Source organism: Phodopus roborovskii, unplaced genomic scaffold, assembly GCF_943737965.1.
Source record: "Phodopus roborovskii unplaced genomic scaffold, PHOROB, whole genome shotgun sequence".
Lineage (NCBI taxonomy): Eukaryota > Metazoa > Chordata > Mammalia > Rodentia > Cricetidae > Phodopus > Phodopus roborovskii.
The window spans coordinates 1-288,358 of NW_026126607.1; the positions used below are offsets into that span (position 1 = coordinate 1).

At 46.0% G+C, this 288,358-nt stretch overlaps 3 protein-coding genes across 3 annotated transcripts; 2 read left to right on the top strand and 1 right to left on the bottom strand.

Moving 5' to 3' along the window:
- The first annotated feature begins 30 nt into the window (after positions 1-30).
- Positions 31-32,850, top strand: Mboat2 (membrane bound O-acyltransferase domain containing 2). The gene is made up of 10 exons (XM_051205968.1): positions 31-76; positions 179-245; positions 11,545-11,559; positions 18,999-19,182; positions 20,642-20,834; positions 23,606-23,709; positions 26,369-26,433; positions 28,072-28,204; positions 29,716-29,867; positions 31,513-32,850. Exons 1-10 carry the CDS (start codon positions 31-33, stop codon positions 31,736-31,738), a joined length of 1,185 nt encoding a protein of 394 aa, XP_051061925.1. The 3' UTR covers positions 31,739-32,850.
- Positions 32,851-44,003: 11,153 nt separating this feature from the next.
- On the top strand, positions 44,004-124,072 carry Kidins220 (kinase D interacting substrate 220). The gene is given in 33 exon segments (XM_051205971.1): positions 44,004-44,170; positions 49,843-49,986; positions 52,896-52,994; positions 54,712-54,810; positions 55,722-55,820; positions 56,466-56,567; positions 57,963-58,061; positions 60,558-60,755; positions 62,706-62,804; positions 66,597-66,695; positions 67,161-67,259; positions 69,942-70,119; positions 71,659-71,823; positions 72,645-72,824; positions 73,672-73,837; positions 76,413-76,564; positions 76,830-77,119; positions 78,254-78,394; positions 79,104-79,347; positions 79,879-79,967; positions 81,487-81,631; positions 84,841-85,003; positions 101,189-101,367; positions 103,076-103,134; positions 103,137-103,304; positions 105,182-105,295; positions 105,999-106,055; positions 110,954-110,986; positions 113,261-113,293; positions 115,821-115,949; positions 117,630-117,728; positions 118,565-118,801; positions 121,135-124,072. Coding segments are annotated over 32 exon segments (5,382 nt in total). The 5' UTR covers positions 44,004-44,170; positions 49,843-49,878; the 3' UTR covers positions 122,395-124,072.
- A 30,897-nt stretch (positions 124,073-154,969) lies between these two features.
- Positions 154,970-157,345, bottom strand: Id2 (inhibitor of DNA binding 2). Its single transcript, XM_051205967.1, has 3 exons — positions 156,827-157,345; positions 156,482-156,545; positions 154,970-155,642 (listed from the first exon to the last, which is right to left on the bottom strand). Exons 1-2 carry the CDS (start codon positions 157,328-157,330, stop codon positions 156,489-156,491), a joined length of 561 nt encoding a protein of 186 aa, XP_051061924.1. The 5' UTR covers positions 157,331-157,345; the 3' UTR covers positions 154,970-155,642; positions 156,482-156,488.
- Between the last annotated feature and the right edge of the window lie 131,013 nt (positions 157,346-288,358).

Consider the following 288,358-nt stretch of genomic DNA (forward strand, 5'->3'; position numbering starts at 1 on the left):
TTTTTTTTTGTGTGTTCTGCGAAATGAGTCATGAAGGCTGCTAGCTGGCTGTGCAACCCTCCTCACACAGTGCCCGGTAACTGTGTGTAAATGAGAGTGTATAAAATATTCACCCGCCTGAGACTTTCTGCACCTTCCAGTCCTGGTGGTTCTGGTTCTTCCTGTGTTGTGTCTCCAGCACTCCGACCTACGTTTGACACAGGGAAGTACCAGTCTCTGCTGATGCCGTTCAAGTCAGCACTGGAGTAAATTGACTGAGGCATGGGACTCAGTTGTCTGCTCCTACTTACCTGAGTTCTGCCACTGATTAGTAGATTCTCATGGCAGCATGGTAGAACATGGCAGAAAGACCTTTTGCAGGGTCTGCAGACACAGAGCCAGGGCTGCTCCAGCCAGCCTTGTCTCCTCTGCAGATTATTCTTCGGTGCCTCCCTCCACCTCCTCTCTGCCTGGAGCACCCTTTCAACCATATCCTGCTTGTTCAAACTGGGCGAAGAAATAGTGGGGCCACTTCACTCATAGGCTCTCTGATGTTTCTGTCATCTCTGTACAATTACCCAAATATCACTCATTAATATAGTAGCAGCAACACCCCTTTTATCCATGGCAGCCCTCCGAGCCTGGGATGCCCTAAGCCCTAGCTGAGTTGTGATCATGTTTGTACAGTTTTTCTGCATGAGAAAGGACTAGTTTCCCTTTGGCATAGCTCAGCCATGGCGTTTCCATGTCTGAGTCCCTTGTCAAGGGCTAGTCAAGCACAAACGAATCTGGTGCTGTGACAGATGATCTGATTGATGGCTGGGTGGCTACTGGAGGGCTACTGGGTCAGTGCACACATCAGGGTGGGCTGGAGAAAGAATGATTTGTGAGTGTGGTAGGACATAGTGGAACGAACCCACAAGATGTGTTCATGCTATGCACAGCAACATACAATGCAAAACATGGGAGTATTTCCAGAGTTTTTCCATTTTATTTGTTCAGACCATGGTTTACTGTGAATATAGAACCTGGAGAGTGAAACTGTGTGTGTGTTGAGTGTGTGTGCATGTGCGTGTGCTCTGTGACCACTGTATGTGTACAGTTATTAGTATCTCTTAGTCTGACAGGGAATGTCTTGAGAAACAACACTTCCCGTTTGTTTTTTGTCTCATTTCAATGCCTCGTGGTTGAACTGTCCCAGTGTTTTTGTAGGTGGAAACTGACATCATATGACTGTGAGGGAGGTTTAGTTCTGGCAGAATGCATTATGTTTCAGGTTCTGTGTAAGTGTTGGTGATGTCGTTAAATTGTCCTTTAATCCACACTGTCATTGTCCTCCCTACTTTATAGTCAGTAAGTGCTTTGAGAAATATTTAAACAATTCCTCCTTCCACTGTGGTCAATGGCATGGGTTTATGAGTTTACATTTTAAATTACATTTGTTAGTGTGTACATGCTTGTGTGTGTGTGTGTGTGTGTGTGTGTGTGTGTGTGTGTGTGTAGAAGAGTACAGGTTACAGAAATCAGTTCTTTCCTTCCACTTGGGACCTGGGGATCGAACTCAGGTAATTAGGCTTTGTGGCAGGCACCTTTACTCATTAAGCCAGCTTACACTGGCCCAGTTTGTGAGTTTTTGCCTTATATCCCAGGTATGTTGTTCCCTGGGTCCCTGCCCATGATTTAGTCAGTGTCTTCCATCAAACACACTCAACATGGACTCCTGGATCTCTCTCCTGTCACTGCCATGTCCTTGTGGGCAACTCCATCTCTCTAGTCACCTGTCATAAATGCGGTGGTGGCTGGGCCTCATACCCTGCCTCGCATACACCAAATTGTCCTCAAAGCCCCTGGCTTTAGAACCTCATGGGATTCACTGCAGTCTGCCTGTGCTGGCCCTGGTCTGAGCCTCTCCTGCCCACGTCACCTGCTGCCTTCGGCCTCACTTCTGCAAACGGTCGTGGCTCAGTCTGTTCGAGTCAAACACGATCCACCGAAAGCCAAGGTCAGCCCCTTGACCCTAAACCCTCCAGTCCTTCCCTGCCTCTTAGGTCAAGAGCCCACAGCCCTTGAAGAAGCCTGCCTGCCTTCTGCTGCCCTGTCATTGTGGTCTTCCCGGCCAAGGCCAGCCATGTTGTCTCCAGGCTGTGACCTTGTCCTTCTTTCCCTCCTGCGAATGCCTTACCCAGGCCATCATGTGGCCTTGGGATGCTATTAGTTCTCCTCTGTGTTCCACCCTTCCTTTTCTCATGCAGCACTCAGCAGATTGTAGATTACCTGTTCATCTCCATCCTGTAAGCTCCGTGACAGCAAGGATGTTGTGTCTCCAGTGGGATCGGGGCTTGGACCTAGAGCGCAGCTTGGTGCTTGGGAGATGCCCATTGTGGGCTACCTTTTCCAAGTGGGAGAATAGGTAAATCAGTGGTGACTCAGGCTGTGTGTGGTCCTGCCTGGACTCACACATCCCATGTACATTTGGCACTGGCCAGGAGGGACTTATTTGGTCTTCGTGGTCTTGTGGATAAAGAGCACTTGTTTGCATGGGGGTGATTTGAGTGCGAGACATAGCAGCTGCCTCTGTTGTTAGGGGTAACATGTCCTGGTAGCAAGTGGGTGCTTATAGTTACTTCGGGACATTAATAGACAAGCATCATTTGAGTTCAGCCATAGCCATTTCCGAGATACTGAGACAGCTCGGAAAGTGCTTGTTTATTTTAAACCCTTCTGTAGTAGAGTCAACTACAGTTGAGAATTACTTTGGATAAAACTCAATTATTCTGTCCTCATTCTTTGTAGAGAAATGTGGCGTTAAAAATTTTCTCATCCTTTTTATATCCTCAAAGTTTAGAGGGCTTTTGTTTGTTTGTTTTTAATGCCTCAGTTCAGGGCTGAGAGAGATGGCTCTGGGGCTAAGAGCCCTTGCTGGCCTTGAAGATGACTCTCCAGGTTCAGTCTGATCACAACCATCTGTAACTCCAGTTCCAGGGATCTTATGCCCCCTTCTGGACACTGCACACATGTGTGGTACACATTCAGGCATGCACATAAATACTCCATGCATATAAGAGGTAAAAATAAATAAATCTTTGAAGAAAAAAAAGCCCTTGGTTCAGAGGAATATTTTGGGCAGCCCCAACTGTCCCATCAATCACATATTTACCCGAGGAGTTTTCCTACACTCTGGCAGCCTCATGCCAACACAGTGATTTGTCACATAGAAGATCAAGGAGGTCCCATCCAGGGCCTGACCCCATCCATGGCCGCTCCTAGGCTGCTTCCCTGTTCTGCCCTAGGATAGACAGGAGGGTTCAGCCCCGCCTGGCAGGCTCAGTCAGGCTCTTGGACCTGGGAGGGAGTAGGTATTGGGCCGTGCCCTTTGCTACAAAATCAGCACTTAAAAAAATGTCAATAGAGGCTCATGAGACTGCATGTGCATCCACACTGACTGCTTTGGAAACAGATAAGCTGTTGAGGAAGGACACGTACTACTCTCTGAAGGCTTGCTTTGTGTCCTCTAACGGTGTTCTCTCTGTACGCCAGGCTCTGCCCTAAGAGGGCTTGACACATTGCTTGTCTTCTCCCTTCCCCACGCTCCCTCTCCCATCCCCCTCCTGTCTCCCATGCTCTGTGTTGGGGTTTGTCACCTCTGCTCCCTCTCCAGACACTAACTCTCTTGATCCATTCATCGCTTCTGAAATGTATCTGCAGTCCTTTTTAAATCTTCATTCACAACACACTCCTGCAGTCTGTACTGATTTCTTCTGTCTTGGTCTTATGTTCCGCTGTCTCCTGGGAGCAGGTTGAGCCAGGAAGCAGTGGACTACCACCACCGAAAACGTAAGGCCACACACATGGAGTGAATGGATACCAGTGGTACTAGGGTGGGGGTGGGGGTTGTATTCTCTCTTTTGGGGTCTTTGTCTTGTTCATAAAAGAATTTATAAACAGTCTCAGAGGGACACTCTGGGATGCTTTTTATTTTCTCAGGGGAAAACAGCAGGGAGTGCTGAGGGTGGAAGCTGGGGCCAGCCTCTGTGAATGAACAGAGAGGAGATGTTTAATAGGAGTTGTCCGTGGCCTTTTGAGCAAAGTGGCTGAGGCTTAGGAAGAGCAGCAAAGCTGTTTTGCAGAGTGACTCCCGGGTCAAAACAGCTCAGAATGGGGTGAGGTGGGCAGCCCCATCTCCTTCCCCTTCTTTGTTAAGATCTGTAACCTTTGGAGTTGGCTGGGTACCCAAGCGTGGTTTAGCATCCCAGACTAGGATGTGGTCCTGAGCCAGTAATCCTTGCACCTTATAGAAAACAAGTTACATGAAGGGATGCATAGGCAACAGTGGGTACTCTAAGGACATACACTCAGAAGTACACACTGCATCTCTTGGACATGTTACATATGATACCAGTGGCTGAATACGCCACTGTGGTATTACTTGAATTTAGCCATTATTTTTATCAGTTTGTTTTAATTATATGGCCATGGGGATCAGAGTTTAGAATTGGAATGGCATTATTAGAATCAGGCAGGATGAGAACATGAGCCCCCCCCTCCCCCAGGGAGATGTCCATCTCAGGGGTATTTGTATAACCCTCAAGGACTTGAAGGATGCCCAGCACAGGGCAGAAGTGACAGTAGGCCCTGTGTGCAGAGTAACCTGGGGGATTAGGCCACAGAGCAGTGATTTCCTAGGTAACTGTAAGAATTGGCTTTTAAGGGGAGCCAAGAGAAATCCTTCCCTCTCAAGCACGGGGAATTGGAGAGCAGCCCTCATCAGACCTTTCCCTGGAGCTTGAAGTCTCGGGTCACAGGGGCCTGGGACTCTGAATCCAGAGGAGATCTGGAAAAGCAAACCCTTGAGCCCCCGTGTGCATGCACCTGAGGGTAGTCCTCTGCTGTGGACAAAGTAGCGATGGAAAATCAATGTTGGAACCTTACTGCATGGGCCTGAGCCTCTACCCATCAGTGACCAACTGGCTCTGGCTATCAGTGAGGGTGATTACATGTGGTGTTTTTTGGGGGCCTTTGAGAGGATAATTTGGTGAGATTCCTGGCTCTCCCATAATGTGAGCACACACTCTGCCTGTTGGAAATGTACCTCTGATTTATTAAAAAGTTTTAGAAAGTTAAATGATCATCTGAAAGCTGATACTGTGATGGGTGGAGTATGATGCAGTGAGGGGTGGGGCGTGATGCAGGGGTGGGGGTGGGGTGTGATGCAGGGGTGGGGTGTAACACAGGAGGTGAGGTGTGATGCAGGGTGTGGGGTGGGAATACAGTGAGGGTGGGGGCTGATGCAGGGGGGGGGTGTAACACGGGGAGGGTGGGGGGAGATGCAGGGGTGGGGTGTAACACAGTGAGGGTGGGGGGTGATGCAGGGGTGGGGGGGGAAGATGCAGGGGGGGGGTGGGGTGTAAACAGTGAGGGTGAGGGTGTGATGCAGGGGTGGGGTGTAACAGTGAGGGTGGGGTGTGATGCAGGGGTGGGGTGTAACACAGAGGGATGGAGTGCAACATATTACAGTTTTCTTATTTGGCTGATTTGGTTTTCCTCTACAAGTTAGCCATTCAAGTTAGAATTCTTAGAAAGACATAGGAGAAACGCCTGTTATTTCTTGTAATATATGTAAAACAATTTCTCTTCTCTGTAGCCGACACCAGGCTCCTGGGTGGCTGGCATCAGTATGCCCAGCTTTAAGCATGGGGATGGCACACTGCCCTTCTCTGTCCGTGTCTCCCTCTTGCTGTTCGGCTTGGCTCCTCTTACACCCCCCACCCAAACCTTTAGTTTCTGCTCATCTCCCTTCCTCAGGAGTCCTCTGTTCTCTCTTATTGTTCAGCCTTGGGCAACAGGCCCAAGGGATGCTGGGGGAGGGGTATGGGGGAGGTAGTCAGTCACCACCTGGCCATATCTGGAGTCCTTGCACTCTGACCAGAGGCCCTCCTGATAGGATGGATAAGTTGAGTGAGGGCTGGCTCATTGAGATTGTTTCAGGTATAGGGCCCTATTTTTATTTGCTTTTAAAGCCACAGAGAAAGAAAGTTCCCATTTCTTCTCTCTCTGCACCTTCTGCAGAAGGAAGCCCCTGAGTTGTTAGTGAGTTTTAGACATGGTAGAAACTTGAGGATTTGCTGTCGTGAGTGACACCCTCCGTTTAAAATGTCTACTTTTGTCTCGTTACAGCCCGATGATGATCATTACACAGAAGATCACTAGTCTGGCTTTGAGATTCATGACCTGTAAGAATCTGGAAGTTAATTCTTCATTACATAAACTAACCCTATTTTCATAATCTGTTGTTTGAGATACTACCCTAACTCTGAAAGGGAGGGAAAAAAGGAAAAGAGAGACAGTTTTTAAGATTATTAAAATGTGCTTTAACTCCAGCCCTGTGTATTCTCTTGATTTTTAATTCTGTTCAGAGATAAAAAGCAAAAATAGTCATACTGCCATGTAACAGACCCCTTGGTCTAAGTCAAGTTTTATTCTTAATTTTGTTTGTCTTACAGTAATATTGAAATTGTATTCCCAGCACTGGGAGGCAGAGGCAGGTGGATGGATCTCTGTGGAATTTGAGGCCAGCCTGGTCTACAGAGTGAGTTCAGGACAGGGCTCCAAAGCTATGGAGAAACCCTGTCTCAAAAAAAAAACAAAAAACAAACAAACAAAAAAAGAAATTGTGTGCTGTTCAACCCCATACCTTTGTGTTTCTACCCATATACACACACATACACAAACGTTTCATAGACTTTTAGTATACACATGTACCTATTTTATATATTTAATAAGTGGTTATAGGGGAAATGCCAGCAATCAAGACTCCCGGGTTGTTGACTTGCATTTCTCATAGGGAGGGACAACTCTTCTCAGAGAGTTGTCTGTATGTGTCCCTGCATATGTGTCCCCTAATCCTGTGCCTCCCCCACCCAGCCCACTCCCACATGTGGGCAGGAAACAGTTTTGATGGTTGGGTGGGCCAAAGAGGGGTTTTCCCTCCTTTTCCCTTTTGCTACTGACAAGCAGTATTTATCTACTTTATTATATGGGGTCAGGGACATAAGGGACAGCTGTGTTCAGCTACAGCTCTGCTTTCTGCCCTTCCGGAGGAGCAGAGCATCTTGTGCTTCTGGAGCCCCGCTCTCCTCATCTCGTGATTCTGCTTTGGGTTTCTCTTTTTCCTGTTCACACTGAGGGCCTTTTTGTGTATTGCAGTTCATGGACGCATCTTGTGGTTCTTGGCATTCCTGAGCAGTGATGTGGGCAGAAATTCCCAGACCCTGGTTCTATGAGCATGGAGCCGCATACCGTGGATGTTGCAGATCCCAGCACCCAATTGTCCTTAGGGGCCCGAGACCCACATGTCACACTGACAGGTCCCACCCGGAATGAGAGCCTAGGAACATACTGGGCTGGGAATGTCATTCTGTCTGTATTGCTCTGGAAGCACCTGAAAGGCAGAATATGCTAAGCTCAGAGCTGAAAGTACTGCAGGGCCCTATTTTTATTATCTGGTCTTTGAAATCGATTAACAGTCAGGTTTTGATCAGCCTGCCATGTTTCAAGAGTTCAGATCCTTTAGCTTTGATGTGACTCTTTCTGCAAATTGAAGCATTCCATCTTACCAGACACCTTCCTGCAGATCAGCTACTTCCACCATTTGCTGGCCCAGCTCTTCCCAACCGCTTGCTTCCTCAGTGGCTCTCACAAGAGAGGACATCCTTGTCTGTACTGAGAACTCTAGAGTCCATGCCTAGCTGGGTCTCAGTATGCAGTGTCCACCTGGCTGGGGTTTGTTCTGAAGGAGATACTAAACAGTGAATGACAAATGCTTGTGAGGGGCCCAGGAAAAGCCATGAGCAGGCTTCCCAGAGTCTCCCTCGAAGGGATCCCCAGCTCCAAGTGTGAGAACACCTGTGATGGATGTATCCTCTGCCAGGAAATTCATTAGACCTGGGACCCAGCATGCTTACCAGAGGCTGCACAGGCAGACATCAGTGCCTAGTAGGTGTCAACGATGTAAATTCCTGATGGTGGAAGGTGGATATTGAGAATAAACCATGTCACACAGCCCAGCCTAAGAACACTTGTCTCACTGTAGGCCTGTGCCTGTCAAGCTCCTGGCACCAGCAATGGGTCATGCTCAGGGCAGGCTCTACTGAGGGCAGCAGCAGGTCATATGGGCAACTCTGGGCAGTGGGTTTGGACCTCTCTCCATGGGTAACTTCTAGGTTAACTTCTAGGTTGGTGTTGAAACATCTTGCTCCCTTACAGAATACAGCCTCCTCCCCCTGCTGCTTTAGTTCTAAGTTGTGTGCAAGACACTACTGAGGCGTCATCACTGAAGCTGGCACAAGCTGGCAGTGGTTGTCATGCCACTAATATGTTTCCTGTCAGGCAATGGGAGGTGTAGGTTTTGTTTGTTTGTTTGTTTTCTTTTCTTTTTTCTGTGAGTTTTCAAGAAAGGGTTTTCTCTAATACAGAGCAATATGCTTGGAGCCTGCCTGGAACTAGCTCTGTAGACTGTCTGGCCTCGAACTCACATGAGATCTGCCTGCTGCTGCCTCCCCAAGTGCTGGGCTAAAGGCGTGTACCACCACTGCCTGGTTTGATTGTTTTGTTGCTAAGCCTAGCTGGGTTCTTGTACTTGATAAGGGAATATAAGAGTCTGATTTTAGCTTACGCTGAACTGTATTAATTTGCCTCAGTGTTTGTCTTCTAGCTTAAAGCTAGCTTAAATTTCTGAGTACCCAAAGTTTGAACCGGAGGTGGGAGGCTGGGCTTATATAGCTAGACAAAATTTTTTATCTTTAAGTTATATATTTATTTTCCTTGGGTTGGTTTGGAGCTTTAAAACAATAATAGCCTCCTGGGTCAGTATAGCAGGCTACACTGGTACAGAAGCCCAACCCTGCACTAAAGACTTTGAAATGCTGTGCATGGGGCTGGGGGTGGGTAGACTCACTGTATCAAAGCATGGGGACCTGAGTTTAAATCCTGGAGTCCACCAAAATCTTGGCATAGTGACATACACTTGTAACTCCAGCGGGATGGTGGGGCTGTAGATAGGAGGATCCTGGGGCTTTGGTGGATGACCACTTTAGCCAAAATAATCATGAGTTTACTTAGAGATCTAGTTCCCAAAAGAAAAGAGGAAAGAAAGAAAGAAAAATACTATGGGAGAGCAATGGGAGAGACACTGGAATTGGACTCCTGACTTGTCATGCATGACTGGGGCATCCCTACACACAAAAAATACTGAATAAAACACAACAAAAAAGCCAGGCAGTGGTGGTGTGCTCACTTTTAATCCCAACCCAGGAGGCAGGAGGCAGGTAGATCTCTTGAGTCGGGCCGGTATGGTCTACAGAGTGAATGCCAGGGAGGCCAGGGCTACACAGAGAAACCCTGTCTTGAAAAAAAAAAAAAAAATCAAAAAACAAACAAACACAACAAAAAGTTTGTGTAGCAAAGCTTGGCAGCACAGGAAACGCTAACCTGCTCTTTTAATCGGGAGGGAGGAGGGAGGGAGGGAAAGAAAGAAAGAAAGGAAGAAAGAAAGAAAGAAAAGAAAGAAAAAAGAAAGAAAAAAAAAGAAAGGTTTTCCAAGAGAACACTGACCCTCATCTGCTTAGATAGCCCTAGATGGTCTGAAAACCCTAGATCTGTTGGAAAGTGTGGGTCTGTGTTAGTGGGGAATAGAGCAGTTGAAAGTGGACGGAGCCCTCCAAGATTCCCATTGTGTCTCCTTTTAAGTGGGATTTGTGGATTTAGGTTTTGTTTTCTCCTATTGATTCCAAAAAGTAGGCACATGCCCCTTGAAGGGGAAACGTCAAAATATAAATAACTCTGAGGAGAAGGCAAAGAATCCCACCTCTGGCCAGATCCCCTGGGAGTCAGGAGCCACATTTCAGTCATCTTGGCTTCTGTCTTTTTCATAGGTCTGGCACCACCCCCCCTTCTTTTTTAAACTAGATTTATTTATTTATTTATTTATTTATTTATTTATTTATTTATTTATTTATTTTTGTAGTGGGAATCTTTGGCCTGGATCAAGTGTGTACTGTGACTGTAGACTAGAAGAGGGTACCAGAAGTCTGGGATTGGGGTTAAAGGCAGTTGTGAGCCTCTGTGAGGGGTCCTCTACAAGGGCAGCCAGTACTGTTAACTGCCATGTCACCCCTTCAGTCCCATTTTTTTGTCTCCATTGTTTTCAAAGATAAATATGTAATTACCTCCCTTCCTCATTATTGAGTGCATAAGTGATTTTTTCTGTTAATACATGAGGTTGTGACAGTCCTGTCCTAATTTTAGATGCCATTGTTGATTATTTCCTTAGACTAGGGGTGTCTAGGATGAGAGGAGAGAAATGTCCCTGAAGTCTTTGATCTGTTGGTTTACAGAAACATAAGTGGTCTTCTCCCTACTAGACTGAGGCCTTACAGGAAGTCTGTCTCCTGCTTTTCTAGTGCTGAGGTCCTCAGTGCCTTTCTCTCATGTCTGTACACGTGTTCTCCATCCTATCATGTGTGCGTTACATAATTGAGATCATGTTATGTGAATGAGAGCTTTCAGGAGTTCTGTGTACTTCTGTGTAAAAGTGGTGGCTTGTTCTTGAGCTTGACATCTTTCTGCTTTGGTCTCCGATAATTAATTAATTATGTTTCATAATTAATCATGAAGTTAACAGTTTGTATGTTAATTGGTTGTCTGTGTTTCTGTTGTTTGTTTTCCCTGGTTTAGCTCTATTTATCTCAGCGTCTTTTAATGGCTTGAGTTTTACATCTTTGGGTCCTGTTACCATTTTGTTTTATTTTCTACAAAAGCTTTCCAAATGCATTGTTTGCTTCTTAATTTAGTCTCCCTCTGGCCTTTAAATTTCATCTGGTTTTCTTTTCTTTCTTTTTCCCCTTTTCTATCTATCTATCATCTATCTGTCAATCCATCTATCATCTATCTATATCTACCTATTTATTGGTGTTTAAATTGTATTTAGTGTTCATTCGCCATTTTTTTTAAAGCATGTGGATCTATAAGTTGATACTTAGCTGTAGCAATAGCCTCCTAACTGAGACTAAAGACACACTAGACAGGCAAAGGCGATGCGTAAACTTTTGTTTTTATTCACTGGCACTTATGAGAACCAGTGTGCTATCACTGCTCTTTGTTGAGGTGCTGATCATCAAAATCCTTAAGGAGTTTTAATGCATCTTCTGAAAAGCTATAACACTTTCTGTTAAGGATAAGGATAACAGATCCGAAGGTTAAAATGTATTCATTTGGGAGGTTTTTCTAATTGGATAATAATTTCCTTCAGACTAAGTAACTAGTAACTTTCATTTCCCCATATGTATTAAGTGATGCACAGAGTAAGGTGGGTTGGATCACATGATAATTCAGATGTTACTGGATCTGTGTCAATATGTGGCAGAAAGGAGACAGTCATTGGGCTCAAACATGGGAGTAGCATGGATTTCAAATGTGGCTAGTTCCATCTAAGAGAAAACAAAACTCACAGAAGTGTCTCTTTCTGATTCTCAGGGATGTTCCTGAAGGATGAAGAATTGACCGTCGCAGAGGATTAGCTGTGAGGTACGTGTCTTTGGATCTACTATGGATTGTACTATTTCACTGGCTTACAGAAAGCAACCTTCCCGAGGCACTGCAGGCCATTGTGTTTTGCTGTGCTAGGCTGGCGAGTCTCTCCCGGACCCCCCCTAAGTCCATACCTGTGCCTCTGTACCATGTGTGCCTCCCATGAGCCATGTGGAGGCCACTGGTGTCATCTCTGTGGGACTCTCAAAGACAGATGCTTGGTCTGCAGGTGTAGTGATTACACTGCAATAATAGTAGCTGCCACTCACAGGGCAGCGGCCTGGTAGCAGTCACTGGGGCAGTATATTAATAGCACAAATGTGCAACACAGATGTTACTGATATTATTTGAGGAATTTATTCAGTCATCTTCTTTCTTTGTTCTGCTCCCAAGAGTGGAAGAGTGATTTAAGGAGTGGCTTGGTTTCCTGGCCAATTCATTTTCAATCTAACATGATTAAAGATGAAATATACTCCTTTTACCTTTAAAGAAAGCATTTTTTGTAGTAGCCTGTTTCTAAATACAGAATTAGAGAATGCATGGCTGCCAAGAACAGTGGTCCTCAACCTGTGGGTTTCCAACCCCTTTGGATCAATTTGTAATAATGAAAATACACCCTGCATATCAGATATTTACATTACAATTCATAGCAGTAGCAAAATTGCAGTTGAAGTAGCAAAGATAAATGTTATGGTTGGGGGTGAGCACAACATGAGGAATGGTATCTAGGGGTCTCTGCATTAGGAAGGTTGAGAACCACTGCTCTAGAATAGGGGATGATGTTCATGAATGTGGACAGATGTGCGCCACTGTCCACCTCTTTGCCCCCTATAACACATCTGCACGTTCAGGATTCCCCTGTCTTCTCTATGATTCGGTCTTCATACAGCAGCACAGAACCATTGACTACACTTTACGTGACAAATAATTGGATTGGTTATTGACTTTTCCTTGGCCTTGATCTACCCCAGACACTGTCATATACAGACGGCAGCTCTGATTCTCCTGTCCCCCTCAGGCAACCGCCTGGCAAATGGCCAGTCCCAGTTAGCTTCAGCTTTGCACCTGATGAACAGTAGAAGGAAGCTAATAGAAAATACTTCTCTTGTTGGCTGGAATAATTTTGAATTTTTCACTCTATTTTTAAAATTGTGGTCCTTGGGGCAAAAGCAGTGACTCACAAGTTGCTGTTCTTGCAGAATACCAGGTTGGTTCCCAGCACCTACATGGTGGCTTGACACTAACTCTAACTCCAGTTCCAGGGGGGTCTTACACCCTCTTCTGGTTTATTTGGGCACCAGACACACACATATATATGCATGTGGCAAAGTACCCATACATTAAATCCTTAAAAAAAAAAAAAAAATGGGGCTAGAAAGATGGCTTAGTGGGGTTAAGAGCACTGGTTGCTCTTCAGGAGGTCTTGAGTTCAATTTCCATCACGACATGGTGGCTCACAGCCATCCATAATGAGATCTGGTGCCCTCTTCTAGCCTATAGACATGCATGCAGGCAGAACACTGTGGATATAATAAATAAATAAATCTTTTAAAAAAAAAACCACCATGGTCCATCATGGCCCTTCGTACTGATAACAAATCATTTGCTTAGTTCTCTCTCTGAGAAGATTTTAGATTTCTCTCTTCCCAGAACTGCACATACTCTCTCCCTCTTACTCATGTTGAAAGCTAAATTTATTTCTTTTTCTTTGTAGTAGAAAGTTCTTTATTAAGATGTCTTCCCTTTCCCATCCACACAGCCCATGGGCTAGGTACTCACCTCTGACCTTAATCAAGTTCTTTTTTTTTTCCTCTTGGTGGGTCATCATCAGCTTTGCAGGACAACTGTTGTATTGTCACGCTTTCCCTTCTAGCCACCACCTTCCTGCCACTCCTCTTTGTCACAGTACCTCTGTTGCTGGTGTTACTTTCCCTCCAGGTCCCAAGGCCGCCTCAGCCCCAAATAAGAGACATATTAATCATTAAACTGTTGGCTCGATGGCTAGGGCTTCTTATAGGCTAGTTCTGTCTTAATTATTAACCCACTTCTATTAATCTATGTATTTCCATGTTGTCTTGGCTTTACCGGAGAATGCCCAGGCTTGTTACCTCCTTTGTGGTCTACATGGTGTCTCCTCCAGGTCCTCTCTGTCTACACTCTCCCAGAATTCTCCTAGTCCTGCCTATCTCCCTGCCTCTATTGGCCAAACAGTGTTTTATTCATCAACCAATAAGAGAAACATATGTACAGAAGGGACATCCCCCCATCTCTTCATCTTCCATTCTCCCTGCCCACTGGTGGTCAGACATGTTCTTTTCTTTCTTGGTTGCCCTTAGTCTTCAGCCTTGTTGCCATGGTGATCAAGCACAGCAGCATCACTGGTCCAGCTGACTGCTCTTCACAGGATTCCTGGGCACCATGTTCTCTTGCCCTCCTGCTCAGCCATGCCCCTCCCCTGTCTGACTGACTGTTGCTGTACCCCAGAACTGAGACCTGAACTTCTTAGCTGTCCCCAGGTGCTTCCATGTGGTCTGTGGGGCTTGAAGCCACTCAGTCCTCTCCCTCGCCTCCAGCCTCCGGTGCCCACTGCCATTTCAGGGTCCTCACTTGGATAGCAGTAGGTCTATTCCAAATACTGGTCCTGATTTCTGTCCACTGCTGCCACTTGCTGGCTGATAGCATCATTTGCTATTGGGGGCTGATGGGGAACATAACAGGTTTCCATTTTCTTACTGCAAGTCCACTAGAAAGTTTAGTAAACTTTCAGTCATCACCACTGTGCCATCCTGCTCCTCTAAGATCTAGGAGGCTGCCTGCCAGAGTGCACCTGATGCTCTCTGTAGCAGATTTTCGGGTTGAGTCCATTGATGCCCCCCATCCCTATGTGTAGTTGTGTGTGTGTGTGTGTGTGTGTGTGTGTGCACATGCAAATACATAAGCTAGAACAGAACATCAGTGTCTTCTTTGCTTTCCACCATAGTTTTTTTTTGGGGTTTCCTAAGACAGAGTTTCTATGTACCACTGGCTGTCCAGAAACTCACTCTGAGACCAGACTGGCCTCGAACTCAGAGATCCACAGCCTCTGCCCAAGTGCTAGGAGTAAAGGCATGCACCACCACTATCCAGCTCCACCTTGTTTTTGAAACAGGGTCTGTCATTGTACCTGGCTGTTCTGGCTGGCCAGTAAGCTGTTAGGGATCCTCGCCTGTGCTTCGGTCCTTCCCTGCTCCCTCCTCCCCAGTACTGTCTAGGATACAGGAATGGGCTCCATCCTTTCCTACCCCTCCCTCCCATACCATCTAGGGTACAGGATTTGGTTCCAATGTCCCCTCACACAATACTGTTTACAGCCAGGAGTGGGCTCCATCCTTCCTTGCCTCACCCCATCAATACTGTCTGGGGTACAGGAATGGACTCATTTCACTTACTGAAGAATCAAATGCAGGCAAAGTTTGAAAGGCAAGCAAAGACCAAGTTTACTCAAAGAGGATGATTTTATTAGAGTCTAAGAGGAGAACTCCAATGCAGGCAGCTGTCAGTCTTGGTAGTTGGGGTAGGGGTTGGGGCAGCAGTGCCATTTGAGTTAAGTGGCCATGTGAGGGGAACTTAGAAAGAGTCAGGACCAGAAAAGTCATCCTGAGGGGTTCTGGCTAGCTCTCTGAAGAAGGGCAGGGAGGGAAAGTTGAACTTCCATCAGAAAGCTGGATAGACACAGTAGAACCTTGCAGTGGCTCGGGGACAGGAATTCTGGGAAGGAGATATGTGGTATTTAATTAAAGGGCTAATTATTCTGTCTGTCCCTTTAGTGTGGCCTAAGGTGAGCCTGCCTTCCAGCGTGGTGCCTTGTTCAGGTGATTGACTAGCCTAACTGGCTAACTCTTTGATGGTTTTGGTAGCTGGAATGTTAGGTCTCTGCCCAGGCCAGAGATTACATCCTGTTGACCAGAAAGAACCGGTTTTCCCTTTATGGGTCTTTACTGTTACTGTGTCGTTGCCCCTCTAAAAGAGGTAACCTTGGAATCATTTGGATGATGGATTAAAGATGAGGCACTGATAACCCATTTCACTATGGGAGACAAGAGCTGCTGCTCCAGTGCTGACCAGAGGGATCATTTATCATCTGGCCTGGTGTTCTAGTCCCCACACCAGCATAAGTTCTGGGCAGGTTTATTGGCTTCTAAGGAGGCAAGAAGCCAGGGGCTTCTTCCGGCATTCTTGGCCAGAGACTGAAGGACCTTTGTAGAACATCTGCTCTTGAGTCAGCTGCCCTGAGCTGCCTGTCCAGTGTCTAGTGCCTGTTTTCATTGCACACCAATGTCATAGGTGCCCATGGCCATGCCCAGCTTTGAATGTAGGTGTTGGAGACTTGAACATGGCTCTCTTGCTTCACACAGAGTACTTTTACTCACTGAGTGGCCTTTCCGTCTCCAGAGATGCTTTGAGTAGGCTTTGGGTTGTTTTAGTATTTTCTTAACCTCTCCGATTTATACATAAAATAAAGAAAGAAAGAAAGGAAGAAAAGAAAGAAAGAAAGGAAGGAAGAAAGAAACTGTAACTTCTGACCACAGCATCCTTCTCTGAAACAGCCTGGAGCTCCACACTATTGCCTTAATTTACCCACTCCTCATCTTAGTTCTGGGATGGGAGAACCACGTCAGGTTGACTTCAGACTTCAGCCAACCTCCGGGACCCTCCCAAGATAGATAGGGTGTGTGCCACCCAGCCACTCCCTCTTCAACTTTAACTACCCATCCCAAACTCTAGCCCTCTGCCCTGCCCCCTGCTTTCTTCATAATGTGTACTGTTTGCTTTCCCTCAGTCCTTTCCCAACCCAGGCACAATGTCCTAAGGCTTGAGAGCTTTGTCTGCTTATCACTACGTTCTGTCTCCTAAGCAGCCAATGATGCTTGCCCCAGGAGACATTTGTGCATATCTGGAGACACATCTGATTGTCGGAGCCCTGAAGGGTTGACTGCTAGTAGGTAAAGGGGCAGCACAGAAGTACTGACCCCTCAGTCGGGGGAGGCTAAGCAAATCCCACTGACCTAGATAAACACAGGTGATGTCAGGGGAGGTTGAACAAATCAGCAAGGCCTTTATGTGAGGGAAAGAAATAGTGGGCTTAGGTATTATAGTGACTTACTCCATCCACCACCTCACATGGTTTGTTTGACAGTTGAACCCAAAACTCTCCAGTAAATTATGTGACTGAGAGGAATCTGCTTGGACCCCAGCACTTAGGAGCTGGAGACAGGGACCACAAGGCTGAGGTGTTCCTCTAGGCCAGCAGTTTACACCTGTGATCCCAGCCTCTAGGAGCCTGAAGGAAAGGGGCTGTTAAAAGTTCCAGGCCAACCAGAACCACAGAGGGCTACGTAGCAAGACTGTCTCAAACTGGGTTCAACTCCACACAATGGTGGCTCACAACTGCCTATAACTCCAGTTCCAAAGGATTTGATGCTCTCTTCTTGCTCCCTGTGGCTCATGCATGCTTGTGGTCTACATGAATTCATTAGAGGTGCGTGCGCGCGCGCACACACACACACACACACACACACACACACGATAAATAAATATTTTCTAAAGCCACACTAAAACACAGCCCACAAACACCACTACCTCAACAAAAGAAAGAAAAAGGTATACTGGAAAAAATAGATGGAGTTTGTGATGGAGAACTGTTTTCAGACATCCTTGTTCTCTGTTTCTCAGCTCCCACAACTAATCCTTCAACTGACCCCCCCCCAGGTGCTGCTCCCAGCGTGCCATCGGCTACAGTCCCCTGCCTGGTCTTCATTCGTCCACTATGCCCACACACTGGGCCACAGTGGCACTTTTAAAACATGGCCTTTAGAACCTGCCTGTAATTTTTCATCTCGTCCTCTGTGGCTTGGAAGGCAGGCCCTGTGTGACCTTACCTCAATTAGCGGTCTTTCCTCTGTGTCTTCTTCTGTCATGATGTCAGCGGCGCTATCACCGAGTGTGCATCACCTGTGCCCTCCTTGCTCCTGCCCCTAGATTCTTCATTGCCAGGGTTTGTACAGCTCTCACTTCTGTTCAGCCTCTGCCCAAATGGGATTCACCAAAGAGGCTTCTCTGACTTCTTTATGTAAATAGACCCCTTTCTCATTGTGGCATTTAGCATCTCTGAAGATTACATATATTATTATAAGGTTACATTTCTGCATATAAATGATATCAGTGCACACATGTCATATGTATATATGACGTCTGTATATATGACATCTGTGTTGTACAATGGGAGGATAAGCTCTGTGCATGCCGGATTTTGTTTGCTGACTACACTGTCTGCAGACCCTGGAGCCTGTTGTCCACATGATGGGCACATGGCATGCATTTGTTGAATGAGCAGGCAAGTAAGAAGTGAGCGACGATTCCTCGTGCCCCATTGTGGTCATCTTAGGTCATTAGGAGAAACCTAAGTGAAAACCCTCTGTAGTTGCTGCTAAAGAACTGTATGAAAACCCCTACTGTTCTATTTCATTTCTATAAGATACTTTAATAAAAAGTAACTTAGGGGAGAGAGGGGGTTTATTTGGCTCACAATTCCAGAATGTAGTCTGTCTTAGTTAAGATTTCTATTACTATGATAAAAATACCATGATCAAAGCAATTTGGGGAGGAAAGGATTTGTTTTAGCTCCATCCCCATGGGAAGCCAGGACAGGAACACAAGGAAAGGAGGCAGAGCTGATTTAGAGGCCATGGAGAAGTGCGCTTACTGACTTGCTCCTCATGGCTTGCTCAGTCTGCTTACACACCCAGGACCAGAAGCCCAGGGGTAGCACTGCCCATATCAATCACTAAGAAAATGCCCCGCTGGATTGTCAACAGACCAATGTCAAGGAAGAATATTCTCAACTGTGGTTCTCTCTTCTCAGGTAACTCTAGCTTGTGTCACATTGGCAAAAGAAAAACCAGGACACAGGTCACTATAGCAGAGGAGTCACAGTGGCAGGGGCTCAAACAGTTGTCATGTCACCTCACAGTAAAGGGCAGGGAAAAATCAGTGCAGCGACACTCGCTTGGCTAGCTTCCTCCTAGGCTGCATCATTCAGGACTCACTTTCTAGGGAACAGTGCTACCCATGATGGCCTGGGTCTCTGCATGTAAACTAACAGCCAAGATGATTCCCCCCAGGCCCACCTGATCTACAAAACTCTTCCTGAAGACTCTTCCCAGGTGAGAAGGCTGTGTCAAGTTGAGAGTTTAAAATTAAGTAATGTATCTATTCAAACACAGATATGTTGAGAATCACTCTGTTCCACCTCCCGGATTCTTACATAGATGCTCATGAAAACTGAGGTGTGTTTTGTTTTGGGAATGGTAACAGTAGTGAGCACACGGCTGCCGGTTTCTGTGGCTTGTCCCTGAAAGTGTCTCTCGCACCTTACTAGCATGTCCTCCTCATTACAGACGCATGCCGAGTCTCCTGGAGTATGTAAGTTATACCTGCAACTTCATGGGTATCCTGGCAGGTCCTCTCTGCTCTTACAAAGACTACATTACTTTCATTGAAGGCAGGCCATCCCACATGTCACCGTCAAGTGAGAATGGAAAGGAAGAGGCACAGCATGAAAGAGCAGATCCATCTCCAAACGTAAGGGCATGAGGGCTCGCCTGGAGCTGTGGCTCTATAGCTTGTCTCTCTGGCTTTCTGGAAAAGTCTAATGCTTTCACTTGTTGTAATTCCCCCATTGATTTCTCTCTTTTTCGCTTCCTGGGTGTGTATGTGTGTGCAAGAGTGCATGTGCATGCATGCATGTGTGCATATGTGTGTGCACATGTGTGTATGTATGTATGTGTATGTGTTCATGAGTGTGCATGTGGTGTGATTTTAGGGATTAAACCCAGAGCATTGTCAGGGCCTGTGTTGCTAATGTATTAAGGCAAATAATTCTACCACTGAATTGCATCTCTGTCCTCCATTCCCAATTTTTGTTTTCATTTTTTTAAAAAAATGCTTATGTGTCTGAGTGTGTGTAGGGAGAACCATGGTGATCAGAAAAAAAGGTATAGGATCCCCTGGAGTTGAAGTTACAGGCAGTGTGAGCTGTCTGAAGTGGGTTCTGGGAACCAGACTCTAGTCCTCTCAGAACTGCACAGCACCTGTCCAGCCCTCTTGTCCTGAAGCTGACAGTGACCTTACTCTGAAGCCTGGCCTTGAACTTACAATTTTCCCATTTCAAACCTCCCCAGGTAGCTAAAATTACATGTCTGCACCACCTGCCTGGCTTTCATCTATTTCTTTAAAAGTATCTTTCAGGAAAACTAATTCTTTATACTCTACTAGTTGTGCTGTCTAGTAGAGGCAAAGTCATGATTAAAGAACAAATGTAAGTCACTGTGTAAGGGGCTGAAGAGATGGCTCAGTGGTTTAGTGCACTTGTTGCTGTTGCAGAAGACCCAGGTTTGATGCCCAGCACCAATGTGGCAGCTCACAATAATGCATAACTCCAGTTAAGGTATCTGGCTCTTCTGACCTCTGTGAGCACGAGGCACACACAGTGCACCTGCAAGCATACAGGTGAAACGATTCATACACATAAAACAAATATAAAAGAAAGAAAACCAATCCTTAGTGAAAGCAATGCTATCCAGTGGTGGGTCTTACATGGCAGCCCCTCATGGGTCACCACTGGAAACACTGAAGGCTCCTTTTTCCACTCACGTTCTCCTCCTAATGATGATAGTCAAGTCTTACTCATGGGGCCGGGGAGATGGCTTAGTGGCTAAAGCACTCACAAGTGTGAGGACCATAGTTTGGATCTCCAGAACCCATGTAGTGGTAGTGTGTCACACTTGCCTGTAATTCTGTCTCTGGAAGGCAGACATAGGATCCCCAGAGCAAGCTGACCAGCACGACTAGTCATATCAGGGAGCCCTGGATCTGATTGACAGACCCTTCTTTGGTGATGGAAGTTAATGAGGGTGAAATGCCCCGGGCAAGGCGCCTCCTGATTTTTTGTTGCTGCATTGCCAGGATATATCTGGTGGCGGTGTGTGAAATGTGCAAACAGAGTCCTGTGAGGTTTGTGACTCTCATCTACCTGTTCCAGGCAGCAGTCACGGAGAAGCTCCTCGTCTGTGGACTCTCTTTGTTGTTTCATTTGACCATCTCCAATATGCTACCCGTGGAGTACAACATTGATGAGCATTTCCAAGCCACTGCCTCATGGCCAGCCAAAGCCAGCTATCTGTATGTCTCTCTTCTGGCTGCCAGACCTAAGTACTATTTTGCATGGACCTTAGGTAAGTAGCATGTAGACTTGTTTCTATGCTGAAGTGTATCTTGATTTCAGGCAGTGGCCTGGGGTTTTTGTTTTGTTTTGTTTTGTTTTTCTGTGACTGTGTTGTATTGTACCTGCTGGCCTCAAACTGCTGAGTGCAAGCAATCCCCCTGTTTCAGCCTTGCTAGTAGCTGAACTGCAAGCACCTCACTGCATCCAGCTCAAGAGCGCCCTCTTGAGTATATACAGTTGAAGAACAAGTAGAACAAGTCATTTTGCCTAAGAAACAAACTCCTGAAGTTCATGAGCAAGGCCCATTTTATTATAAGGTAAAAGTCAGTGAATAGGTGAGGTGACAGCAGGTACTTATCTTAATGCCTGTTGTGTGCTAGGTTCTATGAGCTTGATTGGATACTAACATGAATGGGGTAGTCCCTGTCTCCAGGGTACCTGTAGTTTAGTAGGATTTTAATACATTTGTTATGACACCATTAGATATGGTTTATTATGATCAGAACTGCACTGGTAAAGTGTGAAAAATCACATCAGTTCACGAAAGTGTCCATGACACCTGACAGGTGGACCATAATAAAGAGTTTTGTGCCTTTAAGGCTGAAGAGGTGTGTACACGTGCCTGGACCTTGACTGGCGTGTTGGGGACCGAATGGAAAAGATGGGTCTGGGGAGGAGAGAACCCTCTCTCAAGCCTTCTGCTGTATGGCTGCACAAGCCTTGGGAGGCTCCAGATGATGGTGTCATGAACTGCCAGTATTCAACATTTTCATGTTATCGCCACATAAATCGTCTTGAGTGTAGCAGTGAACTCCCGATGTTCCTGCCCACAAACAAACAAATGGAATAAGGTGGATTTTAGCCATTGGATTATTAAACCACTAGCTGCAGGAATATGGGTTTTCTGTACGCATTTGGATTTGTTGGCAGCCTTGTGTGGTGGGAGTGGGCTCTCTCTATGTTCTTATCAGACGTTATCTTTGATCCTATAATAAGCCTGCATGATACCATATTGGTAGGCTCACCATGAAGTTGCACAGCTGTACCCTTCTTAAACCTGACAGAAGGGTAAATCTTGATTGCTCACTGTCTCACCAAATTTATATATATATATATATATATATATATATATATATATATATATTTGTTTAATCAAATGAGAAATAAGGAATAAACAATTTGAGGGTAGGATCCATGTCTATGAAGGTGTGTTGTTTTGCTGCATTTTGATGGGTTTCCGCTAGTTTGGTCAAGACACAGATGGTATGAATTAGGTACACTTCCAGTTGGTTGGGAAGGACTTACTTGGGGCAGAAACTTCATATCTTGAGCAGGTTTGTAAGCAAAGATGCTGATGGCACACCATGGTGAACGGGTTGAAAAGCAGGTTCTGCAGACAGAGTGGGTTGTGGTGAGCCAAGAAGGAAAGAAACGAAAACATTAGCCCCCCCACATGTTTCTATCTATAATAAAGGCCAACATGAACGCACTGAGCTCAGGGCAGAAGATTCCCAGCAGTGCCTTCCAGATGGCTGAGCATTCTCCACCATATTCTAATGTGTACCTCAGACTTTTTAATCTCACCTGTCTCCTCTTACTTCACATCTGGTGTTTTGTTAGCTAACCAGCTGCCTTTAACAGGGTCATTATTTTCACTGTGTGTGATTTTTCTAACCTCTCTTAAAAATTAGAATTAACCAGGGCTGGACAGACGATGACTCAGTTAAGGATGCTTGTTGCTGTGGCGAGTGCCTTTAATCCCAGCACTTGGGGTAATCCCAGCACTTGGGAGGGAGATGCAGGTGGATCTCTGTGAGTTCAAAGCCAGCCTGGTCTGCAGAACAAGTTCCAGAATAGCAGGGCAATATAAAGACCTTGTCTCAAAAATTACAACAGCAACAACAACAAAAACAAACCGTTTGTTGCTCTTCCAAATGACCTGAGGAGTTTGGTAGATTATAACTACCTGTAACTCCAGCTCCAGGGGATCCAGAATCCTCTCCTGACCTCCATGGTCACCTGCATACATGTAACATGTACAAAGAGAGAAATATACACACATGCACATTTTTAAAATTAGAGTAAGTCATGGACTACGGTTGCAGCTCACCAGCAAAGGGCTTGCCTAGAAGGTTCAAGGCACAAGGTTCAATCTCTCAGATACAAGTAAATAAAAAGTCTCCTTTTACTGTTTAAGAGTAAATCATAGTACAAACCTTCTGGAAAAATAGAGTAGATATTTTGAAGGGTGGGAGCGATAGCTCAGCATTTAAGAGCATTTGTTGCTCTTGCAGAGGAGGCGTTTTCAGTTTCCAGCACCAACATGGTGGCTGACAAACATCTGCAACTCCAGTTCCAAGGGATCTAACACCTTCTTTTGACCCCTGAGGGCACCACGAATGTACACAGTACATAAAACATGCATGCAGGTAAAACACCATCTTTAAAAAAACAAAACAAGGGGCTGGAGAGTTGGCTCAGAGGTTAAGAGCACTGCCACTCTTCCAGAGGTCCTGAGTTCAATTCCCAGCAACCTCATGGTGACTCACAACCATCTATAATTAGATGTGGTGCCCTCCTCTGGCCTGTAGGGTTGGTTACACATATATATATATATATATATATATATATATATATATATATATATATGTAAGTCTTTAAAACAAGACAAAACAAATATGTGTATATATACATATATAGTGCATACATTGTAATATTTCTGATATGTGTGTATATATGTATAGATTGTAATGATATTTCTAATACTTTACTTTGTGACAGCTGATGCCATTAACAATGCTGCAGGCTTCGGTTTCAGAGGATATGACAGGAATGGAGTGGCTCGTTGGGACTTAATTTCCAATTTGAGAATCCAGCAAATAGAGGTTAGTAAATGATTAAGATGTTAATCATGTGACAATTTTAACACCACAGTTTGCTTTCACAGTTATGGCGAGCTGTCTTTAGAGTGGTGCTAATGGGTGTTGACCACAGTAAGACTCAGACCTTTGGGGGTTTTTTGTAATAGAATAAAGAGTTTCTTTTGGGCTTATAGAAGGTGAGAGTCAGATGCTGAGATCTTGCATCGTGGAACTGCAAGCATAAAGCAGGGGGTGATCTAGAGATGGCATGAGTCTTTAACCTGTTTGAGTCCACCTCTGATGACACACCTCCTCTAACAAGACACACCTCCTAACCTCCCAAGACACACACACCTCCTAACCCTCCCAAGCAGCACCATCAACTGGGGATTGAGTGTTGACATACGTGAGACTATGAAGGGGACATGTTTCACACATGGATTGATGTTTATTTTTATACGAAGATTCATGGATGGTCAAGGTGCTGTGAGTCAATGACTGTTGAGTGTTTGGCATAACACTGGATGCCTCACACCACCCCCTTTCAGGGCTCGTGAGAGGAGGGGGTGGAAAAATCAAAACCAAATGACAGGGAGGAGGGCTGTGGAACAATATCCCGACCATCACCCCATATTTACTGGTGGTAGACTACCCCCTGGTGCGCGAATATGGCTGGTGACTTAAGGGACCTCAGGAAGCTGTAGAAAGTGCTGCAAGTAGGTTTTGACCTGGAAAGTACAGACATACAGTCTGTGTCTGGTGTCTTAGGGAAAGTGAAGTGGGAGGTGACTAGGTGAGGCCTGGAGGAAGAGCATCCTATGAGGCTGGAAAGGGCAAGCCATTCCCAGGGCTGCAGGACAAGGTGCTGTGGCGAGGCCAGAGAAGCAGAAGCCACATCAAACAGCCTCAGAAGCTGCCAGCACCCTACAGGGCCACTCACAACTGGTTCTGGGGATCTGGTGCCCTCTTCTGACTTCTAGAAGCACCACATGCACAGACTGCATAGACACACTCAGTGAAAAACTCATAAAATAAAAATAAGTAGGGAGGGGGAGAGGAAGTGGTGGTTGCTGAAGTAAGGTAATGAACGGGTTGATATTTACAACCCTTGACCCTTGGCGCCACTCTGAGGAACCCTCTCCAACCCCCCCCCAATAGAGAGACTGTTATTTATCCACATTTTTATGGTTATCCATAAAAAGGGTAGGGTTTGTCCACACCCCAAAACCGGAGTTCTTCCTCCTGGGAACATGTGGCATCACCTTGGGAATGAGGAAAGAGAAGCATTGGTTCCCTGGAGGAGGACACAGTGACCACTGCTAAATGCCCCCAGATGTCAATGAGATAGGTGCCCAGGAACAACCGTACCGTTACGATTTAACAGTTCTGCAGGGAGGGGGAAACAAAAGGTGACACAGATCTGTGGAGGCCTGTAGCCAGGGCGTGGGGGGGGGTGGAGGGGTGGGGGTGGAGGGGGGGTAGGGAGTGCTGAGGAGGCATTTGTTTAATTTTATCTTAAAACGTAAAGATTAGGGGGCTGGAGAGATGGCTCGGTGGTTAAAAGAACTCACTGCTCTTGGGAGGACGAGTTCAATTCCTAGCACCCATGTCAGGCAGCTCACATCCACCTGTAACTTTATGGATCTGAAACTCTTCTCAGGCCCCTGTGGGCACCTGCACACACATGTAGATATGCAGAGGGCGTGCGTGTGGGAGTGCATGTGATGCGCGCACACACACACACACACACACACACACACACACACACACAAACATTGCATTGTAATAACTGTTTTCAAGACGGCAACAGCTGCCAGTGGATATATTGGGGACCTAATTACAGTTGAGAACCATGTCTGTATGAGATGTCTGGAATGTCACAATCATCATCAAGATGCTGCTATTGGGGATGATGGACAGCCTGTCAATCAGAGATCAGGGTTTTGATATGTAGATGGGTAGGTAGGGGAAGCTAGACAAGGTCATCAATGACCTTGATATGATAAATAGAGTGTGGAATCTAATGTGCCAGAAGGAGCTAGAGATGTAGCTGCTCACAACGATTGGCTGTGCACTGACCATGTGTGGTAGCCCTTGGTTTGATCCCCCACCATCACCGTAACTGAATAAGAGGAAGGAAGACAGTTACATAGAATGACAGCAGACAAGCTGCAGCCCAGATATAGACATACACATTCAGGAAGTGCTAAATGTAATAATATTAGCTTGACCACAGAGGCTTCCCCAGTCTGAGAGGTTCACAGCCCATTGCTGTCTGGAGACAGTGTGGAGCTGGGGGAGCTTCAAGATCTAGAGTAGCCAATGGGGCCTGAGAAACAGTGCTGGGTGGCTGTGACTGTGGACAGCCTTTACCTGGAAAGAGACAGAATGGAGGATAGGGAAGGTGAGGCAGTACTATCCAGGACACAGGGGCGAGCAGATCACTGTGTGAGTGGACTTCTCTGTGTGGATGACCTGGGAGAACATGGCAATGTCCTTCTGATAGATGATGCTCCGTGGAAGATGCTTCTGTATTAGAAAAGTATTGAGGAAGGAATCGGTGCTGGGTCATCATTACCCACTGACTTTTGGTTTTAATTTCTTAGCATGCTGAAGCATTATTATGTAGACATAAAGCTTCATTATTTTACTGGCCAAAGAAAATGATCCCTTTGTTTTTCAGATGTCAACAAGTTTTAAGATGTTTCTTGATAACTGGAATATCCAGACAGCTCTTTGGCTCAAAAGGTATGTTCTTTCAAGAGTCACCCTTGGGCAGGCTCTGGCATCAGCATTGGGCCTCAGCTTGCTGAGGTGACGTTCTTCATTGTCAGTGTGTTGGATGCCATCATGGTCCTGATTTTACCCAAGTTATACCATTAGCGTCCACTGAAGTAAGGCTTGGAATTGAGTCACAAACATCCCTATGTTGGTGTCACCTCCTTCTGGTTCAGGTCTGCTGATGTCTGGGTAGGCAATTAAATAAATGCATACAGGGCAGAGGTAGTGTACACCTTTAATCCCAGCACTAGGGAGGCAGAGGCAGAGGCAGGCAGATCTGTGAGTTCGAGACCAGCCTGGTCTACAGAGCTAGTTCCAGGACAGCCAAGGCTGCATAGAAAAAACTTACCTTAAAAAAAACCAAACCAGACAAAAACACAACAAAACAGCCAACCTCTGGGCTTGCCTTGGATTTCTGGAACTGACTCAACTGCTCTTTATATGTTGGACGTGAGACATACATGTAGGACCAAAAGACCCATTGTTAGTACTCAGGCATCTGTACTGACCTGCCCTTGGGGTTCTGACAGGACACACCCTCAGCTGGAGCCACTAAGAGCACCCCCTGTGCACATTCACTACATCCCCTTTATTTTATTTTACTACATTCCCTTTTAAAAGGGTCCTGCCTACCTCCCATTTTTCTCTCTTTCTGCTTCTCTGCCCCCTCCTCTCCCTTTCTTTTCTCTCCTGCTTCCCCAGTCCCCAGAGGCCAGTCTCTCCTCCCTCCTTTTCCCATTCACTTTCCCTCAGTAAAAATACCTCCACCCAAGCTGTATTGCATGGCATCTTTCTCTCAGGAGCTGCTTTTTAAAATTACAATACCCAGTCCCCACTCCTTAGTAAGAACTCACAATACCCTTAACATTATAGCTGGAGGCTACAGAAATGGCTCAGCAGTTAAGAGCATTTGCTGCTCATGTAGTGTTCAACTGTCACCACAAGGTGGTTCATAACAATCAGTAACACCAGTTCCAGAGGATCTGATGCCTTTTTCTAACCTTGACAGGCACCAGGCATGCATGTCATACACATGCATGCATGTGGGCTAGACATCCATACACACAAAATAAAGTAACTTGAAAAGCAACAACAAAATCTTACAGCTGTTCCTGGAGTGCAGATTCCAAAGGAGAGCAAGACTAGCAAGAGCACTGAGAACTGAAAGTCAGATGTGTCTCAGGATGTGAGGTTGGGTGGAATAGCACACACCAGAGATAAGGTATTGGGAGCAGAAGTCACAGAGCAGTGACAATCGAATGTACCCCTTGAGACATTAAAACATATGTTGTCGTCATTGCGCCCCAGCTAGCCTTCTCAATGGTTCTGTCTGAAAAAACTCATACTGAATCCTATCCTCTGCTTTAGGAAAATGAGACTGGTATATAGACTCCCAAATACCAGAAGTGACCATGTTAGTAATTTTACATACCCGTGAAAAGATAAGGACAAAGCTTATGCTTGTAAGGTGACACTAAGTGACCCAGCTAGGCCCAGGAGAAGTGCTGTTTGCTTTCCTGGCTCCCCTAACTCTGTGAGGTCAGAGAAGGACCCTGTGGGCTTTGTGGGCCTCAGTCTGTTCACTCCTCTTTCCATGGTTTTTAGGGTGTGTTATGAACGAGCGACCTTTAGTCCAACAACCCAGACGTTCTTTCTCTCTGCCATTTGGCATGGGGTCTACCCAGGATACTATCTGACGTTTCTAACAGGCGTGCTAATGACATTAGCAGCTCGTGCTGTAAGTATTGGCATTTATATTTTATAATTCATTGAGTGAATCTCTGTTCTTTGGCTGTGATTAGCATCATCTTCCCAGGAGAAGTTAGGTATCTAATTGTGCTTGGAAGCTAATGCTCACCCCATGCAAGCCTCGACACTAACTGTACACCAGGAGAAGCCACACACCTGGCATGTGGGAAGTGCTTAAAACATCTCATGACATTTGTGAATGAGAGAAAGTAAAGATGGTTAGAATGGGTAGGTCAGAGCTTGGTGGTGGTGCATGCCTTTAATCCCATCACTAGGGAGGCAGAGTCAGGCAGATCTCTGTGAGTTCCAGGCCAGTCTAGTCTACAGAGTAAGTTCCAGAGTAACTAAGGCTGTTAAACAGTGAAACCCTGTATCAAAAAACAAAACAAAACAAAACAAAACAAAAAAACAACAAACAAATCTAAAACAAAGCAAAAACCAACAAGACAAAAAAGAATGGGTAGGTCTGTTCTTCAAAAAACATTTCTGGGGAAAAATGGTCTGTTTTTAGAAACTTTCTTAGAAACTTGAAAGGGGGAGATACTGAAATTTTATTCAAGTAATCAAATAATTTTTTGCAACAGATAAAAAAAAGCAAACAAAAATTTCTGTTTACTATGGATGTAACCCTTGAATCCTCTTTTAATTCAAAGTAGAGTTTGACCACTCCTAGGGAAGGGGATGGCCAGTTCCCAGTGGAAGATGCTGTGGATGTGGCACCATCCAGTAGAGTATTTATTTGCTGGGGGGAACCTGGAAAGGTTTGGGGAAGCAATTAAGACAGCTTCATACTATGAGAGAGAAAAGGAGAATAAATTGGTGTATTGAAATTCAACTAGTGGGAAGCAATGTGTCAAAAAGTATGCTTTAGCAAACATTATAGAGCCTTATGGGTAAAGTAGCTTCATCTAACACTGTAGCAGATACTCCTTTTGATGTACCCAAGAGATTAGCAAGAAAGAGTAACACAGGCTGTAGCTCCTGGTAGTCAGTACCAGCTGGAGTGCAGTGGGGGAAAAGATTGCATGCCTTAGTGTATTTGGGAAATGGCGGAGAAATGTAAATTAAAGCAGTGAGTTTGTGTGCATGTGAGGAGTGGATAGTTCAGGATAGGCAGATGGAAGAAAGGAAGCAGGCGGCGGTGAAGTCTCAACACTAGCCCAGAAGCTTGGTCCTATTCTGTCCCTATCATCAGAGAGTTGGCAGGTGAGGCTTCTGTCTTGTTTTCTTGGGGTGCTGAAGAGTGCACCCAGGGCCTCGAAATATAGATGAGCACCGTAGCACTGAGCTGCCTCCCCCAGACAGCTAAGGTTTTGCATCTTGGGGTGGCATGGTGCCGTCGTGCTGGAGGAAACGGGCTTGTTGGTAATAGACAACTCAAGCAGCAGGGTGAGAATACTACTCTACAGGCTTGAAGTAGTTGTGGTCACCACTGTGTTTTATATATAATGCTGATCTAAAAATGTAGTGAATCTTTTTTGTGTCTTTATTTCTTTTCAGGTGAGAAGTAACTTTAGACACTACTTCATTGAACCCCCTCAACTTAAGTTATTTTATGACATCATAACATGGGTAGCAACGCAAATAACAATAAGTTACACGGTTGTACCGTTTGTACTTCTTTCTATAAAACCATCATTCAAATTTTACAGGTAAGTGCTACTCTTCAGCTGCCTGGAGGAGTCGCTGTGTTCACAAAGAAAGTTCTGTACTAACTGAATAGAATAACAGAAAGTGTCTTAGTCAGGGTTTCTATTGCTGTGACAAAACACCATGACCAGAAAACAAGCTGGGGAGGAAAGGGTTTATTTGGCTTATACTTATGCATTCCTGTTTATTACTGAAGAAAGTCAGGACAGGAACTCATGGAGGCAGGAGCTGATGCAGAGGTCATGGAGGGGTTCTGCTTACTGGCTTGCTCACCATGGCTTGCTCAGCCTGCTTTCTTATAGAATCCAGGACCACCAGCCTCCACCTACCATGGACTGTACCATTTCCACCCTGAGATTCAAAACTTTAGCTGTCCGGGAAGGTAGCTCAGTGCTACGGTGGTTCTCTATATTTCGAGGCCCTGGGTACACTCTGCAGCACCCCAAGAAAACAATAATTGAGAAAATGCCTTACAGCTGGATCTCACGGAGGCATTCCCTCAACAGCTTCCTTCTTCTCTGATGACTCCAGTTTGTGTCAACTACACAAATAATATTGCAGCCACATTTCTGCCATTAAGTATATTATCAATTTCCATGGCACAGCTCATCCTGTTTAGCCCAAAGGTGGAAGTGTGGTTCCCTCAGTGGTACCAGCAGAGGGACCTGCCCCCACCCCAGGAAGACTTGGCTGTAGCCTAAGTGTCCAGAAAATGGCTAGAAAGGGAAAGGGGGCATGCTTTATCGATTACTAATTAGCTGGATTTTCAAGTCATAGGAAAGTATTTGCACTTACTGCCTCCCCCCACCCCCCTTCTCTGCTTGGCTGACAGCTGAAAGCCTCTGTATTTCGGAAGTCACTGTCTGAAAGTCAGTGTTTCCCGTTACTCTTCCATCTGTCCCTGCTCCACAGCATCCACTACTCCCGTGTTAACAACGTGTTTGAAATTAGAAGCTTGATTCTCTCCATTTCTGTGGGGTTTGTGACTTCAGCACAAGAATCTGTGGTCAAAGAATTAGATGCTGGCATTAGGACCAAGCTTGATAGCCACACAGGAAAGACAAATGATTGGTTAAAGTGTCCATGTCAGCAAAGTTTGTTCATTTAAAAATGTGGGTGGGTTATTGGTTGGATTGTCTGTCCCATATTTCTTTGGTCAGTCACTTTGAACTTTCAACTTTGGAAGCAGTTAAGGTCCTATCAGACTCAGCAGATTTAGGGACTGATTTTCTGGTGGTTTTCTTAAGTACAACCTGTCACACAGTGTTTGTTACCTACTGCTCACATTGTTTCAGTCTTAGTAAACTGAGTGACAGTGGCTTTGGGGAAGGCCAAGAAGGGACTCAACTCTTCTCTTGTCTGTCCAGTGTCCTCTGGTGACCCCACATGTAATTTTGTGGGTACGTTCAGACTGATGCCTCTGCTAATGAATGCCTTTTTGTTTGTGTCCTGTGTAGCCTCATGAGCCTTACAAAACATTGCAGTGTGCCTAGGCCTAAACTCGCAAGCTGGGGGTGTAATGCCGTTATTCATGCCCAGGCATACACTGTGGAAAAAGGGAGGAAAAATACGGTGGATAACCCCGTTAGCAGGGCCCTGGATGTTGGCAAAGGTGAAGCTGGTAAACCATTTTCCTTTTCCTTTTAGCTCCTGGTATTACTGCCTTCACATCTGCAGTATCTTAGTGTTGCTGTTGCTGCCGGTGAAAAAATCTCCAAGGGGAAAGAGCACACAGGAAAATGTTCGGCTCTCACGAGCCAAGAAGTTTGACGAAAGAGAAAATTCTCTAGGACAAAACAGTTTTTCCATGACAAATAATGTTTGCACTCAGAACCAAGACATTGCCTCTAGACACTTGTCACTAACACAGTGACTGGGAGAGCGCATGATGGCTGTTTCCCGCCTGTGAACAGAAACCAGTCCTGATGCCTTTCCAGAGACAAACTGGGTGGAAACGGGACAGTCTCAGAGAGGGGATTTCCTGTACACCAGATTGGAAACGGAGTGAAATAACCCTTCCCATGCCAATGTTCCTGTGGGTCACGCCTTACACAAAATCTTTCCATGTTTCAATAGGGCACTCAGACATCAGCGTATGCCCTCCAGGTCATATGTATGCCCTGTTGTTGAATGTACACTGTGTATCCCAAGGCACTGAAGAGCTGGAAAAATGATCATATGTCAATCTGGATGATTGAAAGGTTAACTGTTTCCAAATGAATGTCTTGCCTTAAACCTTCTGTTTCCTAAAATGTTGTTCCTGGATGGTATTTTCAAGTGTAGTATTGTGAGGAGACAATTTCACTATTTGATGTGCTGCCCTGCAGAGTGGGAGTGAGGGAGGAGGAGGTTAAACCGGATAGTTAAGATTGTGGGTACTTGAAAAATGCAATAAACATCTCAGTATTTGAAGAGTTTTCTTGAGGTAGCTCAGAGGGCTGCATCCATGGTAGAGCTGTGTACAGTCAGGGCTGTTAAATTACAGGTAGCTTATTCTGCTGGGAGCTTAATTACCTGGTGTCAGTTAGGGGGCTTTCAGGATGACTTTCTTAAACATAATTAAAGGTTGGCAATGTGATATTTTAGGCTTATTTTCTTAAGAAAAAAAATAGTGAGAGGGAAGATGAGATGAAGAAAGCACTGTGTGGTCCAGAGCCAGGACCAGAGGCTTCCCCTTTCGTGCCCAAGATCAGTGTGACTGTGTGGGACACAGAAAGACTAATAAGGTGGTAATACTGTGGACTTTATGAAGAAATTTCTCAAGCATAAATTACATAGAATTAGAAGAGATTATGAGTAACAGTGGTAGATTATTTGAAGATTTTGAAAGAGATCTCCAGTGATTAAGGTTATTGTATGGTTCATTGGTTTCTTGTCCTTGTCATTTTCATTGCTATTTGGGAAAGATTTAGGGGGGAAAAACTTAGTTGCTGAGCCTAAATGACATTTTTAAAAAATTAATAAATTAGTTTCTACATTCTTTAACTTCACGTATTAAAATTCTTCCGTTAAAAATCTTGTTAAGATGGGTGTTAGATTCTATCAAAACAAATACTTTTGGTGTTTTCTTCTTAGGGGCCACTCTTGACTATGTGACTGGGTATGTCTTTGATCTAACAACAGTGTGCTGTGGGCTGCAACAGCTGTAAGGGAGGGGGAGGCTATGAGGCCATGGAACCGAGCTATAGACTGTAGGTTCCGCCTTGTGAGAGAAAGGCTGGGCTTGTGGGCCTCTCTGTTATTAGACCGGTCTTTTTGTGAAATTTGTTTTGGTTTTGCCTTAAATTTTCAAATGAAATGCAAATTATCAGTCTACAATCAGTTGGGGTTTTTTTGTTTGTTTTTGTTTTGGTCACTAATACACTTGTGAGTAAAGTTAAGAAGCAACCAGCAGTGATGATGTAAAAGTTAGGGTTTTAGTGGAACAAGAAAGGTGCCTGGGTCAGTGTGGCATTCTAGGACTTTGCAGGTATGGGTGGCACATTTGCTTTTCTGAAGGCAGATTGTCTGCATCTGATTAGGAGAGCTGGCCCACCACACACACCCCCCCTTCCCAGAGAAAGGGCTGGTAAATACTTTTTCTTAGTTTCCCCACGTGTTGAAACCAACCTAGCTGTAGGATTTGAGAGGAAAGAAGGGTTGATGGATAGTGCCTGCCTGCAAATGTCTGCAATTTCATGCATACCATGGAGAATCCAATCACTATTAAAGAAAGTGATCAAACCCAAAGCCTAAAAAGACAGCCACAGGCATTTCATAAGGGAAAGCTGGAGACCCAGTAGAAACTGCTGAAGGATTGCTGTGCCTATCCAGCCACTTACAAATAACCCTCCCCCCATTTATTCCTGTTACCCAAACACATTTTATTTTTAGGCCTATACACACTTGAGTCAATGTTGCCTGTTTCCTCTCAAGGAATTTATAATCATAGTACTATCATCCAAAAAGCAAGACAATGATCATTGTTCTATTCCCAGACGATGATACACAGCACATCCAATTTGACTGATTTCTTTGTTTCAGTCTTCTATAGCTACTAGTTATATTTCTGAGATCATTTTGGGGGGGCAGGTCGAATGGCTGTCTTCTAATTTGGAGAAATAATCATAGTTATGCAATCTAAAATAAAATAAATCAAATTCTCAATTTTTCTCAAAAATTATATTCTATAAAATGAATATCTCTAGTTGGGATGTTTATAAAGATTATTTTGCTCCTACTTAGAAGGATTTAGACTAACATTTGTGCTACTGTTAATTGTGAAGAGGTCATTATAATATGTGCTTGCTGAGTTTTAACAGGGAGAACAGGTTTCAGTGTGTGTTTATATTGTTTTCCATCCCGTGAGTGTCCTGAAGTCACTCTAGAAAGGGTCAGTCTACATCATATTTATACTTCTGTTTGGTTATAAATTACTCAGGGAAAATAGAACAAAAATATTCTTCCCTCAATTTCATTTCCTTGAAACAATAATTATTAATTTGATGTGTCTCAGCTCACTGTATTTAATCAGAACTCGGCGTGCTTGATTAGCTTCTGGAATGCCCAGAATTGGAGAGAAGGCTCCATGGGCCCGATCACTGTGTCTTATGGATGACACCCATACAGGGCATTTCCACACATGCCAATTTTGAAGTCACCATCTAGAAAGTGACAATGGCTTCCTGTAAGTACTAACTGGCCTGACTGGTCCTTCTGGCTCTTGCCTGGGGGGGGCACCCTGAAACCCCCAAGCCTGTAAGGTGAAGGGCAGGTCACTGTAGGCTGCTTTACTCTATATTTTAAATGGCAGAAAGCAATTTTAAATTGCCATCCAAATAACCATAAAGGTTTTATTTTTGAAAACTAGATCAAACATTTAGGACAAATGCTTTTCCTGTTTAAAACCCATACCTCCTCAGTGTTCAACTTGTGTATTCATGAGTAAATCTGGACAGTTGTACTTATCAGATGTTCACAAGTATCAGCTCATTGATTCTAAGAGTTCTATATCATAATTGTCACATTCTTGAAAGAGTAGACATGTCTAGAATAATTGCCACTACTTTGTCCACTGAGGATTGATTGGCTCAAACACATAGTTACAAAACAGTATTTTATTCATTCTTTAATAGTCTACCCTGGCTGAAATTCAACACACCCAGTTTAACCTAGGTGCAGAATTCTAGATTACACTGTGACTGTAACCTTACCTGTCTCGAGGATCATATATACCTGTTACACTCTACTGGTGGCATCTAAGGAATGGCACTTGCCTTGGATGCTAAATTTCTGCTTCCCACTGCCCTTGGAAAAGTGAGTTTGTATCAGAGAGGCTTCTGAATGCAAAAGGAAGAGACTTGCAGCTAAAACAAATCCACTCGACGGATTAGGATGTAGCCATTCTCTACAGTGATTTTTCTGTAACACCTCGTATTCAAATCTCTTTGTAGAGAGTGACTCTCTTTACAGAGGAAAATTCAAAACGGGATTTCCCACGTTGATATTTTGTAGGGATGCTCTTGTAATCAATGCCTCAGCTGCTTTTTAAGGCTCTTGTTGTACAGAGGGTGCAGCCCATTACGTTTTAATTAGTAGGCTGCTGAATAATGTTTTGTATGTTCTCAAATAACAATTTATTTTAATAGGTTTTTTTTTTTTAACACAATGCAAATTCCAGTGAAGAGCTGACAAGATGCTCCATAGGTCAGTGATTGGGGAGACTCTGTTAAACAACCTAATGACGCATTTATACGCCAGCTAATTTCTCTTGCCTTTAAAACTGGTGGTGACTCAATGGCATTTTTAGAAAGCAAGGGGCAGCCTATCTGTTCCAGAAACAGCACGTCAAAGATCTTTGTAAACCACTGTCTGACACTGATCCAGTGATACATGGCCACCTCTACCTGTGCTCACTGTAACTAGCATGGAATAGAATGTAAAGCCAAAAGTCACAGAGCAAGGGAAAGTCAAATGACTAAGCAGTTTTTCGGGCGAGTGCCTGGAATGGAAGAGTGGCTGTTTGCTGCCCATTGCCACCTGTGTGTCACGGCTCCCTGCAAGGGCTGTGTTTTGGGCTAACTTATTTGGGAGGTTGTTTTGTTAGTGATCATCTCTGTTCATTCGTGGGGCGGGGAAGACACATGTAGAGTGATTGTCAGACTTAAAATATGCCTCTTTATCTCATTTTAAATGTCTTTGGTTCTGTCCACACCCATCTGTCAGCGAAGTCCATTCGCTGCTGACTTGATCACACACAAAAAAGACTCCTGTGTGGAATGAAAACACAATCTCATCTGTCTTCTGTCACCTTGACGTACATGAAGGCGTCTCCACACCCGAAGGAGTGCCGTGTGAGGCAATAGGAGCGAAAGGGACACAGACGTGACGTGAAAGTCCCATCATGTTAAGGTGAAGGCCTGGCTTCAAATCTGCCTTCCCTTCCAGCTGAGGGCCGGCAGGGTCCTCCTGACCCGAGAGGCCCTCGCCTCTCACAGTCACTGTTCGTTCACAGTATTTCCCTTTGCCTTCCCAGGTGGAGAATATCATATGGTGGTCTGTGCTTTGTCTGTTTTTGTTTTTATTATTCCAAAATATTTTTTTAAAGAAGTGTTATTTTTCAACCGATCCAGAAATCAGTTCTCAGTGTACAGTGAATTGAAACCATCACTGTGTCAGCCAAGCTGTGCTGTGATGAGCCGTAGCCACTCTTGTTAGCCCCCTGTCCTCAGAGCTGCACAGTGGCTTATTGCTGGCTTTTAAAGGTATTTTTAACTTACATGTTTTTTTATTTTCTTATTTATGTGTCTTTAAAACCAATTAAACAGTAATTTAAAAGAACCCATGTATGTTTGCTTATTTCAGAGGTTAAATCCAATCTTTGGGTAGATAAACCCAGAGAACAATCTCATGAGCAAATGCTTTTTGTCATTGATTCTTTCAATTACTCAAACATTATTCCAGTTAAGTTTTTATTATTATGTATGGGGAGGTACACGCGACATGTTGCTTGTATGGCCAGAGGACAATATGGAGTCTGTTCTCCCTTAATGTGGGTTGTGGCCATTGACCTTGGGTCTTAAGACTTCCCCCTCTGAGCCATCTCAATGGCCCGTAAGTGTTAAAAAAACAACAACTGAAACCACTCTAAGATGGTATGAAGATCTATTAGCCTACAACAGACTAATCATTTCAGAAGGCTTCAGTTTTCCTAGTTTGGAAGGAAGAGCCGACTTTAGGGCGCCCTGGCTACCTCTCTCCCACCATGCCTGTCCTGACTTGGCTTTTGCTTCTGAGAAGCTGTGCCGAGTTCTCACTGGATAAGCAGTTTCTCTATCACAGTGACTTGTCGGGCCTTCAGTGAGTTCTTGAGGTATTTTCTTGATTCTGCTGTGGGGGAAATATGTTAACTTTTATTTTTAAAAAATCATTTTATGTGTATGGTGTTTTGTCTGCACTACATGAGTGCCTTAGTTACCTTCCAAAGTATGTATGGCAGATCCTTTAAGGACTACATCACTGTCTAAGTGTAAAGGGAGAAAGGGTCTTGGATGAGCTATGGTGTGTAGCATTGTGAGCAAAGCCTTAGAGCCCCCCTTGCTATCCCCACCCAGCACAAAGTGCCTGTGCAGTGGGGGATGGAGAGCTGGGGGAGTATGGATACTCCCATGAGGCCTCGGCTCCTCTTTGCTGGACTGGTATGCTGGGATAAGTGCCTATCTGGAGGGGGGAAAGAAAAAGCTAGGTCAAGGATTCTCCAGTGTGTTAGCCATAGTAGACTAGGAACAGCAGGAATTGAGAAATTTTTTTGCATGCAAGATGCTGACCTATTTAACAGTAATTTTCCCCCGGTTAGGAACAGGAATAGTGGGGAAATTGTTAGGCCTTTCATTGTTTAAAAGAAGCTCAAGCCTGTAGGCACAGAACACACCCGCATTCCCGCTGCTTGGTTTGAACAGATGTTCCTGCTTTTAGCACAGCAGACTCCTGTTTTTTCTTGAGGGCTAGGGATGGACTGCAGGGTCTTGTACGTGCTAGGCCAGTGTCCCATCACAGCTCTGCGCTGCAGCCTCACTTTTCATAAAAACAATATTGCATACAAGGCCTGCATGCCTACCTGTGGTGGTTAATCTTTGTCAGCCTGACTGGGTTTTAAATTATCAACAGGTATGTATATCTCTGGCCATGTCTGTGAGGAACACCCACTCTGATGTGGGCAGCAACATGTCATGGGCTGGCATCCTGGAATGAATGAGAAAGTAAGCTGGGCTCAGTGTTTAAGTATTTGTCTCCTGTCTGGCTCCTGATTGCAGAGACAGTGTGACCAGCTGTGCCCCACCTCCCTGCTGTGATAGACAGTGCCTTCAAACTGTTAGCTATGATAAGCCTCCCTCAAATTGCTTTTAGTGGGGTATATTTATCATAGAAACAAAAAGTGACCTACCACCTGTCTGTCTCTCTCCTCAGAAGTTAACAGTAACTGTGTGAGCCTGGTAGGCTTTTCATTAGTGAGCTTCACAATGTGAATTTTAAAAACAATGTTGTTTACTTCCTCCAACCTTCCTAGGTTTAGTGAACCCAAACTAGTTTGTGCTTGTTCCAGCTGCTTGTTGGTGGAATAAAAAACCAGCTTCAATTTTTAAAGTCATTAAATACTGTACTTTTCTTTGTTGGTATCATCTCTTACTCTGTATCTCTCTTACTGTTTAAGGATGCTTGTTTTATGTTTGAGTCTGTGTCACAACCTCCAAAGCAATATAGGACATCTTAGACCAGAAGCTAGCAGGACTTTAAGGCTGAACAAGAGGAAGCAGTGGTCCTGGGGTGCTATCTCTGGCTGCTGTCTCTTTTCTTAAAAGTGTGTGTGTGTGTGTGTGTGTGTGTGTGTGTGTGTGTGTGTCTGTGTGTCTGTGTGTGTCTGTGTGTTTCTGTGTTGAGTGCTCACAAGTACATTCCAGAAGAAGATGTTATCCTTGGTTGCCATCTCTTCAGTGTGTGTGTGTCTGTGTGTCTCTGTGTGTTGAGTGCTCACAAGTATATTCCAGAAGAAGATGTTATCCTTGGTTGCCATCTCTTTTCTTCAGTGTGTGTGTGTGTGTGTGTGTATGTGTGTGTAGGTGAATTCCAGACAAGAATGATGAGTGTTGTCCTCTATCTCTCTCCTTCTCCCTTGGAGGTGGGATCTCTCCCTGAACCTTGGGCTCCTGCTTTCTTGGTTGGAAGCCAGCAAGCTTCAGTGATCTTCCTGTTCAACCTCCCACCCATTGCCTCCACTCAACCCCACTCCTGCCCGGAGCTGAGGTTATAGGCCAGCAGGACACCTGGCTTGTTAAAATGTGGGTGTTTGTTATATGATATGGGTGTTGAGAACCATTATGATTTACACACAGGCACTCTGAGTAACTGCTGAGTAATTTCTCCACCTCTGTCCAGCTACCATTTCTTTTTCTTATCATAGTAAACGGACATTTATTTACCATCCTCACGGTGTGAACATGAGAGTTGCTATACAAGCAAGGTTTACAATTTGATCTTAGTTGCTGCCTATTTATAGCCATTATTGGGCAAGTGAGCTGCACAACACCCCAGAGACTTTGAAAAGTTGAGTTCAGTAATGCCCGAGTCATTAGCTTCAAGAGGATGTTAATTCACAGGATCTTCAGACTCAAGTTTCTCCCATGGAGGGCCTGGGGAGGAAACAAGATGGCTAACAAGCAACAGAAACCTATCTTATGGCCCTCAGACTTTTTGTTGGTTAGCACAGTGCCTCTGCTCCTCTTACAAGGCTTGTTTTGGGGCTTTTTGTTGAGTAACTTGCTGGTTTCCAGTTCTGCTTGATACTTATTGTGAAGCATGTTCACACCTTGGTATTATTTCTAGGTTCCTATAGCTGTTGAGTCTTGCTTCTCTCCAAGCATCTCTGGATGGTTGTTCTATCTTCAGCATCTCTTCCCTGTGCCTCTCTCATAGTCTGGGCTCTGCCATCATTCCCTCCCTGCAACACAAGCGCGCGTGCCACCACACACACACACACACACACACACACACACACACACACACACACCATCCCCTGTCTTGCTCAGTCTATCTTCCTCTCCATTACCCAGTAGGTACATACCTGCTCAATATCGTTACCTGGAACACAGTTACCTCTAACTCAGTGCATCTAAAAGTAGACCCTAATCCATTTGTTCACTCTGGAAGCTTGCACACTCTCCTGTTGCTAGGATTAAATGTCATGACTATTTCCCTGGCTGCACACGTACCATCCTTGACCTTTAGCTGCCAAGAGACCCACCACCTCCCCAAGGGTAGATAAGCAAACTCCCAATCTCCATTCTTGTCTTCTCCAGCCCCTTTATATGTTCACAGTGCCATGATGTTCTGCCTAAATTAAGAGGCTATGTCCCCACAGAGCCCCTCAAATCAGCAAGTCAAAATAAACCCTTCTTATGTGGTTTGTGTCAGATATCACAGTGATGCAAAAGTGACTTAAACAACAGCTGCTCATCACTCATCAAGGCAAACATCCCCAGGGCATCCCTGTACTTAGTTACTTTCTCTTACTGTGGTGGGTTTATTTCATCTCTCTGTCAGAGGGTAAGGGGAAGTAGGGGCTTGAAGTCACTGGCCATCTCCATCAGCAGCCGGAAAGCAGGAAGCCAGGGGTGCCAATGCTTAGGTCACCTTATGGGACTCCAGCCTGTGAATGCACTACCCAACTCCCTTAACCCAATCTAGAAACTTCCTCACAGACATCCTCAGAGATTTGTCTGGGTGGTTCTAGGTCCTGCTGACAGTTAACTGGGCAACACTGCTTTTCTCTTCAACTCTGTTTAGAGTTGGTCAATTAAGTTTATGCTTCTCATCTCTGATGAAGAAGCCAGATAATCCCAAGTAGTGATAGAAGGGAATCTGACACCAGATTTTTATGTATTTTCCAAATTCTTTGTAATGAACACATATTCTTTTTATTTACCTTTAAAAGTAAGACACACACACACACACTCGGGGAGGGGCCAGTGGGTGTGGGTACCAGGAAAGACAGGAAATCACATCCCCTGGAACTGGAATTTATAGGCAGCTGTTAGCCCACCAATGTAGGTGCTCTAAATTGCTGAGCTATTTCTCCATCTTCTTTATAATCATAGAAGAGCAATGCTGTAGATAAGGCTGGCTCTGAATTGAAAGCAATCCTCCTGCCTCAGTCTTCTCCAAGTATTGGAATTACAAGAATGAATTAACATACCAGCCAAGAAAGAACAATTTCAGAGCAACCTGGTATGCAAAGCATGTTGGGATTTATGTGGGAAATATGCTAGACAATGAAATTGAAGCCACGAAGAAAACCTGGGCTGCTGAAGTCATGAGGTTAGTACGCTGATGCTAAGGCAAAGGATCTGAGGTCGATTAAATTACATCTTTGATGGAAAGAATGGCCAGGAGTGGAAAGATAATGCCTGTTTTTCCTTCTACATAAAAACACATGACAAAGAGGTAAGTCAGAATCTCAAAGTCCATGAATCACAGTCTCGGGGTGTTGAGTGATCCCAGAGAAAAACCCTTAGGGCACATTTCTCGGAAAGGTCTAGGCAGGCTACATGAACCAGAGAAAGATTAAAGAACACTGGAAGGGGCGTGTCTTCAAGACAAAACAGGAGGGAACATCTTAGTTCTACAGTAGTAGATCCATTGCAGGGTCGCAGGGTTGGGTGTGAGTGTCTGTATCGTGGAAGGAACCAGCGATGTGGCAGGGCTGGCGAATCCTCCTCAAAATGGGACATTTCTTTTCATGAGACATGACGTGATAGAAGCTTGCAGAGGAACCCTGCTTCACCCAGAACTGCCTGGCAACTACTCCTTCCTGACCTCTACACGCTGCCACCACATTTTGAATGCTCTTTTCCCCCTCATTGCTTTTATTTGTTATCTTGTCATTTTAAGTCATTAAAATTCTAATTTTATTGCAGAAATGTCTGTTTTCTTATTAAAAAAAAAATCTAAGAGGTTCCCTGCTCCCCTTCACTTCCCCACCCCCACCCTCCTCAAATTAAGACCTGCCTGCCCAGGGCAGGGACTGGCTTCATGGATGTTGGAGTGTATTCTCAGCCTCCTTTGCCTCTCCTCACTGTGTGCAGCCTGCATCCAGGCACCTGAGCCTCCTGTTCCTAACCACAGGGCTTCCCAGAATAGCCCCAGGGAAGAATTACTTGCTCACTATCTGTTCCCAGGGATTTGGTTTTGACGAAAGGAGGGACAGTAGGTCCCAAGAGCAGGGCTTGTGTCTGAGGCTGAGACCTTCTTTGCCACTGTCTTCACTGAGAATTCCCAATGTGGTTCCACAGGGTCTGGATGCCCCTGAGTTGAGGACCCTGCACTTTGCTCTTGTGCTTATTTAGCTCATTAGTGCTGTCTTCCAGAGTCTCCAAAGGCAGACAGTGGGTTGGGCTTGCCATAGGTTCTGGTTTCCCCCTGGAGGCAGAGCTCCATGTAGGTAGGTATGAGCCTGGCCCTGTCTGAAGCCAAGTTCCTGCTTGTGGGGGCTGTCACATTAATCTACACACTCCTCTGTGAGGTGTACGTTACTTGAAGGATGGTTTGGGAAGCAGAATGAGAAACAGAATGTAAGACTAGGGTCTGGGTCCTCTGGGAACCCTTACTCACAAATGTGAGTCCTCGGGGGCAGCCCTCAAGGCCACAGGAAACATGTTTCACTCAACATTTATTTTCTTCGTGAGATTTTTTTTTTTTCAGTGACTCCTCTCACCCAGCGGCTGATAACAACCCACCCCCTCCTTTCCTTCCTTTTTTTTTCCTCTTCCACTCTTTGCTTCTTTTAAGACAGGGTCTCACCACACAGACCAGGCCAGCCTGTAACTCACAGATATCCACCTGCCTTTGCCTTCTAAGTGTTGGGAGCAAAGGCATGGGCCACCAAGCCTGGGGTTGACCTTTTATGTCTATGTTTCAGAAAATACTGGCCAGCCTTCAAACTGGGGTGGCAGGGTTTGAGGGGAAGGCAGACGGAAAAGGGATAAGGTCTGTGGGGGCAATGGCCTTACCTACAAGAGCCATGGGGAACAGTTCCACAGAAGAGGAAGCCTACTTTAGAGTTTAATGGAGGGATGCTTAGTGTTCTGAGGGGTAGGGAGGGGAGTGGAGGTGGGGAGAGGAGTTGGGAGAATGTGGAGTCCCATGGGGGAGCTTCCAAAGCTTTTAAATAGATATGAGTGGTAAACACAGTACAGTCATGTGGTGGGCTGGTTAGACAATATGTGGTGTTGTGTGAGATAACTTCCAGCTTCCTGGAGGACCTGGAGGGAGCTAGGGCCCCTGACAGTAGCTATAACACCAGTTATATTGGGTGGGGCCGCATGAGACTGACGGTGGGTAGAACTCAGGAGCTGGGAACTAATTAAGGCAGGTGGGACCCAGGAAGGAGCCCCATGCATGGGGAGAAGACCAGGAAATAGGTGTCACGTGGCCTTATGAAGGGGATGTTTCCAGGAATGGGCTGCTAATGGTGTCCAGCAGAGATGAACAGGGATTGTTCATGGCATTTGCAGACCTTGCAGAGACACTTTCTGCAGAGGTGGGGGCGGGGCCCTGGAGTGGGTGTTCAGGGAGCTGGAGGGAGGAGGTGCAGAGGCAGGGGAGCACTCTTGGGATAATGGCACAGGAAGGCAGACACCTGGCTCCTGGGCCTTAGAAGGAGGAACTGAGTCTCCTTCCTTTGAAGAGTAGGCGGTCAATGAGTTCCAAAGTTGTGGTTTATTTCTCTGAATGATTGCTTATAATGTCAGGCATGGGTTATAAGTTGACTTTCATAAAAGTGAATGACAGGGAAAAAATATTGCCTGGAGCACTTGTGAAGAATACACACGTTTAGCTGGGTGTGGTGGCACAGGTCCGCTGGGAGGTGGAGGCAGGATCCTCTAGGAGAGAAAGGTCATCCTTGGCTACGTAGTGAGTTCGAGGCCCTGCCTTGGCTTAAGACTCTGTCTTAAACAAAACAGGACATCTAAGCCCACACCAAACAAACAAGCGAGTCTCCACGCCTTTTTAGCACAGGCAGTGCAGAGAGAAGGAACTTCGGGCACCCGCTGCTCCTCCTACACCGCCCGGGGGCGGGGCCACCGAAGCCCCGCCCACCACAACCCACGTGACCTGTCAGTTCCTGAGTCCCCGGAAAATGGCCGCCGGGCGTGGTACGGTCACGGCGCTCGCAGCTGCGCGATCTTGACGTCGTGTCCTCTGACAAGGTCTGCGGCGCGGCGAGCGGGTTCTGCGGAGCCCAGGGCGTCCTCCCCGGCCAGGCTGTGACACGGTCAGTGCGGAGGCGGTGTGGCCGGGTGAGGGAGGGCAGCGGAGGGTTTGAGGCGAGCGGCCGGGCGGGCCTGTGGCGGGCACCGGGGACCGGGCGGGTGACCGGAGGCCGGTGCGGGGCGTCGGGGCCGGGAGGGCGAGCTCGGTGCGGTGGCGGGGCGCCCTGGTGAGGCGCTCCCGGGTGGGCACCGGCGGGGCCTCCAGGCCCAGGCTGCTTTGGTGGCTGGCACCCCCATCACCTGCTGTGTCCTCTCCGCAGGTGCGGCTGAGGCCGGCCGCCCCCGTTTCTTGGCTCTCCAGGCGGGGAGATGTTGTCCTTTTCTTATGCGCTTTCGTCGCGGAACCCACGGCTCCATTGTCTGGGCAGGCTTTAAAACGCCTTGCAAAAGACCTCAGCAAGCCCCTGATTAGAACGCGCCCATGTTTGCTTTGTCAGCCAGCAGTGTAGGAATTTGTATTTTTTTTTTTTCTTTCAGCTTGTCTACCTCCTTTTGAAGGGTTTAAGCCGGTTTAGGACATTTTCTTACTACTAAATAACTGTTTTATGGCGCTCTCGTTTCCTTAGAGGTGCTCGCGGCGTTCTCTGCTTTTCAGAGATTCCTTTGGTGTGGGGTGTGGCTGAGGGCAAACCTCCTGGTGGTGATTCTGATAGGTTAGTCCCTGCTCATATTTTGACACCACGAAAAACAAGGCGTCTTCATTAAAAGGAAGGATTCACACTTTTTATTTATTTATTTTTTTATTATTTTAAGGGAGGTTGGGTGCCGAGGCAAAATTGAAAAGTGCTGTTTCAAGGTGTGTTCTTTGTTCTCAAGCTTTACAAGGACATGCTACTTTATCGGACTCATTTTGGGGACCTTGTTAAACATCTGCTTTTGAGCTCCACCACAGGTCTGCCAAAATGGGACTCTCTGGGTAAGGGTACAGTGTGCAGTATTCCACACGCTTTGCAAATAATTGACAGGCACACCGGCTTGATCCTTTTGAACTGAGAATGGTTTTTAAACCTTTCATTGGGCTCTCATGTCCAGAATTTCTTTCTCTTCTTCCTTCCTTCCTTCCTTCCTTCCTTCCTTCCTTCCTTCCTTCCTTCCTTCCTTCCTTTCTTCTGATAGGGTCTTTGTTGTTGTTGTTGTTTTTTTTTTTTTTTCCCCTGAGACTTTCTCTGTGTAGCTTTGGCTGGCTGTCCTGTAGACCAGGGTGGCATAAAACTCAAAGAGATCCTTCTGCCTCTGCTTCCTAAGTGGCTGGGACTAAAGGTATGTGCTACCTCCACTGATAGGCTCTTAATACCTGACCCTGGTCTGCTTGGACCTAACAGAGATCATTTTGCCCCTGCCTCCCAGGGGCAAGGGTTAAAGCATTTTGCTGTGTGCCACCACATCAGGCTCTAACCCAGCTCTTTAAGGACACATAAATGATCATAGTGCCCAGAGCACTTCACAGCCCACTCAGTACCCAGGCTGGATGGTGAGAAGGGGGCAGATACATGTAAAGTAATATCTGCTGTCTTTCCTACTTCTCCATCTTTCTTTTCTCTCCCTCTACATTTTGTAGCAAGCATGGGTGCTGTTTTGCTGGTGTTCAGGGCAATACTAACATTGCTGCCTATTTTTTTCCAAGTCACATGATTTGCTATTTTTTTTTTTTTCATCTAGAACATCTCTGGATATTTTGCTCAACCAGAAATTCAAATATTGGGTATTTTATTATGTTGACCTTAATGTCTTCCATTTTTACTGCTTGATCCTGTTCTTGCAGGCCTCTGTTTCAGTCCCTAACTCATGCCTAGAGTTCTAGTTCTTTGTTTGTTTTGTTTGTTTTTCTATTCTGGGTTGTGGATACATACACTGCTAAATTAATTTTTCTATGGTCCTTCTTGAGCCTATTATCCATTCTTCCAGCTTTTGCTGAAGAATGTCAGGTTTTGTTTTTTTGTTTTTATTTTTGTCACTGGATTCCTGAATGTTTAGAAGGCATGAACAGAAACCTAGGAAAAGGACTTTTATAGGGGTGAGGAGAGGTCAGTAGCTTCATGATCTGTCTCAGGGACCACATTGGCTCCCTTAAGAAGGAGCCTTCTGTGTTGGTGTCTGTAGTTCTCCTTTTCTGATGACTGTGGTCTTACACATCACCCATAGTGACGGGCACAGTTGTGATTCTCATTCTGGACTGGCCCAGCTTACCTTCTGATCATGATGTACAGATTGTGTACATAGCCCTGCCTGTGGCTTATGGTAGGGAACATACTGTTGAGGATGACAGGGGTCCTTTCTGTGGACAGAGACACACCCCCACCACCACAGAATAGGCATCTTTTATGTACCTATATGTTGCTCAGCTTGACAATTCCTCATGAGATTCTGCTTGCTATAGGCCTGTAATAGGTTCTGGAGACAGATATAACAGAGTGGAGACAGCCCTTAAACTTGACGAGATATAGGTCTAAACCATTGTGGACTTTGAAGCTATAGATGCAAAGCATGCAGGATGTGCTTCAGCTTGCTGGGAGTATAAACACTGGCATTCCGTGTTGATGAACATGGGCAAACTCGTGATTCTACCAAGACTGGGTTAGTTCTATGGTATGCCAGGCACTTCTCCAAGTGTTAGAAATTGAGTAGTGAACAGAGTCCTTATTCTTACTGAGTTCTTTGCTGGGGTAGGGAGAGCAGGCTAAGTAAGTAAATAGTGTGTTGAGTCAGGCTAAGTGCTATCCGGATAAAACTGAGTAATGGAACAGTGATAGTAGTGTGTGTGGGGTGGTTGAGGGCTGTTTTATACTTAGTGGCTGGGGTGTTCTGCATCAGCTAACATTTTAGTCTAGCACTGAACAATGTATATATTTTAAGTAGTTGAGATGCCACATGTGTAGTTTAGCCCCACTCCCTTCATGTAGCATAAGCATTTTTCAGTCAGGTTTGGAAACTTATTGATCCCCGGTGTGAATTTGTCACAGTTTGCATACCCCTAGGTTTAAAATGTGTGTGCTTGTGTGTCTGCCTGAGTTTGTGTATACTGATTGAATGAATGCAGGTGCTCCCCTGGAGCTAGAGTTGTAAGAGATCCTGAACTGGGAACTGAATCCAGATGCTCTGTGAGAGCAGTAAGTGCTCTTCCTCCTCTGAATAAAGTTATGTCATATTTAAGATCTTCATCCACGTCTGTCCTGGTTTTAGAATTTCCTAGGTGTGAAATTATTGGATCAAATAACTTGTTTAAAGTAAAGCATATCAATATAATTAATTTTCATGTTACAGAATGTAGTTTTGGGGTAAGGTTTTGAATTTCGAGAGGCCCGTGTGATTATGTAACACCAGCACAATTGAGGCAGAGACTATCCATTAATTCTCCAATTCCCTTGCATTCCTATGCAGTGTTTCACCTTTTGTCTGGTCCCCTAGCAACCCCGGATGTATTCCTGTCTGGTCCAGGTATTTTTTGTTCCAGAAGGTCATATTTACATGGAATAGTGTTATCTGCCCACTGGTCCCAGAAGTAGACTTCCTTCCTGCATGTAAAACTTGAACTCTATCCCAAGGACCCCAGGAATCTCAGCTCCTCATAGCATCAACTCACTTAAGTCCTGTTAGCTCAGAAAATTCTCATGCCATCTAAATCCAGCATGAGTGAGGTGGGTGGTGACACAGTCATCCCAGACAGTCTATGAGTCTGTGGGACTCAGTCAGACTGCAGCACCTGTCTGTAATCTCATCATTGGGAGGCAGACAGGAGTTTCTAGTTTGAGGCTAACCTAAAATATATATTAAGAGCCTGTTTCAAGACCAGAAACAAACAAAAAAACTTTTAATAACCAACCAATCAAAGAAACAAGTTATCTGTTCTGAGTAGGTCCTCAGGAGCAATATAATTCTCCTAGCAGGGGTAAAGTCTTTTGTTTTTCTTTTTAAAATTTTGATGAACCCCGTTCTATCAGATTTCTCTTTCTTTCTTTTTTCTTTCTTTCCTTCTCTCTCTTTTTTTTCCTTTTCTTTTTTTATGTACTGTGCTTTAGTTTTGTAGTGAAGCAGTTTCCTTAATCAGAGTTTACAGAAACTGTGCTTTCTTGCAGCAGTTTTGTGCTTAGGGTTACACTTAGGTTAGTTTTGAGTTTGCATCTGTAGAGTGGGCAAAGTGGGCACTGATGGCTTTACACTTAGATGCTCCTTGAATAAAATACAGTCTACTTAAAACAATTTTAGAAAATATTTACCTGTTCTTTGACAATTTAATGTATGCATACAATGTATCTTGATCACACCACTCCACCCCACCCCCCACTTCCTCAAAACACACACCAAGTTTCTACTTTTTCCAACTTATGCCCTAGGAAACCGGTGGGGAGCAAGGAAGTGGTCAAGGGGCTGGAGTTTGGGGTTACTATGGGGCAGCCAAAGTCATTACTCTCATACATCCTGTGGAAGGGCTACACTTTCTCATAGCACTCCTGCAAGAATGAGGGACCAGCTATGATTAAGAGAAATGTAGCAGACAAACTGAGCACAGATGCCTGGGTGGAGTGGGCATGATCATTTGAGGAAGGGACTGAGGAGGAGTTGTAGGACCATACAGTTATAGGCGTTAAGTAGGTGAGAGGCCACACCACTTACTCTGTTGAGATGGAAACATTTATTTGATTTTTCTGTCCTCTGGGAAGCAAAAGATTCAGACCAATTCTGACAGCTCGGTCTCCTGCATGCTGGTCAAAGATGCAAACCCACTGAGTCAGAAGCTCTGAGAGGAGGGCAAGGATCAGTGCTTTAAGCCCTCCCAGTGATTCTGGTGTATCCATGCCTAAGGGTTCTTTATCTTTGATTGATAAATACTAACTATATACTTATGTTTCCATGTGTACATAGATTGTGGATTGACCAACTCAGGCTAATTAACTTGTTCATCACCTCACATCCTTATAATTTCTTTGTGGTGAGAACATTTATAATCAACTTACTTGGCTACTTTGAAAACATCATATGTTGTTGATAAATCACAGATACAGACTACTGAACTGAGCCTTTTGCCCTTGTCCAACTAAAATTTTGTACTCTTGTACCAACATCCCCTTTTCTGTTCCTACCCACACCCCTTTAGCCTCTGCCAGCTCATTTAGAAGCTCACTGTGGATACTTTATAGACAGAGAAGAGGCTGTCTATCAAGGGAGGCTGAGTGGAAGTATGGAAACCAGTTAGGAAGCTGTGAGGTAACTCAGGGTGGCTTGTAGGTTGGTAGTGATTTAGTGCATCTTGTAGATAGAGCTAGAAGGGCTTGCTATTTTAGATTGCTTATATGTTAGATTCTCATGTAAAAAGGAGGGCTAAGTCATAGATAGTTCTAAGGCCTGGGCCCTGGAAGGATGGAGCTGGGGCTGATGCGAGCTGAGACATGGTCGGCAATAGGAACAATGGAGTACCACTCCTTTGTGCTTGGGGTCTTGGTGATGAAGCTGGGTAGCATGTGTCTTGGGTTTTGGATGAACTGGGTTTGATATGCGCTACAGTCTGAGAAAGGACATCTTTTTAGCATTCCAACAGTTGAAGTGTGAGGAGTTGTTTGTATTTTTACCATTGGAGGTGTATCTGAACACATTTGAGGATAAAACTGAAGGATAATTAATAACAACTTTGTTTATTTCTAACCAGAAATGTACGTTTTGTCTGACTTGTTTTTTACAGGTGAATAAAGTGGGTTGGCTATAGATTCCTGTGAAAATGTCGGTTCTGATATCACAGAGTGTGATAAATTATGTGGAAGAAGAAAACATCCCTGCACTGAAAGCTCTTCTGGAGAAGTGCAAAGATGTAGATGAGAGAAATGAGGTGAGGCTGAGTGTGAGCACTTGACGAGTATGCACACTGCTGTCACACAAGGCACGGGGGATGAGTTCCTCACGAGTGTGTGCACTGCTCTCACACAAGGTGTTGTGCTAAGGATGAAGGTGGGAGGTAGGTGCTTCTCTGCTTCCATGGGTGGGTTCCTCATGCAAGTTCATGTTGGAATATTTCAGAATCTGTGTCCTGAAAGTATTTTTAACTGACACAAATTGTTGAATATTGAATGTAGGCTTGTTGACATCCCCCGATAGAATAGTAAGTATTCAGGGGGTTTGGCTCTTTGAAACCACAGTGCCGCTGGGAAGCTTCGTAGTCTAAGACCCCCTTCTCCCTTCAGATAGACCAATCAGACTACATGTTTTTTCAGTGAAGTCTCAGATCTTCCTGAGTTGTTCATCTCACATACCCTGGGATTCTAGATGCTGCATGTCTTAGAGGGCATTACATACTCTGTGTTACTGTTTAATAACTAATTAGTAAACTTACCTTAGATACCGTAAACATTTCTGTGAAATTGTTCTTATGTCATCAGATGCAGTGTGATGTTTGAAAACTATTTGATGTGATATTTTAGAGAATAATAAAAATTTCACCTGTCAAAGTATGTGTTTATCTTAATAAATCTTAATTTTTTAGATTATTTTATTATTTTATGTGTATGGGTATTTTACTGAGCATGTGGAGGTCGTGAAAAGAGCACTGGAGTTACATACAGTTGTGAGCTACCAGGTGGGTGCTGGGAATTAAACCCAGGCCTATGGAATAGCCACTGGTGCTCTTAACCACCAGGCCACCTCACCAGCTCCTTCTTTCCTTTTTTTCAATGCTAGGAATGGAGCCCATGCCCTCATACCGTTGGGGAAGAACACTACTGCTGAGTTGTTTCCCTGCAACTGACACTTTTTAATTTTATTTTTAATAAACTTGTGTGTGTGCGCGCAAGTGTGTACATGCATGTGTGCCTGCTAGCGTGCATGTGTGCGTGCGTGGGCGTGTGTGTGTGTGTGTGTGTAGGTTGGGGAGAACCAACCCTCAGGAGTTGCTTCTCTACTATCTTGTGGGTCTTGGGGACAGAATGAGGTTATCAGACTTGGTGGCAAGTATCTTCATCCACTGAGCCATCTCTTCTCATAAAACTTAACCTTAGAACAGGATATGGTGCTGTACTCCTTTAATTCCAACACTCAGGAGTCAGAGATAGGCAGATCTTTGTGAGTACAAGGGCAGCCTGGTTTACATAGTAAGTTTTAGACCAATTAGTCTATATACTCATACTGTACCCCCAAAAGCAAACAAAAAAAATCATTATTATTATTTTAAACTGTTGGACTTGGAGGTATAGTTGTTTGGTAGAATGCTTCCCTGGCATGAGCAAGGCCCTGTATTCAACAAGACTAAGAATAATCCAGAGTTTCACAAAGTTGTTAGATTCTTCCCCCCTTTCTTATCTTTAGAGTATTTAAGCTTCTTCATCTTACTGTGTTTAGCTTATCATCTTTATCACATTTTATTTGTTGTGTGTATGTGTGCGTGCCATGTTACCCACACAGGAATTCCAACACAGCTTGAGAATTTGGTTCTCTCTTTCCATTATGTAGGTCCTGAGACTCTGACTCAGGTCTCCATAGCCCTTGGTCATCATTCTTGAAAAGGAGTCTTAAATATTAGATCAGCAAAATAAAATAATATATATATGTGCATTTAGCATATAATTGACAACCATCAGTGAAGCTGGGTTTTTTGCCCCTTTTGTTTATAAACTAGATAAGTCTCAATTATGACTACTTCCATCTTGGAAAGAGCAAGGTCACCTTTCCTTGGGGTGGAGGAGGGCTGGGTGGTAGAGAGTACTGAGACCGTACAAAAAGTCCACAAAATACCATTGAGTTAATTTTGTGTTGGCTAAGTCCACCTGGGTATGGGACTTACCTAGGGTTGGGTCAGTAGATCCAGTGACAGGCCACTGAATAAAATTGGTTTTCCCTTTGCCATCTAGTACCAGTTGTAGATGTCTTCTTAGTTGGAGGTGAGAGCCCTGTCTGCTTTGTTCTCTTAGCTCTGTGACCCCTTCTGGCTTGAACCTGTATAGATATAGTGCATGCTGCCAGCTTCTGTGAGGTCACATTGTACATTGCTTTTTAGAACAGTTGATGATCAAATTTAATGTTCAAATGATAAACTGGAAAATCTGTTTATACATGATACCTCATGTATACATGATACCTCAACCTCTAATAAGTGATGTGGCCATCACATATAATTTAATGTCCCTCATTATGGGAATGCCTGTGTTTACTTTGTTTAAGCCAGTAGTCATGGTTAACTCTTTAAGTACCTTATCCTTATAGTAACATGTGTTTGCTAATTCAGAACTCATAGTGTCTAAAACAGATTATTAATGTTATGGAGAGAAATTACATTTCTTTTTTTAGTTTACTTTTTTTTTTTATTTTATGTACATTGGTGTTTTGCCATGGGTGTCTGGTCCTGGAACTTGAGTTGCAGTTGTAAGCTGCCATGTGGATGCTGGGGATTGAATCCGGGTCTTCTTCTGGAAGAGCAGTCAGTGTTTATAACCACTGAGCAATCTCTCCAGCCCCAGAAAGTTACATTTCTAATGGCTTTGATACTCATTTATTTTTCTGGAGAGTGAATGTAGGGTCTTGTATATTTGAGGAAAGTGCCTATCACTGAGCTATATCCCCTAACTAGTTTATGACTTTTAGATCATCAGTAAACTGAGTCTGTAGGCTCAAAGCTATTGATAAATTACAGAAATATAGGAAGCACATCAGGGTTCTGCACACATATGTGAAAAGATGAGTGTGGTGCTTGTCAGTGTTGGCGTGAGAGCACACCATGTTGCTAAGCTTGCTGTCCTGTTTGCTCTCCAGTGCGGCCAGACTCCCCTGATGATAGCTGCTGAACAGGGCAATGTGGAAATCGTGAAAGAGCTGATTAAAAATGGAGCCAACTGCAACCTGGAAGACTTGGTAGGCATAAATAATCTACCCATCAGCCCTGCTTTAATTTGTCTGTAAGAGTGATTAAAGAACATGATTAAAAATCATACTTTGAGGGCTGGATGTGGTAATTTATGCGTTTAATCCCAGTCCCAGCACTCAGGAGGCAGAAGCAGGCGGGTCTCTGAGTTCCAGGCTAGCCTGGTCTACACAGAGAATTCCAGGCTAGTCACAGCAACATGCCCACAAATAAATAAATAAATAAATAAATAAATAAATAAATAAACAAACAAATAAATATTTTCAGAGTTCTCTGAGATATATCTCACCTTTGTCTCATGTGCTACATCATTTTCTTTTTCTTATTTTTCAGTGTTGTTTTTTAAGGTTTATTTATTATGTACACAGTATTCTGCCTGTATGTGTGCCTGTAGGCCAGAAGAGGGCACCAGATCTCATTATAGATGGTTGTGAGCCACCATGTGGTTGCTGGGAATTAAACTCAGGAACTCAAGAAGAGCAGTCAGTGCTCTTAACCTCTGGGCTATCTCTCCAGCCCAGCTACATCATTTTCATTGTTGTTTTAATCAGGAGAGAATTTTTTGCTTACAGCCAAGTATTTCATGCCTTTTTACTTTTTCCCTGTGCACATGGCACTCCTGAAGTTCATGTCTGTATAGTCAAGTGTCTTAAGAATATTTCTGTGTATGAGCTGTGCTGTTAAGTGACTCTGTAATTGCAACTTATAGATGGTGTTATTCTTAATAATGGCCCCTTCTGATGATGCCTCTGAAGTACAAATCACTGTCCTGTTTTTTGGGTTTCTCAGTGTTCTTCTAGTTACTTTTAGGATCACACAGCTGGATTCTTATGCTTTAGTGACCATCTGAATTTTTGTGTTTTTAAGACAGAGTCACTGTGTAGACCTTCCTCTGCCTCTCCAGGGCTGGGATTAAAAGCATGTGCCACTACCCATGGTGTGATCATTTGAATTAATTCACTCCCTGAAACAGTGGTTCTCAACCTTCCTAATGCTGTGTGACCCTTTAATACAGTTCCTCATGTTGTGGTGACCCCTAACCATAAAATTATTTTTGTTGCTGTTTTATATCTGTAATTTTGCTACTGTTGTGAATCATAATATTTTTTGGAGATAGAGGTTTGCCAAAGGGATTGTGACCCACAGGTTGAGAACCACTGTCCTAAATAAAAGGACAGTTCTGCTCTTTATTTACAAAACAAGAGAGAACTGTTCTTTGTTGCAATATTTCTAGCTTCCCCAGTTGCAGCTGCTGTACTTTAACACTAAATACATGTTTCCATACACTGGGCTGCAGGCTCTTTAATTTGAGTAACAGTTGCTAGGGGCAGGATCACCCTTGAGGTTTTGGTGGTCAGCTTCTCTCCTTTCTACAACACAGTATGTGATGAGAAGTTCAGGAGACTCAACTAGCACCCATGACACTGCTGTCTGTGCCATTATTCCTGACGCAGGCCGGTGACAGTCCTGATCTGGCAGGTGACAGTCCAGATGCAGGCCGGTGAGGGTCCTGACACAGGCCAGTGACAGTCCTGATATAGGAGGTAAAGTCTTAAAGATAGCTTCCGTGTTGTTCCACAGAGGCTTAGCATGCACGACTCATGTCATATCAGTTTGGACGGTCATTTGGCATGTAAATTCAAGTGTATCCCTGACTTTGGAATGTTGTTTCTTATTCTGAAATGTGCCATTTTGAATACTTTCAAGGACAACTGGACAGCACTTATATCCGCATCTAAAGAGGGGCACACCCACATTGTGGAGGAGTTGCTTAAGAGTGGGGCCAATCTGGAGCATCGTGACATGGTATGTGCATTTTCCATGGGGCAGCATCAGTTAGCTGAAAGTCACTGACAGGGATGGAGATGCAGGAAACTTTGTCTGTGCTTTCAAGATAGAGTCCTTTTGTTTTATGACTCGGGGCTGGATTTTGGAGTGACTGAATGTTTTAAATGCTGGTGTTATAGTGTCTCCTGGTGTGTGTGTGTGTGTGTGTGTGTGTGTGTGTGTGTGTGTGTTTGTGTGTGTGTATGATCTGCCCAGGCTGCTGTCCATGAACACTACAGTTCTCATAGGACATGGCTCATAGTTGTCATGCACCTCCTGTTTGATCAGGATCTGGGTAAGGCATAAAAGTGAGAAAAGGGATAATTTTTGACTTAGATTGAAAGACATTTAACTTTTTAAGAAGTCAGTTTTAACAGTATGAGCAAGCAAGGAAGGAAGTGATTTGCCTTGACATATACATCATACATTACTTAGCTGATGGGGGTTAACAAAGTACATGTGGCTTAACTTTGAAGACACTACAGTGTCTGTTTTTCCCTTCATAGTATATTGTGCCACACAGGGTTTTACTTCTATCATCCTATGTTTGCAAATTTAGGAAGATATTACTGTACTTAGTTTGGTTGTAAAATGCCCCCAAATATTATGACCCTGCTACCTTCTAGGCTGTGAGCAGCCAGAGTGATTCTTAGAAGCAAGAGTGTCCCTAGTTCAGTTTTTGACGTTTACTATACAAACTTTGCAGTGATTACTGTAGACTCAGCAGATTTTATTCAGTCTATGTTCTGCTGTTTATTTCCGAGGAGCCTGAGGATTCAAGACAATAGTCTTGATAAAACAGTGCAGTTGCAGAGATGTGTGTAGAGGACCTGGTTACAGACACTCCTTGCTTGGTGATGACACAGTTCCGCACACCCTTTTGTCTTTAGGGGGGATGGACAGCTCTCATGTGGGCGTGCTACAAAGGCAGGACTGACGTTGTCCAGTTGCTTCTTTCTCATGGCGCCAACCCAAATGTCACCGGTTTGGTAAGCATTAACAAAAAAGTGAATCTGTAATGTGAATGGTAAGTCTTCGTACAGAGTGTTGCAGGCTTTTTATATTTCATAGTGGGTAGAGATTTTTTTAGATCATATTGAACATCATATAGAATGCCATTCTAAGACTCAATGAAAATTTTATACATTGTCCTTTCTCAGTTTTTCCAGTGAAAAAGCAAATATTTTTGTTCAATGAACTCAAATGTTAACCGTCATTGTGTAGCATTTCAAAAGGAAATTGTGAATTCCTTGGTTATCTTATCATGGGTGCATCGTTTCTCTGAGTTTCTTGAAAAGATGTTTACCAAGAACCCATACCATTTTCTGTACATTCTATACATGTCTGTATGTGCTTTTTACTTCTTCTGCTTACTAATCTTGCCTGTTGGCTAATCACAATAGATGTGTTAACTCTGCAAAAATGAATGCATTGATAATATGTTATTACGGCTTAACACATCTTAGTTTTAATTATGTATTATGAATATTTGTATTTTTAAAATGGAGAATGGTCTCTAACTTGGTTAAAAAAAACATGACTTTGTGTTAATTCTGCTTGGTGAATTTGTGTTGCAAATGTGCATCTAAAAGACTCTCTTCTTGCTCCACCCTGTGGGTGCCTGTGTAACCCAGCAGTACAGTGTCTATCCCATCATCTGGGCAGCTGGCAGAGGCCATGCCGACATAGTGCATCTTCTGCTGCAGAATGGTGCGAAAGTCAACTGCTCTGACAAGGTGAGTGTTCCTGTTATGAACTTCTCTGATGTATCTTACTTAGAGATGGGTCCTCTGTTTGTGTTGTGGGCTAAGTGTTCTCTTGATGTTTATTACTTCAAATTCATTGTTCTAAAAGAGACATGGATAATGGACTGGTGTCTTCGTTGTTTAATGTTTTCTATTATAGCTTCTTTCTACTTTCAATCTCACTTGCTGTGTTTGTGTGAAAATTATTCTAAAATTCAGGTTTGTTTCTCTCTTTCCTCGTGCTTAGAGTTTGAAAGCTGGTGATTGGAAGTAATGGTTGCAAGTTACTTTTGAAGTGTGGGAGAAATGGTGACAATGGGCTTTTAAGAGAGAAGGCTACCAGGAAAGCTGGTGTCCCAGTCAGAGTCTCTATAGCTGTGTTGAAACACCATGACCAGAGAGCAAGTTGGGGAGGAAAGGGTTTATTTGGCTTACACTTCCGCATTGCTGTTCATCACTGGAGAAAGTCAGGACAGGAATTCATTCAGGGCAGGAACCTGGAGGCAGGAGCTGATGCAGAGACCATGGAAGGGAGCTGCATACTGACTTGCTCCTCATGACTTGCTCAGCCTGCTTTTTTTAGAGAACCCAGGCTCCACTCGCCATGGGCTGGGTACTCCTCCATTGATCACTCCATGAGAAAATGCCTTACAGCTGTGGTTGTCAAGTAGACAGGTTGATTGGGGTTATGGTTAAGAGTACAGATCTGGAAGCTTGGTGGTTCTGTGGGTATTTTTCTACTTTTTTTTTTTTTTTTTTTTGGTTTGTTTGTTATTTTGAGACAGAGTTTCTCTGTATAACCCAACTGTCCTGGAACTCCTTTGTAGATCAGGCTGGCTTTGAACTCAGAAGTTTACCTGCCTCTGTTGTCAAAATCCTAGGATTAAAGGAGTGTGCCACCACTTCCTGGCTTTTTTTTTTTTTTTTTAACCTCGATAACTTTGTGACTTTGACCTAGTTTAGGGGTCACTTTCTTGTATGAAAATATTATCCTATGATGATGAACTGGGCTTAGTCTGTGATACAGACTAAGCACTTTAACCATTTGAAGTTGTCTGAGCTGTGTTTGATACTTGGTTGCTAACTTTTACACCATTAGACTTCAGGTTATGTCATAAAGTATAGGAAACAGTGAATGCCTATTGAAAATTAAGTGGAAAGATTATCTTGTTTGGAAAAGCTAAATAAAGTTGATTAAAGACATTTCATATAAAATGATTACCTACTCAGGACAAAAGAATGAGGGTAATAGGTTTTTATCTAGGACTGAAATTATGACTAGTATAAATACTTACCTAAGAATACTCAAAATATAACTTCATTATGAGCTGCTTTTTTTTAGTATGTGTCCAAAGGTAATTTTGAGTTTATTGCCTGTTTTAACAGTATGGAACAACCCCTTTGGTGTGGGCTGCCCGAAAGGGTCATTTGGAATGTGTGAAGCATTTGTTGGCCATGGGAGCTGATGTTGATCAGGAAGGAGCCGTAAGTACCTCTCTTCTTCATGCCCTTCTAGTAGAGAGGCATTTTTTCTTTAAGAAAATAATTTGAGCTCATACAAGCCTAGAAAAGTTTCCCTGGAGTTCTTAAATGTTATTTTTTTTGTTGTTGTTTCTAGTTTTGAAATAGAACTTTGCTATGTAGCCCAGGCTTTCCTGTCTTTGCTGCTAAATGCTGGGACTCCTTTAGTGGCATTGACTTTGGAAATAAGCATGTTGTGATAAGAAAAACAATACATATTTGCCTTTGAGGATCTGTTGCTAATGTACATAAATTTTGGGAAATGGACACCATGAAGAATAATTTTCAGTAATCTTGTAAACTTAAAAATTCTTCAGGTCAAGCAAGGGGGTGGTGGTGCATACCTTTAAGCCCAGCACTTGGGAGGTAGAGGCAGGCAGATCTCCATGAGTTTGAGGCCAGCCTGGTCTACAGATCTACAAAGAGAAACCCTGTCTCAAACCACCCCCCAAAAATTCTTTAGGTGAAGTAGCCCTCCCCTTCCTTCTTTCCTTCTTAATTTTTTTTTTTTTTTTTTTTTGAGATAGTCTCTCATTATGTATCATGGCTGGCCTGGAACTTGCAATGTATATCTGGCTGACTTTGAATTCACAGAGATCGTCCTGCCTCTGCCTCCTGACCTAGGACAAAAGTCATGTGCCACCATGCCAAGCTGGTTTTTAATCATAATTGTAGGAAAACATGCTCTATTAAAATGCCTTTTCTTAAAGTAATGTTGGACTGTGTGGGATCTTTGTTGTAAGGTGTTGTTCCTGTCTAATAAACAGTTAAGGACATCAGGCATGAACCATTACGGTTAAAATTTGGTCCAGTCTAACTGACTGCCAGTTATTAATTCAATATTGAGCACTAGCTGTGTACCTCATCTATGCTAAGAGTGCTGGAGAGCCACAAGGAGCTTCACAAATAGCTTTTTCTTAGAGGTCCAAGAATGTTTCAGAAATTAATGTTTGTGTGCAGCAAGTACTTTTCAAGTACCAAGGGCTATTACTTGTGTGGTTATTATCTTATGTCAGACAGCTCGTGATTGAGTCTGAGAGGAAGCAACACCAAATCTCTGGACACCTGCAGCCAAGTTAAATGGTGTAGCTCATACTAGACTTCCTAGAGCAATGGCGTCCAGTGTGTCCTCTCTTCCATGATGGCCTTTAAGGCACTGTTCATCCTGCTGGGCCACAGCAGGTCCCAGGTCCACTGGCCTCTCTCTCCTGAGTTATCAACTAGATGAACAGCTCACTATTGTGATAATTTGATGATGAATGTGAGAAAGTGTCCAGTATTTTAAAGGACTATTTAGAATATATTAATGGGCTTTTAAGTACTGTTAAAGATCAATTATTAAACTTTTATTGAGATAGGCTCTATCTCTTAAGTTGTCATTTTTCCTAAACGTTTTATTATAAAAAACTCTTAGTTTCGAGTTTGATCCATTTTACTGTGAATTATTTAAATTGGAAAGTGTTGAATTTTGAGTCCTTTTTTCAACCTTGTAACATCTGTAAAGGGTTTTTTCCCTGTGAGTGAGTCTATTATCAGGAAAAGCACTGAACCGGATAGTTTAATGACTCAACAGAAGTAGTGTATCTTTGAAAACTGAAAATACAGGATGGCTCCATGGCTCAGTGGATAAAGTGCTTGCTGCTAAACCCAGTGACCTGAGTTCTGCCACTGGGATCCATGTTGTGCAAAGAGAAAATGAACTCCTATGACTTGACCTCCACATGTCCACCTACATGTATGTACATACACAGTGAAAAAAAGTGCAAAGAACAACTTGTTTCAAAACCTGAACATATATCTCCTGTCACTTTTGGCATGTGTCTTTTTATTTATATTGGCATTTTGTCAGAACTAACTTTTAAAAATTTAATACATTTGTTAATTTATTGGAAAGGGGCACATGTATGCCATTACACACATGTGTTGTTCAGAGGACAACTTTTGAGAACCAGTTCTCCCTTCCACCACATGGCTCCTAAGGATCTAATTGAGGTCATTAGGCGTGGCAACAAGTGTCTCTATAAGCTAAGCCTTCTTGCTGGCCTGACTGGAAATAACTTTTAATGGCTAGAGGATTATTATAGTGGTAGAGCCCTTTCCTAGCATGCTCAGGGGCCTGGATTATAGGCCAACACCACCAACTGTTACAATTTGAGTATATTTTTAAAATTATGTGTATGTGTCTGTGTTTGCCTGTGGATATATGCATATGAGTGGGAGTTCCTGCACAGGCCAGAAGAGGGCAGCAGATTCCCTGGAGCCGGACTTAGAAATGTTTGTGAGTCACCCAGTATAGGTGCTGGAAATCAAACTCCAGTCTTCTGGAAGAGCAGCAGATACTTTTAACCACTGAGCCAGCTCGCTGGTCTCTCAACTGTTAATAATTGAAAATCATTTTCTGATTATGGCATACATAATATGTTTTCTAGAACATACTAATTTCTTTGTTTTACTTTGAAGAATTCGATGACTGCACTTATTGTGGCAGTGAAAGGCGGCTACACACAGTCAGTGAAAGAGATTTTGAAGAGGAATCCGAATGTAAACCTGACTGACAAGGATGGGAACACCGCTTTGATGATTGCATCAAAGGAGGGACACATAGAGATTGTACAGGACCTGCTGGATGCTGGGACATACGTGAACATACCTGACAGGGTAAGGAACCCCCTCAGACTCTTCTATAGCAGTGAAGTAGGCGGCAAACTCCATAGCTGCACTCATCACCAAGTCTTCACATAGGACATGAGCTTGTTTTAAGAGAAAATTTATTTCTGCTTTTGAAACCAATAAGTTAAAATTTCCAGGTTTTGTTACTGGAAATGGTTTCTTTGTAACTATCCCTGGGGTGTTTTTCATGGCTGGTGTTACTCATTGTCACAGGACTTAAATTCTACCTTATACTTAAGATTTATTTGTTTTCTCTCTCCTGACTTCTTCCCTGAAGTTACACATATGTGTTCGGAACTCTCCAATTGAGTGTATATTTATTTAGTAAGTTTTTAAAACTTACAGCAAATAAAATGGAAGTGGGGTTTTGCTTTTGTTTAAGTACCTGGAGCTGCTTTCCCTCAGTTTCCTCCATCTCAGCAAATAGTACTACTCCCTACTCTCTGCTTTACCTTTTCCTTACCTAACCCATGTCATTCTGTTGACTCACGTAAAACTTGCCCTCCCTGGCCAAAGCCATTCTCGCCTATTATTTGTAACAGACTTCTCTGTTGCTTCTGCTTTATGTCTGCGTGCTGTTGGATGCATGCAGTCCTTTGTTGAAGTCATCCAAGGCCTTCTCTTACACTTTGGATACATACTCCAGTTTTAGTTTACAGACCTGGCATGTCACTGTCCTTACTGTTATGTCACACTGTCCCATTTAGGAGGTTGCAGTCCTAGTAAGCCCCTTCTGTTTCTTGTGCATGCTGATCTTGTCCTGCTGTGGTGTAGGGCCATGTGCATGCTGTGCTCTTAGTGGAGAATGCTGGCCATGCACTTCACCTCTGCTTATATCTGCCTAGTCTGAAAGGTCACTTTTAGCTGTCCTGTCCAGAGGGACTTTTATTCGGATATGCTGTTCTGTCTGTATCGTGTTTGTCTTGGTTTATTTATTTTAGTATATGCTGTCTTTCTTTGTTAGACTGTAAATTTTCTTAGAGCTGGAACCTTGTTTATCTGGTTTCCAGTTTAGAATGGTGCCTGGCACACTGGAACAAGGAAATGGGTTCTTTATCAAGTTACTCATTCTCACCCACACCATTGTTTACCAGACTAGAACTGGTCTGCCTTGGGTTTATTTAAGCTGTTATTGGGGCAGCAAAGATACTACACCCCAGTGCTAACCCTGTAACCCTTAAGGAATACTGGACTTGCAGCACATTGGGGCCTCAGAACCAAAGCAGGCAACAACTCATAGGGTGATTTAACATAGATGTCTACAACTGATCTACTGTTTAGCAATTAAATAACAAGATACCCGAGCTCATGGCAAAATGAGTCTGAAGTGTGTAGGAAGCTGTGTTTCAAATGGCTGTTGCTGGTTGAATGTCATGAGGAAGTGTGCTTGTGAGGCATTTACCTTGTTTGGTTCTTGTGCAGGAGGATGATGATGTGTGTGCTTTCAGCCTGTGGCTGCCCACTGGCTGTATCCACAGACACTGCTTTGGGACCAGCCCTTGCTGTCCTTTAGAGGTGTAACAGCATGCCAGCTCTGTGCTCCCAATTTAGAGCCTGTTGCTTTTATGACTCATTAGTATTTGAAGGGGACTTATTATGTAACATCCAAACTGCCAGCCAGTGTCCTGTGATTTCAATGATATGTGTGATGGGAAATTACCTTCAAAGAGACTAGATTCCATCTGAGTAGTTTGTCTTTTAAGTTTTCATTAAAGAACATCATGAGCCCTTATTCTAAGGACTAGTGTCCTCTCTCTCTTACTCAGGGGGTTGCTAATATCAGATAGTACCAGTTAATTTGAAATCTCACCTTAGTGATACTCTTTTTCAAAGAGATTTTTAGAACAAATACAAATCTACTATATTAATAAGTGAGTAACCTTAATTTCAGAACATGTGTATTTGTTTACTAGTAGACCTTGTTTTTTGTCCTTGCAGAGTGGGGACACTGTATTGATTGGTGCTGTTAGAGGTGGTCATGTTGAGATTGTTCGAGCACTTCTCCAAAAATACGCTGACATAGACATCAGAGGGCAGGTATGTGCGCTCAGATTGGGGGTACCATGAACACATGTGTCAAGTAGTCAGGATGTCTCCCCTCCTACTTTCTGTGGAGATAAATGTATGTCCTAAGGCACTGACTATGTGTTATTGTTGTACTTATGTATTATTGACACTATTCTAAACTTCCTGAATTAATATCCACTTAAATGTAGATACAAGTAAAAAAGTTCCATACCATTCTTGGCTGTGCAGTAAATATCTGCCTCAAAAAAATAAAACAAGGGGCTGAAGGTGGCTAACTGGATAAAGGGTGCTTTCTGCTGTTTGAGAGGCCTGGGGTTCAGTTCCCAGCACCCTTGCTGAGTGGTGCACAGCTTGCCTTAACTCCAACTCCAAAGGATCTGAAACCCTCTTCTGGTCTCTGAGTTACCACATAAGTGTGTGTGTACGTATGCATGCATGAGTGCATGTACACACACACACACACACACACACACACACACACACACACACACACAATTTTTTAAATTAAAGTGAACATTGATGTATAGAAAGGAAACAAAGGAAAGCCTTCACAGGCAGGTTGAATTGGAGTTACATTGACAGAGGGCTGAGTTTCGCTGGAGTTACATTGACAGAGGGCTGAGTTTAGCTGGAGTTACATTGACAGTGGGCTGAATTTCGCTGGAGTTACATTGACAGAGGGCTGAGTTTCGCTGGAGTTACATTGACAGTGGGCTGAATTTCGCTGGAGTTACATTGACAGTGGGCTGAGTTTCGCTGGAGTTACATTGACAGAGGGCTGAGTTTCACTGGAGCTACATTGACAGAGGGCTGAGTTTCACTGGAGTTACATTGACAGAGGGCTGAGTTTCACTGGAGTTACATTGACAGTGGGCTGAGTTTCGCTGGAGTTACATTGACAGAGGGCTGAGTTTCACTGGAGTTACATTGACAGAGGGCTGAGTTTCGCTGGAGTTACATTGGCAGAGGGCTGAGTTTCGCTGGAGTTACATTGACAGAGGGCTGAGTTTCGCTGGCGTTACATTGACAGAGGGCTGGCTTTCGCTGGAGTTACATTGACAGAGGGCTGAGTTTCGCTGGAGTTACATTGACAGAGGGCTGAGTTTCACTGGAGTTACATTGACAGTGGGCTGAGTTTCGCTGGAGTTACATTGACAGAAGGCTGAGTTTCTCTGGAGTTACAAATGACAGAGGGATGAGTTTCGCTGGAGTTACATTGATAGTGGGCTGAGTTTTGCTGGAGTTACATTGACAGTGGGCTGAGTTTCGCTGGAGTTACATTGACAGTGGGCTGATTTTCGCTGGAGTTACATTGACAGAGGGATGAGTTTCGCTGGAGTTACATTGACAGTGGGCTGAGTTTCGCTGGAGTTACATTGACAGTGGGCTGAGTTTCGCTGGAGTTACATTGACAGTGGGCTGAGTTTCGCTGGAGTTACATTGACAGAGGGCTGAGTTTCACTGGAGTTACATTGACAGTGGGCTGAGTTTCGCTGGAGTTACATTGACAGTGGGCTGAGTTTTACTGGAGTTACATTGACAGTGGCTGAGTTTCGCTGGAGTTACATTGACAGAGGGCTGAGTTTCGCTGGAGTTACATTGACAGAGGGCTGAGTTTCGCTGGAGTTACATTGACAGAGGGCTGAGTTTCGCTGGAGTTTTGCTGGAGTTACATTGACAGTGGACTGAGTTTCACTGTAGTTACATTGACAGAGGGCTGAGTTTTGCTGGAGTTACATTGACAGAGGGCTGAGTTTCGCTGGAGTTACATTGACAGAGGGCTGAGTTTCACTGGAGTTACATTGACAGTGGGCTGAGTTTCGCTGGAGTTACATTGACAGTGGGCTGAGTTTCTCTGGAGTTACAAATGACAGAGGGATGAGTTTCGCTGGAGTTACATTGACAGAGGGCTGAGTTTCACTGGAGTTACATTGATAGTGGGCTGAGTTTCGCTGGAGTTACATTGACAGTGGGCTGAGTTTCGCTGGAGTTACATTGACAGTGGGCTGAGTTTCGCTGGAGTTACATTGACAGTGGGCTGATTTTCGCTGGAGTTACATTGACAGTGGGCTGAGTTTCGCTGGAGTGACATTGACAGTGGGCTGAGTTTCGCTGGAGTGACATTGACAGTGGGCTGAGTTTCGCTGGAGTTACATTGACAGTGGGCTGAGTTTCGCTGGAGTTACATTGACAGAGGGCTGAGTTTCACTGGAGTTACATTGACAGTGGGCTGAGTTTCGCTGGAGTTACATTGACAGTGGGCTGAGTTTTACTGGAGTTACATTGACAGTGGCTGAGTTTCGCTGGAGTTACATTGACAGAGGGCTGAGTTTCGCTGGAGTTACATTGACAGAGGGCTGAGTTTCTCTGGAGTTACAAATGACAGAGGGATGAGTTTCACTGGAGTTACATTGATAGTGGGCTGACTTTCGCTGGAGTTACATTGACAGTGGGCTGAGTTTCGCTGGAGTTACATTGACAGTGGGCTGAGTTTCGCTGGAGTTACATTGACAGTGGGCTGATTTTCGCTGGAGTTACATTGACAGTGGGCTGAGTTTCGCTGGAGTTACATTGACAGTGGGCTGAATTTCGCTGGAGTTACATTGACAGTGGGCTGAGTTTCGCTGGAGTTACATTGACAGTGGGCTGAGTTTCGCTGGAGTTACATTGACAGTGGGCTGAGTTTCGCTGGAGTTACATTGACAGTGGGCTGAGTTTCGCTGGAGTTACATTGACAGTGGGCTGAGTTTCGCTGGAGTTACATTGACAGTGGGCTGAGTTTCACTGGAGTTACATTGACAGTGGGCTAAGTTTCGCTGGAGTTACGTTGACAGTAGGCTGAGTTTCAGAAGGTAGGAGAAAGGAAGGCAGGGGGTTTCAGGAAGGTACCGTGACTGTGTGAGAAAGCTCAAGAATGGAGAGGAAAAGACTATGTAAGTATGGAAGATCAACCTGTTGCTGATGGTGGGATGAAAGAGATGGGAATAGAAAGAGGAGCAGTGGGGATGTGTAAGTGTCACTCTAAGAGCCAGGCATCTTGTGTTCATTTCTTAGGCTGGGAACTCCCTTAGGAACATATCGAATTAGGAAACCTAGAGTGGCACTACAGGAGGTGTCTTCTCAATTAAAGGCAGATTTTCACAAACAGATGGTTCCTGGATCACCTGTTTTAGGCCACTGATTACTCTGTGCCTGTCAGTTTTGTGCATCTATTTTTAATCAGTTTTAATTGATGCGCTCTAGCTCTGTTTTCCAGGTCTGTGTGAATCAGAGGAGCCAGACAGGTTGCTGAAGGACCTGTTCAAGCAGTGTAGTGTACCGGTGGGTTTAGGTTAAGAGAGCGACAAACAGTAATGCCTGTGTTTGTTAGGAACACATTCCTACTCACTGTCTTCAAGAGAGGTGGACACATATACTGTTACCTGGGTCAGCATGTTTAATAATGACTTGTTCAAAAGAGCAGAGTTTGGGTATCGGTGATCTCTAACCTGTTTTCTCTTCCTGGAATCTGATTGCATCACACAAGTGTTTCAGGGCTGTGGATATGGCACAGTGATATAGTGCCTGTGCAGGATGTGTGATCCTGGGCTCCACCTCCACAACACAGAAACAGAGCAGAGCACGACTTAGCAGCTCTGTGGTGGCTATTTACATAGTACTGAGTTTTCTCGGACCCTTTCATAAAGAGTTTCTCCAAAGTAAATCCTAGGACTCATGTAGATTGATGTCATCTCCCACCTCTTTAATTCATAAAGGGCAATCTTTAATACTGCCTCTTACATGGTTTTCTTTCATATACAGGACAATAAGACTGCATTGTACTGGGCTGTTGAAAAGGGAAATGCCACAATGGTGAGAGATATTCTGCAGTGCAATCCTGACACTGAAATATGCACGAAGGTACAGATGAAGTTCTTTTTGTGAGCTGGATGGTTTTAGAGTTGCAACAATGACACTTATGTATCTGTCAGAAAACACTGTCAGCTAGTCACAAGCTGGGAAGAGGTTGCTTCCCCCCGTGTTCTTAATGCTCTGTTTGGAATGCAGAACACCTTTGCTTTAAACAACCTCTGCAAGCTGTGCTTGGTTCCCCACATCAGCCATTTCTGCTTCACTCAAAGTCGTGTGAAGCTCTGCACGACTTTGGAGGTTGCAGTCAGGTGTTCTATGGGGAAAATACATTTCTAATTCTGATAGAAAGGTTAAAATGCCTTAGTAACATAGTTATTTCCATTCAAATTGCTGGTTGGGAAAGGAAAAGCACCTCCTTGTCAGTTTGTAAATTATGTTTCGTCAGAATATTTGAGTGTAGAATTGCTGAAGTAAAGGCAAACCTTGTTCTTTAAACCTTGTCTGTGCCCACAGGATGGCGAGACACCGCTGATAAAGGCCACCAAGATGAGACACATTGAAGTGGTGGAGCTGCTGCTGGATAAGGGAGCTAAGGTGTCTGCCGTGGACAAGGTAAGGACGTCTGTGTGGAGCGCCCGTGGAGAGGTGGCGGTACACTGACCTGCACATCTGGGGAGTGCTGGAGATGAGACGACTAGCTGGGATTGTACGCAGGGCCTTGTGATTCTGTTCCAGCATCATGGTGTGGAGTGAGCATGCTTAGTGTGCTTACTGTTCCCCTTCTGTAGCTGGAAACCAGCTGTGGGAGCTGTCCTTGACCACCACATGAGGAGGACATCTCAGGGGTATCTTTCCACAAGTCTACAGAGAATATAGAGGGGCTGGGAGGGTGTGTTCTCCAAGTAGACTGTAGACTGGCATTGATGGTCCAGTTCCCAGCATCTTATGGGGCAGGTTATACTGCCTGTATCTCTAGCCCCAGGAGATCTGATGCCTTCTTCCTGCTTCCCTGAGGATACACATTCACATGCAGATAACCACATATAGACACATAAATAAAAGTAAAAAACAAAAAAATTAATTAGGAAGGACATAAAGACTTCTGAAACTGACAACTTCTGCTGGATGCAGTGATACACACCTCTAATCCCAGCACTCAGGAGGCAGAAGCAGGTGGATCTCTGTGAGTGTGGGGCCAGCCTGACCCACATAGAGAATTCCTAGGCCAGCCAGGGCCTAGTAGTAAGACACTGTCCCAAAACCAACAATAACAACAACAAAAACCAAACCAAACCAAAACCAAAGCACTGAACACATAGTACTGGGAGTCGCTGTGGAGACAGTCAGCACGTGCTTGCTGACAGATTCTCATGGTAAGGAAACAGCTGTTCACTGAACATATTGTACTGGGGATTGTACATGGACAAGGAAGAGGCTGTAAGAGTTCTTATCTGTGATGCTGAATGTAGAGCCTTGGGACTTTGCCCCTGCAAAGTGAAGTGCTAGCCCCCTGATCTGGGGCCCTGTGCCTTTAGTATTTGAAGTGATGCTTGTATGAGTCTGAAATCTGGCTTTTCATATGCTATTTCACAAAAATAAACTGTGAAATAAATATGTCTAACCTAGCTGTTGCTGCTCTGTGCTTATTTTCTGCATATTTATGGTTTTGCTTGTTTTCCAGAAATTTTGTGAGCTGATGATATTTTGCTTTCTTGTGGGTTTGAGAATGTGGAATGGTGTTGGGTGGTTCGGCTGTGTTGAGTTTGAGGACTGATAGACAGTCGGGCTGTGACCAGCAGCCATTGGGATGTATGGGATGAAAAGCTGACAAGACCTCCAAAGTGGGGATGAGAACTTGGAGTTAGTGTAGGGCATGTGGGTGCGTGTGTTAGCAATGAAGATCCGAGTGTAGAGAGCAATGAAAACAGATGGAGTTTAGCCCTCAGAGTGTCGTGCTGTTGGTTTTGTAAGTATTCTTGGTTATCAAGTTTCTTCCTTTTAAGTCATCAGCTATATAACGTCAGAACCATTTTGTCTTCTGTTTCTATGTCTTCCAAAGTACCCAGCACTTGCTCCTTTACACTTGCTCAGTTCAGCAGTTACTGTACTATTTGTTGTCACAGGAAGGAAACTAGAGAGGAACGTGAGACAGAGGAACAGTTTGGATAAGGTCCATCCCCAGGAGCCAGGGGAAGGACGTGCAGGCCTTTCATGTGTTGTCTCAGAGCGGCCAGTGTAGGCAAGAGCTGGGATATAATTTCTAAGTTTCACATGTTGGTTGTCATCAAGGGATGGTTTGTGAAGTACTAGACAGAATACTTGGCAGACTGGAGAGGTCCTCACAAATGCAAGTCTTTCTCAGTGTGGGCTGTGAATGCTCTCATGATTGCAGAGTCTTGTAGGGGAGGTGACAGCTGGTGACAGGGGTGAAAGATGAAGAGACTGGAGATACTGCAGTGACGGAGGACAGATATGACACAATGGAGAATGTAGACTCCATGATGGAAGATGCTTGATTAAGGTTACAGGGATTGATGGGGTTGATCACAGTGCTTGGGGACTGGCCTGGAAGCTGGTAGAAGAAAGCCATGAACTGGAGCATGAACTAGTGAAGAAAAGTGCTGGCAGTGGCCTGGGGCAGTGACTGTTGTGATGGAGGAATGGTGCTGAGGCGTGGGTCCTGCCCGGGACAGTGACTGTTGTGATGGAGGAATGGTGCTGAGGCATGGGTCCTGCCCAGGACAGTGACTGTTGTGATGGAGGAATGGTGCTGAGGCATGGGTCCTTCCCAGGACAGTGATTGTTATGATGGAGGAATGGTGCTGAGGCATGGGTCCTGCCCAGGACAGTGACTGTTATGATGGAGGAATGGTGCTGAGGCATGGGTCCTTCCCAGGACAGTGACTGTTGTGATGGAGGAATGGTGCTGAGGCATGGGTCCTTCCCGGGACAGTGACTGTTGTGATGGTGAAATGTTACTGAGGCATGGGTCCTGCCCAGGACAGTGACTGTTGTGATGGAGAAATGTTACTGAGGCGTGGGTCCTGGCCTGGGAGGTGCACACGGTGAGCTGCAGGGAGAGAAGCTGCATCTTAGAAGCCTGGAGGGAAATGTTTCTGAGAAGTGCTGGTAGATAGCGAGGGAACTGTAGTACACAGAGATCCAAATTCACATTATGTTTGTACCATTTGTGAAAACGTGCACCTCTAGATCGTCTGCTTTATAGGGGCATGAAAAGTGTTCCTTAGAGCTGGCCTGAGGACAAGAAGTTCAGCCTGTGCTGCCATTTTACAGAAAGGTGACACTCCCCTGCATGTTGCCATCCGAGGGAGGAGCCGGAGACTGGCAGAACTTCTTTTAAGGAACCCCAAAGATGGGCGGCTACTTTACAGGCCCAACAAAGCAGGCGAAACTCCCTACAACATTGACTGCAGCCACCAGAAAAGCATTTTAACACAAATATTTGGAGCCAGTAAGTGATGAGTTTTGTCCTTGACTGAACCTGTGCATGCACAATAGTATGTTGTGTCTGTGTGCATATATGTATGTGTGTCTGTGTACATGCATGTATGTGCATATCTGTGTTCATGTGCATGTGTGCTTTGCTGGAGGTTGAACTCAGGGCCCTGTCAATACTAGGCAAGAGCTTTACCTCTAAGCAGCTCAACACTCCTACTTGAATTTTTAAATAATGAATTTTAAGTAAAATTATATGGAAAAGAAATGGTCCAACATACCTGGTCCAAAAAAAGATTTAAAAAAAAGATTTTTATTAGCTTTATTCATTTTATTTTATCTGTGAGTGTTTTGCCTATATGTATATAAGTGTCTTCCTAGTCATCTCACCAACAGAAAGATTTTTTTTAAAAATTGTTTCTCGGCTGGTAAGGTGTTTCAAAGTATAAAGGCTCCTGCTGGTCAAGCCTGGTGACCTGAGCCTGATTCCTGGAACTCGGGCTCCAGCTGGAAGAAGAGAGCTGATGCTTCTGACTTGTCCTCTGACCAACCTAGACCCATGTGGCCTTTCATGTGCTCATGATGTTAAACACTTCCTAGCTGTTCTTACACTTAAAAAATATTTAAACAATTACTTATAGGGATATTTCTGTGTTTGTGAATGTGTGTTGCATGTGTGCATGTGTGTGTGTGGGGGGGGGACGCACGCGAATGTGCATGTGCGTGCGTGCATGAGTGTGTAAGTGTGTGTGCACCTGTGTGCATACGTGTGTGCGTGTGTGCCTGTGGAGACCAAAAGAAAGTGTTGGATCCCCAGGAACTAGGTTATAGGCCCTTTGAATTGCTCTGTGTGGATGCTGGAAGCCTATTAACACTGAGCATCTCCCCAGCCCATCTTCCATCTTCTTGTTTTATTATTATTATTTTTTTAATCTTTAAAATAGCTATCTCTTTGGTGGTGTTGTTTGTTTGAGTTGCCTTAACGTAGGAAGAATTGGTCATAAAATCTTTTTACCAAGAATTATTCTGTCTTGATTGCCTATTATATTCTACATTAACACTTTACAGTATATGTTCTATTTTTTAAAAAATGCCTCTGCAGTTGAAGTGTCTCTTGAACTTTTCTCCCACCTCTAGCTGTAAGGATTGGACCCAAGGCTCACGAATGGCAGCAGTGCTCTGCTGTAGATTGCAGAGCTATAGATTGCAGAGCTGTAGATTGCAGAGCTGCAGATTGCAGAGCTGTGCCCCCAGCCCAGGAATACATGATAAATGGCAGAGGAGAGAGAACTGTGTCTAATTGTCAGTGTTTTTGTTTTTTGTTTTCCTTAGCTGTGCTTCAGAATATTGTATCTTATCATTAAGTAATAGGTATTTTATAATACATACATTATGCTTCTGAAAATACAGTATCTATATAAGAATCTGGAGCTGTTTTTACAGAGACTTAAATGGTCAGGATTAGGTGCCCCTCCCCCCAACAATGGGTTAGAACTGTGCTCCTTCTTAAGTGACACACTGTTAATATAAGGATGTGGTGTGCTTCTAATCACAGGACACTTGTCTCCTACGGAAACAGACGGCGACATGCTTGGTTACGATTTGTATAGCAGTGCCCTGGCAGACATTCTCAGTGAACCCACCATGCAGCCACCCATTTGTGTGGGGTTGTATGCACAGTGGGGAAGTGGGAAGTCTTTCTTACTCAAGAAACTAGAAGGTAAAGAAATGCTTTTATGAAGTCCTCGGAGACAACACTGTTCTGTGCAGTAAAAGCTCTGAGTGTGGTTGCCCTGTCTCAGCATCTGCTTGGGGGGGTTGGTGTTTCTCCCTCTAGTTCACCTTTCCATGTTTCCTTTGTAAAACAGGTTCAGTTGTGGGTCAGCACCCGGTGTAACCCTTGGTAGTGCGTGGGCAGTGAAGTGGGTTCTTCACACACTGGTCAGTTTGCAGGCCTTCCATGAGCTCTGTGCTGTGGTCAGGACCAAGTGTCCTTGCTGATAATCCAGGCCTTTCCGCCTTCAGAGGCCTCCTCCCCTGTCATAATACTCTTACCTTTGGCTCTTCATGGACAGGCTATGGTGTGCATTTAAAATAAACTCAAATTTTGTAGAAAGAATAACTGTGTTTCTTATTATACTTAATGTACCTCTGAGAACTGCAGTGGAAGGCTGAAGGGTCAAGAGAAATGGAGGTGATGTGTATTTTGAAGACAGAGTCCTATTTCTGTTTTTGCATGTGTGAGCAATACTTTATTTGGTACAAACCACAAAACCTAGTATCAGTAAAACCTTGACAGATGAGAATAATGGACATGAGAGTTTATGCATCTTCGAGACTGGGGGATGAGGGTAGGTGTGCACCGGAGGATGGGATGCTCAGGTTGATTAAAAAGGAAATGTTAGTTTAAATGGTGAAGCAACAACAATGTTATCTAGGGCACTTAAGGGTTCAGTACAAGCTCATATTAAAACAGGAAAGTTAAAGAATGAGTTACATCTAAGCAGAACAAGTAAAACTTCACATTAATTTTTCTTTCAGATGAAATGAAGACTTTTGCAGGACAGCAGATCGAGCCCCTTTTCCAGTTCTCATGGCTCATAGTATTCCTCACCCTGCTGCTGTGTGGGGGGCTGGGCCTAGTGTTTGCTTTTACAGTTGATACAAATCTCGCCATAGCAGTTTCATTGAGTTTCCTGGCTCTCTTATATATATTCTTCAGTAAGTCTTTGATTTCCTAAAATCTTTTTCAAAAATGGAGAATAACATTGTGTGTGTGTTACTTAAAACATGTTTCCTAAAAATATACTTGATTTTCATAATTGGCTGAAAAAATTGATCTTTTTGCTCCTTTGTAAGTTGGTTTAGAATATCAGTGTTAAAATCTGGCTGGAGTAGCTTTAAGGACCAGTGTACCTGACTGGCCTGCTGTCTGTTACAATAGTGGTGACTGTCATACTGCAGTAGACCCTTGCTCAAGAGAAGGCTCCATGGCCAGTGCTGGTCAGTTCTTGCACAGTTTGACTGTTACTATGATTTTTAGTTTTTCTGAAATTAGACTAGGAATCTCTGTTTTGTGGCCCACACCTTTATTCCCAGCACTCAGGAGGCAGAGGCAGATGGATCTCTGTGAGTTCAAGGCCAGCCTGGTCTACAGAATGAATTCCAGGATAGCCAGGGCTACCTAGAGAGACCCTGTCTCGAAAAAACAAAAACAAAACAAAACAAAACAAACAAACAAAAAAAAAAGCAAGTACATAAATTGGTTCCCAATGAACTGTTTGAATTTATCAGTTGCAAACACAAGAGACTTGGCTATTTTGCGTCTGATCTACCCACAAGACTAGACTCTGTGGCTTGGCTTTCACTTAGGATTCATAGGCCACATTATACCTCACACACCTCTGTACACCAAGATGGTTACTTGAAAATTCTTGGAGGAGTATTTAAGAATCAGTGTGGATAGTCACAGTTACATGGTCATGGTTACACAGTGTTAGCTTCCCTTCACTTGATAATTGACTATGACAAACCAATTGGCCTGACTGATTTGACCTGTGTGTTTCAGTTGTCATTTACTTTGGTGGACGGCGGGAAGGAGAGAGTTGGAACTGGGCCTGGGCCCTCAGTACCAGACTGGCAAGACACATTGGCTACCTGGAGCTCCTCTTCAGACTAATGTTTGTGAACCCACCTGAGCTTCCAGAGCAAACGACAAAGGCTTTGCCCGTGAGGTGAGTCCATCCCTTTGACAGGAAGAAACTTCAGTAAGGATGTACAAGAGATTTAAAAGGATTTTATAAGGCATCATATCCCAAAAAATATTGGTACCTTAGTCTTTTTTTTTTTTTTTTTTGATGAAAAAACAATACAAAAGCTTGCCTTAGTACCTTTGAGAAACACTTCATAGTGTGTCCCATTTCCATAGATGAGGTAATTTTCCCACAAGAAACCTGTTTGTTTTTACGGTATTTTATTTGTGTAGAAACCTCTCCCTCTTCCTTGACATCTGCTACTTAACTTGGGGCTTTTCTGGGAGCAGTGCCAGGGTTCAAACCCAGGGGTTTCCCTAAGTAACCCTGCATGATGGGGCCATACATCACCTCTGCTATTATCCTTGCTGACACCTTGGGAAGGATGTTGGCCTTTGGGGTGGAGTTACAACAGGAAGAAATCTGTATCAAAGGTCTGGCTTCTCCTTGAAGGAACAGAATCCCCCCTCCCCCCCCCAGAAACACTGCTCTTTCTTCATCTCTCCAAATGGTTGTATGCATCTAAAATTATTGCACATCTCAAGCAGGAAGCGATGAGTTAAAGTGTGAAGGGTAAAGGACAATAAGGCATAAAGAAAAGTATAAGGTTTTAGATGAAAGTAAGTTTGTTTCTTAAGCTTGAAAATCAAGAGCACAAACCTCCCACAGGGGTTAGCAAAAAGATTTAAAAATCTGCTGAAAAGGTTAAGAAGTTTTAAATTACAATAAGAAAATATGCATAATTTGAGATGAATGCAAGTCATTCTAACCATCAAAACTGTGCTAGGATTATAGGCAGAAAGATAAAGACAGGAAATTTATAAGCATAGCCAGGCTTCTTTATCCCTGGATTCTGCATGTGTAGATGCAGCTAAGTGTGGATTACAAATACTTTTAAAAATTGCACCAGTATGAAAATGTACAGACTTCTCCTTGATACCCAACAGTGCAGTATTCCAGGTGTTTACATAGCATCTGCATTGTGTTAGACATACATAAGCCAGAGATGGCTTCTAGTAGACTGAAGTAGGTGCACTTGTATTTTGTATGAGAGACATGGACTGATCCTGGTGAGGGACTATTATAATTATCATGTAAATTTAACTATTAAAAAGATTTAAAATTGAGAAGTCTTAAAATATTTGGAGTTTAAGAAATGGCTTAGTGGGTAAGTGTTTTTGCTGCTCTTGCCATGGACCTGAGTTTAGTTCCTAGCACCTACAATGGGTGATTAACAGTCACTTGTAACTCCAGGACCAGAGGGTCTGAAATCCTCTTCTGGTCTTCACAGGCATCCAAACACGTGTGTACATAAACACACACGCACACACACAAAAATGAAGTAAATAATTTCTTTAAAGGAAGAAAATTTAAAGGGGGTTAGGGTTAGGGTTCCTTTTTTTTTTTTAACAGAAAAATTAAAGCAGTTTAAATGAATAGGATGGTAGTTTGGAAGAAGTTAGAACAACTAAACTGTGTCAGTTAAGAGCACATAATAGCAGTGTCATTCCAGACTGTAATTTTGAAACATGTTTTATCTACTGGGCTGAGGTAACAATTTAACTTAGAGATGGAAGGAAAGAGTTAATTAATGAAGAAATAAATAATTCATAGATGTCAGAAAGTCAATTGTTTTGAAGAACAACTCTGAAAAGGATATTTTACAATTATTTCTGAATCCTTGGTTTACATTAATGCGATAAATAAAATAAGTCATTAGAAGAGTTTAATTTTATGAATTTTTAGGATTTATTGGTTTTTATTTTATGTGTATGTGTGCTTTGCCTCATGTATGTCTGTGCATGTGGTGCCTATGGCAGTTAGAAAAGGGAGGCAGATTCCTGGAATTGAAGTGACAGGTGGTTGTGAGCTGCCACATGGGTGCTGGGAACTGAACCTCTCACAGAACTTTTTTTTTTTTTTTTTCATGCTGGAGGGGATTTATTTTCTCTCTTCTTTTATTAGGGATGGACAAAGAAGTAATTTTCCCCATGATAACTATTCATGAACAGCAAGCACTCTTAAGCACTGAGTCTCCAGCAGAAAACTTGCTTGAATTCCTGTCTGCAGTTAGCCTCTCCACTCTCTGGCTGGTGTTAGAGTACTTTCTCCTCCATGTTGATAGGAGGTGAAGCTCTGCTATCACTCTCCCTTTTCACATTGGCTATCTCAGACATTTAGCACATTAGTGTCTTTCCCAGAGAATCTCCAACATGCTCAGAGTAGATGAGTAATCACACATTCTGCTCTACTCCTTAGAACTTTAAAAGACATAAAATATAGACTAAATGGGGGCTGGAGAGATGGCTCTTCCAGAGGACCTGGGTTTGAGTCCCAGCACCCACAGTTCCAAGGGGTCAGACTTCTTCTTCTGACTTCTGTAGACACCAGAACACATGTGGTACATAGACATACATTCGGGCAAATCATTCATAGACTTAAAATAATTTTAAAAGAAGAAACAGGTACTGTCTTTTTAAAAAGAAAGAAAATGTAGAATAAAGTTAGAAGTTCTATATCAGATAGCTGAGTAACTTTCTGCTTGGTCTCCCCCAAGGTTTTTGTTTACAGATTACAACAGACTCTCCAGTGTGGGTGGAGAGACTTCTTTGGCTGAAATGATTGCAACCCTCTCAGATGCCTGTGAGAGAGAGTTCGGCTTTTTGGCTACCAGACTTTTTCGAGTATTCAAGACCGAAGAGACTCAGGGTAGGATGGACTGCCTCCCTCCCTCCCTCCGTCCCTCCCTCCCTCCGTCCCTCCCTCCCTCCGTCCCTCCCTCCCTCCCTCCCTCCCTCCCTCCTTCCCTCCCTCCCTCCCTCCCTCCCTCCTTCCTGCTGTGTTTCTAGGGATGAGGAAGGGAATATATATTCATTTGTCTTCAAGAGACCATTGAACCTCTTGACCATAAAGATTATGGCCTTCTGGGTAAATGATATTGTAATAATTCTCAATACTATATGTTCTATTTCAGGTAAAAAGAAATGGAAAAAAACGTGCTGTCTCCCATCTTTTATCATCTTTCTTTTCATCGTGGGCTGCATTATTGCTGGAATTACTCTTTTGGCTATATTCAGAGTTGACCCCAAACATCTGACAGTGAATGCTGTCCTCATATCAATCGCGTCTGTTGTGGGGTTAGCCTTTGTTCTGAACTGCTGGACGTGGTGGCAAGTGCTGGACTCTCTCCTGAATTCTCAGCGAAAACGCCTCCACAATGCTGCCTCCAAACTGCACAAACTGAAAAGTGAAGGATTCATGAAAGTGAGTGATCCCCATTGGAAGTTGTAGGCAGAATATGCTGCTCACTGGCCATGGGTTACCTTGAGGTTTTTGTTGTTGTTGTTTTGGTTTTTTTCTTTGTTCAGTGTAGGGACTGAACCTGGGACCTTGTGAATACTAGGCAAGCACCCTACCACTCAGCTACATGCCCAAGTCTGTTGCATTTAGTTTAGTTTAATTAGTTTGTAATGTTTATAGGAAAGTTTAGATGTAACCCATCTGTCTTGTGCTAGCACACATGCACAGCTGCTGTTAGAATGCCTGTCACCAGAGTGCTCTAGTTGCTCTGGTTGATGGACCTGCATTGGCATGTCGTAGTCAGATACAGTGTCCCCAGTTACTCTAGGTTCAGTCTTGGTGTTGCATATTTTTTGGGTTTGCATAAATCTTTGATAACATACCCATGGTTATAGTATTTTACTGCCAGGAAAGCCCCTGCCTCACCTGCTCAGCCTTTTGTCTCTCCTAGCCCCAGTCAAATGCTGGTAAGTTTACTATATTCTAGGATGCCATGAGTTGAAACTGTGTAGCATGTAGCTCTTTCAGAGTGGCTTCTTTGACCTAATAATAGGCATTTATGTTCCCTTCCATAGCTTAAAATGTCATTGCTTCCTAAGCCTGGATAATATTTTTGCTTGGATGAAGAGTGTATGTTTATTCAGTTACCTACTGGAATTATTTTTGTTGATTTAAATTTTAGCAGTTATGAATAAAATTGCTATAAATATCTGTGTTTAGGTTTTTGTGTAGGCATAAGTCTTTATCTCTTTTGAGTAAATACCAAGGATTATAATTCCTGGACTTTAATGGTATGAGTATATTTAGCTTTGTTAAAAACTAGATGTCACCAAAGAGCCAAGAGAAGTGCAGTAGTCAGTAGGTCTCTTGGGTAGAAGTCCCAAGTCTTTTGTCATTTCAGAGTCTGTGATTTTGGCAAGCAAGTCTTTCAACCCATTCTGTCCTTTGTAAATTCCCATCATAGTGTTTCCTCGTGAACTGAAACCTTACTACAGTTTATGTGGGACCACTTCTGGCAGCAGGAACTCTGGATTTCTTCTCCTGTTGGATGGCTTTCTCACGTGCTTCAAAGTCTTGTATCTTCTGTGTTTTGTGCAGGTCCTGAAGTGTGAGGTGGAGTTGATGGCCAAGATGGCAAAAACCATTGACAGCTTCACTCAGAACCAGACAAGGCTGGTGGTCATCATCGATGGCCTGGATGCCTGCGAGCAGGACAAGGTCCTGCAGATGCTGGACACCGTACGTCTCCCTGTCCCCAAACTTGTCACTGTGGCCACATAGGATGCATGATTTCACTATGATCTCAACTGGGGTGGAAACTGTGCTTCTGATTTAAGAAATACTGATTTCTCTTATGAGTTTCCCTTTTATAAGAAGAACTAATTTTTTAAATGCAGAAATCCTGCAGTAGTAAGTGTTTAATGAAGAACATTTAAATAATTACAGCAGATGATTAAGTTGTGGGGCATCTCTCAATGGTGAGTGTGACTCAGCCCTACAGACAATCATGTTTATATTCTGACATGACAGAGGGAACCTATAAAATTTATAGTTTTGTGTTAAAAAGCAGAACACAGGCAATCTAAGGTGCGTTATAAACACAACGGTAAACTGCAGAGATGGGTGTGTCCAGGATCTCTTGTGTATTCACAGAAGATTCCTTTTGTATAGGCTGCAGGTATCTGAAACAGAAACCACATTAACTCTTTTCTTTGTTGTTTTTGTCATTGGTGACAAAATTTCCCTGAATTAACACTGGCTGTCCTGGAACTAGCTCTGTAGAGCAGTCTGGCCTCAAACTCAGAGATCTAACTGCCCCTGCCTCCCAAGGGCTAGCATAAAAGCATGCACCACCACTGCCCAGCTAAGGATAGTACAGATTTTAAAAAGATACTATTTTGTGTAATTTTAAAATTTGTGTAATGTCCATGCCTTTCTTCTGCCGCAGGTCCGAGTTCTATTTTCAAAAGGCCCCTTTATTGCCATTTTTGCAAGCGATCCACACATTATTATAAAGGCCATCAACCAGAACCTGAACAGTGTGCTTCGTGATTCAAATATAAATGGACACGACTATATGCGCAATATAGTTCATTTACCAGTTTTCCTTAATAGTCGTGGCCTTAGCAATGCAAGAAAGTATCTTGTAACTTCAGCAACAAATGGGGACATTTCATGCCCAGACACCACAGGTAGGTATCAAATCCTAAAGTGCTTGAACTTGAAATAGTCTTGAAGGTTTTTATAGTCTCTGTTTACCTTGAAAAATGTTGCTATTTTACATCCCTTTAATATCACATGAAACAACTTTGTGCACACAGTGCTTGAATTAGTGACTTTTCTGTTGCTGTGATGGACTGCCATGAGCAGGGCAACTTATAGAAGGAAGGAAGAGTTTATTTGGGCTGTGGTTCCAGGGAGATGAGAGTCCAGCACCATGATGATAGGGACATATGGCAGTGGGCAGGCATGGTGGAAGGCTTGACAGCTGAAGTATCAAGTAGAGATTTCACATCTTAAACTCTAAACAGGAAACAGAGAAAACACAAACTGGTATGCCTCCTTAAACCCTCAAAGCCCACCTCCCATGGCGCATTTGTTCCAGCAAGGCCTCAGCCCCTGAACCTCCTGGACAGTGCCACTTACTAGGAACTGGTGTAAGAACACCTGAGGTTGGGGGACTCATTTAAACCACAGGGTGATGTCTGGATGCATTCTTCCAGGGATCCAGGAGGATGCTGACAGAAGAGTCTCACAGAACAGCCTTGGGGAGATGACAAAGCTCGGGAGCAAAACGGCCCTCAACAGGAGGGTAAGGAGCCTTCGGGCCATTAACTTAATATGTGATTGAGTTTTCCTTAGTGTTAGACATGAACCCAGAACCATGAACTCACTAGGCATGTATTCTGCCCCTTAGCTATACCTTGACGCTGATTGTGTTTTGTTAGCAGTTACTCAAATAAAATTAAGTTAGTGCCTACTAATACTCTTCTGTGGACACAGTGCTAAGCTCTTGAGATCAATATCGGTGCTGAGTTCCCTTCTGGTGTCAGCTGCCTCAAAACTTCCATATCTGGAGAAGCAGTAGCCTTAAACTGGGAGGGGTCTCCATCCTCTGCAGCTGCTTCCCAGGTCAGGTGCCGACACTACCCAGTGACTCATAAGATTTCATAGCCCAGCAAATGACTGCGTCCTAGCATTCATTCCAGAGCAGGTGCCAACTCCACCTTTACCTCTTCAGGTTCATCCTCCTTGCCCAACATTTGCCAGTCTGTTTTGTAGTCTCCACACCCACATGTGATTCTGGGCCCTTCCCAGTGTTCTTGGATTTCTGGTCCATCTATCTTATTTGTACAGCAGAAATGTAGGTGTATTTATTTAGGTTTGTAAAGTGGGATGATGTCTGGCTGCAGAGAAGCTTTGCTGATAGTGTTGCTTAGGGGTGGCTGACATGGGCTTATATTGGCATTGTCTTTATTATTTATTTATTTATTTTCTGGTTTGCTGCTATTTGGGCATTACCATTTAAGCCTTGTGTCTCTGGTTTTGTGCCCATGTGCTTTACAGATACGAATTCAGAGTTACTATGAGTGATAGTTGATACAGCTAAAGTCAGGGGGAAATGTATGGCAGCATTTTGAGTTTCTCTCCTGGGAGTCCAGGCTCTTGGGTACCTGTGGTTGCATTCACCTATCCCATACTTTAGGACATGGGAGTGTATGCTGCTGTTGTGTCTGTTTTTCTCTTAAGAGATGGGATCCTTGTCCACTCCAGCCCTCTCTTCAGAGTGCCTGAAACTCTTTGAGGAGATGTGAGGAAAGTTAAGAATGGCTGTGCCTGGGAGAAAACTGTGTTAACACTTTAAAACAGCTTAAAAAGAAAGATGCTGGATTCCTAGGACCATGCAGGAGCATGTTTGCTTTATCGTTCTAGGGTTCCTCTAGTATGGGGGCTTCATGGAGTTTGACCAAGATTCTCTTTATGGAGTTCTATTCACTTCTCATCTTGACATTAAGCTTTCCCTAACCATACAGCTCCCAATGGGCATGCATCCCATGCATTGCTGCAACTGTGTAGCTCTCAATGGGCATGCATCTGATACACTGCTGCATCTGTACAGGTTTCCAGAGAGCATGCATCTGATGCATTGCTGCATCTTTATAGCTCTCAGTGGACATGCAATCCCATGCATTGCTGTAACTGTACTTCCTTCATTAGTTAATATTGTGAATTCTGCTATTCTTACCTGCTGAGTTACCTCTGCAGCCCATTGTGTTGTTCTTATCATAAGCATACATTAACTCTTTCTTACTGGTGGTGTTCTGTTTCAGGATACTTACCGCAGAAGACAGATGCAGAGGACCATAACCCGGCAGATGTCCTTTGACCTCACAAAGCTGCTGGTCACTGAGGATTGGTTCAGTGACATCAGTCCTCAGACCATGAGACGATTACTCAATATTGTTTCTGTGACAGGTGACTTTTGTTTTTCATGTTCTGTGATAGATAATAAGCTTTGCTTTACTTGTATTTTTAGAGGTAGTAGGCATTGAACTCATGTTCTACTGTGGAGTTTCATACCTGTTACCACAATAAGCTGACAGAGCATTGTGACCATCAGCTTTATATTAAGTCGATGTCAGCAGTAGTTGACAATCAGATAGCATTTGGGGAATTTACTAAAATTTCATGATTTTAAGTCTTTTGCTTTATATTTAAGGTAAATTTAGCAGTGCAGTTAATATTTATGTTGAAATTCAGATTTTTATATACTGCTATGTTGTTTTAGTTTTTATATGATATTTTGAATAAAATGTTTGTAATAAAATGGAGATTATTAGCCAGGCAGTGGTGGCACATGCCTTTAATCCCAGCACTCGGGAGGCAGAGGCAGGCAAACCTCTGAGTTTGAGGCCAGCCTGAGTTCCAGGATAGCCAGGGCTACACAAAAACCTGAGAGAGAGGAAGAGAGAGAGAGAGAGAGAGAGAGAGAGAGAGAGAGAGAGAGAGAGAGAGAATTGCTATACTGAATTATTTGTGTGGGTGCTGCTCTTTGATATGCTAAGACTAATTAGCATTAGGGTAGTCTTGGACACCCTTGCAGTGTCTCTTATAGAATGCTTCTTTCCTTGCATGATATTGCTTGGTCCCTTCTGATATTTCCTAGTGGTGAATCTGGCAACTGGAATTGCACTTTATAGTAAGTTTAAGGCTCGTGACAAACTATTATAGGTAGGATCATAGCTAATGTAACATTTTTATAGTTAAATCCCTTCAAGTGAGACTTCAACCTTCCTATGCTGGTCGGACATGGAACTGTTTCCCGATATTCTCAGTAACACTGAGACACTCATTTGACAAAATGCCCTTATGCTGGAGTTAATCTGAGTGTTGTAGAAATGAAACAGTAAGCAAGACAGTATACCTCTCATTCAAATTCTGCCTCCTCCCGGAGTTCTCCTGGTTCTGCCTCTGCGCCTGACCCTGTCCCTGGCAACCCTGGATAGAGTTGCCTGCCCTCTCTCACACTACTCTTCTACCAATCCTTTCAAATTCCCCCAGGGCCCTCCTTCTCAGGACTCTCTCACAAGTGCACTTCCAGTTCCCCAGTGGCATCCACGTGGAGCATGCAGTGGCCAGGTCCCCGCCCTTGTCTGGGCCCACAAGCAGCTATCACAGTGTGTTGGTTGCTTCTTTTTGAAGTGCTTCCTTCCTTTGTCATCCAGAGTGCTACACTCACTGGATTTTCCTCCTAACTACTGCTAGTTAATACTTCATCTCCTCTTGCTCTTTGACACTGGGCTGCCCTTGACTGCAGTTCCTGGAGCTCAGCTTTCTGTCTTGACCAGTTGTCACTAACTCGGCCTGTAGGGATTCTTTAGCTGTGTGGACAGTGGGCTTTCTTGCTTGAGTTTTAGTTTATGTGTCAGCTTCTCCAGGAGACACCTGCCTCTCAGATGAAATGGTTCCTCTTCTCTTTTCCCTGCTTCATCCTGCTCCACAGAAACCCATCTTCTAACACTGTCACCCACTCTCCCCTTGTCCATCTGCTCTCTGGAGTGGGAGACCTCATAGATGCGTTTTTTTTTGTTTTTGTTTTTGTTTTTGTTTTTTTTTTTTTTGTCTGATTTGTTTGATTGCTCTGTGATCAATTGTGACTGAATAAGAGGGCTGAATGAAATTAGAGCCAACCTTTACATACTTCTTGTGAGAAGCATTCCAAACAAAAGAACAGCAGTCAAAGGCTGTGAAGTGGGCCCCAAGAGCAGCTGGAGGGCGAGCCTGGGTGGAGTGGACACTGGGGAGCATTGGGAACTGGTGTTAAAGAGTTACAACTCCTTGGGCCTTATGGCTCCAAATCCACAGGAAGGAGCCTACATTGTTTACACAGCTTTAGAGCTTTAGAGCAGACCAGAGCTGATAGCTTTATCAATGTTAAAGCCAGGCTTGGGAGCACAGACTTAAAATCTTAACTACTCACAAGGCTGAGGCAGGAGGATCTCAAGTTCACGGTTAGCCTGGGCAACTTAGTAAGTTGGATATGGAGGTTTACATATGTAATCCCAGCACTCTAGAAGGGGAGGCAGGAGGATCAGGAAGCTAAGGCCAGCTGGGCAACATGAGGCCCTATATTTAAAAAGACAAAAACTCGGCCTTCTACAAAAAGTATATTGTCAAACTTATTTTAGTGTTCAGCCTTTCGTTTTTGCTGCCCCCCACAAGAAGACCCATTTAGTTAAATGTTTGCGGTTATTCCATAGGTTTCTGTTTGCTTATTGGATTTATTGTCTGTTATGCTGAGTGAGTGCTTCTTCGGAAAGCTGTGGCACCAGTGTTTATGATAAGTCTATGGCATTCATAGTTGGCAGACACCTGTGTCATAGCTCACTGGGATGAAAGAGTCGCATCCTGTCAGCCATCCAGCAGAGCAGACTCCACCTGCTGGGAAACTCGGTGGGGACAATTGGGAGAGTGAGGGTGTTGGGGGGGGCACCAGATGAGGAGTTGTCTTTGTGATGAGAGTGCAGGGAAAGAGAATTGCCATAAAACTGGGGGATTTTTCAATTAAGAGCCAAGCCTCAGTTTGTAGTGCTGTCAAGTCAGGGTGAGGGTACAGTGGGAGGAACCCTGGGCTCTGAAGCTTGAGGATCGCAGTTGTCCTGTCCTGAGGTAGAATGCTGAGTTACTCCTCCAAGCACCCTACAAACAGGGCCATTTCATTCAATGTACAAATAACAAGTTCTACATACACTGTACCTAGGTTGGTAGTTTTTGATGTGATCTGTCCCAGTAAGGAAGAAGGGAGGTCAATGACATCACACAGCAAAGATATACCAGTATGTGTGGGTCCCATTGAGGTCCAAGGAGAAGTCCTTACTGAGGACCACTGTGGTGTTTTGTTTTGTTTTGTGGTTTAGTTTTTGAGCAGCCTTTCACTGTGTAGCTCAGGCTAGCCTCAGACTTCTCATACACTACTTCAGCCTCCTGTGTGCCAGGGTTACTAGTGTCTGCCATCATGCTCTCTGGATCTTTAAAAACTGGATTTTAGAAACCAAGTAGATTTAAGTCTGTATTATAATCAAATGCCAAAGATTTCAAATTCTAAAGACCAGTTATTTGTGAGTATGCTAAATGTTTTATTTAGTATGCATACTAATTCTTAAATGTTTACATATTCCTCAAAGGGCGGTTACTAAGAGCCAATCAGATAACTTTCAACTGGGACAGGCTAGCCAGCTGGATCAACCTTACAGAGCAGTGGCCGTACAGGACCTCATGGCTCATACTGTATCTGGAAGAGACAGAAGGTGTCCCCGATCAGATGACACTAAAGACCATCTATGAGAGGTATTTGGTTTGACTCCTTTGCCCTTAACTTCGCCTTGAGTTGAGTTTTAAAACACACAAATAATGCATGCCGAGTCTCTACTTCTGAATTCAGTCTGGGCCCCTGGGTCCCCTGCACAGCTACTGTCCTATGGGCTTGGAGCTCATTTGTACTTGTCTTCTCTTTACAATGTGTAAGTTGTAAGAGTTACTGGTTTTGTAAAGTCACAAAACCAAATGATTTTGTTTGCCAGACACTTAAACTAGCTTCAGGTCCAATTGCTAGTCTAATAAAATAACAAACTGTTTCTTAGAAAAAGATAACTTGGAGGACCTGTAAAGTTTTATAAATTGTAACTGAAACTACTGTTGTAAAATATTAACATAGTTCATAGTTTATAATTTTTATTCCCTTGGGATATTGTTAGTATATGGTTGGTTTGTTTTTTAGTTTTTGGTTTTTTGAGGGATGATTTCTCTGTGTAGCCCTGGCTGTCCTGGAACTCACTCTGTAAACCAGGCTGGCCTCGAACTCACAGAGATCCACCTGTCTCTGCTTTCCGAGTCACCCAGTCTCGGAAATGCAGAGCTGGCATTTTAATCTGGGTTTCTCTGACTCTATAGACCGCTCATTCTGAAACTCCCAGAGCCTTGTGTGTGGTAGTCACACATCCTGCTGCTAACCCACACAGCCCAGCTTGTTTCTCTTAAAGAAGCCAAGATCAACAGGTGGTTGGGAGCTTAGTTGCTTTCTTTGAGTTTCTTTTGTTCACTCTAGTTGATTTCTTCAACAGTGTGACTTTACTGAGAGACAGAGCTTATGTGTTGTTTTTTATGGTTTTGTGTGTTATAGGAACCGGTGGGGTGACCAAAGGGAGAGATAGAAAAGCATGTTATATTCATGAAGAATGTACATATGTTCAGTTGTCTTTTCTATTTGAGAATACTTTCAAATTCAAGCCACTTTTCAAGACTAAGAATATTATAACGAACACTACACCCCTACTCTTTGCAGACTCTAATGTTCACACTAACTCTATTTGCTCCATCAGCCTCATTGCTCACTTCCCTTTGTCTTATGTTTCTGTATACAGGTGAAAGCAGAGTTCTTCAGATTATGTGTGGAAATTTTATACAGCCTATCATGTGCCCCCAAATGCTTGCATTTGAGGACTTATATTCTGCTTGAAAGTAAAGCATACATAGTCAAATCAAGTGTAGAGGTGGGAGAGAGGATGACTTAAAACAGTTTTTCAGTTAAGTCGTTTTCTGGGTTGGGAAGAAACTTCTTGTTCTAAAACCACTGCTCTTTTCTGAGAGATAGTTGCTTGATGTTTTCTTCTCTATGCTATTTTTAGGGAAGAAAGATTTAGTTTTGGATCATGGCTGTGGTCTGTTGTTTTGTGAGAGCATGGAGGACTAGAACCACTCACATGAGGGTGGCCAGAAGGCAGAGAGAAAAATCTGCATTTGCAGGCTTACTTCTCTTAACCTGCCTGGGCCTGCAGCCTGTGGGATGCTGCTGCCTGCATTCTGCAGCTAACTCCTGCCAATTTGACACTCAACAAGGCTTTTTAAAAATTTAACCTTCCACTACAACCCCGCCCCTAAAGGCCCACCTCAGCCTATGAAATGCATTCGATCCTTCTGTCCTCACAGTCCTGACAGTTCCAGTATTGTTTAGTTGTTGAAGTTCAGTATCTCCTCTGAGACCCAAGACAAACTCTTAGGTATCTGTAATATCTAAAAGAAAATGACAGATTTGCAAATTACAGTGGCACAGAGTAAAGATTTCCCTTCCCGAAGGAAGGGAGAGGCTTAAAAATTAAGCATAAGACAAAACCAAAACCCAGAGGGCCAATATGAGATCCTGTAGATCCATGTCAGGCATCTGAGGCATGTGCTGTCGTGTGAGATCCAACAGCAAAAACATGCTGTACATACACACATGCAGGCAAAACATGCAGACACATAAAATAAGTCTAAAAGTCTCTTTTAGTATAGACAGGATCTTTGCTAGAGTCTAGTCCTTCTAGTCCTGTTTCAGAACAATCTTCTGCATCTGCATCCGATGAACAGTGCTTACTGTCCTTGTGTCTATCAACATTCTGGTTTCTTGAGCTCCTCTCATAATCGCCCATAAGCTCTCCTTAGAACATCCTAGAGCTTCTCTAGCCTACATCTCCAACTTCTCTAGATTATTCCTGCAAACCAGGTCAGAGGCTTCTGGATCACATCTCTGGAATGCCACTGCAGCCAACACACTTGTCTGGCACTTTTTCTGTGTTCATCTAGCATATGAGAGAATGCATGCACATGCACTGAGCTCATGATTTCAGTGGTCTGCCATGGTGGGGAGAGCCTGGGGAGCAGAGCTGCTCTCTTAGGTAGCTGCAGAGAAAGAATTGCCTGCCTGTGCTTTGCTTTAAAACACATCCCACCATCTGAGCCTCAGGGAGTTTTGAGAGTGTTTTTTTTTTTTCCATTTTTAAATTGAAATATGTCTTGTAGACACACTAGCAAATGCTTAACATGTAGTTTAAAGATAATAGCAATTATTATACCCTTTTATGAAAACCAGAATATTGCATAAGATTTTTTTTTTTTTGTGGAGGGATTTAGGGTGACTCTGAGGCTCTTTTCTTTGTTTTAAGAAATAAATATGCCTATAAATACAGAGAATGTAGTTATCCAACAAAGAGAAAAAGAGTATAGAAAGCAATCTGAAAATTCATAAGAACTTTTACTTGAAATAAATAAAATAATTTATAACAAGGAACTGTAGGAAGACAGTTTGCTCAACATATTGAAAACCATCCATTATTGGAAGATATTCTAACAATTTAGATATCTGTTTCTCCTTACCCGTAGCTGAGTTCTTTGGTATTTATCATTTGAATAATAAAAAGTTTTATTTACAGCAGACAAAAAGCAGCACTATATAATTGATATTCATTTATTTTATTAAAGAAATCTGATTTTGGTAAAAACAATCAAGAAAATAGTATTTTTAACGCTAGTAGTAAAATTTATTTTTTTTAATCCATAAAAAGCCTCATTTATTTTTATAGCAATCTGATGACACATCTGCTTGCTTTATTCAGCTGAAAAAGAAAATGTTGGTTCTTGGTGTTTTGTAAAATTGTTTTGTTAAATTATTTTCTAAATTGTTCAACTTTTAACAGATGACATTTGATACTAACACTGGAAAGCAATTTCAGCTAATTAAGTAGATCCCTCTATAAACCATTGGAACATTAAGATGACATACTGTTCATTCAAGATTATTTTAATTGGTACAATTATTGTAATTTTCTTGCAATTATGTGTTGAGCTAAAAGCCTTTGTCTAGATCATCTGAGGGTTTTTTTTTTTTTTTTTTTTTTTTTTTTGGTTAACATACATTTAGTAAGAAGAGAGTTAAATAAAAACTGTAGATGAAGATTTTTCTGTCTATGTTCTATTGCAGCATTTTAGACAATCATTGAAATATTTTAGTATAAAAGTTTATTTCTGGCATTTTAGGCCCTTAAAGCAATGATAGAGGCTTTTAAAAGATCAATTTAAGTAGTTTTCATGGAGATGATGTTTTAAATTTCTGTTTTGACACTACTCAAACAATCTTTTTCTCAACAAGATATGGTTAGAAGAACTTTGTATAAGGGGTAACATCATTTTGGTAGTCTTGGATTTTTAAAATGAACTGAATAGGTGCAAGGGAGTTTAAGAATGATGGTCATTTTTCATCTCATAGATGGCTGTTTGCCGAGTAACCTTGGACATTAGTATACAATCTTTATGGATCTATATGATATCTTTAAGTTATTTAGTCATATTTTAACAGACAGACATCATGTCTTATCCCGCTTTCTGCTATTACCCAAAGCTTTCAAAACCTTCATTGATTTTATCTCATATCCCTAGCTCCTCTTAGAACTCTCCAGTCTCCATGTTTCCTTCATTTCTGTTCCCACCTGTTATCACTTGGGTGAATTATGCAAGCCTTTCTCCTTTATATGTGAGCATCCTTAAATTATGACTTTGAGATTGGCCTTCAACTCACAGAGAACTGCCTGCCAGGAAGTAGTTGATGGGAGCCTGTTATGAACAGATACTATTTGCAGGATACCCATGTGCAAAGCTGGCTGAGATCCCTGTCCCAGAGAGTCCTACACTTCAACAAAATGTAAATAATGTGATTGATTAGCAGCAGTCCAGTGGACAGAATGAAAAGATGACTTAGGGAGGTGAGGAGTAGTGCTGGCTGTGGGTGGGTATGACAGTCCTCACTGAGATGACAGCGGTGACAGCCAAGTAGATTTTAGTAGGTGGGAGGATTTGGTAGCAGTCTGGTAGGTAGTACAATTAATTGGTAGCTTTGGGAGTAATATTGAATTTGGTTTATGGGTATTCAAAACGTGAACTTTGGGTGCTGGAGAGGCAGCTCAGTGGTTAAGATCACCTGTGGTTCTTCCAGAGGCCCTGGGTTCAAGCCCCTTTGGGAGGCTTACAACCATCTGTAGAATCAGTCTCAGGAGACCCAGAGCCCTCCTCTGGCCTTTCCCGGCACTGTGCAACAGGTGGTGTACAGACATACCGGCAGGCAAACCACCCATCACATAAAGATAAATACATAAATAAATGAGCAACACAGTGGCCACTAAGGATAAGGGAAAATAACTGTCCAAAATTCTCTGTGGGAATCAGGTTTGTACTGGAGTCCAAGCGTCCCACATGGCTTTTTCCTATCCCCTTCAGCTTTCTCTTTTGACCTTATGCTTTCCCATCTGCTCTTTTTCTGGCTCACTCTCCCAACTCCTACCTCATTCTTCTGGTCTCATAAAGGCGGGAAGCCTGTGTTAAAGCACCCCTCCTCCCACTGCAGGTTCTTTATGTCCCTCACTGGCATGCTCCTTCATAGGCACTGCCATGGGATTTGCTTAGGTCTTTCTGTGGTATTTTTTCCTCTTTAAGACAATAAGCTTCCTTATGCACTGCCAAATCCATTTTCACAGGCATGCAAGGTACAGAGTAGGCTGGAGTGTTTCTGAGAAAGTGAGGAAACCTGATGATGCGCTTGGACTGAGGAAGGCACCCACAGGGCCTTAGAGGTGTCAGAAAGCAGTAAAACCTTGCTTTATTTTAAGGATGGGACCCTCCAGATGCTTCATTGGTTCTGAATGTGGGGAAACACATCTTTTATTGTTATGAAGGTGGATCCCTGTGCCGGGCTTATTGTAAGGTTGAAGCCCACTATGCCTGGTGACTACATACTTACTTTCCAAGTTTGTGGCTTCTTGCTTTTGACAGGTGACACTAAAATCACAGCAGCATTTCTGTAGCCTGTAACCAAGTTGCTGCTTCTAGGTTCTTATATTTGTAAGCTTGTGGTGAAGCTATGGGTTGTAGACTTTTTGCACCTGATACTTTGAGACAGGTCTTTCCCAATAAGGATGATCACCAGTGTCCTTTTAAAGTCAGTGTAGCCAGGTATGATGGCACATGCTTGTAATCCCAGCACTCAGGAGGTGAAGGCAGGAGGATTTCTATGAGTTCAGGGCCAGTCTAGACTACATAGCAAGACCGTGTGACAAAATACCAAAAATTAATAAACAATCCTACAAAGTCAATAAGGGTCATGTGTGACTCAGGTGACCCCATTTTGCTATGCTAATTATTTTGATTCTGTTAGGGTCATTAACAGTTGTTTACAGTTAGACGTGTGCTGGGTGTACACTAAGGAAAAACACTACTGTAGGTGTCTGAGCCGCTCTCGGGAGATGCCATGCAGTGTACTGGGCACTTTGCCCAGCATCCCATGGCCGTGCTCTGCATAGCCATGGGAACTAGAGAGTAGGAGTTATGATCCCTGAGCTGCATCTGGAGTTACTCCAGCCTATTTGTGGACAGGCTTCTGTAGCTGCAGGAGACAGCTGTGGGTCTGAGATGGAAACGCAGTTTTCAGATGTATTTTAATTTCTCAGTGACATGCATATGAATATTTAGAATATGTATCAGTAGGAATGTTACTCAGGTACAAACTTTCTAGAAGGTGAAATTTATCCTTCCTGTTAAAAAATGCATACTTTTACAAATTACAGAAACCTCACATAAATATTCAGCTATGGTTGTGTTTGGTTGCTGCTGCGGGTCAGGCATGGAAAGTGCCAGAAGGTTCTGTGTTCTTTGAGGCTTTGTTTAAGCTTTTACACTTTTATGTTCATTGAGTGGCTATAGACAGGACTACCTGAGAATCAGACTTCTAGGGCCCACTGTGTGCACTGTACTGCCAAGCTGTGCCTCCAGATCTTGTTTTGTTTCTAATAGGATAAGTTGATTTTAAAAGTATTTTCACAGCATAAATTCATGATGTCATTGTTAACATTTTATGCTGGTAGAGGAACTAAGAAATAACTGTAAATGCTCTAAAGTCTTGTGTTAATAGCATTAACACAAAACTGAAGAATATTAACCAAAACTATTGGATACAAACAGGAAAGCCAGTTTCTCTGAAATATGCTTTAATTTGTAGAAATACATTGAATATGTAAAAAAAATATTTATGTCAGGTTCATAATGTATTTCGCAATGTGGAAAAATTATGTCATTATGTATTTTAAAGAACTCTTAATTATTGAAGAGCCATACGGTCTTAAAGACCTTGTAAAGTTCTTAAGATATACCTTTACAAATCAAACTGTTAAGTCTCTTAAACAAGAAAAACTAAACCAGTGTGCTGGCTTATTTCTATGCTGAGGCGAGATGCTAGTGAAAGCCTCCTGCAGTGTTCAGGAAGTCCACAAGATGGGGCTGTCTCACTGGAAACTTCATTACCTTGCCTGTCCATAAGACAAAGTAAAATGCTTACTGCTTCCCTCTTTCTACAGCAAGAAAATGGAGGTTGGGGGGAATGACAGTCTAATGAAAGGTTGAATTTCCAGTTATTTCGTTAATTTATTAGTTCATTCATTTCTCTGTGGGACTACGATGGGGAGACCAAGTTAACCTTGGGTCCCAATCCTCAGAAATCATCCACCTTGGTATTTTTGAGAGATGTACTTATTTGGTATTTACTGAGAGAGTCATCTGGAACACACCAAGAAGGTGGGTTGGCTGGCCAGTGGTCTCCAGGAATCTGCTTGTGCTTGCCTTCCCGGTGCCGTGACCACAGGTGTGTGCCAGCACGCCCGTCTTTCTTTTTATAGGGTGCTAGAGACTGAACTGTACTTTATGGGTTAGCCAAGTCCTGCCACAACCACAGGCACATGACAGCTTATGTCCTCCTATGACCAAGTATTTTAAGAATTGTAGTACCTTTTTCTCACAGAATTTTTGTGTGTTTGTGAGTTTGAGGCCAGTCTGGTCTACATAGTGAGTTCCAGGACAGCCAGGGCTACATAGAAAGACTTTGTCAAATACCCAAACAGAACAAAGCAATATAATATTAAACGGTAAACACTGCTGATGTTACTAAAGGCTAACTCTCTAAGATAACATATAAAAAAATGGCTTCTTCAAGCTGTGGCACACACAGAGTAGCTTTGGATTCAAAGTCCCCATTCACTGTTCCTGACATCAGTCTATGACACTGCCAGGGTTGCCTCAGAAAAGTCAAACTTGCATCTCATTTACTCTAATCTGAGCATTTTAAACTGAAGACTTCGGATGCCAGAAACAAGGCTGTGATTTTCTGGGGTTGATACTGTGCTCAGGTTTAGTCTGTTGTAAATTATTTTGCCTCTCCCTCTTTATTGAAACCATCTCATTATCTTAGATTAAAATTATCATTGGGTCACCACTGTTGCCATCGTCTGCTCACTCCCATACCGGCACTATGCCATACTGTGAAATATTTGCCAAATGAATCCTATGTAGAACCCCTAAATAAAATAGTTCATAGACACTAATTTATTCAAATTATATCCAAATGTGATTTAATATCCGAAAATATTTGAATATTTTAAGCAAGTTAATGCGAAGACTATGTGAAAGTGAAGAGCTGTGTAGTGAGGCTTGGATCCGCAGCTTCATTTAAGCAACTCTAGTTAGTTTTAGTGTACCAAGAAAATCCTTCATTGTAAATAGAGGGAACCGTCACCAGTTTTTAAACCGTTTTAAACCGTTTTGATGGCAATATAGTGTTTAACCATCAGTGCCATGTGTAATTGTTGAAGGCTGGCCCTGCTTCTCTAGCTTGACCTGTCACTGGGGCCAGGACTTTTAATCTGATTGTTACACTCATGCTCTGACACGTAGGCCATGGTAGGAGTGTGCTTTCTTGTATACTTTTGTGAACAAGAAATGGCTTAGATTTCAAGAAACAATGAACGAGGCATAGGAGATGTTTTATTCCCGAGTCTGTACATCGCTGAACCCTTCACTGCTCTAAAGGTGGCTAAAGGGATCTGGGAGAGTGGAGCCAAGAAATGAAGAAGATTGAAGGCTCATGCCATGGCCATCTTTAGTCAGCACATCAGACATTTTTACCCTGAGGGTTAGGAAGAGCCAGCCACATGAGTAATCATCCAATCACAAAAACAAGCCGTACGGGGTAGGCAAGCCATACATGACAAAACGTGTGTTTCCATAGAGGTGTATACACAGATAACTGTAGCCAGTTGTAGTGAATAATCTAAAGCAAACTCAAAGGCACAATCCAGGAACAAGTCTATGTTTTTGGAGAAATGGAGGTCACAGACTCTTGGTTTCTTAGAGTATCTCACAAGCACTTGGAATTCTCCTACAACTCCATTCTTGGACCATCTTCTTTCAAAACTTCAATACAAAGTCAGGCTGGCTTGTTATGAGACCCTGCTGTGCTGGGTTCCGATACCAATGTGATACATAGCAGCATTCTTTTAAATTATCTTTTCCATTTTACAAACATGTAAGTCAGCTGGGCTTAGTGACACATGCCTTTAATCCCACCCAACATTGGGGAGGCAGAGGTAGGCAGAATCTCTGTGAGTTCAAGGCCAGCCTGGTCCAGGCCAGCCAGGACTACAGAGAGAGACCCTGTTTCAAAAAATAGATCAGATAAATTCTAAAACTGAAGGTCCATACCTGGGATTTAGGAGGATAGGGCTGTGCTGCCATGCAGTCATTCAGCAAACAACAGCTGAGGTCAAGCTTGGGGGAGTTGCCACACTGGAAGAAAGGGCTAAGGAAAAACACTGGAAGTTACTTTCATATAGGCAGGATACAGAAGAGATGTGCTCCTTGTAGAAGGGGTAAAAAGACTAGAGAGGTGGCATTGGCCTTTCCAGGTGAGAATAGGATAATGAGGCATTCTGCTCTTCTGAAACGCAGTCTGCATCACATGTCCTCTGGGGAGCAGTCAGGAGTGCTTCACCTTAGGAACTGTTAGTTCTGTGCTGGTTGGCTTATCCTAACTGCAGTGTTTGTAGTGAGAAGTAGTATTTGAGGGGTAGGAGAGATGGGTAAGACCACTTACTGCTCTCCCAGGGCACCTGGTTCAGTTCCCAGCATGGTGGTTCTCAACCCATTCCTAATTGCAGTTCTGGGAGATCTGATGCCCTCTTCTGACACTGTGCACCAGATCTGCATGTAGTGCACATACATACATGCAGACAAAACATTCATACACACAAACAAGTAAACAAATAATTTGAAAACACAATAATGGTTGGAATAGTGAATCATTTCTATTTCACCAACTGAATATACATCCATCATGATAATATAAAAAGTTCCTTCTGATGTTTATACATGTAATGGTATACTATACATGAAAAATTTCTCAACTTGTTCTATTAAACACTAGTTGTTCATTGGTGAGGAAATCTTTATTTTTGATTTTGGAGTTTCACTTATATTTTTTTGGAGATGAATTGCTAAAGACTAGTCTCAGTAGTGCAGGCTAGGATCAGAGTGAGGTAATACAGTCTTCATTTGCTTACCTGGCCACATTATGTTAAAATATTTTATTAAAAACTTTTGTTGTAGGCAAGAAATTGAGATAATTATCTTGGTGGTCAGAGTCTCTAAATTCACTGTAATTGTCACTTTATAGTACATCATAATTGCCCAGAATTTTTACAGTTAGGTAGGACAAGTTGTAGTGGCTTCATCTTTCAGGTATGGACACAGGCCTGTCCCAAGTCACTAGCAAGAAGGGGATATGAGTTTAAGTAAGAATTCTGGGTCAGAGCCTGTTAGAAACCACACCATGTCCAAAAGCTGGCTGTACTGCAGCATGAGCAGCCTGATGTTAGCCAGGCAGCCCAAGTATATTCATGACTTACTGAAAAAAAGACTGTAGACTTAATCATCCAACTGGTGGAGGTAGAAAGTTACGTGGTTAATAGGATAAATCTCAGGTGGTTGCATATGTTGAATTTATGATACAATAAAGAAAAAAGTACATTAGAAGAACTTTTTTCAGGAAAAAATATTGACAAACTTTACTAAATGTTAAAGAAAAATGATGCATTACAGAAGTAATAAAGACTACCAAATGAATATTCAATTGATGACACCAAGTATGATTTCTTTTTAAACATATATTGTATCAATTCTTTGAGACTTTCATACATGAATACAATTTTAATATTTTCACAACCCCTCCCTTTCCAACTCCTTTCAGATATCTCCCATTTCCTCCTCCTGACTTCCTGTTGTTATTTTTCAGTCCACTGAGTTCAGTTACTGCTGGCTCTATGTGTACATGGCTGTGGGGCTGTCCACGGCACAGTCAGTTAGAGAACATACCCTTCACGATGACTGGCTTGTCAAGTATAGTCAAGGTGCGTATGAAAGTCCAGTACCTTTACCCCCTAAGTCAGAGCTAAGGCAAGAATGCCTAGTCCAGTGAAGTGAATGTTTTGGTTCCACCAAAATTCAAAGTTGAAGCGCAAAGCCAGTATTTGGAGTTAGACATTTGAAATGTAAATACATTTAGATGAGACAGTTAGTGTAGAGTTCTTCTCATGGGATTAGTGCCCTTACAAGAGGAGACCAGAGAGCTACCGTTTCCATGTGAGGATAAAACAGGGTTTCTCTCGGGTGTTTGTTTCTGCAAACCAAGAAGGACTGTACCCTTAAACTCTCTATCTGGTACCTAATCTCAGCCATCATTGGTGTATAGAATTGTGAGCTGTTAATGTTTGCTGGTCAAGCCACTCAGTCTGTGGCATTTGGGTCTACCAGCTCAAGATAAGGTGTTCTTTCTCTCCCTGCCATACAACATTGTAATGGTGGTCTAGCCAGAGTGACCAGGCAAGAAAAATAGAAGGACCTAAATCATATAGGAATTAGTGGAAATACCTGTAATTACACACAGTATGATTCTGTATAGGAAGTATCCCAAACAATCTACAGGAGAGCTTCTAGAACCAATAAATGCAGCAATTTTCAGGATACAGTGACACAATGATCATTTGTGTCTCTGCCCTCATGCTGTGGATAATCTGAAAGGCAATTAAGTGTTTGATTTAACCACGGTAGTTAAAGAAATGTTCATGGGAAGCCACAACACTGCTAAGAGAAATGAAGGAAGGTAAGGTAAGTGGGAAGGCTTGGTATACACGAACAGGGAAGCTAAATTACTAGGATATCGGGGGCTGCCTAAAGTTCCCTTCAGAGCCAATGTAAAAATCTTGCAAAATGCCAACAACCCTCATTTGCATAAAGGACAACAATCTTGAAGAAGAGCAGACTCGGAAGGCCCTCACTTTCCAACTTGAAAGCTCACCACACAGTGCTGGCATCAACAGCCCAGCAGTGATACAAAGAGCACACAGGGCAATCAAACAGTCAGCCCAGAACACTGGGCCTGGTGAGGTGTGGGTGGGAATGCCAAGCCATCCAGTAGAGAAAGTATGCCCGTTCAGCAAATGGTTCTTAGATGGTAGGTTCCCTCCCACATGCCAGAAAAGAAGGAAAATGCCCTTACCTCATACTACACACAAAAGTAACTCAGCATGCTACTCCTGTTCTTTCTCAAGCATAACATTTTGTTAGTATCCAGGGTAGAATTCAAATTGTTTTATTCAGAAAGGATAGAATTCTTGGGGAAGAATGTGTATGTGTATGTGTGTTTCTTCGTCTATTCACTTGACAAGTATTTATTGAACAACTGTGCTGTGATTAAAAAATATACTAGTGATTAAAACCAAACATGCTCTCCACTTTGATGGAAATGACAGTCTGGAGGGGAAGTAAGATGTTTAAGAAGATAATTCCACTAATAGGTGCACATGTGACATGTACATGTAGGAATGTATAAGGGCTTTGGGTCTGTTATCAGAAGAACATGAGCTGTCCTTAAGGCAGCCATCTCTAGCCGAGCAGAGGTGGTGCACGCATTCGATCCCAGCACTTGGGAGGCAGAGGCAGGTGGATCTCAGTGAGTTCAAGGTCAACCTGGTCTATTCTAGGACAGGCAGGATGTTACACAAAGAAAATCTGTCTCAAAACGTCAAAAAAAAAAAAAAAAAAAAAAAAAAAAAAAAGAAAGAAAAGAAAAGAAAAGAAAAGAAAGAGCCATCACTAAGTAGGAGAATTGTGCTGAAGACAAGGAATGGCTGTGAAATAAATGGGTGAATACAGGAGCGGGGAGTGACTAGGGTTTTGGTTGTCTTTCCATGGAAAATGGTGGTTATAGAAATGAGTTTTATGGGACCAGAGAGGTAGATCAGCAGTTAAGAGCACTTGCTGATCTTCCAGAGGTCTACAGTGTGGTTCCTAGTACCCACATGGTAGCACCCACTTGTCAGTTCACAAACTGTAATGTCAGTTCCTGGGAATCATATGCTTCTGGCCTCTGGGTGCTTCATGCATCCACATCCAGGCACACACACTATGTATAATTTAAGATTATTTTAAAAATGAGTTGTGTGGTGTCTTTTGTTGTTGTCTCTGGCAATACAGTTGGGTGGCTTTCTTGTTTTCCCCTTCATTGCTAGTGATTGTACCAGGGGGCATGTGGGCGCTAAGCAAGTGCCCTCCCTTCCACTAAACTGCATTAGTCTTGTAGAGGTTAGGTTGTCTCAAGTGTGGTACAGTACAGGCAGGTGAGAGTTTATAAAGACAGTTGGGTTGCCTAGCTTACACATAAGCCTGATCATGGATTTGTGAGAGTTGGGGGTAGTAAATCTTAATTTTAAACTCTTATTTAATAATTACATTATTAGTTAACAGCTTCAGAAAAATGTGATACTATCTTCTTCATAAGTTATACATTATGGCTCTGCTCATACTTTAAGATAGAAAGTTTTCCATGTAGTTTTGGTCCTTACTTTGAATGGAATTGACATGAATGGCTTATGCAATTTCTGCCAAGTAATTAATATGTATCTCCTATAAAGCAATGCAGTTACAATCAAAATGCTTTAACTTACATGGATGTTGGCATTAACAAGTGCTGTTCGATTAGTGGCATCAAAAGAAATACATTTAAACGTCCTGGGAGCTCACTGCCGGCTGAGATTGTAAAATGCTTTCCAAGGCCATTTAACTGCTGGCAACTTCAGTCACATGATTCATAGTGCTGGCAATTTGAATTCACTCTTAATTGAAAAGTGAAGTTATTTAAATTCTTTAAATGCTAACCTTTGGAAAAAAATATCCGAAAAATAAAGGCCCATATGATTTTGATGGCCCACTGCCAAAAGATTATCATTTACATAAACGTCTCTTTTAACAGAAGGGCTTAATGCATTGAGCTCAGGAGGTTAGGATAGAGACTTCAGTCTGGAAAGCAGCGGTAGCCGTTTGGCTTGTGAACAGCAGCATTGTTCACCACGCTGGGAACACTGTTCGCATTCAGGCTGAAAGCAGCGCTGGCATTAGGATTCGGTTCATTTGTTTCATGTGACTTGTCAGCTGTGTGTTTTTATCTAAATCTTCCTGGCCTCCTTTTTTTTTTGTGTGTGTAAAGCCCCTAAAATAAATGAACTACCTTTTTAACTATTTCATTTCTGATACTTTTCCAGCTTTGCAAATGATTCCATATGATCATTTTGCAGGCTTTCATTACACTTTAAATACATTTAATAATCAGCTTGAGTGCCATTTTACTTTATTAAAGTAACCAATTTCAGAGAGCTTTCTGTTTTGTCCATGTGTGAGTCTGCAGGACTTGGTGAAATCCACAAGACAAAACTGCTTGCCTTGTTTTCCCACCAGCACCCACTCTTTCCTCCTTTGCTAACTTTGTTCTCTGGATTTTCCCTCGAATGACTTTTAATATCTGGCTACCAGCCAAGTACTGGGTCTCAGCAGTAAAGTGCTGATCCCAAAGAAAAGACGCAGCTGTTGCTAATCTTAGAATAGGGTTCCATCTCACTTGGGAAGATGAAGAAAATGTCCTCTTCCCTAAAATGGAGTCCAGTGCAACCCAAAAGTACATGTTCTTGAGTAATTAGCAAGTGCTTTGAAGAGAGAAAGCCAGGACTTTCAAGGAGCTTCGGGAGGCATAGTTAGCATAAGTAAACTACTGTGTGGAAGCTGCCCAATTTCACGTTTGGTATTTGCATGTATCCATGAAATTGTCTTCACAGTCAGAAAGGTGACACACACCCATTACCTAGGCAGGTTTCTACCTGGTTCTTTGTAATCCTTTGTCACCCTCCTCCTCACCTCCCTAAACTTCACAGGGACTGTGATCTGCTTTCTGCACATTTGGCTGGACACTACTTAATTTATTATAAGGTGTGTCTATGTGCATCAATATAGATCATCCCTTTTATTGATAAGTTGTATTCCGAAGCATGAATTCTAATTAGTATTAATAATAAAAACTCATAGTCAGAATTCAGGGGGTGAAAGCGGAAAGATCAGAGAAGAAGAGTGGACAGCCACTAGAGTTCTTACCTCTACCAATGCTCAGACCAAATGGGCGATCCTGTCCTCAGATTGCATCCTCAGACTATCTAGACTGCACTGCTCCTCAGACTGACTGCTTCAGATTGCTTCAGACTGCCCTGAGGTCCTGTCTCCTCCCTCCTTCTAATTCTCTCTCTTCCCAGCCATATCCCTTCCTGTCTCTACCTCCTTAGTGCTAGGATTAAAGGTGCGTCACTCCAAGTGCTGGGATTACCTTTATATGAGCTGTTTCTCTTTTAGACTGAATCAGTTTTGTGTAGCCCAGGGTGGCCTTGAACTCAGAGAAACCCATCTGCCTCTGTCTTCCAAGTGCTGGTTATTAAAGGTGTGTGCCACCACTGTCTGGCCTCTATGGCTAGCTAGTGTGGCTGGTTCTGCACTCTGATCTTCAGGCAGGCTTTATCTGTTAGATAATATCACCACACTGAGATTCGGACCTTCTCCCACTTCTGGACCCACTCATCAGTTAGTAGACCCTGCTGTTATTCCAGTTTTCTTGTCTACCTGTTTGAACACCTCTGTTGAAGTTTTTACTTCTTTATCTCTTGTATATTCTCCTATGTACCTTAGATCTGCTTACTACATGGTATTTAGTACCATGCAGAATATGAACATTTGGCCATTTTTCTTCTTTGAAGACAACTTCTTATTGGCCATTGTAACAGTATCTATTAAGTGTTTTTAATGACTAAAATTCACTTATTCTTACATTTGAGAAGTTCTACTTGATCCAAAATTGTTTACTTTTGAACTCAACTATGGAAAATACACATAAAGTAAGAATACATTCTGTTAGTAGTTACTGTATTTGATCAGGTAAGTCTTTTTCTTTCTAGGCTACCTTCTGTGTTTGTACCATATCTATGTTTATACAATAAGCATATATTACTTTCACAATAGAAAATAATTTGTGTGATTTATTTTAGAAGATTTTTTTCCCCCTGAAAAGGAGCCACAGTGTCACATTGAAGAGCCATGTCTCAGGACCAGCCTTTCGCTGGCTCCCTGTGTGATGTGAGCAGCTGTTAGTCTTCCTGAGGCCCCCACCTGTGCACTTGTAGCCCACCTCAGTCAGACTGTCTGGGGTATACCCAGTACTGGGGTAGGAGTTCCTTTCCCCCTGTCTCTCTGGTCCATACCCTGCTCTTGGCCAAGTCAGCGATGGTCTGACTTTCTTCGTTGTCACTTAGGTCATTTTGGAGCTAGATTATTATTTTCTCTCTCTTGGGTTTCTTATCATAAATAAATTTTTAGATGAGAACATGGTATGTAAAATGTTTCTTATGGACAGAAGCAACACATTTTAAGAATGCAAAATTTGACTCTGACAGAAGTGTTTATGGACTTTTCTTTTTGAAGAATATCAAAGAATATCCCAACAACTAAAGATGTTGAGCCACTGCTTGAAATTGATGGAGATATAAGAAATTTTGAAGTGTTTCTGTCTTCAAGGACCCCAGTTCTTGTGGCTCGAGATGTAAAGACCTTTTTGCCATGCACAGTAAACCTGGATCCCAAACTACGGGAGATCATTGCAGGTGGGTGATGTAGTGCAGTTTATTTTCCTCTGAAGTCATCAAAACTTTTCATGTTTCTTTTCTTTTCTGTTTTGTGTGTTGGCTTTGCTGTTATTTTTGAGGTGAGCTCTCAGTGACTCAGTCACTGATGTCCTCCTGCCTGCCTAAGCCTCTGAAGTGCTGGCATTGCAGGGATGTGCCAGCATGGCCGACAGATTTCCTGTTCTAACTTAGCTTTCTCATTTTTTTCTTGCTTTATGAAAAAGTAAGAAATTTGAACCAAGCATGCCACAGAGGAACTGATGAGTGTAAGGACTGGGGTGTCTGCACCTTGGGATGTTAGGGTGTCAGCTGTTTACTCCACAGTGCTCTCTTCCTTGCTTCACCAAACTCTCCCTTTGGAAACCTGAGCTCCTCTGACTTTCGCTTCAGATGCCACACGTAGCTGTCCCATTTTCCATCTTCTGCTTTTAATAGGGACCTCTGTAAACTGGGGCTTAAAAATATTAAGTGTTAATTTATTTTAGGGCAGTGCTGAGGCTTGAACTCAGGACCATGTGCACACCATGCAAGCACTTGTCACTGAATATGTCCTCATCCCTCTTTTTACTTTTATATTGAGTCAGGATCTCACTAAATTGCCCAAACTGACCCTAAACTTTTGATCTTTGACCTCATAGCCTCCTGAGCAGCAGATATATGGCCTGTACTGCAGATCTAGTTTGCATTCCGGCTTTAGAGCCTGTACTGCCAAGTCTGGCTTGCATTCCCACTTTAGAGAGACTGGTGTGTGCTGGAGATCACACAGCTGTATTGGAACATAAGGGCTTTGCGTGCTGTCACTCATTGGCCATGACTGAGCTTGGTGGGAGGTATTGAGGGATCATCTGCAATTAGTTCTGTGAAGTGAAATAGATTCATACAAATGCTGTAACCTCCCCCATGTGTGGTATCTAAGGGAGAGCAGAGCTGGACTTACTGGACCCTGGGAAGAGGGAGGACAAGGGCCATGAGAAGAGGCTAGTTAGTGGGTAGCAGCAGTTGTTTCTGACTCTGCCTACACAGTAGGGTGGCTGTGAGTTAATGAGTGTTTCAAAATATCCAGAAGGGGCCATTTTATGTCTCATCACAGAACAATGGTGAGTGTTTGAGGTGATGAACAGGTTCATTTCCTCCATTTGAGCCTTATGCAATACACACACACACACACACACACACACACACACACACACACACACACTCACACACACACATTCTGTTAAGGAAGCATATTGTACCATAAATACGTAGTTCTTTTTCTTAGTTCTCACTGTAAAGCTATTGCTTTTGTGGCTGGGTGCTCTATGCTGAGAGGTTGATGTGGGCCCACAGTTAATTCATGTTGTATGTATTAGACAATTTGAGTCTTTTGTTTGCATATCACAAATAGCTCTATAGAGACACAAAAGTAACGGTAATGTTTGGTAACTAAAGAATCCAAATATAATAACTTTTCAACTAGTGAAGAAAAACCAAAAACCCAACCCTTTTATGTATAATTGGTCTTTTCTTTTTTCTTTCTTTCTTTCACATAAAGTCTGTAGACTAATAAAGATTTCCCATCCACTCATTTAAACCCAGCTGTAGAACTAGCAGTGAAGAAAGTGTATTCTTGTGTAGTAGCTGGTAACAGGACTCATCACCAATGCCCTGTTCTCTTTTGCCTTTTGGGTTATGATGGAATTTTCAGACGTCCGAGCTGCAAGAGAGCAGATCAACATAGGAGGCCTCGCATATCCCCCACTCCCCTCTGCATGAAGCCCCCTCCTCGACCACCTTCTGGGTACAGTCAGCCTGCTTCTGTCTGCTCATCTTCAGGATCTTTCAACGGGCCGTTCCCGAGCGGGGTTGTGTCCCCTCAACCCCACAGCAGCTATTACAGCGGAATGTCTGGCCCCCAGCACCCCTTCTACAACAGGGTAAGGGGCAGCACTTTTGCTATAGAGTCTCTTCTGGGGTACCAGGCTCTTTCTGCCAGTGGGCTCTGATACTGCTTTGGAACTGTAATTTGGATTTAAAATAGGAAAGTGTAAGACTTAAATGTACAATTGCATGATTTTTTAAAAACAGAGTCTTGGATTTTAGAATATTCTAAACTTCTAAGGAGTCTGCATATAGGTATATTTATTTTTATTTATTTTCTTGATGAGAGTAAATACTGTGGGTTCAGCAATGGATACCCTAGATTGTAAAGGGATCTGTTTGTCTGTTTATAAACAAAGGTTCCTTTGGTATATTTTGTGTAGCAATTTATACTTGCATTTGCAACAGCAATAAATTCCTAGAGTCATTTGTAGTACGTAGACATATGTGAGATAATAATGGGAACATACTGCTTGAAGGAGCAAATGTTATTGCCAGTTAATACCACCATAAGCTGTTTTTATAATTTTATTTCAAGTACCCTCAGTCATATGTAATTCTCTGCTTAATATACAATTTCCTAACTAAAAATTGAAAGCATAGTTACCAGTGGTACCAAAACCATGTTGGATGTAGTCAATCAAAAGGTGCCAGTTCTCACCTTAATGACTGAATCATGTAATGGCACTAATGATTTCCCAAAGGAAACAAATCATGAACCAGGATGTTTTGTAGAATCTTAAGATCCTTTGTAAGTTTATTCCTTTGTTTCTCCTGGTTAGTCTAAATTCAGGGGGCGCGGGGTGAATATTCAGAGAAGAAAGCTGACTGCATGACTTTATTCCACATGAGCTGGGAAGAAAGAGCTGGGATAAGTGTGACAAAGAAGGAATAAGTTAAATTTCTATTGTTTTAAATGACCATATTTGTAATTCGGGTTGCTGTTTGTAGTCTTAGAAATGTGATCCCATTTTTTCTGTGTGGACAAGGGACGCAAGAGGAACCAATAGCATATAATAGCATTTATGCCACCCTCGTCCTCTGTAAAAGTTACCTGTGTGGTAGGTGGAGTGGAATACAGATCCCTAGTCACCAGTCTTAAAGTCTGCTGTAATTTTACATAACATGGCTTAATCGATACTAATTAAAGGTATGAAAATAAGTTTATTTGAAAAAGAATCATGAAGCCATCTAGGCTAAATTTTACCTTTACTTATTTTAAGAGCAATGATGCAATATGCTTTTAAAGTAGTTACTTATTTTTAAGACACTAAATTTCTCTTGTTTTGAGGTTCAATGTTTCTGTTATTATTTAGGGGGGGTGTGAGTCATACCATTAAAAGGCATAGCAGTCCTCTTAAACTGTCAAGAGTAAAGGAGAAGCCACTACCTCGGTACAGTGAACTTCAATGAGTCCTCATCTTTGTGTTTCTAGTCCATATGATCTGTTACGTGAAGCCGGCTATGAGAAAATGCGCAAGTTAAGTCTTGTGCAGGTAGCAGTGTGCACTCCAGTGTGTGCTGACACAGCTGAGCTCCAGGGCCCCCACAAGGCTGTCCTGGGAAACACTGCTGGTTGTTCCCACGTGACCAGGCAGAGTATATTAACAACATTCTAGTCTGCTCTAGAGAAAAAATTGTAAGTTATACATACAAACCATGAATAGCAAACTTGTTAAGATGTTAAATATAGAGATAAATGGTTGTATCAACTCTCAAGGTACAAAACATATCAAATGAACAAGATAAAGTATAGGTCATGGTCTTAACTCTGGTTTGGATCCTACAGAGTGTGAAGGAGGCTTTTGTTTTGTCACTTGCTTTTGAACTTTGGAGTTGTGTTGCTTGGTTTCACGTGATAATTCTCATTACACTTTGATTTCTGTAATTGTTCATGCCCTTTTTTTTTTTTTTGTTACATGTTTTTCCATAGCCATTCTTTGCCCCATACCTTTACACGCCAAGGTATTACCCTGGCGGTTCCCAACATCTCATCTCACGTTCATCAGTAAAAACGAATTTGCCCAGAGATCAGAACAATGGCCTAGTAAGTATATAAAAGGGTAACTAAAATATTAATCTCATAAAAGAACATGGGTAGCATTTAAAGCTGTATTTTTTTTTCTTTCTTGAGTAAAAGAGTACAACTTATTTTATAGTTTTCAGAATCAAGCTATCACTAATATAAAATGTCTATTTTCATTTCTGTGAAATTTTCTATGAAAGAAAAATGACTAGCCATCTCAGTGACTAAATGTTGAGTTTTTACAACCAAAGATCTCTGGTTTGTAATGGATTGTTTGCTACCAAAACTTTAAAAACTAGGTCTTTTCTATCTGCTAATGTCTAATATGTTTTTAAAGGACATCTATAGGTATGTCTCTGTGTGTATACATGAGCATCATGGTTTAGCAGAAGGTGGATGCAACAAGAGAAAAGGGTTTTAGTCCGTAAGTCTGTGGCAGGGACTCGACAGAATGAGATTGTTTAAACATACTGTTAAACATAATTAATCAAAACAAAATACATCTGTGCCAAATCCATTAGGGCTTCCTGATGACAAACTTTAAGTGATTATAAAAAACAAATTCCCTGTAATATGATTTTAGTTACATGTTGAAGTGGTTGAAGGGGAATTCCAGGCACTCTAGTGTTTGGTGTTATATGTGTTGTTATTTTAGCATCATGTTCATTCATCTCTATGTGGCTCATCCTGCCCTGTTCACCCACTTTCCTGTTTATGTTGCTAGGAAGTTATCAAGGAGGACGCTGCTGAGGGGCTTCCTTCACCCACAGACTCCTCAAGGGTAATAGAGTAGTCTCGTGGTGTGGACACTGGTGTCTCATTGCTTCTGTAGCAGTAATGGCCATCTTAACACGATTGGCAGCAGTGCACTAACTCATTGATGGTGTGACTGGCAGTGTAGAATATTGAATACTAATAATTACAGCCCATGAGTCCATTCCAAAGCTAATGTTCTTCCTGCATTCCCCTTTCTCAGTGACATGGGAGGGGCTTGAATTCTGTAGCCAGGAAAGGCTGTTTCCAGGAGTCATCACAGGTATTCAGTGGTGGGTTTCCCCTTAGCGCTGAGAGTTGTTTTTATCTAACTGTTCTTATACAGCCTGCACTTGGTATGATTCATATAGGACAGCTTTGAAAGTATCGCAAATCACCTTTGATGTTAGAGATGGGCATGAGCTGGATGGTATAGACAAACCTAGAAAATCTTACTTTAGTCAGTGTGCAGTTGATGTCCAGCTCATGTTTTATGTTCAGAATATGTTGTCAAGAAAAGATGGTCTCTAATCTAAAACTATTCTAAGATGTTGTGACTTGCAGGCTAAAACAGTACATCTCAAGTTTATCAAGACTGTTTAAGTTAAAACATGCATTTGAATAGCTAATATGTTTTTAAACCTTAATTTTCTTTGAGTTAATTCTGTTAAGAGACCAAAAGGGGACTCTTTTTGTTGTTTTTCATTGAGGAGTTGGTGACTCTTGAGTCACCAGCATATTAGCTGAAGTGTTTTAGTAAGTGCAGCTATCCATCAGTGACAGACATCCTGAGCCACAGAAGTTCTTTGGGTGCTTAGGGAAGTTGTGGCCCATGGAACACCACCACTTTATGCAAAATGGCTTTTAATTAGTCAGGGAGCCTTTGCTACAGGAATTTGTGTGTGTGCAATTCAGTTCTAGGGACTAAAAATCCTCTGAATATCTGATGAAAATCAGGTGCTGTGGAGGATTTCATGGCTTTAGTGACACGGCAGCTCTTTTCTGCTGCAGAAATGTAGGCAAACACTTGGAACTAAAAGGTGCCATAACAAGAACAGTAGACGAGGTTTGGAATGAATTTTTCTGAGGAAGGGGACTAATGCAGTTCCTGAGCCATGGTTAGAATCGAATAACAAGACACAAAGGCACCTCACCTAGAGTAGTGTCCTCCGTGTCAAAACACACTTACTGTTTTTGAGGTACTAAAAGGTAGTTTGTAGTTGGTAGAATGGGTAATAGATGCTCACCACGCTTTCTGTGCTTCTAAGAAATTAACAGCGGCAATAGTTTGTAAAATATGTGTTGTAGAAGACTGAGTAAAGCCAGTCAGCGTTTGTTGAAAGCCAGTGAAAGCAGTGGGGCAGACCGAAGAAACTGCTTGTCTCAGTCAGTGCTCTGTTGCTGTGAGCAGACACTGTGACCATGGCAACTCTTATAAAGGAAAACATTTAGGCGGGGTGGCTTACAGTTTCAGAGGTTAGTCCCTTGTCATCATGGTGGGACACATGGCTATGTGTAAGCAGACATGGTGCTGGAGAAGGAGCCAAGAGTGCTACATTTGGATATGCAGGCAGAAGAAAGAGGGAGACCCAGGGCCTGGCTTGAGCATTTGAAACCTCAAAGCCCACCCCCAGCGACACACTTCTGCCAACAAGGCCACGCCTCCTATTAGTGTCACTCCCTGGTAACCAGGCATTCAAATCTGTGAATCTATGGGGTCCATTAGCGTTCATATCGTGCCGAACACAGTTAGGTACCATGGGTGCTAACTAGATCAGCCCTCCCATTGGCTGATTATTGATCATGTCTGTGGCAGCATCTGCTTCATAGACCTGATGAGAAAGGCCACTTGCAGATAGATAAGCCTGGAGTTACACAGACCTTTCAGAACAAATAGAGATATTGTTACAGACATAGGATAACATAGAGGGAAAGTGAGGCCGGAAAGTTAACCAGCCATGGTATTCTCAAAATATAGGTGAGCTCATCTGTTTTTACCTCAAGGAATTTCTGATAAACCAAATGTTTGTGAAGATAATACGTTTTCTCACATTAACATTACTGAGATATTACAGTCTACAAAGTCCAGTCAAAGATTAGCAGGTAGATTGTTGTTAAATACTTGAGTGTTTCACAAAGTAGGGGCTTGAACTATAAACCCCTGTGGTGGTTTTGCTCCCTGTAATTTTATGGCTGAGAAAATATGCATGCCAGATCATGTGAAGATAATGTTAGACCCGAGATGTGCTCCCAGAGCATTAGAACTGGAAAGGACTAGTGTGTCCTCCTTTTTTATAATTGAAGCTTTAGTCTACACCTCATTTAATAAAAGCAGGGAGTGCAGGCCCTGGGTCTGTCCTGGCCTCCTTACCTTCTGAGTCTCCCCTAGGCACAGCTGGGATCTTGGGGTCGGTTCAGCCTCTATGGCCCCAGGTGAAATGAGTGGGGCTTACACCAGGGCTCAGGGGCAGCCTGGTAACATAAGAGCCAGAGCACACACAGCCCCTGCTTCCTCCTTTGGGCATCCCAATCTATGGGTAGGGGTGCAGCCCCTGCAGTTCAGTAGGTCTTGTGATGCACTCCTACCCTTGCACAAGCTACTCTCATTCTGTGCTTTACAGTTTCTTTGGTCTGACCTTGGGCATTACTAAATACTAGCATGTTTAAGTGCATTGTTATTTATCAAGAATACCCCAGAGCCTTAAAGACTCATAACTCAAACTGCTTCGAGTGAGGTGATGTTGGCTAATAGAGGACAGCACTATATACATCTGTAGCCAGTTTAGATTGTCCCATGGGTTTTATGTACTGATGTTTCTTGGGCTCGGACCAGGCGGCAGAAACACATAGAGACAGCTTACCTGAACAAGGAGGAGCTAACAGGCCCCCAGACTGATAGCTGGGAAGCCAGCATGGGACTGAGTCAGGCCCCCTGAATATGGGTCTCAGCCAGAAGGACTGAGCAGTCTAAGGTACCTCAGACAGTGGAGCCAGGATGTATCCCTGGTGCACAAAGGGACCTTGGGAACACATCCCCCATGGAGGGATACCTGCCTTAAGCTAGAGACAGGAGAGAAGCCCTAGTCCCTACTTCACAGGACCTGTCAGATCTACATGACCCCAACTGGATGGCATTCCCCTACATATGGAATTGGGGTGGGGGGATGGGAGGGGAGGGTGGTTAGAGTGCATGTGAGAGGGCAGAGAGAGTAAAAGGGAGAGAAGGAGGGAAGGAGGGAGGGAGGGAGGGAGAGGGAACTGGGATCGACATGTAAAATAATAAATTAGATTAAAAAAATGCTTTTACTCCCAAAAAAAAAAAAAAAAAAAAAAAAAGCATCATTTAGAGGCATTTCGAGGTTGTGAATATGATCGTGTATCTCTTAAGGACAGGAGTGTATCCTGGCAATCACACCATAGGCAGTTCTGTGAACAGGGAATTCACTCACACAAACTAAAGCAACTATGCCATCAGTAAGTAGATGGAGTATTATCATGGGACTGCCGTTAATATACAGTCTCAAGTTGGTTGAAAGTGCTGTGTGGTGCATGACCTTGTTTGGGAATCTGAACTTTTCTGGAAGATTTTACTTGGTGCCTTTACTATCTTTTACTGGGGTTCTCACCAAAGTGTCCATTGGCCTCAACACAGATTTGCACTGCGTGGCTCTGTGTAGGTATGAGTTGCTTTGAGGAAAGAGATTTACATAATTCACAAAACACCCTTACAAACCATATAGTCTAAACATACTAAAAAAGTAAGGAAAAATTGGGGTTGTCATAATCATAAATGCATAAAGAGTGTCATAAAAGTATTTATTTTTGACCATGACATATATAAATCAATTCTAAATAATTAAGATTACCCAAGTTTATGAACACAAAGACTGTGCATTGCATGGCACATTCGCAGTGAGAGAAGTGTAAATGCATTTGAGGTACAGTTGGGTTCTAACTGACTGCTGCAGTCACCTCCTGCTGTCACGAGAAGCTCAAGTGTTGCAAGAGTCAGCTTAAAATGCTGTGGGAGTGTGGGCAGTTTGTCTCCAGGAAACACACACACACAAGCAACAGGATACCTTCTGTATAATACATGTAGAATGCAAAATCAGGCCTGACCCATTCTTCAGGGAATCAACTGTCTGTTCAGAAGCAAGGTACTAGCAAGAGTTTTAGGGAGCCAAAAGAGCCACCCAGATTTGTGACTTTTTACGGAGTCTGTACCCTGATTCCACATTGCTCAGGTGTCAATTCTAGTGGCATGGTGAACCTTCTGTTGCCCTTATGGAGGGCCTGTCTTGAGCCAGGTCTCTTGGGTGACAGTGTGTTAGTGAGCCACTACATTTCACTGGTGGCAGACTTATCCCTCCCACCCCCCAGAAGGGTTACTATAGCATTTCTTTCTCCTCCCCCTCCTGCTCTCTCAGCATTGTGTATACTGGCTGATGCCGAGCGAGCTTTCATTGCCCTGTCATGCATTTATTGAGCATGCGAAGGCCCTATCTGGTGGAAGGAGACAAAAATGGAAGGCATCCTGCCCTCACAGCCTGCAGGTTCCCAGGCCAGCAAGGGATCACCAGTGTCTGTCTTTCTTGGCCTCTGGGAGATCATGTCTATACACTGTTGAAAAGACATAACAGATTTAGTATTGAGTTGAATTGCAAGAAATTTCATAATTGAACAAGCAACATTAAAATATTAAAATAGTTTTACAATTTCCAGTGTGCTCTTACTGTCATGTTTTGAGAATGAAGACAACTGTTGATTTAATAATGGCAGAGCTTTTGCTCAGCAGACTCCAGCTCATAGAGGAAGTGTGAAAAGCTGGTGCTCCCTGTAGGTACTTTGTCTCTGCCACTACTTTAGAACTTGCAGGTTGTGTTCACGGTAACTGTGTCCGAACCAAGCTGTCTCTTGTTTGCTCAGGACAAGAGCTGGATGAGAAAGCTGCAGATGCGGGTAAGGAATCGGGCATTCTTTAGACTGAGCGTGTCACAGGTGCCCACCGCCCTCATAGACTGAGTGTGTCACGGGTGCCCACCGCCCTCATAGACTGAGTGTGTCACGGGTGCCCACCGCCCTCATAGACTGAGTGTGTCACGGGTGCCCACCGCCCTCATAGACTGAGTGTGTCACGGGTGCCCACCGCCCTCATAGACTGAGTGTGTCACGGGTGCCCACCGCCCTCATAGACTGAGTGTGTCACGGGTGTCCACCGCCCTCATAGACTGAGTGTGTCACGGGTGTCCACCGCCCTCATAGACTGAGCTTGTTACAGAGCTTGTTACAGATGCCCACCGCCCTCATAGACCGAGCGTGTCACAGATGCCCACCGCCCTCATAGACCGAGCCTGTCACAGATGCCCACCGCCCTCATAGACCGAGCGTGTCACAGATGCCCACCGCCCTCATAGACCGAGTGTGTCACAGATGCCCACCGCCCTCATAGACCGAGCGTGTCACAGATGCCCACTGCCCTCATAGACCGAGCCTGTCACAGATGCCTACCGCCCTCATAGACCGAGCATGTCACAGGTGCCCACCGCCCTCATAGACTCTGTGCAGCAGTGACAATCACTTGAACTTGAATATTGTAAACCCTTTTAACAGTACTTAAGAAGTGGATTTTCATTTTCTTTTTGAATTATGGGAAAATGCTAGTTTCTCCCCCTATACTGAAATATAGGCTGAATTGAATTTTTACTTTTTGCATGGAAGTCTTTAAGTCATATTTCAGGTTTTTTTTTTTTTTTTTTTTTTTTTTTCCTGTGAACTAAAGGTAAATGGACTGGAATATTTTGATAGATGATACTATAGTAATGTTGAAGTCTTAGATGTAGTTTTAAAGAAGGTTAAATAGATGTAGTTTTTTAAAAAGGTTAAAAAGTACAGGGGGCTGAAGGGATGACTTAGTGGTTGAGAACACTGCCTGCTCCCTTGGGGGACCCAGAGCTCCCCCCTGGCACCTGCTCACCTCCTGTGTATGACTCCAGTCTTGGGCTCCACCGCCCTCTTCTGGCTGCCATGGGCACTGCATGCATATGATAGCCACACACACACACACACACACACACACACACACACACACACACACACACACACACACACACACACACACACCACAAAATTTAAAGTTAAAAAGCAGACAAACATGTTAGTACTTGTTTGTTTTTTTCTTTTTTATTTAAAGAGTGTCCTCAAACTTTAGTGTTAAGCCTACTCTTTGAAAGAGTTATTTCTCCAGCCTTGTGAAGAATAAGTTACATAGTGATCATAATAACATAGGAGGGAGATAGCTGAGTTGCTGTTCCCAGCTAATTAACAGTTTCTGCCTCTTGTTTGGGGCATCTTACAATAAACCATCATTTCACTGCACTTGTCTGAATCTGTGCATGTCCCTATGGAGATGTGTATGTGTAGTCACCTTCAACAGTCTGATGGTAGAGGGTAGAAGAGGGTGTCCCTCCACCACACACACCCTGACCATATTCAAAGACAGATATCTAAGGTGAGGCTAGCAGAGCCTCCTCCTGTTTAGTAGAACACCATGGCCAATGACAGATTGAAATTTGTTGGTTGTCTGTGGATGGTTTTAAGCATTTGAGAATATTGGCCATGGATTTTTCAGTACACAAGAGCAATTAACAACAGTGGTTTGTTTTGTTTTTTGAAGTAGAGTTCTTACAGTATGGCAGTCAAAAGAGTGTGGGCTTTTTCTTTTTCTTTTTTTTTCTTTTTTACATTTCTGATTTGTTGGGCTGTAATTTTCAAGACATTTCTTTTGAACAGGCAACTGAGGCTTCTGTTAGAATCATCATAGTCAATGACATAACACTCATATTTAGTGGTGTAATTCTGAATAATAACTGTTCTTCAAGGTAGTCTTCAAGACTTATAAATGTTTTGACAATTTTAAGCTTATACATTGGAAGAATATTGGCTTTTCATGAAAAAAATGTGATCTACCTAGTTTCTTGTTGAATGTGTGATGCATGATTTATTCTTTTAGTGGAAAAAAGTTTCAAGAGTGCAATTTAAAAGTTTCTAAGTATCTACTAATGAAACAAAAACTGTTTTCTGTATGTTTCTTACTCAGTGCTGCTGATACCAAAGTTTGTTCAGAGTTGAGGAGAAGTAAGAGGTTTGGCAGGAGCTCTGTTTATGTGTATGATGTGTGTGCTTTGATTTATTTCACATTCATGACCCTCACTCTGTTTTATTCCTTCCTTAAAGCCGTGTGACTCTGGGTTTAACAAACAGAGACAGGTACAGAAACTCCTGGTGACATCTCACTTTCCTTAGCAGGCTGTTAGATGGTCATCAGCTACTTCATGCGGGGCTGTTTATAGATCTCTGCCCACTCTGTGTCTTGGGTTCATTTCTGTAGTTGCTTTCAGCCTCTGCATGGCAGCCATTGCTGACTAATCAGTTTTCAGCTTTTCTAATGAATTGACTGAAGATGTGATATTTCAGAGTGTACTGTTAATCTGCTGACACCAGAAAGCAAAACCACCACCTCAGGTAACTAGTGTTTCCATAGCTTTGCTTTGAACTGGAGAAATCCTGATTCAGATGCATTTTCAAGCTTCTGTCTAATAGCTTAAGCAAGCTAATGTGTGCTGCATTGAGTTTTCCAAGTAAGAAAGGTAAATAAATAAATTCCGATTTAGAAAACCAGACTACTGAATCAATCTGTTCTGAATTATACAGGTGGATTTCAAATGAGAATGCACCATAAATGATGAAGGACTATTTGGATTCTTTTTTTCCTCTCAAAAAATAATATACTGAGTTTCTATTAAATTAATACATTTTTATATTCCTTTTATATTTCCATTCACAGTGTATTGTTTTGATTATAAGAGTCATCTGTTTTAAAAGTAATTTTATTATGCATTATTACTTTAAAAAAGATTTGGAAAGTGATTGCAAGTTTCTTTGCATACCCATATGGTTTTCAAATTAATAACTTATTATTTGATAAAGACCAGGAGCCAGATGTGACCCTAACTCTTCGTTTGAGGTGGCTTCTGCTGGGTGTCAATACTTTACAACTTTCTTTTTCTAACTAATGAATTATTTGGGGTAGATATTTGAAACTCTGCCATGTCCTGTTCAACTTGCTTGGTTTTTGCCCATTAATTGATGGCCAGTGATGGAGTTTATAAAATACAGCTACTGTAGTGATGGTGGTTGCCTGGTGGGGATTTTCTGTTTCTCTCTGCCACATTAATTAGTTGGAATTCCATAAGAAAAGTTGTCTCTTCCTCCTGATTCATTAACTTAAGTGTTAAGATTTAAGGATGAGAGTGGTGGCACCTTTAGTCCCAGCACTTGGGTGGCACAGGCCAGTGATCTCTATGAGTTCAAGATCAGCCTGCTATACATAGTTCCAGGACAGCCAGGGATACATAGAGAGATCTTGTCTCAAAACAAAAACAAAAACAAATTTAGTCTTATGAGTTTGAATTCATGGATTTTTTTCTGTGAACTATAATTTAACATTATATTTTGTTGATCAAATTCTACTTTTGTGATTTTTTTTAAACAAAAAAGAAAGCCAGTATAAATATATTGAGAGTAACTCTGGATCATGTAAGGTATAATACATTTTATAGTTAAATAAGAGCAAACTGTGAATAAGTATGTTTGATGCAGTTTGTTCCAGGTCATCTGTTTCTAAACTTTGATGTACCTGTGTTGCTTTTATGAGCTAGGTAGAGTCCAAGACTCATGAAATCACCGCTCCTGCTGCCTGAATAATACAGTCCCATTTCTCTCTTTTTCTCTCTCTCTCTCTCTCTCTCTCTCTCACACACACACACACACACATACACATAGTGTATGTTCACCTGTTTCTGAGGTAGTACAACTATTATGTTTTCATATTACAAATAAGGCTTAACTGTGCCTAACAGGTATTTTTAAATTATAGGATAGTCTACTGTTCTTGACACTGATAAAAGTATCAAGTAAAATACTTGAAACATTTATGTACTAACCCCACCACCAGCTGACCCGGAACTTGCTATGTAAGTCAGGCTGACTTTGAACTATGAGAGGTTCCCCCTGCCTCTGTTTCCTGAGTGCCGGGATTCAAGGTGGGTGCCACCACTCCCATCCAAACTTGAGGTGATAAATCTTGTTTCTCATATGAAGATTATGTTGAAGGGCAAACAGGGCAAATCAGAGTGCCACCATCTTTATTGCATTTTCTTTATTGTGGCTACAGCTTCCAGACCCCCTTCTAGAAATAGTTGGAGCAAAGAAGACAGTTCATTTATATAAAACCTAACCAGCTGCGTGCATTTCGACCCATGTCCACCAATCCCTAGATATTCATTTTGGATGCCTGACTACCAAGGCAGTACACAGTGTTTTTAAGGTTACTTAATTGTTTGATATAGGCACTTGAAATTATTCTTAGATGTGTACTTTGTATTCTATAAGTGTCTGTAATTTCTTCTTCTTAAATTCTCTCCCTCTTATTTGGAGCAGTTTCCTTATTTCTTAAAGTTAAGTGTAATCATTTGAGGACTTGATATAGACCTGGTCCACAGGATGGCCATCTTAGAAAGGTGGTTTGGGTCAGACTGCCCCTCCTGTAATAAACACTACTTATTACATGTCACAGTAGCTAAATCTATTTATTAAGGGCACTTCCTTAAATTCTATATGCATTGGCTGTGTTTTCTTTATTTCAGCAGTATAAGTTAACAAATTTTTCTGTCACATGACCTCATACACTCCATATTAACGCTACACTTATGTGTATTTTCTTTGACTTACCTAGGGATCAGCCACCGTAGGCACAACACTATTACTGAGTTCAATGACTGTGGATGTCATTTCTGAGAAGCTGAGGCAAATAGAAGGGCTGGACCAGACCATGCTGCCTCAGTATTGCACAACAATCAAAAAGGTGATGTATGCTTACATCTTACCTAGAGAAAGGACTGAGTGCAGAAGACAGACCAGACACTGGGCAGCACATTTTCATAGTGAGCCACTGCATGCCACACCACCAAGTAAAATGAGGAGCTCTCCTTCTTTCTATTTTCATAAGTAGATTAAAGAAAGAATAGCCGAATGGCAGCTCTACTTAAAACATGGTCTAATATAGATGAAAATAAAACGAGACAATGAAAAATACAACAGCTCATTCACTGGGGAGCAGAGAACATGATGAGGCTACTTGGTGTACCCACTGTCTTCAGCTACACACAGTACACATCTCTAATCTGAAATCTCTGGAACAGGAGGCTCTCTGAACACAGAAGTCAGTGTAAATCCGGTATCAGAGCCTCTGGGTGCTGGATGCTCAGTGAGTGAAGTCCGAGTGAATACCCCTCCCTAGGTGGAAAATTGCTGCACTCAGAAGCTGTGGTAGTCTCAAGTGTTCTGGGGAAGGATACTTGGCCTGCAGTACATGCTTGTGTGACTTCATAGTAATTAGAGTACAGTTCATTTCTTACAAAAGGTCATTTTTGTATCATGTAAGAGTTATGATTGTGTTATGTTTGAAGAACATCGTAGGGTTGGGCGAACATGAAGGTTTCTTTCTTACAAGTCTCATAACTCCAAAGTCACACGTACAGCTGAGCAGTTATGTCTGGAGGTGCAGGGAAGACATTGCCTATGTGAAGTTAGATGTGTCTAGTTACAGACTTTACTTCTAGCTAAGCTTTCATATCACAGTTATTGCAGTAGAACATTGATAGCAAGCCTCTGCTTCTTATGCCTTTAAAGAATCACATGCATTCATATGTACCATGTTACTAATCTTATCCCACAGGTGGTCAGAAAGAGTATGGCACATGTCTGTTTTCTTACAGAGCTAATCCATGCCTACTCCTGTCCATCTGACTCAGTACTTCCTTCCCACACACAAACCCTGCTCCTCCAGGCACATGGATAGTGTCAGGGAAGTCTGCTCTCGGTCTGCCATGGACAGGATTTGTATGCTCATTCCTTTGGAATTAACCTCGACATGAAACATCGTACCACTCCCCAATGTAAATAATACCTCATTTTACCAGTTAGTAGTCAGTTTTGGGTTTTTTTTCCCCCATAAAATCAGAAGTCCACCCTCGAATTATGCTACTGTTTCTCATTTAAGTGCAGCTAGAATTACAGGGCCCCCAAAACTGAAAACCTGTTTTATCATAAGTTTAGTAGACTGGGAAGTTAGTATCTGGACATTCTTTATCCACTGTAAGTGGTGAATTGGCTTGTTACACACACTTCATTTAGATCTGGTTGGCAATGAACATACTCACAAGGTAAAAGAATATTCTCTTCCCAGTCTCCACCCCGTGTTCATGCTAGTATTTTCTCAGATTCAAAAAGCAAAGTTAATGGTTTTGATGCTGCCCAGGACAGAGCCAGTGGAAATATTTGAGAGACTGGTTGGTCCTGAATTGTGGTTTGTTTCACTGAAATGCTTGACACTTAGGAAAATGTCAAGTGATTTGTGTGGCTGAGATGTGGCTCATTGTGTTGCATGGAGAGTGATGGCTGCTCTGAGCACAGCCTCTCTGAAGCAGACTTGAAAGCACCAGTAATTCAGAATGCTTTCGATTTTGTTTTTGTTTCCACTCAGGCAAACATAAATGGCCGGGTATTAGCTCAGTGCAATGTTGATGAGCTGAAGAAAGAGATGAATATGAACTTTGGAGACTGGCATCTTTTTAGAAGTATGGTAAGGTTTTACACCATTATCACAGGCAGGACAGTATTTTATTATACTGTGCAAACCCAGAACTAAGAAATACTGACCCAAAATGGATAATTCTCCATATTAATTTTAAAAACATTTGCATTTTGTGTGTGTAACTTTTTTTTAGTTTTATACTTGTATCCACCCCAGTGCTATGGGGAACAGTCACAGCAGCATGTGGGATCTTGTCCTTTCTGAAGAAGAAGCGATTCACCAGTTTTCCATGCAACAAAAATACTCTCCTTAACCAATTCCAAGCCCTGGGCCCTCCAGGCCTCAACCTTCACTCTGTGTCCTTGTCTATTGCTCTGTGTCAGCAGCAGTACGTGTGAGCCACTTTAGAAATAACCCCATGGTCAACATAAGATCACCCCCGCTACTCCTCAGGTCCCTGGTTGTCCTTCATCTACTTCCAGCTGAGGTCTGATCACCCTGTCCTGTCTTCAAGAATCTTGTAAAATTGGCTTATCGAGAATCCCTTGAAAGCTAACCCTCCCCACCTCACACTGTGGCTCTGTGTGTGCTTGCTGTCTTTGGAGTGGGGCTGTTTCTATACAGAGGTCGGCAGCCTCAGTTGCTGCTGCTTTCTGCTCTGGCTCTGGTTTCCTTTGACAGACTCCAGTTGAATTTTGTTTTTTCTTAAGTTTTAAAGTTTGTAAGCTAAATGCTGATGTTTCTCTTAACATTATTAATAGGATCAAGGTAAGGTTTGGAATACATTCCCTGGACCATCATAGTGGGCAGTGTGTGTCGCTGACCCTGCTGTGATAACTCTAATGTGCTCTGACAAAGCAGTTGAATATCCATCTCTTGTTAAGGTCTTAGAAATGAGAAGTGTGGAGAACCAGGTGGTCCCTGAAGATCCACGTTTTCTCAATGAAAACTCCAGCGCCTCAGTCCCTCATGGAGAAGCTGCTCGCCGCACCTCCCACAATGAACTGCCTCACACAGAGCTTTCCAGCCAGACCCCCTACACCCTGAACTTCAGCTTTGAAGAACTGAACACACTCGGCCTGGACGAGGGAGCCCCGAGGCACAGTAATCTGAGTTGGCAGGTATTTGTGTCATTATTCATCTGATTGGGGAATAAATGCAAATTAGCTGGTACATTAAAATGCTCATGCAGAGAGTACTGATGGAGAACTCTTGGCAGAGGAAGGGAGGACTATGCAAAGACTTGGGGAAAGTGCAGGGGAAGGTTAGGTTGTTCAGGAATTGACACAGAAGACAATGGCAGGAGACTAAGAACTGCTGGGCGGGCAGGAGTGGTGGCCCACACCTTTAATCCAAGCACTCAGAGACAGAGGCAGGAGGATCTCTATGTGTTTGAGGCCAGCCTGATCTACACAGAGTGAGAATGGGTGGTATGATTGTGGTTGCACATTTACCTTTCTTTTGCTGTTTTCCTGTGAGATTCAGTGACCATCAACCAAAGTACATATGTGTGGAAAACTAGCACCCTGCTACCCACTGAGAATTCAGTCTGGTTTCCCTTTGCACACAGGAACACACACTACACACCACACTTGCTATTTCTCTCTTGGTGCTCAGGCTGGGTCAGCCTGGGCTCAAGTGACTCTCCTGCCTCAGATCTTGAGTGCTGAGACCCCCGGCCTGCACCGCTGTGTGGGGGACCACACACACGTTCTCTGTGAGGATGTCTTAGACAGGTGCAGGCATCAGCAGCAGAAGTGCAAGTGAGCAGTGTGTGAAGGGTTAGGGGGTAGGGGGCCTAGGAGGGAAGCAGCTAAGGAGAGCCAGAGCAGCCACAAGAGACCAGCCAGAGCAGGAAGCTGTGTCAGGGCAGTTCAGGTAAGCAGGTGCTCCGGGAGGGCTTTTGTTGGCAGTGACAATATTTTCAATTTTTCTCCATACAGTCTACATTAAGTGAAGAAGCTATTTTATTATAGATTACTGTCTGATACAAGAATTATTTTGCAAGCTCACACTTGGTCCGTTGATCTCTCTGTTCTGTCAGAAGCATTTCCTTCCCTTCCAGCTTCCCTTGCCCAGCTATTCACACACTTCCGCCTGTCTTCCCATTAGCACAGCACTGCTCCCATGGCCGTTTATTCTTAGGTTTTGTTCTCTTAGAAATATCCAGGACTCTGGGCTGGTGAGATGACTCCTAATGACCTGAGTTTACCTCTGAGAACCCACATGGTAGAAGTAAAAACCACTTCTTCATGGTAGAAGTCCTCTCAACTCAACACACATCCCCAGACCCACACACGCACGCCCCCCCCCACACACACTAATAAATATTATCAGGACCTAAAATTTTTTTGCAGATATAAGCTTACTAAACATAATTAAATAGAAATAAAAAAGTTACATAAACATTTTTAGAAAAAAATTACTTTTTTTTTTAAAACAAAAAATGCCCACTGAGAGTGGGAATGTTTTGCACATATCTTTAGTGCTGCTGCCTCCCGTCTCCTGTGACAGCACACACATGTAACCCTGGCACTCCACTGGGCACTCCTGTGTGAATGAAGGAAAAAGACATAGTATCATCATGTCCTGCAGAATGCACTTCAGGGTCCATGGGTTCCCTGCACAGGGGCGCATGCACACAGGCTGCACTTGCAAACAGTTGCACTAGTGGGTGGAGTGGCATCCTGAGGGACCGAATCCTTCTGAAGGAAAAATGGCATTGCCCCTACACCTTTGTTCTAGACTTTGCTGTGATCCATTCTTAAACTTCACTGGTGCTGTCTCCTGCATTCCCTGCTTCTTTTCCCTAATCTGTACTTTTTGTTGCTCATTTATTAGCTTTCTTCAGATCTAAAGCAGCTGGAGCCTTGAAACTCAGTATTAAAAACTGAATTTAAAATTTGTCTCTCATTCTGCCTTTCCTGCCCAGCTGACCCACAGATTCCGCTGCCGCTCACCCCAGAACTCTGTTATCACATTTTCTTCCATTTTAAGGACATTTCCTTCCTCTGAATTAGATGTGACAGGAGCTTCCTATCATCTGTCTGAAATGCATTCTTTTCAGACCTTGAAGACCTGAGTGTTGTGTTGTGAGATCTGTCTTTGTTTCCTCTTAATCTCTTCTAAGAGGAATTCATTCTCAATGGAGGTATTTTACCTTAAATAAAATAAAAACTTGAAATTACTAAAAACAGTTGCTCAGATGACTTGTATAACCTGGAATTGTTCTTTTGGATATAAACAGTAAATTAATGTTGCTAAAATTTATAAGCTAGTCACAGAATGGTTCATACACTAACAGCTTTTGTTAAACAGGTTGAATTTTTTAAGACCCTGGTATTTTGATAACTTTTAAATTATTAGTGTACATTTGTATTTCCTAAGCTGATGTTTATTATGTCTTATCCCCTTCTTACTTGAATTCTTAAATTTTTTTTTTCTGTCTTCACAGTCACAAACTCGCAGAACCCCAAGTCTCTCGAGTCTCAATTCCCAGGACTCCAGTATTGAAATCTCAAAGCTTACTGATAAGGTGCAGGCCGAATATAGAGATGCCTATAGAGAATACATCGCTCAGATGTCCCAGTTAGAAGGGGGCTCAGGGTCAGCAACAATAAGTGGCAGGTCTTCTCCACACAGCACATACTACATAGGTCAGAGTTCTTCAGGGGGTTCCATTCATTCTAATCTAGAACAAGAGAGGGGGAAAGAGAGTGAGCTAAAGCAGGAGGATGGGCGCAAGTCATTCTTGATGAAGAGGGGGGATGTCATAGACTACTCCTCATCAGGGGTATCCACTAATGATGCCTCACCCCTGGACCCCATTACTGAAGAAGATGAAAAATCTGACCAGTCAGGTAGTAAGTTGCTCCCAGGCAAGAAATCCTCAGAACGGCCCAGTCTCTTCCAGACAGACTTGAAGCTTAAGGGAGGTGGTCTGCGCTACCAGAAGCTGCCCAGCGATGAAGATGAGTCCGGCACAGAAGAGTCAGATAATACCCCGCTGCTCAAAGACGATAGGGATAAAAACGCTGAAGGCAAAGCAGAGCGAGTGTCCAAGACCCCAGAGCACAGCGCTGAGCCAATCAGAACATTCATTAAAGCAAAAGAATATTTGTCAGATGCCCTCCTTGACAAAAAAGATTCCTCAGATTCGGGAGTAAGATCCAACGAGAGTTCTCCCAACCACTCTCTTCACAATGAGGCAGCAGACGACTCCCGACTGGAAAAGGCAAATCTCATAGAGCTTGAAGACGATGGCCACAGTGGGAAGCGTGGGATGCCACACAGTCTGAGTGGCCTGCAAGATCCAATTATAGCTCGGATGTCCATTTGCTCGGAAGACAAGAAAAGTCCTTCCGAGTGTAGCCTGATTGCTAGCAGCCCTGAAGAAAGCTGGCCTGCCTGCCAAAAGGCCTACAATCTGAACCGAACACCCAGCACCGTGACTCTCAACAACAACACCGCACCAGCTAACAGAGCCAACCAAAATTTTGACGAGATGGAGGGAATCAGGGAAACTTCTCAGGTCATTTTGAGGCCTGGGCCCAGTCCCAATCCAACGGCTGTTCAGAATGAAAATCTGAAGGGCATGACACACAAGCGAAGCCAGCGGTCCAGTTACACAAGGCTCTCGAAAGATGCGTCTGAGCTGCATGCAGCCTCTGCGGACAGCACAGGCTTTGGAGAAGAGAGAGAGAGCATTCTCTAAGGAAAAGAGACATGAAGTAGCCTTGTCCTCCCTAGGGATGGGACTGTCATGACTCTGAATTGATCTATCACCATTATTCATCATGTTTATGCATCACAGATAACTGACAGGTAGTCAGGCATGTGATGAAGCACATACCCTCTGCATAGCAGAGGGAAGTCATCTCCATTGTCTCCTGCATCATGGGCATTATAGTCTCATCACCATCATTATGCCCTTCCCTGGCACACAGCTGCACTGACCAATGAGAAACAGGCTGAATATAAAATAGGTCAGAAGTGCACCTAAAGCCGAAAGGAAGCAAACCTAGAGATCTCCTTTATACAAAATTCATGGAACGTTTGAGGGAAGATGTAGTGTTATATGAAGCAGAACCAATTTTGCTGTTAGAGTTTAATCTTGATACAGATTTATTAGGTTTTAGAGTAGAGACCAGAGACTAAAAGTGAATGCTTTAGCAAATGGATAGCCAATGTTCTGCATGAGACCCATGGCTTTTTAAAGAGGTCTTAGAATTTCAGGAGAAAATATATACTGAAGAGGGTGATAAAATCAATAAGAAAGTGAGTCAGTGAAACCCTGAGCATGTGCTTGGGCCATGGTGAGTCATTAGCAGATGAGGTGGGGAGAGCAGTATATCCCTGGGATGCTCTCTCCAGACCTAGCCCAGGCTTCCCACACCTGTGCCCTCAAAAATCATTTCGGGCTGTTCTGCAACTCCTAAATTATGCATCTAACCTAGCTTAGCTCATAATGATTAAATACAAGACCTCACAAATGCTAGGTAAAGATTCACTGAGCTACTTCCCCAGCCCTAAATATGAGTCCTTTCCTTGGAGATTGATGAAGATATGAGTGTAAGAGGCACCAATAAACTCTTACTGAACGCATGTATCAGGAAATTGTTACATTTGAAGAGTTAGTGACAATGACACTGGACAAGTGACAAGCATATATTTAATTTGGTAAAATTGAATCATCGCCACCTTCTGTACTGCAACAGTTTGTTTCACATGTCTGTGCCTAAATCAGCATTTTAATTCCAGGAGAAATTACAAAAAGTGCTATGTGGCATACAACAAAGTGAGAAGAAGGTAGAGCCAGTATGACCATGATGCCACACTTCCCATTATTCTTAGAGAGTCTAGAGTGAGCACATACATTTAAGTATCACGTAGGCTAGAGGTGTGTCTGTCATCATCACGCATCGAAACTGTGTGTCATTGATCAGAGCTTGTTCATGTAGTCAGTTCTAGCAGTATGTCCTGAGCCACGGTAGGCTTGTAGATGGTGAGGTAGCAGGCTTTGTGTTTGTGGAGGTGTCTATCACTGACTGGACCTGTGTTGTTTACTTGGCACTGTGCTAGAAACTGCCCTATGTCTCAGTGCCCGGCTGTTTGAGTGTAATTGAGCATTTTCATGAAGTGCATATGTTGCATGATTTTTAACAGGTATTTTAAACATTAAAAATAGCACGACATTACTGACGCGATGCATTTTACTACTTGTAGTGTTTGTTAGTTTGCAATATCATGTAATTGGTACTTCAGAAGCTGTTTGGCTTCTTTCCAGGTGAGTGGCTCTATCTCCCAGTCTCGGGAGCCCTTTATTCACACTGTCTGTGAAGTCATTACTGGAGTGCCACGTGCACACATAGACAATAAAGAGTTGCATGCCATTCTGACTCACTGAGTTTTATTCACTATAGCAGTGACAATCACCTTCTGATTAAAAATTAAAACGTGGTCTGTGTGTCTGTTTTGTCCCATGGCTAGAGTTTGTAGACTTACAAGTCCTGAAGTTGGCAGTGTTTCTGACAGCCCTTACTGTCTTTCTCAGAGAGGCAGGCTCTGAAGCCATGGTGCTGACTAGCGCTGTCTTGAAGCATGGGTATCTCAGAGCGCATGGCACCATAGCACTGGGTGGTCTGTCTCTGTAGCTAGAGGCAGATGATCCAGATCCCTGAGGAACATCAGTTTATTCCATGGACATTCTGGACAAACTTCCTTTCTTTTACCGGTACATCCAGATGGGGTCCCAAGTCACCATTACCCCTCGGAGTCTGCATGTCAGTGTGTGTCTGTGTCTATTTATAACGTATAGCTCAGTCTGATTCACACACAGGCAAAACTGCACTAAGCTGAAAGAGAGACTAGAAAAGGGAGCCTCCAAACCCTGCTCATCTCCTAGATTCTGTCACTCCTTCTTACTTAGCTCCATCTTCAGCCATCGTGGGTGTGCTAATGTAGCATCCTAACACTCACCGTGGTCTTCTGGAAGGTGACTTCTGAGAGTGTCTGTAACCCTGGCTGTCCTGGAACCTGCTCTGTAGACCAGGCTGGACTTGAATTCAGAGATCCGCCTGCCTCTGCCTCCTGAGTGCTGGGACTAAAGGTGTGCACCACCATTGCCTGGCACCACTGGCATTTTTCAATTGAGTCAGCTTTCCTAGAGATTAAGGATCAGGAATCCTACACTATGAGCTTTAAGCTTTGCTGAACATGGTGGGTCATGCCTATAATTCCAGAATTTAGGAGACAGAAGCAAGAGAGTTAGGGGTTCAAGGCCAGCCTCAGCTACATAGAGATTTCTGAGACCAACTTGAGCTATGTGCTACCCTATCTCAGAAGACTAACAATGCAACCAGAAGCAGTATTTTCAATAATAAGAGAACTTACTTTCATGTGTTACTTTATATAGTTTTAAATATAGTCAAAATAATTTTAATTGCCTAACAAAGTAATTTTAGAGTTGTATTTGCTTAATTCCTCATCCAGAGAAGTCAAGCTCATCTGCATGTTCCAGTGCTACAGTAACACAATATATGATTAACCTTTTTCTTACTAATAATTAGAAACTTTTGAGTGGAATTACATTTTTTTTTTCTTTTGGCTTGGCTAAAGTACTAAATTTAAAGGGCTTTATGACCACATAATTTTTGGTTATACCAGGAATTCTCAGCCTCTTTAGAAATATCATTGAATTAAAAACAAACAAAAAAACATGAATTCCTGGCTAACTCCTTAATAGATCACTGTACTTACCAGGAAAAGAGACCAGAGGGTCCTCTTTAATTAATGGGTGAGTGACCTTGAAGGGTTAGGTGGAAAGGAAGGTCCAATAAAATTAATATTTTTGGCAAATGTGTGCTAACAGCCCCAGCTTGCTTTATTCCCCCACCTTCTTTCCTGGGCTCAGCAGACAGGGCAGATGATGAATGGGAACACCCGCCTGGGGCAGGTGAGCCACCCAAAGTGTCCTTCGACTCAAGCTGAAGCATAGGCTGGAGTTACACAAGTGAGTTGAAAAGTAGAAACTTATGGTAGCAATGAGCCGGCTGCAGACAGTGTTTAATTGGCTCATCCCTTGGCAAAGGTTGAGAATCCCTGGTTGAGGCTAATTAAGTAGAAAGAGGCTTAAAAGTCTTATGTAATATTAAACCCTTTCCTGCCTAGGAAGAAAATGCCGCCCCTGTGCTAGATAGACAGCGGTTCAGAAGATCCAGTGTAAACTGAGGTATGTAACAAACTAGTTTTCAAAGTAAGATGCATCGGGAACAGTTGCCAGGAGTTAGCCACTGTCACTCAAAAGGTTGAGGCTTTTTTTTTTTTTTTTTTTTAATGATTAGCAAACTTCCCTTGCTGTGAGACTGTCTCCTAAGACTGTCAAGTTACATGAAGTCTCACTAACATGACTGCCTCAATATGAGATGAACAAGGGCAGTAGACATGTCAGAGTAGATTTGGGGGTGGGGTAGGGGGTGGGGAGACCACAGGGCCCCAACCCTACACAAAGAACCACAGGTAACTCAGGAGTGCTGAGTGGGAGGAGCAGACATAACCAGAGAAGAGTGCCCTAATTGTCCATCCAGTACCAAAAGGACAGCCCTGAAAACATAAATACAAGTAACATATAGACTAAGCAGGTTATATTTATGTGTTAAGAATACACAAATATATATACATATATATTTGTGTGTATATATATACATATATGTGTGTGTATATGTATATATATCAATAATTAATGAAAAGTAGAGACCATGAATTTGAAAGAGAGCAAGAGGGGGTATATGGGAGATTTTGGAGGGAGGAAAGGGAAGGAGGAAATGATATTGTGGTTGCAATAAATTTTTTAAAAAGCAGCAAACCATAGCCCTGGCCTGAAGGTCCTCTGGCTGTTGGCCCAGACAGGTGAAAGGTCTCCCAGGGGAATTTGGGAAATCTAAGCTGAAACCCTTTCTGAGAGGCACCTCAACGGCTGAAGGATGGATGTGCACTGTTCAGGTCTCCCAGGAGAGTGAAGCATTTGGGGAATTAATTCATTAATAGAGACGTTGATCAAGAAGGAAGGGCATCTATTGATGTTTCTTGACTCTGGGTAGGATTCCAGGGGTTCCCAAGTGCTGTTTGGGAACACTGTCACCAGCCCCAGCAAGGGCCAACATTATGGCATCTACTGGTGCATATTGCTTTTATACCTCCCTAAAATTAAAGCATCACTAATGAAGGGGCATCTGTGTCCCAGAAACACCAGTGGAATCTGAACTGAAGACCAGAATAAATTAGTGAAAAACAAAGCACACAACACACACAGCACACACACACACACAGTACACACAGAACACGCCCACCCATACAGAGCACACCACACACACACACACACAGTACACACAGAACACGCCCACCCACACAGCACACCACACACAGTACACACAGAACACGCCCACCCACACAGCACCCCTCTCCCACACCATTATGAAACATTTAACACAGACAATGTTACTGTTTCAAACCACAAAATAGCCTGAATCAGCTGGTAGGTGTGGCCTGTGGTCATTTACTAACTGAGATCATGCCCCTAACTTACTCTGTAGCTAGAAATCCTTTGTAGTATTATTTATTCTTAGGGTGTGTATTAGGAGTTATTTATTGCAGTCTAGCAAAGCATGGACTGGCATATCAAAATGAATTAATTACTAAACTATCAGATGTGATTGAGTGAAATCGTCCTCTCACGACAGAAAGTGTATCCTTATTCAAATTAAGAAGTTGTCTGAGGTCACTAAGGTCTTAATTATTCATGATCATTTTCTAATTTTATCATATTTACACATATTTACCTCCTTCTCTTTCAAGGCAACAAGGGCTTAGAACCTTAGTATTCTGCCCACAGACCAAGCAGTGTTTCTTTCTCATTCTCCTGGCAGCTCGGTTAATTCCCCAGCTGGCTTCCTCACCACGTATCGGGGTGAAGAAGACACGGCCACCACTCTAGTCCTGCCATGCAAACAGCCAGAGAAGAAATGTGTCACCCACCTTAATCAGATCTCTCTGTTCTCTGTAAACTGTAGGGTTTATGTTAGTTTTTTAATGAAGTACTACTTTTATGAAATGTTAGGTAAAAGCACAATGTATAGGGGGAAAATGTGTAAATAACCTAGTCTCTCCTCTCATGTCCTGTAGCACGTTCTTGGTTAGGTGACTAATAAAACGTTAGATATTTTCAAAATTGTCAGAGTTCTGACACTTGTAAGTTGTGTTTCTTAGAACTTTTAGAAGGCATGCTGTTTTTACTTAATGCAAATTAAACTATTTTGAAAGAGATTTTCTTTTCAGATTCTGTGTTTTCTCCATGTTCTTTTCAGTCTCTCTCTCACTTGGTCTATGTTTTCTTGGATGTCACATTATACTCTTCCTATCTTACCACAAGACATCATTAGCACAGTAGCAGAAGAGAACACTTCAGCACAGCCTTTTAGATGGACCTGAATTTGGATCACCCAGGGCAGTGGACAGGAATCTCTGTGAGTGAATCAGGCAGCTCTAAACTAGGTTAGTGCAATGGCCAGAGTCTGCATAAGTGCTACAGAGTGTGTTAAGAGTGCCCTGCTGCCCTGCGCCCTCACATGTCCCATCACCTCCTGTCTGGCCTCTGTAAGCTTCTCTGTTTATGATTCCAATGATCTGTCAAGATGTAATATTATTCTTAGTTAAAAACTGCCAGCATGGATACCCACGGCCTATCATGGCAAACCACATCCTTTGAAAGTGCTTGGTGTAGTATAGATGCCCATCTCACATGAATGTAATTCTGGAGTCAGATGGAACTGGTAATTCTGTACTTCACATTAGAATCTTGAAAGCTATATTCAAGTGTAACTTAGCTGTGGTGAACCCCCAATTCAAGTTTATAACTACAATGGCACTGTTTAACATCAGGACCAGCACAGTGCCCAGCCTACCTTAGCCAGGTCAGAACTTCAACCTTCCTTTCACTGGGCTATTTTCAGTGCCCGCCCCTCATCCATCTGTCAGTCCCCCCTCCCAGACCATTCTGATTGCTTGACCTTTAAGGAGCATGCTGTATTAGGAGACCATATTGAATATCTTTATATGAATGGACAATTATGTGTTGTTTGTTGATGCAGGCAAATTATTATCCCCCCTCCCCCTCCTCCCTTCCCCCAGACAGTATTTCTCTGTATCACTCTGGAGTCTGTCCTAGAACTTGCCCTGTAGACCAGGCTGGCCTCGAACTCACAGAGATCCACCTGCCTCTGCCTCCCAAGCGCTGTGATTAAAGGTGTGAACCACCACTGTCCATTCCCCAGTATTGAAGCTCCGGTTTTGTTTTGTTTTTTTAAGCTCTTTCAGAGTTTTGTTTTGGTCATATCCACACTCCCATTTTTCTTATATCTACTTCCCACTTCCCTGTCAACTCTGTGTTTTGTCCTCCCCCCCCTTCTTTTAAACTTTAAAGACCAGTTTGTGCTGCTCCAAATAACCTTGGATATGTGGTCTTCTGTGGGAATATGCTTGCCTCCCAGGGGCGAAACTCTCAGAGAAAACTGGCCCTTTGTTCCCCAGCAGCTAACAGTTGCCAGTTGCACCACAGCTAGCTGTGGGATTGTGTGCCCAGACCCCTGCTGCACAATGGGATTTGGTCCACCTTGGGCTCCCGTGGGTTTTTAGTGGACTACCACCAAAACCACTGTGAATTCATGTGTGCAACTGCCCTGCCGTGTCTATCTATAGTCATCCATCAGCTCTGACTCTTTCAGTCTTTCCACACCCTCTTCTACAATGACCCCTGAGCTTTGGAAAGGAGATGCAGGGTGTGTGTGTGTGTGTGTGTGTGTGTGTGTGTGTGTGTATTTGTGTGTGCATGTGTGTGCACGCACACACATATGTTCTCTTTAAGGTTGAGCATTCTGCAGTCTCTCATTCTTTGCACTGTGGTCAGTTGTGGGTCTCTGTACTCATCACCATCTACTGCAAATGACAGATTCCCAGATAAGGTAAGGGTTGAGAGAGACACTGATTTGTAGAGATGATGAAAAGTCAGGAGTTAGTTTAATACTTTGTCCATCTATTAGGTTCTGCCCTAGACTTGTGACCTGTCTAACCACAGGTTATTGGCCCAGTGCTGGTGCCAGGGATAGGTTTTCCTCGTGTAACTGGCCTTAAATCCCATCAGGAATTGATTAGTTACTCCCCTGATGTTACAGCACCATTGTATCAGGGCATATGTCTTGCCAGGCCAGTCACCATTGGAGCTGACGAATGAACCCCAGCCAATATAGATGGAGCTTCCAAATCTGCAGGCTTGATTTAGTCAGCATGTCCTGTGATTTAGATATGTGATGCCATCGTCAGTCAGTGTGTAACTTTGTTTCTTATTCCCGGAACAACAATTCAGTGTTACCTAAATTCATGAAAAGACATGGCTCCACCTCCCCACGGCAGAGCCCTTGTGTCTTTATCTGAACAATAGCATGGTTGGGGATCAACAATGAAGGATGACTGCCTGAACTGCAGTGTTATGAACAGTACTTTTGTATGTTTGTGCACGTTGGTTCCCCAAGTCACGGGCTCCTGCTGAGCTGCAGGGCAGGCTGGGAAGTTGTGTGTGGTTCTGTGCCCTGGAATAAGGCCACAGTGAGGTGAGCACACAGATATGACACCTATTATCCCTAGCTTATTAAAGATGCTGTGTTTTGGTATTATAACTTTTCACATATTAAGTAGTTTAATTGTCACAGCAGCCTCACACAAATATTCCCATTGCCCTCAACTCACAAAGAAGAAACAGACTGAAATAGTGAGTCCCACAGCTTCTGAAGGGCAGAGCCAGAGCCTGGTGCGGCACTGAGGTTCTGGAGTGCCCTTTGCCCCCCCCCCCGTTGTGTTCTGTTGTTCCTTACCTGGGAGGGACCCATCTTCTTCCATCTAACTTGTATGGCATCACCACAGACTCTGCCTACTTGCTCTGAAACAGAGTTTGAGACTCTCAAAGACCTACTTAAGGAAGGGAAGGCTCAAACCCTTGTTGCCATGTGAATTGTATTTGTTGAGAACAAGAATCTCAATAGTTTTAAATCCAGCATTTTTGTTACTAATCACTTTGGAACCTTTCAGTTTTGCTTACAAACTTATTGGCTCCTTGTCACTGTCTCTTGCCCTGATATTCCTCATGAAGTAGACCAGTGCACTGCCGCTTGTGAGGATTGTATTCACCTTTATTATATTCACATTGTATTAATTTTACCTTCACTTCCAGTTACCCTGCCTGCCAACACCTGTGCTCCTGCATGTCCACTGTCAGTGTTATGTGTTAGTCACAATCCTAAATGCGCTATACTATTTTGCTGTGGAGCTTTTGAGTTTTTAATGGCAATGATGACTATCTCCTAAGAAAGTAAAGGGAAAATACAACAGAGGCCCCTCTCGAAGTCACAGAAGTCAAAACTTTGATAGCACAGTCACAGTGGACAGACAGTGGGCCACTTTGGCATTGCTTGAACATCTGCCTAATGACTCCAGTGCTTGCCACAAAGCCAGACACAGCTCTCAGCAGTTGACAGGGTTAACATGCAAGTCCTTATTGACTGTGCAGAGTCATAGCATGGCTTCTGGGAACAGTTTTATCCATTCACACGGGGTGCCTGCATCCACATTCAGTTTCCTTGTGGCTTGTTCAAATGCCCCTCATTTTGGTTAATCAGCACGGGAGTAGAAGGGGACCCACTGGAAAGAGAAGTGCATCTGTGGAAAGAGAAGAACATTATATACATCTATATGTCAATGTCATCATGACACCCACTATTACATATAATCATATATCCAATAGAAAGACTATTTAAGACCAACTTGCCAAATCAAAACAATCAGAAACAAACACTCATCAACCCTGTGGCTTCCTCCTTTGCAAATGAAAGGACAGAGTTGGGTGATGGGAGATGTCATTCTGTAAATATGTTTCTCTTATTGGTTAATGAATAAAGCACTGTTGGCCAATAGGAGAGCAAGATAGGTGGGACTAGGAGACAAGGAGGAGAGAGGAAGTGGGAGAGGAGTTCCAAGGTGGAGGACAGAGAGCAGAACGCCAGCCCCTCTCTCCGGTGAGATAAGACCACGTGGGAATATTTATATTAATAGAAATGGGTTAATATTTAAGACAGAACCAGCCGATAAGAAACAAGTAACTGGTCAACAGAATTATATGCATTACAGCATCTCTGTGTGTTATTTGGGGCTGGCGCAGCAGTGGGACAAGACCGGCTGGGGAAAAATCTACTCATAACAGTTGGAGAAGCTACATCCCATAATAATGAAGAGGAGCAACCAGCACCCACCAAGACACCCATCTGACTTCCCAGTTCAATGGGGCTCTCCTCAGAGGCAGATGAACTTCAGTCTGTCATGCTCTGGGCCCTATCAAGGGCTGGGCATGCATGAGCTGGTGGGAGCCAGTCCTGCTCAGCATCCTCAATGCCCATTGCCAGGCCTCCCCATCTCCGTCTGCCTCCCTCTTCTCTGACCCTCATAGCCAAGGCTTGGGACTGAGGCCTCCCTGGCCTTGGACTCACTCTGCCTATAGGTCTTTGCATAGCTCATCACGCTGAGACCAGCCTGGACTACAGAGCAAGATCTTGCCTGGAAAAAAAAACCCAACAACAAACAAAAAGCTAAACAAGATGCCATGAACCTCAGTAACAGTGTGATGTGTGCTGGGATGAGATCTGATAGGGCACAGGAGATCAGGGTACAAACTGTGGAACAGAACCACAATTAAAGTCAACTCACTGTAAGATATTTTGGCCTATTAGTGGGGGGGGGTAAGGGGAGGGAAGAGGAGGAGGAGGGGAGAGGGGGAGGGGAGTCACCAACAAGTTCATACTATGTGGCAAATCTAGAATTACTTCCATTCAGGACAAGAACGGAAGTTTCAAGAGTTAAAGAAATACTTTACCTGGCTGATAGACTGACTAGAACTGCCCTGGTGGGGTGGGGTGGGGTGGGGTGGGGTGGGGCTGGGATGTGGCTGGTCCAGACAAATTCTCTTGGGCTATCTTTAGCCATCAGTGCTGCCTTGAAGATCACCCTCACATCCTCATGACTGTTAAGTCCTTTTGTAATGCACAGACCCTTGGCTTCCCCTAAGGTGACAGCAAGGCACAGTCACTGGCCTTGCTGACCCCAGAGTATGTTTGGAGTGCCTTGATTGATGGCTTTCTGGGTTCGGTCACTATAAAAATGTCACAGAGCTGTTACCACAGTGGCTCGTGGTATCTGAAGGGACCCGAATCTGTGTTCCTTGGCCTTGAATACCAGTATTTGGCTTCAGAATAAATCGTGTCTCATGCTTTTTGAGGTGACAGCTGTATGTTTGTGCTGGGCAGGAAGATCTTCACTCTAGCTCCCTGTCACTCTTAGTTTAGGCATCTTCACTGGCCTGTTCTGGGGTCCTGATAGGATACGCCCTCAGCTGCAGCCACTAAGAGCAACCCTTGTGCACATTCACTGTGTTCCCTTTAACAGGGCCCTGCCCCCTCACATCTTTCTGTCTGTCTGTTCCCCCCTCCTCTCTCTCTCTCTCTCTCTCTCTCTCTCTCTCTCTGCTTCTCTCTGCCTCTCTTTTTTCTTCTGCTGCTCTTGTCCCCAGAGGACTGTCTCCCCCTCTCCCCTTTTCCCCTAATAAAAAGCCCTACAAGTGAGCTCTACAGCTTGGTGTCTCTCTCTCTTGCTCCACTTTTTAAATTACAACAGTCACCAGGACAGCTAACCCTTTTCAGTGAAGGTTCAGCTTAGCAGAGGTTTTCCCCAAGTGACTTTTGACACTTTCTATAAAGTGTGTCCACCACTGAGCATATTAAAAGAAAAACCTCTGCTGTTCTTGTCTAAATTAATTGCAAAAGAACAGCGCCACCCACGGCCCCTCAGACTATAACACATTTAATTTGGCAAATTACAAGTTATGTGTCCCCAAAGGATGGGAGCCTGAGCTCCGAGTCTCCCTCCACCTTTACCTGGCCACTGACTCCCAAGGAAAGGGGGCATGGGTAAAAGAGGTTATTTCAAATGGATCTTTCTGGGAGCTATTGAAGGGTATATACTCCAGCAGAACAAGACATTAAACCAAGAAAAAGCTAGAAGATGTCTCGTCTTTCATGCCAGTCCTGTCTCCAGGCGGAGGCAGGAAGACTCATGGGGAAAAGGAGATCTGATGTGTTTGAGTTTATGGAAAACAGAAAAAGAAGGGACAGATAGATGATAAAAGTCACAGTGAAACCAATTTCTTTATAACGAAGAGAGAAAAAGTATAACATAATGAAATTAAGTCACTATTCTAAGAGGAAAAGCAGGGAGAGGGTCAGATGCATTGGGAAATTTGGAGATAAATTCATAAGAGAGACAGAAAGTATGGAAACCCGTTTTAGGAAAACTAAAAGTGCCAGCAAGAAGAGGTGCACACTTGCCACTGTGCTTGGTCTGGTGTAGTTTGAAACAGTGCAAATACGGTTGGCTTAGTTGTTACTCTGCTTGGGCAGATGAACAATGGGGATGTTGTGTGTGCCTCCATCTTGAGGAGCTATTGGTTCTCTGCTGTGGTAAGAAGGGAATACAGGTGTTCTGCATAGTTTTATCGACACAGTCTAGAGTCATCAGAGAGGAGGGAGCCTCAGCTGAGAAAACGCTTCCACAAGATGAGTCTGTAGACAAGCCTGTAGAGCATTTTTTAAAATTAGTGATTGATGGGGGAGGACCCAGCCCATTATGGGTGGTGCCATCCCTGGGCTGGTGGTCCTGGCTGCTGCAAGAAAGCAGGCTGAACAAGCCAAAGGAAACAAGCCAATAAGCAGCTCCCTCCACGGTCTCTGCTTCAGCTCCTGCCTGCAGGCTCCTGCCCTGCTTGAGTTCCTGTCCTGACTTTCTCAGTAATGGGCTATGATGGGTAAGTTTGAGCCAGACAAACCCTTTCCTCCCCAGTTGCTTTAGGTCATGGTGTTTCATCATGGCAACAGTGACCCTAACTAAGACAGCAGGGCCCTTTAAGACTGAACTGACCATTGGGGGACATAGGGCAGTGTGCATCCTGCTCTCCAGGTGCAGGGAAGCCAGGGAAGCAGCAGGAGATGTCTGCTTCTAGGGCAGGACTGACAGGAGTGGGGATATGGATCCAGCACTGGCGTGCTTCGTTATAATCCTCCTAGTTCCAATTTCTGCAGTATTACCTTGCTTAATAATGAAAGGGAAGGCAGAAAGTGACACGTCTAAACACACCCAGGTCTCCTTCCTTTGTTCGTCCCTGGCTTTCCGGAGCTGCTTGATGAAGCACTCCTGTCCGCCTTTCTAAGTTCCCTCCTCAGCCAGCAGATGCTGGGAGGAGTGGCTCACACTCCATGCTATTATCTCGCTTATTTCAGACCAATGTTATTTTGAATCATTTGGCCATCAGCCACATTCATACATATCTTAGTTACTGGACTAACAAACATGCTGACTTGAATTTTGATTTGAAAAATAGTTGTGTGTGTATGTGTGTGTGTTTTTTAATGACACAGAGTCTGGATTTTGGAACTCAGTTCACGAGGAGAGCTTTTTAGCAATTGGATGTTTGTGGAGACATTTGCATACCAGTAAAGGCTATATCTGTGACTCTAGTGACAAAAAGATATTTAAATCACACGTGTAAGAAGGGTCCTATCAATAAATATTATGTGGGGAAAGGGTTATGGAGGGGTCTATAAGGTTTTTTCTAGCCCTGTCTGAGAATGAGCAGCAGTTAAATGGTAAAAGTAAAACCAGCTGTTGTTGAAGAAAAGACTCTGCTACGACTTCCAGAGAGGAAGAAACTGGGCTCAAAGGCCAGGGAGTGCTTAAACTGAGCAATGGCAAATTCTCCTTTTTAAATATATTAGTTTGTTCTTTATGTGTGTGTGTGTATGTCCATGTAAGTGTCCATGCCTGTGTATATACACATTGTCCGTGCATATACTCACAAACCGGAAGAGGGTATCAAGTTCCTCCTCTATATTTTTTAGAGGCAAGTTCTCTCTCCCTGCTAGAGTTCCCCAAAGCAACTAGGCTAGAAGTCAGCAAGGCCCAGCAATAGCCCTGTCTCTGTACTCCTCTTAGAGTTGGTGTTATAGTTGTGTTAGAAATACTGAGAGTATGAATGAACACATCCAACTGGGGCTGTGAACTGGGTGCCTCTCACCTTGAGCAGACATAATCCTAAATGCAGTGAGACTAGCGAGGATGGAGACTGGACACCGGCACCCGCCCTGCTATTGTCTGACCAGATTGACCAAGCGTGTTGAAAGCCAACCTACAGATGGCTTCCTCCTTCTCGAAGGCTGGAACTTCAGTGACCCCCAGGTTCCCATATGTGGTGAAGTCCACCACTGAGAGGAGACATTAAGAATCAGATTTGATGCATGAGCACACACACACACACACACACACACACACACACACACACACACAATATCATGCACTGTATTAGAAGGCCAGAGTTTGGGAGCAGCTTCATTGAGTGGTTCGGGTTGAACAGTTTAGGGGACAAAGGTCATCCTAAGGTTGGACTAGGTGGACAAATGCATTGCTATGCTCATTCCTGTGTGCCCAAAGGTCCATTTTCATTAACATCTGAGACTTTCCACAGGGACGCTAATATGATAGCAGTGGCATTGGCAAAACAAAGCAGACCCAGAGACAGCACCCTATACAGTAGCTGTGTTTTTACAGCCTGTTCTCCGAAGTGTCCCATCATCACTGTCACACAAACCCCCAGCTCTGCTACAGGAAGGACTTGGCAGGGGGTGGAATGTCAGCTTCCGGGGCTGAGCTGCTTTGATAGGCTTTGTCACCTTGACTGGATCATGATAGGTCTAGGGTGTTTTCAAGACAGTCACTTAGGATGCATCTGTGAAGGAATTTCCAGAGAGGCAGAGAGGATTGTCAGAGATTAAGACCCACTCCAGCCTGACAATCTTAGTCCCAGCATTTGGGAGGCAGAGGCAGACTCCAAGGCCAGCCTGGTCACTACTGAGCTCTGCTCCAGGACACCCAGAGCTTGGTAGTGAAACCCTGTCTCAAAAAGCAAAACCAAAATGAAATCCACCCTGGAAGTGGGCAGTGCCATTCCTTGTAGTGGTGGACTGAATAAGAAAGGAAAAAGCTGGATGGTCACGGGTGTGACTTGCTCTCCGAGATGTGAGCAAGCAGCCTCACTTGTCTGCTGCCATGGCCGCCAGCTACTTAGCCATGCCTTCCGCACCCGGATGGCCGTACCTTCAAACTGCGAACACAAAGAATCCTTCCTCTCTTGGATCTCTTGTTGGGTACTTGATCACAGTAAGGAAAGTAACAAATACAGACCTCTGCTGACACCACATGAGCCTGGGGGTCCAAGTCCATCACGAGTGGACATCCTGTCCCACCGGCTCATGGCAGCCGTCCCTTCTGAAAAGGCTAACTTCCCACTACAGACCCCACGTTAGATGCTGTGCAGAAACATTTGGTGGAAATGGCAGGGATAATTTTGGCCTTACAACTCCCCCAGGCTTATCTTGCTGTGCCACTAAGGCTCTCGATTTAGGAGTGATGCTGGCATTTCTTCCAGCTGCCTTTAAAATGTCTAGGTGTCAATGGTTTCCACATGTCTTTCATAGAGTTAAGCTATCCCAGTGTTATTTACCAGGCCACACTGAGCTTGGTTTTGAACCCAAGGAGGTAGTTGGTTGTGTAAGCACAAGCTATGGAATACCACAACTCATTAGACTAGACCACTGACATTTCCCAAATCGTACCCCATGGGCTGATTAAACATCTCCTGAGTTTAGCTGAACTTTGGGCTACAGTGGAGGATAACAGCATTTCTATTTCTACAGTGCCATGGGTAATTTTGGCATATATGTGAGACAGAATATGTGTTATATTTGACAATAAGGGTTGTAGAATATGTGTGTGTATATTAGATCAACCTTCCATCCTAAAATTATATACATGCAAAAATAGGCTCTACATATATTAGGGTTTTTCTTTTAAATGCTTTCTTCATTTTCATTTAATGTGTGTTAGTGTTTTGCCTGTGTGCATGTATGTACACAGTGCCCATAGACCCAGAAGCGGGGTTTGACACCCTGGAGCTGGAGTTATGGAACTTGTGAGGCACCATGTAGGTGCTGGGACCTGAAGCTCCCCCCCACCCGCCCCATCCTCTGAAAAAGTAGCAAGTGCTTTTAACTGCTGCACCATCTCCCCAGCCCCAGATACACAGTTTTCAGTTTAGACAGCCTTACCATTAGCTTTTTTGGTACTAGAAATGACCATTTTAAAAACAGATGTAGAATCAAGGTAATGCAGTTCCCAGGACATCAGCCAAGGATAACAGCTAGGAGCTCTTCTTCCACACCTGCTGGCGAGGGTGAAGGACACCCATGGCAGAACCTGCTGTCTCAGGAAACATCTAGTTTCATTCTTTTTAAAATTGATATCTTATCTTTTTAAAATATGTGTGCATGTCTTATTTGCATGTGTATTTATGTGTCATGTGCATGCTTGCCTGATGCCCGTGGAGGCCATAAAAGGGCTTTGGATCGCCCAGAACTGGAGATGCAGGTAGTTGTGAGCTGTTATGTGGGTGCTGGGAATCAAACCTGAATCCTCTGGAAGAGTAGCCAGTAAGTGCTCCTGATGCTCCTAACCACTGAGCCATCTCCATCTCTCCAGTCTAATTCTTTCTCCCCCCTCTCCCTCCCCCCTCCCTCCCTCCCTTCCTCCCTTCCTCCCTCTTTCCAGGATTTCTCTGTAGCTCTGGCTGTCCTGGAAGTCACTCCATAGACCAGGCTGGCCTTGAACTCAGAGATCTGCCTGCTTCCACATCTGCCTCCCAGTGCTGGGATAAAAGGTGTATGCCACAAGATTTCAGTCTCATTCTTGTCCTAGTGACTGGCTGAAATAGACAAAAGGAAGGAGGTTCTGGAAATTTTGTACAAGCCCTCAGGCCATTTCGAAAGGCAGGAAGGAGGTAGCATCTCTGTCATTAGAGGGAGGGGGCTTGAGTTTTCCGATGTTGATATGCCATCCCAAAATAACACATATTAAAGATTTTTATACACTTAACGTTTTCTCCGTAAGCCCTTTATATTCTTAGACATAGGCAAGGGCCCAAGTTTTCCGAGAGCCCATAGCCAAACCATCAGCGAAATGGAAGAGGAAAAAAAAAAAAAAAACCACGACATTCTTACTGGAAGCCATATGCAAGAGCAATGCAGTGGCAGCATCTCGTCGCAACAGAAAGCCGCTTCTAATTTTTGCATCGCTGTCGTTATACTATGGGTGTGAATTGTAACTGACATTTTCCAACTACAAGAAAACCACTGGGGGAGGGGAAATCAGATACCAGAAGAACACGGATGGCTGGATGGCCGAGGGTATTAAAGGAAGAAGACCACTTGGTTCCAAAGGTCCTGTTAACCCTACAGGCACTATGGGAGCACAAAGGACCCCAAAGGGAGGAAAGCCAAAGAGGCCACAGCATGCTTGCCCTGCCTCCCCGACAGGTGTGAGGGGGGTTGTCCTGGCTGGGTCTCCACCTCCCCAGAAGTAAAGCCTTTCAGCCTCATCATGGCTGCCCCAGAAGATCACAGTTTCCCCAGATAGGCTAGGAGCACCCTGTATGGAGCCCAGAGACTTTCCTATTCAATTTCTTTGGTGATGGGTATCTGGGATGGTGTTTGTGTCTTTTCCCCTGTAGTGATCTACAGCTGTTTGTAGTTTCCAAAACTGGCTGCAAAAATATTTGTGGCTGTACAGGCAGATCCAGGGCCCTGTCCCGGCACAAGGAGGCTGCAGTCTATGCCTCCCTCCCCTTGAGCCTGAGATGGACTTCATGATCCCCTCCAGTGACAGGCAGCGACAGTGATGCCCCATGACTTTCAAGATCAGCTCATAAAAAAAGTGGTTCCACTTAGTTGTTTCTCCAGACCTCCATGATCTGTCTATAGCTGTCTCTTTGTGAGGAAGCCCAGGCAGGAAAAACACTTGCCAGTGACAGCCAGCATAAGCCATCAAAGGTGGTGTACAACTTTATTCCTAGCCCTCGGGAGGCACAGGCAGGCAGCTAGCTCTCTGTGAGTCTGAAGCCAGCCTCATCTACCGAGTGGGTACCAGGCCATTCAGAGCTATATTGTGAGACTCTGTCTCAAAATTAAAATAAAAAGCATGCATGAGGACTTTGAGATGCCCTGGCCACTGCCTCACCATTGTCCACAACTGTGTGATTTACTTATGTAAGAATATCTGTTTAGGGCTGGAGAAATGGCTCAGTGAGCTAAAGTGCTTGATGCATGAGACAAGGACCTGAGTTCAGACCCATAGCCCATAGAAAAACCTGAATGCACCTTTAACTGTAGAACTGTGGGGATGGAGACAGGAGGATTGCTGGGACTTGCTGGCTGGTTCCAGGTTCAGAGAGAGAGCCTGAGAAGAGGGGAACAGAGTAGGGTATACGATAAACTTCTGCACACATGAGTGTGCACATTGCTTGGATGGAACCACCAGTTCACCCCTGCATGATCTGGAGAGCCCCCCTTCAGATCTTGTCTTGCTCAGGAAGTCTCCAAACAAAGAGCCGCCAAAAAGCCCAGTTCTGTCTTCCTCCCCTGTAGCCACCAGCAGCCCAAATTCCTGCCTAGCTGCTTGGCTTTTGGCAATACTTGGGCACAAACCCAGCTTCTGGCAGGCATACCCTTGCGTACAACCTGTAAAGTCTCCTTACTTAAGTTTGGGGTGCAGCTTCTCTGGAACTGAAGAACTTGTCTTTGGGTTGCTTTGCTAAAATAAACCTGTTATACTTTTTCACTGTGGCTTGATCTGGCCTATTGTGTCAGCTGACAAACTTATTATGGGAGCCGGGAAGTGCAGAAAACCTATTACACACACCACACACCCATTCTCATCTTCATCAGTAAAATACAGCTAAAAACACACCTGATTTAGGTTGGTTCCCTCCTACCCAAACCCCGTAGAATTACAAGACAATACTGTCAGTACAGCGTGTCATGGCTGTCTCACAGCATCCTGTCTGAGCTAGGTTCTAACATGATAGCTGATATCTCAAACACAGTCTGAAACAGAAAGAGATCAAGCATTTCAGAAATTGCAAGTTCTAAACATTTTTGTTCCTGCAAACCGCTTAATACTGTGTGAAAATACATATATTCTCACACTTTTTTCTTGCCTTCTAAAATTTTTGTATTGGTTTAAATGTCTGCAAAATAGATTTGGAGGCAAAACATGACATTATTCTGTAAATGCGCTCAAGGGGCATTTTGATAGCTGTGATCACTCGCATTAAATCACAACCTGGAGAGAGGGAGAGACAGCTCAGTGGTTAAGAGCACTGGCTGCTCTTCCAGAGGACCAGGGTTCAATCCCCAGAACCTACATGACAGCTTACAGCTGTCTGTAACTTCAGTTCAGGGAATCTGGCATCCTCATAAGACATAACATGGAGGCAAAAACACCAATACACATAAAAAGAATAAAACAACAACAAAACAGAAAACCATGGTGTAGGTCTTTGTTAGGAGTCCAAGATGTCATTTTTAATGCTCACACCCAGCTTTTGTCTCTTTCCATTTTACCCTGTTGGGAAAATTCTGGGACCTCAAAGCCCACCCCCACAGTAACACACTTCTTCCAACAAGGCCACACCTACTCCAGCAAGACCACACCTCCTAATAGTGCCACTCACTCCCTTCCGGCCAAGCACTCAAGTGTGGGAGTCTATGGGGGAGATCCTGTTTAAACCATCACAGCCACCATTCCCAGCTCCAGTCTGTACCCGGATCCCAGATGCAAAGTCACCTTTGCTGTGTGAAGTTGACATGCACTCAGGTCTGGGGACACCTTTGGAAGCACATGCTGGCTGGATTTTGCTGCTCTTGAATAAGTTGTGCTCCACAGTCAAGTTCAGGGGTTACAAACAAGTTGCTTCTGTGGCTCTGGTGCCCTTCATGCTGAGTCCTTCTCACATGCTACTTTGTGTCTGCACATGTGTGTATGCGGAGGCTGGAGGAACACATCAGTGTCTTCTAACTCTCTTTGCCTTACTTTTTGAGAAAGAGCCTGTAATTGTGCCTGAAGCTCTGCAGGCCAGACCACCTGGCCAGAGAATCCTAGGATTCACCAGATTCCACCCTACAATGCCAGGGAGAAAGACATGACCAACACACCTGGCTTTCATGCGACCGTTGAGGATTTGAACCCTGGTCTTCTTGCTTTCACAATAAACATTGTTACCCACTGATTTCACCCCTATATTTTACAATCAGGTAATACTTTTAAAATCAGGTTTGGCCATGATTCCTAAATGACTGGCTAATAAAATGACTTCAAAATAATAACTGGACCCAGGACTGACTCCTGGCCCTGAGTCTCCAGCCCATGCCTTTTGGGCTTCTTTGGATTCTGTCTGGACAAGCAGGCATCAGAAAGTTAAACATTGATGTTGGGTGGAAAGAATATGAAGCTGGAGAGGTGGCTCTGTTGGTAGAGTGCTCACCTAGCATGCTCGAGGCCCTGGGTTCAATCCCCAACAGTGCAGAAGCCCAAAGTACCAATGACAGGGGACAGAGCCAGGTGTATATGTGTGGAATGGCATATGCACCTGCATGCAGATGCCCTTGGAGGCCAGAAGAGGGCATCAGATCTCCTGGAGTTGCAGTTAAATAGTGAACTGCCCAGTATGGGTGCTTGGAGCTGCACTCAGGTCCTTTGGGAGAGCTGGAAGAGTTCTTAATCATGGGCTGTCTCTCCAGCTTCTCATGTACATGTATGTATGCATATATGTGTGTATATATGTATATGTGCAACATATATGTGTAATACGTATGTATCTAATACATGTTCATGTATGTATGTATATATGTATGTATGTGTATGTATGTATGTGTGTATGTATGTGTATATGTATGTATATGTGTGTATATATGTGTGTATATATGAATAAGCATGTATGTATATGTGTGTATGTATACATATGTATGTATACATATTTAAGCAAAAATAGACTCATGCTATTTCACAGCTCAGAGGATAAATGGTAGAAGAGTTTATGATACAGTATTATTGCAAGAAATCTTGAAAATGAAAATGTGTGTTTTGGAAAGGATAGAGGTTTTTAGAAAGATGGGTTCTTTTTGATTCCTGGGATAACAATAAAAATATATTGTAAATGAGGCATTCAACTTCAGCATTTGTTATGACATAGTAATTATAGCTACGAGAATCCTGAGAGGAAACAACCCACATCAAACATAGAAACAAATTAGCTCAATGTGCTTGATCCCCCTCCAGGTTAATAACTGGTCCGTTTTGCAGACAGAGCTGGTAAGTGAGGCATTGTCCCATTGGCCTCTCAGACATCAGTCACCTAACACTTGCTCACTAAGCTTCTTGGATGTGTCTTCACTTCCCATGGCTCTTTTTTGGGGGGTCTGTGTGTGCATATGCATGATGGGTATGTTTGCATGCATGTATGTATATGTGTTTCCATGTTTGTGGTCACATACGTGTGAAGACTTGAAGGTGATGTCAGGTGTCTTCTTTGACCATTCCCCCTTTTATTTATTGAGGCAGGGTCTCTTGGTTGAACCCAGAGTCCACTCATGGACTAGTCTAGCCAGCCACTTGTTTTGGACATTCTTTGCCTCTGCCTCCTGAGGACTGGGGTGATAGATGGCTGTGACATCTGCTTGGCTTTGACGTAGAATCTGGGGATCTGAATTCTGGTCCTCATGTTTGTATGCCATGCTTTACCCACTGACCACTCAGCTCTTTGGAGTCAGAGACCCCGAGCAAAGTGGAGACGAAGCTAGTTGTGTGTGGTGGCAGAGGCAGGAGGACTGACAATGTGAGGTCTCTTCTGGGCTAAGGATCCTGTCTCAAATACCAAACTGCCGGGCATGATATGCTCATGGCTGTAGTCCTAGAATATGAGAGATGTAGGCAGAAAAATCAGGAGTTCAAGATCATCCTGCATTACAAATTCCAGGAGAGTATAGGCTACATGAGACCCTGCTTAAAAACCAGCCAGCCAAACTCACAGAGAGATATGCACACACATCTGCTCATACACACACACACACACACTGAGTAGCCACAGCATCACCGTCAGGATAACCTGTGTCTGTCTGTGCTGCTAGTCATAACCCAGCCTTGCAGGGCCACCTTGAAGTCATGCAATTTTATTCACACCTTTGATTGCAATATTAATTTAAAGTATTGCAAAGCTGTTGTGGAATCAAAGTTTGTGATATGAAGTTTGAGTGTTGCCATTCTGACAACTTCATCTTTACCTTTTTTTTTTTTTTTTTTTTTTAAGTATACTAGCAGGTGGGTGTATTGTGAGTGAGAAATCAGAAAAGGTGTTTGCTACTACAGTCTGCTTCTGTTATTTCTGCTGAACTCTGAAGGAGCCCCGCCCTTAAGCAAGGGAACGAGGAAATTGTTAGCCAGCATCTCTCTGCTTTACAGACTTCTCCAGACTCTCCAGTTCCTGTGGTGCTGGCCCCTTCTCCTTGGCACTGTCTTGGGGCACCACATTGCTGTCTTGGGGCCTTTGCACTTGTTGAGAGCTCAACTGTCTTGTATCTGGCTGGAGGACACAACTGTCAACGAATAGGGCACTAATGGGTAACAAGAAAAGGGAATATCTTCAGCCCTTGGGGTAGCTACCCCATGAAGGGAGGGTTCAGCAGGCTTATTACTGGCTTGGGTGAGGGGCAGCCATTTGCTGTTCTGCCTTTGGAGTGGGTGCTGCATGGCAGACCAGGATGAAGAAGTGTGGGGTGGGGCTTCTGGGAACCATAGCCTTGACAGAAAGCTTCAGGAGGCAGAGCAGCTGCGCCCTATGCCGGCCTAGGAGAGCTGGTCGTGCTGCTCGCCTGAGGAGCTGGTCCCAGTGACCCTGACACTGAGCTCAGCTACCACCCAGACCCACATCCTGGGCCTTGGGTTGGCCCACCCTAACATCTACCACATCTATGACCTGCTGGATGGAGTGCGTGAACATGGACCTGTGGAAAGACAACTACAAGATCTCCATGACTCGGGGCAACAGCAGAATATCAGAGAGGAGTTTTGGTGAGGTTCAGGATGATGGTGTGCCAGAGGCCTTGAACCAGACCAATGACACATTGCAGTGAACATTTTGTGAGCGGGGCCGATTGGACAAGAGGATATATTTAGTGACACACCAGAAGTTTCCAAGGCCACCAGGATGAATGAAGAGGTGTTGGAAAGATGGAGAGAGGTGGCTTTTTGTGTGTATATGTGTTTTGTTTTTAATTGATTTTTTAGGGGGTTATGTTGGAGGGGGGTGCTGCAGGGGCCAGGGGAGGATATGGAGGGACTGGGAGGTAGACAGGATTGGGGTGCATGATGTGAAATTCCCCAAGAATCATGTTTTGTTTTTTGTTTTTAAGAGTCCCAATGCTATCTGTCTCGTTGTCCTCTGTAGGTGTGGCTCAGGACCCTAGGTGGATCCCAGAAACTTGGAGTGGAACCCCAGGTACCCCATGTTTTCCAACACAGACATAATCATGGTAAATCACCTCAGGGAGGCACAGTGTGCATGTGTTTAACTAATAACATTCAGTGCTGAAAGTTATTTAGAGCTACGAATTATTTCTGGAATTTTCCATTTACCATTTTCAGACCTCAGTTGACCTAGAGAAAGCAGGGCTCTAAAGTGTCAGTCTGGGTAAGTAGTGACGTTTTCTTTCTGGCCATTGACTTTTCAGCTCAGGGAGTTTCATTCGGTTCTTCTCTGCATAGGCTCTGTGTCTTTACTGCTGGTCTCAGTTGGGCTGGGGTGTCTCTGGGGACTCTGTCTGTATGTGGTCCCACACCTCCTATCTGCTGATGTTTGCAAGCACAGATTACATATTTGCCTCCAGAGGACTCTCAGAAACCATTGTCAGAAAAGAGTGGAAATTAGTTCTCATGCGGGCATTTCAGATCAGATCAACTCAGTCAGCTTGGATTAAATTCAAAAAAGATTTTTCACTTTAAAAAATATTTTACTCTAGGGAGTTGCAATTTTAATCGGCATTTTTAATGTGTGCATTTTTTTTAAAACTGATTGTCTTCAGGAAGCTCCGATAAAATCAGGACGCTAAGAATGGCTATTCCCTCTTGTGACTGGCTTTGCTTCCATGGGAGTTTTGAGCCAGCGTTTGAGGACATGTTTGAGTTTTGGTGAACTTTCTTCCAGAGCCATGAAGCTGCTTACTGCTGGGTTTGAAGTTTGTCTGTAGGCAAACCGAAAGGAGAGTCAGCTGCTTTCCCTCACATGAGGGCTGTAGATAGACATGTTCATGTATGTGTGCACCAGTATGTGCGTGTGTTGCCTTTCACATGTGTTAGTGTATACATGCATGTGTGTGAATGTATGTTTGTGCATGTGTGTGCATGCATGTGTATGTGTGTGTGCTTATGTGTGTGCATGTATGTGTGTGCACCTGTGTTTGTGCATGTATGTGTTTATGCATGTGTGCATGTGCACTTGTGTATGTGTGTGTATGTGTGAGACATGAGCTAGAAAGGAGGGGATGATAAAGTCTAAAAGGAGGAAGGGAGGGGAAACAGTTCACAATGCAGCCTCTAGGTGGAGAACTCTGTCAAAACAGGACCCCTCTGACAGGATGTACCCATGTGTTTTCTCTCCTGTAAAAGATCACAAGGGAGTGGGGGTGGGGTGGGGTGGGGAAGGTACCTTCCATTGGAGGGACCCACCGTGGGGACCTGTCACAACTACACAGCCTCTTGTCAGCTGTTGAAGGAACTCAGAGAACTTCAGTCAAGGTCAGCCTGCATGGAGTGAACAATGTATCCAGGGATTTGTCAGCAGCTAGAGCCTTGACTAAAGGACCAGCAAGTCTGTGTGTGTGTGTGTGTGTGTGTGTGTGTGTGTGGAGGGGGGCACAAAGCTAGTTTAGTTTTTACTTCCCACCCTCTGTTCTCCTCTTTTTCCTGCCCTCAACCTTCTCTAGTAGCCCTACTACTTACAAGTCATCAACATCATTATTATTACCCCGCTATTGTTCACCTTTCCATACATGGGAGAAATCACACACCACCTGACTCACTTTATCCAACACACTGGCATCACCACCCTGGCCCTAACAGCTCACCCTGTTGGGGGGGGTGGGCAGTTCATTTTTCCCCCTTAGTCATCCAATTTTAGAATAAGTTGGGGGTCAGCATGAGGGCTCAATAGGTAAAACCCTTGCTACGAAAGCCTGGGGACTTAAGTTCTATCCCTGAAACCCCTGTACCCTGTAAAGGCAGAAGAGGAGGGTGACCCCACAAAATTGTCTTCTATCCCTACACATGCATGCATATGTTAGTCCCACTGGATGAGAATAAGACCACTACCACAGTTGTTTTTTGTTTTTTGGTTTTTGCTTTTTCCAGACAGAATTTCTCTGTGTAACAGCTCTGGCTGTTCTGGAACTTATTCTGTGTACCAGGCTGGCCTCAAACTCATAGAGATCCTCCTACCTCTGCCTCCTGAGTGCTGGGATTAAAGGCTTGTGCCACGACCGTCTGGCAATTACCACAGTTTTTGAGCCATATTTGAAGCAACTTTCATTTACTACTGTCCAGGTCCAAACCCAGGATTCCCAGAGTATGGTCTTGAATTATATTAGTCAGGGGCTTATAAAGGCAAAAGCCACAAGGCTACATCCTTCCTACTTTGGTCCAATCAGGGGCAAACACACATCCTTATGATCTTCCTGGCCCTGTACCCCTGCCTCCCTGTGATCCAGCCACATAATGTGCTACTGGTACAACCAAGCTTGTTTACAGAACTGAAAACACTGGGCCTTTCATCTTACATGAGCAGTCCCAGCATTCCAGGGATTATCTGTCCTCGGGCAAGGAGGGCTTACAGGTTAGAAGTGTTTTTATTTTATAAATCTCTTAAGCACTGTAATTTAAGCTTCAAAGATAACTTTAGTGGGCTGGAGAGATGGCTCAGAGGTTAAGAGCCCTGGCTGCTCTTCTAGAGGTCCTGAGTTCAATTCCCAGCAACCACATGGTGGCTCACAACCATCTATAATGAGATCTGGTGCCCTCTTCTGGCATGCAGGGATACATGCAGACAGAATACTATATACATAATAAATAAATATTTTTTTAAAGATAACTTAAACCATCACACATGCCTGCCCCCATCATACTCATATAGACAGACACACAATAATAATAATAATAATAATAGTAATGACAATAACTTAACTAGCAGGAGTCATTAATCCTCCGTGAATACGCGAAGAGCTCTTTCCTTTCCCCTCCCCTTGTTCCTACTTGAACGTCTCATGCCCTCTGCAGGTCAGGCATTTCTCCAGCAACCTACTTTCTCTTAGGCAAAAGGCTTCAGATAACCCTGGTTTTGCAGTTATTTCTCCTAAGCATTTTCAGTGGCCAACTAGAAACATGCTTTCCAGGAAAAACAGAAAACAAATCTAAAGTGGCTTACACTTTCATTTCAACTGTGAGACTCTACGTGGTCCTCATTCCCCTTATGAGGAAAGTCTTGGGTCCTGGTAATATCAACCACATCTTTATCTTACAATAGACACCCAACCATTCCACTATTCCAGCTAACATCATGGCTTTCATGTGAAGTCTGATTTCTCTGCTATCCTTTGCCCTGAGAACATTCGTCTGGGGATGCAAGCTGAACCTGTGTTGTTTGAAGATGAGCTGGAACTGTCTGAGCCCTTACTGGGCCATGGTGGCGCTCACCTTTAACCCCAGCACTTAGGAGGCAGAGGCAGGTGTATCTCTGAGTCTGAGGCCTGTGCTACATAATGTATTCTAGGTTAGTCAGAGCTACACCAAACAGGAAGAAGGGAAAAGATCTAAATCCATTAACCTGGTACAGTATTGATTCATAGTTGGGGGAATGTAACTTCTGGGTAGATTTCTAGGCTAGGGTCAGCTGGGCTAATGAACAGGTGCATGTGTAACGTGTTACAGGACCATTAATTTTCCTCAATTTGTCATAAACTAGAGTCACCTGAGAAGATGGTGTCTCCGTTACCTCCATCATTGGCCTGTGAGCATGCCTGTGGGGCATTTTCTGGATTAATGATTGAAATTCTAGCCTACTGTGGGTGGAGCCATCCCTAGGCAGGTGGTTCTAGGATGTATAAGAAAGCAAGCTGAGCTTGTGTGGCAGTGTGTATCCTTGGTCCTAGTACTCCAGAGGCAGTTAGATCTCTGTAAGTTCCAGGCCAGCTAAAGCTACACAGTGAGACCCTGTCCCCCCCCCCAAAAAAAAAAAAAGGAAGGAAGGAAGGAAGGAAGGAAGGAAGGAAGGAAGGAAGGAAGAAAGAAAGAAAGAAAGAAAGAAAGAAAGAAAGAAAGAAAGAAAGAGGAAGGAAGGAAGGAAGGAAGGAAGGAAGGAAGGAAGAAGAGTAAACCATGGAAAGCAAGCCAGGAAGCAGCATTCCGTTGTGGCCTGTGTTTGAGTTCCTGCTTCCAGGCTCCTGCCTTGGGTTTCTGCAGTAGACTCTAAAATCTAGAGCTGAATATTGTTTTGATGGACCTGACCATGCTGGGCTTTTAGGAGAGGATTATGGAGGGATTTTTTGTTTGTTTGTTTGTTGTCTACGAAAGACTATTGCATACTCAGTAGAACTGCTGAGAGACGCAGACTCAGAGGCCTGATTCTTGGAGTTTCAGAGGGAGTTAAAGACTTCATTAGAGCTGTTGGTGTACTTCAACGAGAGACCAGTATCATTGTGGTATGTGGTAAAGATCTCTGGGAGGAAAGGATTTCCTTGGGGTCAGTAGGCAGAGCTGTGGGCCAGAGCATCACAGGCTGACTTGGTAACGCGTGGACTCCCCCATGTGGTAGTGGTTCTGGCATCTGGCAACGGATGGACTCTCAGACATGGCAGTGGTCTTGGCAGCACTGAAGAAATCTGGTGTATTGAGGGGGTCGTGGAGAGAGGCCGAGGCTTGGCACCAGGTGGCAGGATTGCAGTCACTGAAGAGAGTGGAGAAGTCCATTGGTAGAGATGCAGCCTCAATTGCAGGGGAAACCCAGCATGCTGGAGATGCCAGGAAGGTGAAGACCACCAAGGACAGGAGCAGGTATGGAGTGGGTGTCCTTAACCTGTGGACAAACTGTGTTTGTTCCCTATGGGTATTGATCTTGTACAGTTGGATGTGTAGGCTGTTATCCTGATTAAGCACAGACACACCTAATACTCACTTGCCGGCTGTGAGGGGTCCTGCGGTAGCTGCAGCTGTAGTCAATCCTTCCTCATTCACGTGGCTCTCTCTTCGCTGACTTCTCGTGCTCTTACTGTGTGACGTCTCTCCCCAATTTATTGCCTTTTCCTTCAGTGGTTTCTAACCTGGATTTTAGCATGTGCATAGAGTTTGGAGTTTCAGTGACTATTCTATTATTCTATTCTATGCATTTTGAAATCTTACCCTTTTAATATGGGCATTTTTGTGGTTTGCTTATTGAATGAGAAAAAGAAATACAAAAAGAAGGACGGGGCTGCACCTAGGTATGGTGGAGGAGAAAGTTAATCGTAGACGAAAGGGAGAGTAAGTACAGCTGAAGGCAGAGACTTCTGGGAGAGTCCAGAGTGAGGGTGACCCTGAGCTAAGTGAGGAGGTGGGGGGGGCAGGGAGGAAAAGGTCGAGGGGGAGCCAGGTGCAGCAGCCGAGAGGCCAGAAGGTAAAAAGGGGACCGTAACCAAAATGTCCAGATTATATAGGGGGCAGCCCAGCCCCAGGGCTGGAGAGTTGGGGGGGATGGGTAGAGGGTAGGGTAGGCCAGCAGTACCCTGTAGCAGGTAGGGAGTGAGGGATGCTGGGAGAACCTGGTGGCCAGGTCTTACTTTCATATGTTAAATAGACACCTTCCTCCATTTGTCCCAGAGAGACTTAACACTTCACAACTGGTTTGTTTTTGTTTTTCAGTTAATTATTTATTTTCATTATTTAATTGTTTGAAATTAATGCTTTTTTTCCCCAATCACTTTGCTATAGTTCTTCTGCTTTGTGATCTTCATCTTCACTGTATATGCTGCTTATCCTACACAGTACATTGTTTGCTGTGTCAGTTATATTTTTAAATTATAAGTGCCTTTTACCCCACCACTAAATGGGAGAATTCTGTGCATTCTCTTCTCTTTCTCTCTCTAAAAACAAAACACCAAAATCCCCCAAAACTTCATTTTCATCGTTCAGGTAGTCTGGGTGCCACCCCCCTCAGAATCTTAATTCAATCTTAATTAACTCTTAACGTCCTAACTCCAGACCAGAGCAATTGGTGGTTGTAAATTTGAAAAGAAGCTCTCTCCATTCCTGAGCTGAGATGGGCGGAGGGTGTGTGTGTGTGTGTGTGTGTGTGTGTGTGTGTGTGTGTGTATGCCTTGACATAAAGTCCAGGTTCTTGGTCTCTAAAGCAACAGACTGGAAAAAACATAGTGACCATACTCAAGTATACAGTTACTAAAAGCCAGAGTTTAGTGTAGGGTAGATTTGCAGAATGGACGTTGGCCAGAGTAAGAGGCTGCTGAAGAGCTCTGGGTTCTTCGTATGGTTTTTTGTTTTGTTTTGCTTTCTAATGTATTTAGGTGGAGGGAGGAAGTGGTTGGAAGCCATCAGGAATGGGTTTAATCCTAACCTGATTGATAGATGAGCTGTTACGTAACTTAGGACAGTTTGCTCCTGCATTGTGCGTATGTCCATAATTTAAAGCATATGTAGGACCCATCCAAGCATACATCATGAGATGACAAATAGGGATTTCCCCTTGTCAGGTCACTTCAAGGACAGTCATACTCACACAGCTTGTACCCAGTACTGGCTTTAAGTTGGCCTTGTTTATCTCTCTTACTAGGAAATGCTTGACCCCAAACTATCCACAGGAGGGACCCCACTGGGTGTCTCACGAAGTGAAGGGGCAGATACATTTTTCCAAGGGGAGATGCCCAGGCACTGGGCTGTTTTATTGGCCTGTCTGAGGTCTGGGCTAATGATTTATGTTTTAATACAGTCTGCCTCCCCAGATCATCACATCTTGTCTTCGGTTGTGTTGGCCAAAGCCTCAGCATGTTTAGAAGGTCTGCTTCACGTGCGGCTGCTCCAGGTGCATGTGCAGTGCTCAAGGCATTCTGTTCTTTCCTTGCTTGTGCCCTTAGGAAATCTCCACACAGCGCCGACTTCACCGAACAGAGTGCCCAGCCCTAGGCTTCTTGGATCATCTTGCTGCCATTGCAAATCTAACATGTGCTGTGTGACTCTTCCTGGGGAGATGTAATGGAATGCCTATGCATGTGGAGAAAGAGGGTACTCATAGATTAAAGAGTCCATAAAGGGTCTATTGCAGTTATTTACTTACAGGATCATGGGTAATTCACAGGCAGGGTTATATATACTGCAAGAGAGAGGGTTGCCTGGACTCTCAGGCCAGGGTCTTCTGACTCCTCCTCCTGTGTAGGACAATGCCTAGGCACACTATTGTCACCATAGAGCTAGCTATCAGCTTGATTGTTCTGTTTATGACACTTCAGGTCAAGGTCTTCTATAGGTCATTACCATCACTCTGTTTCAAGAAAGTCTGGCCTCAGTGAGCTCCCAGGGAATAGCTGTGCTATGCTCCATCATAAGCTAGGGGGAAAAGTGTCAAACTGCAGGTCGGTCCATGCCACAGAAACACCCTAAGCCTGGAGCTCCCCCTTCTAATAGCAAGTCATGAGAACTCCAAAGGTGCCCTGAGGAAAGGGATCACTGAGTTTAAGAATTTCAATTTTTGACTGGCAAGAATACTGAACTCATTGCTGTTGGATCAGCTCTGTCTGGAAGCCCCTCTACTGACAGGAAGCAATGACAGATGGAATTGGCTTGTTCACAGACTGGCTGTGTGGGACACATCCAAGTCCAGTTTCTATTATACGGAAGGACTATACATCTGTTCTCCTCTTTAAGATTTGACCTCAGCATTGGACACTTAGAAAAAACCAACCACTCTCATCCTTTGAAGTTAGTATAACTATTGTTCCAAAACCAAGGGTAGGATAGTATGAGGAAAAAGTCAGTCCTTTATTTCTCAAAATTACAAATAAAAATAAAAATACTGGGTTTAACAGAATCTGTGGTAGATATAGCCACAAAACAAAACAACAAATCGACATCACACTGGGGTCAGAGTTATTTTAGAAAGCACAGCTTGTTTCAGAACAGGGAGCTTGCAGAGAAAATTCTATCAAGGGCTAAGGTCGTAGCTTGCCTCATATTACTGAGGCCTTGGGTTTGGCCCCCAGCACTGCAAATCAAATACATCAGTGAAAGGAAATTAAAAACTTATGTAATGAACAAAAAAAGGCAAATGAAATATGAGAATGTTGCCACTGTGTTATGATTGAAAAGTATCAAAATTACCAAAAGTTATAAGCCGAGAGAAAATTTTCAAAAACTGATAAACTACATGAACTATCTGGACCCACATCTTACACAGTGGAGGAGGAAATGATATTAAGATCTGGAGTAGGAAAATATTGCTCACTCTCATCCTATTCTGCTAACTTAACATTTGGTTAAAAGGCATTAAGCAATTCAGGAAAAGTAACCGTTAAAGGCAAAGTTAGAGACCATGAAGGGGAAACTTGCTGCTGAAGCCTTCTGGAGGGTGGAACGGCTTTATATACACGTGCCAGAGGCAGAGTCTTTAGGGATGGCATTCATCATTTCTAGAAGCAAGGCCAGAGCTGGGTGAGGATAATGCTAGAGACCAAGTCACCTGCTCCCAGCAACCACACCTGCCGAGGGACAGCAAAAATCGTAGGCCAGCAGCGATACTCACGTTTTGGCAGCAGGTGGCGCTCGGCCTCCACGGCGTGATCAGCTGCAGTCACAAGTCCCCTCTAAAAGATTCCACTTTTCCAGGGCTGCAGCGGGTTAGGAGTCATCACCTGTTGAGAGCGGTGTGGGTTGTCCAGCATCCTCACAGGTGGGCATCTGAAGGGCCCTGTGGTGAATGTATCACAATTGCACTTTAGGGTCAGATCCTCACTGCCACCCAGGCAGAGGATGAGAAGGGGCAGTCACCAGGCTGAGGGGGGTGGGGTGGGGCGGCAAATTGTCCTGGTACTTCCTTCCCGCTTTGGTGCAGGTCGGGGGACGCAGCGCATTCTGGGTTGGCCGGGTGTGCATACAGGGGCTATAGTAAGCGACAGGTGACTAGTGTTTTGAGTGGCTGTCTCGGCTCCTGGGGCAGTCTCCAGCCCAGGTGTAAGGGCCAAAGCATGCATCCCCTGGTGTAATCATTGAGGAGCCCGCCCCGCAGGAAAGAGGCGGGGACCACCGGAACCAAAGTTGCCCCTCCTCCACTTGCCCTGATGGATTCAGTGTCAGGGGCCAGGAAACACCTCAGCCAAAGCAGACTAGCAGGCGCCACCCAAACACCTGGTTGGCCTAGAAAAGTGGCACCAGGTGAGATGTGCACACTGGTGTCCCTTGTCCCATCCTTTCATAGACTGTGCCAGTCCTCCCAGGACCACCTTCCAGAAACACCCCACCCCATGTCACTTCCAACTTGGGAACAGAGTCTAAGCAGCCATAGAAGGCATAGGTAAATAGCTGCCCAGTGTCCTCAGGGATCTGGTTAGGTGGTAATACTGGAGTCTTTTTTTTTTTTTTTTTTTTTTTTTTTTTTTTTGGTGAGTGGGAGGGGCTTCCCTATCTCTAGCACCTTCCTTCTGCTCCTTGCAGTTCAGATAGCAGTCACAGGTGAAGAGCGCCTTAATAGCCATGGGACTGGGAAAGCAGCTGGCCCAGGCAGGCTTGTGTGAGCTACAGGTGGAGGAAGAGAGGGCAGTGGAGGGTTGGGATTCGGGTCAGGTTTGACAGCTTAATTCCCACCGGCAAAAGGTGAGAGTCAAGGTCCCTTTTTTCCTCTTTCTAAATCTGGATCTTGCTTCAAGTGTCTTTCCACACACCCAGACACTAGTCCTTCTTGACTGTACACTTTCTAGACTGTCAATGACCTAACTCTAGGGAGTTACCTTCCACAAATCCTGCTTTAAACCCTGTCCCAACACAAGGCACAGAACCAAACTGCTAGGTGTGTAGTCTGCCCACCGTCCGTCTCTGGCTGGCATGGAACACTTATGTGATAGAGGTGAGAAGGCTGTGGCCTAAGCAAGCACTGGCCATCTCAAGAATCATTCAGAGTCCAGGTATTGACGTCAGACACATTTTATTATAATCTTAATATGGTCTACATAGATTTGAACTGGTATTTATTTGGGTTCAGTTATAACATAGCATCATAAAAAAATCAAAGCACTGGTTGTCTGAAATAAAGCAAGCATCAACATTCAATAAACACACGATTTATTTTGTATAAAAGGGTTAAGTTTACAACTAAACTTTTATAAAAAGTTTAGCATTAAGTACGTCATTACATTTTTATGCAGAAATGGGTATTTCTGCCACTATACAAGAAAACTCTAGTTAAAGAGTCCACAAGGTTTCACTCAATATATATATATATATATATTTATATATAAATATATACACAGCATTCAGTAGGCTCGTGTCAAATAGGCCATTTCTGACCAAAGACTTCATTTAAGTAACCGAATACTGGGTCCTTCGGGTAGTCACGCTCCACCTTTGAAAAAAGGTAAAGTCTGCTTCAATTGGGCAATTCCTTGTGATTTTTAACGTTTTTCGCTCCCCATGGTGGGAATAGTATATAAAGAAAACCTTCCAGCTGTAGAAAGGGCATTGAAAGTCTCTCATAAATAACGGTATCACAGTCCGGCCTGGAGAACTCCTGGGGAAGATGATCACTCTCCCTTTTCCTTCCATTTGTTTTTCTTTTTAAAAAGGTCCATTCAAATTGTTCTCCTGGGAAAATGGTTGGAAAGAAAAAAAAAGTTCAGCAACTTAAAAGATTCTGTAGACTTCTTGTGCAAAAAAGAAAAAGTAAAAAAAAAAAAAAAGAAAGAAAGAAAAAAAGTCCTCAGATGCCTGCAAAAGATCGGTAGAGAAAAGCAGCTTAGGGGTGAGTAACCTAAGGGCAGAGGCGGTCAGCCTGGCGCCGGGGAAGCCACAGTTTGAGCATTTAAACCAAACCCTGGCCCTGGCGTCCAGATGCGGCACACATAGCCGGCCTCAACAGCACAAATTAAACATGAAAATAACAGAGACTCGAGGGAGAAACTTCCCAAACCCAGTCTCCTATTTGGATCTCTAACAGCCCGCTCACAGGCGCCAGCCAGTATGCTTCTTGTAACAATTATTTGATTGAAAACAGCCCTATAGTCAACAGATAGGGAAATCTGGATCCCAGAGCACAGGGGGCAAGGCTCAGGGTAGCAATTCTCAGCTGGCTGGAGAAATCTCAGCAGTTTTGGGAAAAGAGAATCACTATGGAATTTGTGGCGATAAGATTAATTACAGCCGAGGTTCGTACCTCATAGTACCACCGCTGGGCTCACAAAAGCCAGTAATAACACTTTGTCCTGCCATAAGTTACTGGCATTTTTTTTTCCTTTTCTTTCTTTTTTAAAGGCAAATGTTCTGTAATCTCGAACAACCACTGCTACAAGCCCCTTCATGCCTATCTGGTAAGACAAGAGGCACCCATAATACAGCGAAGTAAGCATGCATTTACCAAACATTTTACAGACGCACACGAGCACATTACCAAAACGCGCACACAGGAGGCACCCCCAAACACTCACCATTTATTCAGCCACAGAGTACTTTGCTATCGTTCGACATAAGGTCAGAAGGAAATTCAGATGCCTGGAGAGAAGAGGATAAAAGGCAGGGTATTAGACAATCTTAAAAGACAGCCTCCCTACTCCTTTTACGAAAGTGCCAAGTCCCATTTAACAGGTTCATGCTACAAGGCAGCTACAGACGCAGCCCATACCGAAGAACTTAAGTAGCGATCTCACGTGAGGCTCGATGCAGTTTTCTTAAAAAATAAAGTTAATGAACCTGTCTCCACCATAGACTTTAAGAGTGACAGGTCGGGCGACCCGGAGCTCACGGGCAGCGGGGTACTGGCGAGCGAGTCTCACCTGCAAGGACAGAATGCTGATGTCCGTGTTCAGGGTGGTCAGCGGCGTCCTGGACGCCTGGTTCTGTCCAGGTCTCTGGTGGTGCAGGCTGACGATCGTGGGGTGCGAGTCCAGGGCGATCTGCAGGTCCAAGATGTAATCGATGACGTGCTGCAGGATTTCCATCTTGGTCACCTTCTTGTTCTGCGGGATGCTGGGCACCAGTTCCTTGAGCTTGGAGTAGCAGTCGTTCATGTTGTAGAGCAGGCTCATCGGGTCGTCCACCGGCGTTTTGCTTCGGGAGATGCCCAAGCCGTGGTCTGACAGGCTGTTTTTCCTAACGGACCTCACAGGACTGAAGGCTTTCATGCTGCTCTTAGGAGGAGAGGCCGGGAGGGAGCAGCCGCAGGGGGCTGAGCTGGCTGCGCGGCACCTGGCTCGGCTCAGAATGAAGCGCGAGCCGGGCGGGGCGGCTTTTATGTGCACTCGCCCGGGCCACTCGATCCGGCATCCCTCAGCCACCATTGGTGGAAGGGGTACCGTCCATCATGCCGAACGAGCTCTCTCATTGGTGAGTGAGAGCGCTCGGTCCTTCCGCGTTTGCAGCCAATGCCGGTGGGGTGGGCGGAGCGCGCGTGAGCCAGCTGGGGTGGTAAATTGAGTACAGTGTGCGCTGGTAGTCCAGGGGCCCCGAGTGTGCAAATGTGCACGCCTGATTCCCATCCCCAGAACGGTAGGACCCCCCCCCCCACCCTGGGGATGTGCTCGGAGCAAGTCATCCCCGCCCCAGGGCTGCCTGCTGCCCCAAGGTCTCTGCTCAGCAATGGGGAAGTCATAGGTCGCTAGCGTCAGGGAAGACAGCGACCTTTGCTGAAGGGAAAAGAAGCGCGCCGTTAGGAAATCACGTTTGCAGAGCGAGTTCCTTCTTTTGAAATCAAGAAAAGCCATGTTTGAAAGGGGGAGAAAAGAGAACTACCCAGGTACACATTCAGGACAGGTTGAGCGTGGGGTTTTGCAACTTGGAGAAACGCGGGGGGCCTTCTGGGAAACTCAGTGACAGGAGTATTGTAGTGAACTCTGTGCGGTCTCCCTCAGACCGCAGAGGAGCCCCGAGGGACTCAGCATGTTCAGGATTCTCCCTCTTCTGTCCCCCAAGAATGAGGCCGGGTTGGTATAATGAATCCATTAATCGGAGGTCATCAGTAGGGTTTGCGCACTGAACTACATACACTGCCCTTGGTCTGTGTCCTTCAGTGTAGGTGGCAAAGTGACGCGATTAATTATGCACAAATCGTGATTTCTGGTGCCACATTCCAGCACTCTGGGCTCTTGGGAAGCTCTTTGTCAGGTAGGTGGTCCTAGGTATTGACTGACAGCTTATCGCTGTTATTAAAGCAAATGCTGTTACGTATGAGGTTAGGAATCTTTCGGCACCCTTTTTAGATGCAGCAACATTTTAGAAAGTTTGGAGCTCTCGACTCCAGTACTCTCAATTCACACTGAATCCTTGCTTTGCAGAAGACTACCGTATATTGGAGGGAAACTATTTCTCTAAAAAATAAATAAAAATGGAAAGGGTAAACTGGTAGTATCATGTTGACTCCCCCCCCCCCCCGCATCCACCACATACAAGAATGTAAGAAAGAGGAAGAAGGCAGAATCCGGGCAACGCTACGTAGTGGGGGGAACAGTATTTTCCCTTCAATTAATGATTAATTCTTCAGCTGGTGGGCCAGGCAATCTCTGACCTCCACGTGACAGCCATGTGCCCCTGGGCTTCTCTCTAGGGAGGCAGAGTCCGGTGGCGAAGAGGTGGTAAAATCAGGCCACCTTGGTGTGGAGGCTGCAAAGGGACACTGCCCTGCAGGGAAATCTGCGCGAGCCCTGCAGTGCTGCCTGCAAGTCAGTGACAGAGTTCGATTGACAATTCTCCTGCCTCCGTTATTAAGCCTGGAAGTGGCTTACTATCTGAGTCCCCGCACAGTTCGAGCCTCATGATGTACTGCGTGTACATGTGTTTCTGTCACATACGTGCCACAGCGGAACAGATTTTGTTTTGACACTTTTGGTTCATGATGTTATACTCTTGAGTATTTTACAATAATAGCCAATGTAAACAAACATCTCTGGGATTCTCAAATTATTACTTATGATTCTTGGACATTGCATCTCTGCGGTACTGACGCATTCTTAGCTTTTTCCAAGGACACCGTATGTTAGCGCCCGTGCCAGCCTCATTATCCCAACAGAAAGGCCCTGGGCTGGATGATAACGAGCGAGCACTGTGCAGCTTCGCTACACACACTGGCAGATAGCAACAACGCATGAGCGCCTTCTCCCAAGACCATTCTTGTACCCTGATATAGTAAAATTGCTAAATATGGTGAAAGTTCTCTGGCGTTTCTTTCTTTGGCTGCCATGCCAGAGTCCAGTCTGCCCGGCTGCGCTGAATCCGATTTTGTTGGCACACTACCCCGTTTTTGCATTCACTTAAAGATCATTTTAAGGGGATTGTGAAACTGTGCAAGTCAATGGCTGAGCAAAGGCCGGAGTTACTAATAAATCTGTCACAGCAAGCCCGGGTTGACATTTCTTGAAATTATGTTTTGGGGGCCCAGGATGGGGTGGGAGCCTTTTTTCGGGGAGGCTTATAATAGCATATAAAAAAATCTGCCAATTGGTGTGGATGTGGATTTTCATCTGAGAGCTCTGAAGTTCAAATGGTCCCAGCTGCAGGACGCGCCCAGCTGCAGTAAGGGAGGGATCCGTGGGTGGTGGGAAGGTGTGAAGGGCTTCCGGCGGCGGGGGGGGGGATAGGGTGGGGGCTGCTGGTGGTGGAAATACTGGCCGCCCCAGCTACCCACTGGGACGCCCCCCCCCGCTTAAAGCAACAGCCGACTCTGTAGTTCCCCGAGCCCAGCCACCCCCTTCATATCCCCCCACCGTGTCCAGGCCACGCGCGGTAATCAGAAGCAGGTTCGGGCCCGGCCTCCTTGGCTACTATCCCCGCGCGATGGCACTGGGAGGGGGCGGGAGGAGCCGGCGCGGCGGGGGCAAGTCTCAAGGTCCTCTCTGCACATCTGGCGCAATTGGGAGCTCTCGCCTTTCTTCCCCTCGGTTTTGTTCTCACAGCTGTGTCCATTCCGCCCGTGACCCCCCGAGTGATCCCTGACAGGTGATGAATTGGCAGCAGCGGCGGCGGCGGCGGCGCGCGGGCCAGGCCGCGGCGGGGCCGGAGCCGGAGCCCCGGAGCAGACTCTCTGGCGCCAGGCGTGTGACGCCGCCCATTCACGCCGCCCTGCAGCCTTGTCCTCGCGGCGCCGCTCAGGCGGCTGCCATGGCAACGGCGCCGTCACTCAGCGCGCGCGCCCAGCTGATCAATGCCTGCAAGGCCCGGCGGTCCCAGGCTCGCCCTGACCGGGCCGTCAGCCTGCGCGCACCTGCAGCCTCTGCAAGTCTTAAGTTTCGAATGATTTGGGGGAAGGAAGGAGGACCAAGAAGAAAAGAACTGGAGAAAGGGTGTGTGTATCTAGGGGGGTAGGAGATCGAGGGGAAAAAAAGCCAGGAGAGGGAGAAGAAAGAATTCTGCCTTCGCTTCGCAAAAGGGGCCGTTGATGTGGCTTGGACGTTGCCAAAGCGAAAGGTTTTGCTTTATTTCATGTTTTTGCAACAGAGGCGTGGAGCTGGAGGGAGGGTAGAAGTGGATGCGAAGGAGGTCACTGTCTCATCTCAGGGCAAGATTTATTTATTTCCCTCGATCTTCTTGATCCTTGCCTGGATGGCTTGGATTTAAAAAAAAAAAAAAAACTTTGAAGGACCCCTATCCTCCCCCTCCCCCTCATTCTATTGACATAATCTTAGGAATCCTTAGTGGTTATGCAAAAGGCATCAGACTTTTCCAGAACAGCCCCACGCCCCACCCTGAGAGATGGTAGGTTGTTCTGCTGCTTGCGGTCCTCTGGCTCCTCTGCATTTCAGCGTGCTGCTCCCGCAACTGTGTGCGTGCTCATTTCCGATACAAAAGCGCGCGGGGGGGGGGATGTTAGGGGGTGGGCGAGCCCCTCCACTGTGCTGAGTTTTTGCCTGACATCACCAAGAGTACAGAAACTCGAAAGTCAGCCTGGAGACGCTGACACCTTCTCTCTCTGTCTGGGATTTTATCTCCAGGGGAAGTTCCCTTTTAGGAACCAGATGCCAACATTTCCGGATAGTTTATGACACCCGGATCCCTCAAGGGTGCCCATCCACGGCGGAGAGTTTTAGCGGCAGTTATTCATTCCCTGCCCTGCAGAAAAGATCCCGAACACAATCGTTCTCTGCTGGCACTAAAACCCAAGGGCGTGGTGTGTGTGTGTGTGTGGGGGGGGGATTGCTGGGAATTTGGGGGAGGGGGTGAGGCGCACAACCGGCCAGGGCTGTTATCTCTCTTATCCGGGTTTGTAGTGGTTTTCGAGGAAAAAGCATCTGGGTTGCATAAGGACTCGAGTTTTTTCTTTACGTGTTTATTTAATACCTTGGCAAGAGGGAGCCCTTATCCTGCAACCAGATAAACCTAATTTGGGTTTAAAAAGGCCTCAGATGAGGGGCGCTAGGGATGAAGGAGAGTGAGCAAAGCCACGAAAAACAAACAAGAGGAAGTTTATTTTTCTCTTTGGGGTATTTTTTTTTTTTTTGAACACTTGCCTAACCTCTTACACTTCGTGTCATACACAGCTAATAAATGGCATTAGCAAAGCGCCGCTGCTACTACAATGGTTTAGCCTTGAATTGGCCTGCCCTCGCCCTGCCACAATTCCGGTCATAACTCCTTCTAGGATTCCCGCACGGTGCTGTTTACCTGAGTATCTCGAGCCCCAGGTTTAATAAAAAAGGAGTCGTGCCAAACCCAATTGCTTGCCACCTTCTGATCCCCTTTTAGAAGATCATTTTCCAGCCATGTCAAAGAAAGCTTGAGAAGTTTGGCGGAAGAGTACGATTTAACTATAGAGAGCCACAAATATTTTGTTTCCAACACTGTGAAGTGCCCCGATTTGCGGTCACATTTGGCATTCACAAAGGATTTTCCTGGGACTTCTATTCCGGTCACCAAATTAAAAAAAAAAAATTAACTGGACGTAGTGATACGGTCTTGGAAAACAATCTCTGGCCGCCTGCGAACTGGCGAGAGCTGGGGCTGGCGTCGCCAAGTCTGCACCACCGAGAGGCGCGCACCGCGGGTCGGGCCACCACGGGAGCCGGGGTCACTGCCGGGACCCCAGGCCGCAGCCCGCAGGGCGCCCCCCAGTCCGACGCGCCGAGCGAGCGCAGCGCCCAGGCCACCCGCGTCTGCCCACTGGCGTCCGTGGGAACCCGCAAGCAGCCTGCAACAAGGGCGGGCTTGTCCGGAATCAAACTACTTCTTAATATAATGTCGCACCAAGAGCAAAACCTGGCCCGGCCTGGGAGTCCCTAACAAGAAACACATTGTGCGCGTTGCCCCCGCCTAGCTTGGCTCCAGCCTCTCTTGCGCGCTGGCGAGCTGCAGTCAGCCAAGTCCACAACTACAGTTTACCCGAGCCCGCAGCCCGCACCACGTGCGCCTGGGGCACCCCTGCCGCGCCCCCGACGGGGTGTGGCCACTAGAGCTCAGTAGGTGCACCTGCAGCTCTGGTGCGCTTGCCTTTTGTTAGCTCTGGGGGCCACTGGGCCCATCATCATCGTCCTAGGCTTTGGTGGCTCGAATCCAGATGGGAAAACTTGTTTTTAAAAATAGTTTGGCGAACCCCCCCCCTCCATTTTTAGGCACTTTCCAGAGACCTTCCCCCACACACCACAGTAATTCACAGACTTCTCTGCAGTTAAGGGGAAAGCACTCTTGTTGGTCTTGCAAGCCCTCTCCCCACCACGTGTCAGTCATTGTTGTCCCTGCACGTGCCTCTGCCTGAGCCTCCTTCTCTGAGAAAGGGCAGGACTTGGGCCACATCCTCAGGAGGTGACTACAGCTGACTGAGAAAGCCAGGACCCCTCGGGGCTTGTGAACTAGACACAGACAGGGATTTGGGTTGATCTGCTCAGCCCCTATGTCATCCTGTCATCTTTCTGGCACCGTGGCACTGGGTGTGGCCTGTTGAGATGTGGACATTGCCCTTCAGTAGAAGCCTGGAGGAAAGGCATGTGGATTAGGCCACACACTCATTTTTATTATTTTTATTTTGTATTTTAATTTTCTCTTGAAGACTTCTTAAATGGAGCTTTGCATCTGCATTACTCTCACCCCTCCCTCGCTCAAACTGCAGTGCTCCTCTCCAAATACATGGTGTCTTCTTTAATTAGGGTATAGCGCGCTTATGTCTACTGAGTCTATGTTGCTTTGCTCATAGGTACATGCTCTCAAGGTTGACCATTTGGGATCGGACACCCAAGTGGGAGCTCATCCCTGAAGAAACTAATTTATTCTCTCTCAGTAGCCCTTGGTCACCCTGCAGCTTTACCTCTAGGAATGGGATCATGCAGAAATTCCCCTGTCCACATGGCATGTGGTGATGCCACCGTGTCAGTCTTATCCAGGAAACCATATTGTTGAGATTTAATGGGTGCACTTTCCATGTTGTGCCTAGCGGACAGGGTTTAGCAATATCTGCCCAGGATGCCTGTTAAAATCTTCCTTTTCCCCCTTCCATGATTTTTAGGAGCCTTGGGTATAGGGTTGCATTGCAAAGATGTAGAGTGAGTTTAGGCATGCCACAGTCATTTATTCTCTGCATTTGGACCAGTCATGGATCTCAATAATAGTCTCCATCTGTTGCAGAAAGCAGCTTTTTTTTTTTCTTTTCTTTTTTCTTTTTGATACGGTAAGAACAACACTCACCAGTGAGCATAAGTAGTTAGAATATAGTGAGAAAGTTTATTGGCTTAGGAAAGTGACAGTAAGAGGTTCTCCTGTGGGGTCTATGACCTCTCCAGCCATAAGTACTTGGCTGGGTTTTCAATAACAGATGTGAATTCCTTTCTATTGAATAGATGTTAAGTCTAATTAGGTAGGTGTTGGTTACCTCCATGATAAAAAGTGCCATTATTTCACTATTATTTTGCTATATTGGTCGCCCAGTCATGGCTGTAGTTCATAGGCTTCAAGGTGGGATAGGACTACCCCTTGCTCCTCTCCCTTGGTAACTTGCAAAGCCCCTTCCAATACCATAAGAACCAATCCTTATGAAGGAGGTGTCCTGGTCAGTTCCAACTCAGGTCCATCAAGTCCTGTGTCCAAACTGTGTGTTGCCTTCAGCAACAGTCTTACCTGGAAGGAAGCCAAGAGCAATGGCAGTAGCCATACTGCTTTGGGAGACTACCTCTGTATTCTGACCACCAACTCATGCCTGGCACTGGGGCTTTGTTAGAGTATGCTTGGCTCTTGGGAGACAACATCACCCCATGTGGTGCCACTCCATTAAAAACATGCACACATACATCTGTATGCATGTACATCATACACACACACACACACACACACACACACACACACACACACACACACACACACCTTGTAAAATAGTTCCATGGCCTCCTAGAGAGAGACCAGATGACTGATGGCTTGGACTCAAAAGTCCTGAGTTCCCAGAGAGTGGGTGTGGGAGTCCTTAGGTAGTAGCTGTTGGCAGCTAACACAAGACATCTTTGGTGACATGGCCTGAGAAAACAGCCAGGAGTTGCAGCATTGCAGGAGGGCAAACCCCTCCGTGAAGCATGGCGGGCTCACTCTTTCAGTTTATGTTATAATTGCACACACAGCCAGGGAAGAGAGACCCAGCTCCCCCCTCCTCCACCCTGCCCCCCTTCATACTTCTCTCTTTCCTTTCCCTCCTTTTCTCCCCCCTTTCTTTTCCCTTTTTCTCCCTCCTTCCTTCCCTTGGGGTCTCAGTGGGTCTCTTCATAGCTGAAGAGCCATGCCCCTGCCACAGACTGGTGGACAGCTTGGACGGTGGGCACACCCATCTCTCCCTATTTGGCCCTTCATTTCTTTATACCACCTATCTACCTCTCAGCAGGCACACAGTTGCCATGTATGCTCAGGTGAGTCATGGTGGGTCCCAAGGTTCTCTGTAGAGAGTCAGGCCTCTCCACTTGTTGCTAGACTGAACCCTACTGCTCATAGGTATGGCCAAGGGCCAATGTCAAGTCACCTGTCCTGGACAGTCTAGACTAGAGGGTAGAACCCCAACCCAAGGAGTCCCAGCCCATGCCTTTCTAAAGAATATGAACCAAACCTTGCTACCGAGTGGCCCCTAACTTTCTGGAAATGCTCCACATCTGTTTAATTCTTTGGAAAAAATGCTAGCTTTAATGGAGGACATATTTACCACAGATATCTAATCCCTCAGAAATACCACATACATAACCAACCTCACTGTGTCTTTAGGATACTGTGTCCTGGTCTTTAGGATACTGTGTCCTGGACATTTCCTGGTCTTTAGGATACTATGTCCTGGACATTTCCTGGTCTTTAGGATACTGTGTCCTGGACATTTCCTGGTCTTTAGGATACTGTGTCCTGGACATTTCCTGGTCTTTAGGATACTGTGTCCTGGACATTGCCCGTGGGCAGTGTTTTTTAAGATCTGGGTTACAGCCCCATGGGGGAGGGGTGGCATTGAACAACCCTTTCACAGAATCACAAATCAGATACCTTACATATCAGATACTTGCATTATGGTTCATTCACAAAAGCAAAATTATAGTTATGAAGTAGCAATGAAATCATTTTATGCTTGGTGGTCACCGCAACATGAGGGACTGTATTAAAGGGTCACAGTGTTAGGTAGGTTGAGAACCACTACCCTTGGGGGAGGAAATGCCAGGCTCTTCTGTGGGGGTTAGAGGAGAGATGGCCTGCTGTGCCCTCAACGCTGGCTGCAGAGAGAGGAGCCCAGCTCTTACTGTCAGCAGTGTGCCCACACTGGCACTGCACCGTGGAGCGTAGATGGGACCCTGGCAAAATACACTGCTCTGATGGTTTTACCTCCTTTTGTCACATTTGAGACGGAAGACGGTAGCCCTTCTCTGTGATCTTATTTGGAGTGTTCCACCCACCTTGTACACAATGCCTAAGAGGACCTATTAATAACTCAGCTGCTTTGGACACCCATTGAGAGCCTGAGTTTTACATGGACATGCGTAATTGTTTTTCAGAGTATGTATGCTTCCTCACTTATCTGTTAGATCTAATGAGCTCAGTGATTGATCATATGATCGGAACAAGATGTTCTTACAGAGTTGGAGGGGTGGCTCAGCCCTTAAGAACACCTACAGCTCCTTTTTTCAGCATCTCCTCCTGGCTTCTGTGGGCACCATATACACATGGGCCCTCCCCTTCCCTCCCTCCTCCTCCCTCCCCTCCTCCCCTCTTTCTCCCTCTCTCTCTCCACTCTTCCTCTTTTAAAAAGAAGTGCTTATGTGAGATCTTGCATTTGTTTTTAGCTAAGCTCTGATCTGTGAAGATGCCTGGGTGAGAAAAGGCACCTCGAGCTATGCCTTCAGAATGCTGAGGATAGAACTTTAACTTTGGAGTCCTCTAAGACCAAAAAGGCCAGAAATGAACTCTGGGTGGCTGAGTGTAAAAGTCCTGAATTCTCAAGTCATTCATAGACGTTACCACAGAGTGTTCTCGTATCTTTGCCTGAACTGGCTCACTGTATCTATTACAAGTTGGCTTCTGGATGTTCCCCCATGGAGGTCCCTTTTTACTTGGAACAGGGCACCCCAGATGCTCCCAGGTAATGTCTGCTGATATATGTGGCTGGCTCAGGTGTTGCTGAAAATACAGGAGAATCTGTTGAAAGGGAGTGAAATTGTCCGGTGGTGGTGGTGCATGCCTTTAATCCCAGTACTTGGGAGGCAGAGGCAGGCAGAGCTCTGTGAGCTCAAGGCCAGCCTGGTCTATGAGGTGAGTTACAGGACAGCCAGGGCTACACAGAGAAACCTTGCATCAAGAAATGGGGGGGGGGGTAGTGAGAATATGAGTGATGGGATGCTTGATCTTGGTACAGTGACAAGGGCTGAGAAACCACAGTCCTGTTCTGTGGCATCTGGTGTTCATGAATAGATAAATAGTGGAGACAATGACTTGGCACAGCAAGGGAGGAGATGCCATGGTTAGAGCCCACTTTTGAGTGTACAACCCTTTTAAAGGTAGAGGTATTCTTCTGCCAGCCTGGATGAGGTGGGTGGCAGAGTCAAGGGAGGGGGCTCTTATGTCTTTGTGTTCCTTGAGGATCCTTGAGTCACACAGAGAGCCTAATGGTGCTGGAGTAATGGGGAAGGTAAACACTTGGTCTGTAGGTGTGATCCCAGAGAGGAGCTGTCCCTTGGAAGCACAATAAAAGGATAACCCCGTTGGCGGCCTATTGGGTGATCATGTAATTAGTCTGGAGTGAAGGCAAGAGGAAACATGTCAGAAGCTGTTGTCATAGTCCTTTTATGAATGTTTACACGAGTTAATGAGTACGCAAACAGATCTGTTGAAAATACTTCAGCAGTCAAACCAACAAAGTAGGGCACAAAGATGGAAGTCAGCAGGCTCCCACCCCGCCTGTGTTTGTTGAACACAGAAATCACAGCTATGTGACTAATAGCACTAGGGAAATGGAACCCAAAGACCAACTATCCATTCATCCACCCATCCATCCATCATCCATCCACTCATCTATCCATTCACTCTATCTATCTATCTATCTATCTATCTATCTATCTATCTATCTATCTATCCATCCATCCATTTGTCCCTCTCACCAGTGTTCTATACCTCCCTCTCAACAGCCCTGTCCATCCACCTACCTACCCATCCACCCACCCCACCCACCCATCCACCCACCCCACCCACCCACCCACCCACCCACCCATCCATCCACCCATCCACCTGCCCATGTATTCAGTAGATACTGAACACCTACTGTATGGCAAGAAACTCTCCCAGCTTATAAAATACTGGTAAATAGAACTGACAAAAAGCTGTTATCATTAGGATCTTTCATTCTTGTGAGGTGAGAGAAAGCAGGCACACTGGAGAGTAGATGAATAGTTTACTGTGGGATAGATGAAGCTCTGACAGCAATGCAGGAATTGGGGATGAAAAGCATCAGAAGCAGTTTTGGATAAAGAGGCCCTGAGAGACTACATTGAGAAGGTGACATTTGAACCTCAAAGAGGTTTGAAGGAAGCAAGGTGGTAAGAATGACATGATCTGGGGAATGGCATTCTGGGAGAGAGAACAGCCAACGGTCCAAGGTATTTGTACACAGGTGTTCATGGTATATGGAGGTGACCATTATGGCAGGTATACAGTGTAATTTATTTTAAACATAATTGTCAAAGTACAGAGGGGTGGAAAAGTAAAGTTTTGTGGTCCTCCTGCCTCAGCTTCCTCTGTGCTCAGGTTATAATTGTATACAGCCATGCCCAGCTTCATTTAAACTATTTTAAACCATGTATTTCCTTACCTCCATCCCTTCTTGTCAGTCAAATATGGGTAACTGGTGAGATTTGCTCTGGAGAGGAACATAGCAATGCCACCCGCGGGTGACCATCCTGTGTCTTCTCTGCTCAGAATGACAAGTGGTCAGAAGGAGTTTCAGACCTCAAGCATCAGTGGACTGTGTAGTTCAGTCCCGCCCAACCCTGCTGAGCCTGTAAGAACAGGGGTCACGAGTGCAGCGCTGGAAGGAATTCACACTGTTCTTTTAATAAGTTAACTTTATTTTGTGAGCAGGTGTCATATTCCTTGAGTTACAGACAGTTGTGAGCTGCTGGGAATCAAACCTGGGTCCTGTGCAAGAGCAGCCAGTGTTCTTAACCACTGAGCCATCTCTACAGCCCCAAATTCACACTTTTTGAATGAGACTCCTGGCCACCCCTAGACCTTGCAGCAGTGAACTATGACTTTGGAGCTAGGCTTCAAAGAGTCCCCCGCTGGCCTTGTACATGCCTTCCCTGAGAGTCTGGGTCCACCTGCTGGTGTGGACAGCAGCTCGGCTTTGCCTAGAGTTTTATGCTTATTGCCAGTCATGGTCAGTGATGCTAGAAATGGCCATTGGGGGACAACATGGGGGTTCTGTGGGAATTTCAAAGGAACTATAGCCTCATACCACTGACAATATCACTATTCATCAGCGGGATTAGTCAATTTGTTTTGTTTTTGTTTGTTTTCTGAGACAGAATTTTTCTATTTATCCTTGGCTGCCCTAGAACTTGCTTTGTAGACCAGACTGGCCTTGAACTCAGAGATCCATCAGCCTCTGCCTCCCCAGATGGAAGGTGTGTGCCATCACACCCAGATTTTTGTTTGCTTGTTTCACTTTTTTTAAAGATAATATCAGAAGGAATGATGCAGTTATAAATTTTTCATTAATTTATTTGATATAAGTATTATGTTGCCCAGATTGGGCTTAAACAAGCCTCTTGCCTCAGTCCTCTGGATAACTGGATTATAATCTTGCCCTACCTGCCCAGCATACAGTTTTTTAAAAAATTCACATATATTGGTTTGTGTGTGTGTGTGTGTGTGTGTGTGTGTGTGTGTGTGTGTGTGTGTGTGTGTGGTCAGTGTGCATGTGTGCTTTCAAGCTAGTGTGTCTTTGGAGGTCAGAGGACAGTTTGCAGGAAGCCAGTTCTCTCCTTCCATTGTGGGGTACAGAACTCAGATCCTCAACCTTAAGGGCAAGCCCTTCCACTTGCTGAGCCACAACATTGCCCTCCCCACTCCCAAGGGACAGTTACAAAACAAAACAAAACAAAACAAAAACAAAACAAGCCTTAGCTTGGGCCAGGGCTGCTGGCACTTTCCCATAATCCTTATACCTGGGAGGTGGAAGATGATGGAAATTTAAGGCCGGCCTGGCCATGTGAGACCTCTCACAAGCAAATGTCAACAGTGCTGAATCAAAGGCATCTTTCTGCGTTGATGCTAAAGGGGACATTTCTCCTCAGAGTCTCTCCATGCTGTTCACTGGCCCCGTCTCTGTGTGTTTTCTTAGCAGCATGTCTTAGGAGCTCTGACAGGGCCACCTCCAGTCCTGTGAGAGAAACCTGCTGGGCATTGGCCCATGTGCACCCTTTCTTGGACTTACTCCAAGCTCTGCCTTCATTGGAATGGAGGGCAAAGAGGACACTGCCAGCCCCAGCCTGCCCCAACCTGCTGGTGACCTCCCCAGGGCCCTGGAAACCCAGTGACTCAGCATGACTTAACAACCTAGCTTTTCGTGGGAGCCAGGACAATTTGCCACATATCCAGTATAGCATAAAAGTTGACACTGTTTGAAAGAACAACTCTTTAATCATGAGAGAAAGAAAGCAACTGAGATGTTTTCCCAGTCCAGGGATAGGTTCTAGGACAGACAGATACCGGCAGGTCCAGTCTGGGGTTTGCTACTGTGGGATTTTCTTTCTTTGCCAGAAGAGGTAGGTTTTATTTCAAACTCTAAGTTAATGTGATATACTGACCTCATTTTCTCTGTAAGCAGCGTGGACGGATGGCCACTTGACTAGGATGTACAAACATTGGCACTTGGCTAGCTCTGAAGTTGGGGATTCCATACTGTCACTCCCAAAGCAACTGGGGCAAGGACTTTCTTGATGCCCTCTTCTTGAAGGCTAGCCACTGGAACACTACTCTTGTTCAGTGTTCAGGTCCACTGCCCAGCTATTTGAACTGGCCTCCTGTCTTCCAGATATTGCTATTTGGAGCTCTTGTGACCACCCAAGCCCATTCACTGGACTCCTTCCTTTCAGAACTGGGAATTTTCTTCAGTGGAACTGGCTGGAAGAACCTGCTGCTTAGGTCAGCCAGTGGGGAGGGGAGGCTGGAAGGGTTGTCTTGTTATTTTGGTTCTTGTTCACTTGTATTGTTAGGGACTGAACTCAGAGCCTGGCACATGGTAGGCAAGCACTCTCTACCCCTAAGCTACACCCTTTGCTTTTGGATTTCACTTTGAACTTTTTTGGAGCCTGTGTTTAAGGTTTTAAGGGCAGGGAGTCAAGGTGAGAAGTCTAGATTTGGAGATGAGCTTGTTTGAGGCTTCTAACTTTGGATTCAGGCTTTGACACCCAGGCAGGTGGCTTCATTGGGTCCTTGCCCCAGCTTTGGATCTCCCAAAGTGTCTGGCATGGAGTATGTGGGAGAATGAGAGCTGAACAAGGAAAATGTGCTTGGGAAACTCTCTCTCTACTGCATTACCTACTGGCTCCGTGGACTGTTGTTTTTAAAATAAGGTATGTAGTACTCCCAAATTAGCACGCATGGTGCACTGTATTGTGGGACACTTGTGCACTGTGTGAAGATGTTTTGTTGTGATTGGTGTAATAAAAAGCTGAAAGGCCAACAGCTAGGCAGGAGATAGAGGCTGGACTTTGGGGCAGAGAGAGAACTCTGGGAGGGAGAAAGGCAGAGTTGTAAGCTGGATGCAGAAGCAGGATGGGCAGTGCTGAGATGAGGTAACAGACATAGTGCCAGAATGTAGATTTAAAAATACGGGTTAGGAACAAGCCCAAGCTAAGACCGAGCATTATTAATTCGTAAGTCTCTATGTCATTATGTGTGACCTGGCAGTCCCCACACAAGAGTACTGCTACAGCATTGAGCATGTCTGTGTGTTGCAACATGGTCACACATGGAACCCCAAGTCTAAGAAGCTGAAGGACATGGATGGAATCCATGCAGAAGCGGTAGACATTTGCGTCCAGTACACACAACTGCGTCCCAATAGATGGCTTCCTACAGGGTCAATGGAAAATGAGCCACTGAGGTTTCTTTGCTCTGTTGTTCAATGCCAGGCATCTAAGCCAGATCCTTGTGTGTGTCAGGCAAGCCATCTGCCACTGAGCTATGCCCCAGCCCAGAAAGGCTGTTCAAACCTACACAGTCGAAGTTTCATTTATTTTTTCCCTTGGCTTTGAGGCAAAAGACGTTAAAGTCATCCCTGATTCTGACCTCACCACCTTTTCCTTGGGGCCCTCACTTCTGTTCTGAAAGATGACAGCCCTGTGAGTTTCTACGGCTGATGGTGGACACCCAAGACTCTTGGCTCTGTTGTGTGCACGATGTCCAGACTTGCTTGGCTAGCTGAATATTCTCATTGATTCTTTCTCTCTGTGTCCATAGTGCTGTTGTTTTCTAAGGAGCTGTGATGGTTAGAATAAGAATGGTCCCATAGGCTCATATATTTGAAAGCTTAGTCACTAGAGAGTGGCACTACTTGAAAGAATTAAGAGGTGTGCCTAATTGGAGGAAGTATGTCGCTGGGAGGGGGCTTTGAGGTTTCAAAAGCCCATGCTAAGCTCAGAGTCAGTCAGTCAGTCTGTCTGTATGTCTGTCTGCCTCTCTCTCTCTCTCTTGCTGCCTATGGGTTAGGACATGACTCGGCTGTGTCTGACTGCTATGCTTTCTGCTTATGATAATAATGGACTAAACCTTTGAAACTGTAAACCAGCTCCAATTAGATGTTTTCCTTTATAAAAGTTGCCATGGTCACGTGTCTCTTCACAGCAACAGAGCACTGACTAGGACAGGAACCTACCATGGGTGTCTATGAAGACCCATCCATTCTCCCCCCCCCCATCACTATTCATGCTTAACTTGATGGTTGGCCCCTCCTCACCTTTCGGGTCTCATAGGCCAGTTCCTTTGACCACCCCTTTGGTCCCCTCTGTCATGGTTCTGCTCCCCACCCCCCACCTCCATCTGCTGGTGCTGGCTACTGTTTAGAGCATAATCTGAGCTCCTTCTGCAGAGGGACTTGTGGCCCAGGTCAGTGGCCTTCTGTCATATATGTGGCAAGTGGAGCATGATCTGGGGCCAAAGGATGGGTTTTCTGTATCTCTTCTGGATGCAAATAGACAGTGGTTTTCTGTGGCCTAGAATGAAGGTCTCACCCAAGGGCTCCTCAGAAATGCCCATTCTCAGGGCCAGTCTGGTGCTGAGTCACTGCCATTGGACTGGCCTAATCACCTGGGAGCTGCTGGGCCCTGTGGGAACAGGAATGTGGAAAACCAAAACCAAAACAAAGACAAAGCATGTATTCCCACTCCTCTAATGGCTTCCTGCTCCACATTCACCCTGAATTCTGGATGTGACCTTGTGTCTGAAGGCACACTCAGAGGAGAAAAAGGTCAATATGGCTTAAAGCCATGTCACCAAATCTACTGAGGATAAGGCCTCTGCCAACCTGCTGGAGAGGAAGCCAAGAGCCTGAGGCCTGGAGTTGGTATCAGGTGGGATTAGGAGATACCAGGAGAACCTACTGGTACTAGCAATGGGCAGGTAAGAAGTCCAGAACCCAAGTGGAGAAGAAGTAACTTGAAGTTTGGAGGTGGCATTGTTGTTTAATCAGACCAGACTGTTTAATTTGTCATGTTCATAAACATAAAATATTGCCTCAAAGAGTCTTAAGTCTATTCCAAAGAGTCTTAAGTCTATTCCATGTCCTGAAATCAGTTAGAAGCCTCGTTTTGGGGTGATGAAAGGTTAGATTAAGGTCACATACTTCTGGTGATGGTGGCACTCTATCTGGGGAGGGGCTGGCTCCAGGCTTGGAGAACCCTAAACCCCAGACACTCTGGTGCCCAAGAGCGATGTCTATCCCTGGGGGAAATAGAGGGAGCGAAGGACTCTCCCAATACAGATGCAGCATTCCAGCTGATGGTACAAGAGTCACAAACATCAAGTTATCCTCCAGAGCAGGACATTTGTGAAGGTAGGGAAGAGCACCATGGGATTGGGAGGGACTGCTCAGTGGTTAAGAGCAGTGACTGCTCTTCCAGAGAATATGAGTTCAGTTCCTAGCACATCCATGTCTGCTCAAACTCCATTTCCAGGGGATCTGGTACCCTTTTCTGGCCTCCTTGAGCACCAGGCACACATTTGGTACACGTACATGCAAGCAGTTGAAACACTCATACACATGAAATAAAATAGGGTCTGGAGAGATGGTTCAGTGGTAAAGAGCAAGGGTTGCTCTTCCAAAGGACCTGGGTTTGAGTCCCAGCACCCCCATTGTGATTCACAACCATCTGTAATGCCAATTCTGGTATATCTGATGTCCTCTTCTGGCCTCGTTGGGCACGAAGCATACACGTGGTGCATGACATGTTTCTGAGGTTTGGGATCCACCAGAGACCAGAGTGATTTTCTTCTAGGATATCTGGTTTTTGCTGCTTTCTTGGTCTGTGGTTGTTAGAATTCAAATGGCCTGCTAGGCTCATGTGTTGGAATGCTTGGTCCCAGTTAGTAGAACTGTTCAGGAAGGATTAAGAGGTGTGACTTTGTTGGAAGAGGCATGTCAGGAGGGGCAGACTTTGAGGTTTAAAACCACCAAGCTGTCTCAGTTACCTTTATCTCTGCCTCGTGCTTGTGGATCAAGATGTGGGCTCTCAGCCCCTGCTCTAGCACCATGCCTCCCTGCCTGCCTCCATCCTCCCTGCCTGCCTCCATCCTCCCTGCCTGCCTCCATCCTCCCTGCCTGCCTTCATCCTCCCTGCCTGCCTCCATCCTCCCTGCCATTAGCAGCCATGGGCTCACCCTTTAGAATAGTTCTCCATAGACCTGAGCCCCAATCCTTCTGGCCTAGAAGCTTTTTCTCACTTTATAAGCTGGTCTTGAACTCACAGAGATCCAGCTTCCTCTGCCTCCCAAGTGCTGGGATTAAAGGCATGAGCCACCAATGCCTCAGTTCTAAATCAAAAGAAGCACTGAGTAGCCTATGCCAAGGGGACATGAGGAGGCTAAGCCCCACCCCTGTTTTCTGCACAACCTAGTTAGATCAGTTGCGACCTGCTGCAGAGAGACAGGTGGTGTCCTGGGTAGATGGGGCTTCCCCTCTGCATTCCTTCCTCACGATGGTCTTTGGAGGTTGGCACCATTACCTGCCTATTTGAGTGTCAAGTGGTAGTTCCAGTGGACAGAGAGGTCGAGGGTGTGCATGTGAGGCTGTGGCAGCCCCACCCTCTTGGCCTAATTGTTTGGACAGTCATTAAGATGGGGGCTTCAGACTAGGCCACATCCTAAGGGACTGGGCCTGTGCTCTTCTGCCGGCCCGGTAGGGATGTTCCCACGGGTGTTCAGTGGCCGATTTTTGGCAGGTGAATGATAACGTCAGATTCACTGTGGCTCCCTATCTGGGGAGCTCCTTGGAGCTATGGATAGAGTACCTGGGGGGGGGGTGACAAAGAGAAGTGATGGCTAGGGACCCCAGCATCATAGTATGTGGGAGACAGGAGGGCCAGGTCAGGGTCCCTATTGGTCCCAACCTGTGTTTCAGGGGAGAGATTGGGGGTGGTGTGCCAGACTTTAGGGGATGGCAAACATATAGCTTTCCACTGTCATGTATGACCCGAAAGTTAGTTGGCTTCTGTTATACCATAAACAGTGACCACTTGCCTCATCCTTCTGTGATGTTTGTCTGTCTCTCACTGCGGCCCCCTGGGCTACAGTTGGTTTCATTTTCAGGGGCAGCCCTGTCCTCTGAGCATTATCTTCTGCTTTGCTCCAGCTGGCTTCTGTGAGCTTTGAATGGATGAGGTTAGCAAGTGACTCTGAAAGAAAATCAGCCCGTATATGTGGCCAGCCACAGTGGCTGCTGTTGGGTCCCCAGATAACATGGAAAAACGATGGACCAGGGTCCTCTCTCACCTCGTAGAAAGTGGCTGCTTTCTTATTTTGTGGGATTGCCTGAGGCTAGCTAGACTGAGCTAGCTCATTTTACAGTTTTGTAGTAGTTAGTAACACATGGGAAGTCATGCTAAAGGTTACTGGATGTTTGGAAGCCTGCCTTCAACCCTGACGATAACTTTGCAGCTTCTTGCATAAGGTTTGAGAAATTTTATTAAAAATGGCCAAGATGGCCCCTTAATGATGACCTAGGCCAGTGTTGGGAGTTCAGTAGGGAGGACGGGGGACAGAGTGTATGACTGCCCTGCTGGGGTGGCTGTTCACCCTGCCCCTTTAATTAAGTCCCTGGAGTATTCAAGTTACCTCCTCCCCTTCCTTAGAAATCCTCAATAAAGCCACTAATGACCAGATTCATCTGTACACACCTTCCTCTCACAGCCCGGGTTACTCAGGCCAGTATGGTCCAGATTCCCTAGAGCCTGACCCCCTTCACAATCGCTGCTCCCAGCAGAGGGCTGAGGCTTCCTGCAGGATGCAGGGGCATCCGCTCCATCCAGGCTGGCAGTCAGTGGCCTGGGCTTTGGGCCATGCCTGAGGTAACAGAGGAAAAGGATGTCACTGAGCAGGATTCTATGTGAGAGAGCTTCCAGCTCCTGAGTTGAAGGAATCGGCTGAGAGGTTTTCATTGTGCAAGGAACAAATTTGTAAGAAACACAGACAGGAATGAGAGAGCTGTCATGAACATTGTTTTTCTCTCATTTCTCCCAGAAATAAAACCAAGGAGATTACTGTTAACAAAACAGCCAGGGGGGCAAAAAAAACAAATACATCAAACTTGTGTCTTGAAACACTCAAAGGTCACATACTTTTCAGGGGAAAAGTAAACGAGAAAGCAAAATCTATGGATATTATTCCTATCTTTAAAAACTGCGTATACAGGATTGGTGAGATGGCTCAGGGGTTAAGAGCACTGGTTGCCTTTCCAGAGGACTCCGGTTCAATTCCCAGCACCCACTTGGTAGTTCATGACCTTCTCTAACTCCAGTTCCAAGGGATCCAATGACCTCTTCTGACTTCTGTGGGCCCGGCATGAATGTGGCACACAGACACACAGGCAGCCAAAACACCCACACTCATAACAGTGGAAAGTATTGTTGGCATGGATTGGTTTCGATTTCTTATATTTCATTAAGATGTGATTTATCTTAATCACTTCAGATGCCACCTTAGAGTCTGTGTTCAAGGCTTTGACACTCTCAAAGCTTGCTCTGGTTCTGTGTGTGGCTGCCAGTGTCATCATAAAAGGACATACTCCTTTGGAAAGTGCTCTTGATGGCTCAGCCAGCTTTCTGCATGGCTTTGTGGGCAGTCTCCTGGGCCCACACCCTCTCACCCTCTGTGGGGAAAAGCTCCCCCTGCAAGGGCCTACTCAAATGTGCCCCCTCACTGTTAAGCCTTTCTGACAATTCCTCTCCAGCCCCCCTCCCCCCATCTTCCTACCCACCATGCTTTCCTTGACCCTGGCCCCAATGCCTGGCCTGGTACACTCCTCACTTCAAGGCAAATTCTTCATAGTTGACTGCTGCACTTTGCCTGGTTTTCTTAGAATATGATTAGAAGTCATCTGTATAGTGAGCGGAGTTCTTAATCTGGGCTGGAGTTCAGTATTAGAACATTGGCCTAGCGTGTGTGTGAAACACTGCCTTTGATTCCCACCACCACAAAACAAAACAAATGCCAAAAAAAAAACAAACAAAAAAACAAAAACAAAAAACAAGAGCAAACCCAGAAAACTGGAATTATTAGGTACTAAGATGGTTTTGATGGTATCAACGAATTGTGAGTCTGAAAGAAAAGTCCCTGGCTGCAGGAGTGTCATGTCCTGTGTTCCTGTGTGTCCTGGGCACTTCTGTAGGAACCTCTGTGGATCTAAGGGTTACATACAGGTCAGGTCTCTATTGGCCTTGTAGGCCAGGGAAGAGTGTAAAGGTGGCTACCCCAACAGGAAGTTCAGAAGACTAAGGAAGGGCAAGGCAGGAGAGGGAGGCTGCAGCAGAGGAAGAGAGGGGGTCTGGGTCAGACTAAAGACACTGCACTGCCCGGTTCCTCCACCAAGAAGAGATGAGTGGGTTTGCTGTGAAACACCTGTCTTTATAGGGTCGGGGAGGAGGCCAGTGGGAAGGGCCAGAGGCCCTGGGAGGAGCGTGCTGGGGGCATAAGTAGGCGGGAGAACTCTGATGCTGGTGGTGGAGTAGATAGAACAGAGAAAGATGATGCTCTGGAATGGTCTCCCCAGGTGATCTGTGTGTGTACATAATGTACATACATATACAAGCACATACACAGAGACACATATACAGTGCACACACAGACATACGTACATTTACACACAGACTCTCTCTCTCTCTCTCTCTCTCTCTCACACACACACACACACACACACACACACACACACACGCTTGGACTTCAGCATAAAGATAAAAAATTTACAAGTCAAATGCTGTGAAGAGGCTAGTGAAAGCCCTGGCCAAGGAATGTGGGCACGGTGAGCCGTCTCTCCTCAGCTGTTAGGAGGTTAGCAGCTGTTTTGACATGACAGTAGAACCTGGATTGGCTATTGTAAACTGGGCTTCAGGAGAGGTGATGGCATTCCTAAAAGGAAGAAAACAAACCCTGCAGCTTCAGAGAAATGCTTAGCTGAGGGCAGGATGATGTAAGGAAATTTTTTCCCATTTTTTTATTAACTTATTTTTTACATTCCAATCCCAGTTCCCCCTTCCTCCTTCCCTCCCACTCTCCTCACTCCCCCTTCCCACCTGCTCCATAGAGAGGGTAAGGCCTCCTCTAGGAAGTCTACTAAGTCTGTCCCATCATCTAGTTGAGGCAGGACCAAGGCACGTCTCTACCCCCACACCCCTGTGTCTAGGCTGGGCAAGGTATCTCTCCACATGGAATAGAAAAGACAAGTTTTAATGAAGCCTGGGGAGACATTGTCGGGGAAACTGAGGAATGAAGATACTATTCTAGACACACTGCTTTCAACTATCATTGGAGTGTGGGCTATGAGGGGGTGCTGGGGGCTCTGGTCCACATCCTTCCTCTTCCTACATCTGAACCATCTGCCATCTCAAAGACCATGTGAGTGGCCGGTGAGACTCAGCCCTGAACGCAGTCACTTTCCCACAACTCTCCACAAGTGGCATGTTGTGTCCCAGGTGTGCACAGCAGTGGGGCCATCACCTATCAATCTCCGTGAAGGAGGAAGTTAGCTCAGGCCCTGGAGGGGTGCTGTGCCACTGGCATGGGGCCAGGGACCCGTGTGCCCCTCAGACCTTGCGTTGATATTAGTTTTCTGGAGTTACTGTAACAAAGCACCTCAGACTGTGTTGGTTAACAGGAAAGTCTTGCCCTGTGGTTCTGGAGTCTGACGTGGAAGACCAAGTGTCACTATGGTTGCTACTTTGAGGAATAGGAAAAAGGACTGGCCCAGGCCTCTCTCCTCAGCATGTGGTTGTTTGTTTTCCCTCACAGATTTATCCCCTTAGCATGTTTGTGTCAAAATTTCTTCCCCTACTTTTATTTTGGTATTTTGAGACAGGGTTTCTCTATGTAGCCCTAGCTGTCCTGGAACTCACTCTGTAGACCAGGCTGGCCTCGAACTCAACAGAGATCCACCTGCCTCTCTGCCTCCCACGTGATGGGATTAAAGGTGTGCACCAGCACTGACAGGTAAAAATTTCCATTCTTACAAGGATAGAGGTCAGGTGGATTGGGGCCACCCTGGGGACCTCACGTTATCTTGGCTAGCCCTGTGTAAACTCTATCTTCAAATCAGGTTACACTCTGAGGTGGGCTTGGGACTTCAATTAAGGGGAGGAAATTACTTAATTCGTCCCTGACCCATCACTCCATTGAGAGGTGCTCAGGCAGACAGGGCTGGAATGTGGCGGTGAGACCTCAGGTCTGGGATCCCAGATAGGAGTGGGCAGAGAGGAGGTCAGGGTGGTGGCCTGTCTGTCTGTCCATCCTGACAGAGAAGGGCAGGCGAGTGCAAGCATGACTTGGATACACCAAGAAGTCTCTGGAGTCATTCTGAGAGGGGTGTTGAAGGGAAGTAAGGGAGTCTGAGGCAAACCTGGCATCAATGTGGCCTTGCCTGTCCCCCTACAGTGCAGGCCCCAGTTCTGCATTTTCTAGTTGCTCTGTGAGATACCCTCATAGAAGCAACCTAAGGAAGTAAGAGTATACTTAGGTTGGTGGTTTGAGGGGATACATTGAGGGTGGGTGTGGTGGCGGGGGCTCTGTGGCAAGGACCTCGTGTGAGGTGGCTTCTTGTTACAAGAAGCTGACAAGAAAGTGGAGAGAGACTGGCCAGAACTGGGGCTAGGCTATACTCAAGGCCTATCCTGAGTGTCTTGCTTCCTTTGGCGAGGCTCTACACCCTAAGGAGTCTTTAAATTCCCCAAACAATTTCACCAGCTAGGACCAAGTGTTCAAACCCTCTGGGAGCCTCTCACATCCAGATCATACTGCTTCCTGGACTCCTTTGGGAAGAACCATTCTAAACATTTCATTGCTAGCTGAGAATGCCCAGGCAATCACTTTTTATTCAGTCACTGGCATTTTTGGATGTAGGTAATACAGCAAATGAAGAGGTGTCGGGGTTGGTGTGGGGGTGGGCAAGGTGGTTCAGTGGGCTAAGGCATCTGCTTGCAAGCCTGCTGATCAAAGTTCAACCCTTGGGTCTCATAGAGTAAGCAAGAACTGACTATTGTACATTGTCCTCTGTCTGCCACATGCTTACCCTGGTGTGTGCCACCCCCCCCATGCATGGAATAAATAAATAAATAAATAAATAATGTAAGGACATCAGCAAAACAAAATATAGCTTGTCCTGTACACCCCACACCCTGTCCTCAGGTATGTCCCAGGAATGCCCAGTTGAAGGGGCCTGACTCAGGCCTTCCCATTCTGCATAGGAGGCCTGGCAGCCGTTTTTAACCAAATATGACCTTTATTTTCCTCCTTTTCCATGTGTATACTCAGGTGATGTTATAGCAAATGGAACCCAGAAACCTCCATTTTCCCTCTGACAAGAGTTCGTAAATGTCAAACTAAATGAAATGAAATTGCAGTATAGGACAGGGCACATAGAAGAGGAAGATAATGTTAGTCTCCAGACCCTGCCAGCCCTACTGCTTTCCCAAGAAGCATTTTATTGACCTAGGCCAGCTAAAAATTAAGTTCAAATTCACTTACTTATTGGTTGAGCAAATGCTGTTTGCTAGAGTCTGAGCAAAATTCATTAGCTCCACCCCTCCTGCCTTGGTTTGGCTTTCCCCAAGCAGTAATTATAAGATTATAAGTTAGCTCTACCTTCCACCTTTAACGTCTGAAAAGGAGTAGGGGAAAGGTCCGGATTCAGCATCCAAGCATTGGCTTGGGCTTAGGGCAAGGATCCCACGGGAGGACACAAAGGATCTGGGAAGGACCAAGAGGGAGGGGGCCATGTGGCCAGTGAGCTACATCCCCAGGAGCGCCTGGGCCTGGCCTCACTCCATGTGAGGCACAGGCAGGGAATAGGCGGGCTTGGCTCCGGTGTCGGGGGTCCTGCGCACAGATGTTGCCATGTTCTGAGATAATTTCCAGGCCTCAATGGGGTGAAAGGGTGGATTTGTCAGAAAGGGGCACACCTCTGGGGGGCTTTTCAGGGAGCTGACCATGACTTCATTACCATGTCAATCCCCGAGTAGGAGCTGATTTAACACAGCAGTGAGCTGAATGCATATGGAGTGGATGGGCCCCTCAATGAATAGTGAATGGGAAGCCGGCTGGAATCTGCAGTCAGCTTTGTTCGGGATGACCAATGTAAGAGAGCCTGAGCCTTGGTACAGATGGTGGGAGGGGCCCTGACATCCACCGGCCTGCTCTTTTCTTTGCTCCCTGCCACTTGCCGCGTTTCTTCTGTGACTGTACATATTTCAGTGGCCTAACCGAATTGCTTTGATTTGCTTGTTCAACGGAAGCAAAGCAAAGCCAGCTGAGGGGTGAGGTGGAGTTGCGGGGAGGGCAAGAATGAGAAGTGCGATAGATAGCATAAGAGGAGGCAATAGGTAGTTTAAGAGACCCAGTGTTGTGAGGTTTAGCCCCATTAAAAACGTCATTAGTAAGTCGTGAAATACAGAGAAATCCTGTCAAAAAAAGAAAAAAAAAAAAAAGAAAGAAAGAAATGAAAAAGACAAAATTTAAATGACACGGTCGGAATTGCTTCTTAAATTCTATGGAAGTTTTGAATTCGCTAGGAAGAAAAACTTACAGGTGTGGGCTGGGGGCTGTGTCCGAAGGGCCAGGGCTGTAAATCAAAGGGCACCCCAGCATTATTTAGGCTTCTTTCTGCTTTAAAAGTTAGAACAGATGTCACAAGGGGGGCAAAGTAGATTTTGCCCACCACCAGGGGCCTTTCTGGCCACCCTGAAGAAGTAGGCGCCTTGAAATGTTAATGCACACGGTGAGAGTTGCTGGGTTTGCATAGAGATGGTGGGAACCAGCCCCGGTCCCAACCAAACCTTTTGTTGCTAATCAAGGAAATCTGGTCCACTGCTGTGGTAAAGAGCTTGGACTGAGCGAGCCACTGGCAGAAATGCAGCGATGTTTCCTCAGGTCCCCTGCTTTCTGGGACCTCCCCAGCTCCCCTAGTTAGGGAGGCAGGGCTATGTCTTTTCTATCTTATGCTTAAAAAACCCCATTTTGTTTTCCTGTAATTTTGAGAAGCAGGTTTGGGGAACATTGGCTAAAAGCAGGCCAGCCAGCCCATTGTAAGGGAGAAAGCCGTACTGCCTACTTGGGGCATTCTGCCTGGTCAATGGGCTCCACTATGAGGCATGTCAATCTTATTTTGTGTCGAGGAGAAGGAAACTCCTGTTTCGTTTTGAACATACATGCCCACACCACAAACTGTCCTAATTTAAAAACTGCAAGAACAGGAGGAGGAGGTTTTGTGTCAAAGGGAGGAAGGAATAAACACATGGGCACCAGTTAGTACAACCTTTAAGTTTTGTTTTATTTTCATTCATTTCTTTTTGTCTTTTCCCCATGTGTGTATACGTGTTTTTGCATGTGTGTAAATGCATGTGTGTGGAGAGACACTACAAGGGTCTGCATGCACATGTTGTAAGGATTCAGGCATTGTGCTGGCCTGCCCCTGTCACCTGGCTGAATGCACTCAGGCAGTACCCTGGTCAGCCCAGGGTTCCATCATAACCTCTGCCCACTTTTGTTCTCTTTTCCAGATATTTTCCTGCTCTCTCTTTCCTGCTGTCCCTCTGGACAGACAGGACTTTTCCTGTCTCCCTCTTCTGTTCTGTCCTCTCTCTGCCTCTGTGTCTCTTTATCTCTTTTCTCTTTCCTCCCTCACTCCCTTTCTAATAAAACTTTTCACTTAAGCTCTGTCTGCCTGGCATGCTTGTCTCTCCGCCTGGGTCACCTTACATGGAATCAATCCGTCAAAGTCCCCATGCACATTATCATAACCCATGTTCATGCTTGCAGAGATCTCAGATTGATTTAGGGACTTGATCTCAACCGCCCTTCCACTATATTCATTGAGCCAAGGATGATCAAACAAACTTCGAGCTTGCCAATCAGGATAATCTGACTGGCCGGCTTGTTCTGGGTAGCCCCTGTCTGCTTTCTGAGGCTGGAATTACAGACAGGCTGCCACTCCCAAACAGCATTTATATGGGTTCTAGGGCTCCAAACTCTGGTCATTATGCTTTGCAGCAAGGACTTCAACCACTGAGCCATCCCTCTAGCTCCTATGCATATTGATGAGGAGAAACGAAGTCTAGAATTAAACCAAGTGCTTCCCTGCAGCTGCTCCAGGGTTGTCTGTTTCTCCTTGTTCTCATGATCGTTTGTTCACACAGGGCTACATGGTACCCTTTGGGGAAAGTGTGCTGTGATGTGGAGTTGGGGATTGGAGCCAAGGATCTCATACTCAAGGAGTCAGGGGTACAGAAACGGTAGGGAGGGATATTCCCCGAAGACCAATGTCACCTCCTCTGCATTCTCACTGTGTTGTGGGGACTCTTGTTTGGCTTCAATGTCTCTTGGAACTGACTTCAGCTATTACTGTGGGCAATTAGCAGCTCTTGGGACTGACTGTTCTTGTGGTCTAGCCTGGAACCCATAGAGTGGTATAAATACGCTTTAGAGAGACAGGCGTCTTTTGCATCAGAGTCATTTGACTTTGCAGTGACTTTCTGGAACACAGTACTGGGGCAGGTAACAGAAGAGGGCAATGGAACCCATCCCCAAAGCCCTTCTCAGTCTTGTCCTGTGAGCTTGGGTAATGGCCTATCCAGTGCACAAAGGTGGCAGCTCTCTCCCTACTCTAAGTGCTAAAATCAACCCTATTCAAAGTAACCTGGCTCACACCCAGGCCTTCAGAAAATAGCCCAGCAAAGCGTGGGACACTACAGTACATTCTCCTAGGCTGAGGGCTCATCTAGTGAGACTGAACTTGGAACATAATAAAAGACACCTTGGAAAGAGCAGAGGAGATGCTGAGAGCATGTAGGGACCACAGGCTAGCTATTCAACTTCCCTTCTACAGAATGAGAAGAACATCATAACTTGCCCTCTTGGAAAAGAGGACCCACTACTGTTCAAGTGAACTAGGGACAGACGGACAGATGGGGACAGACGTCAAACCTCAAGGGTTATTGAGTGAACCACAGGGGGAAAGTGGTGGATAGCTGAGGCCCTTTCCAGGGAGACTTACTCACTGCTGCACTGTCCTTTCCCATTGGCCAAATGGCTGGCATCCATGGAGATGTTGGGTCCTATTTCCAGGGTTCTCCCTTCTCATGGGTTCTGACAAAACCCTCATTCAGCTCTTAGATGGGCCACAGGGCTGGAAGGGAGTGCTTCTATTGTGCAAGGGCAGAGAATGAAATGGGGCAACAAGGAATTCATCAGCTTTGTTTCTCTTGTGCTTCAAGAGTCCGAGAAGCTGCTTAGGGCCACAGGGTCAGGATGAGGTCAAAGCAAAGCTGTGGGTATGGAGATAAGCAGAGGGTGAGGTGGAGAGAGAGGTTGCAGAGGCTGAAGGCAGGGAGAATCTACAGACACCGGATACCCTGTCCATCTTCAAAGTTGGAACCTCTGGTGGCATTTTCACAGCTGTCTTACTCACATTAGCAAGTCATGCTTTTGCTGTGGGGTCTGATGAGGATTCATCAGTGGGGTGGGGCTGGGGTCGGGGTCCAGGATGGCAGGCACCAGCCATGTCTTGTGTTTAACTCCCACTGCCTCTGTGAGCCCCTCTGTTCTGAGTGATTGATCCTCAAAGAGATCCTTGATCTCTGCCTTCTCAGGGTGGAGAGCCAAACTCTAGGTTTTATGGAGCCCTGGAGGTCCCGATAACACTCAGCAAATAGCCCCTTGTTGACTGAGCCAAACCCCCAGCTCAGAAGAGAACTCTCTGGCCTTGACGTCTCCTACTATGAGGAGTCTATGGGCCTTCAGTTTTGTACAATGTAAACAAGTTGGGCTCAAATTGCCTCTATTACTTCTATTTACACTGCACAAACCAGGGGAAGTTAGGAGAATTGATGGGAATTAACACACAATAGCCCCACTCTGCTGTGGCCTTTCTCTAGGGGCTTCCACCCAGAGCTGTGTGTTCTTACCTCATAGAGGAGATCCTGAGACACAGAGGGTGGCATGGCTCGCTCAGAGCTGTGTGCGATCCCGGGGTTGGCACTCAGGCCTCAGGACTGGAGTACTCTGTTTGTCCTGGGCTCCACAAAAGCTTCCCACTGTGGTTTCATTGCTTTAGAACAATTGATGATGTTCCTGGGAACTGGTACATGTCATAAAGTAGCATATTTGCAGTGATTCCTAAGGGGCTAGGGAGATGGCTCAGTGAGTAAAGTGTTTGCCAGGCAAGCATAAAGGCCTGAGTTAGGATCCCCAACAACCACGTAAAAAACTGGGTACACACTTGCAATCACAGCACTGGGGAGGCAGAGACAGGCATCCAGCTAGTGAGTTTCTGAACAAGGCTCCCCATCTCAAAATACAAGGTGCAAAATGGAAAGTGCTGTAGGAAGACACCAAACATTGGGTGCCCCCTTCCCCAAAGAAAAAGTAGAAGTTAGCAGGTCCAGGATTTGGTCCCATATTGTCACCTCAATGTGGTCTGTTTTCAGGATGGAGGGGGAGAAAGAGAGGGAAGGGAGGGAGAGATGGGGAGAGGGAGCGAGAGGGACAGAGAGATGGGAAAAAGAGAGGGAGAAGAAGGAGGGGAGAGGAGAGAGGGTTGAAGGGAGGGGAAAGGGAAGGGAGAAAGCAGTTGCTCTGTGTCATGTTCTACATGCAAGAGTGCATCATGGGTAAGGAGCCTGTGCCAGGTGCTGCCCCAGGCCCAGCCTGCTGCTTTCTCTGTGTTTTCAGAGCCTCTGTGTTCAGATCAGAAAACCCAGACCCTGTGGATGCAGCCATGTGTCCAAGGCACACAGCTGGTGATGTGGACACGATCATGTTTCTCTGATGGGCACATTCAAGTCTTAATCTTTTGTCTTTGAAAACATAGCTCTATTTGGATACAGAGGTTTTGTTTGTTTTTTGTTTTTATTTTTGTTTTCAGATATAATCAAGATAGGATGAAATCTCATGCCTGGGCTCCAGCTGGGTGACTAGTGTCCTTGTAGGAAGGAGGGACTTGGACATACACAGCACATATCACACAAAGATGCCAGTAGAGTTTGGAATATTGCGTCTACAAGCCAAGGAGTGTTGATCTCTTAGAGCTAGGAAGGGGCAAAGGAAGGGTCTCCTGGGCATTCAGAGCACAGCCTGGGACACCCAACCTCTCCGTTCTCACACAGAGCTATGAAGAAACAGGTCCCTACTGTTTTAGTCCCACTTACAACAGCCAAGGGAACAGATCCACACAGACCCAGGCTTGCCCTTCCTGTGTGTGGAATGCCACAGAGGAGAGGAAGATGCTGTGTCCAGTCAGCTACAAGACCATGCAGGGTGTACGGCATGCTCTCTGGGTTTAAGAGGAGATAATGGGCCCGAGGGAATCTTCAGGAGGGAGGGATGAATCTCGCAGTCAAGCCAGAGCCAGAGGAGTGGGTATCACAGATGGAGGAAGCAACAGTGAGCAGGGTGGCAGGGGTTAGGGGGAATGCACCTTCTACTTGCTGGGAAGCAGAATAGGGCAGATACTGGAGCCAGGGATCACTGGTGTTAAAAACAAAGAGGGACTTGAACTCTGGTGTCACTTGCATTGCTAGGGAGCTATGGAAGTAAAACAGCAAAGCTACAGGAGTGGTTTGAGATGTTTGCTCATCAAGGGAAATGAGCATGAAGGACATGGTTATTCCTATGGCTCAGTGGTACCCAGAGGAGGGAAGAGAATCATCGATTTCCTAAAGTACATAAGGGAGGGGAGTAATTTAGAGATGGTCAGCGTTGGGAACCCAATGCTGCTGCTGTACAGGGTCACGAGTCAGGGGTGACGGAGGGAGGAGGGGGCGGGGGATCAGAGACGATGAAGTAGAGACATTGCCCCCAAAGGGAGCCATCAAAGTACAAAGCAAGCATGATTCTCCTGAGGTGGCAAGGGAGCTCTGGGAGGATTAAAAACCTACACAGAGCTGTGATTCAGAGCCCAAGCACGCTGGTCCTCTCACCCTGTGGGCGGCCGAGTTATGCTGAATGAGATGATGGGGTTCGGATCGCATGAGTGTGTGTGGGAGGCTGGCTGCAAGGCGGAAAGAGTTAATAATTAAACTATCCGTGCTGCTGTGGCTGGCCCGGGCTGGTGCAGGGTCCCTGGAGTTGACCTGACTCTGTACCCACTGCATTGGTATGTGGCCTACAGGGAAAGTGATAGGAACTCCCAATTGGCCTGAGTTTTGGAAACTTACAGGACCAGACATTAGTGAGGCTGATTAGGAAAAGCATTTGGCTTCACTTTAAGTGAGGAGGGTGTGAGTTGAGGGAAGGGTGAGGTGGGGAGGATTTGCTCTTCTCCAGTGGGGACCCTGAGGCTCACAGAGGTTGGACAATAGGAAAGGGTGGCTGTGTCATGAAGTATGCCTGTGGCCCCCATCCCCTTATGAGCCTCCACAGCTACCCTTCTGGGCCCTGGAAGCTGTGAGGAAGATGTAGGCTCCTGGACAGGAAGTGTGGGGCGGCTCCCATCTTGAATCTGTCCCTGCCTCAGGATTCTCTGAATCTAGTTGGCCACCAGTACCATTTGACAGCTTGTGGTTTCTGTTTAAAATGTTAGCTAATGGTCCTTTCCCTATAGGTAGTGAGACCAGCCGATGGTTTTGGGGAGCTGTCCTGTCTTTGCTGTCTGTGGTTTGAAGTCATTCTCAAAGGTCTTTAAGGTAGGGGCAGCTGGGCACTGGGTGGGAAGTCCCTCCCTGTGAGGTGCTGTGCTGATGTCCCCAGTGTCCCATGGGCTTCATTTCTCTGGGCCGTGTGGAGTCATAGGGTATCATTCTCCACTCTACCCCTTCCCCACATATCCTGAGATGGGGAGTCCCTGTTCCAGCCTCAGGCTGCCAGCCACCGTTTCCTCTCTTTACCCAAGTGCCCTGCCACCTTCCCTCTGTGCCTGTGCCTAAGTGATGCCACTTCATCAGAGTCAGGAGCTTGTGTTTTTGAGGCCCTTGAGTGCCCCTCAGAGCCCCCATCCATACTACTTTATTCCTGTTTCTGGCCACCTCAGTGGAGTCCTCAGGGTAGCCTTGTGGCCTGGGTTACTAGGACATTTAGTGTCCTAAATCATGCCCTAGTCCTTCTAGCCACTTTCTGCCTGTGACAAACACTGTGGAAGAAATGATACCTTTCAAGGACGATTGGAGCCTGGGAGAGCCCCTTCCTGTTGCAGAATGTTTCTTTACACTGTGTGAAGATGTGTCACGATGATTGGCTGAGTAAGAGCTGAATGGCCAACAGCTAGGCAGGAGAGAGTGGGCGGGACTTCTGGGGAGAGAGAGAACTCTGGGAAGAAAAGAAGTGAAGAGATGGCCAGGAGATGCAGAACAAGTTGGGTGTGCAGAAATGGAGGATCAATAGAAGCAGATTAAGTTATAAGAGCAAGCTGGGAGTGTGCCTAAGCTGATGGCCAAGTTTTCATGATTAATAGTAAGTCTTCATGCCATTATTTTCAGGCTGGCAGTCCTGATGAGGAAGTACCTGGTCTTCTGGACTATGAGCTGTGTTTAGTTGTGAGTGCTGTCCTCTTCTTCCATGGTCTCAACAGCTTAGCCTCTGAGAGATACTGGTGTCCTGGGTGGCCTGTGCTTGCTGAGCCTTGGTGACTAGTGGTAGCTTATTACCTCTGTGTGATGTGTGAACAAGCTCAGGAAGAGAACCTGTGATCCCCTCCCCCCACCAAGGTGCCTTCCCGAGTCAGCACAGTGAATTAGTGAGTGTTCTGGGGAATCTTGGGGAGACCACAGGGCACAATGTCAGTGTCCAAGGCAGAGGGCAAAGGCCACATGGGAAAGTGTTTATTGCCCCACTTTGCAGCCAAAGGGACCTAGTTCCAAGGCACCTCCCAAGTCCCTTTCTGCTCCAGCTGTGAGGTCCTTCTCAGTCTTTTGGGGACCTTAGTCTGGACCTGTGAGCAATGGAAAGTACTAAACATTTTATTCATATGGGATGAAGGCAGTTGTGTGTGGGCTTGCCCAGAATAGGAGGTCTTAAATGAATTTTCAGAAAAACAAAACTGAGAGCTCAATTGTGAAATCAGTGGAACTACAGACAAATCCCATTTATTTGAATTCATTCTGTTACTTTATATAAAATTTCTATTTTCTGAATCCCTAAAGCTGTACGTCTGAGCTAGACACAGTGGTGCACAGCTTTAATCACAGGATGTGAGAGGCAGGTAGATCTCTGTGAGTTTGAGGTCAGCTTGGTCTACATTGTGGGTTCCAGGACTCTGGGAGCAACATAAGAAGACCCTGTCTTTAAAACAAACAAGTAAACAGGTAAACAAACAAACAAACAAAAAAACCCAAACCAACCAACCAAACAACTGCTCCAAAAGTAAATCTGTTAATACTTTAGTAACCGTAGCCCAGAGCCCTTTAAAACAGATTTTAAGTGAAGATGAAGGTGTGGAGTATGGTATGCTCATGGAGGCATTTGCTAACTATACATACATCACTCAGGAAGTAAGTCCACCCACTTCTTTGGACTCTTGCAGTGGGTACTACAAGCAAAGTCTAAAAATTACATGCTGGATAGTTTATTTCAACTTGGTATAGGCTAGAACCTTCTGAGAGTAGGGAATGCTCACTGAGAAAATGACTCCATTAGAATGGTCTATAGGCAAGCCTATAGGTCATTTTCTTAATTAGTGATTGATGGGGAAGAGCCCAGCCCATTGTGGGTGGTGCCATTCCTGGGCTGGTGGTCCTGCGTTCTATAAGAAAGCAGGTTGATAATCCATGGGGAGCAAGAAAGTAAGCAGCACCCTCCATAGCCTCTGCATCAGCTCCTGCCTTCAGGTTCCTGCCCTGTTTGAGTTCCTGTCTTGACTTCCTTCAGTGATGAACTGTGATATGGAAGTGTAAGCCAACTTTTTTCTCTCTGAGTTACTATTTGGTCATGTTGTTTCATTACAGCAACTACCTCATTCATTACCTCACTAAGACAGGTGCCGAGACTCTTGTTAATAAAGTTTTCTGTAAGTTATTTGATCAATACATGATCAGTGATTGGAAATGTTTTTAGAACATTTTAGATATGACCATAGTCACAGATCATGGAATGATCCCTGGTAGATAGTAGTGTGCTCCCTGATAGACAGTAGAGTGCTCCCTGGGTTCTTACCATGGTTCACAAGCATTCATTTACTGAGTCATCACAATTTATCACTTATTATCACAAATATTTGATTTGCTGGTTTCTATAATAACCCTTAATTCAGAGACAGGCAGGTATGTAAGAACTGGTTGGAAGTCATAAAGTGGATGATGAGGCCAACACCTAGAGCCAGACTGTCCACAGGACTGGGTTCTTCTGCTGTCTGGGAGGTAGAGTGGAATAGTCTTCCCACCTATAATGGGTGGCCAGGAAGCTCTTGACAGTGAAGATTCCCCTGAGCAGTGAGGAGGGCTACATTGGGCTGTGTGTGTGTGTGTGTGTGTGTGTGTGTGTGTGTGTGTGTGTGTGTGTGTGTGTGTGAACCTTAGGAGGTAGGGCGGCACCAGGTGTTATTAGAACAGGTTTTCTAGGGTCAGGCTTGACTCCCTGACCCAGGCAGGAGCCACAGGCCCAGGGTTCTCTGGCTGAAACAGTCCCTGCCAAGGTTTGATACCCATGGGCAGAGCAGACCGCCAGGGGCTTCTGTGCTAGTGGTTATGGCACCGGGAAGAAGGGAGACCGAAGTTGACACATTTTTCACTTTAAAATTCATTATACCAACCACCAAGTAAAAATTAGAGCCATGCTGACTTCTGGATGCTCACACACCTAAAAAAAAAAAAAAAAAAAAAAAACCCAGAGGTGACAGGCAGCACTTTGCACACCAACTGATACACATCAGCAGCAGAGTGTCTTAAAGGCGCAAGAGTCAGGGTTCTGAGTCTGGATCTATGGAGGAGCCCCCAGGATAGCTCTTTAGCTCTTCCTCATTCTGCCATGTGGCTGTGGGTACTGTCACCTTCCCCCTCTGTATTGTCAGTGATCCAAAGGGACATGGAGCTGAGGCACAAGCTTTGGAAGCCCCAGGATACAAAGGGTGTTGTATTCTGGGCCTCCTAGGGCTTTAACCTCGAAAGCATACCAGCTACTGGCTGAGGCTGTCGATAGGACATGGTCCCAGCTTTACAGAGATATGAATGTGGAGTCCTGTCCTGGTACAGCTGCTCCTCCCGTTCTACACGTTGCTGCTGACCAACATGGTTGATGCCCTGGTTTTGGTTTCTGCGCCTTTCTGAGATGTGCCTGAGTTAGTGGAATTGTGGAAAATTCATATCTCAGAGCAAGATTTAATTAGAGGCTCATGTTTGCAAAATTGGGTAGCCCTGATCTTCTGACTGATAGAATGTTATCAAACCAAAGCAGCCATCATAGCTACAGGCTGGGCAGGAGCCTCTGGGATAGTGGTTCTCAACCTATGGGTCATGACCCCCTTTGGTGTCGAATGACACTTTCACAGGGGTCACCTATCAGATATCCCACATATTAGATATTTACATTACGATTCATAATAGTAGTAAAATTACAGTTATAAAGTAGCAATGAAAATAATGTCATGGTGTGGGGGGGCGTCACTGTAACACGAGGAATTGTGTGAAAGGGTCACAGCACTTGGAAGGTTGAGAAACACTGCTCTGGGAATTCCTGGCCCCCACATACTCTGTGATCTCAGATGGGCTGCTGCTCTGCAGTGTTCTCAGAGGGAGATGAATGAAGGAAGCCCCGGAACGGCCCTACTGTAGGCAGGGACATAGTGCAGGGTTTCCCTCCAGGATTTCCCTACCTGCAGCTGCTCCCATGATTCCTGTTTCCCTCTCTCACAGTGGCTACAACCATCCTTGGCTTTTGTCAGCAGAAAGACGGCACATGTTAAGGAACTTTTTGAGCCTTAGTTTCCTCTCCTGTGAAACAGGTGAGACAATTGTATATTGGAATGGTCTTGAGAAGAGCCAGCCATTGCACACAGGTCTGGCATTTAGTTAATAAATGCAGGCGTCTAAGAGTGTGTCACCTTTTACTCATGTTCTTTCCTGCTATTGGCAAGCTAGACAGGTAGCTCTCTGGGGCACACTCAGTTGTACCTGATGGTTCTTCACAACTCTCCTTGATTTTGACCACTTGTACAATGACCTCCCACTCCTGGCTAGGGTGGGATGGCTCTGGAGAATAACAGGGAAGGGCCCAGAGAATTCTTTGGATGAAATGATGAGGTCCCCAATGATGTGGTGCCCTTGAGACCTTGGGGTGGTATTTGGGCTAGGGCTTCCTGGTTGGGCCAGGATGAAGTCTTTGTTTCTGGCTTTGCTTGGAGCATGCACATGCTGGCAACAGTCAACAGTCTTCTCAGTGTGAGGCTTCTTGTCAGTAAAAACATGAAGAAGAAGAAGATGTCCTATATTTGCCATTTGATGGCAACTGCTAGTTCAGTGGGATCCCAGGTGCTCACTACCAGGAATGGGAGTTTCATGAGGTTGAAGAGATGCCAGGCTGTGGCTCATCTGCCCAGCAGGGCACAACAAACCTCTGAATGGTGTTTGGAAAGTAGGTATCATGGGGAGGGAACATGCTCCTCCTCATCGATTACACCCATTGAAAAGCTGTCCCATGTCCTGGCTGATCCTTACAGGTGTGGCTAAGCCCTCTGGCTTGGCCACTGTAATGGCCACATGGCCAGTACTGGTCTTTCTTTGATAACAAGGCAATTGAGGATGCTAAGGGTATTTTTCTGGGCTTGAAAATGACACTGCCATGAGAACAGCTTTGGTGACTCTGGTGTCACAGAGTTTCTTGGGGTAGGATGAGGCCAAGCAAGCATGGCCCAACAATGAGACCTGGAATTCAGTGTATGGCTTCCACATTCTATGCTGGGTCATCTAGGAAGCCATCCAAACTCTCTCTCCTTTGCTTATCTGGGAGACAGGTCCCCAAAGCCTGGAGGTTCTTGGCGTAATTGAAGCGTGAGCTCGCCTTTTCTAGTTACTGGGGCTGAGGGTGAAATCTTCCTATTATGGTGAGTTGAGAGACCCTTGGTCATAAACTGGGGACCACTCCTTGCTGTAGAGGTCAATGCCAGGTATGAGGACCCGGCCCTGACCTGAGCCTTGGGGACCTGGTTTTATGGGGCAGCTGAGAGGGATAGGGTTTGCTCTCTATTTGCCCACCTGCCTGGGTTGCTGTGAGCCTGACTCAGGTCATAGCCATAGCTCTTATCACCACTCCCTCCTCAGAAAAATCCTTGTCATTTGGAGCTATCCTTTTTATCTTGTAGTTTTATGGCCATTTGGTGAAATGACTCTGATCATGGCCTTGTAGAGTTAAGTTACACATCGACTGACATTCTTCACTTACATGTACATGTACCTTCTCATGCTGTCTCACAGACAGACAGACAGACAGATGGGCAGCAGGCAGGCAGACAGACTTCATCTACTCTGGTTCTAGTAGCTTCTTTGAAGGGCATTGTAGTTGATTTCCATGGTGGAGGCCCTAGGCCCAGCAGAGCTGTGTTCTCCCTGTTCCTGGTCCTGCCTCGGGGGTCCTCAGGTCTTGGCTAAGGGAGAGCTGTGGGCTGGGTTGGGCTGGGTGAAAGCTGTTGTATTCTAGTGGGTTCACTTCCCTGTATTGTCCTTTATAGTTTCCTTACATAAATGAGAGTGTATGTGAAGAAATTATTTTATAATTGGCAATGGATGAGAAGTACTGGCCTCCCCAGCACAGGGTTAAGGTCCCTGTGGAGCATGCATTTGGTTCCCACAGTCTTACTGAAGTGATGCAGGAGGCAGGTGAGGGACTGGGTATGAGTAGGACTGGAGCACGGAGGTTGGGGCTTGTGGGTAGGGACGTTGGGAGATAGTGTGGGGGAAACCGTGGTTCTCTTTAGAGTTTTATTTTCTAGGGCTGTCCTGGTAGCATTAGAAAACACAGTGGGCTGAGGAATGGCGAGGAACGGAGGCTGGGAGGTGAGGGGTGTTTAGGATGAGGGAACTGTGTGTGATTAATTGCATGGCCTGGTCCTCTGCAGCACCCAAGGGGAAGCTGGCTGGGGCCTTGAGCCAGTGGTGGTCTGGAAATGAGAGGGAAGGACCCTATTTCGTGAGGAATTCTGTCCTGCAGGATGACGAGGGTGTGAGCTGAGCTGAGCAGTGGTATAAGCAGAGCCCAGAGTGAAACTGTTTTCGAGATGGTCTTCCCTACAGACACCAAGTGTCCCTTGTACACGGTGTCTGGGAAGCTTGGGGAGGCCGAACCTCTGCTTCTAGCCCAAGCCAGGCTGGATTCCCAGGGGCAGACTTGGACCCATCTTGGATGCGGTTAGAGGCCCAGGTGAGAATCTGAGACTATGACATAAGGAAGAAGTCTGAGCTGTGGGAACATCTGCAGACATTCCAGGCACACACCCAGCCATCCCTTCCCCTGGAATGGGCTTGCCTCTGACATTCTCTTTAGCTCTCATCCCTCAGTGAGGTCCATATTGACAATCCATTTAATGTTCAACCTGCCTCCGCCCTCTCCACCCATTTCAGCTTCCCCCATGCCACTTCTCCATGTGATCTTTAACCTACTATGTAACTTATTTATGTACCAAGCCTATCATTGATTGTCTGTCTCTTCATCTAGAATGCAGGTCTCCAAAAGTGTCTAGTGGGTAAATGAGGAAACTTGTGAGCCCTAAGTCTGGCTCTTGAGGTCAGAGACCTTCCCCTTTCCTACCTCCCGTAAGGAAGGAAAAAAATGTGTCACTGTTGGAAATATGATTGGCCTGCCAAAACACAGAATCAGGCCTGTGAGTGGGAAATATTTCAGTCAAATTCTGGTGTTCTGGGGAGATGAGACAAGACTGATGATGAAAGCATCCCTGTCACGTAGACGTCACATGTGTCCCTACCTTTATCTTATTCCTAGTTTACACGTAGGGTTACCGCTCTTGCTCTCCTCAGTTTAGAGACAAGGGAACTGAGGCTCAGGGGAAGTTGCATGACTCACTCATCAGGGATCGGTGGCTTTCAGGTGAGGTAGTTACTCAGCTTGCTTTGACTCCAGAAGTTTCCAGTGTGCCCTTTGCTCTGGTCCAAGCTTCTGTCCTACCCCAGTCAGAGTCAAGTCTTCAGGAAAAGGATATGGTCTCTCTGGGTGCATTAGCGTGCTTTCTGTTGTTTAATGGCCTCTGGAGAGGTGGGAGAGGAGAAAGAGAGAGATAGAGACAGTGAGATTGATAGGGAGGAGAGGGAGAGCAAAAGAGAGAGGGGGAGACAGGTAGACAGACAGATAGACACAGAGAGAGAAAGAGAAAGGGGGGCTCACACTGAGCCTCAGCCTGGTAGAAATTAAGAAACTCACCTGCTACCAGCATTTTGCCGCTGTCTCCCAGGCTTTGTACTGCTTCTAGCCAGTAGGATTCTCTGTGATAGCAGAGTGGCTGTGTCCACACACCAGGACTAATGTAGCTCCTGGGACTGTGGTCTAGAAACTACAGTTTCAATTAAAATTAAAAAAAAAAAAAAAGTAAGTGGAACCCTGCAGAGCCAGTGGCTGCCTTATCAGATCCCATAGATTAACTTGGGAAACAAGAGCATATTCCTGTCCTCATGGACAAGCAGGCCTTGATTTTATTTCAAACAGATTCTAGAACCAAAGTAGCAGTCATGAATTGGCTCAGTTCAGATGAGCCTAGCCCATACAAGCAGATTTCATGATGTTTCTTCCTGTCGCAGGGGAGGGAACGGGCTGCTCATAGTTCGCAGTGGACAGGGGGCTTTGGAGTGCTAGCCTCATGGGCTCTGTCTCCCTCCAGGTACCTCAGTCTCCAAAGCCCAGTAGGTTCACCCTGGCTCTCTTATCATCTAAGCAGGCCCAAGTCCCACAGCCACCCACTGCTGTAGAACAGGCTGGGTTGGTAAAAATATGTGTGTTTGTTCTCACAGAACCTGAGAGAATCACACCTCTACTTTGACAGAAAAAGAAGAAAGAAAGAAATCTGTTTGTGTCATTCCAATAATCACTTCCTGACTGGTGGGATAGTGGGCCATATGTCTGCGAAGTGGCTATCTGGAGAGGTATGCCACCTCCATCACACCTTGACAAGGACTCTTCTTAGTGGACCAGCTCTGTCATAAATAGTAGGAAGCCCCAGGTTGTGCTCTGAGAGATACCCACGAAGTGATTCATGGTTGTAGTTATGGTAGAAGGCTGGAAGGTCAACCTTGCACACTTTGTAGGCCTGGTGTGTCCAGCAGGCGTGTAGCCCACAAGATTAGGCTTAGGGGTTGCTTCTGCATCTCTACCTGAAGGTTTGAAGCATACTGCCACCAGAATGAGGAAGGTCCCATCTGCACAAAGCAGAACTTGTTTGGGGGTTTTATTTCTTGGGGAGACATCAGGCTTCCCTGGGAACTGGCATTTCACCTCTGCAAGCTGCTGCATTTGAGGCCCCTGATTGGCAACGTTTTGTGATGTGCTACCAAGCTCACAGTGTGAGGAGAGCAACTGTGGAAGAGAGCCCATTTCCAGGGCATTGCTGGCTTACTCTGAGTATAGCTCAAGAGTTTGACTTTGGAGCTGTTTTCCCACGGAAGCCAGTGCACCCTCAGAAAAGTGGCAGTTTCCTGGAAGAGTGTAAGGACAGCGCCTTCCCTCTGTATCCTCCTGGAGTTGGCTTAGATGGTTTGAGGGCACAGACCTAGCCATAGCTATTTCCAGAGAACATCTCTCTGGAAATCAGACTTGAAATCATCTTCAAGTCTGTAGCCTCATGTGACCCAAGTGCTACGTGCTGGGTCACTTACTTTTCTCCTTACTGTGGAACACCTGATATCAACTGGAGGATGAAGAGTTTATGTGGGTATTAAACTGGAGGTAGCACACACTTTTAACCCAGCACTTGGGGAGCAGAGGCAGGAGAATCTCTGTGAGTTTGAGACCAGCCTGCTCTACAGAGTGAGTTCCAGGACAGCCAGGGTGGTTACACAGAGAAACCCTGTCTTGAAACAAAACAAAACAAAACAAAACAAAACAAAACGCCTGGAGCCCATATGCTAGTCCAGAAACTCACCAGCTATGCCCCCAGCCTTCTTTTTCAGCTTTTCTGTTTAGACAGGGTCTCATTAAGTTTCCCTGGCTGGCCTGGAGCTCAGGCTGGCACTGAACTTGGGATGTCCGTGCCTCAGCTTCCTGACTAGTTTGGACAATAGGCCTGTACGCTGGGCCCAGCTCAGTGCTGATGCTTCTCAGTGTTTCCCAGAAAGCTGTATGATCTCCATTGCCTGGACTCAGCTGGAAGAACAGGGACCCAGCAAGCCCTCATTTCCTCCCATGGCCACAGCTCTAGCGCTCGTGGAAGGTGTCTGGAGTTTTTCTGAGAGGCACAAAGGCATTTTCTGTTCTGGGTAATTCTATATCCAGATAGTGTTAATGATTAAAGCCAAAATAAACCAAGTAGGGGATAAGGGTGTCAGCAAGGACGGAAAACCCCTCCTGGGACCTTTGGAAAGGAAGCTGGTCTGGCGAAAGCATGGCTTTGGCTAGCATGGAACCTGCTTGTGACTTCAGGATCCCTAGGGTGACATAGCCAGCCAGCTGTAAAGCAAAAACAAAAACAAAAACAAGCCTGGGAGTGGGGGTAGTTGCTACACCTCACTTTATGAGCAATGAGAATCTGAAAGCTGCCCTGGGCTCCATCCTCTTTCTGAGTCAGGCTCTTCAAGAGAAGAGCCAAGTTAAGCTGCTTCTGCATGGTACCCACTGGGAAAGGCTCCCTCCTTCAAGGCCTCAAGAAGCAGGCATTGGGGGCTCAGCAGGGCCCAAGCTCTTGTCTCCACCCCATACCACCCCAGGGGGGTTGTTCATTTCCATTGAAGTGGATCTTCAAACCTATTACCAGGTAGATGACTTTTCAGGTCCTTGTTTGAATTCTAATGTAGAAAACAGTAGGACACCAAAGGGACTGTTGGGGACTAAGATGGTCTTGGCAGTTTCCTCTCATGCTCGGCCTTGCACTGTGAGGTCTGTACCAAGTTTCTGTTTTATTCATACAGGAGAGATGGGGGCTCCCATGGATTCCCTGCCCAATGTCATTCAGGGTGTAAGAGGATCAGAAAAAATTCCAGGACAAGCACACACTGCCAGTCTGAGCTCTGCCGGGGTTTTGTTTTCTCCAGACAGGGTCTCTCTTCAGAACCTTGGCTGTCCTGGACTTTTTATGCAGACCACGCTGGCCTGGAACTCGCAGAGATTCACTTGCTTCTGTCTTTTGAGTGCTGGGATTAAAGGCGTGTGCCACCACATCCAGCTAAGCGTTTTTGTTTGTAAGTTATCAGCAGGAGGTCCACCCAAGGGATTCTTTGTGGCATGCTGGAACTTTTCACAGCCCCCCAGAAGCTACTGAGTGTGCAGGTTTATGGTCACTGTGCAATCTGGTTGGAGTGGCTGCTAGTCTTTGCAGAGGTGTCTGCTCCTCCACATTGTAAAACCATTCACGTATAATCTACTTAAACATGCATTCAAGGTTGAGATTGGTGATAGCCCAAGAAAGACAAACTACTTGATGTGTTTATTGTCAGTGTTGGTCATGGGACCAGTGCACTGAATGAGGGTATGGAGGCTGGAATTCCACAAGGCCCGGAGTTTTGATCTGTGTGGAGTTAACCCAGGGACAGGCACAGAGGCGAACTCCTGCTTTTCATTTGGAATTCTTTTATCTCAGGTCAGCACCTGCCATCTTTATGACTTCTGCATGGGCCAGATTGGGGAGAGGTGCCGGCTTCTGCAACCAGCTTTCCTCTCTGCAATTGCATACCACAGTTGTCCTCTCATTAGGAAATTCTGGGTGGTTTTGCCTCTAGGAGAGACAATCAAGGGGATGTTTTACCTTGATCTTTCCTGCAGAGATGTCCATCTGCCTAGGTGAAAGGGCAGCTAAACAGAAACTACAAAGACACATGCAGCCTCGTGATAGTCAGTTTCCACTACTTGAATGGTACCAGCTGGGGCCAGAGACAATAAAATTAGTAGGACAGCAGTCTCATCAGTAGGCAAGGGCTGGGGTGGTGGTGTCTGCCAATCCTGAAATGTTGGCAACATTCAAAGAGCTGGTGGTGGCATTTAGCTCATGGTGGGGAACTAAGAATGCACCTCAGATTCTTTGGGAGGTTTCTCTAACTTGTGGCTGGTAAGGCAGCAGAGGAGAGGGCCACTGATAACAACAGCATAGATGATCCAGTTTGGGTTCTGCATCCTAGTTCTAAAGCCAAACAACAATAAAACCCAGTAAGCGACTGAAATGTATCTCTTCATTCATGTGTCCAACACAGGACCCTAATTAACAATATGTAGTGGTGTTCAGAAATGGGGCAGTGGATGGTAACAGCTTAAATGAGGTCATGAGGATGATTCCTATCTAATCTGATGGCATTGTGAGAGGAGGGAGGACACACACACACACACACACACACACACACACACACACACAGAGCATGAGCATGTATAACAGCAAGCCCTTGGGCTATGGGGGAGTCCTGAGGTCAGGGATGGCTGTGGCCCCGTGGAGACCCAGCCCCAGCCTTACTAGATACTCAAGAGAAAGCTTGCCCGGAATGAGATCAAGAACAGATCCCATGAGAGTGAGTCTGTGTCATGTTTGTCCTGGGTGTTGTTTTCGGTGATCAGATAAGATTCTTCCCACCCACAGTGGACAAGGAAGAGGGAGAGGGGAGTGAGAGCCACTTTGGAAGCCCATACCGATGGGAGCTTGTCTTTGACCTCCAGCTTACTGGGCAGGTTGGACGCAGCGATCCACCTGCCTCCCCCTCAGTTTCTTCACCTGCAAGTGGGGTAACAATCTCCACCTGGGGGGGGTGTCTCTGAGACTGATGTGCTCTAGTGTTTGTGTGAAGTATAAAAGGCCATGGAGGACTGGGGGTACAGCTCACTTGGTAGAGCGCTTTCTTGGCTTCCCCAAACCTTAAGTTCAGTTGTCCCCAGCACTGCCTAAACAGGTCACGTGGTGTACATAGCTGTAACCCTGACACCTGGGAGGAGAAGGTAAGAAGGTCAGAAGTTTAGAGTCACTATACAATGAGTTTGAGGCCAGCCTGGGCTACATGAGAGCCTGTCTTCAAAACGCGCAAAATAAAACACAATGGTCACTGAGCCTGAAGTCTAGCTGTGAGCTCTGAGGGTAGGAGTGGGGTGAGGATTTGGGAGACGTGAATGCAGGAAGATGAGAAAGGCCGGGAGGAGAGGGATGGGAGCTAGGAAGGAAGAAAGCCTTGTGGCCTATGTGAGCCATTGCTGGCTCCTGCTGTGTCAGTGCTGTGGCTACCTCACACTCTCTGCTGTCTGGACCAGGGACTTGCTCAGTGTTGTTCAGCCTTGAGCCTTCTCTAGTTTTCCACTGGAAGCTGTGTGCGAGGACACCCTGGGGTAGATCACTCTGTGTATGACCAGATGAGCCACCCACACATCACTCCAACCACTAGCCCTTCCTTGTGAGCTTGTGCATCCACCATTTTTGCCTTCTCTGCCTGCCTGCCTAGGGTCTCAGTGCCTCAAAGCTGCCCTCAGAGGACCAGCCCCATGGTTTTATTGTTCATTCACAAGTTTTGTCCTGTAACTCTGTCAGGCCCCTGGGCACAGGATCACAACTCTACTGTTCCCAAAGACACAACTACTGACCAGGCTTAGAGGAAGACACGTTTGGTGGGACGTGGTTAGTTTCAGTCAGTGCTGACTGGCTTTGGGTTTCTTTTGGAATAGGGTCAAGGGATGGTAGAGCTTTTGGGCTGGCGACCCCTGTGCTCCTGGAAGCATGTAGGGGTTTCTCTGAAGGTAGGGTGAGAACCCTTCTCTGTGTTCATTGGGCATTGTCAAGGAAGCAACACTTGGCGTTTGTGGGTGGCCTCAGTGACACAGCTCTGAATGCCTAGAGTGCCTAGTCCATACAGTTTGATGTAATGGATCTGGTGGCAGCGTCCTTGCATCCGGGCTGCCTGACCATGGTGGGGATGAGCTTGAGGCTGTCTTTCCTGGTGCTTCAGGACAGAGCTCAGACCCATGGTCTGACCCAGGGGAACAAATGTCTCTGCTGCCTCTGACCAGAGAGAGGGCTGCCTGTATCGGGGTGGTGTCACCGGGCTAAGGGTCCCTCTACTCCTTAGATGAAGTTCCTGACTTCGTGGGCGATTGGGCTGCTTCTTCCTCCTTCCTTCTCCTATTCTGCCTCTCATTTATCTCCTTCCTCCTCCCCATCCTCCTCTCCCATCCTCTTCCTTTCTCTCATTCTCTCCTCCTCCTCATCTTTTTCCTCTTCTTCTTTTCCTTCTTTTAAAATACTATTCTTAGTGGTATTTATTATATTAACAATAAAATATCATTTATATATTTATATATATAAAATATATTTATTAGTGCATCATACAGATTATATTTATGTTAATAAATGTATTTAGATTAAAATAATATAATAATAAATAATGATAATAACAAGCAATAAATAATATATATTTATGTTAAATCATTTTTATTATTTATATAAATATAATATTGTATTAACTTATAACAATAAGTTCTGGATCCTAAGCCCTTGTTAGAGAAATGTTTTGAGAAAACATTTTGTTTTTGTCATTTCGTAGGCTGCCTTCAGTGTCTTTAATTTTGGTGAAGTTCAGTTTGCTTACTGACCCTGCCCCATGGGCTGTTGTGCATTTGATGTCGTGTTTTAGGAATATTACTTAGTTTGGGCTCTTTAACGTTTATAGGCATCATATGCAGTCCAGGGTCTTAGGGTTTACATACATGCATGTTTCTTTTTAAGAGGTTTTTAGTTTTAGCGTTTAACCCTCGGATATTTTTGTCTTTAAATTATCAGGCTTACCTCTAGGAACACTTGTGTGTGTGTGTTCAAATTTTTTTTATTATATAAAATGAAAAATTAAGGACTTATAATTAGAGGGAAATGAAACTTTAAAATAAACTTAGGAAATTGCTTTCTTCATTCAATTTTGCAGCCACTCCTCCATGCCATTGAACAACATGTCACAGTTCTGAGTTTTGTGCCATAACCTGCACCATGACTTGAATTGGCAGCACCACTCCTGTTGGAGGTCTGTCTGCTGTTTGGCACATTCCTAGTGTTTGGGCACCTCCATTGTCCCCATGAAAAAACGGAAAGAACAAATTCTCAATGTATAGCCCCTACTTCTGGCATCCTAATTAAACAAACACGTGGTGTTTCCTCCAGCGTTTTTTTAGAATACAGAGAAGGCTAGTTAGAGAGTCAGGCCTTCCTTCATCTGGAGAAATACCTCTCTCCCTTGCCTGGTGTTCAGTTATTTCCTAGGGATTATCATGTCACATGACATATTCCTTTATGCCGTCCAGATGTTGAAGGTTGAAGTTGCATTCTCGTTTGACCACCGCAGCAGTGGAAACAGTTCATACTCATGCCATTCTTGTTCTTTTGAGTAGTTTCCTTAGGGCAGGTTCCCAGTGAGGGGATTTCCGGGTCAAGCAGTAAGAATGTTCTGGAAAGTATCTGTCTAAGCTGCAGCATTCCCACAGGTAGTGTGGGAGGGTCCAGAGTCCAAGCCCCGCCTCCTCTGTTACAGACAAACTATTTCAGTGAAGATTCAGGAGATGGTAGCTGACTAGGTGAGGGTAAAGTTAGCCCCAGCTTTATGGCAACTTTTAATGTAAAAGCTACACCAGTGGGGGATTATCTGCTTTTCATGGCATTTGTTGTTGTTGTTTGTTTGTTTGTTTGTTTGAGATGGGGTCTTTCTGTGTAGCCTTAAAGATCTGACAATGACGATATGGATCAAGCTGGTCTTGAATTTACAGCAATCCTCCTGCTTCAGACCACAGGGTTCTGGGACTACAGATGCCTCTTCCCATTCCTGGATCTGGCTCTCGATCTTATTTTTCTAACTACAGTGTTGGCAGCAACATCTAAAGGAAGATGGTTTAACCGTGTAGACTGTGCCCTTCACTTAGGGGACTTGCCATCCAGGACGACTGGCAAGAGTCCTCTGCTAGGGTCAAAGCAGAGGCTTAGAATGTTCTGTCCATCACTTCCAATTATATAGACCTGAGGTGGGTCTGTACTGTATTGAATACTGGACCTTAAAAGAGAAGAAGACTGCCCCTTCTGTGACTACCATGGGACCCCTAATATCAAGAGAATGGGAACTGGTCTCTGAGAGGCTAGAGTCAAGGGGCACAGAAAATGATGGAGCAGAAGGGGGCTTGGTGGGGGTTTCCTCAGTAAACAAGGAGCTCCCTCCCCATCCCAGGTGATAGAATACAGTCTGCGTTGTTTTCTGGGGAAGGAAATGTTGTACAGGGCTGGTGACAGCCAGATCTAGGTCTCTGCAGGTCCCTGAGAAGGCTGGACTGGAAACTGAGTTCTGATTGGAAAGTATTTTAGATGCAATTCATGAGGGCGGGCAGCCAGCAGCTAGCTCTGGCTCCTGGTCCCGAGCTGAGTGTGGCTTCACCCAAAAGGGGTCCCTTTGTGGCAAGTGTGCCAGACTCTCTGCTTTCTTCCTGGTCAATGTGTTGTTTTCCTTCTGTGGCATGTCTCTTTCTTCTGGTCTTGTGTTTCTGAGTTCAGCTGTTCTCATAGCTCCTGGTAGACATGAACTATGGTTTCTCCTCATGTTTCTCTCAGGTACTCATTGGGAGTACCTGGGACCAATGTTTGACCCTCAGGATCCAGCCCTGTTTCTTAACATGTGATCATTGCTTGCTGTATATTGTGTGTTTCCTGTCTATTTGTAGTTATTGTGTATTGCATATTGGGTATTATACAACTGTCACGTACTCTCTCATACCAGGACCTTATTGTGGGGCCCCTGTGCCCGTTTTCTCCAATTCTGGGTGTCCTTCCATTCACGGACTTCTATTTGGGGGTCTTCAGTTGAGTGTTTTTCTCTCAGCCTTTCTTCCAACACATAATTTGCACATACTTAGTTTTGCACATATATATGTGTATACACAGCATACAGATTTACATAAAAGGAACCATGCAGGGAGTGCATGCTCATGAGGGCACACTATACAGCATACACACGTGTAATCTCACATCATACAACACACACAGCACATACATACATACCACACATATATCCTACAGGTTACACTTTACACATAAACTATATACCATATATGCATATTACATCTCCAAGACATGGACAAACATGTACACACATATGAACAAGGTCCACACTTGCATCCTGGTCTCAAACTGGCCCAGAAAGTGAAGGATCCTACAGCAGACCCCTAAGGTAGCCTCAGTCACCCAGGTGTCCAGACAATCTGTGGCCCTCTGCCATGGTCCCCTATTAGTAGATGCTGGCTGTGTCTATGGATAATCTGGACAAGTTCTCTGTAGATTGATAACTACATCCTTTGAGTGAGACAGAAAAAAAGAGAGGAGGTGTTGGGACAGAAATAAGAGTCTGGGTCACATTAGGTTAGTGCTGGTGGTGGCACAGGGCTGTGCCAGGCCAAGCATGTGCAGTAGAACCTGGAGTCTGTTGTACCAGCAGTGGCCTCACACCCTCTGCAAAGCCAAACATTGAATTTCTATACATTTCTTGGGTGTCTCAACATCTGGACACACAGTCATGTGTCACTCAATAAAGGTAGGTGTGGAAAAGCAAAAAGGAGGGAGGGGCAAGGAGAAAAGCAGACCGTGTGTAATACTAAGACTTTGTGGAATGTACACAACTCATGTGAACTTGCTTCCAGCAGGTAGGTCAATTGGTGTGAAACTACGGTGTGGGTACCTGCCTAGGGGTGGCGTGCTGGGCATGCATTTTGCAATGTTAGCCATGTACTAGTATGACTCTGAACTAAAGGAAAGAATATGCAGAGCATTTAATGAGAAGTTACTGAATATTCTGTAGCATGCAGAGGTTCACTGGATGACCGTCTAACTTTTCACATGGCTTGTCCCTCCTGTCTGGCTTGATGGAGTTGGTCATGGGTTGACCCTTGGGGAACCAGTCTTTTCTCCTGCTCTCTAGAGGAGTAGCATCTCGGAGGTAACAAGTCAAGCCAGCTGGAGATTTGGTCAAGAGGAGGGCCACAGATGTGTGACCACTTAGCTTGGATGTGTGTTTCAGAAGATCTGACATTTGTGCAAAAGTCATGGGCAGGAGTTTAGCTTGGGAACCCATGATGTGCCAGGGCTCTGTCTCATGCTAGAGATGGCCAGAACATAGAGCCTTCTCACTGTATACTCAGAAGAGGGCCCAAGGAATCCCTAAAGACTGGCAAAATGGGAGCTGCAAGGGGCAAGGGTTGGGCCCTGTGTTCCTGGGAGGACTTCCTGGCCCTGCTTTAGGATTGGTTGGAACAAAGAACATCTTGGAACAACTTACTTGGGAAAGGACCTTCTGTACTGTTGAATTGGCTTCATGGCTGAGGGGTGGAGGAGAGAAGAGAATTCCCTAATAGGCAAGAAATTCTCTCCCTTGACAAGTTTAAAATGAGCATGTAACTGAGGAGCCCCCCTCCCCCACTCTTGTTGGAGCATAGAGTGCATACCCAGTCTCTGACAGGACATTTGGATATGCAGGGAGGAAGGAAAGAGAAGAGCATCGTGTCTCCCCAGGGGTCAAACGGACAGAGTTGCACACTTGCTCTCTCAGGCCTCGGGTGGCCAACCATAGCCCATGATTCCCCTTCTCAGCTTTTCTTATTTATATTCTTAACCTTACATCTGTCCCAGAAAAGCACATGCCTCAGAAAGCCCTTGTTATCTGTTTGATTTAAAGATTAGTTTAGTGGAAATGGCAATGGCCCACAGACAAGGATAATTAAAAAAATTGTTTGTGTGTGTGCGAGTATGCCATGGCATGGGTGCGGAGGCTGGAAAAGAACATCGTGAAAGCAATGCTCTTCTCCTACCTTTATGTGGGATTCAGAGATCAGAGTCATGGTGTCAGGCTCATGCAGCCAGTGTCTACCTGTTCAGACATTTAGCCAGCTCTGGGAGTAATTTTAATAAAGATAAACACAAATTTTGATTAGGTGATGGGCTGGAGGGCAACTACACACAGGAACTCTGTCTCAAACAAACAAACAACCTCCTCACTTCCCAAAAAAACTGCTTGTTATAATTTTTTCCCCCATGGGTCTTCATTGAATGGAGAGACTGTTTACCTGAAGTAGATCTTTCCAGAAAGGAGGAGAGACTTCACTACTACTGCTTCGGCATGTTGGGTTGAATATTAATTTTAGAGTACAAGAAGTAGAAGATGTTGCATGTGTGTAGGGAGATACATTTGTGGCTAAGCTGGGAGTCTGTTTCCAGAGTAGCTGCATCCTGGGAAATGACCATTGTCCAGCCTTAAACACCAAGGACTTATGAATCCTAAGGGACACTCAGAGGACTGAGAAGCTGTGCTGGCTGACTTTATGTCAACTTGACACAAGCTAGAGTCATCAGAGAGGAGGGAACCTTGATTGAAAAAATTCCTCCACATGATTGGGCAAGTCTATAGGGCATTTCCTTACCTAGTTATTGATGAGGGAGGGTCCAGCCCCTTGTGGGTGGGGCCACCCTTAGGAAGGTGGTCCTGGGTTCTATAAGAAAGTAGGTTGAGCAAGGCATGGGGAGCAAGTCAGTACGCAGGATCCCTCCATGGCTTTTGCATCAGCTCCTGCCTCCAGGTTCCTGTCCTGTTTGAATTCCTGTCCTCACTGCTTTGGATGATGAACTGTTACATGGCAGTGTGAGTGAAATAAACCCTTTCCTCCCTACATCGCTTTGGACATGATGTTTCATCACAGCAATTGTCATGCTCACTAAAGCAGAAGCTGAGGTGTGTAGACCATCTTGGGACTCTTCCCAGGCAGTTCAAATCCTGCTCAGTTACCACAGAGTATTAGTGACTTTTCTGCTGCTGCAATAAAACACCATGATCAAAGCAACCTACAGAAGGAAGAGTTTGTCTGGACTTATGACTCTAGAGGTAGAGTCCATGATGGTGAGGAGATGGTGGCACATGGTGGCAGGAGCAAGGAGAGTAAACTGAAAGTGGATGAGAGGCTTGGGACCCTCAAAGCCTGCCCACTCCCATTGCTGGGCTTGTCCCAGGGCGTGGCCACTGCCACCTCTCCAGACATCACCAGTGTGTGTGTGGGGTCAGGTGTTCCAATATGTGAGCCTATGAGGGACATATCTCAAATGCTCACTCATGGTCAGCAGTCATATGCCCTTCAGGCAGCCTTTAGTGCCACTCAAGGAAATGCCCCGGTGAAGAGATAAATCTGCTTTTAAAATGTACCTGAACCATCGTTTATTGAAAAGGAAAGGGATGACTGTTTTCTACATTGAATTCATCTGGAAATTCTGAGCAAGACTACGGTAGCCTAAGGAAAAGCTATGTGCAGGAGCATGTGTGGAGCACAGGCATGGAAGACAAAAAGACCCAGTTTTTAAAGTGTTTGCTCTTCAATGACAGAGCCTCAGTTTGGATCTCTAGAACATTGGAGAAAGTCAGGAGTGGTTTCATCTATCTGTAATCCCAGCAGGGGAGCTTCGGCATCGGTATTCCTAGCACTGGGGAGGAAGAAGACAGCTAGCATCAACCTTTGGCCTCTATACACATTCCTATATGTGCATGTGTTTGTGAACATGCCCACAGAAATCACACACACACAGTGCCGCATACATAATGCCCCACTCACTACACACTAGGTGGGCTTACAGGCTGAGGTCTGGGTAGCCCAAGAATGTCTGTCTCATGACTGAAAGGTTGGGGAGTCATTAGACGGGACACCCTGGCAGGTTCTAATCTGGCACTGAAGTCTGGAGGATTTCTGGGAAGCTGCTGCTCTCCAGTCAGTGCTAGCATCCCCAAGAAGTTGGTTCTTATACGGGCAAGGGAATGCTTCAGCAAGAGGACACACAGACTTGTCAGAGAGTGAGGGCAAGCAGGCAAAGCAAAAAGCCCCCTTCTACCTCTCTTTATGTGGGCTGCCATCAGAAGGTTTAGCCCAGATTTAGGGTGGGTCTTTCCACCTCAGCTAATCTGATCAAGAAACTCTCAAACACCTGCTCAGGATCTTGGGTTTTAGATGGTGTCAGATGTAGTCAAATGACATTCAACATCAGTCATCACACTCTGGTGTGGATTTGTGAGAAGGCCTCAGCTTCACAAGTGTCAAACAGAACAGGGGGCCATGTTTCTACCATTCCTGGGTCATCTGCTGTGATGACTGTGCCAGGAAGGAAGAGTGTCCTTGAGCATTGAGGCAAGCACTGTGCTCCAGTCTAGATCCTGTATTACTTGCAAAACAAGAGCATGCGTGCTGAGCCTGCCAGTCCTTCTAGGAATTCGCCCTTTGGATGTACTGTGGAGGTGCAGGCAACACTAAGGCGGTGATGAGTCTCCCTCCAGCAAGATCTGTTATAGCCACGGGCTAGAAGGGCAGCTGAAGAATCCCAACATCTACACATGGAATCCTACCCTGCCCTCTAAGGGATGAGGCAGGGTTTGTTTGGAAGTGCCAAGGTATGTTACCAAGTTAAAACAAAAAGACAAAGACCCATCCTGATGATACATGGCGGGGCTTGCAGGAAGACATTTGTCTTTATCTGTGTAGACAGCAGATTTCCAGACAGATGACAGAGAGCTATGGACAGAGGTCCCTTCTGGAAGGTATGTGGAGGTGTGATTGCTCAGGTAAAGAATTTGAGATCATATAAACAGTTGTTATTAACCTTGGTCATGAAGAGCATGTGAAACTTTGATGCTGAAAGGCAACCTCCACCTGCTCACCCAACCCCTACTTCCAGCCCCAGTGAAAACCCAGCTCCTTACAGGCCATTGTGCTAAGCAGGTAGACAGCTCAACTCAGACCATTTTGTTCATTGCTTACTGTAGTGATATATTATTTGTGTTTTATTAAAGCTTGCCTGAGAATTCAGAGAGCATAGTAGCAGGCCACTAGCTCTTACCACTACCTCAGCCTGAATGGGCTAATTTGCTGCCTCTCAGCATGGCTGGAGAATGAATGTCCTATACTGAGACCTTGCTCCAGTCTTATCAACCTCCCTAATGCTGGGATTAAAGGTGTGTGATCCCAGGTGCTGAGATAATCTTTGTGTGAGCTGTTTCTTTTTAGGACTGGATCAACCTTGTGTAGATCTGGGTGACCCTGGACTCACAGAGATCTACCTATCTCTTACTCATGAGTCCTAGGATTAAAGGCATGTACCACAACTTCCTAGCTTCTGGCTGCTGGGATTAAAGCCTGACTTCTTGCATAAATAATATATCACCACAACTTACATTGTATCCCAACCATTGGCTGATGGATATGAAAACAGTTCCACAAACTGTTAGCCACCATAAAAACAGAGAGGAAAGTATTTATTCAGAGAGGACAGTTAATTAACCAGAAATATCTGTGAGAATTGGCTTCCATTTGCAAGAAAGGACACTCCAGAAGGACAAGACACATTTTTAGCAAATGGCATTGTTACTTTGTTAAGGTGAAGTCCCATGCTTGCTGTCTTACAAGGCATACATGGCAACCCCCTCCGGAACCTTCCAAAAAGGTAGTGTGAAGACAGCTCTAGAGTGAGGATAGTTATAATTGTCACAAGACAGGGTGGAGAAAGAGGGAGGGGAAGAGGGGATGTAAACCCTGAATGCTGTCACGGGGCCTCTGAAGGGACACATGCTCAATGCTCAGCTACCTGACTTTAATTCTTCAATTCCCTGTTGCTAGGACTTCTTGGAGAGATTTGGATATTCCATCCCCCGGAGTTTGCTCTTAGTACATAGCATCTTCCTACTGTGGTCTACTGGGCTGTCAATACCTCTGTGCCCTCTGAGATCTCTGAGTCCACTGGCATCAGTGGGAGGGGACGCATCACTTGAGATGTCTCTTCTCTTCACTTGATCACTGGCTTCTTTCTGGGTCACGAGACCTAATGTCCCAGGAGGCCATGGCAGGGCTGTATTGCAAAGTCATCTCCCAGAGCATATGAATCAGGAGATGATGAGTTCATCCCTGCCTCAAGTGACTGTTCTTTAAGGAAGAAGGAGGTCAGGCTGTTGTCACACCACACCCCTGTTGCTGTTTTCTTTTGCCTGGAGCTCTGAGAGGCAGCATGGCCTAGTGCAGCTGGAGGAAGGTGAGCAGGCTCTGTGGGGATCTAGATGGTGACTGAGATCTGGTACCAGGTGACAAGAGTTGCGGTGGGGCCGGCCGACCTTGGAGCTGCATGTGTGGTGGGAGTGGCCTGGGCTCATATCCCAGTATCACTTCTCAGTGCTAGATGACAGTGCATGTGGCCTCTGTGCCTCCATTTATCCCAGGGAGAGGGACCACAGAGAAGTGGTCCTGCAGGTCACTCTGGGCAGCCAGAGCACAGAACTGCAGGTTGTTCAGTAAAAGAAGCAGGGACCTGGCTTTGAGAGAAAGGGATCCAGCAAGCTTGGCAGCAACTCCCAGGCCTCTTCTGGGGTGGTACTTGGTTGCAACATTTCTTTGCTGGAGTCCTGCAGAAGCTGCAGCATCAGTTGTCAGTGGCACTTGAGCAGAGAAGGGCTGTATGGACTGCATAGGGCGGGCTCCCAGCGCAGACGTGCTCCCTAGTTGTACATTGCTGCTTATATACTAGCTTTCCCCGGGCCTAGCTTCCAGATCTGTAGGATCTGACTTTATTCCTTGTCTAAGCATGCTGGGTACTACAGACAGGGGGCACAGGGCATTCAGTGCAGGGTGCTTGGGCCATGTTTATTTTCTTATTTATTTTTAGTTTTTGCATAGCATACAAAATAATGGGCTTCATTGTGATATTTGCATACCTGCCAGGATTGCACACTGCATAGTTCTCTCATCATTCAACTGTATTTATTGCTGGTGCTTTTGGTGTACAGATGGGGGAGGGGTCAATATTGCAGAGAAGAGAAAGGAAAGAGAACCCATGCTCAGGATGGATGCCCTGTCTAGATGGGAAAAGAGAGTATAGGGGCTCTACCTGGCTGTACCTAGTCCCTGAGTGACTAGGCATAGAGCTGTGGCCCTCAAAGTCAAAGGCCTGGCACGTGATGACAATCCTTATGACTTTCCCACTGCAGTCAGGAGGTCTCTTCAGGTGGCTTAAGGACACACATCAGAGATGGAGGTGGCATCATGGCTAGGTAGTCATCTTGGGCTGTGGTAGAATATTATTTTACGGTGTGTGACTTTTGTTTATGCTGCATTTGTTTAACTGAGTCTGTGTTCCTGTGCCTGTCTAAAACATCTGATGGTCTAATAAAGAGCTGAACGGCCAATAGTGAGGCAGGAGCAAGGATAGGCAGGGCTGGCGGGCAGAGAGGATAAATAAGAGAAACGAGGAAGAGGAGGAGCAAGGAAAGAACAAGGAGAGGAGGGCATCAGGGGCCAGACACACAGACAGACACACAGACAGACACACAGCCACACAGACAGTCACACAGACAGCCACATAGACACCCACCCAGACAGCCATACAGACAGCCACACAGACAGACACACAGACAGCCACACAGCCACACAGACCACACAGACAGCCACACAGCTACGCAGACAGCCACACAGCCACACAACCACACAACCACACAGACAGCCACACAGTCAGCCACACAGCCACACAGACAGCCACACAGACACACAGACACCCACCCAGACACCCACCCAGACAGCCACACAAGCAGTCACACAAACAGCCACACAGACACACAGGCAGCCACACAGAGAGCCACACAGCCACACAGACAGCCACACAGCCACACAGGCAACCACACAGACACACAGTAAGAAGGAAAGAAAAGGCACACAGGAATAGAGAAAGATAACAGCCCTGAGGCCAAAGATAGATGGGAGAACTTAAGAAAAGATGGCAAGGAACAAGGCAAGCTATGTCTGGGCATTGGACCTCCAGGACTTGAGGTAGAATGGTGGCACCGTTTGGGTGGCTGTAGAAGGTTGCAGGGAGAGTGAGGTTCCCTGTGCACAATTCTGTCCTCTTGGCTGGGGACAATGCTGTGGGGACTGAGTCCTGGCGGGGGAGTGGGTAGGGGCAAAAGATCTTCAGACTCCAATGCAAAGTCCTCCCTTATCGTAATGAAGTCCCCATAGTAGGTCCAAAACTCAAGATTTACTCTCAAATCTCATTTTTAGTGTGCAGACTCTAGCTTTTGGACTCAGTAGCAAGTCTGTCCCATGTAGGGTTGCCTTGTGGTTTGAATTCAGACCTTGCCTACTATACCTGGAATAGTCTAAACTGTCCTGGCTTCTGGTATGTGGAATGTGGACACACCAGGCTACCCTACAGCTGGCCCTCCCAGCCCTCTTCCTTTTGTTTAGAGTGTGACATACACACTTCCTACCTCCCCATCACTCAAGCAGGGTCCTGTTGGACACCAGGCCCTCCAGTGTCTTCTCTGCCATGATCCCCATAGCCCTCATCCCATCAGGAAGCCGTGAGTGTGCAAGGAAACAACAGGAGGCCTCTTGGTTGTATGCCAAGGTCCTGGTTTCTGGTTCCAAGTCTGAAGCCCATTCTTAGATGTGCACATGTCCTTCTTCAGCATCATGGACCCTGGTCTCCCCTAGCTCATGGCCAAGTTTGAGTTTTTCCCTAGGGAAAGATGGTGGGACTCATCTGAGCTTGCCCTCTCCTATGGTGAGCTGAAGGTGAGTCTTCATGTTGGGAATGTCCAGGTGTGTGGCTATGTGACAGATGTCTGTGAGTTGTTCAAGCTTGTGGGCATCGATGTGAGTGTTAGTCCATGCATACTCGGGAGCTGGGCTGCTAATGGCTCACAGAGCACCCCTCACTCAGTGACCTTTCTTCAGCATCAGAACAGGATGACTTCTCAAATGTCAAGATCTGTAATTTGCTCATAGCAACATCGTTATGTGGTGGCTTATAGTCAACTTTGAGGTGGAAAGTTCAGATGTTGTTAGTGGTTTGAATAATGATATTAAAAAAGGGATCCTAAAACAAGCTGTGAAAGGCCCCAGAAAACCCAAGCTTTCACAGGTCTGCCACCCCACTATGCTCCTCCTTCCTTCCAGCTCCTGCTCCTACCACAGATGAGGCAGTTTCCTTGCTCTGTTCTTGGAGGGAACATGGCATCAATGCCCTGCCAGACTCTCTGGTCCCAACAGATCAGGGAAGTTATAATTCCCAAGGCTACTTTGGGCACACATCTACCAACTCTGCCTGCAAGCATGGCTATAGGCTATAGTTGTATCCCACCATTCCCAAACTACCATGGTGATACACAGCGTTCTCCAGTTCTGAGGGTTCTTTAGTGTGTGTGTGTGTGTGTGTGTGTGCAGCTTGTGTCCCCTTGATGAATTTGATGAGTTCATAGTATCTGTCATACCCTCTTTGACGTCTGCCTTTGAAAAAGATTCCATGGAAAGTGTCTTTGCTTTTCTGATCTCTCTGATTCTTATGAAGGTGACAAAGATTGTGTGTGTGTGTGTGTGTGTGTGTGTGTGTGTGTGTGTGTGTGTGTGTGTGTGTGTGTGTGTGTGTGTATGCGTGTATGTGTGTGTTTAACCCGGCAGGGTTGTTATAAAGGGCAAATGCAGCCATGTGTACATCTGGATGCTCTAGACCTTCAGAGGACTCACTGCCTCCTCATAGCCCAGCAGTCAGACATTCCCATTGTCTCCATTTAGAAGATTCCCAGGGCTGGGGACAGAGCTTGGTCGGTAGAGTGCATGAAGCTATGGATTCCAGCTGGCACACAGAGACCAGGTGTGGTATAGGGTAGGGAGGTAGAGCCAACAGGGTTAGAAACCAAAGGTCCCTCAATGATATCAAATTAAAGACCAACACAGACTAAATGAAACCGTGTCCAAAACAAAACAAACCAAAATAAGCAGTTTAGTGAGAGCCATTCATGGTTTGCGCTTGCAAAGTGTACAGCCCTACAGCCCATCACCTCTTGGCGTGGTACATTACCGGTTTACCCCAAGTATCTGTACCTGTTGAAATCTGTCTTTGGTGGGATTAGAGACAGCCACAGGGGGAGAGTGGGTTCTGGGCTCTGGAGGTTGGGTGGTACTAGGAGAGAAAGATTCTATCAAGGCCCAAGAGTGATGACAAGCCTTAAGCGGCAATGTCGACTTAAACAGAAAGGAGTAATTTGGGCTTAGGGGTGTGGCCCATGGGTCAGGTATTTCCCCAGCATGCCCCAATCACAAGTGTTCCAATCCTAGAACCAAAGCAAAATGGAAGTCGTGGTTGCTGTCTTATATGAGGAAAGCGTCAGTGTGGAGGGGTGTGTGCAGATAGTAGTGGGTTTTGGATGAAAGGTAAGTCAGGGAAACGTTAGAGGGGCTGAGCGGGACCTAAATATTATGGGGCCAGCGGAGAAAGCCGCAGAGGCATTAGCAAGGGCATTTTGCAGGGTGCATCCTGAACTCTGCCCTGCAGGGAGTCCCTGCACGCACCCTCCCTGTGCAGAGACCCAGAAGAGGAACCCTGCGTGAGGTTCTGCGCTGGCAAACTAGGACAACCTGTTTCTGTGGCCCAGCCCGGAAGAGCTGGTGCAGGTGGCCCTTGAATAAGGGTTCCTCTTTGCCTACAGTGTCTGGAAGGGGAATTCAGCAAGAAGGACTTCCTTCTGGAGCTCTGACCCCAACTTCCTCATACAGTTGCTTAAGGAGGGCTGCCTGTGTTAGCTGGGTGCCTGCTTCCACAGGGCCACCCAGGGCAGGACATACCCACACCTGGGACGTCCCTGTGCCTGTTGTGTGGGGATCTGCTGTGCAAGAAGGCACCGGTCTGGGACCTAGCCTATGCACGCTACCTCCACTGGGTCCAGCAGTGACAAAGTCTGTCTTCATTTCACACCTGTGACCTCCTCTGTACCGCAGGGCCCAGGGGCTTAGAGGGGTCAGTGTTTAGAAAATTGGAGTGCAATTGTGTAAGATACTTGTTCCCTACTCAGAGCAGGCTATAGGCAGAGCCTGGCCCCTCCTGGCTAGGCTGCTAGTGGCTTTCCTCCTGTAGAAAAGAGAGTCCCAGCTCTCCACTGGGGGAGGAGGGGCTAGTGGCTTCCTTCTCTTAGACCTTGGGCTGCTAAGTATGCACACCTCAGTGATGGTGACCTTTGTGTGTTCTCAGGGCTGAATGTGACCTTGAACTGTTTGCTCCTGCTGTCTGCTGTCTCCCAAGAAGTCCAGAGTACTCTCTTCTGATCATGAACAGCTCTGGCCAAGCTTCTCTGAGCATCTGTGTCCATGTGTCTGTCCCTGTCCTCAGCTCAGGACCCTGGGGACCGTTGAGATCTGTGATGGCCGCTGTGAGGAGAAGCAGTCCTCAGTGTCCCACATACTCAGGGTCCTGGGAATTGGTCTCAGCTTCCCGGAAGGAGGAAGGAGGGGAAGAAGGACCCGGCTCTTAGAGTGTAGCACCCCCAGTTTTATCCTGGCAGCCTGCCTGTCATTCTGTATCTGAGTCCCTGCAGCCAGTTTCGGTCAGGACCTATCCCTGTTGGATGCCTGCAATGCTCACTGCAGGAGGCCAGTCCCAGGGCAGGAAGGCACTGTGCCAGGAACCCTGCCCTGGCTTGAATCTCTTAGCTGGAGCTCCTCATCCCTACTTTGTGGGATTGTCATCACTTCTGTCACCCCAGCACTCAGAGCTGACACTAAAGCAAGTTGCAAAGGCCCGGTGAGGTACTCTGGGAGGGCTTCCTAAGGAATTCTGGAGCGGAACCTTTGCTGAGGCAAAATGTGGAATTGCTGGATTTCTGTGACCTGGGCCAGCTTCTTGTAGCTGCCTGTGGTTGGCTCTGACTCTGCCTGCTCCTCCTCCTCCCCTGCTGCCATGCCTTAGGCTTTGCCACCTCCCAGAAGTGGCCTTAGCTTAATAGGGAGGCATCTGGTGTAAGGGGTGAGGGGAATAGGCCTTGGCTTTTAGGGTAGCTAGCCACCTGCTCACTGGGTTCTGCGGTTCGTGTGCTCAAGGAGGTTGAGTCAAGCAAACGGATGTGGAATCAGAAAGAATAAGAGTTCTTTGGGCCTTCTCCTTTGCTGAAGGAGGTAGAGTTTCAGAACCATAGGGGCCTTGATCCGGGCAGTTTGGTGTCCCTACTTAAAAGCAAGAAATGAAATGTTTTAAAAAACAAAATAGCATTTCAGAGTCATGGTAGGTTAGACCTGCCATCTCGGTCCCTTCCATGGACCATTGTAAGAAGTGTAATTTTCGTGAAACTCAGATTCCCTAGAGGCCACCTCACTGGATCTGGAACCTTCTGTAGGGTTCTAGTCCTGTGATGGCTTCGATGGGGAAAGAACTTCTGCCTGACACAGAGCCCCTGCAAAGCACCCAGGAGTTGGTGTCCCCCCCCCCACCCCGGCCTGGGCTGGCCCTGGAAATGTGAGGACCCCTGCTGCCCACACAGCATGCTTGTGAAGTGTGTCTGCTGTAGTCTGGAGTCAGACCCAGAGCAAAGTGCTGTGCCCTAGTTCTGTGCTGCTCTGGCTGCCAAGGCAATTCCAGTCCTTTCCTCCCCTCTACTGTCCCTTCCCACGGTGCCCATGGCCTTGGTGTTATCCAGGCTTCCTGTCAGGCTGTCCTTACCACAGAGGGCAATCTGATAAAACAGCTTGCAGGACTGGATTGGAAGGTGCCTCAGGGACATTCCCTCTGAGGAGACAAATGTTAGGGGTCCAGGGAAAAAAGATCAAACTTTGTCACACAAAAATCGGTTGGCCCGGGCTTGTGGCCCGTATACACTGAAGCCACTATTCATGGGTCTGCTCTCCCTGTAAGTTGCATGACCCTCAAGGGTGAAGTCTGTGAGTTTTCAGTTATTAATTTGTTATTTAGATGGGCTCTTGGTGCTTTGGATTTCTGGACTTAAGGGATTCTTGGGTCTTAGCCTCCCAAGTAACTGGGACTCAAATATGTCACTGCACTTAGCTTGTAAAAAACATTTCCACATTCATCTCCACTCAGCCCCGAGAACAGTGGCTGTGCTGGATGCTGGGGAGGCAGATGGCTGCTGCCAGACAGCCACCTCATCAGCATGGGTGGTGAGGGCAATGGGCTTCTGGTACTCTGCCAGGCTGTGTCCAGGAGCTATCTCAGTGAGTGGTGCCCTTTGCTTAGGAGCTACTAAATTCCCGGGGTGGCTCTCAATAGCCTGCTTACAACCCTCTTGGCTTCCAGGTCATGGAGCATTGCCCTAGTGGTGGACTCATCCATCAGGATTCCCAGAGGAATCTATTCATCTAGGCTGGTGTCTATCTTCCTAGACACTGGCTTGGGCCTGGGCCTTGGGATGACCATTCCTCTCTCTCTCCAGAGGGACCCAGCTGGGTGAGCAGCCCCACTCTTCCCATCTCTGGGAGGAAAATTCTCCCTTGTGCTTAGCTGCCCCTGAGGTCACAGTGTTTGGAGACACCAGCAGAGCCACAGTTCCCCATGGATCCACCCCCTTTGTGACCTGCAAGCTTGTCTTCCATGAAGGAACATAAGGATTCTCTTGTGTGACCAATTCTCAGAACTGAAGGGCAAGAGAGGGTCATGGGACCTCCGCCCTCGGTCAGCATGAGATTTGATATGGTCACTAAGGGCTTCTCTAGGGATCTTTGTAGAAAGTATCTGGTTTTCCTGTTGTCACAGAATCAAATAAACCACAATTATTTCATGACACATGTCACCGGTGTCATATTCTGTCTTGTGGAAAAAGTTTGATGAGGTCTCTAAGGGAAAAAATGAGGCCATGGGTTGAGGGTGGTGCTGATGCCTGCCTGATGTATGCGAAAGGGTGCCTGTCTTCCCCACTCCCCCCTGCCCCATGCACTTTACTGCCTGGAATGCCACTCATCAAAAGTCAAAGCAATTAAAAAAAAAAAAAAAGTCTCCTGTGATGATTTGTAGAGTTTGACCTCCAAAGCATGGATGATTGATTCAGGGGCCCATTCATTCACTCACACACTAGTAAAATTTATTGACCATCTATTCTGTGCTGTTCATGATGCTAGGTGGCTTGTGGAGATGCAGCCCTGAGCAAATTTAGCATCTTGGCACTTACAGACTTGTGGGACAATTCTACCATTCCTGTGTCATAGTAGGCAAGCCATTTAAAGCTTTTGGGTCTTGGCTTTTATTTACAAAGTAAAGACTGGAATTCCTCCTTCATGGAGGATGATGTGGTAGGTGCTTGATTAAGGCAGCTGGTATTTTCTTGGCTCTTTGCTGCCCTTTATTCTTCATAGTGGGAGAACTAGGAAGCTTTGGATCACTGGCCTTCCAAATGTCTAATCCCTGGTTATCTCGAGTCTTAAAGTCCCTGGAAGAGGCTCAAAGAGCTGCTTGGATGCCCCCTGGGATGCCAGGCTGCAGACAGCACCCTGTTCTAAATTCTGTTTCTCCGTGTACTCTGTAACTGGGCCACTCTGTGAGACATCCTGAATCGTTAATGACCTTGAGAAGCAGTCCCAGCTCTGAATGTGGGATTCTGCTCTTTGAAGTCACCCACTTTCTTTGTGGGGCTATTCTCCCCTCTCGGCAGGCCTCCTCCCAGCTTTGATGGTGCCACTGTAACAACTGGGTTTGCAGTTATTAATTCCTGTGCACAGCAAGGTGCAGTTTTAATATCCAGAAAATATAATTGCTATCTTGTGTAATCATTTTCTGAGGGCTGAAAGTGTAACCTTTAATTAATATTTCATCTGCAGGCGGGGCAGGTTACTTGAATAGGGCCTAAAAATATTGCTGTCCCTGTGTGTAGAGAATGTGAGTCGTGAGACTCACAGCCAGTGTCTGCTACGCCATTGTTCGAGGTTGCTTCTAAAATTAAAGCGGTCAACCCGTTAACCTGTAATCACATGGGCTGCGACTCCTGGAGGTGCCGGGCTGGGGCAGTGGGAAAGGGAGTCGAGGCCATGGTTCTCAGCTGCATCTGCCTGCCGGGACAGAGCCATCACACCTGCCTGAGAAGCAAACCTGGGGCACAGGGGCTGACCAAAGCCAGCTTCGTGGAGTGTGTCCTACAGACCCTGAACTTTCCGAAGGCCACTGGATTAAGGAAGCGGGACAAATGTCGTCTTTGATGTGTCAGGAGCAGGACATCTGACATTTCAAAGTACAGCCTGGGGGAGGCCAAGGGTGTTCCCCAGTCAGTCTGGGAAGCCCAGGTAGGGAAGCAGGGGCAGGTGGGGGCTGGCTAAGAGGCCTGGAGGGGAAGGTCAAGAGGATAGATAAAGGAATCTCTGAGGACGCAGTGGGACGTTGTGGTTCCAAATGACTTCTCCATTTTGGGGTTTCTGACTGGTTAGGGCTGGCTGGCTCCCAGGTGAAGCGTAAAGGCTGCAGTGATAGACATGTCCTATGCAGGTTTACATAACATGTTCTGGGCAGGTTTACATGGGCAACGATTCATTCCATACACAGGAGCTCATTCTGACCTAGTGACATTCGGAGACCTGGGGCAACGGGATAGCGTCAGCCTCTCCATCCTTTCATGACTAGATCTCTGACTGCACTTGGTCCTGCTTCCCATCCCTGTAGTCATGGGGAAGGAGCCACTTCCTGTAGCTGAGGACACTGAGCCACATGTGGCTGATGTCACTGATCTGCAGAAGTCAACTGTGGGGTCCCTGGGCTGTGCGGAGCAGTGGTTAGTGTTTGGTCACTACCACAGTCCAATGTATGAGACCTGTGCACCCTGCTCTTCAGAGTCCCCTTCCATCCACCTGAGCTCTGACCCCTTAAGCAAAGGGGCTAATCACTTGACTTCATATACCCCATAGGGTATGTAAGATCATCCCAAGGAGGCTGTTTCCAAGTCCTGGGGTTATCAGCTTTTTCTTGTGATTATCAGTCATCTCCAGATGTTGAGACACCGACAGATGCCATCAGAAGTTTCTTCAATGACAAAGGCCTGAGACCGGCCACCCCCTGCTCTGGCTGCATGCCCCAAGGGACTAGTGTGGGGAGCTGGGAAAGGATGAGAAATGGGCTCCATTTGACTTCTGGGAGGAAGTGCTCTGTGCATATACAAGGAAAAGGGGACAGAGTGTGGACCATGGCCCTTGTGTAATTCCACATGCCGGGTCTCACCTGCTCCTGCGGCCAATACTATAGGCCTCAGTGCTTCCTTATATGTGAAGATCTTGGTGCTAGGAAGGAGATACCTAGCTGTGGGGGATGAGTTTACCCTGTCATCTGTTCTCCTAGGGGAGCTGGCCCCCGAGGGAGGGGCTCTCGGCATTATTGGAAGACACAGCCACCTTCTTCTCCAGCAGCATGCTTCTCCAGTTCAGCTTCTCCTGGCTGTCACCCAGCTCTCTAAGTCACTCCTGGCAGGCCTTGAGGGGTCATTGTGGGTGTTTTCCCTCTGCTCTGTCCCTTTTCAAATACTCCAGAACAATGTTGGGTCACAGCAAGATTTTTTTTCTTTTCCCCTCTAATCACCTCTCAGAGGTCACACAGTCAGTAACTGGCACATTTCACATTTTGTTTTGAAATAAGATCCTTGAACACAGTGTATCAATGTTGATGCATACAGGATCAGGTTTATACAGCACACACATGTATTGGCACATTTCCACCAGCCATGTCTATGAAAGCCAAGACAAGGCACACAAGACATAGTCCTTCTGGGGGCTTCAGGGTGACACATCAGAATACAGGTCTTTGCAGGGAAATTTCTCCTGTGTTACTGTAAACGTACAAAGCAGCTCTATGCACGGGTGGGGAAGCCCATGCTGTGTCGCTGTCCCAACAGAGGCAGCTGCTGCATGGGCAGCTCATCCAGATGCAGCCCTGGGCTTTCCTATGTGGGGCTGATGGTAATTTCAGTAGTTGAATTTCTCTGGGCCAAGCTGCTGATAACCTTGAATGCCTCCAGAGAGCTCAGACCAGTGGAGGTCACACAGGCTGCCCTGTGGGGGTGGGGTGTCAGTGTCCTGCTGCAAAGGGGTCATTGGCACTGGTTCAAATAAGTGAGTGTGTTGGGAGGATTGAAGGCAAGGCTAGCTAGGCAGGGTGGTGGTGGTGGCCCCGGATTCAAACGAAACATCTTAAAGGACACTGCCTCAGAATTCTTCGAATGGTCACACTAAACACCCTAATTGTTTGTATCTGCCATGTCAGGCTCAGAGAAGCCAAGTGGCTTGTCTCAGGTCACACAGCAAGTAAATGCCTGGGCTGGAGCTTAGGGCCTTTCTGGGGGCACTTTGAAGTCCTTGTGTCTCAAGTTGAGCGGGGTAGAGACTGGGCATCTTCCATAGCCTTCCTATGGCTCCCCTTTTTCCCTTTTCATTTTACTTTCTTTTCCTGCCCTTTCCCCCTACAGCCTACAAAGTTCTTTTTTTTTTTTTTTTCTTTAATTAAAAACAATTCCGTGTTAGAGCTAGGAATCATTTAGTAGCTTGTTAAAATCCTGGGTGAATATTAACCTTCCTGGAACCTGTGGGTGTGTATGTGTGGGGTATGTGTATGTGTGAGTGTGTGTGCATGTGGGGTGTGTGTGTGTGTGTGTGTGTGTGTGTGTGTGTGTGATGTGTGGCATGGGGGTATGTGTGTGCATGAGTATGTGTGCATGTGGTATGGGGTATATGTGTATGCGAGTGTGTGTACATGTGGTGTGTGTATGTGAGATGTGTGGTGTGCATCTGGTATGTGTGATGTGCATGGTGTGTGTATGATATGTGTGTTTGTGATGTGTGTGGTATGTGTACTTATGTAAGTTAGGTGGGTGACTGTGCATGTATGATGTGCATATATGGTGTGCATGTGACATCTGTGAGATATGTTCACAGATGCATTGGTGGGTGGTGTGTATGAATATTCACAAGTCTGTGTATGTGTCTGTGCATGTATGTATACTTGTGTACAAAAGCAAATGAAAGGTGACTCTATGGCAGAAGGGTGTGACTGAGGTGTGGGGTGACTGAAGTGTGGGGCTGCCCCAGCTTGTCCTGCTGCTCAGTTTCACTGGCCATCAGTGGGAGGCCCTGCACCCCCTCATACACATCCAGAAATGCACGATGAAGTGGGGTATGTGTGCTCTCAGAAACGGTCCACTGCTGTTTTCTTGCTGGTTGTTTGCCCTTATTAATGCAGGTAGCAATTACCCATTTGGAATATTTGGTGAGTAATTAGTTTGCCCTGTGGAGATGGCAGGATGACGAATGTGTCAATTTGACCTGATCTACTTTCTCAGCTCCCTGGGGAGGGCTCAGGGGAGGTCAGGGGATGGCAGAGCCCTGGTGGAGGACTGAAGAGAAATGAGTTCAGAGCCCAGGATGCCCTGTAGTTACTGGGGTCCCAGCTGCAGATAAAAATAGCTTCCTTCTTTAGTTTGGCCCTTGCTGTTGTGTTACGGACCACTTCCTCTGTGGGTGAAGTTCTTGGCTATCTGCCCGAGAATGTAGGGTAGTGTCAGAGCCCCAGCTGGACCTGCCCTCTGAGTGCAGTGTCACTGGGGGGGGGGAGCCGTGTCCTTGGCATCCCAGGATGACTTGAACCAGGACTAAAGAGGCAGGATGCTCGAGGTGGAGGTGTTCAAGACCCCAAGAGGATGGGGAAAGGTGGGGAATTGGCTCTGATGCTTGCCTGAGCTTAACTGTGGGTCCAGTTGTTTATTGGTTCTGAGAAGCCACAGGTTGAGCTCCAAAGAGTTAGTGATGCATTATTATTGTCACAAAAGTATCATTCAAGCAGGACTCAGACATATAGGCAGGTCTGTTGTCAGCCTAGGCTAACACACTGTAGGTGTGAGAACCACACGCCTGAGTGGAGATCTATTTTGAGAATTGGCTATGTCTTTTCTGGTGCTAAGGATATGGCTTGGCACCCGGGCCCTGTAGACTATGAGCCCATCCATGGGAGACTGCCTCAGGTACCTCCCTTAGACAGGCACAGGCTTTCCTCAAGCTCCTTGGAGTGTATGTCTCCCAAAATGTGCCCAAGTCAGACCCCAGATGGAGGCCCCAGGCACCATCCATGATAGGTTCTGGAACCTCTCTGGGTGTGGGCCAGACTGGCCACCACATAACACTTGACATAAGTCATCTGCTGTCTGCTCATGCTGGCATCAGGCTGGGTTCTTGATATTCAGAGGTCTGTCTATGCAGCTGGGGCCAGCTCTACTGAGATGAGGAGTTGGGTCAGCTCTGCCTCACTGCCTATAATTCAAGGCCAAGGACCTTGCCTTCTGAATACTTGGGGTTTCCCCAGGGCTCAGACTTGTGCCCTGTCCTAGAGGGCAGCCAGTGCCCAGTCATGTGATCAGGTTGCAGCTGCAGCTACGGTTCCTATGCAGTAAGGCTTGGACTTGGGACAACCCTGAGTCCTGTTCTTCTAGTTCCCTGTGGCCTCGCACGAGGCCCTGGAACCTTTGAGTCACATCTTCAGAAGTTGTGATGTCTCTGTCTGGGTCTGTACTCCTTATGTGTTTGTCATAGGATGAACCAGATGCTCAGGAGCCCAGTAAGATGAGCAGGGTTTTGCAGGAGAAGAGCCCGTGGGTGATGACCTCATGGTCCACAGCCTGGACAAGTAGCCTTTAAATCCCAGTTTCCCTTTAGATCCCAGGAGCCATGGGGTGAGGACATGAGGAAGTCCCTGGGGGAATGGGCAGTGCGGTATGGCTCTGAACTGAGGTCAAGGGTGACCCGGGTGCTTTCCAAGGCATCCCAAGGACAAGTTTGACAGTTCTATCACAGAAGAGCTAGGCTGGGATAGGAGTAGCCATTCTGTGAGGTGCACTGCAGCTCCTCCAGGCCACTGGAGACCGTGGGTGGAGAGCCAGTGCTGGCAAAGTCTCACCCACAATTCCCTTCAGCTGCCTTGGGAGACACAAAAACACCAGGTGCAGGCTGTCGGTTAGAATTTCCATTTACATTACCTGGGGCTTTTCTGATCGGCCTACCCCTCCTCCACCTCTAAGGAGGGTGTCATTCCCAAACCCAGTAGACCGAGGCTCTTTCCAGGGGTGTCCTCTGGTGACTTGTTAGTGCCCGGCAGGCCTGCTGCTTCCCTGAGACAGAATGCCCTGTGTATGCATGAGGCATGGAATACCTCAAAAACTAACCTGCAAGGGCAGAGCCATGTGCCAGGAGCGGAGTCAGGAGTCCTGGGTCTAAAGCCAGTCATGACCAGAATGGCCCTGGGAAAGGCAAGCATGTTCCTTTGTGTCATCTGAACACAAGGGCAAAAATTCTTTCTCAGAGTCTGAGTGTGGGGACCAAATAAGCAAGGAGGATGAAGGGCCTGGGATCGTGCTTGCCATGTTGCAATTAAGAATTAAACAGGGCATCTGTATCTCTTCCACTGCCTGGAGGTTCAGGAAACATCACTGAAGAGAGGGTAGCTAGGATTAAAGAGCCAGCTGGAGGATGGAGAAGTTATGTCATGAAAACACTGCATTGCAACCCTGAACATACAGTAACTATGGATTCTTTCATTCGGTTCCACCATGGATAAAGGATGTGTCCAACCCCATGCAAGAAGCAGACTACTATTAGTGATTACTGGAGGGGGCCGTTCTTTTTCTCTAATGGTATAGCCACTGGGGGATGAGATGAGAAGAAGGGGTTCGGAGGGAAAGAAAGGGAGATGCTTGATGGGAATGAAGGGTGAATATAATCACGACACATTGCATGCATACGCGTGCGTGCACACCACGTATGTACATGTAACTGTTAAAAATAAAGAAAAAGAACAGATCGAGACTAGAAAGTTATAGTAACATGGCTCAGGCATGTTACGGGTTCTGCATATCACCCCAAGAGGCAGCCCATCCAATGAACACAGTATTCTCTCAACACAGACAGCATGCTTACCATTCTTTTAATTGACCAGGAACTAGTTGCCCTGGCTGTGGTAAGAACACAGACTACAACCACACCCATCTTGTTCTCTGCTTGTACCTGGTCCACCAAATACCAGAACCATGGCAGACATTCAAAATACATGTTCCGAATGAGTAGGGTTTCCATATAAACTGTCTAGAAGATGGGGCAGGGAAGCTGGGACTCACAGCTTGGCTTCTGTTTGGATTAGGTCAGGGGAGGAGGTCATGGTGGGAGTCAGGATGAGAGAAATGATATACCTAACCAGAGGCAGATGGTTGTCAGTCTGCAAGCTGGCCAGAGTCCTGGGGGCTTTGCTTTGTCATGGGCTGTGCATTTAGGTGAATTGTGGGCTTTGGAGGAAAGAAATCATGACGGTGTGCTTGTTCATCAAACATTTACTTATCCCGTGTCTGTCCTATTTGTAGCTCCATGAAGGCCATTGTGAGGCTGTGGAGGGTGCTGTATGGCTAGCATGGGTCTCCAGGTGGACCTCAGGCGCCAGTGGATAGATTTTGGCATTGCTCTGGGCCATAGGTCAGGGAGGGACTGCATTTGGCATAGGGGCAGATGTCAGAGAGTCGGCTCATACAGCTGAGGCTCCAGGTGGCACAGGTGCTGCCTGAGGGGATGAGGGAGGCCATGTGTGGATGCTGTGGGGGAGATGCTGTGGGGAAGCTGCCCTAGGGATGTGAGAGTCTGTCATCACGGGACAGCTGCTGTCACAGGACACACGGTCCAGCCTCTGTTTGCACTCATGATTTCTTCACTGTCTGAGGTTCCCAAGGAAGTATATCCATCCAGAAATAGCCTCAGTGGGGCCCTGAAGGGTGCCCTTTAACTTTATGGGTCAGTTTGAGGTTCCTAGGAGATGCTACTGTAGGTTCTCTAGAAGTACTTCTAAATATCGAAGTCATAAACTGTTTGAAGTTCATGACAAGGTTGCTCATTTTCTCCCGGTCCTGCTTGAAGCCACCAGAAACACCAGAGATACACAGAGCCCTGTCCCTGGACCCTGGCTCCCTCCCCAGTCAGGGTTGACTAACAGCTCTTAGTTTATGTCCTGCTTCATTTCAATTTTGTTGTATCCCTCTTGTCTTGGAGAAAGAAATTCAGAGAAATTATGTTACTACTGTTATTATTTTTGAGACAGGGCCTCACTGTATAGCCCTGCTGGTCTGCAATATACTATGTCAACCAAGCTGTTCTTGAACTCACAGAGCTGTGTACTACTCCACCTGGTGAGATGGGTTATACAAGTATGAAAATATAAGAGGTATCATGAATTAAAAGTGGGGTGAAAAATAGAACAAATGAGACACAAAAGAGAATAGAGAAAAGAGAATAGAACACTTTTTCTTGAATGCCACTTCATTCAAATTCATTGTTTCTGGCTGCCCTGTGGACATATGGGGGGTCCAGTTCTCAGCTGCCAGGGACTGCCCCTCAGGTCTGCCTGAATCTAGATCTACCAATCTGTCGCTTATGTTGCTTAATGACATGTGCATTTCAGCTGGGATGTGGCTCAGTTGGTAGAATGCATCTTGTCCTGAATTCCGTCTCCAGCTGTGAGTAAACCAGCTGTGGTGATAAATGCTTGTAATTCTAGTGCTTGTGAGGTAGAGACTGGAGAACCAGGAGTTCAAGGTCATCCTGGGCCACACAGCCTGGATTTTATGAGACCCTGTCTCAACACAACCAAATGTAAAAAGAAAGGGAAGAAAGGAAGGAAAGAAGGAAAAGAAGGAAGGAAGATGCACTTTTGAGCAGGTGCCCAGTCACTGTTTGGTGATGAGATTTTTTTTTAGCCCATATTGTGGTGTGCCTGATGGCAGCAAATGTCCATGGCTATGTGTGCAAGTTGTCTTGGTGGTGAGTGGAGCCAGAGCTGAGTGTCCTGCAGCTGGTTGCAGGGCAATTTGGCCTTTGTACCTTACCCAAAGTTCCCAAGCCCTGTAGGCTGGCTGACATGGCCTAGCTCTTACATGGCTAGGGCAGGCTTGGGGTTTTCTTGCTGACTTTCAGGGTGTGAGCTGAAGAAGCGACTGTGGTTTTGCTCTGGAGGTGTTGATGAGAGAGAAGTCTGTGCTGGATGGACTTAGAAAGTGGACTCAGGACATGGGATGGATTGTGCCTTTGCTGGACGATTTTTGTATGCCTCTGCACCTGCCCCTCCCCCCACGTCTTACAAAGCATGCCATTCATGCATGCACGTGGCCCTGCTCTGCTCCACCTGAAGGTCAGACTTGTGCCTGACGTTCTCTGCTTTGTCACAGTCTGTCCCTGTGCACAGGTCAAGTCTGTGCTCACTGCCATCCTCCAGGCCGCACGCCATTCATTCCTGTATGCAATCCTGTCTCCTCCACCCTGCATGCCACACCTGAACAGTGTGTATTCCAGCTAGAGTGAATGAAACTTCACACTCAGATCTTACTGCATGAAAAGAAAACAAATTGAACCCTGTTGAGACCTGTGTGTCCTGGGCTCTGTCCTGTTGCAGATGCCTCCCTGAGGAATCTATTCATGAGATTAGTGATCATTTAATCCCTGTTTGGAGGCTATTGCCGTTGACTCTCATTCTGCGATCTTTCTTGTCTGGCTTTGAGTTTCCTTAGGAAATACTAAGATCCTGCATCTGGTTGTTTGCTTTTATTTATTTGTGTCATGACTTCCTCTAATCAGTCTTCTCGGATGCTCTCTGCAATTAGCTGCCTCATTGAGCATTGAGGTGGCAAAGGGCTAGATTCCGATCTCTTTAAAGGGCTCAGGAGGAATCTGTTCTCAGCTGAATGGACTCTCTTGCCTGGCACTTGCCTGGCCAGAGGATAGTTTATATTGGGCACATGCTGTAGCGCCATCTCTACTTTCTCCCCTTTCATCTGATCTTATCTTGTCCTCCTCATAACTCCTAGGAAGTGCAAAGGTACCACAGATACCAGGCCCAGTTTTGCATCCAAAGCATTCATTCTTGCCTTGCCCATTTTCTGCAAAGTGATAACACAGGGTGTTCAGTTGATTCTCTCGTGTCTGCAGGAGGAGGGACATAGGCCATGGTGTGTAGCACCCAGGAAGACTTTAGAAGGCTAGGTAACAGAGTCAGAGTTGATTCTTGGGCTCCACTGTATACCCAGAATCTTGGCCAGAACAGAGGCAGGCAGCATTAGAAAAGCTAGGGCATGCCAGCATGACCTTGGGGTGACAGTAGGCAGGGTACAAGCATGAGTAGAGCTGGGGTTGATCTACGGAAGCAGCAGTGTGGAAGGATGTAGGAATGTACTGGCCCAAGGCTGCAGTGGCTCCTCTATGGGTTAAAGCAGCTACTGCAGGGAACCTGGCTTGGGGCAAATAGCCAGTGCCTTTCCCCAGAGGGTTGGTGAATCTCACCTCCCTGTCTTATCCCCCCATGCCTTCCTTACCTCCCGTTTTCTTTCCCTTCCCTTGTCCTTGGCTCCCTTTGTACCTCCCTCCTCTTCCTCCAAAGCATGATGTATGGATGGTGGGTGTGTGATTCATTTGAGGCTGTCAATAGAGGGTTAAGTGTGGATCCAGTGAACTTTCTTAATCCTTTAGATGGAGACCAGGGGGATGCAGTTCCAGCTGTGTTTATGCACTGTAGTTTGATGGTCATTCTGCATGGGTGTCTGGGAGATGAAGTTTTGGCAGTGTTTAAGCATGAGGAAGTTTGACAGAATTTGTAGATGTAGCGTAGGTTTCCTGGGCAGGCTCTTTCCTATTCCACCAATCATCAGTCAGCCTGTTACATGTTCATCCTTTGTTGGTCTCCATGTTCTGTGCCCTGGGAAACCTTGCTGTGCATCGCGCCATCTTCTCCAGTGTAAAATGCCTTTTTGTTTCTGTGTAGTCAGGATTCTGCAGAGGCGAGATTGACCTGTGTGTGTGTGTGTGTGTGTGTGTGTGTGTGTTTGGAGACTAGCATATCCCAAATCTATGGGATGGAGAAAAGAATAGGTTGAGGCCACAGCCAGAGAGGTCCTGAGGGACCCTGCTGGGGCTCAGGGGAAGGGGAAGGGGTGAGAGCACCAGCCAAGGGTGCTGCCAAGAAGGGCAGCTCTAGTTCACAGGCCCACCAGTCTCTGGAGGCATCTTAAGCACAGCCCTTCACCTCTCCAGGGCAGCCCTCTCTCTAACATCTGGAGTCGATGAAAGCAATCTCATTCTGGGCAGGCTCTCAGCATGGGGCTCGCCTGGCACTAGTTGAGTGTGGCTGTGTGTGTCCTTTCACTGGGTGGTGGGCTGAAGTGGAAGGGGCTGAACATGGGGAGGGGGTTGATTCAGGACAACTCCTTGCTCTTCATGGGCACTGTCAGGGCAGCCCGTCACACTGCGCTATCCTGGGGGTTATGTGAGATCATGCATGAAAACCCCTTAGCAGCAGCTATCCTTCATTTTAGAGGCAATAGTTGACATTTGTAACTGCCCTGCAACATACAAGCTTTGTGGTAGCCCCAGCACCTGGACTCTTACCCAAGAGCCAGACTGGGGAAGGTAGAAGGAGGAGCCATGTTTGACCACGGCAATCAATAACTTCTCTGTGGTTTTTCTCAGACCTAGAGTCTCAACAAGATTGTTAGGAAGTCCAGAAGTTAATGTGGCCTGTTACTAAGTAGATTTCTTTGAAAAGGTGTTCTTTCTTTCTGAGGTGTGGCAGCTGAGCGGGTTGCCATGATGACTGGTTGTCTGGTTAGAACATAGAGCAATAGGAAAAATGGCTCACTTACAATTAATGGCCGTGGAAGGTAAGTATCCACTTCCCTCTCTAGAATGTTCTTCTGTTAGATCTTCCTCCTGATTTTATTTTGTGCCTTTGGTGGTTAGGCAAGGTAGGGAAGCCACTGTGTGTAATCAGGACAGACTGTCATCCCTGATATAAAACCTGGAGTCCACCACAGCTTACTGTGAGGGTCGACTGAAGACTGCATGCTCGGAGGGAATGGAGACAAGCAGGTAAGGAGCATAGAGGGAAGAGAGTGTCCTGAGGGCATGCTGGGAAGAGCTACACATGTTCACGGGGCCTCTGGAAGCTCTATATTAGCACAGCAGGACTTCTGTGATGTGACCAGACATCTGCTAACATCCCATAGGGATCCCCGGTTCAGTTCTAGGGGAGCACACTGTGTGTGTGTGTGTGTGTGTGTGTGTGTGTGTGTGTGTGTGTGGGCACATGGAAGAGTTAGCTCCCCTCTCATCTCAGAAACTTTTGCCATACTTCTCACCTGCATTTGTTCCTCAAATGGAGAGAGAGAGAGAGAGGGAGAGAGAGAGAGGAAGAGAGAGGGAGAAAGGGGGGGCAGGGAGAAAGAACACTTTTCTGCTATGGCACTACCTGGGTAGAAATATTTATTTGTGTGTGTTTATATGTTTGTGTATGTGCAGGTATGCATGTATGGTTGTATACATGGGCTAGCAGAGAGGTCAGAGGTCAGTACCAATTGCCTTCTTCCATTACTTACAGCCTTATTATTATTACTTTCTAAAGATTCTTTTGTTTTTGTGTATGTGCATAGGTGTGTGTGTGTTTGTGAGTGTGTGCACGCATGTTTGTATGTTTGTGGTATGTCTGTGTATGTGTATGTAGATGGCCCAAATCTGGAAGAAGGTACCTGATTCCCCGAAGCTGCAGTCAGAGGCTGTTGTGAACTGCTCAATGTGGGTGCTAGCGAACAGAATTGCTGGAGCATCTCTCTAGCCCTTGGCCTTGTTTTGGGGGCATGATCTCTCACTGATCCTAGAGCTCACTCTTTTGTCTGAGTCTCCCCCACTACATGGGGATTATAGCTGCATGCTGTCATGCCCAGCTTTGCCACATGAGTTCTAGGATAATGAACTTAGGTTCTCATGCTTGTGAGGCCCAGCACCTTACCACCCAAGCCACCTTACCAGCTCACGGCTCTTATTTTGTAATATAAACTACCATTCTTTTCTCGGAGCCTATACATCCATCTGTGATTTCTATTTCCTTCGGCCGGCATTGGATCATATTCTATGTATGGGTTTGGAAACATTCCTTTCCTAAATATCTTACAGATGCACTTCTTGTTAGCTCCAGTTCCAATCCAGCATCATTTACGGTTCCAGTGACCTCATCCTCTGCCCACCTACGCTCTGCACAGAGGTCTCCTCCTCCATCCACACTGCAGAGTGGTCTCCTCCTCCATCCATACTGCAGAGCAGTCTCCTCCTCTGCACAGTGCTCTTTCCCCCCGCCCCCCAGTGCTTGGCAGGTTTCTGCCACACTTTGCAGACTCCAGCAGTGCTGCTGTGGTTGATAGTCTGAGAGCCCCTGACTTCTAAACTGGGTCATTGTGAGAAGCCATGTAGACAGGGGTGGAGTCCAACCTAAAGAAGAAATGTGTTCCTAGATCTCCCTTCTGGCCCTCCATGGGTCCTGGTGATACTTTTTTAAAATAGTCCCTGTCACTGTCTGGTGGACTGTTTTAGTTTGCCTTTTTGTTGATTTGATAAAATGCCATGACTAAAAGCCAACCAGGGAGGGAAGGGTTTATTTCATCTTACAGCTTACACTCCACCATTCAGAAAACTCTGGACAGGAACTCAAGGCAGGACCTGAAACAGGTCATGGAATGGAGTATGTTGATTACTGACCTGCTCCTTATAACTCCTCCAGCCTACCTTTCTATGCCATCCACGACCCTGGGTTCCAGGAGTGGCACTGTTCCCCATCGTGGGTTTGGCCTTTCTTTATCAATCATCAAATAATCAAGAAAATGCCTCACATGCTTGTCTTGTCCACAGATCAAGTTAGCAAGGGTGTTTTTCTCAAGTTCCATCTTTTCAAATGACTCTAGCTTGTATCAAGTTGACAAAAGTCTAACCGAATATGGGCTTTCTTCTCCAATACCAGCCTGGACTCATCTGAGCTATGTCTGCCCCATCCCTACAGCGCGCAGGGTGAATGCTCTTCCTTAGACCTGGGGCAGAGCCAGGCTTGTTCTCCTGGTCACTGAGTTCCTGGTTATAGGTGTAAAGACCCATTGAGATGGAGTGTGTGTGTGTGTGTGTGTGTGTGTGTGTGTGTGGGTCCTCCCTAGCAAAGCCCTGCTTCCCAGGGACACAGTTCTTGGTGTCTTCAAGATCCTTGTTGATGCTTTGAATAGAGCAGTCAGCCACAGAGAACCCATTAGGACCTGGGCTTTGGCCTCAGTATCATGCCTTTACTAACAGCTGGCTTTTCACCATACATTTGGGCTGCCTTTTACACTGTAGTCATGCCCTTGCCAGGTAGTAGGAGGGCTGAAAATGAGTAATTTATGACAAACAGAAACTCACTGGCTTCAAAGTTCAAGTCAGGGGTCTGTGGAGAGCCTTGTGCTATCATAACATGGCAGAGGATCACTGGACATTGTGTTTGTAAAGGGGTGAAAGTGAAGGGTGGGTGGAGTTGGGGTAGATAGAGATAGGTAGATGGATGGACAGATAGAATAGATCAGAGACAGAGAAACTTAACAGTTCTGGCTCCCTGAGCTACTCCGTGCTTTTGACCTGATGGCTTCTCAAAGCTTCCTCTGAACACAGTTGACTGGGAATTTTGTTTGCAACACAGGAATGGTGGAATGTGTTCAAGCCATTACAGTCTGTGTGAGGTCGCACCAGCTGTTTCTCAGTCATAGATCTGGACTCAACAGGCCACAGAGCACACAACTCTACCTGGACATACTTGGTTTGGGTGGCAGTCTGTGGAAGGTCACACCACAGGCTGCCTGTGGCCAGAAAGAAAATTCTTATGGTTCAGTGACTTGCACCTGCTCTGCAGGTTTGCAGACTCCTAAGTCCTGGGAGAGACTCACCGTAACCATACTCATAGTGCTGATGTGTTTATTTATCAAATGCCTGCTTATTACTTTTACCATAATATTAACTTGTTATTTTGCCTGATGGCTGAATTGTGTTGAGATGTCAAAGCTGTGTGTTTAACACATGCAAGGTGTCTTGTTTGAAGAGAAGTATTGATCTGTGAAATTATATATATCCATAATGTTCCTTGACTATATATACCCTAATTTCCCCATTCTGTCCCCTTGACACCTCCCAGCCAACACATCCCCTTCTCATTTCCATGCTTTCGACCTTTTGTAACCTCGCAAGTCTAGTCCAGCCTGCCTGCTAGACTAGTGACTGGTCATGTTGGCTTGATATTTTCCAGGGCTTGTGCATGTAAACGTAGCTACAGTGAGTTCCATGAGTGTAATGGTTGTACTGGCTATTGTTGTTTGTTTTCTTTTTTCCTTTGTCATCTTGACACATGCCAGAGCTGTCTGGGAAGAGGGAACAGTTTGTGGGATATTTTCTTAATTAATGGTTGATGTGGGCAGTGACATCCCTGGGCAGGTGGTGTTGGGTTCTTTAAGAAAGCAGGTTGAGCAAGCCATGGGGAGCAAGCCAGTAAGCAGTGTCCCTTCATGGCCTCTGCATCAGCTCCTGCCTCCAGGTTCCTGCTTGAGTATGTGCCATGACTTTCCTCAATGATGGAGAAACGTAAGCCAAATAAACCCTCTCCTCCTTGCTTTTGGTCATGGTCTTTATCACAGCAGTAAAAATCAAAGCACAGCAATGGCCATGTTGGAACCCAGAGGAGCAAGATTTACACCATTGTTATTTGTCTCAAGGTGCTTTAGTAAGCTGGGAAAATAAATGAGGTACCCAACTCAGAAACAGAGTGGAGTGGTGGTGCTTGAGGCTAAGAAGAGAGGGAGCCTTTGTGGGAGCTGGATCTGGTTAGCCAGTGACATTTGGGGTGACTAGCCCTATGGCATGGGTTTCTCTGATACCTTGACTGGATAAGAACTGAGGTGGGGGTTGGGTCATGTGCTCTCTGTCTTGGATGTGGAAGGCCTCCTGATGCGCCCTGAGCTTTCTCCACCCTTCCCTGGTGGGTGAAGAGGCAACATCACTTCCCACTGTATGTGTGAGTGTGTATGTTTCCTATTTTATCCCTTAATTAATACATCCTCTTTGCAAGCATGCATGGATTTCTCCATATAGGAACCAGTGTGGGGGAAGGGATGGGATGAAAGAGGGGTGAGTGGTGTGAGGGAGGGGAGAAGCAAGGGGTTGGGAGAGGGGTGGGTAGGTAGTGTGGGGGGGTGGGAGGAGGAAGGGATTGGGGGAGGGGTGGGCAGTGTATGGGAAGGGGAAGGAGAGGAGATGGGGGTTTGGGGAAGGGGGGTGGGAGGAGTAGGAGTTGGGGGAGGGGTGAGTGGGTGGTGGGTAGGGGTAATGCTTGTCAAAACTTTAGCTATAAAAGGTGAATAAGTCCTAGGTGTCTATTGAACATGGTACCTGTAATTATCAGAACCCTGTTGCATACTTAAACTTTAACTAACGAGATGCCTTTACATCGAAAGATTAGAACATAATACGCAATGCCATATGTTAATAGTGAGCTGGTTACTGTCTCACCACTGTGACTAAATGCCTAAGAGCACCTTGAGGAAGGAAAGCCTCAGTTTGAGCCATCATCCATCCTGGCAGGAGAGAAGAGAGGAAACAGAATCACAATGCCCTTCAGGTTCATCAGTATTGTCGCAGGTGACAACAGGTCTCTCTCTTCTAAAAGCTTATAAAAACCCTTTTATTTTGTGTGTGTGTGTGTGTGTGTGTGTGTGTGTGTGTGTGTGTGTGCGCGCGTGTGCACGGCTGAGTGTTTGTGCCTGTGACACATGAAAATTGATGGCTGATGTCTCATTGTATCTGCACTTATGGGATTGCAGAGGTTATACCCTCTTCTCACCTTATCATAGGGCTAGGCAGCTCATGAAAAGACAGGCTTGGCTTGACCATGGTTGTACCACGTTGGAGGCAGGGCTGGCCCTGGGCCATGGATCCCCCGACCCCTGCATAAATTACCTGTGCTGTCCCCTGGACTCTTGGCCACACAGCCTTTGCTACATTCTGTTCTCTGACAGTGGTCCTTGGTAGCGGTTGGCAAAGGTTTCTGTTGCCTATTCGTTTAAAGCAGACTGTGTACTATTGAGCAAACATAGTTCCTCAGTGTCTTTGTCCAGAAGTTCTTATCGTCCTTCCTGTTCCTTAATCTCATCAGGGAGTTTTGTGCGGAGGGAAGAGAAGGTCCCTGGAGCCTCATACCACCTGCTCTTGTGACTTAGTACAAATCCCTTTGGTTAGCTCTTTGAAAGAGGTCGGGCTCCTGGTTTTGGGTTTCTTGGGATAACACGGAGATGGCGTGTGCACAGTTCCTGGTGCATGAAGAACTCTGCCACCAGGACCCGTGTCTTTCTCCTTTCTTTCCCATTCATCCTTCTGAACTGCTGTCTCTCTATGAGAAGTGTGTCCTCTGTTCCCAATTCACCTGCACTCATCTCCTTGGCTGCCAACCTTGGAAATAAGCGTGAACAGCGTTGACACAGGCCACAAGATGTAAAAGAAGTTGGGGTGGAGCTGCGGCCATAATTTGAAAATGACCAGTGTCACTAACGTTGAAGTGTGGGGTGGACAGAACCCATTTGAATAAGCCTAAACAGAGCTCTCTATTGGAAAGGCCTTACTGGGGAGAGGGCGTGGCCCTCTGGCCAGTCAGCTGCCCCTTTGCATATATGGTATGTGCTCAGACTCTGAAAAATACTGCCTGGTTTTCACTCACAGGGAAGTGTGAGTCACCTGTGTCAATCCTGTCACTCTTTGTAAAAGAGGCTAAGGTTGAAACAGCTGGCATTTCTCCCAGCTGCCCTTTGCTTGTGTCGCTTGTCACTGAAGTCTAGTATCTCATGGTTCAGGGTGTGCCCTGTCTCTACAGGTGCCATTCCATCTGGGGAGAGTCCCTTCCAAGCTCTTTGTAAGGAGCCCAAGCACTCACTGGTGTAGGGCATGACTGGCAGCCTGCAGGAGCTCCACTTTGTGTCACAGACATCATGGTGCTTGTGGTGTGAGCTGTCCCACAGCACCCACAAATGGGAAGTGTCTGGGCTCACAGCCCAGCTGAGTTGTGGCTGGGAATCTGTGACTGTCACCTTGCCTAGCACCTGTGATAATGCTGAAGGTGACAGCTGTAGACAATCTGGGGTAGCTACAGGGGAAACACAGGTGCTCAGAGACCCCACAGCCCCCATGTTCTCGAAGCCTGGAAATCTGTTGCAATGATCTCTTGTTTATTGGTCTTCACTCAGGCAGCTGAATCCAGGAGGAGCTGCCTGCTTAAGCTTTTCTGGATTCCTGGGCATGGTGTCCTCTGAGGCAGGGGCCATATGATGTCAGGTGGCTGAAGATGCAGTCACCAATGGTATACAAGATTATGGGTGGCAACCCCATGCAGAGATGAGCACATTAGGAAATGGTTGTAACACAACCTGCCTGTAATAGTGCTTCATTACCAGGTTGGTCTTAATAACCAACTGCAAGGTCAGGTTATTTATTGTCTCATTCGTAACTGAGGAAATTGGGCACAGAGCTGCTCATAGGTAAGAAAGCCAGCATCAACACTCTGTTAGCTGTGGGATCTGATTGTATCCACCATGTTGTTCAGCAGCATGGCAGACATAGATAACAAGGGGATGCCTAGGATGTAACTTAGTTGGTAGAGTGCTTGCCTAGCATGCATGAAAGCTCTGAGTTCTAGTCCCAGTGATGCATAAACTGTGTGTGGTGGAGCATGCCCCTAATCTTAGGACAGAGGAGGTTGAGGCAGGAGGGTTGCCAAGAGTTTGAGTTCAGCCTGGGCTATAGAGTGAGATGTTCAAAGAAAGGAAGAAAGGAAGGAAGGAAGGAAAGAAGCAAGGAAGGAAGGAGGAAAGAAAGTTTCTATTTACTTTTTGGGTGTCATTAAATAAAGAGGGAGAATGATAATCTTTTATTCTGCTCTGGATTCCTCCAAAGGCTGATATTGTTTTTCTAAAACCACCATCAATGTGTGGATGCATTAACGTCAGTGCCTGAACAATATAAAGGACTTTTCATGGCTGGGGAGGAATGGCTCCGGAGGCATGAGTTTAATCTTACTTGGCTGGATTTCACTGGTTTTCTTCAAAGGATGGGTTTCTGTACCTAGATTTTTCCATGCTGTGTTGGAGCTGGAGCTCAGGGCTGAGTGTGGCCTGTGGCTGCCCCAGCCTCCATCTCTCCATCCCACCTTTGATCTGGTGCTTGTGCGACCGTCTGGCCTTCATGAGCCCTGCACGGCACCAGCTACCAGAAGAACACACTGTACACTGTCTTTTCTGTCCCTGTTGCTATGAGGATTGTGCAGGTGAACTATGATTCCCTGGGCATGATTTGTAGGATTCCTTCATGGAGATCTACCCTCTGCCTTACTTTCATAGTTAGGACTCTGGGAATTGTCTGTAAGAGCAATCTTTGTAGGGTTGAGATGGCCTTCCCAGCTCAGCAGGCTCCTTCATTTTAAAGACATGTTTGCAAGGAGTGTCTTGTGGGCATCTGAGGCTCTGCAATGTGCCATCAGGGAGCCCAGAGGTAGAGCTATTGTTATAAAAAATACTAGCACAGGACGTGCCCTGCTTATGATGCTGTTTGGTCTTGGTGTGAGAGACATGACAGGTAGACAGTGGGCACCTAGGCCAGGAGCCCTGTGCTGTTCCATAGTCATCATGGATGCTCACTGTATACTTTGTGTTTACATAGCCATGATGCGCAATGGCATTTTACTTTCTTTTAGAATGTCAGTAAAAGACAATTGTTTTAGATATCTATCCCAAGGTTAGTATGTGTCTTAGAGACAGAGAGGTCTTAGGGGTAATTTCCAGGTTCCTAGTGGTGGATCTTGGGCTGTGACCAAGTGTGAGTGGACCTTTTGTGGGATACTGTTTTTACTCAAGAAAAGCAGAGGGGTGGGGGGGGAGAAGGGGACTGGAGACATAGATCAGTGGTTAAGAGCACTGTCTGTTCTTCCTGAGGACCCAGGTTCAAAACCCAGCACCCACATGGCAGCTCATAATGTTGTGTTACTGCAGTCTCAGGAGATCCAACACCCTGTTCTGGCTTCCTGGTGCATTGTGTACATGTGGTGCCCATACATACATGCATACAAAATATCTTTATTCATAAAATAAAAATAAATAAATCTTGAGAAAAATCCCAAACACCAAAACAACAAACAGAACCAAGCTAGATTATTCAAACCCTTCATTCTCTTTACTGTCCCTTCCTTCTATTCTTCTGTCTCCTTGTTCTTCCTTTCCTTCCCCTTCCCTTTGCCTCCAGCCTTTCTCCCTTCCTCCTCTTTCTCTCCTCCTCCCTCTCCCTCTCTCCCCACCTCCCCGAGTCTTCTGCATGTTAGGCAAATACCCTATCACAGGGCTAGATCCACAGCCTTTTCAAAATGTTATTTTAGATTTAATTTTACGTGTGTGCGTGCGCGTGCGTGTGCGTGTGTGTCTATGTGGAGGTGTGTGCATGTAAGTGCAGTTGTTCACAAAGGTCAGAAGAGGGCGTTGGATTTCCCTGGATCTGTGGTTGCTGTTGGTTGTGAGCTGCCAGATGCAGCTGCTGTGTTCTCTGCAGGAACAGTACATCCTCTTAACCACTGAACTCTCTCTCTAGTGCCTACCTTTAAATTTTGATACAGGGTTTCACCAGGTTGCCCAGTGTGTCTCCTGCTGCAGCTTTCCAGCTAGCTGGGATTCAAGTCTATGTCACTAGGCCTGGCTCAGGCAGAGCCTGATGCTTCAAGACAAATAGCTAACAGTTCCTGCTGCCACTCATAGAAGCGAAGCTTTCAAATTAAAATCTGATTTTTTTTTTTAGAAAACCCCTTTTTACCCCTGTGAGTTTTAAGAGATGGCTAGTACACAGAGACTTCCCCAATAAACCAGTGGCTGTGTTTGCTAGTGCCATGGCTGAGCAGTGAAATGTGTCAACATTCCCCTAGATCTGCATAACTCAGTGAATCAATATTTGCCTAATGACTAACTCACAATGTGGCAAAATCATGAATGGATAAAACCAATCTATTCACAGTGCATAATGGCTAATGGGTTTTAATGTCACCATGTATAAAAATATTAGGGCTGGGCTGTGACTCAGCCTGGAATGCAGGTGGCCCCAAGTTGGGTTCCCCCTAACACTGCATAAAACCGGGTGTGGTTGTGTGTGTCTGTAATCTCGACACCTGAGAGGTGGAGGCTGGAAGATCAGAAGTTCAAGTTATCTTTGGCAACAGAGTGAGTTCAAGGCCAGCCTGGCTATGTGAGACCCTGTTTTAACAACGGGAACAATAGGTGAATGGATTCTGGATAGATGAATAGATGCTGGATAGATGACTAGATTCTGGATAGATGAATAGATGCTGGATAGATGACTAGATTCTGGATAGATGAATAGATTCTGGATAGATGAATAGATTCTGGATAATGAATAGATTCTGGATAGATGAATAGATGCTGGATAGATGACTAGATTCTGGATAGATGAATAGATTCTGGATAGATGAATAGATTCTGGATAGATGAATAGATGCTGGATAGTGAATAGATTCTGGATTGCCATTAAACTGTAAGAGTTTACTGCTTTCCTAGTGTTAGAGTAAGGATAAAGAAGTAAATCTACAAATACTTAAAACGTCCTATTATCTTTTCTCCACTCTGTATTGTTTGGGGCTCATTTTTCTCCACACACTGCAGCTAAATAGCAGAATTCTGCTGCTTGCACTGAGCTAGAACCAGGGGTTTGCTGTGAGTCAGAAGTTTAGGGACTCTGTACTAACATGAGGCATCATCATTCTCACCAGCACTTAGGAGAACAGTTACTCTTGAACTATGAAACTCATTTAAATGTAGAATGGCTATGATGGATTATTTTGGGAGAGGTTCTTGAGATTGAACCCAGAGCCTTGTACATGCTAGATGAGTAAGCTACCCCTTTTTATATTCCCCCTCCTAAAACAAAGTAAGGTGTTCAGGCTTGCCTTGAACTTGTAAACTTGTATTCCCTACTATGTAAAGCTCCCAAATGTCTGGGATTATAGACCTGTGCCACTAGGCCCAGCTCTAATTATTGTTGTTGTTATTTTTATGAGTCTCATGTGTCCTGGGACACCCTGGAACTTGTCTTGTAGGTGGGGATAGTTTTGAACTTGTGAACCTCTGGGCTCCAGTTCCTGTATGCTGAGATTATAGCCACGCAGTGCCACGCTTAGCATATACAGTACTGGAGACAACCTAGGACTTTAGACATTCTAGGCAAGCACTCTACCCACTGAGCCACACCCCCAACTGACCCAAATTGATACATATTTATTTATTTTTCTCAGCAGACACCATGAGCTACATCCTATAGGCTCAAAACCCCTTTAGGCTGCTCAGTACTGCAAAGAGAGCTTCATCAAGTAGTCCTGAGACCAAAACCATGTGGGAGAGGCTGCTGGCTTCAGACTGAACACTTAGGGGACTTCCACCAAGGCACCTGGCCACAGAGGACTTTCCAGGAGCCAAGGCAAGCCCCATCTGCTGTTAGCTGTGAGCTTTCCCAGGCTCAACTTCTGCCTTTTCTGTAAATGCCCTGGGTCTGGTGGGATGTGACTCAGGGACCACTGGACCCATCTCTTCCTGGGTGAAATCCATAAAAGCAAATGTAATGTGGGTAGCCATGTTTATTGATCAACAGCCTGTGGATATGAGGTTCAAAATCACCCGAGCAGTGAGGAGCACCGGTGTCATCCATCAGGGCCTGGTAGGCAGGAGGCTCGTGAGGCTGGTGACAGGAGGTGCTGTGTTGACAGGGCTGCCATGGATCTGCTCAACCCCTGCCCTGCTTACCTGCACCTACCCTCAATACAGAGCCATCTCTCCTCCGCATGAGGGGAGGGACTCATCTGTACTCCATGCCATTGCTCATCAGCGTTCTCCCAATGGTTTATTATGGTTCTGTAGACACTCTGTGAACACTCTTGGGTTTACAGTCACGGTTGGTGAGTGGAAAGATGTCTTGTGTCTAGTGTGAGTCACAAGTGAGAACATGTGGGGAGAAGGGCTAGAATACAGGAAATCTGTCCATCCAGCAGCCTTGGGCTGCAGGTGTTGGCAGAAGGCACTGAGAACTTCTCCAGAAAGGGCTGGGAGTCCAGATGAACAGCCAGGTTCAGGCGGTGCAGGCACAGGGAAGGGCTCTCACAGCCTTTTCTGTGTCTGCCTGCATTGCTGAAGCTCAAATGACACTGTGGAGCGGACCTTGGGGCTTGTGAATCTAGCCCCGGGGATCTGAAGTGTTCTGCAGCTGCTCAGAAAAGTTGGGGCATGAACTTGACATTCGAGGAAGACTGGGACCTAGGAGAGAAAAGAGGGTCAGGGAAAGCACTGGGAGTTAGGGAGCAGATGATCCTGAATGCCAGTTTCCTGTTCGGGTCCTGCATTTTGGCCATGGGTAGTACCTGAGCAAGTGACTTGGCCGTCTGAGCTTGGACTCACAGGAGGCTCTAACAGTGACTCCAAGCAGGGACTCATGGGGAGACTGGCGCAGCAGCCTTAGGTTATGTCTTCATGACAGACAGCAGGGGACAAAGGTACAGGAGAAACAGGTGTCCGTTTAGTGGAGGGAGGGGCAGATGGAATGGCAAGGGGAATATGGTCCTATGCCTCCAACCCGATGCCAAAACAACATAAATATGCTGTTTTTTGTTTGTCTGTTTTTTTACACAGCCTAATGTGTAGCTGGCCTTTATGAACTATATGTCTTTAAAAAAAATCCAGGCATAGGGCTGCACACCTGCAATCTCAGCACAAAAGAGGCTGAGGCAGGAGGATCATTGTGAGTGTGGGGTCAGACTGGGGTATATAGCAAGATCCTGTACCAAAATGAGACGAGCCCCTCAAACTCAACAAAATGGAACAAACAGGAAACCCAAATAAGGGAGCCTGCCCCTTCAGCACTTAGCTGGTGAGAAGGGGGGGCTATCTGAACTTTGTTCACCTTGAGGCCATTATCCTTGCCTAAGAAGGTGCTAAACGTTGAGGAGACACAAGGTGGTAAAGTAGTTGCCTTGCAAGCTGAATTCAATAACTAGCACCCACACAAAAAGTCAAATGTGGTGGTGTGTACTTGTAATCCCAGTGCTTGGGAGGGAGGTAGAGACAGGGAAATCCCCTGGGGTTCACTCACCAGCTGGACGTGAGCCTCAGGTCCCAGTGGAGGACTTTGTCTCAAGAAACAAGGTGAACAGCTTCTGATAAATTATACCCAAGGTTCACCTCTGGCCTTCTCATGTAGGTTCACACATGTGCACACATGAACATGTGCGCATGTGCGTACACACATGCACACACTCACAAACATGAACACATACTATGTGCATGTGCACACAGGGCATGCATAGACACACATGCATGCTCACACATGCACACACACCCATACACATAAACATATGTGCACATGCTCACACACACAGCATACACAGAGTGGGGCAGAGGGCTGGGATTCCTGGGGTGGATGGTAGAGCCTCTCACTAAAGACTCAGTTTTTACCTGTTCTGTGTAGACTTCTGTCTCTGCGTCAGGCCTGAGGTGTGTGGTGTCTCCTGGTCCCCTGTCAGGGATGCCACATCTGCTGTGCATCCTGCACTCCCTTCCTCTGGTTATGGCTAGACTTAGGCTCATCTCTCATGAGCAGGCCAAGGTGCGAGTGATGGTACTTGGTCTCTGTGACGGGGCTGCAGGATGCCTGTGACCTCTGTTTGCCTTGCTTGTTCATGCTTGTAAGTTCACTGCTATGTTGTTAGCTGTGCTGTGGAGATGTCCACATAGCAAGAAACTTGGGTCTCTAGTCAAAAGCTACTTGAACGAGCTGGATTTTGCCTCATTGGTTTTGAGATGTTGTTTCATGTTGTCTTGGCCACAGTTCATGGATATCCTATGGGAGTGAGACCAGCTGACTACTTCCAGAATTCTGGAACAGGAGATCATACATACTTGTATCTGGCTCTTAATTTTGGGGAAATTTGTTACAGTTACACATAACCGACACACCTGAGTTGTCTGACATGCCCTAGTTGTCCTTGATATTTCAATGTATTGACCTTGAAGTTGGACTGCATATGTTCAAATGTTAGCTTTATCATTTGCAGGCCACATTGTCTCAAGTGGGTCTAATTCTATGTGCCTAGTCCTTTCCTCTGTAAAGTGGCACTAAAAGTAGTATCTACATCATGGGGCCATTGTGCAGATTCAATGAGATAGTCCATATAAATTGTTTGGGATACTGTAGCACTGAGAAAATGGTTGTCAGTGTTAACCATCTCTACCTCTAACAGCCTAATACAAGTCTCTTTAGGACTCCAACCCTTGTTGGCCTCTCCTCTACTTCATGCCCATCTTCTCAGGTCTCAGATGCATGGAATTCTTGACTCTGTAGGATGCCTAGAAAGCTCTGCAGAACATGCAACACAGTCTAAGAAGTATAGTTAAATAAAACAAGCTTGGGGCAAGAGACAGCATGTTCTGTGAGCTCATCTGGATCAGGGCTGGGTATGGGGGAACCTGTTGGATACTGTGGGGTCAGGGCCTATTGTCAAGTGCAGAGCCATTTTGTCAAGTTGGATGGGATAACTAGATAGGGATCCAGCGAGGCCAACGGCGGGAGGATGGATGTCAATTCTGGAGAGGACAGCGTGACACATGTGAATGCTGGCTATGTGCTTGTTGACTAAGTGGAACATGAAGCCAGATGCTCCTTGTGGATCCCTGAAGTGGCTGGCTGGCATTTGAATGATGGGACAGAAACTCAACAGTATGATGGACAGAGAGCTGGAAGCCAGAGGAAAGGGTTTGAATCAAGAGTTTGTGTACTGCCCTGGACCATCTAGTGGCATCCACATTCCCACAGCTGTGCTCGTTGCTTGTCTATGCATGGCTCTGCTTTCCAGATTGCTTCTCACTGGACAGTAGCTCACTGGGCGGACCTTCAAGAGGACTGGCAGCAGGCAGAGAGAACAAGGACCCTGGCTGCCAGAGAGAGACACCAGCAGCTCCACTTCTTGCTACAGGGCAGAGGAAGCAGTTGCATCATCTATGCTTTGGGATGCTGGAGAAGATGAAGTGACAGAAAGGCTGGCTTGGGTCCTGCCCAATTGAACCCTGGCCAAATAACAACGCTTTTGGGGTCTTGGGCTCCTAAGATCCCAATTGTTAAATTCCTTGTAGCCCCCAGCCTGCCATCATAATTGCCTACTTGGTAGCCTATTTAGTAGGAGCTGCAAGTACATCCACCAGCTACTTTGTTCAGCGGTCCCACAGGACACTGAGGGGCTGAGAAAACCAAGACATAGCTCCTGTGCTCCTAAGTCCCAGTATGTAGGATGATGGGTTTCTGTAGAGGCAATCCCAGGCCCTAGAATGAATGGAATTGATCAAGGGCATGGATTCCTGGCTCAATGACATGGGGCGCTCCTAGTGATGAGTTGGTAAATGCTGGGGATGTTCAGTGTCTCATGGCAAAGAGTGACCTTGTTCAAAATACTGGTCAACTATGCCTTTGGGAACTCCCGGCCCAGTGGGAGAGCCAGGTGTTAATTTGCTACACAAATGAGTAGTCACACATTACCAGGACTGTGAAGGGAGGTCAGGGTATCAGGCAGATGATGCTAGACTCCCTCCCTTTGAGGTCAGCTGGGCCTGGTGAATGATGCTACCCACATTCAGGGAAGGCTTTCTACTTGAAGCTAATCCTCTCTGAAAATGCTCTCATAGACATGCCCAGAAGTGTAATTTACCAGGCATTTCTCAATCCACTCAGTTGATAGTCCCGATTAGCCACCATCTTTATTCATATGATAAATAAGATTTTCATTTTCTCCATTTTTGTAGAGGTCAAAGGTGGTTCAGTACCCAAAGTCATACAGGTCAACAGACTGGAGATCTACCTATGCACAGCTAACTAGGCACGGCCAACCCAAGAGCCTGTGTCTTCCCCTCTCATTCATCCTTGGGCCATAGTTATCTGATCATCATGACAAATACTTGACCAGAGGATAAGGGAGAAAGGGCGTATTTGGGCTGATATATTTGAAGGTATAGTTTGTTGTGGTAGAGAAAGCATGGTGGCAGAAACACATGATTATTTGCTTATATCTCTGTGGACCAGGAAGCTGAGAGGGGACAGGAACTTGGGCAGGACTATAGACCTCTCCCAGTGATTTGCTTCCTCTACCTAGACCCTTAGTTACTTTTCGATTGCTATGATAAAACACCATGACTGACAGGAGAGAAGCCCTAGTCCCTACTTCACAGGACCTGTCAGATCTACATGACCCCAACTGGATGGTATTCCCCTACATATGGAATTGGGGTGGGGGGCTGGGAGGGGAGGGTGTTTAGAGTGCATGTGAGAGGGCAGAGAAGGTAAAAGGGAGGAAAGGAGGAAGGACTGGGGGAGGGAGGGAGAGGGAACTGGGATCGACATGTAAAATAATAAATTAAATTAAAAAAAAATGCTTTGACTCCAAAATTTAAGTTGAAGGACAAGTTACTGGGGAAAAGGATTTCTACTTTTGTTTCCACAGACAATGAAAAGATGTGGATTCCTTCCAGACTATAGTGTTTTGATCAAGCCAGACTGCCTGAAACAGAGTACAAGCTGATCCTACATTCAAAACAGCTGGACAAAACAGCCCTACAGACTACAGCCAGGATATCTGAATCTTCTTCAAATCCCCCAAGACAGCGCCCCTTACCAGCAGGAAGTAGTTTGGAAAGAACGACGCCCAAATTCCCAAATATTGTGTATAAATGTTTGTTTTCATTTAATTTGACTTTGTTATATAAAATTAAATAAAAATTATATATATATAAAAAAACACCATGACCAAGGCAACTTATAAAGAAAGCATTTATTCTGGCTTGCAGTTTCAGGGGGCTAGAGTCTGTGTCAGTGGAGGGAAGGAGCAGCTGAGAGATTGCCTTTTGAGCCACAACCATGCGACAGAGAAACAACTTGAGAACCTTTTGAAACCTCAAAGCCCACCCTCAGTGACTCATCTCCTCCAATAAGGCCATACCTCCTAATCCTTCCCAAACTGTTCTACCAACCTCAGACCAAATATTCAAATCTATGAGCCCACGAGGGCCCTTCTCATCCAAACCACCACAGCCTTGCCTCTTAAGGGTCCCAGAAACTTCCCAGATAGCACCGCCAGCTGGCCACCAAGGGTTCTAATACACCACTCTTTGGGGAACTTCTCACATCCAACCTGTAACACACAACAACCCTTCTGCTCTTCTTGCCTCCTGCTGGGACTGGCCACTGCTTGTTCCTGGTCCCCTGAGCAGGTAATAAGGCTGTAAGTAGAATAGCCATCTCCTATGCTCTGAGTGTGAGACTTTGGTGCTCAGGGCAGTTGACTATGCTTTGGTATTCTCAAATTTGCCTTCTGTGATGAAATTGGCTAAGGCAGGAATGTTTACATCATATCAATTGGCACAAGCTACAACCAGAGCTGCTTTCAATTCCCCTACTCTCTGGAGCTGACTGTTGCACATCTCCTAGCATGCCACAGCCCCAAGACCTAAGAAGACTTAGGCTTGCTGAGTGGAAACCTCCACCTCAGGCAAGCCCTATGTCTGGATTGCATGTCAGGAGGCCTCTGGCTTCCTTGAAGCTTTTTCATCTTCCCCATGTGTCTGGGAAGTCTTCTGTCTTTCAAAGACCATGGTGGCCTGGGCTCCTATTTCCTGGACTCTTGGGGTCTGGACAGCAGGAGGGAGTCAGGACTGCCTACCATGGCCTTTCTTAGTGTAAACTGTAGCAGTTTCTGGTTCTTTCCTTCCACATCCAGGCAGCTCAGGGAGGGTGGGGTCGGCCTCTCAGAGCTGACATTTCTACTTGCCAACACAGTGAGAATTAAGGCTGGACAGAGGCATCGTGTAAAGTGACGGGGAGGCAGAGGGCTCTCTCCTTCCTGAGAGACAGACGGGCAGTGCCAGGTTTCATCTGTAGAGCTGCATGTGCTGGGGTTCTCCCAGGGCAGGTCCCCATGCTTGCTCCATTTGACAAGTAAGGAAACTGAGGTACAAAGAGGAAACAGCCTGTCACAGACAAACACTGTGAAGGGCAGATGCAAGAGCTCATCAGGGGGCAGTACCTGGGCCCCGCTTCTACACTCCTCCAGGCTCAAGTGCCTGGACGCTGGACTAACGCGACGTTTGGACCCCTTGTGGGCATCTGCATCTTCCCACTCTCTGGATGAAGAAGGGCTTTCTCTAGCTGCCTATGAGTGGGCAGCAGGAAGCACTGCTGTCCCATGTCTAGCCTCTCAGTTGTGTTTCAGGTCCCTGAGTTCTCTGAGGCAACTGGGAGGGTCGGTCCCGAGGCCTTGCAATTGCTGTGTTTATGTCACCCAACAAAATGAGGCTAAGCATGGGTGGGCACCAAGGTACTCTTGGCCACAGCTGATGCCTAGGTCCCTTCTTCCTTCATATAAGTCCATGATGCCCACTTCCATGCTACCATGCTAACTAGCTCATACATTTCTCCATTCAGCTGATGGTGAATACTGTGCTATTTTAAGCCCACATGGAAGTATGCCTTTTTTTTTTTTTAAGGACCATCTGCTACCGGCCCCAGCCCAGATGATACAGTTGGAACCTACCCACAGCATCCTCTCCCGCCTTCAGACGGTTCCAGGAACAAGAGTGAGTCAGACCCAGCTGAAGCCTGTCTTGTTAACCCAAGCTGTAGCCCAGGGGCCCAGCCCAGGGGACCACCTGCTCACGGGGCAGGTGTTCTCTGCAACCTCTGTGCACAGGAAGGGAATCTCACCCTATGCCTCGTGGGCATTCAGACCCACCCTTCCAGATGTGCCCCTTCCCTTTCCAAGGGACTGCAGTCAGTCACAAGTTCAAGCGCAGCTGCTGCAGCGCCTTGCCATGGCAGCTTGTCACAGAGCCCGTCACAGTGAAGCTGACAGCTCACTGCTTGGTCACTTTCTGCCGCAGAGGCTCCCAGAATTCTTGGATCTACTTTGGGTGTAAAAAGGGTGGGAGCTATTAGGGGAGGGGCTGGCAAGAGTGGTGTCCTGGCCTACCTGGGCCACCGAGGAGGTGCCTTTAAACACCGGTGCCTCAGTGTGCTCTCCAGCCACGGATCCAGGCATAGCTGTTCCTCTCCAGCTGGCTGCTCTTCCTTAGCAACTAATGGCTCATTGTGGAGAGAGGCCATTGGCATCCAGTGCACAGGGAGGGCACTGCTCACACATCTGGCTCACAGGCCATGCTGTACAAAACTACATCTACCAGTCCTTGGCCCGTATTAGCTTTCCTGTAAATACAGGATAATGTGACCCATCTTCTTTGATGCATGAGGACCACATATGGGAAGGGTCTCTTCTGCTGCCCAGTGATCATATTTTGTAGAATTCTGAGCTGTAATGGTGCCCTCTGAGGCAGCTGAGAAGCTGGAGGGAGCTGGGGGTCACAGCCTTTGGACTTGTCACCGTCCTCATGTACTTCTTGAGCCTTGGCCCTTCCTTGCCTTAGAACAGGCCTTTTCATTAGAGAGTTCATGGGTTATAGTTCCTTTGATTCTGTGAGTGTCTGCACCAGCCTGGCTATTACACCACATCCAAATTACTGTAGCTTTTGCCTTTGTCCATGACTATGGGAACCTAGGAATCCCAGAGGCCAGGACTTGGCTTGGTGTTTATCTTTTCTGAAGTCCTCTTCTCCTCCAGTGGAAATGGCTGTGCTTGGCTGTGCATTGATGAGCCCAGCCTCATTGTGAAGTCATGGCAGCAGTCCCCACAGTGGATCCTGGAGTTCTGTTGGGGTCTGAATCCTCTTTGCCTGGAGTCCTGCTAGCATAACTTCCTGCTCAGGAGTCTCTGCTGCCCCTGTAGAGCCTTGCAGTTTATCTGTGGTCAGTTTTCTCACCCGTTTCCTGCCAGCTGCTACTGGGTTTTCAGTCAGCTTCTACAGCTATGGTAACTGGGAAAGGGCACAGACTGCTGTCCGAGTGATTCATCAGCTGTGGCAGGCAGAACGTGGAGACTGGGGCATACCCTGTGTAGAGCTGGGAGGGGCACCTCCACCAGCCTGGGTCTGTCCCCTGGACTCCGTGAATAACACAGAAAAGACCACAGGGCACACACTCATTGTGAACCAAGAGCTGGTGTATGTATGTGTGTGTGTGTGTGTGCATGTGTGGCACAAGGGAATTTATTTTTTTAAACTGGAGCCAAAGTAAATGGTTTCATGTTTTGAGAAGTCTGAGCATGACTCCTTTCAAGGGGAGCCTTAGTCTTCTCTCTGAAGTATTAATGGGCGAGTGTGCCACACTCTGATTAGGCTATCTGATCATGCTTAAATTTTTGTTCCTTGGCATTTCCAAAAATGAAGAGAAGGAAATTCCCTCACTGCAGAAGATTACTCCTCCGGACTGAACACTATGAATGTATCTACTAATTATTCTCGTTTTATGCTTTGAAACAGTGTTTTGGATTTGCCTGAACATTGGCAATCACTACTCAAGGGTGTCTCTCTATCCAGAGGTGGGTGGGGCCCTGTGTGGACAGCAGAGTCCCCAGAGGGTGGCACAAGGACCAGAGAGAGCATGGTCACTTGGGAACTTGTGTAAATGGTGGGGTGTAAGGAGGTGGGGTGCCAGGCCTGGCTCCCAGCCTCAGATCCAGGGCCTGAGGGATTGGGCCAGCCATTTGGCTTCTATGTACCTCTCAGCTGGCTCTTCCTATTACATCATTAGTAGATTTTATTAATCTGTTAGTAGTTGAGAATTGTGAAGAATGAAAATGAATTACACAGTGGAGGCCACACAATTCCTGCCTCCTCTTGGGTACGAAGCTCTGGGAAAGATCTAGCAAAGGTTTTCCTGACATCTCGTGTCCAAGTCCTTTGTATCCGGGTCTCTTAGCCTACAGCAGACAGATAAGTAATAAGGAGGATTCCTAATAGAAGTCCCCCAATCAGCCACGCCTGTCTGCCCTGGTGGAATCTGATGGAGGAAGGTAGCTATGAGGGGCTCATTGGTGTGGTGAGATGATGGGTGGGGATTAGAAGAAGGGGAGAGTCTATTGTGGAGGGTGTGCTAGCAGGTTAGTTTTAACTGTCGATTTGACACAGCCTAGAATCAGGTAAGGGGGTCTTAAATGAGGAACTATGTAGAGTGGATTGCAGGCTGGAATCTGCTTTCTGAGATCTTGGTTACTTGGAGTCAGATGGGGCCATCCTAAGTCTCAGAGCTATGTAGCTTGGTTCTGTCTAGGCCCAGGTGTTACACAACTGGTTTTCTTATTGAGCAGTTCATCCTCTCCTGGCTTTGGAAGGGCAGTGTGCCAGGTCATCTGGCAGCACACAGAAGCCCAAGTATAGAGTTGATGCAGGCCACCAGATGCATTTCTAGAGACACCTGTGGAGTTGTACCCTTGTCAGATTGTGTGGTCCAGATGGAAGATCTGGAGAATTAGACTATGGCTGGTGGAGCACCAATTCTCTGTGATACGATGCTTGCTTCTGTCTGAGCTCATCATCTTTGCCATGTGCTAGGATCTATCTTTTCTGGTTCCGCAGAATCTCTTGGGACACTTCACTGGCCAGGATGTCATATGCCCACTGGGTTCCAGATGGTAAACTTCCAGGTTTTTCTCTGAGGTTATCTAGGATATTGCCTGCCAATGCCTGCCAGTTTCTCTACAATCACTGTCGTGTGTGTGTGTGTGTGTGTGTGTGTGTGTGTGTGTGTGTGTGTGTGTGGACACTTGTGAGAGTATGTATAGTATGTATATTTACTTGTATGTATATAGATGTTACAGTACAACTTCATCTGTTTTTCCCCAGGTGCTATCTTTCCTTCCCTTTCCTTTTCTTTCCTTTTCTTTCCTTTTCTTTCCTTTCCTTTCCTTTCCTTTCCTTTCCTTTCCTTTCCTTTCCTTTCCTTTCCTTTCCTTTCCTTCCCTTTCCCTTCCTTTCCTTTCCTTCCCTTTCCCTTCCTTTCCTTTCCCCCTTCCTTTTCTCTTCCTTCTTTCCTTCCTTCCTTTTTTATTTTTTTGAGCCCTGGTAAACCTGGAACAGGTAAACCTGTAGAACAGACTTGCTTCAAACTCATGAGATTCACCCACCTCTGCTTCCTGGGTGCTGAGATTAAAGACATTAGCCACCATGTTAAACCTTATTTATTTATTTAACTTTTGAGAGAGAACCTCCCACTGGCCTGGTATTCACCAATCAGCCTAGGCTAAGTGGATAGTAAGCCCCAGCACTGGACTAGGTGGACAGTGATGTAGTGCGATATCCACCCCACCTGTACCTGTTGCACTGACCATGCTCATTATGGTGTGGGGACAGGTGTGGGCATGACATGGGGGCACTAGGTCTGGGGTCCTGGACCTCAGCTTGCCCTCTAGCTTTCTGGTTGGAGACAGAGAGCATCCGGAGGCATCCTTGGGACAGAGACCTGCTGGCAGTCATCTGTTTCCTGTGTGAATGATTTCATCCCGAATAAACATCCATCAGCCCCAGCATTGGACTAAGTGGACAGTGAACCCCAGCATTGGGGTTGTATGAATGCATCGGCATGCTGGGCTTTAAAATGTTTAAATGTGAGTGTTTCATGGAATGAGCAGCTTCTCAGCCCCTGTACTTTCGTCCTTAGGAAACAGTTAATTAGAACCTTCTGGTTGCTGGAGTTCCTTGCTGTGTAGGTGAGGCTCTGCTATGACTCTCACAGTTCTGGGCATGCTTCTACACAGCCTCTGGAGCTCTCTTGCTAAGATGGGCTCTGCCACTGCCCTGTACCCAGAGGCACTTAACCCCATCAACCTCCCATTTCAGACGCCAAAAGGGTTATGAGAAGCAGAGCAGGGAATCCAGAAGTGGACTGGTCCCAGGGCTTGCTGGGGTTTCTGGTCCTTGTCATACTCTGTGTCTTTGATTGGTGTGTCAGTTGTCTCTTCAAGAACCCAACTTCATGATGGTGTGCATCACCAGGAAGCCTTCTCTTGCTTCCTTTAGTCTCATGGGTGTGGGCCATTTCTTTCATCCATAGGCTGTATCAAGGTGTGGTGGTCCCATGAGGCTCATTTCTGGTCACAGCAGGCAGGCAAGCAGGGTGCTTCCCGCTCTAGGGGATCACTGCCAACTCCGGGCCCTCTACAGTGTAAATCTACACAGAACTTGGAATTCCTGTCCCAGAGACTGTACTGATGGCAGTGACAACTGTCACAGAGCTGGGAAACATGCAGGTGCCCTGTGGGGTCTTAAAGCAGATGAAGGCTGAGTGACAAGGGTTGGCAGGAAGGGCTTGGTGAGATTCCCTTTAAGCAGAAGCCAGGCACTCCTGCTTGTGGGGGGTATTGGGGACTGTCCTGGGGGATGCTCTAGAGAAGCAGGGGAAGCCACAATGAACTGGTATCACTCAGAGGGTCTGATGCTTCTGGTATGAAACCTGGGAACCCCCTGGAATGTCAAGTATGGCACAAGGCATAGGGTTCTCTAGGAGCCCATTGATGACAAGGAATCTGGGTTTCTCAGAAGTCAGGGGGCAGCATGGGAACTTAGATTTCCTGAAGGCTGGGGAAGACACAAAGAGTTGGGGTTCTCCAAGAGATTGGGGATCATACAGAAGCCTGAGGTTCCTTAGGGAGGTTTGGGCCGTCACGGGGCCCTGGCCTCTCCCGGAGATCACAGATGCCATGGGTAATATCCAGAGAGGCCAGGCTTTGACCTGGACTTCGTCCCTGGTGGTGACCCATGACAGTCTTCTGACCTAGTGGGTTTCTGTTTCCTTTTCTGAGAGAATGGGGCTTGTGCCTGTCCAGAAGGATCTGGGGTGGGCACAAATGGGAGCATTTTATACATCCTGTCTTGAGTATTTTCATTATCTTTGTCTTAGGCAGTCTTGGCTGGAATGTACCTGAAGGGTGTGTCTGGAAGAAGAGAGCAGGGGAGATTGAAGTAGCCAGGGACATGTCTTGGTGGTTCCTGTGCTCAGGGTTGGGTCTGTGAGCAGCCATTGCCTCTGTAGTCTAGTAAACAGGCCTAGAGAGGTAACTCATAGCCCAAGAACCCAACATGGATGTCTCTTCAGGGGTGATCTTTTTTGTAGGTCACCCGACATGTCTGCACTTGGAGTTACAGGGCTGCTGGGAGTACCTGCCTTTACTCACCTGAGCCTAGACGTCCTTGGATGTCATCTTGGACTACTGACCTCTGACCTGGGTGCCCCTGGCTGCTGGGTGAGTGCTGGGGAGGTAAGCCAGGCAGAATGTCATGCACTGCACCAAGTCCCCCATGCTGACTCCCCCCCTCAGCTTGTCCCACTTTCAAAAATAGTTAATGAGGAAATTAATTTTGTCACCCAGATGAATGCAGTAAAAGCGTGTCAGGGAAAGACAATTAACCTCTGCACTGATAAATCTTCCCTAAATTAATGAGATTCATTTGTAGATATGGAGACATTCTGTTGAGGCAAGGACCACTAAACCCAAGCTTCCTGCAGGCTGCGAGGAGAGGTTGGAAATAGAGAAGAAAGGGGAAGAAAGGGGTAGGGTGAGGGAGGGGTGCGGAGGAGAGGTCCACACCTTGGCCTTGATATTTACATTGTTCTCTAATAAACTCCATAAATGAAACACTAGGCTACTTTAAAAATATACACTTTTCAGTCTTACCTTGACTAAGGGCCTCCAGCTGAATCCTTCTTTCTCCTGGGGACTCCAGGCCTAGAGATGGGAGATGGCTTCAACCTGAGATCAGGGCCACAGCTCAGACTGCAGTGGCTGCCACCAGTCCTGGCTGGAGGAGCTGCAGCCTGGGAATTGATGGGCAGTTGAGTCAGGGAACACTAGGTTCCTTCTTTGAAAAGTAGGTGGAGGTTGAGGAAGACACAGCCTAGACCTCTGGCCTTTACACATGCATTCATGTTCCCTTCACCCCCACCCCACACACAGACACCACATACACAGACACCACACATACACATACCACACACACACAGACACCATACACACAGACACCACACACACAGACACCACACACACAGATACCACACACACATATACCACACATACAGACACCAAACACACACACACACACATACACACACACACACACATCACACAGAGATACCATACACACAGACACCACACACAGATACCACACACAGAGATACCATACACACACTTCACAGACACCACACACGCATGCGCGCACACACACACACACACTACATACTTGCACACACACCACACTCATGTACACACACACCACAGTCATGTACACACACACACACACACACAGAGACACGTACAGAGACAGACACATACACACCACACATATACACACATAACACACACACTTGCACACGTGTGGGCACACACAGACACACACATACCCATGTGCACACATACATGGTCATCTGGCTGAGTCTCTGCTCAGACTCCCAGCCCTGTCAGTCAGCTCATGCATCTCCCTCATGTCTCCCCCTTTCCCCCTTGTGAGGACCATGTGGGGTTCACAGCATCCTCAAAGAGGTCAAGCCTTTCTCTGAAAAGCTGAGACAGATTAAACAGGACAGGACAGTTGGTTAGAGGCAAGTTCTGGGGACTTGGGTAGCTGGGGCTGAGGTCAGAGGGGTGAGAATGGAGGCATGGTCAGGATCCTGCCCTTTTGGCCTTCAGAGCATCAGCTCCCTCCTGGAGAGCACCCATTTAGGAGCCAGGTCCAAAGAACCCTTCTCCCTGTCTTGCAGCTTTGCAGGCATTGGCTGACTGGCTGGGAGAACTCTCAGGGGTCCTCTCTTCTATAGTCTGAGTCTGGGCCCGATGCCTAGGTATCAAAACCAGAACAAAGGCTGAGATGACTATTTAACATATCAGAGAACCTGGCCACCAGGTTCTCCCAGCATTCTTCACTCTTGATCTGTTACAGCCCTCCTGGCTGGCATACCCTACCCCCCTACCCTAAGCTTCTCCAGCTCAGGGCCTAGACTGCCCTCTCCCCAGATGTCCTTCCCTATATAACCCAGCCATTTTGCTTACCTGGCCTGTTTTATCTACTTGTCTTTTGGCCCAGGCTGCCCCTCTCCCCACCCCCTTTCCTCATATGACTCTAGATTCCCCCAGATGTTCCTGACTACATCTCCCTTTATCTATGACAAACCTCCTGCTCAACCATACCCAAGAGCAGTAAGGCCCTTACATTATTTATTTTGTTGTTTCTTTTCATTGACTTTGCAGACGCTCACAGGGAAGGTCTCACCTGTGAAACCTGGCTGGCAAAGTTTGTCCATAGGCTACAGCCGTGCTACCAGCCAAAGACACTCCCATAAGACTCCATGCCTCTGCTAAGCCTTCCACCACTGTACAAATTGGGCTGAAGTAGCTGTCGTCCTTTTAACTCTCTACCAGTTCCAGGAAGTTGATATTGGGATGCGTGATTATACTGTCAGACTCAGCGAACAGTCTGGAGGCAACAAGGAAATGGAGAAAAGGCTCTGCAGCCACCCAGAGATTCTTTCTAGAAAACAGGGCATCAACAGGAGCCAGCTATCAAGAGGGAAAAAGCAGGAGTTAGGGCCTTCAAGACCTAAGACAGAGGGAATTAAGCCTGGGCCGCCATATTGTCAACTTGCCTGGCGGAGTGTTTGTTATGGAAGATTCAGTGACAGGGGCTAAGAACATGCCAGCCATTTGTCCCACAAACAAGACAAGGGGGAAGGAGATATTAGGTATCTGAAGTCCGATGACCAAGTCCTATCTAATCTTTGTAGACAGCGTGCAGATTGTAGGCATTGATAGATAGCACCTATCTTGAGATCCGTTAGACCGTTGAGAAAACTACCCCCACCCTCAAGCCAGGAAGTGGAAGAGATTTGTCCAAGTCAGGCCTAGACCACAAGTGTCACCCAAATAAAAGGATTTCAGAGTAGCACCTGAGCTCAGGCTGGTTAATGGGGCCCCAAGGATGGGGGACCATCAAGCTTTCAAAGGACAAGCAGGGAGGTGGGAAAGGGCTCAGCAAAGTTATAGGATGAGTCCATACTGCCCAAGGAGCCCATAGAAGGGATGGGAGAGGGAACCCAATGAGGGGCCCAGGTATACCAAGTTAGAGAGCTTCCCTCCGTCCCTCCCTCCCGCCCTGGAATTGGGTTGTGGATATGCTCATCCCATTTACCAAGGGTGGAGGTAGGACTGGTACGGGTTGTGCAAACAAACACAAAAACAACCTCACCAGCAGCACTGAGGAATCTGCCCACCACATTGTTCCCACTCCCCAAGCTGTTAGCCCAGAGATGATACAGCTGAAAACTTGGAAGGCAGAGGAGAGTTTTGAGAGGTGAGATGAGAATGAGTGTTAGGTCTGAACTCATTCTTGGATTGGGGCTTTTCTAGACCCGTGTTTACCAGCTGCCTTTCTCTGCGCTCTGAACAAAGGTTAGGCAGATGGCTCAGTCCACAGCCTGAAGCCTCCAAGTCACAGAGCAGGAAGAATTGGGCATCAATGGCGAAGGTGATGGTGAAGGTTAAGCATGCAAACTAGCTATCTGGTGAATATTACTGACAAACTTTTGGAGTTGGGTGGGTGCTGCCTTGTAATAGTGCCCATCTTACAAGACACATGATGTCTAGATCCTTGGATCCCCACAGGCTGGGGTGAGAATCAAGTCTAGGTCTTGAGCCAGTTTCAGCCTCTATCTGCTTATTGACAGAGCCTGTACTTCATCAGAGAGAATAATGTGCACTAACAAAACAAAACATGTTCTCAGTTCAAAACGTTTTGTTTCACACCTCCAAGGTGTGTGATTCTGATCCTGGAGGAAACCTAGGATGTTCTCAGAAGCAGCAAGCCCCTCCCTGAGCCCACCACCTCTCCCTGACCCTTCCGATAGGACAGCGGACGCCAGATGAGTGGTTCCGCATCAGCCCTGGTCTCCCCATCTTTCTCATACTCACTTGCATGTGGATGAAAGAGGAAAAGCCAGGGCTTTTACAGAAAAGGCAGACAGTGACTCAGCAAAGACACACCCCTTTTCCTTTCCCGCTGTGACACACTCCCTATAGACCCTTGCTGCACAGTGCCACATGGTTCTCAGGGGCCCGCCCCAAGGGTGCTTAGGCATCAGGCGTTGAGCCTGCCCCATGGCTTTGGGGCCTTCTGCATGGGATCCTCACGGCTTGGTCACTCTGGAGATGGTCTAGCCTAGGGAGGGCTTTCCCCTAGCCGGTGTCTTGGCTGATCTTGCAGGCCACCTTGCTGCTTACTGGAAGGGTTAATCAGCTGCCATGCTGGGTAGAAGGGTGGTGACAGAGAAAGTAGGGAAGTAGCCAAAGTTGAAGAAGTCTCCCAGCTGGGGCTCTAGTTCCCAATTCTCTTGTTGAAATGGTGCCTGAAGGCTCTTGGCCTCTGGCCCCCCTTCCACTCCGTTCAGAGAGACCCAGGTTTCCCCTCCAGATCCCTCCTCCTCCCCACTGCTGACTCAGCTCCTTCTACAGCATGTGTATATGCATGTACTGCTGGGGGTGGCCCACTGAGCCTGGTCAGGGGTCAGTTCTCTCCCGGGCTGCATTGGCTGCTTCCTATTTACAGACCAGGGCTTTTGGAGGTCAGGTGACAAATGGATATGCCTGACCTTATGATCAGTGGTATGATGGTGGCCTCTCCAGGAGCTTTGCTCTCTGGGAAGGGCTTGGGGGTAGAAAAGGACTGTCCTACCTGGGAAGGGCTGTTAATGCTCCATGGTGCTTAGATCCCATCAGTGTTGGTTAAACAGCAACGAGTTTTTTCTGAGGATAGAAGTGGCTTCCCAAAGTGGCTTGCCCTTCTTTCTGCATACATTCTCTTATATTTTTGGTTGTGAGCCTAGCCTTTAATGGCTGAGCCATTTCTCTAGCCCTCTGCATGCATTCCCTAGAAGCTCCTGAAGGTACTTACAGAGACCCCAACTCCATGTGACAGAGGCCTCTGTTTGTATCTCTTTTTCATCCCTTGCGTGCAGACTTGGGCCCAGGGCCTTCACTCTCTTGGCCTTGGGCATATATTCTGGCCCCTTTTCTGGCCCACTTACTTCTCCAGCTTGACCACAATCACTAGGGTTTATAAAACATGGTTCTATTTTCAGGTAGGGGATGCTGAGAAGGAAGACCCCCTCAACGGACAGGACGGGGGGCTAGTTTCTTGGCCCTGTCCTTACATCCTCCCCCCTTCCTTCCCACCCTCATTTGAGGGAGGTGAGGAATAGTTCGGGGAAACTGGAGCTGGTGGGGGGTTTTGAGTATAACTATCTTTTGTACTAGTGGGGAAATAGCACAAACTTGATTTGGGGGCAAGAACTCTACACATGAACTACACCCCAGCCCTATTTTTTTTTTTTTAAATCTTGAGACAGAGCCTCACTGAATTACCCAGTCTATCCTGAACATACTGTGTAGTTCAGGTGGTCCTTGAACTTTTGAACTTCCTGCCCTGGCCTCCCAAGTAGCTGAGATTACAGGGCTGGCAGAGTGCAACTTTATTATGAATGCATTTGATGATGTAGAGAAAACAGACAGTAAAAACAGCCAGAGTGTCACTCACGGGACCCTGCTGTGCCACAGTCTCCTGTCATCTTCATCACAACTGTTAGCATCCTCATTTGACCGGTGAGGACACTGGAGTGCAGAGAGGTTCAAACACTCGATGGAAGCCCCAACACAGGGAAGACACCCATCCAGGATACAAATTCAGGACTCTGCACCCTTATTTGTGAAACTCCTTGGGCTTAGAGGAGGGGTGCTCCCTCCTTCGTGACAACACTGGGGTTTGCAAACGATGAAGCAGAATGATCAGCAAGGCTAGAAATGCTACTGTGGGCCTTGGAGTTTATGGAGAATAAATCTCCACTTGTCCATTCATGTGACGCAGGGGGAGATGGTACAGACAGAGCTCCGACTCCAAAGTGCACCTGCTTTAGCCACATGGCCTTGGGCTCCTGGAAGTCCAGTTTTCTCACCTGTCAAGAAAGTGTAGTAGGTCATTTTCCAGGGGCTGCTGCTGAAGGACAGGGTGGTTTAAACACTGGAATCCATTGTCTTGTGGTTCTGGGGTCAGGGAGTCATCAGTGTGTCTGTGAGGAAGAATGCACCTCCTGGACTGGCGCTGTTATCTCCGGTGTTCCCTCACTTGGTCCTGGTCTTCAGCTTTGTCTCTGCGCAAACATCCCTGCGTTTGGGGTGTCAGGGTATTACAAAACTGCCTGTTCTAACCTGGATTGTTGCCTCAGGAGACATCTCCTGTGGCGGTCTATTTTCCAGACTTGAGAGAGCCCGGTGGAAGGGGTAGATGAACCTCTCTCTGGGTTGTCTCTTTAGCTGAATCTAGTAAAGGTGTTCCTTAATTTGGGTCATATTGAGGGTGGGGGGGGTCATCAAGGGTGCAGCCTTGAAAAAGACATTGCAGTCATTTCTCAGTATTCCTAATGAGAGGAGGAAGTAGGCTGGGCTGCTGCACTCTACCAAGGTTTCTGCATTAAAAAAAAAAAAAAAAACAACATTATTTTAAATTGGTAAATCATAGTTGTACATATTTGTGGGGGTACCTTGTGACATTTTGGGGTATGGTTACATTATAGAATGATTAGCTCAAGTTCATTAATAATCCATTATCTCATTCATATGCTTACTTTTTACCCAGGATGATGGCTATAATCAATAATAACTCATTGAAAAATTCAAAACTGCTAACAGAGCAGATTTGAAAATCCAGCTTGGTTCTTTGTAGTCAGGCATGTCCCCAACTCCTCAAAATGTGGCAAAAGACACTCAGATATCTTATGAAAAGATATTAGGACATGTGGCTCCATCCTTGGAGTGGTACCCTGGCTGAGTTAAATGTCAGTGGCTTTCTCAGTTGTGAGGGAAGGTTCTTAGACAGTCAGCTATGTGCTGTTGAAATCCTACTCTGAGCCAGGCAGTGGTGGCACACAACTTGCCTTTAATCCCAGCACTAGAGAGGCAGAGGTAGGTGGATCTTCATGAGTTTGAGGCCACTCTGGTCTACAAGAGCAAGTTCTAGGACAGGCTCCTAAGCTACAGAGAAGCCCTGTCTTGACAAACCACACCAAAACTCAGAAATTTTACTGTGAAATGGGCTCTGGCAGTCAGCCAGGCAGAGTGTGTAGATGATATGCAGGGTAGTGTGTCTGCACAAGTGTGTGCATTGAGATAAAGGTCTCCACAGTTTATTTGTGCAACTGTGACAGCACACTTCCCCTGTAGTGTAGTATAGCCATGTAGCACTTTCTGCGAAGCTTTGCTTTTTTTCCTTCCATAGGAAAATCTAACCTTTGAAATGAAAAGCATCCCTGATATCTCTTGCTCTAATGTCTCCTTGTTTTTAGGATCTCTTACCAGATTATCATTTGGAAAATATTAATTTATTGAGCTATGTAGATCTTCCAAATGTTGACACATTTTACTGCATGGCATCCAGGAACCATATTTATTAACATCACCATCAATCTCATTAGAAAAGCCTTGGAAAGCACTCAGGCAAGCACATGGTGATAGGTAGAAGTTTTCCAAAATTCAGATTTTTTTTTTAACTTGAAATCACAGATTTTTTTTTAATCATTGACAAGTTGTTTCCCTTAAACTACCAGGCTTACTTTGTTCATTTTTGAGAGGATTCCTGCCAAATACCTAAGTCTGAAGAGCCATAGTTTGTAAGATACTAAGTAAGAATGGTCTGGCATGAGATGAAAATATCCAATTTAGCTGGTTACTCAAGTGGCTGCTTTCCCTTAGACAACTTCTTATGTCAGAGAACACAGACTATTAAAATTTAATCAAGAATAAAATTGGTACTTTTCTCTCTTTCATTGAGGACAGTCTGCATGGCATTGGCCCGGTGCTGGTGCATGTGACAGAGAAGAGAATGAAGTGACTATCAGTGTTGTTTGGTGTCAGTGCCTGTTGCTTCAGTGAGTGGAGTTTAACTTGCAATTGCTTTTGTTCCATGTATGCAAAGGTTGTCAAGGAGAGCAAGCACCAATTCTATATGTCCCTTTTTCTGTCTGTCTGTATATCTGGGTCTCTAGTTCAATTATTTAGTCTCCGTCTGTTTCTTTGCTGATCAGTTTCTGTTGTGCTCTCTCTCTGTCTCTCTCTCTCTGCTTCTATTTTCTTGACCCTGGCCTTCCCACCATTCCTTCATTCCCTGTTCCTACTCTTCTTTCCCAGTGTCTGGGTTCCCAGAAGAGGGGCAGCTCCATGTGGGTGTGGAGGGTCAGCATTGCATTCACGGTGGTAGAGGAAGCATGTTCCCAATGATTCTCTACAGGCAAATAAGCATAAGCAAGGAGGCTTCCCACTGGAGAAAGCCATTTCCTTTGGGTATCTGCCTGGGATGCCTCAGCACTAGAAAGTGTCCCAGTAGGTGCTGTGGGTGCCTGCAGGAACCTCCTCCCCAAGTATGCTGTTCTAGGGTACATTTTTCAATGACGGGGCTCAGTTTTTCCTCCTTATCCTAAGGCAGCTTGACTTTGGTGCTGTGTTTATGTTTTATGGGTACTTGCTATGGAAATATTTGCCCAATCTTTGGAAGGAGAGTTAGTCTTAGGGAGATTTTACCGTATATTCTGCCTTTGGAGATGGCTCCTCCTGGGGCTCTTTTGAGCTTCTCCCTTGCTCTCCATCTGCCCCATCAGAATTTATTCCCTTTTGTCTCCCTCCCCCAACTTAGACTACATCTTTGCAAGGCATAGCCCTGGCTATTCTTTAAAGCTATAATTTAGCTTTATTTAATATGCATGGATGATTTCTATACACCTTGTACATGCCCGGTGCCTGAAGAGATCAGAGGGGGACGTCATATCCCCTGTATTAAAACCCAGCACAGCCTCCAAGTGATAGATGCAGGCTGGAGAGAGATATCTGTCTTTCCACCTGCACAGTACACTGTGGGTTGTGCTGGTCAGTGAGGAGGAGGCTGGACTGGAGCAAAGGTTCTCAGAGGAAGTTTCCAGAAAGCCTCATGTTACCCAGAGTTGTTTTCTGCCCAAATCAAGAAATGGTCTCCCCTCCTGGTTTGCAGGTGTGGTGATGTCAAAGCTGTCAACAATTAGGGTATTTCTTCACTTGCCCCAGGGGTCCTGCAGGACACTGTGGCCCTCTTGGGCTTCTCTGAGGATTCCCAGTCTCAGCCTGTGTTCTCTTTGTTCTTTCTGACTAGCTTTCTCCAAGTGGGACAGAATCCCCCTTGCATCTCAAGTTGCTGTGTTCCATGGCTTTATTGAGGCATGAGAGGAAGCTAGCCTGCCTCTTCTAGATGCTCTGGATCCTCTGGTGCTCCCTGCAGAGAGTCTGGGGGAGGGGATGGGGTGGAGTGTTTCTCTTGCTGCATGCAGTCAGTCAGGGGCCTGCTTTCTTCCCTGCCCACCTCCCTCCTCTTTTTTGAATTAGAGACTCGACAGACAATCTGCATTTGGGGCAGTTCACCTTTCAGGCTGCCCCTACTATGGGGGAAACCCTCACACTGCCCCACAGGCCTCCCTAAGGACTCACTGCTTCAGAATGCAACAACCAGGGTGTTGACCACAGCCATCTAATTATGGCAGAAACAAGCAGCTTTATGTTGGGCCCATATATAGAGTAGAAGGCTCTCAATTTGGTGTTTCTGTTTCAGTCTCTCCAGGATCTATGTAGCTCTGGCTTGTCCTAGAGCCCGTTGTGTAGACCTATCTGGTTTCTGCTCACACATAGCCTCTCTTCTGAGTATCTCTAAAATTTTTATACATTTATTTATATTTCTAAAATTAATTAATTATTTTTTGTTTATTTGTTTGTTTGTTTGAGACACGGTTTCTCTGTGTTTTTGGAGGCTGTCGTGGAACTAGCTCTTGTAGACTAGGCTGGCCTGGAACTCACAGAGAACCACCTGCCTTTGCCTCCTAAGTGCTGGGATTAGAGACATGTACCACGGCCTCTCGGCACATTTTTTTTTTAATTAGGAGAATTAAAGTAGTGATAACATACACATAACCAAGTTTAGCATTGTAACCCTTTGTAGTGCTTTGTCTGTGCCTTTATGCTGCTTTTCCATAGTTTCATATGCTTCATCTCCCACAGGGTGATTCTTTCTCCCTATTTCACATCCAGTGCATCTATACTTCTTGGTGTCCCACAGAGACAACCACTGCTCTGGAGTTTCCCCCTGGGGCCACTTCAGAACTCTCTCCAGCTACAGCTTGGGGTTGCGCTTGGCTTCCAGCATTCTTCACTTACTCATGTTTCTGCAATTTGTGATGAGTGTCTTCAGTTTCTGTCTATAAAATGCAAATCACTCCTCTCCCCTCTCAGACTGTTGTGCCCAAAGAGAGGCTGGCTCTTACCCCCGGAAATGGGCCTCTTACTGCCACTGCCCTGGGGCTGGCAGAACAGCTGCGTTGGCTGAGCAGGAAGTGGTGAACAGACTGGATCCTGTTCCAGCACGTTGGGGTGTGTGTGGGGGTGTGGGGGGGAGAAATTCCTGCCAGAGAAGCTGCACACTAGCTTGGCCCAAGGCTGATCACTGACCTCCTGTGTGGTACAATCGATCTGGACCAGCCACATCCCCCTAGTTCCTTCCCGTATGGGAAAGTCACTGCAGGTGTGCTGAGCCACACAAAGCAGCTTGGGAGATAGCAGCCCAGGAAAAATAATTCCGCCTGTAAACACCTGTGTTAACAAGCGCTGTATTTGTACAGCTATTTTCTTTTTCAAACTCTGTTTACACACACCTATTCTCTTACCTCGTTCAGGTGTGTCTCACATGGCATCTGGGGACCCACTGGCAGGAGGCCAAGCTGCCTCGGAAGTAGGTTGTGTCCTCTGCCCAGCAATGTAGTGCGGGGACTGCCAGGCCCTCAGCTGGAACTCTTGGGCTGCTGGGTCAGCCTCTTGGAATGCATTCAGGTCCCTAGGAGCTTGAGGTTTGCAGGCTTCATGTGACCAGGAGGGCCTGCCTGGGGCCTCTTAGGGGACAGTGACCCCAGCTGGATGAAAAAGGACACCTGCTGGCTCAGGTAATTTTGCATTTTCACACCCAGAGGAAATTTGAACCCCTGGCTCACCTGATAATACCAGTGGCTAGATGGAGATGCCCGGGACTGGGACTTAACAATGAAGTTAGCTTCTTGGGAGAATAGTGACCAGGGAGTGAGTGGCTGTGCAGGTCTGCTCTTTGGCTTCCTACCAAGACTTCTAGAGTTCTTCTGGATTCCCTTTGACTCCACACATGTCCTTACTCAGACTCCTGGCCTCAAGTCCAGGGGCACACAGACTCATTCAGGATCCTTGCAGCATCCTGTACTCAGAACCCTGTACCACTGAGAAGCATCTGGCATGGAACCCACAACTGCATTTGACACTCCCAGGATCCCCTTTGAGGGTTGGATCTTCGCCTGTCCTCTGGCCTGTGGCAACGGTTCGGGGGAGCATTGATGAGGCATTTTTCTTACAGTTCAAGTGAGAGGGGTGAAGCGTCATCTTCACTGGATCCTGATGAGAGTACACGGTGTCACTGTGACCCATGGCTGTTGGTGTTGACCTCTGTCTGCTTGCTGAGGGTGCTGTTCATAGGGTTCTTTCCACCAAGAGCTCCTTTGCTGCAGTTTCCTTCAACCTGTTCTTCAGAGATCAAATATTGCCAAATCTGGGGAGATGGATGGTCTCTGCCTGCTCCCCTTCATGTGCACACTCACTAGTTTATACCCGTGGGCATGGATGGATTGGTAGGTGTTTATTTTATATCAGTGCTAGTGTCCCATCATTACCCTGCCACTTCAGGGCTCTAATTGTCCCAGCTCTGGGTCCCTGCTGATGACTCAGTCCTTTCTCTTTCTGAGCACTTCCTCACTCAAGGGAAAGGCGATATTGCTGAACACCTGCTTGCACTTTTTATTTGCATTTTCAGTTTTACCCATCCCTTCCCCAAACACCTCTGTCTTCCTCTCAGACCCACAGTCTTCACTCTTGTTTTAAGGGTAGTGTGTGTCACGGGGGACTTGAGGTGGGGAGGCACCTCACGTTTTACTCTACTTCCATCCCTTACCAGCTGTGCATTTGGGAACAGGTTCCTTAGAGCCATCTACCTTGTTTTTTTTTTTTTTTTAAACAGGTTTGCTCAACATAGTCTGGAACTCATCCAATGGACTAGGCTGGTTGTCCAGCCTGGGGGTCCACCTGTCTCTGGTCTTGGTCCTGAGATTAAGTGACTTGAGTAACATTTTGACCTTTCGTGACCTAGTTGGACTAGATGGGCTTTGAAGTTTGTCTCTTTCCTGATGTCCCATGCAGGCCCAGGTATGGTTACCTAGAGAGGCAGAAGGGTGGGTGAAGAACAGAGACAGCTGGGGAGGGGCCACAGGCTAGAATCAGCTTTGTAATTCTGCAAATAGGAAAGATGTCTGTTTTTCCTAGGCCAGAGGACTTATACCCTGAAACTGTGACCTTTGGAGGCAAAGCCCTCTGCTGGGTGCTTGGACTCTTTGCATAACTAGGTTGATTGAGCACAGGCTGGAGATGGTGGCGAGAAGCCAGGCTGATCTGATGGTACGCTGATTCTCTTGCCTTTGTGGGTAGGCAAATCCACATGTTTGTCTCATTGCTATTAGACATCTGTCTCTCATGAGTTCCTCTCCTCCCAGCAGCACTGGTTCAACTTCTGTCACCAAGTGGGATTTTGGTTAGGATGTGAGGTTGGTTATCTAGTGTGCATTTTCCAGCTTGCTTCCAGGTACTGAAACCAGAGGCAAGAGCCTGACTAACAGTGGGCTGTGGTAGTGCATACTGTGTCCTGTGGGAGTTGTTACAGTCCTGATATCCCTCAATCTGATGTGAGCCAGTTCCTCCAGCTCAGGAAGGGGCAGGTTCTGGAAATGGTGTGATGGGGCACGCCAGGGAAACATACCTGGATGTTGAGATGGGGTGGACTAATGGAGGCCAGGACAGAACAAGCATGGGTTTCTGTCCTGGAGAAGGAAGCTAAGAGCCACTCAGCTACTCGGCCTGGCTGGCATCCAGATTAGGAAATCGCGTGGCTCGACTCGGGCAGAAGTAAAGACTTCCCTGGGCTCAGGCAGGCAGGGGAGTAAGTAGAGGAGAAGGGGACTCAGATCATGAGCCCTAGACATATTCCGTCCAGGACTGCCAGGGAGGGGTCAGCATGTCCGGGGTCAGTAAGTAAGAGGTATGGACAGACAAAAGGTTGAGGTCCTGGCCTCCCTCCTTTCTCGGCAGTGTGTACATGCAAGAAGGGATAGGCACCAAGAAATCTGTTGTCCTGTGGTAGGGTAATACTGCAAGCAACCAGTAATGATGCAACCAGTAATGATGCATGTCTGTTTGCTTTAGGGTAGATATCTGAATAGTGGGATACTCTTAGAATGCAAAGACTCTGAGTTTGGAAGGTTTATATAGAAGACATTGCAAGGTCAATCAATGTGCATGAAGGAGGGGAATACACACAGGTATATTGTATTAAATACTGTCTCACTTAGGGTAGGTCACTGTCTTAGTTACTTTTATATTGTGATAAAACACCATGACCAAAGTAATGTATAGAAGAAAGAGTTTATTTGGGCTTGTGGTTCCAGAGGGCTAGAGTCCATCATGACAGGGGAATGGCAGGCATGTTGGCTGAGATGGGAAGCTGAGAGTTCACATCTTGAGTCACACATACAAAGCAAAGGGAGTGACCTAAAAATGGCACAAGTCTTTAAATTCTTAAAGGCAGCCTCCAGTGACATACCCTTCCAATGATGCCACACCTCCTATACTTTCCCAAACTGTACCAACAGCTGCAGATCAGGTGTTCAAATATATGAGCCTGTGGGAGAATCTCACTCAAGCCACTGAAGTCATCCTGTGGGCTAATGGAAGATCCAGGGAGCATTGGTTGACAGAAAACATGAACGTTAGTTTTTCCTCATGCAATACCATCTGGAGGTAGGCAGACAGCATCAGTTTGCTGTTTAACAAGATCTTCAAAGATTCAGGCTCTTCTGCTGCACCTCTGTGAAGCATTTTATTTTCCCCTCATTGTCCTGAAATGGGTGCTACAACTACAAAATCACATAATCACACTCATGCATACAGAAAGAGGCAAGCCTGGCCAGCTTCCCTACCTACCTACCTACATACACACAGACACACACACACACACACACAAACAGACAAAGAGAGAGAGAGAGAGAGAGAGAGAGAGAGAGAGAGAGAGAGAGAGAGAGAGGAGGGGTAGGGAGAAAGAGATAGGCACACACAGAGAGAGGGAGAGAGAGAACCATTTGTGAAAAGTGGTTCTGTTAGCTAGTTCTTAGCTTGCATATGTAGAAGATTTGCTGGGCAGGGGACCTGGGGACTCTGAGTAACAGTTGCATAGGATGTAAGGCTCTGAGAAGGAATAGTGGATTTTGTTTTTATTATATAACTAACCCTTGTGCACTGATGTTTTGTCTATTTATTTATTTATTTTTGTTAGCATGTAGTTATCTGATTCTTTCAATGAAAAAGAAAAGTTAGCTAAAGGAAGACACACAGACTTCAGCATGGCAAGATGAGGGATGTGTGACATTCTGCGTACCCTCAGGAGACGTCCTGGGATCCTGTGCACAGGGAGCAAAGCTGTTTAGGAGGTCTTGTGGCTGAGCTTGTGGTGTGTGGGCTGCAAACAGGGACAATTTGGGGCTGCTCCTGGAGTTGAGGGGACCTCTTCTTTGCTCTCCATGTATATCCTGGAGCCGGTGGCAGGTCTGAGTATGTGAGTGTGGCTTGTGGAGGTCATCCTGGGGAGAGGAGAGGGGTGGAGCAGAAAGCCAGGGCATCGGCTCTGCTGCAGGGTGATGGGGGGGAGGCATCTCTTAAACATTTGCTCCCTGAGCAGTCACCACTTTCCTGCTGCCTCAACTAGAAAGGAGTGTTGAAATGAAGTCTTCAGGAAACCCCCATGTGTTCCGTGATTGAGATGGACACACACTTCTAATTCTGCCAGCTGACCAGACATGTGTCTCTGACGACACAGCGTGAGGCAGAAATGGGAAGATGATCTGAAATTAGCTGCTGAGTCAGATGACAGGATGAAATCACAAGAGCGGAGAGACGTGTGTGTGTGTGTGTGTGTGTGTGTGTGTGTGTGTGTGTGTGTGTGTGTTTTCCTGAGGGTGATCTCACTATGTATGATAGGTCAGGGTGGGGAGGTGTGTGTACCCTGCATGCAAGGATAGCATGGTTCAAAGAGGTTCTGGGTCTTTACTTCTCCTGGTCAGCACCTTCTCTACATTTTTCCTGACTCAAGTGACCTGTAATGACCTTGTAGGAGGGAACTGTCCTGGCTAGACTCGGGGACTTGTTCTACTAATCAGGATTTAAGTCTCTGGCCTTGTTCTGCCTTTGAAGTTACTGCACATGATTTTGTAGAGGGAGAATGGCAGTGGGATACTTGTTAGTTACTAGGCCTTAAGATGGTCTTCCATAGAGGATAAAACTGTAGCAGTGTGAATTTTGATTCATTTACTTAGTCTAATAGGCATCCTAGCACAGCCTGGCTCCTGGTACTACTCACTAGTGAAAGACCAAAGCAGGAGAAAGAAACAGCACCCTGGTTATGAATAAGAACTAACTGTGGAGTCTAGGGAGGAATTTGAACAAAGAGACACAACGGTTTCTCATGTGGCAAATTGTCTAGATCTGATGACCTAAGAGTAGATGTAGCAGTCAGAGCTCATTGTGGAAGAAAAAGCAATCACTCCAGGCATGTTTGTTTGTTGAAAAGTCTTTGCTGCATGGAATTTATTTGCAAAATTCATGCATGGAGGGACTGAAGGAGCAGACTCTAGTCCAGGCCTTGGAAACTGTTGTACCTAGGGAGATCTAAGTTGGGTCACTGGGAGAATTGCTTATAACCCTGGAGCCATTTGGGAGGAAGAAGCTGGCATTGGATCTTTGTCTCCAGAGAACTGATACCTACACAGCCATCCAGGCCCAGAGGATGGATACTGTTATGCTGTGCGTGGGAGCCGCTGTTACACATTGGGGATAGAGGGCATCCACCTAACCATGATCTTATTTAGACATTTATTTTGTGAAAGTTAATTTTTATTCAAAACATTTTCTGGGAGAAAGCTTGGTAAATGCCTTCAAAGTCTTCTATCCAATGAGGAAAAAGGCAGGTGGGTTGTTCCAGGGAACCCAGAGCACAGGACAGCAGTAGGTGGCTGATGACTAAAGTGGATTTGTGCAATAGAAGTTCTTTAATAGAAGTTTGATTCAGGGATGCATTCTCCTTTGGGTAGGCCCACGATGGAAAGTGACCATATTCTCCAGTTTCAAATTTAATGCTGGAAGCTTTTAGCCTCATCTCTATGGCCCTCAGATAACTGGCTTTAAAAAGCTCCAGTTGCTCAATTGTGGGGCAAGGATGTGGGACAAGGATGTGCGATAAGCCAGAGGGGGTTCTCCGGCTACAGGGCAACTTCTCATACTTGGATGTAGCTGGGAAGGTCTTAGACGCACTTCTCTGAAAGAGGAGTTCTTTGTTCCTGGACCTGCCAGGTCTCAAGCACCCTTCACTGGGGCAATTTCTCTGAGAGCTCATACAGATCAAAGGGACTTAGGCGGAAGGAAAACACACAGGGAAGAGCACAAGTAAAAGTGGGGGTATTGCCCAAACAGCTGTGTCTGGTGTGTGCCACACTCCTAACACAAAGCTCTGGCATAGCTGTCTCTATTAATAGGGGGCCCTGAGAGCCAGACCTTCTATTGCCTCCTCTGCTCCCAGGGGTGATCTAGGAGGGCAGAACCTGGAACTTTACTGAAATATCAGCTGGCTTCTAATGACTACCTGCCACTTATAAGCTGTGTGACATCTCACAGGTTATGCCCCTCCCAGCTTTGGTGTCCTGTGTGTCGCAGCAGGATGGAGTTGTAGCTATGAACCTCCTTCGTACTGGGTTCTTATTTAGGTGCAAGAATTAATAGACAGGGACAAGAAAGATGGCTCAGTCAGGAAGTGCCTGTCAAACAAGCATAAGGACTGAAGTCCAGATTCCCAGGGCTACTGTAAAGAGCTGGCCCTCTGTAATCCCAGAACTCGGGAGGCAGAGAGGTAAGATCTCTGGAGCATACTGGGTAGTCACCCTAGTCAATTTGGTGAGCTACAGGTTTGGTAATAGACTCTATCTCAAAGAATAAGGTGGAGAGCAATGGAGGAAATATCTGAAAAGCCTCTAGCCTACACACACACACACACACACACACACACACACACACACACGTGTACACACCCATACACATACATACACACAGATACACAGATACACATACACACACACATATACATACACACACTCATACACAGATACCCACACTCACATACATGCACACCCCTATATACATACACACTTACACTTACATATACATACACAGACATACATACCCACACACACATACACACACACAAACACACAGTATCAATAGACGTGACAAGGTTAGGAGTGCTGCTTAGAGACCCCAGATACAAGCAGGCCCCAGTATCTGGCCCTGCAGCTATCACTAGAACATGTCTACCTGGGGCTCTCCAAGTCCCTCACAGACTTCCTGGTGCTAGAGGAGGGAAGGGAGGGGCGGGGCAAGTGGAGGATGGAATGGTTCTGCCTGGTTACCCATGGCTGCCACGGAATGTGGTGAATGGTTAACTACAGATACCACCTCTGCCCCCGAAATAAAAGGCTGTGCTTGTTAGCATTTCCCGTCTGTGCTGTGAACATTCCCCCATGCCGATAGTAGCGCCTCATGCGGGTCTTGTGCAACAGGTCTGCTTAACCTGAGCATTAGGTGCCATGGTCTGACTGGCCCCAAGACCCAGGGCAAGGGGCTTGCAAGGGAGACAGAGTCATTGCCCCCCTGGTAGGAGAATTCTATATATTGACTGTGTTCAATGTTCAAGTTTATTTTAGCTGAGGTCACTAAGGACTTGCCAAGGGACTTCAGAGTCTTGCCTACAGCCCCACAACTGGTGACAAACCCCATCTGCACACTCTGGCTTCATGTTTAGCCATTTGTGTTGGGAACAGACACTGACGGGCTTAGAAGCAATGGACACGTACTCTTTGGTGTTCTTCCTCAGGTGTTCTCGGTGGTCTTATTTGTCCTTACCATCCTGCTTCCCTGTCACATGTCCCACATGAGTCCTACGCAGATGAAAGACACGGGGGTGAACACATCACAGCACCTGGCGTGCCCTTTTACCCTTGGCAGTCCCGGATTCCCATTTCAGAGCTCCATGGTTCACTGCACACTTGAGCAGCTGTTTGTCCTAGCTGTCCCTAAGCTGTATCCACTACCTGGCAGAAGATTGTGAGGGGGACTGGCCCTGCAGCCAGTGAACCTTGAATTCCCAATGTAAGCTCTGGACATCTCGAAGACAGCTTCCCTTCCTAGCCTTGGCACCTGTGTGTCGCAGTAGGATGGACCATATCTAAGGGTGTTTGCTCAGTGAGCATTTATTGAGCATCCCTTTTGTACCGGGCTCTTGCTTGGGTGGAAGAATTCACCGATGCCAGTAAGAACTGATAACCGGGCTGCGGGCCTGAGAGAACTTGAAGTCTTTGGAAGGGGTAAAATGACCATTAAGGGATGATGCCCAAGCGTGACGAGACAGGGTGATGTGGGGGCAGAAGTTGGTCAGACGCCGTGGGAAAAGGCCCTAGAGGCTTTCTGCAGGCCAGGTGGCCAGGTGCGATGCCTGTGTGTGGGCGGACAGGTGTTCGGCTGATGTCCCAGGGAGAGAGACATGAAGAAGCCTGCTGGATCAGGGTCGTCTGGAATGCTGTGTGTGGGTAGGTGTGATGGGGTGGGGGTGTGCCTCGGCAGTAGGATATCCATGGAGTAAATGAACTTATGGGGCTTGGGGGCTCATGACTTTTTCTTACAGCACTGTACACTGTGCCTGTGACTCAGGCAACAGCTCACATTGTCCTCAGGAAGTCCTGGGAGGCAGGTTCTAGTGTCAGTGACCCGGGTCTCACATGATCCCATAAGTTGCAGAGCACCCTGCTTCCTGAGGGACATCAGGCGGCCTGCTCTGAGCCCGAGGCACCTGGGAGGACTCTGCTCCCTCCTCCTGTCCGCCCTTCCTTTCTACCATGTCTGAGGAACTTGGCTGAAAGAATAGCAGCCACAGTCCTGAATGGGTCCTTTCTTCCCATGGGGACACCTGGATGGAGGTTGGGGGCCCAGGAAGCAGGGTGACAGCAGGTGTAGGGTGACTTGTGTTTGCTACTCTTCTTCTCAAGTGTTTCCTCTGATAACATTTCACAGAGATCGGCTTTGCTGGACACTCCCACCTCCTGGGAGTCTGGGGTGCCCTGGAGGAAGGGAAGAAAGGAGAGAGAAACATGGGGGGGGGCAGGGAGAGTGAGGGGAAGAGCTAGGAGGAAGTGGGTGGGGGGAGCCGTAGCCTTACTCAGTCCTGGGTAGTGCTCGAGTTCAGCTTCCCTTGACTGGCCCCCTTCTGCAGCATGACACAGGGGATGACATACTATCAGAACAAGAACATAGTTCGAAGACAGGAAACAGCTTTCCAGCTTGCCCTTGATTCTACAGCAGGCCGCTTAGCACCCCCAAATCCACCAGGGCCACAGCCTGTGCAGGGAGAAAATTTGTCTGGCACAGGGTCTTGCTTGCCTCTTCCTTTGCCTCCCCATTACCCTCCCTCTATTCCTGTCATCTGTTTTTGCCCTCATATCTGTTTTAAGGGTGGAAACATGCACAGGCCAATTTTTGTCCATCACACCAACCTTCCTAGTTCCTAAGGACAAACATCAATCTGGGCTCAAAGGCAGATAGACAGACACTCAGTAGACTGGACTTGTAAGTGTCACTTTGCTTATTTGTAAAATGGGGTGAATATCACCTACCTTCTGGGGTAAAGAACTGAATGGGATAGTGTGCCCTTCCACTAGAACAGAATCTACTCCCTGGGAGAAGTCAATAAATATGCTCTTTTGCCCATCAAATTTACTGTTGCAGGGCCAGCATTAGGGAGCTGAGCAAATTCCCCTTTCTGTGCTAAACACAGGTGTGTTTATCAGTTTAAAAATCCACCTTTGGTCGGCTACTGGAGGAATAAACTGAAACTGGCACCTAAGTCATCAGCCCCGGGCTAACTTGGCAGCATGTGCTTAGGGAACCCACACTTGCCAAGCTCCCCATGCTAGCCCTGTTGAGGTAATTGTGAGGGAGCGACAAGGCTCCTGGGACCTCTGTCTTGGAGAGGCATAAGCCTAAGGGGTCCCAAGTGAAGCAGTAGCTGGGGATGAGGATGGGGCTCCTGACTCACCCAGAGAAGCTTAGGGATGCTGTGAACCTAGAGTCTGCCACTGAAAGCCAAGAGGTCCCCCAACATACAACAGAGTTAGAGGGATCAGACATGTTATAGGTAGGGCTCAGGGTGGGGACACTCTCTCAGGATGGGCCCTGAAGGAGGTGTTATATTCCAAGGAAGAAACACATCTATGCGACTGATATAAATAGCGGCGTCTGTCACCCCAGCATCAATGGGTGCCAGACATTGTGCACACTGCTTTATGTGATCTCTCTTCGAGGCTTCCTCATAGCTCTGTCTCTAGCACAGGGACAGGGCTGAGATGTTGCCCAAGGCTTTGCAGTCAAGTCTGGGATTGGAACAGACATCTGCATGGCCTCAAGTTGGCCTGGCCTCCATGGGGAAACCCCTAGGGCTTATATCAGTAGTGAGGGGACATCCTAGGTCCTTTGGTCTCTCCGTGACCATGTTTTTGCAAATTTGAGTCTCAGCCATCTCTTCTCCTCCAAGGCTCCTTCTCAGTCCCCAAACCTGATCTGCCTACTGCCCCTTATTGGTCCAAGTCTTGTCTCCTGATCATCTTGGAAACTTTCCAGTCTGTTCCCCTTAAAATTCACACTCTGGCTGTCAGTGATAAACCTCGGTATTCTCAGGACAAGGCTCAAATCTCTTACCACCCTGGCACACAGAAGGCTCTTCCTGCTTCTCTAGCCCCCTCTGGCAAGACCCTGGACTTTTGCTTCTGGCTTTAGCATTGCGGGGCTCTTCAAGGGTCACTGCTCAAACTGGTGCCAGTTCCTATCACCCTGACATTAACATACACCCTGCCTTGTCTTCCTTCCTCTATTTTGCCCAGGGAACTCTTGCTCTTATTCCAGGCCCTAGGGTGCTTTCTTTCCAAGCCCCACAACTGTCTCTGTGCACCCACCCACCTCACTTCCCCCCTTGCTTTGAGCCTCTCCTTCACTGAGCTGAGATGTCTTTACCAGCAGAGCTTGTTCTGTCTTCTCTGTCTGTCACACACTGGAAGTGTGTCATTGGAATGAGAAAGTGACATCGATTCAGATCAAATCCCAATCCTGCCCACTTGCAGCCAGGCATTGCTACCATTCCTTCCTGCCTCTGTTTATCACTCTACAAAGTGGGGTTCATCTACCTGCCCCCGGAGTTGCTGTGACCAGCCAGGCAGATGCATCTGAGGGCCATTTGCAGTCTGGGCTGGAGCTGGTGCTCAGGGGCGTGACAGGAGGGCATGAGTGGAGGCAAGGATACAGTCTTAGTCAGACCTCAAGCTCTGACTTGAGGTCTGTGCTGGTTTCACTTGCTTCAGGATGTCAACATCTGAGCCTACATCTGAGGTATGCTGAATTCCCCTATCCTGATTCCCATGCTGGAATCCTAACAGCCAGGTGACTGTATTTGCACCTCCAAGGAAGTGAATGAGATGCAATGGGTTGTAAAGCGGTTGCTGGAGTCGGGTAGAAATCACGACTATGAGAAGAGAGAGAGCGGAGTGTTCCTTGCCTCTCTTTGCCTCTCTTCCCACCGCATCTCTGCTCCTGTACACACAGGCAGTGTGGACTTAATGAGAAGATAGGCGTCATAAGCCAGGGAGGCATGCCCTCACCACAAACTGATCAGCCTCTAAGCTACAAACAATAAATCTGTCATTTAACACCCCAGTTTCAGTACTGGGCTATGAAGCTTCACTCAGTAGTTGACAAGGAGATAAATAGGTTCCAGGTTGCATTTGGGTTGGGTACACACAGCTAAAGGTCACCTGTCACTGTGAGTCTTCTGGGTCCTCCCTGCATCTGTCCTTCTTGGCATAGCCTGCCCAGGTGGCCAGAGGCAACTTCATCTCCAGCATTTGTGATTGCCTCCCAGTGGGGGGATCAAGATAGACATCTGAAAACGGTCCCTCTGTGGGACAAGGTTGCCTGCAGACATGTGACCCAGCTTGCCTCTACCATTTTCTCTCTCTGTCTGGAGGACTCTCTGGCTGCACCTGCTTGGGGACAAAACTGGGCTTCCCCGCTGTTCTTGGTGATCATTTCTGACAATAAATGAGAGGCAATGGGGGCCTATGCCCTTCACAGCAGCTGCTGCCTTGGTGGCAGACCTCGGAAGCCACATTCTCTCTTGCACCTACTGTGGTCCCCAGAAGCCCAGAGACAGGAGCCAGAGGAGCTGAAGTCCTGTGCTTGGTGAAGTCTCAGGGCCTGGGTTTTTTCCTCAGTACAAAATAGAAGGCTAGATATGCATTTGGCGGGCAGAGCTGGAAGGTTACAGCCCTGCCCTGCTATACCAGGGTTCTTCATTTAGGCCACCAACCAGCTTCCAAAATCATGACACAGACAATATTTGTTGTGAATGTTTTGCCTTGTCTTAGCTCTTGTTTCTTGCTAGCTGTCATAGCTTGACCAGTTTCTCTTCATCTGTGTTTTGCCTTGGGGCTTTTAACCGTTCCTTCCTCCCTGCCTCTCTCCTTCCCTCCCTTCCTCCTTTCCTCCTTCCCTCCCCCCTCCCTCCCTCCCTCCCTCTCCCTCCTTCCCTCCTTCCCTTCCCCTCCCCCTCCCCTCCCTCCTTCCCTCCCCCCTTGCCTGCTTTTCTTCATGTCTTACTTTCCTGCTGGTTCCATGGCTGTCTGATGGCTGCCTGGCTTCTGGACCTGCATGTCCCTCTCTTTCTCCCTCATTCTTTTCTTTCTTCTTCTTTTCTCTTCTCTCTAGATTTCTCCTCCTATTTATTCTCTCTGTCTGCCAGCCCCACCCATCCCTCTTCTGCCTAGCTATTGGCCATTCAGCTTTTTATTAGACTAATCAGGCGCTTTATTAGGCAGGGCCAGGCGAAACAGCAACAGATCTACACATAATTAAGCAAATACAGTATAGACAAAAGTAACACATCTTTACATCGTTAACCGAGGAGGCAGAAACAAAAGTAACACACCTGACACAGTTAAAGTAATATTCCACAGCATAAACACATGCGATGTGTCTTTACATAGTTAAATATCCCACCACACCCTGCCTTTGAGTTCAGCCTTGGAGGCTTATGGGAAGGAAGAAGGGGCAAGGAGCAGAAGAGGGTGGGTGGTCAGTCTTCTCTTGCTGGACACCGGTTTCCTAGGCTGTGGCAATTCAGACTTTTCCCTGGCTGATGTAAAGATCACGTCCCTGCAGGGGGAATGTACCCTGGATAACAGAAACTGCTTTGTGGACGGATTCTCCATCTGTGGGTGTTATCAAGGTCGAGGTCATTCCTTGAATGAATTGGTGGGGTGTTTGGGGTTTTCTGTTTTTCACCATTTGGCTAAAGGGGAAATTGGCCTGATGTCAGGGATACTGGTAGAGCAGGAAGTAGATCCAGCTTTGCCGGGAACTTTCCCTGTTCTAGCACAGTCAGTGTCACCTCTTTCCTTTCGATGTGAGACCAGCTAAAGCAAGGAGGGTTTCTAAGAACCCATTTCCTCAGAGAGGGATTGGAAACCTCCATAGGGAATGGGGCTCACAATACGGGGCTGTCTCTTGAAGACGGTGTGTTCTGTCCTGAGGCTGAGGACCACAGGGAGTGATGTGGGAGGGTCCCCAGCTAAATGTTACTTTCCTGACCGTGAAGACTGTGGCTGTCCTCCAAGGCTCACTCCCTCGTTTGCCACCATTTGTCACCCTGCCATGTCCTTGGCTTGGGATGAGGCGGAACACTCAGTGAGGCTGCCTCCTCAGCTGCAGCTACAAGGACGGCTACACAGTTAAGTTCCAGTCCTGAGCGTGACTCTAAGCTCACCGAGAGCCAGTCTCTGGATTTTCTCATATGACTGAAGTTTAGGTTCCCCAAGAAGTGGGCACAGATGTTTGTGAAATGCGCTGGGGAGATGATGCCAGGAAGTGTGAATGCCCGGGGCCTACTTGTGTCCTGACTGCTGTAAAGTGCCACTGGGCTCTAAAAGTCTGAAGTTCAGGTGTGGGTGGATGCTGTTCCAGGAGGGGCATGCTCCGGTGTCTCATTCTGACAGCTTTGCATTTTCTTGACTTGGCAAATGTGCCCTTCCAACCCAATCCTCACATGGCATCTCCTGCAGCCTCTTCATGTAGTCCTTCCTCTTAAGTGTCCATCTCTGAGTCTAAATCTCTCTCTTCTTCCTGTGTTTCTGTGTTTGTGTGTGGTGTTCATGTGTGTGAACACATACGCATATGCACATGGAGGCCAGATGCCTTGGCTGTTCCTCAGGAGCCATCACCTTACATTCGTGAGATGGCATTTCTCAATTGTCTGGATTTCCTCACATAGGCTGGTTGACTTGCTAGTGAGCCCTAGAGATCTATCTGACTGTCTCTGCTTCCCCGGGGAGGGGATAACAAGCATGCCCCACCATACCTGGCTTTTAGAAAGTGGGTTCTGTGGCAGGGGTAAGCCCATGTCCTCATGCTTGCAAATGCTTTGCTGCCTGAGCCATCTACCCAGCCTCACATTTTTCCCCTTCCCCAGGCGTTGGGAAACAGTCTGGCCTCAGGAAGCTCATTGCCATGGGGGGTGGTGGTGGTGGTGATCCTCCAGAGTAGCTCAAGTCTCTTGGGTTAAACATTTTCTTGGGAAGACAACCACATTCATTGCTTGGCAAGGATGAAAAGTCTAACACAGAAGGCCAGATGCCAGGGCAGAGAGAGGCAAGGGTGGCCTTTCGCAGTGAAGGGTGAGCAAGGTTTACAGGGCAGGAGTCTGGTGGGTGATGGTGGGTTGAGGAACGGAGATACTAGGAGGTTGCACCATGCCTTGCTAGTGCTGAGTGCCCTGTCAGTCACCAGGAGAGGGAGGCAGGATGGCATGGACACAAAGCCCAGGAAGGGACAGTGCATGCATATCCCTTGGCAGGAGACTCTTGGCAGGAGAGTGAATTTCTTGGATCACTGCCCCCAATTGGCCTCCTGGTTTGAAGCTTGTTTGGAATCCCATAGAATCTCCTCCTCCACATTTGGTGATTCCAACTGACCCTGGAGTTTTGTAGATGTGAATTCTGTACAAGCCATGTGACCTCAGACAAGTCCTTTCACCACTGGACCCTGTCATGGACATCTGAGATAGTCAAGTCAGGTGTGTAGCATGGTGAAGGCACACAGGAAGTTAGTTACAGAAAGCAGCTCAGTTAGCAACTCAAGCTTCTTTAAGGAAGCTGACTCCAAGGGATTCCCACATCCCACCACACTACACCAGAGACAACTAAATTCCTGTTTACATGCAAACCTAAACCCCCTTATTCTCCCTCTGCTGCCACCTTAAGAGACATATATTTATGCTTTCGGTTTTAGCTGTGCGTATGTTTAAAAGCATCAAGGCACTTTCAGGACGGTTATGCTAATGCACGGAAGGAGCCTAACAATTGCACGGGCTGCACTAAATAGCTATTTGAGCTGTATTGTACAAATAAGATGTTATCTTAAACAAGCTCCTGATGTAACTCAATAATCACTATAATGCCTTTTGGTGAGATTGTGGTGTTATTACTGAATTTAGTTCTTGAGATGCAAACTCTGAACTTTGGAGCATACCCCGATGGAGCCAAGCTGCTAAATTTTGTGAGGCTGGGGCATGGCTGGCATAGTGTAGAAGGCCCTAGGATCCCAGCATCCAGACAGGATGTGCATGAAGTGAGGGATGGCTCCTGTCTGAGCTCAAATCCACATCATGACCAAAGTCTTCAAAAGGAGGAAAAAGCCTATAAACATTGTGTGCCTTGCATGTTGCAGGGCTGGAAGAGAACTATGGCTCACCTAGTCTGGCTCACACTGCAGAATGCCAGCCAGGAAGGCCTGCAGCCTGCTCCCATGCCGTGCGGAGCATAGATTCTACCCTCAGTGGGAAAGGGTGATGAAAACTTTGGGGGCGGCTAGATTTTATTTTGGCTGCTCATAGATAAAAGAAGTAATGGGTTCCCCCAAGAAGCCCCCCAAAGCCCTAGTTCAGTACTCTGTCTATATGGTAGGAGAACAGAGGTGATTCCATAGGTTGTCCCCTGCCACCTTCCACGCTCTGTGCTGTGTGAACACGCTTCCTCTACATACATACATACCAACATACATACATAAGTCAATGCAATAATTTTTGTTTTTTGAGATGGTCTTTCTACATAGCCTTGGCTGTCCTGGAACTCACTATGTTGACCAGTCTGACCTCAAATCCACCTGTCTCTGCCTATCAAGTGCCGGGATTGAAGGTGTGTACCCCCCCCCCCACACCTGGCCTGCAATAATTTTTAAAAAATAGGATATCAAGGTACAAATACTATGTTATTTTTATTTCCCCATTTGTCATATAACTCACACTGTGATATATCTTATATAACTCTATGTGTATTTTAAAACACAGCAACTCCATCCACCCCTTTTCCCATCCCTTTATTTAGTGTAAGATCAGGTAATGAGCACTGTGGTAGAATGTCAGTAACTAAGTAATCTGGGGATGGGGGGCAGACTGGTCAGCCAAGCAGTTACCATGTCACCTGAAGGCCAATGCCAATGGTGAGTTTGCTGCTCTGGTCTAGATGCCACTGTAGCTTTCATTAGCACAGGTCACCGTACGCCAGGCAAGAGGTTCTGTTGCTATTGAAAGCGGCCCAGATCTGGACTCAGAAGACGCAGGGCCAGGACATCCAAACAGCTCGATTCACTTCTGCCTGTCTGAGTACTGAATGAGACTAGGCACTGGCTGAGACAAGGGACTATGCTCGCACACTGGCTCATCACCTGACTGCCATGATGCATAGTTTAAGTGTACCCTGAAGGAGAATCTACCAAAGCTGAGAAAGTCTGGTCTGGGTATCCTACTTGAAAGGATAGATAGGAGGCACTGAGACACATACTACAGGCTCACGCTTGGACAGACCTTCTCCCACAAGCTTTACATAAACACTTGGTAGACACTCAGTCCAGCCAGCTTGATGCCCCATCTCATACTGAACTCAGCCATCTCACTGTGGTGACAGTTACCGAATGATCTTCCATTGTCAACCAAAGAGCTCAGGCTTGGAATAGTTCCAATGTTTGCCCCAGCCACTGGTTAATATTCAGAGGTCCTACTCATGTCCCAATGTCCCCAAACTATGTTTATCCTTCTTTATGTCACTGCCTTGGAGAAGAGTAAGCTGTCGCCTCTCTGATCTCTAGGAGAATGATGAAGGGATACGAGGGAAGTTGCCATACTTATAATAAGCTTCCAAAGTGCGTAGGAAGTGTGTTTCATTTGCTGCCCAAGTCCTGTTACTGCTTTTATGTGATAGGGCCCACCATCCTGACCTCACCCCGTGGTACCTCCCAATGCAGACATCCAAGTTGACCCTTTGTGAGTTTGGGATTAATCCCACAGATGTGAAGGTTCAGGCTTCGGGAGCTTAAAATGAGTTGCCAGAAGCCACAGAGATGGCCATGAACTTCTCATCTTTAAACACAGTGCTCTACCGAATGGCAGCCAGCCTCGCTTTCCCCAGGGTGGACTGCACTCACATGTCACTGAGAGCTGTGTGTGGTTTCCAGGATTATAGGGGAGGCAGGGACTGTGGGTCAGCAGCTCAATGCCCTACCATTGCTTCTGACATTAAGTTATCTAAACCCCAGGAAAGGTCCCCGACCTTCATCCTCCCTTAATCATCTAAGGGACCTGAGTTGTGCCCTCCTCTCCAAACCACAGCCTGGAGTTTTAACCCTGGAATGTGACTATGTTTAGATGTACAAGACCTAGGGCCTTAAAGAGATTCTGTTCAAATGAGTCAATAAGGTCCCTCATTGGGTCTGACTGTTGTCTTACTATGAAGAGATTAGGGTAGAGGCACACAGGAAGGTAGGTGTAAGCCCATGAGGAAAGGAAGACAGCCAGGGAGAGGGGCTCCAGGAGAAAGATTGCTTTTGGATTTCCAGTTGCAAAACCCTCTGGTATAGGCCTTCGTTAGGGAAGTCCCAGCAGACTAACAGAGATGTGATAATTCCACCATGGGGTTTCCACCCACGGGAGACCCTGCTGGTGGCCAGTGGGGTCTTGTGACCTCCCCATAGCTCACAGTGAGCTGCAAGTTGAACAGATGATCCTGGATCCTGGAATTGACTTTTGTCTGTTTGGAAGATACACCCTGGTCCTTTTCATCCTCAAAGCCATCCTCAAATGCCTTCCGAAGGTGGTGGGGGCTTTGCTGTCTCTGGGGCCTCCTTATTCTGGTAGGTCCTGTCTGATGAGCAGGTAAACACAGCAGGACAAAAGGTTATGAAGCAAGATGGAGTGGGGATGAGTGCCATCCCCATCCCGACACACGACCGCAGGGCTGTGCGGGAAATCTAGGACAGGTGGATACAGGACTAGAGAAGAACAAGGCCACTGCCCCAGGTACAGCTCAGGCTAGACCCCCCCCACACCCTATGATATTTGTCCAGGAGGTCAGTCTCATTTGAGAGAGATATAATGGCCAGGCTCCCTTCAGACTCTGATGCATCTAACTTGAGGCAAGAGCTTTTCCAATCCTGGGGCAGCTGTGAGTTTGGTTCCTTTTTGCCATTGTTCTCCCTTCCTTGTTAGAGGCATGGTAGAGACAGACAGTCCCTGGGGGGGGGGTACACCCTTACCTGAGCCGTCTGATAATGTCCCTGTCACTTGGTCACTTGTATTGCTTACTGAGGTAAGAGAACTGGAAACAGGGCTGGAGCATGGCTGTTTTCCTGGGAAAGTTCAGCCATATTTTACATATCAATCCCAGTTCTCTCTTCCTTTCTCACTCCCTCCCATGCCCCCCTTCCCTCCACAGGGGGGGTGAGGCATTCCAGGAGGGATCATCAAAATCTGTCAAGTCATTTGGCGTAGGGACCAGGTCCTCCCTCCTGCCTCTAGGTTAAGGAAGTATCCCTCCATGGGGAATAGACTCCCAAAGTCCTTTCATGCACCAGGGATACATCCTGGTTCCACTGTCAGAGGTCCTTTAGACTGCCCAGGCCTTCTAACTGAGACCCACGTTCAGGGGTACAATGCTGGTTTCCCATCTATCAGTCTGGGGGTCCACGACCTCCTCCTTGTTCAGGTCAGTTGTCTCTGTGGGTTTCTATAGCCTGGTGTTGTCCCCATTTTCTTATTACTCCTTCCTCTCTACAACTGGATTCCAGGAGTTTGGCTCAGTGTTTAGCTGTGGGTCTCTGCTTCTGTTTCCATCAGCTACTAGATGAGGGCTCTATGATGGCATATAAGTTAGTTATCAATCTCATTATCAGGGAAGGGCATTTAAGGTAGCCTTTCCACTGTTGCTCAGATTGTTAGTTGGGGTCATCCTTGTAGGTCTCTGAACATTTCTCTAGAGTCAGTTTTCTCTTCAAACCTATAAAACCTATAATGGCTTCCTCTATTATGGTATCTCTCTCTCTCTCTCTTTACTCTCTCTCTTTTGTCTCTCATCTATTAGTCTCCCGACACACTCTTCCTAGTCCCACATGTTCTCCTCTCCTCCCCTTCTCTTTCTTTTAACTCCCTCTCCACTCACTGCCCCCCCCCAACCCACTTCCAATATGTTCAGAAAATCTTGGTCCTTTACCCTTCTGTGAGGGACTTTGTATGAATATCTTAGGTTCCTCGTTGTATCCTAGTTTCTCTGGCGGTGTGGATTATAGATTGGTGATCCTTTGCTCTATGTCTAAAATCCATATATGAGTGAGTGAATTCATACCATGTGAATTTTGTGACTGGGTTACCTTACTCAGGATGTTTTCTTCAAGTTCTATCCATTTGCCTGTGAATTTCCATTGTTTTTCCCCCCCACTGAGTAGTATTCTATTGTGTAAATGTGCTACATCTTCTTTATCCATTCTTCAGTTGAGGGGCATCTAGGTTGCTTCCAGGTTCTTGCTATTACAAATAGGGCTGCTATGAACATAGTTGAACAGATGTCTTTGTTGCATGTATGTGAATCCTTTGGGTATATGCCTAAGAGGGGGATTGCAAGGTCCTGTGGTAGACTGATTACCATTTTCCTGAGGAACTGCCATACTGATCTCCAAAATGGCTGTACAAGTTTGAACTCCCACCAGAAGTGGAGAACTAACAGGAGTTATGTTCAAATAGAACATTCCATCCAAACACAAAAGAATATACCTTCTTCTCAGCTCCACATGGAACCTTCTCTAAAATTGATCACATACTGGGCAACATAACAAACCTCAACAGATATATAAAAAAAAATTGGAATAGTCTCCTGTATTTTATCAAACCACCATGCTTTAAAGTTGGAATTCAACAACATAAATTGCAGAAACCCTACAAACTCATGGAAACTGAACAATGCACAATTGCACCATTCTTGGGGCAAGTTCAGCCTTGTCAGGCATGGCGCTCGTTCCCAGAGCTGAGAACATCAGCCAGGGCTCTCCTATCTCACACAGCTGCTCCCCTTCGAGGTCCTGTCAGTGAAGCACTCTTCTGGGTCTTTCTTTGGGAGAGATGCTGTGGCCCATATGATAACTCTTGATAAGCTCTTAGGCAACATAGTATTGACCATCAAACATGCAGAGTCGCTCTCACAGGACGGGAGATGAGCTTGGTAACATTCGCCGAATAGAAGCAGACGAGGTGACAAAACCACACTGCTCCAAGTAGCACACATTCAATAACTAATGGCACACAATGACAGTCAGTGACTGGGTATCTACTGTCTATGACATGTGTATGGGACTTAGGGTCTGGTGTGCCCCAGGGTCACAAAGCCAGAAAGGCATGGGGCTAGGGTCTACAATTGCATCTGTCCAGGAGCTAAGAGGAGTCCTCTTATATGGCCATGCTGCTCTGTCATAGGGACTTTACTTAGCTCTATAGCCTTTAGGTCCTGAGCTATATAAAAGAGACTTCAAGAGGCTACAGTCTGACATCGAATGTCCCCCAGAACCATGGATGCATGGAACTAATGGGAAGCCACAGAGGAAGAGTGTCTTCAAAACCAGAAGTATATGTTTTATTAACAGACTAAACCAAACCAACCCTATAATGCTCACCACTGAAAAACCCAAAAAGTAAAAGGTAAGACACCAGGAGAAAAGCAGTAACCCCTGAGTTCTCTAGAAACCAGCTCCTGGTACTTGCCAATGTGTTCTGTCTTGTTGTGTTTCCCCTACACATCAGTTTCCTCTAACAGTTGTAATTATCCACTGATTGTGGGTTCAGCAGACAAAACCTCCGTGGTTCTCATTTTCCGCTTTCTTCCTGATAACCCGTACAGCTGCACTCAAGGGGGACTGGTAAAAGAAAACAGAACACCCAGGCATTGTGAGACCCTGTCCTCATGTAGAAACTCTTAACACACAGCTCCATGTTCTCAACCTCTTTGTCTAGTGTTCTTCAAGTGAACACATAGCTTAATATTCTTATGTGTTACACTGTCTGCCTGTGTGTGGAGATTTATCTGTCTCCCAGGATTTCGGGATGTAGCGTGTGCTCAATAAATAATGAAGCAATGGACGTCTTCGTGCATAATGTTTTTTATTCTTTCATATTCTGGGATGTTTCCCTTGGGTGGCTTCCCAGAAGGTACTTAGTGGGTCAAAGGGTAGGATACAGTCACTTCAAATGCTTTGGTGCAGTCTGTATACAAGAGTTTCTTTCAGGCATGTGGTGGCTTCTTCAGCCAGGAGAGTAAGTGGCTCAGGCAGGCAGAATATTTTACACGGAAGTTCTGTCCCACTGTGTGCCGCAGCCATTGGTACCTTTTCTCAGTAAGGCATTCTCATCTTGCTTCCTCTGTGTCTGGCTGGTGACTGTGTCTCTGCCTTTCCTCTTCCCAGAATCCTCCTCATCTTGTTGCCTGCCTGTACTTCCTTCCTAGCTACTGGTCAATTGAACAACAGTATTTTCCCACATCAGAACATGAGGTCTGGAGCCAAGGCCTGGCCTGGGACTGGCTTTGCCACCTCCTCACAGGTGATCTTGGGTAAATGACATAACTTCCATGGGTCTCCTCTTTCCTCAGATGAAAATGGGTATGATGGCTACAGTGCACAGAATTATGGTAAGAATTGAATGAGTGGGGTTATAATGGGGCTTCACAGAGAATGTATATGTATTCACTTACCAAGGGACTGGTTGCCAGGCAAACACCAAGCCCCCAGTATTGCAGGATCCCAGGGACACATATGTGTAATATGTGGGGCGGATGGGTGAGACTCAGGAATACAGGTGCAACACTCAGGGACACAGGTGCGTGGTATCTGGGACAGGTGTGTGAGATTTGGGAACAGAGGAATGGTCTCCCAGGGACACAGGTGTACATACCTGGAACACAAGTGTGTGGTTCCTGGGATAGATGTGTAACACTCAGGAACACAGATACGCAACACCTACAGGCATAGGTCGACCTGGAACTCAGAAATCTAGTCCCAGTCTCACTCGCACAGGCTGGTCCGCCCATCTCCTGGACCCTAGAGCCCCTGCCTCTCTGGAACTATGGTTTTGATGACTCCATTCCAAGTCCATGCTCTAGCCTGATGGCAAAGCTTCCCACACATTGCCAACCGAAGGAGCCAAGGAGAACTCAGGAACTGTGCGTGGGTATGCATGTCAATTCTCCTGGCACTTGGGCGGTTGAGGCCAGCTTGACCTCTCAACCAGGTATCTATTTAGACATACTGAAGTCCAAACCATCCTGACTGGTCTTCACAGAGGAAAGCAAAGAATCCTAAGGGCCGGGCTGCTTGTGGGTGGTGAGGCATCGAGAGGCCAATGGTTTAGGCTGCTGTACCCCAAGGAAGCTCTTCTGCCCTCCTTGCCTTTCCTGTTTTGACAGTTTGGTTAATTTATCCAACTTTTGTTTCTTGCTGAGAATATGTATTCTGTGTGTTCTCAGTTCTTAGGGTACCTGCACCTAGGGCTACACTAAAGATGGCATGCAGTTGTGTGATGGGTGGTGGATGGTAGCTGAAGGGTGATAGGAAACATTCAGATTTCCAAACAGGGGACTGAGTCAGGGCCTTCGCACGGGACTGCACGTGGAGGAGGCAGGATCAGGCTCCTGAGGCTAAGGTGTGGAGGCAGATAGGCTCTGAGGGAAGAGGAGGAGAGGATGCCTCAGGGAAGCAGGATGCTGCCTGGCCCAAGGGCAGGTCCTGCAGCACCAGGCTGTACTCCTTGAGACTGAAGCCAATCAGGATCCCCTAGGCTCAGGTGACCTCTCTTCCAGCTCGCAGACCTCAAGGGCACCCAGGCTTCTTGTGGCTGTGCTGAGAAAGTTGTCATGTTGTAATTTCTAGAAGGCAGCTGCCTTGTTGCTCACATGCACCCCTTTTCCACCTCATCTGACGTGTGACAGGGACATTGCTTTCCCAAGTTAGTGTGTGATCTGACCTGAGGCCTCCACCATCAGGAATAATGAAAAGGAGTGCCTTGGTTGAGGTCCCCACTGTCTGTCATGGTTTTAATGTCTCCTATGCTTTTAGACCTACACCTGATGTGATGTAAAAGCATGTATGCACAGAGACTATCAATAGCTACAGTACACTGAGTGCTAACTGTGGGACAGGCCCTACTGTGAATGATGGTTGGTCTCAGGGGAACTGGGCTCACCATGGCTCACCCAAAGGAGCTCACAGTGGCTTACCATTTTATTGATGAGCTCATCAGTGTCAGGACTTTAACCAACTTGTCACACTGCTGGTGAAGGAAGACCTGGGGTCTGGTGAGATAATAATGTATATTCTAGAATACATGTTATCTACGCGTGGGGAGAGAAGGAACTATGGCTCCTTGAAGAAGAAAAGTCAGTTTAGCCTTAAGATAAGGTAAATGAGGGTCCCCAGGGTGTCCCTAGAGAGAACTCACAGCATACCTTGATTACAGACTCCAGCCTCCAGAACTATCAGAGGGTTAATGTCTGTTGGGCAAGTCAGCCCATTCACAGCTTTTGCTTATGTTGGTTCAGCAAACCAATACAGTGGATGGATGCACAGATGCCACTGTCTTGGCCATGTCTCCTGGACCTTCAGCCTCAGCTGGGGACCCCATGATACAGCCTGGGATACTTTCCCCTTCTCGGCCCACCTGGAGTTTGCACATCAGGAGGCTGTGGGACACTTTGTCTCACCCCAAGCTGGGCCACCCAGCTTAGACAACACTGGGGATTGGCAGGTTCTGGGGTTCTTTTTTTTTTTCCTTCTGGGAAACGATACAGGCTTTGGGAAGGAGTGATAGATAATTCTAGGAAGAAGGAGGTTGCTGTAACAGTGAGGGACAGGTGGCAATTGTCCAGAGAAAGAGCTCAGGCCAAAGAGGGAGGAGGCTGTGTCACACGGCACAGGCACAGTGCCCTTGCACCTGTCTGTGAGGTGCTAAGTCTGGGACACAGAAGGAGGAACTACAGAGTGCTGTTGCCTTTGTCCCTGGCTGTTTCCACACAGGCTTGGAGAAAACAAATAGAGCAGAGTATCTGGTCTCTGAGATGGCCTCACTGCAGTCTACTTCTACCTCAGGAAGCCAGCACTGGCGCAGGTTGACAGAGGGTATCTTCATTATAGAAGGAGAGCCCCTACATGTCTTTCCCATTCCCTATCCCTGCTTCCTGGCCCCCTTCCCTGAGCCTCTTTGCTTAGAACAGGTGGAAAGGACAGTCACCTTCCTGGCTGTGGATGGAAGGTCGCTTGTAGCCTGCACACTGGGGACATTGTTTGAGATGGTGTCACCGCTGTAAAAATATTGGTTCTGTAGTATTGCCAAGATTTCTTTGAGTTGTCTCCCAGCCAGCACTCCTTGTACAAATGCAGTCTACCTTCAGACAGGGTTAATCAGTGGGCAGTCCTTCTGAGAAAATGTCCCCGGTACTGCTAGACCCCTCCTCTCTCTGTGCTTGCCTGTCACCATGGCTACCCGGTAGCCTCCACATGAAGCTGTTCATTTAGGGCAGAAGAGTTCTTTGTCTAAGGGGCTGGGAGAAACTCATCCTCGGCGCCTTTCATCAGCTAGCCAGCTTTCAGGGGAGATTGTCTGCTGGTGAGATTTGGTCAAGTATCCTGGCCACTCAGGGTTGCCCAGTGTCTTCTCCAGAGCCTTAGGCTCTGAGACTCCCATGAGCAAGGACGAGTTTGTGAGCCA

What these genes read in the sequence shown, in the direction of transcription:
- Mboat2 (XM_051205968.1), top strand. Translation starts at nt 31, where the DNA reads ATGAAGGCTGCTAGCTGGCTGTGCAACCCTCCTCACACAGTGCCCG. An exon ending in GAGCAGATCCATCTCCAAAC is followed by an intron (nt 19,183 to 20,641) that starts GTAAGGGCATGA and finishes TACCTGTTCCAG; the next exon opens with GCAGCAGTCACGGAGAAGCT. An exon ending in TGACATTAGCAGCTCGTGCT is followed by an intron (nt 28,205 to 29,715) that starts GTAAGTATTGGC and finishes ATTTCTTTTCAG; the next exon opens with GTGAGAAGTAACTTTAGACA.
- Id2 (XM_051205967.1), bottom strand. Translation starts at nt 157,330, where the DNA reads ATGGTGGCTGAGGGATGCCGGATCGAGTGGCCCGGGCGAGTGCACATA. An exon ending in TCAGCATTCTGTCCTTGCAG is followed by an intron (nt 156,546 to 156,826) that starts GTGAGACTCGCT and finishes TCTTCTCTCCAG; the next exon opens with GCATCTGAATTTCCTTCTGA.